The sequence below is a fragment of the Aethalodelphis obliquidens genome, unplaced genomic scaffold, assembly GCF_003676395.1.
Source record: "Aethalodelphis obliquidens isolate GAN/ISIS:26980383/991018 unplaced genomic scaffold, ASM367639v1 scaffold34, whole genome shotgun sequence".
Classification (NCBI taxonomy): domain Eukaryota; kingdom Metazoa; phylum Chordata; class Mammalia; order Artiodactyla; family Delphinidae; genus Aethalodelphis; species Aethalodelphis obliquidens.
This window is the reverse complement of record NW_020837978.1, coordinates 13901747-14190104: the sequence shown is the minus strand read 5'-3', so window position 1 is coordinate 14190104 and position 288358 is coordinate 13901747. Positions and strand designations below refer to the sequence as shown.

General features: G+C 40.7%; 5 protein-coding genes and 2 pseudogenes across 20 annotated transcripts in view; 4 read left to right on the top strand and 3 right to left on the bottom strand.

Annotated features, from left to right (window-relative positions):
• RNF144B (ring finger protein 144B) overlaps positions 1 to 13230 on the bottom strand; it is a 104935-nt gene extending 91705 nt beyond the window's left edge. The window contains exons 1-2 of one of the 5 annotated variants that reach the window (XM_027128477.1): positions 12495 to 13230; positions 293 to 496 (exon numbers count right to left, since the gene is read on the bottom strand). In XM_027128477.1, coding sequence (XP_026984278.1) covers positions 293 to 460 — 168 coding nt within the window. In that variant the 5' untranslated portion in view covers positions 461 to 496; positions 12495 to 13230. The remainder of the gene's footprint in view (positions 1 to 292; positions 497 to 12494) is intronic. The other 4 variants (XM_027128480.1, XM_027128481.1, XM_027128482.1 and 1 more) reach the window with 4 other exon arrangements.
• Positions 13231 to 110092: 96862 nt separating this feature from the next.
• On the bottom strand, positions 110093 to 110747 carry LOC113631630 (frataxin, mitochondrial pseudogene; annotated as a pseudogene).
• Positions 110748 to 119138: 8391 nt separating this feature from the next.
• On the top strand, positions 119139 to 149142 carry DEK (DEK proto-oncogene). Of its 3 annotated transcripts, XM_027128476.1 has the most exons (11): positions 119143 to 119547; positions 119906 to 120059; positions 123337 to 123438; positions 123677 to 123786; positions 125140 to 125234; positions 126121 to 126241; positions 130514 to 130702; positions 142223 to 142358; positions 142663 to 142811; positions 146828 to 146896; positions 147579 to 149142. In XM_027128476.1, the coding sequence occupies exons 2-11, from the start codon at positions 119915 to 119917 to the stop codon at positions 147588 to 147590; spliced, it is 1128 nt and encodes a 375-aa protein (XP_026984277.1). In that variant the 5' UTR covers positions 119143 to 119547; positions 119906 to 119914; the 3' UTR covers positions 147591 to 149142. The 3 variants fall into 3 exon arrangements, with proteins under 3 accessions (XP_026984275.1, XP_026984277.1, XP_026984276.1); XM_027128474.1 differs by lacking the exon at positions 147579 to 149142 and having other exon boundaries at positions 119139 to 119547; positions 146828 to 147276; XM_027128475.1 differs by lacking the exons at positions 119143 to 119547; positions 147579 to 149142 and having other exon boundaries at positions 119732 to 120059; positions 146828 to 147276.
• A 361-nt stretch (positions 149143 to 149503) lies between these two features.
• KDM1B (lysine demethylase 1B) lies at positions 149504 to 205110 on the bottom strand. Of its 7 annotated transcripts, none has more exons than XM_027128466.1 (23): positions 204983 to 205109; positions 204622 to 204665; positions 203292 to 203330; positions 201360 to 201459; positions 200384 to 200511; positions 199198 to 199287; positions 198544 to 198655; positions 195521 to 195637; positions 186018 to 186056; positions 182561 to 182765; positions 180614 to 180798; positions 177868 to 178044; positions 177415 to 177489; positions 174110 to 174247; positions 173047 to 173218; positions 170131 to 170258; positions 168990 to 169121; positions 168517 to 168591; positions 159426 to 159542; positions 158566 to 158691; positions 157534 to 157656; positions 155603 to 155755; positions 149504 to 151466 (listed from the first exon to the last, which is right to left on the bottom strand). In XM_027128466.1, exons 4-23 carry the CDS (start codon positions 201444 to 201446, stop codon positions 151383 to 151385), a joined length of 2463 nt encoding a protein of 820 aa, XP_026984267.1. In that variant the 5' UTR covers positions 201447 to 201459; positions 203292 to 203330; positions 204622 to 204665; positions 204983 to 205109; the 3' UTR covers positions 149504 to 151382. The 7 variants fall into 7 exon arrangements, with proteins under 7 accessions (XP_026984267.1, XP_026984273.1, XP_026984271.1 ...); XM_027128472.1 differs by having other exon boundaries at positions 204309 to 204665; positions 204983 to 205061; XM_027128470.1 differs by having other exon boundaries at positions 204318 to 204665; positions 204983 to 205061.
• Positions 205111 to 205314: 204 nt separating this feature from the next.
• Positions 205315 to 229523, top strand: TPMT (thiopurine S-methyltransferase). Of its 4 annotated transcripts, none has more exons than XM_027128463.1 (9): positions 205315 to 205396; positions 210488 to 210671; positions 211683 to 211775; positions 215675 to 215807; positions 219374 to 219426; positions 220092 to 220166; positions 224449 to 224534; positions 228074 to 228118; positions 228549 to 229523. In XM_027128463.1, exons 2-9 carry the CDS (start codon positions 210532 to 210534, stop codon positions 228659 to 228661), a joined length of 738 nt encoding a protein of 245 aa, XP_026984264.1. In that variant the 5' UTR covers positions 205315 to 205396; positions 210488 to 210531; the 3' UTR covers positions 228662 to 229523. The 4 variants fall into 4 exon arrangements, with proteins under 4 accessions (XP_026984264.1, XP_026984266.1, XP_026984265.1 ...); XM_027128462.1 differs by lacking the exon at positions 205315 to 205396 and adding an exon at positions 205441 to 205549; XM_027128465.1 differs by lacking the exons at positions 205315 to 205396; positions 210488 to 210671 and adding an exon at positions 205419 to 205549.
• A 3608-nt stretch (positions 229524 to 233131) lies between these two features.
• NHLRC1 (NHL repeat containing E3 ubiquitin protein ligase 1) lies at positions 233132 to 235797 on the top strand. Its single transcript, XM_027128461.1, has one exon. It carries the CDS (start codon positions 233640 to 233642, stop codon positions 234984 to 234986), a length of 1347 nt encoding a protein of 448 aa, XP_026984262.1. The 5' UTR covers positions 233132 to 233639; the 3' UTR covers positions 234987 to 235797.
• A 28555-nt stretch (positions 235798 to 264352) lies between these two features.
• Positions 264353 to 268871, top strand: LOC113631613 (glyceraldehyde-3-phosphate dehydrogenase-like; annotated as a pseudogene).
• The last annotated feature ends 19487 nt before the right edge of the window (positions 268872 to 288358 follow it).

Sequence of the window (288358 nt, the reverse complement as noted above, 5' to 3'; positions counted from 1 at the left end):
TTAAAATGTCTATTTTGTTCCTTAGCTAGAGCTTTAAGAACAGAAAGATGCTGCTTATTCAACCAATAATTAAACTTCATATACATGTTACACTTCGCCTAAACCCCAGTAAATATCGGGTTTACTATTCAAGATAGTATTTGGAATCATATCCAAATGTGGAATTGCTCTCCCAAGCAGAATCATATTGTAGCAAACTTTGGCTTCTCGGTAAGTCACAGAAGTATATCCTGTATTTTTACAATTCTTCCCTTTGTATTCTCTCATGATGAAAGCATCAGGGTAAACTTACAGCTGTGCAGAAGATGCACCGGCATTCCTGGAGCGTGGTCATCTTGTCCAGAGACTGTTCACACAGGCAGAGTTTGCAAGTGACGAGGGGGGCCAGAGCTAGGTCTCCAGGTGTGGGATTTTCGGCAGCGGTCATGGTGAGACAGTGGAGCCTACCAACTGAGCCCATCAGCCTGTCTTCAGCGTTCTTCAGTCTCCTCTATCCCTACAGAAAGGCCCAAAGCAGAAAATATTATATCCATTGATACAGCTATTGTTTAACCAACACATCTGGGCACCAGCAGGGCAAATCCTCACCCTCAATGATCTAAGTGTACAGTAAATGCACTTCTAAGAACCATGGATTAGAGAGCTTATCACCTTGGCAACCTATTCCTAGAGTCCTGAAATATAAGGTGACCTCACTGTCCTGACTCATATCAAGTCAACTATGGAAATTAAAAGACTGCTATGAACAAACACACCATTTAGGAATCGCATTGCTATGATCAATTCAACAGATTCAAAAAATACTTAAAAAGAGAATGTCACTCAAAAAGTTAAATATAGAATTACCATATGATCCAGAAATTTCACTTCTGGGTGTACACCCAAAAGAATTCAAAGCAGGGACTCAAACAGATACTTGCACACCGATGTGCACAGTAGCGTCATTCACAACAGTCAAAAGGTGGGAACAATCCAAATGTCCATCAACGGATGAATGGATAAACAAAATGTGATATAAACGTACAATGGAATACTATCCAGCCTTAAGAAGGAATGAAATTCTGACACATGCTACAACAGGGATGAACCTTGGAGACATTATGCTAAGTGAAATAAGCCAGACACAAAAGGGCAAATATTGTATGATTCCATTTATATGAGGAACCTAGAACAGTCAAATTCACAAAGACAGAAAGTAGAAAGGTGACTACCAAGAGCTGGAGGAAGGGCAAACGGAGAGTTATCACTTAATGAATACAGAGTTTCTGGCACGATAAAAAAGTTCTAGAAATGGATAGTGCGATGGTTGGACAACATTGTGAATGTACTTAACACCTCTGAATTACAGTTAAAATGGTTGAAATGATAAATTTTGTTATGTATATTTTACTCCAATAAAAAAAATTTCAGGGCTTCCCTGGTGGCTCAGTGATTAAGAATCCACATGCCAATGCAGGGGACGCGGGTTGGAGCCCTGGTCTGGGAAGATCCCACGTGCCACGGAGCAACTAAGCCCGTGCGCCACAACTACTGAGTCTGCGCTCTAGAGCCTGTCAGCCACAACTACTGACCCGTGTGCCACAGCTACTGAGCCCTCACGCCACAGCTAATGAAGACCGCACGTCTAGAGTCTGTGCTGCACAACAAGAGAAGCCACGGCAATGAGAAGCCTGCACACTGCAACGAAGAGTAGCCCCTGCTCGCCGCAACTAGAGAAAGCCTGCACACAGCAACAAAGGCCCAACACAGTCAAAAATAAATTAATTAATTAAAAAAAAATTTCAATAAGGTGTCAGTGTTAATTGTGTTCCTTCACATGCATTATTTCATTTAATGTTTTGCAACCACAATGATTATTTCCTTCATTTTATAGATGAATTGAGGTCCTGAGAAGTTAAGTAATCTGCCAAAGTTCTCAGAGCTTATACACGGCACAGCTAAACTCAAACCTCCATCTTCTGAGGCCAAGTCCAGTGCCTGGTCCATTACCCAAGAACTGCCTCACAAGTGGATACTATGTGGAGGGATGTAGCAGGGAGAGAGAGAGATATAGGAATAGGGAGGGAAAGAGAGAAAGAGAGAGAGGTGAATTCCATGACTACAGCTATCATAAGATCACTGAAGAATAAAATTTGTCTCTACACATAGCATGACTATAGGAAAGGATATTTCTACACCGAAAAATAAAAATTATAACCGAAGCCCTTCCGCTAGATTTTTATTCAGAATATCTTTAAAAGAGGTAAGATAATTGTGAAAATAATTTCCCTACATATACATAGTTTATATCACATCAAGAAATTTCATGTTCTGATTAAATAAAAGCAAAATCCTTAAGTTCTTACTATTTTAACAGAGTATGGCCAATTCTAATAAATTTGGCCATAGAAATAATTGTATCCTCTCCCCCCAGAAGAACCAGACTCTCTTCCTCCCAATTTTTGGGCAAAAGAAATTATTTTACATATTCAGCATCTGTTATACAGCCCCACAGCGACTTAAGTCTCCATATATTAGTACAAAAGTACTAAAATACGGGAGAAAAAACCAGATTAGATTAGAAAGAAAAAAAATCTATGAGATCTAATTGCACTAACTTTCTCAGTGGCACATCAGAAAGAATCAACAGTTTCTAACTCTAGTGCCCTGAAGTGTTTACGGTTTATCACCTACTCCTTAAGTAGCAGTAAAAGACTTGATCAAAAATAAATTAAATAGGAAGCTAACCAATGACTGGCTTCCAATATGATAGATATTTCTTGGGAAAAGACCAATATGGTTCAAGACACAGTATTCTTATTCAATTAACTATTGACGATCTATCATCCAATAGCAAATTAAATTCAAATCAACCTACACATCAAATCCAGGATTTTAAAGATAAAAAAAAAAAAAATCCCTTTAGGGTCAATTAGGGGTAAAAGTGAATGATTTTACTTCTCCCCTGTTCCCAGTTTATACTTAACACAACTATCGCCTGTTTTCTTCTCCAAGACTCCTCCGTTGATAACATACATCATCTTATCGAAAACGTCTTTTCATCTCTATTTTCCCAACACTGCTCATACCACATATTCTGAGTTATTTTCCCCCTCAAAAAAAGAAATCCCAAGTCACACAAGAAGAAGAAATGTAGCCAGTAAAGGCTTCCTGTGTAGGGAAGATGGGAAATGACACAGGCCAGAAACATCCCACACCACAAATGTCAATTACACTAACAGCCCATTTGGAGGAAGCTGTTGAGAATAGATAAATCCTGTTGTCCCAGCCTAGGCAAGAGAGCAAGGTATTCTTCAAGAAAGTCATTTTTTTCTCACAATCTATTTTTCAGAAGGGGACATTTAACAGGCCAATGTACTTGAAAAACAAAGACATAAAGGGATACTTCTTAGAAGGTTATCTCTGGGACTTCCCTGGTGGCACAGTGGTTGAGAGTTTGCTTGCCGATGCAGGGGACATAGGTTCGTGCCCCGGTCCGGGAAGATCCCACATACCGCGGAGTGGCTGGGCCCGTGAGCCATGGCCGCTGAGCCTGTGCTCCGCAACGGAAGAGGTCACAACAGTGAGAGGCCCGCGTACCGCGAAAAAGAAAAAAAAAAAAAAAGGTTATCTCTTTGAAATAGTCTTCTTTTGAAGGCAGGGAGAGAAGTTGTGTGAATCAAGGACATCTGAAACGTAATCTTGTCCCTTGCAATATACATAAGTTTTTACTCAGTTTGTGAGTTACATGCCTATAGGCTATGAAATCAAAGTTGTAAAAATATAAAAATATCACCTCCAAAAGTTTTCTCCTGCCCCCTTTATTTATCATTGTTTTGTGTGCGCGTGATTAAGAGCACTTAACATAAGCTCTACGCTTGGCAAATTTTTAAGTATACAATACAGTATTGTTAACCACAGGCACCATGCTGTTCCACAGGTGTATACTTACTTCTCAACTCATCAAATTCTATACATTAAATATGTACACTTCTTGGTCTGTCAATCATACCTCAATAAAGTGGCTTAAAATTTATACATATAAATTTAAACTATATATATGTATTCTTATAACATAAAAACTTTTTACAAAGCAGAGACCAATTTTGTTTAAAAAAAATTCCAAGCATTCCAATCAAGGCAGAACTTGTGACTGAGACAGAGGAAAGAAGTCACATATTTCATCTCTTTGAGAGCTGAACAATCCAAAATAATTCTTCAAAAAGAAGTGATTTATCTTTCTGTCTACCAGAACCCCAGTTCCCCAAAGTGATGGCTTTTGAATATTTTTAAAGCAGTGGAATTTTATAAAAACAAAATCTTAAGCACCCCGCCTTTGGATAACAGAGATCAGGTAGACTAGCGCCAGTTGAAACAACACGGGGAGACCCCGTCCAGGTACCCTTGACTTTCCCTTCAGCAGCCTCCCAGGCACCGTCATGGAAGCTGAAGGCTTCACCACGCACAGTTCGAAAACCAGCCCTTTGGTTTTCACTCTGGGCAAAATCAGTAATGAATGTTTTAGAAATAAATGACACACAGTAGCACTTCATAGAAAAAGAGTAACAAACAAGAAATCTGTTCACCATTGATTCATTAGAAATTGAGCCCTTCAAGCAATAGTCTGGGGAATCCCGAAGTCCTCTAAACGAATCTCCCCCGCACTTGAGATGTTTGTGAATGGCTCCAAGGTGTCCTAGTGTTTCTTCATTTATGTCTTAAGATTCACTGGTCTCGGGCTTCCCTGGTGGCGCAGTGGTTAAGAATCCGCCTGCCAATGTAGGGGACATGGCTTCAAGCCCTGGTCCAGGAAGATCCCACATGCCACGGGGCAACTAAGCCCACGAGCTACAACTACTGATCCCACACTCTAGAACCTACAAGCCACAACTACTGAAGCCCGCGCACCTAGAGCCCATGCTCTGCAACAAGAGAAGGCACCGCAATGAGAAGCCCGCGCACCGCAACGAAGAGTAGCCCCCGCTCGCCGCAACTAGAGAAAGCTCGCGTGCAGCAACGGAGACCCAACACAGCCATAAATAAATAAATAAATAATAAATAAATTCTTAAAAAAAAAAAAATTCATTCCTCTCTACAACATGAAACCACCACTGGCAGAACTATCCCCCCACCCAAACTACTAAACTAAATGCCAGGAAGCATAGAGGGGTGGCCAGAAGATGACCAACCACACACTCGCAGTTCCTCCTGACCTGCTCACGGAACCAACATCCTCGTAGGTACACTGACAATACACACACTCCCCTCCAGGTTTCCAGAAAAGTCTTCCTTCCAGAGAGCCAGTAACTCACTCTTACTGGCTTGCTCAACTTGTTTTGCCTCACACTTCACATTTTACCTAAAATAAGAAAGTGACTTGAATATTCCATCCTCCTGCTTGATTTAAAATGGTACCAATTATAATTACTTTTACAGTTATTACAAGTGCGACTGAGCCTCTTTTTGGATGTCAAGAACCCAACGAGAAAAGAATTTTGGTAGCGAATGTAAGAGCCATGTTGCAAAGAAGAAAAACGTGACAAGCTAACTTCAAGTTCAAATGTTCTAAAGTTGGTGGCAGGGTTGAGGGTGGAGTGGTGAGGGCAGGCTTCACCCAGATTGTAGAAGTCTCACTTGCTTAACTATAAGTAACCACACAAGAGGACAGATTGGCTGGGGCATGCAAGGAAGGAAAGCCACTCTAAAACATCTGATTTTGCACTAAATTACCGGGAAAGGGGAATCAGCAGTTCTGCCTACTCTGAGTGTCTCTTACCCTACAAAGTATTCATTATATGAGAAGCAACCACCTTCTGATAGGAAAGAACAGGACACTTTTTCCCTCTTGTGTTTTCATTAGAATTGCCAAAGAAAGGAATACTTCAGAAACGGTGCTGGAAAGCTCAGGATGTATAAGGAATTTTCATATTCTGCTGGCGGCCTGAAAAGGCAATCTGCTCCAAAAACGCAGTGGGTGAGAGAGCCAACCTTCAAAGTATTTTTAACTAACGTAGTTTATATCCGTTTCACTACCCAAAATCATAGCTGTTATTCCACTGCACAAAGATAACATGATTGGAGAGGATAATGTTTTACTAGGATACTTGTCTAGTTATTTAGGAATTTTTACACCATCTGTAAAAACTTTAAGATTTAGATAAATTGGTAAAGCACAATTAAAGGGACTAAGAGAAAAAGAAAGTTAATACAATGAAACAGCTGGATGTTACTTATGTAATAGAAATATTAATTTATGTAAAAATCCAGTTGATCTGTGGTGAGGGGTCTTAATTCCAGGCCATGATATGAAAGTCTAAGAGTTAATCAAGAACAAGGGAGAAAACAGAAGAGACACATGAATGTTCTCAAAATGTTTACATGCCCCTGCAAGACACTGAGTCATCCCTGCAAAGTATTCATAAAAGGTATGAATGCTTCACAGTGACAGGGAGCTAACAAAGGGAAGCGTTTTCAGGAAGAGTAGGTAGTGGGGAAGATAGGGCTGAAGTGCTGCCTGTATAATGGAGAGACATTCTCAGGAAGCAGAGCAGAGATACTCTAGCAGAGCAGAAAGAAACAGTAATCCGAAGGTCCCACCTCTGCCTTGTTGGGAAAGCCCTCCCAATATCAACTAAGACTGACATGTTAGGCAACCAGCCCAACACAATCCAAAAATTAATATCTTGTTGACCTTGGCATTTCTACCCAATGCAATGATTTATTTCACTGCTGGTTCACGTTCTTGACCAAAGCTATTAATGACTCAAATGGTACTGACTGAACCTAATAAAGTGCTGACCATCATCAGCCATTAGCCACTTGCTGAAATTCTACCCTAATACAGTTTGGAATGGAAGGTAGACCAGCTGACTGGTAGAGTACCAAGGGCTATGGACATTGGTGGTAAGTGAGGCAAGGGCTTATGCAAACCTCCATACTGGCCAGTGTTGTGGTTCTACTCCCTTACTACATCTTTGACCCATTCTCTGGCCACTCATCTGGCCACTCAGGGACTAGATGAACCAGTGCACAACCAGTAATATCAGATAAACAGTTCTAATACATGCCTTGAGAGGGCGAGAACAAACGGGAACACAGGCAGCCTCACTAGTAATCACAGAAATGGAATTACTCAAGTATATTTTATGTCTATTTAATTGCTTTGTAAAAGAATGAGTAGATGCATGGCATCACACATGAGATACTTCATCATTATTTGAAAACAATAAAACATATTAGAACCTATTTTCTAGTACAGTCGTCCCCAGATATCCATGGGGGATTGGTTTCAGGACCCCTGGCAGATACCGAAATCCTCAGATGCTCAAATTCCTTTTATAAAATGGCCTAATACAGTTGGCCCTCCGCACCCTCGGCTTCTGCATCCACAGGTTTCACCAACCACAATGTAGGACCCACCAATATGAAGAGCTGACTGTAAAAACAAACCCAAGAAATGCTTAATTCTTAGCAATAATGGAGGTAAATATTCACCTACTCAGGCTTTGTGAGGTGGTAGCATTGCTGCAAAACACTGTTTATCACTGTGATAGGAAAGGGAACTTCGGTTTTCTTCCCCACTGTTTCGCAGCTTCATTCAGGGGAAATCAAGAGATGAAAAAATATTCAGTCTAAAATTCTTTTAGTTTTAACATCTTCATCTCAACAGGTTCCAGGATGTCAATAAGATTATAACTCTGTAACCTGGAGACCCGGTTTCTTCTAAAAATGGAACTGATATGCAAATATATTGCTACTAATTTTTTTGTGGGTCAAAAAGACAGACACTCCCTTAGGAGGGGAATCTTAAATATTACCAAAAACTGTTTCCTAGGCAGTCTCTTTGCTATTTGAAATTATGTAATGAATAAAGCCCATTATTTTAATAAGATCTATTTTTTCTAGTTTTATTGAGATATAATTAATACAAAAAATTGTATAAGTTTAATGTATACAAGGTAATGATTTGATATAGATATATTTTGTGAAATGATTACCATAATAAGGTTAGTTAACACTTCCATCACCTCAGTTACCATTTTTTTAAGGTGAGAATAATCAGATCTAATTTTTATATTTTTTCCTACAAAGTACATAGGAGAAATATATGGAAAGACATATGAGATCACGACCAACAAAGTACATGATATTGTGATAAGCTAACTCTAAACCTTACAGAGTACAGGGCATCTGGGATGTCAAGTTTTAACATTTACAAAACGCCTATCCTTCTAAAAAGCGCATTTCTTTTTTCTTGCCTTCTTTCTGTATTCTCATTACCACTGCGAGGTAAGGCCCAGGAGGCGGAAAACCATTCCCAGCTTTCCTAACAATAAAAACTTTCCGAAGAAGGTAGGAGTGAATATGAGAATAACGGCTCAATGATATTTTGGGCATTGTAATTTTACATTCATCATTGTAGGTCCCTCCTCAACACCACCGCTGTGCCCTGCCCGCCTCTTATTTAATCAGTGGGTCCCTTGCCTCCCACAATTATTCATACAGCCCTGCTGAATAATTGCCTTCTCCCTGCCTGGCATAACAACAAAGCTCAGAGGCAGGAAGGAACGCCACTTACAGGCAGGTCAGACAATGATGTAATTAACAGATCAAGGAGAAGTGTTATTTCAGAAAGCCCCACTGAGCAAGAGACAGGCTGAATTCCTGGGTTATGACACTACCAAGAAACTACAGTGCCTAAAGAACGAATATCTAAACCAAAATGTTTTCTCCAAATGAATAAAAGCATGTGTAAATATTACGCTCTCCTGTGAAAGTTAAAAGTTGTATACAGACATTTTATAGACACAAATTTAAAACCAGTGTGGGAAAAGAACTCCTCCATCCCACACCAAGCAAGGTGCAGGGCGTGTATTTTTGTACATCTTTGCCAAATGAGTTTCTCAAGGAATCAAATACAGAAAAATGCAAAACGCAGAAAATAAGGTCAACCCACAAAGAATTGAACTCCATACGTTAGGTGCTATGGATGGAAAGGTGATTAAACATAGTCCCCACTTATAAAGCATAAACTGGTTGAGGAGGCTGTCAACAGACAGGTTCATATAATCATACACAGGACAATTTGTGGGTTTATAGCTTCAGCCACAAGTCCAACAAAAAAGAGAAATGAGATAGTCTTGTTCTATCTTCCCAAGAAAGACAAAGAACCAGTTGACTTAAGGTCTGAGACTCAAACTCATGACTGCAGAGGAATTAGAAACCACTGAGACATAGCTTTCAAAGCATGTTCTTTTTTTTTTTTTGGCGGTACGCGGGCCTCTCACCGTTGTGGCCCCTCCCGCTGCGGAGCACAGGCTCCGGACGCGCAGGCTCAGCGGCCATGGCTCACGGGTCCAGCCGCTCCGCGGCACGCGGGATCCTCCCGGACCGGGGCACGAACCTATGTCCCCTGCATCGGCAGGCAGACTCCCAACCACTGTGCCATCAGGGAAGCCCCCCAAAGCATGTTCTTTAATAGATACCACAAGCCATGTGATCAGAAGTATCCCCAGCTATGAATAAGAGAAGTGTATTTCACTTATATTGTTGTGTTTTCAATTCAAGCAAGGGAGCCAATCACAGATGAGAAGTTTCTCGTTTCATGTTGCGAAAGCCCTGATCACTTTCACTCTCTTTAATGTACAGTTTTCCATTTTTTAATAACTACTAAGGTATAATGCATTGGGTTTAGGAGTATTCATCCACCAAGTAAAGAGCAAATGCCAATGTTAATAAAAATAAAATGTTAGTGCAAGACCTCCCACATATGCCTAAAGGTGAAAAAACAAATTTAAAATTAAAATAATGAAATAAATTAACTAGATGCTCTTATGCCTCTTTAAATTACTTAACACTCAGGTGACATCAGGGAAACATTATCAAAAAAAAAAAAAGCCCAAAAAACAAAAACATAATTAAAAGGACAAACATCAAAGTATTTTTCATTCTCAGGTAAAACAACATGAATTAAAATTACTATTCTAGTCCAAAGTCACTTTCACTTCCAAGCTTATCCAGATTCTTTCAAGGCAGAGGCTACATCTTATACATCTTTATATACTCAGCCTCTAATCACTCAATACCACAGTAGATAACTTCTCTAATGTACACGGAGGAGAAGAAATACTCAGGGCCTGATTCTCATCTGGATTCGTTTCCAGCAAGTCAAAAGCTGAAAATATTGATAATTTGTTATAGCTAAGGCACTTCAATAAATTAAGGCAGGCATCCCTGAAAAAAAGTCTAAGTACTCAAGAGCAGTGGCTGCAGATACCAGCTCCCCAAAGCTCAGCTTGGCCCAATTCCCATCTCCGAAATAATCAGTTGCACAAAGTAGGTTTAGTCCCCAAACTGTCTGGACTTTGTTCCTCCACCAACATCTGGGTTCAACATGATTCCTGACCTCTACCTCAAACTAGAGATTTCAAACACTAAGAACCTCACTCAACAGGAAAGTAATACCATAAGTCAAGGCCAGGGGAAACACAGAAGCCAGGACCAGCAGAAACAGTACAGAGAAATGATTCTGATGTCCTTAAAAATGTTCCTAAACATCTAAAATATTGAAACAACTTTTCAAAAAGGAAAACTTAAATATAAATTTCTCAGATTAAAATATTTGTATCATTCAAGAGAAAGACAGTTTCCAGAAAGCTAAATGGTCTTACCATTTAAATAAAATGAGCTTTTCTCTTTCTGATAGAGCATACTTTCCCCTCTGCTGTAGGGTTTGGCTCCGAAAACCTGGATCATAATCTGGGAGACCCAAAAACTAATTATTATGTTTAAAAAAAGACATGTCTTAAACTGACCTAGTTTGGAAGCCTGGATGCCTTTAAATTGCCAATGAACTGAAACCATTCATGAGAATGGGGCTTTTGAATGCTGAGAATGTTCTTTGGGGCTCAGCACAAAGATATTTGGCATAGGTGACTGTAAATATTTGTAAAACTCTGGGTAAATGGACAGTGTTTGACCACACTCAGAACTCACGTCCAGCACAGTACTGTAGAAGCAAGTTATCTAGGGTGATTGGTTTGGGGGCGGGGCGGGGGTGGCTGTTGGTTGAGGGGTTTTTTTTGTTTGTTTTAAATAAAAAGCCAAGCAATTCAATTCTGCTACTTGACATCTTTTTACATTTTCTATACCTTGAGTCTGTTTACTCATCAAGACGGTTCGAATGTATTTTCTTTCCCACTTTCCTAACTTCATGTGCAGCACAAAGAATAAAATCCCAGTCACAGGTGTGCAGAAGGGAAGACAGGAGTTTTATGAAAATGTGGCCTTGGACTTCCTAATACAATTCTCTCCACGTGGCCTTATGGATCTGATACAGATGTCTTTCTTTTTCTCGCTCTCTCTCCTCTTCAAGATAGCTTCAGAAATACTGAAGGGACTGTTACCCATGAAAAGGACTAGGGTCGAAAAGGGAGGACAGAGTAAGGAGGAGGGACCAGCAGAGGAATTAGATGTGAAAGGGACCGGGGACCAAGAGGCTCATCTCAGTGAAAGCTACAGCAGCCAGATACTTTAATTAGCCAGCAACTCAGTGAAGACTGGTTGGGTTCCTTTTGCCTCTTACCCACACCCTAAAAACTGAGTCATCTCAAAGTTCATTTATTTTGCTTCTGGGACTAGACTCCCGCAATCGGCTGCTTCAGAAACGTTAGATACATTGTTCTTTAATTCATACCTGGCAACGTTCAAATAAACCTCCAGAAATGCCAGTTCAGAAGAACACTGCTAGTCCTATTGTGAGCCCCAGCTAATGTTTTGAAGATACGTGCTGCAGACAGAAATAAGAAAGCGAGACTGTAGTGCAAGCGTGAAGACAGAACATTTTTTCAGAAAGGGGAAATCATTTCTGAGAAATCCAAATGTGAGAAGTATATGCTTCAGGAGCAGACTTACAGCAGAATCCCTGAAACTAGTAAGAAAAACAAAAGGTACCCTGGAAGGGGTAAGCTAAAGATACCTTTAGTCTGCTGATACAGGAATTGGTTTCATTTTAACTTAAACTTGAGAACAGCAATATAAGATCAGAGTTTCACCCTGTTTTATCAGCAGTTACACGACAAAATAAACAGCATAATATATGACCAAGATCCCACAGATAATAAAATATCTTATCCATATCTAGGTATGTCAACGTATTGCTGTGCATTTCCAAATAGCAGAAGGCAAACATCTGAGATTATGCCAAGTTTGGTCTCCGCTGAAGACACAGCGAGGTTTGATCTAATCTGGAATTTTGCAATACATTCTGAAGAGACTGTTTTATTAGAAATTAAACGTTTCTTTTTACCTTTACAAAGGTATCTATTTTTTAAAGTTAACAGGTGTTTCAGGCATTCAGAACGAATTCAGTTCTGTACGTTTTAAGCACTGGAGGCAGAAAATAAAGCTAAAAACCATGGTATCAGAGATAGTCTCTCGTCCTTTTTTCTTTTCTTAGTCCAACCCCACTGCTGTCTTGCAATGCCTGCAGCGTTTAAAAAGCTCGCTAAACCTACCTGGCAGGAGAGCTACGTTCCTCCCAGCCGCCGGGCTTCTCAGCAGACTCCCTCGCGCTCACCGCCAGCCGGGGCTGCTCGCACCCCGGGGAAGAGGAGTTGTTCCATTCTCTCCCTCTGCCGCTGACAGCTTCGCGCTCTGTAGGACTGCACAAGGGCTCGGGCTCCCAGACCTACTGGGCCGGAGGAGGAGTACCTGTAACCGCCTCCTGCCTCGGGGCACAGCTGCGATGCCCGGGAACCTTGCAGAGCGTGGGGCTCCGCACGCCAGCAGCAGCCCCAGGAGCCGCGCGTTTATTTATACAGGAAGCTCAGGCGCGGCACTTCCTACTTCCCATCTGGGTCGCTCTTCAACTGCAGGTGATGGTCTTAACCCTGTCTGAACCCGGCTGCCAGTGCGCCCGAGCAGTCCCGCCCTCCTGCACTCACTCCACTTAGCAGGACCTCTCTCTTGTCCTTCTTGGACGGCTGCTTCAGAAATGCCGAGCAGGGTAGCCAGCAGCAGCCCCTAGTGTCCTTCCTTCTGCCCAGACAGGGGCACTTCACCTACTGGCTCTCAGAACTTGACGCTTCTCTGCACGCGTCCTCCCAGGACGCCTGTCTCCCTCCTTCCCAGCTCTTTAAGTCTCTTGTTCCTACTTATAACAACCCAGACCTGCCTTCCCACCTTGCCGGAAAACTGTTTCTGTAGAAACACTTCCCATGCATGTTTCATCCAAAACACATGTACTCGATTTGTCCTTTTGCATCTAATGATAAAATTAGATCGCAGGCAAATCAAATCAGGACAGTCTCAGTTTACCTCATATAATACAGGCACACTTTTATGAAACAATGATTTTGCTGGAAGTGGTTTGTCAACAAATTACGTGGGGAACTGCTCAGTAACCTAACAGGTTGTACTCCAGCTAAAGAAAATGTAACAAAGTAATTCAGAAGCTGTGGGGTACTAGGATGCGCCTTCCTCACTCCAAAACCTCAGACGCTTAGTCTGTGTGATGTTTATAACACATTACATACCTACTCACTCCCTACATCCGCCAAAGGTCACAATCACAGTCCCAACTCGGTTGAACATTCCCATTTAGAAACGTGGCTCTTCCGATCGGGAATCTTTCTGCTCACTCTGCACCCTCACTCTGCTTTTGCAACCGCAGTCAGGAATGTGCTGCCTACGAGGAAGGGACTCACAGCCCTTTGTGGAAGGAATCTGAGCATATGCCAGTGAAGTATCAGCAGTAGGCACAGTGCCACAGGACACAAGCAAACTGCTTCTCGGCTCTCCACGTTGAAGAAAACCTCGAGGTCAACGCCAAGTGCCGAAGCACACAGTGTATCTCTGTGTATGGTGGTAGGACAGGCAGGAGGACCAGTCCACTAGTGGGAGAGGAAGGGAAGGAGGCCGAGGGAGATAACATGGTAAGAAAACATACCGTGGAGACCCAAAATAATAGAACCGAAGGATAGTTGAGCTTGACAAGTCCTTCTAGCTAGTTTAGTCCAGACACCTAACTTACGTCCAGAGAGATTTAAGTGGTCGCCTTGAACCAGACAGGGGCAGAGCTGGAACGACACCTAAAGCTGTGTTAGATGAGAAAGGTATTTGTTAATGAAAACCACCCCACGGATGTCTGACTTCAAATTTAACAGTAGCTTAGGTTCTGGGATAAACAATCTCAAGATATTTTCTTGGTGTAGTGACCACTGTGGATGGACAGGAATCAGGAAAGATAAACAAAGCACGTTCTAAGAGGTTACTTTATTCATTAGTGTCAATACAAAACTCTGGTGCCTTAAACCAAAGTTCAACAGAGTCCACGTTTTCAATTACCATGCAATGAAGTTATAATCTCTTGTCAACAGGATAAGGGAAGAAGCTATTGCTAATATGAATGAAAACATGGGTTAAGCAATAATCATGCTGCCTGTTGCTGCAAATGGCAGATGGAAAGAAAAATATATTGTATAATTAAATAATATCAGCACTGATTATTTTCAAGTTTATAAAATCTGCATGCAAATTTTTTTTTTTTTTTTTTTGCGGTAAACGGGCCTCTCACTGTTGTGGCCTCTCCCGTTGCGGAGCACAGGCTCCAGATGCACAGGCTCAGCGGCCATGGCTCACGGGCCCAGCCGCTCCGCGGCATGCGGGATCTTCCCGGACCGGGGCACGAACCCGTGTCCTCTACATCGGCAGGTGGACTCTCAACCACTGCGCCACCAGGGAAGCCCTGCATGCAAATTTTCATAGAACTAAATAAACATATAGAACACTATAGTATTACGTGAACAACTCTTTCAGATCTGGAATAAAATACATAAGAAAAAATTTAACCGAGGAGGTGAAAGATCTGTATACTGAAACCATAAGACACCGAAGAAAGAAATTCAGGACAGAAATAAGTAGAAAGACATTCCGTGCTCATGGACTGGAAGAATTAATATTGTAAAGATGTCCACCCTACCCAAAGCAATCTACAAATTCAATGCAATCCTATCAAAATTTCAATGGCATTTTTCACAGAAATAGGACAAACAATCCCAAAATTTGTGTGGAACCACAAAAGACCCCAGATAGCCAAAGCAATCTTGTGAGAACAAAGCTGGAGGAATCACACTTCCTGATTTCAAACTATATTAAAAAGCTATGGTAATCAAAACTCTTTCAGATCTGCCTAACGAATCCACAGTGTGCATCATCCTCTCAAGCATGTATTGATCTCCTCCCAGACAAGCTGCCTGATGTTAGGAAGACAGACATAAGTTGGACACGGCCCCTGTCCTCAAAGAGCTCTCAGTCCAGGGAAGGAGTCAGACAAGCAAATCAATTATCAGGATACTATGGTGTGTATGTATGTGATACAACAGACTGAAACATGGTGTGCTTTGGGAGCACAGAGAAGAATTTAACTAAAGGAAAGGGGCTGGTAAAAAGAATCAAGGAAGGCCTTCCCTGAGAAAGTGACTTAAAGCTGATACTTCAAGGAGCCAAGTGGGGAAGGTGGAAAAAGGTGAACCAGTCAGAGGCAAGAGCCACTGCAAATGCCTAGAGATGTCAGACTTTAGGTGACACTTTTCATAATTCAGACAGAGCAGATGCATTCAGAAGTAAAGAATGAGGGCTTGAACTAACATAGTGGCAACTGGCATGAAAAGGAAATGAACAAATGGAGAGAGAGCTCAGAAACAGAATTAATGGGACTTGATACCTGATTGGATGTAGGGAATGAGGGAGAAAGAAGAGCCCAGGCTGCTGGTACCACTAATTGAGAGTGAGAATAAAGGAGGAGCAGCATAAGGAAAATGATTCCATTAAATCCTGCAGAATCTGAGGTGTCTCTGGGACATATAGAAGACTTGTCTAGTAGGCTGTCAACAGAGAGAGATCTGGAGTAGAGGGTCTTTTAGGAATTACCACCATTTAGGTGGTGACCACGGATGAGATTACCAAGAGCTGAGATCACCCACAAAAGGTTGCAAGCTGTAGAGGGACAAAGGGGCTTTCGACCCATACACACTCTGTCACCCACCAATTATTACGTAACCTTAAACAAGTTATTTAACATACCCAAAACTCAGTTTGCTCATGCATAAAATAGGAATGATGATATTCATCTCATAGGTTGTTGTGAGGCTCAAGGAGAGGTTTGTAAAGTAGCTAGCACAGTGTCTGATGGCACTATATGAGTTGTGGAGGTAGGGCAGTGAATGTCACCTCCTAGAATTGTGTGGTACACAACCTGCTCAGCTGTACAGCATGGCCCTGGCCTGATACACAAAAGAAACTCAATCAGCATTGTTCACCTTAGAAGGAAGGGAAAAGGAGAGAAAAAAAAGAAAAGAAAGGGATCAGAAAAGAGAGCCCAAAGGAACGCCAGTATTTATTTAAAATGTAGGTAGAAGAGGAGCCCTCACATAAGCCTAAGAAGGAACTGCTTCACTCAGACCACAAAAGTAGATGTAACATTTGATATCTCAGACTGAGAAGTAAAATCCAGTCACCTCAATCTACAAAAATATTTTTTTATCTTTCTGAGCAATGATAGACATAATATAATAAATTGTTCACCAGAGATTGCAGTCATATTGACTTTCATCACAATAGAGAATTTCCTAATCTGAATCACAGACCTTCCTAAAGAAAAGGCAAACAAAATCTTGGCATTAATGGTAAGTAATCCAAACCACAGGAATTGTATTAACTTGTAACATACCTAAAGTCATGTAAAAGCAAGACCAAGATGAATCTAACACATACTTATATAGCCAAAATGCAAATATAGAAATATAATTACTAGATTACTAGATATGCATGTGTAAGATACTTATGTAATATATGCCATATTATATAAAATGTAACATGTAACAGATTATATATAACATACATTGTAGTCCTACGTAAGAAGGAAATCAACAATGGAATTTCTTTTTGGAGAATTACTCTCATTAATTAATATAAAGAAATATCAAGATTCATTCTGATGCCACTGAAATTACTCTTCTCGTCTACCTTAGTATATGTTAGTAACACACACCTTAGACTTGACATCTTAATTACATCCTGCGATAAAACATTTAAAAAAATTTTTTTAATGATTGGTTGAGTTTCAAGAAATCAGATGAAAGAACACAAGTACTGGGAAACCAGCTTCTGCAACAGGCGCAATTCTCTCTCCATGGGAAAAGATTTAAGGCAAAGGTCATGGTATTCTGCCAGTGACAATTTGGTCATTTCTCATTTAGAGCTACCATTTCATTCACATTTTTCTGTTGGATCTAATGGGGCTCATCTTAAACATACATTCAACATTTATTGAGGGTATTGAGTATAGAACAAAGACTAAGACACAATACAAAAATAAGACTAAAAACATCACAAAATAATATAAGAGAAACTATGCCAGAGATTCGTTCAGCGTGGCATGACAGTCAAACTACATGGAAAGTCAAAATATGACCCAGAAATGATCACCCAGCTACATCTGACTTGATAATAAGAGTTTTCAAAAAGCTGGAAACATATCATTTTGGTTTATTTCATGCATACAAGAGCATCTCAACATCTCACAGAGCAAGTCAAAACCAGCTGGGACCCAATAAGAAAAACCTGACCAGAATGGTCATCATCAAAAAGTCTACAAACAATAAATGCTGGAGAGGGTGTGGAGAAAAAGGAATCTTTCTACACTGTTGGTGGGAATGTAAATTGGTACAACCACTATGCAGAACAGTATGGAGGTTCCTTAAAAAACTAAAAATAGAACTACCGTATGATCCAGCAATCCCACTCCTGGGCATATATCCAGAGAAAACCATAATTCAAAAAGATACATGCACCCCAGTGTTCACTGCAGCACTATTTACAATAGCCAGGACATGGAAGCAACCTAAATGTCCATCGATAGATGAATGGATAAAGAAGATGTGGTACATATATAGAATGGAATAAAAAAAAAGAATGAAATAATGCCATTTGCAGCAACATGGATGCACCTAGAGATTATCATGCTAAGTAAGTCAGACAGAGAAATACAAATATCATATGATATCATTTATATGGGGTGGAATCTAAAAAAGATGATGCACGTGAAGTTATTTACAAAACAGAAACAGACTCACAGACTTCAAAAACAAACTTATGGTTAACAAAAGGGAAAGGTGGGGGAGAGGGGTTAAATTAGGAGGTTGGGATTAATGTATATACACTACTGTATATAAGATAGATAATCAACAAGGACCTACTGTAATAGCACAGGGAACTCTACTCAATATTCTGTAATAACCTGTATGGGAAAAGAATCTGAAAAAGAATGGATATATGTATAACTGAAACACTTTGCTGTACACCTGCAACTAACACAACATTGTAAATCAACTATACCCCAATATAAAATAAAAATTAAATTTAAAAAAATTTGAAAAGAAAAACCTGACCAGAATAATCTCATACTGCCATTGCCATCATTCCACACAAGAGCCCATCATGACCCGAGGTGAAGGGCTGAACAACAAGACTCCTAACATCCTACATATAACACCACTAGCAAGCTGGGGTTATGGACTGATGAGAAAATGGAATTCAGCACTCTTGTTCGTCACCTAACTCTAGAAAAAAATGACTATGTTAGCCCTGAATTTAAATTCGCCACTAGAAAGTCAGATGAAATCATCTTGAGAATCCTTATGTTTGCAAAGTTTACATTAATCCTTCTATTAAAATTACCATCTCCTCCAAATTCTTGCATATCAGACAATCAATGAAAAAATTCCCCAATGTTCCCATAAATCATCAGCCCAGCCAATGTACCAATTGGTTTGTAAAAACTGAAGGACTCAGTGCTGTGTACCCACATCCTATAGACAAAAGGACTCAGCTGAAATAAAAGTCCAACTATTTCTTGCCTTAAATCATGAGGAACTTCATTCTTGGAATTAAGATTCCAATCTACAAGGATCAAATTACCCATACATGGGAATATTATAAATGTTGAGTTTTCCAGTGGGACTTTATTTTGAAAGGCACCTTAAAAAGTTAAGTCTTCTCTGTGATGTAGTTGGCTGATTCCCTTCTTTTCCTGCCTTCTCCCTTTCCTTCATCTCCTCCCTCTTCCTGAAAAACAGTGAATCATAAAGTCCCCAGTGAAACCAGGAGCGAGAGAGAGCTAACAAATTCTATCATCTGCAACAGATCAAAGAAACCAAAGTTAAGGGCATGGAAGCGAGGGCTCCGTGAATGCTGGTTGAAGAAATGCACATACCTTGAAAGGCAGGCATCCTATTCTGAATCCTACAAGAGAGAAAAAAAAAAAAATCCCCTCCTGGGAAAGTCGATTTCCCTTCCGTATCTACCACCCTCCACCTAAAGTCCTCCATGTAGATATTAACAATTGCAGCAAAAACCAGACTCTGTGCAACAATGCCTGCATCCCGAACAAAATGAAATCTCAGAGAGCCTTCTTACAAATCAGTGTTCCTTTAGTGGATCCTTCTCATTCCCCTTGGCCTCTGGAGAGGAATCATACTCAGATTAAATATACAAAGATCAGTTTAAATAAGCAATAATTGCAGTCATGCTCCACGGTGTTACAAAGCGCCTTTTTCCACAAGTCCCACAATCATTTTAAAATATTCCTGACCCACAAAACTATACTTATCTCATGAAAGTCACTGTTACTAGTTGCACATAGTTAATGATCTCATAAGGCCAGTAATAAAGAAAATAATCTTCTGCCCAGAGTGTCTCTATTCAGATCATGGGTCTTTCCTTCCTCCTCAAACTCAGGTCCCTTTATTCCCCAACCATGGAACTTAACACAGCACTCAAATTACTGATGTGTCTATCTCCCTGAGTAGTCTGTGAGAACACTGTCATAATATTTTTCCCACTTTCTACTCACATCATGTACCAAAGTTAACAGCCTATGGTGTCTTCTAAACGTTTCCTCTGTGCTCATTTCATCACACCGATGTTTGCTAAACACACACACACACACACACAAACCATTTATCTTAGCTCTGTTGTCTATTCATAGTCTTCATTTTGCTTTAGGGTAGTCCATGTTTTCCTGTCTATTTACAAGAGCTCTTTGTAAATTATACACATTAACACTTTGCCTGCAATATAGTTTAAAAATACTTTTTTCCAGACATAGCTGATTTCTATTGATTTATTTTATGTTACTATTTCCAGGAAATGGTTTCGGATGGTATATATTCTGATATACCTTCCTTTTCTCATAGAGCTTCTGGGGTTTCCAGTCTTGATTAAAGAGGTCTCCCAAGGTTTAGATTGTACGTGTGGGCTTCCCCAGATTCTTGTGAGATTTTGGGTTTTTTTAATGTCTTTAATCCATCAGGGAATTATCTTTAAATAGTATATGATAATTACTGTTATATTTTAACCAGATAGAGAATTACCTATAAGCAGAACAATTTATTAGGTAACCAGGATTTTCCCACTGAATTGGGCTGCAACATGTATCAAATATTCAGTTTTCCATATTTTGAATGATCTGTTCCTGAATCTATTCTCTTCCAATAATCGATTTGTTGATTCCGAGGCCAAAGGTATTTTGAAGTAGTTCTTCAAAGACACAAAACATTTCTAAAATCTGATTGACTGTGGACGGCAAAAAAGAGAAAACACATACTGTACACTGAAGGATTTTTTAATATTCAACATCAGCTTCATCACAAAAATGTTGTAGTTCAACTACTTAGTGAATGTAGAAAAATATTTGTAAAATTTGCCAATGATTTCTATTGCAGTTTGCTTGAAAGAAATATTGAGTTATATGTGCAGTTATTTGTGCAAATTTCTCTCCGTGGATTCCTTATTTTAGTAATTCCACTGTATGTATTCTGACATTGTGTGCCACCAAAATCCTTATTTGTATTTTAAAAAATAAGTCATTTTCAGTGGCTGCCTGGGGCTGAAGGTGAAAGTGTGGATTGGCTGCAAAGGGAGCACCCTTTGCAATTTTGGGGTGATAGAAGTGTTCTAAAGCTGTACGGTAGTGATGGTTGTACAACTGTATAAATTTGCTAAAAGTCTTCCAATTGCAAACGTAAAACGGGTGAAATTTTGGTATATAAAGTCTACCTCAATAAAGCTGTTTTAAAAGTAATTTTATTTTTGATGATAGTTTTAAAACAAATTTACAATAGAATTCACAATAATATTAAATATTTAAATTTCAGTAGAATAACTATTCTAAAGCTTTACTTTGATTCCATGAATTATATGAAAATAATTAAACCATTCAGGTAAAAAGTTTAACTGAATTTCTATTTGAAGAATCTGATAATATTTATATAAATCTAGCATAATCTGTGAAAATTCCTCTTTTGCTAATGGGGCCAACAGATTAACAGCTATTACTTCACTTTTCTACATGCATAAGAAAACTTAACATTGAAAATGGCTGGAATAGTTTTAGAAGAGTCATTTGATCTAAATGAAAAGCCATACTTCACAGAATGAAATATAATGACACCTTCTGTGACTGCATGTGTTAAATCATGGTCTCTGGGCAAAGTATTCTTTTTTTTTTTTAACATCTTTATTAGAGTATAATTGCTTTACAATGGTTGGGCAAAGCATTCTTAAATAATTAAAAATTTTTGAAGTAGATATGGATGCATCGTTCTTAAGAAACAGAAATTCAGTACTTAATTTTTCATTAAACTTTGTACTTCTTTAGTTCATTTTCTGCCAAAGGGGATTATCCCAAAATAAATGTTAAAGTTTTAAACAATAAAATAAATAGCTATCGATTTGTACCCTACAAAAATGACAAAACTGCTGTACCAGGAGGAGTCAGACTTTCTACACATCCCACTGACCTCACCAGTGGTCAGTGTGGCAGCTGCCTGCTTTTCACAGGTCACAGTGGGGAGCGTGGCATAACTGGTCTACCAAGTAGCTGACAGGGTTAGCAACATCAAGAACTTCTCCCACCACCATGAAGACTGGAATGAGTTAGTCGTTCTCAGCCACCACTGTTGGAATGCATTTCATTTTCTCAGCAAGTGCTTTGCATGCTGTTCTTCAAAGGGAGGTGTAAGTTAACTTGCACTTGGAGAGAACCGGGGGTAAAAACAGGGTTATACTACCATCTTTCACATTTAAGCGTGTGTTAAAGTAAAAGCACTCTTTTCAACAGATACATCTCACATGCTATTAGAGGAGACCATATAGTAAAACCTGATGTTATAAGGTGGAGGCTTACTATCTCATCTTATTTTAGTTCATTTTAAGATAATAATACTTCCTTAAAAATAAAGTCCAGAACCAATGCCAAATGGGACACAACAACTGGCACAAACTGGGACTTCTATAGTAATTGATCTGTTTGAATTTTCTACATGAGTCAACATTGGTCATTTATGTTTTACTTATAAAATTGTCCATTTCTTCAATATTTCAAACTTGTTTCTACAGAGTTTTGCACATAGTCTTCATGTATAATTCTTATAATTTTTCCAACTCTCCTGCTTCTGTAGTCGTGTCTGTTTCCTCGTTCCTAATGTTGTATGCTTTTGCTTTTTCCAGTTTTTTGTCTTTAGCCGTTTTATCTATTTTTTCTCCATTCCATTAATTCCAACTTTTAAAACTTTATCGGTTCCTTTATAAGTTTTCCTTTATAAGTTCTCCTTTGAGTAAAGTTTAGGGTATATGCTATGCCCTAAAGATTTGGGTATTTCCAATTTTTTATTGCTTTCTTTTTCATTCTTTTATCAAAGGTTTATCTGGGAGAGTTTCTTAGTTTCCAAGTGGTTTGGGTGGGGGTCATATTTTTACTATTAATTTCTAATTTAATTGGATTATGTTGAGGGAATGTGATCCAAAAAAATACTCTACTTTTTATATTTGTTATAGTTTTGCTTTGTTTTTGCCAAGTAGGTTAGTAATTCTAATTCTAGTCATTGGTGTTTGGAAAACTGCACATTGCCAAAGAAATACTCCCTGAAAGGTGATGTGACCAGGTAACCTGCCCTGCTCACCTAAAGGCTAACTCCCAGAAGTAACAACGGCTCATGTTGCAACAAGAATTCTCACTTGCAAATCTGGAACCATTACATCTCTAAGTAGAAAACAAGGCAATTAATTATTTTTAACAGCCAGATGATTGTTTCACCTGGGAATTTAATCAAAACAAACCAAAGACATGCAATACTCCTGAATGGTGCCCAGCAAGCACCTGGTTCAAGTTTTCATTTTCCAACCTGGCATCTCAATTCTTCCACAGCATTAGCAGACATTGAATAAGCATCAGGCAAACCTGCTGTCCATCTACAAATCCAAGAGAAACACATTTGTCTTGCATGTCAAGAGTGCCTCAGCATGATTCACTGAAACCTGGAGGTGAAAGGGGCTAGTACTATTTTAAATGCAAGTAACTGCTAAAATATTTAGTCCCACCAAAGCTTTGAAGACTCTGTACTCAAATCAGATCAGCCTTAGTGATCTAAGATGCAGACAATGAGCACATTTAAGAGAGGAAATCTTGTTTAAAAACACCAAGGAAATTCCAAACTCTTACAAAAGAATTAGCAGATATTTCAGCATAGATACGCTTGGAGGCAAGGAGTTGTTTTTTTAAAGTTTTTCCTGAAAGTTCATAAAGGTAAAGTGGAAACTCCCTCAGGCCTGGTGTGTTTGAGGAATAAATAGATTATATTCTTGAGCATCTACTGTGTGCCAGGCAAGGTACTTGATACTAAGCATTTTGCATACATTATCTCTTTTAATCTGCACAAAAGTCATGATTACAGAAAATAACCTACATTTATGTGCGTGCATTTTTAAATGGTTAGTAATGGATATATAGGAAAGGCTCATTAAAACATAAATTCGGCTATAAATTTCTCTCATGATATAGTCCATTTAGAATTAAATTAAGACTCCAATATTTTTACCTCTAAGTTGAGAAGAACCCCTTAAAACTTCTAAGATTTCAGTTTGTAATTTCAGCAAACTTTTGTTTCAAACACAGACCGATATGCCCATCCATTTCCTTTGAAATAACTGTTACAAAAAAATTAATTAAATAATAAGTCATCTAATCAAATGACCTCAGGAGATCTAATCCCATCTGGTATTATCCAATTGACCCAGCACATTACAGAGGTAACTCTGGCTAATACCCTAAATAATTTTAATTGGCACAAACTTCAAAGTAACATATAACCTGCCTACCCTTTTAGATTCATCTTCTGCCCTTATCATTTTGCATCTAAATTCTAGCCATACTAAGCTATTTTCAGGCACTCTGAATTTCCCACTCACAAGTTCCTCTGGTCCTTCATTAGCCGAGGCCATTCTTCCCCACCTTTCTCACCGAATGAAGAGCTCCTCATTTCGCAAAATGTCACTCACGGTGTATCTTTTCTGGGGCCACCTCCCTCTACCTAACTCCTCCCCCATCTGGTTAGACGGCCTCCTCTGGTCTTCCTCCGTTAGTACAATGCTCTCACACTATTAGAGCACCCATTCCTTTCTTCAGTAAACATTCATTAAGCTCCTATTATCGACCAGGTTCTTTACTAAGTACTGGGACTATAAAAATAAATAAAACATCAGACTTCAAGTGGTGTAGGAAAAGTCAGAGCAGTGCCACAGGATCCAGGAAGGCAGTTTTGTGAGCCCCACCCTGTAGGACAGGAAGAGTTGAATGGGTAGAAGTGTGAGACACTGGGAAAAAGAAATTGCATGAGTAATGGTATAGAGATGGATAACAGATAAGCTTTGTTGATGGCAGAAAAAAATTGCTAGCCAAGACATTTGATTAAAAAAGAAAAACTAAAATGACTCACTAATAAAACTTTGTTCAAGCTATTATAAAAGCAAAAGATAATCAGAGAAAGTCAATCCTAACTTTATTCCTAATTGTTGTTCTTAAACCCAAAGAGGCTTATCATTGATATGTTAAGACTTTCAACTTTTATCTAAAGACAAAAAGGTTATTATTTTTTTTTTTTTAGATTCCATATATGTGTGTTAGTATACAGTATTTGTTTTTCTCTTTCTGACTTACTTCACTCTGTATGACAGACTCTAGGTCAATCCACCTCACTACAAATAACTGATTTTCGTTTCTTTTTATGGCTGAGTAATATTCCATTGTATATATGTGCCAAATCTTCTTTATCCATTCATCTGTTGATGGACACTTAGGTTGCTTCCATGTCCTGGCTATTGTAAATAGACCTGCAATGAACATTGTGGTACATGACTCTTTTTGAATTATGGTTTTCTCAGGGTATATGCCCAGTACTAGGATTGCTGGGTCGTATGATAGGTCTATTTTTAGTTTTTTAAGGAACCTCTATACTATTCTCCATAGTGGCTCTATCAATTTACATTCCCACCAACAGTGAAAGAGTGTTCCCTTTTCCCCACACCCTCACCACCATTTATTGTTTGTAGACATTCTGATGATGGCCATTCCGACCGGTATGAGATGATATTGCATTGTAGTTTTGATTTGCATTTCGCTAATGATTAATGATGTTGAGCATCCTTCCATGTGTTTGTTGGCAATCTGTATATCTTCTTTGGAGAAATGTCTACTTAGGTCTTCTGCCCATTATTGGATTGGGTTGTTTGTTTTTTGATATTGAGCTGCCTGAGCTGCTTGTAAATTTTGGAGATTAATCCTTTGTCAGTTGCTTCATTTGCAAATATCTTCTCCCATTCTGAGGCTTGTCTTATTTATGGTTTCCTTTGCTGTGCAAAAGCTTTTAAGTTTCATTAGGTGCCATTTGTTTATTTTTGTTTTTATTTCCATTTCTCTAGGAGGTGGGTCAAAAAGGATCTTGCTGTGATTTATGTCATACAGTGTTCTGCCTATGTTTTCCTCTAAGAGTTTGATAGTGTCTGGCCTTACATTTAGGTCTTTAATCCATTTTGAGTTTATTTCTGTGTATGGTGTTAGGGAGTGTTCTAATTTCAGTCTTTTACGTGTAGCTGTCCAGTTTACCCAGCACCACTTATTGAAGAGGCTGTCTTTTCTCCACTGTATATTCCTGCCTCCTTTATCAAAGGTAAGGTGACCATATGTGTGTGGGTTTATCTCTTCGCTTTCGATCCTGTCCCATTGATCTATATTTCTGTTTTTGTGCCACTACCAGACTGTCTTGATTAATATAGCTTTGTAGTATAGTCTGAAGTCAGGGAGCCTGATTCCTCAAGCTCCGTTTTTCTTTCTCAAGATTGCTTTGGCTAATCGGGGTCTTTTGTGTTCCCCTACACATTGTGAAATTTTTTGCTCTACTTCTGTGAAAAATAGCAGTGGTAGTTTCATAGGGATTGCATTGAATCTGTAGATTGCTTTGGGTAGTAGAGTCATTTTCACAGTGTTGATTTCTCCAATCCAAGAACGTGGTATATACCTCCATCTATTTGTATCATCTTTAATTTCTTTCATCACTGTCTTATAATTTTCTGCATACAGGTCTTTTGTCTCCTTAGGTTGGTTTATTCCTAGATATTTTATTCTTTTTGTTGCAATGGTAAATGGGAGTGTTTTCTTAATTTCACTTTCAGATTTTTCATCATTAATGTAGAGGAATGCAAGAGATTTCTGTGTATTAATTTTGTATCCTGCTACTTTACCAAATTCATTGATTAGCTCTAGTAGTTTGCTGGTAGCATCTTTAGGATTCTCTATGTGTAGTATCATATCATCTGCAAACAGTGACAGCTTTACTTCTTCTTTTCTGATTTGGATTCCTTTTATTTCTTTTTCTTCCCTGATTGCTGTGACTAAAACTTCCAAAATTATGTTGAATAACAGTGGTGAGAGTGGGCAACCTTGTCTTGTTCCTGATATTAGTGGAAATGGTTTCAGTTTTTCACCACTGAGGATGATGTTGGCTGTCGGTTTGTCATATATGGCCTTTATTATGTTGAGGTACGCTCCCTCTATACCTACTTTCTGGAGGGTTTTTATAATAAATGGGTGTTGAATTTTTTCAAAAGCTTTCTCTGCATTTATTAAGATGATCATATGGTTTTTCTCCTTCAATTTGTTAATATGGTGTATCACATTGATTGATTTGCGTATATTGAAGAATCCTTGCATTCCTGGGATAAACCCCACTTGATCATGGTGTATGATCCTTTCACTGTGCTGCTGGATTCTGTTTGCTAGTATTTTGTTGAGGATTTTTGCATCTAGGTTCATCAGTGATATTGACCTGTAGTTTTCTTTCCTTGTGACATCTTTGTTTGGTTTTGGTATCAGGGTGATGGTGGCCTCCTAGAATGAGTTTCGGAGTGTTTCTCCCTCTGCTATTTTGGGAAGAGTTTGAGAAGGATAGGTGTTAGCTCTTCTCTAAATGTTTGATAAATTTCACCTGTGAAGCCATCTGGTCCTGGGCTTTTGTTTCTTGGAAGATTTTTAATCACAGTTTCAATTTCAATGCTTTTGATTGGTCTGTTCATATTCTGTATTTCTTCCTGGTTCAGTCTCGGAAGGTTGTGCATTTCTGAGAATTTGTCCATTTCTTCCTGGATGTCCATTTTATAGACATATAGTTGCTTGTAGTAATCTCTCCTGATCCTTGGTATTTCTTCAGTATCAGTTGTTACCTCTCCTTCTACATTTCTAATTCTATTGATTTGAGTCTTCTCCTTTTTTTCTTAATGAGTGTGGCTAATGGTTTATCAATTTTGTTTATCTTCTCAAAGAACCAACTTTTAGTTTTATTGATCTTTGCTATCAATGCCTTCATTTCTCTTTCATTTATTTCTGATCTAATCTTTAGGATTTCTTTCCTTCTGCTAACTTTGGGGGTTTTTTGTTCTTCTTTCTCTAATTGCTTTAGGTATAAGGTTAGGTTGTTTATTTCAGATATTTCTTGTTTCTTAAGGTAGGATTGTATTTGTTACAAACTTCCCTCTCAGAAGTGCTTTTGCTGCGTCCCATAGGTTTTGGGTCGTCGTGCTTTCATTGTCATTTGTTTCTAGGTATATTTTGATTTCCTGTTTGATTTCTTCAGTGATCTCTTGGTTAGTAAGTAGTGTATTGTTTAGCCTCCACGTGTTTGTATTTTTTACAGATTTTTTTCCCTGTAATTGATATCTAGTCTCATAGCGTTGTGCTCGGAAAAGATACTTGATACGTTTTCAATTTTCTTAAATTTACCAAGGCTTGATTTGTGACCCAAGATATGATCTATCCTGGAGAATGTTCCATGAGCACTTGAGAAGAATTTGTATTCTGCTGTTTTGGATGGAATGTCCTATAAATATCAATTAAGTCCATCTTGTTTAATGTATCATTTAAAGCTTGTGTTTCCTTATTTATTTTCATTTTGGATGATCTGTCCATTGGTGAAAGTGGGGTGTTAAAGTCCCCTACTATGAATGTGTTACTGTCGATTTCCCCTTTTATGGCTGTATTTGCCTTAAGTATTGAAGTGCTCCTACGTTGGGTATAAATATTTACAATTGTTATATCTTCTTCTTGGATTGATCGCTTGATCATTATGTAGTGTCCTTCTTTGTCTCCTGTAATAGTCTTTATTTTAAAGTCTATTTTGTCTTATATGAGAATTGCTACTCCAGCTTTCTTTTGATTTCCATTTGCATGGAATATCTTTTCCCATCCCCTCACTTTCAGTCTGTATGTGTCCCTCGGTCTGAAGTGGGTCTCTTGTAGACAGCATATATACGGGTTTTGTTTTTGTATCCATTCAGCCAGTCTCTGTCTTTTGGTGGGAGCATTTAATCCATTTACATTTAAGGTAATTATTGATATGTATGTTCCTATTCCCATTTTCTTAATTGTTTGGGGTTTATTATTGTAGGTCTTTTCCTTCTCTTGTGTTTCCTGCCTAGAGAAGTTCCTTTAGCATTTGTCGTAAAGCTGGTTTGGTGGTGCTGAATTCTCTTACCTTTTGCTTGTCTATAAAGTTTTTAATTTCTCCGTCAAATCTGAAAGAGATTCTTGCTGGGTAGAATAATCTTGTTTGTAGGTTTTTCTCCTTCATCACTTTAAATATGTCCTGCCACTCCCTTCTGGATTGCAGAGTTTCTGTTGAAAGGTCAGCTGTTAACCTTATGGGGATTCCCTTGTGTGTTATTTGTTGTTTTTCCCTTGCTGCTTTTAATATGTTTTCTTTGTATTTAATTTTTGATAGTTTGATTAATATGTGTCTTGGCGTGTTTCTCCTTAGATTTATTCTGTATGGGACTCTCTGTGCTTCCTGGACTTGATTAACTATTTCCTTTCCCATATTAGGGAAGTTTTCAACTATAATCTCTTCAAATATTTTCTCAGTCCCTTTCTTTTTCTCTTCTTCTTCTGGAACCCCTATAATTCGAATGTTGGTGTGCTTAATGTTGTCCCAGAGGTCTCTGAGACTGTCCCCAATTCTTTTCATTCTTTTTTCTTTATTCTGCTCTGCAGTAGTTATTTCCACTATTTTATCTTCCAGGTCACTTATCCGTTCTTCTGACTCAGTTATTCTGCTATTGATCCCTTCTAGAGAATTTTTAATTTCATTTGTTGTGTTGTTCATCACTGTTTGTTTGCTCTTTAGTTCTTCTAGGCCCTTGTTAAATGTTTCTTGTATTTTCTCCATTCTATTTCCAAGATTTTGGATCATCTTTCCTGTCATTATTCTGAATTCTTTTTCAGGTAGACTGCCTATTTCCTCTTCATTTGTTAGGTCTGGTGGGTTTTTGCCTTGCTCCTTCATCTGCTGTGTGTTTCTCTGTCTTCTCGTTTTGCTTAACTTACTGCGTTTGGGGCCTCCTTTTCGCAGACTGCAGGTTCATAGTTCCCGTGGTTTTTGGTGTCTGTCCCAGTGGCTAAGGTTGGTTCAGTGGGTTGTGTTGGCTTCCTGGTGGAGGGGACTTGTGCCTGTATTCTGGTGGATGAGCTTGGATCTTGTCTTTCTGGTGGGCAGGTTCACATCTGGTGGTGTGTTCTGGGGTGTCTGTGGCCTTATTATGATTTTAGGCAGCTTCTCTGCTAATGGATGGGGTTGTGTTTCTGTCTTGCTAGCTGTTTGGCCTAGGGTGTCCAGCTCTGTATCTTGCTGGTCGTTGAGCAGAGCTGGGTCTTGGCATTGAGATGGAGATCTCGGGGAGGTTTTCACCCTTTGATATTACGTGGAGCTGGGAGGACTCTTGTGGACCAGTGGCCTGAACTTGGCTCTCCCACCTCAGAGGCACAACCCTGATGCCTGGCTGGTGCACCAAGCGCCTGTCATCCACATGGCTCAGAATAAAAGGGAGGAAAAAAAGAAAGAAGAAGATAAAATAAAGTAAAAGTTATTAAAATAAAAAATAATTATTAAAAAAAATTTTAAGTAATAAAAGAAAGAAAGAAGAGAGCAACCAACCAAAAAACAAATACACCAATGATAATGTGCTAAAAACTATATTAAAAAAAAAAAACAAAACGGACAGACAGAACCCTAGGCCAAATGGTAAAAGCAAAGCTATACAGACAAAATCACACACAGAAGCATACACATACACACTCACAAAAAGAGAAAGAGGGAAAAAAATATATTTATCATTGCTCCCAAAGTCCACCTCGTCAATTTGGGATGATTCGTTCTCTATTCATGTATTCCACAGATGCAGGTACATCAAGTTGATTGTGGAGCTTTAATCCGCTGCTTCTGGGGCTGCTGGGAGAGATTTCCCTTTCTCTTCTCTGTTCGCACAGCTCCCCGGTTTCAGCTTTGGATTTGGCCCTGCCTCTGCGTGTAGGTCGCCTGAGGGCGTCTGTTCTTCGCTCAGACAGGACGGGGTTAAAGGAGCAGCTGCTTCGGGGGCTCTGGCTCACTCAGGCCGGGGTGAGGGAGGCATACGGATGCGGGGCGAGCCTGCGGCGGCAGAGGCCAGCGTGACGTTGCACCAACCTGAGGCGCTCCGTGCGTTCTCCCGGGGAAGTTGTCCCTGGATCCCGGGACCCTGGCAGTGGCGGGCTGCACAGGCTCCCCGGAAGGGAGGTGTGGACAGTGACCTGTGCTCGCACACAGGCTTCTTGGTGGCGGCAGCAGCGGCCTTAGCATCTCATTTCTGTCTCTGGGGTCCGCGCTGTTAGCCGCGGCTCACGCCCGTCTCTGGAGCTCCTTTAAGTGGCGCTCTTAATCCCCTCTCCTCGCGCACCAGGAAACAAAGAGGGAAGAAAAAGTCTCTTGCCTCTTCGGCAGCTCCAGACTTTTTCCCGGACTCCCTCCCGGCTGGCTGTGGCGCACTAGCCCCCTTCAGGCTGTGTTCATGCCGCCAACCCCAGGCCTCTCCCTGCGCTCCGACCGAATCCCGAGTCTCAGCTCCCACCCCGCCCACCCCGGCGGATGAGCAGACAAGCCTCTCGGGCTGGTGAGTGCCAGTTGGCACCGATCCTCTGTGCGGGAATCTCTCCGCTTTGCCCTCCACACCCTGGTGTCTGCGCTCTCCTCCGCGGCTCCAAAGCTTCCCCCCTCCACCACCTGCAGTCTCCGCCCGCGAAGGGGCTTCCTAGTGTGTGGAGACCTTTCTTCCTTCACATCTCCCTCCCACTGGTGCAGGTCCCGTCCCTATTCTTTGTCTCTGTTTTTTCTTTTTTCTTTTGCCCTACCCAGGTACGTGGGGGTTTTCTTGCCTTTTGGGAGGTCTGAGGTCTTCTGCCAGCGTTCAGTAGGTGTTCTGTAGGAGCTGTTCCACATGTAGATGTATTTCTGATGTATCTGTGGGGAGGAAGGTGATCTCCACGTCGTAGTCTTCCGCCATCTTGAAGCTCCTCCCAAGGCTGGTTTTTTTATTGGAGTATAGTTGATTTACAATGTTGTGTTAGTTTCTGCTGTACAGCAAAGTGAGTCAGCTATGTGTATACATATATCCCCTCTTTTTTTAGATTTCCTTCCCATTTAGGTCACTACAGAGCACTGAGTTCCCTGTGCTATACAGTAGGTTGTCATTAGTTACCTATTTTTTTTAATTAAGTAATTAATTTTATTTTTGGCTGCGTTAGGTCTTCGTTGCTGTGCACGGGCTTTCTCCAGTTGCAGTGAGCGGGGGCTACTCTTTGTTGCAATGCACGGGCTTCTCACTGCAGTGGCTTCTCTTGTTGTGGAGCACAGGTTCTAGGCGCACGGGCTTCACTAGTTGTGGTATGCAGGCTCAGTAGTTGTGGCTCACGGGCTTAGGTGCTCCACGGCATGAGGGATCTTCCCATAACAGCAATCGAACCCATGTCCCCTGCATTGGCAGGTGGATTCTTAACCACTGTGCCACCAGGGAAGTCCCTAGTTATCTATTTTATACATAGTAGTGTATATATGTCATAAAAAAGGTACTTTATGACTGCTGTGATAGGCATTAGTGAATAAAGATAAATCGTTCAGTCATGTGAGATATTAACATAGCAAACTGAGAAACGGGCTAAACAGGAGAGCGTCACTCACCTTTCCATGTAAGGATGAGAACCAATCAAGACAAATGGTAGAAACTTGGCTGCAAGGCTCCTAGACCATTCTGTTGGGCTTGGGGTCGGGGCGGGGGGGGTGTTGTCAAGGACCTACCTTGGACAACATAGATGTTGCAGTACTTACCTACAGCTACCAAAATTAGAAATGAGGACGCAGAAACCAGATAACATCATCCCCAAAAGAATGTGGTAAGCTTGGGTGGCTGCCTACCCCGTTCATGCTGATTGTTTCAGTTGAACAGTACAGATTGCTCCAGATGTTCCTTTGCCATCACGTCAGCTTATGTCTCTTATCAGAAAGCATGGTAACAATCAATGCCCCAAATAAACAGAGGCACTGATCCGCATCATGCCCTGAATTATGCTATGTTTATTTTATACTGCATTCCAGAAAATCAAATGGTCAACTATACGCCAATAAAAACTTTTTTCAAAATCATTATGTTGCACACCTGAAACCAATATAATGCTAGATGTCAATTATACTACAGTATGTATAAATCAATCAATAAATAAAAAGAAAATCAAATGGAAGATGAAATGACAAAGGAATGAACATTATTACCTCTTTTCTGCAAGGACGGAATAAAAGGCGTTGAGCACAATACCCTAGGTTTAAAACAAATAAACCTTTAAGCAAATTAATCCTTGTTACAATATAATATAAACTATTTTGTTATAGTTTATATTATATTGAGGAAGGATAGTTCTAATCTCTCAAAACTAATCAAAACCTCGGTTACTATAGCAATGTGACCTCATCTGAGTGCTTTCACAAACATCCTCTTACTGAATACATGCAGCGCCTCTCAGTTGAAGTTGTATCCTTGCCCTTTTACAGATGAGAAAACTGAGCACTGAAAAATGAACTGACCCTCCTGGGGTCAAAGAGGCAGTTACTGGCACAACGTGGACTAGAACCTAATAACCAAGTCGCCTGATCTTCTGCTAGAGGATCACTTGCTTCCCAAAATAAACTTATAAGTGAAATCAAGCTCCCCTTGTTCTCATATCAGGATCTTTTTTGGAAGGAGGACAAAATTAGAAGGTTGATGTAAAATGTTTATTCCTATTTTTAGACCTCTACTTTGGGCAAAAAGCCAGGTGTTTTACCAAAACAAATTAGACAATACTCCTATCTTAGCAAAAGCCCAATCTCGACCAAGAAGAAAAAAGAAAATGTACATTGAGAGTTCTGCAACTCAGGGCATTACATCTCAGCAGTAGCCTTCTGCAAGAAGGATGGGGCAAGTTTCCTGGAAGAGTGAACAGAGTATGACTCAAAGACTATTTTAGTACAAGATCCTGTTTCACCCTTGTCCATCTGTTTTGCCGAGAATGTAAAGTTGTCTGGGTCCAAGTCAAAAAAGGGGATGAAATCAATCTGCTAAAGCCACATACGCAGGAGCCCCACGCAGGCACACAGTGATTACCTAACACGGCCGTGCAATTAGAGGCCAGGGCACACCTTCCGTTATCTGGCTGGACTTCTATGCAGTCATGTTGCCTCAGCCCAGGGAGGGGAGTTCAGGAATTCAGCTAAACCAATGGGGAATATTGTAAAATTCATTATTAATTTACTACAGGCTGATCGAAGGCAAAGAACGACTCAACTGCATACAAGAAAAAATATTTACACGCAGACATTGACTAACTAATGACAATACCTATTTATCAAATGTTGCAGCCAGTTATTCTCCCCCTTCTACTCTTCCCCCCACAAGACTTCCCTATCTTTCCTATGAGAGTCACTAAGGACATCAAACTCACTACTCTCCACCCTACCCTTCCTTTTGTGCCATCTAGTACCCCTGCATCCTTCAGCACTTGGAGCCCACATCTATCGTCCATCTGCACACCTCCACGGTTTCTCCCTACCTTCTTTAGAGGGAGAAAAAAAATGGGAAGTCCAGAGGTTATCAAACTGTAGAGAAATACAGGGGAATTAGTATTAAGGAAGCTAGTGAATTCAGGGCTTCTGACATAGAAGAGTCGTGACGCTCATTTTAAGGGCAAGGAAACCATTTCAGCTGTGTTGTAGACCAAATGATCATTTACAGTTTGGCTAGAAACCTAAACTATCAAGTGTAATATTGTTTCCATAGTGAAATGAGTTCCAAGTTTTAAACCACTGACCCACAAATAAACTTTTGGAACACTTAATATTCGTAAGTTTGGGCCACCTACAAAAAATGTAACAATAAATATTTCCCCTTGAGTTTCTCTTTACAGCTGCAGAAGAATATATAAAGTATACACACGTATAACTGGGTGCTAATATTTGACCTCCTTCCTTAGAAGCTGCTTCAAATGAGAAAGTAGTTGGTGACCACCACTGGTTCCTAAGAGCCCCAGGTGAATTTGTTCTTCTCACTGAGCTCAATGAGAGAAACTGGACTCACTTCTTGATAAGCAGTGACCACTGGGGAAAGGACTCTCAACATTATCATAAAGAGACAATAAAGCAAGATGGAGGAGATATGGGGACGTATGTAAATGTACAGCTGATTCACTTTGTTATAAAGCAGAAGCTAACACGCCATTGTAAAGCAATTATACTCCAATAAAGATGTTAAGAAGAAGAAAGACAGTAATGAAAACAGGTTGGGGGAGGGTTTTAATCGCTTTATATTGGCAAAGAATCAGTAGAATTGTTACCATTGCAGCTTAAATCAAAAGCTGAGTTCCAAGGAGGCAAGTGGTTTCTTCTGAGCAGAAACTGTAAACATACTCCCTATGTCTAAGTGTGTGTCTGTGTGTGTGTCCGTGTGTGTCTGTGTAGAACCAACTGAGCTATGAAGAATAAGATTGAGGGGACAACAATGATGTACCTCAAGACGGGATGATCACTGACATAACAACATACTAGCCAAGCCTATCCTAGTCCTGTTTTCTCTTCAAAGAGCTATAATCATGGGTCAAACCTGGAGGGGAACTCTTAGACATCTCCGTGTAACAATTAGAGTAGCCAGAATCAGTAGTCAAACTAGATGAGTGAGAAAAGACAAGAGTCAGACACTCCTACCAGTAAAGGATGGTGCCTCCAAATCCCATGGCAGCCATGTTTGGACGATGTAATTCCGTCTCCTTCAGCTAAAGCTGATTGGACCCAGAATGGATGTCTGTCTGAAGTAGAGCCAATCAGATTTTCTCTATTAGGATTTGGAATTTGGATTTAGGGACAAATAATCTCTGCGTTTGGCTGAAGCTGTACAGTAGCCATATTCTGCCGTCTCACATATAAGAGAGAACCTGCGTTAAGCACCCCACACACCCAGGTTAATATCCTTACTATGCAATGCAACAGATCCTCACTTGTCCGGGAGGGGTGCTTGGATATTCCCCGGGTGGTCTGTACATACTCTTCTACAGCACTTACCCTACTATATTTTAAGCATTTACTTGCATGTCTGTCATACTAAACTGTGAATGAGCACAGAGAGCGTGTCTTTCATTTCTAGGATTATGATTCATATAGTAAATATTCAATAAATGATAAACTTACACTATTTTGTAAATATAAATTACGATTTGTGCTCATTTTTCACTCAAGAAATAAAAAACTCAAGATAGTGTGCAGGCAATAAAAGAATTTTGATCCACTTCAGAACATCCCCCAAAATTCAATCTACAACAACCTTATCAGGGCTGAAGGAAGTCTCTGCTTTGTCAATTCTGAAGAATTACATTTTTTGGCAATGGAGCTCTATACATTGCACAACTTCTGGTCTTCTTCGATTCTCTTCTACTCAAAGACATTTCTAAAATATACACCCCCATACACAGAAACACGTGAGCTCACACATGTACATCCCACAAGTGTCCGATTTTCATGGAATTGTCATGTACCACAATCAGCCAAAATATATTCACTTGTTGCTTCTTACAGATGTTGAAGGTAGTGGTAGAGATGAGAAGAATTATACTGACATTTCAAGGCACATATACTGCCCTCAATTACATTTTGAATGTGTAGTTAACCAAAACCAAACAAACTTGAAACAAGGTAAAGATCGATACAGAGGGCAAACCCTAGTCTTATCTCCGTATTATTACTGCCTTAACTGACTCATAAATAATCTAGATACAGCCTTCTTACTCAAACATAGCCTTTTATTCATTCATTCATTCATTCAGTGAGTTTTAAATAAATCCTTATTATGTGCTAGGCACAGTGCTAGACCCTAGGGATACAAAGGTAAACAAGAAAGCCAGAGTGTCTGACCTCACAAAGAAGGGCTAATCATTTTTTAGTTATTTTTCAGTGCTAATAATAAAGTGCGAGGAGCGTTATGCTAGGAGATGCACAGGTGCTATGGAAGCACTCAGCTGGAGCCCAAACTTAGCTTAATCTAGAACAATGGTTTCCAAGTATGGTCCCTGTAGCAGCAGCAGCAGTGTCACCTGGTGATTTTAACAAAAGCCCTCCAGGGGATTCTGATCCAGTGCCGTCACCTCCCTATGGAGGTGACATTTAAGCTGAGACCTGGAAGAACAGGAGCCAGGAAGTAAATAGGAAAAGAGGAATTTCAAGGTAGAGAAAACTGCATGTTTAAAGAGCAGGCGGCAGAAAAGCATGGTGCATTTGAGGGATTTACGGAATTCAATAGGGCTGGATTACAGAGAGGTTGAAGAAGAGTACTTTGAATTTAGGATGAAGAGGTAGACCAGATGTTGGGGAAGCAATTTGCAAGCTTAAGAGCTAAACTAGAAGACCATGGGAAGACTTTTTAAGCAACTTGACATTAGCACATCTTTATTTTTTAAATATCACCCTGGCTGCAGAGTAGAAATAGACTGAACGGAAGCAAAATTTAATGCAGGTGCTTCTAGGTAAGAATATGTTTCAGTAGTCCAGGTGAGAAATGATGCTGGTGGTAACAGGGGGTTGGAGAAAAGTTAAATACTGATTCAGGAGCAGCCTGCCTATTTACAATTATTGAAGCCATGAATGTGAACGATATAACCACTGAGTAACTCAAGTTGGAGGTAAAGAAAGCTTAGAAACTAACCCCTTAGGAATACTAATGAAGAGAGGAGAAAGAAAGAATAGAGAAAGCAATAGCAAAGGATAAAAAAAATGGCCAGCCTCTTTCCATGTCCAAGTCATGCAGCTCATGGTGCAGGACTCTGGATGGGGAGATAGAGGAGTGAGCCTCTTCGGCAGCATCCCACACAGTGGAGGGAACCAGATGCTCACTCACCTGCTCTCATTTTTCCCCTTACAAGAGAAATTGTGGAGGGCTTCCCTGGAAGTCCAGTGGTTAGGACTTGGTGCTCCCACTGCCAGGGCCTGGGATCTATCCCTGCTCAGGGGAACTAAGATCCCACAAGCCGCACGGCACAGCCCCCACCCAAAAAAAAAGAGAGAGAGAAAAAAAAAATTGTGGGCTGAGAAGTTCTCTCCTGGCCCTAAGTTGTGCCACCTTGCGGGAGGGTTTGCGCGGGTAAAGTCAAGTTTTTCCTCTTACCCTCTCCACTGTGTCCAAATGCATGTTTTTGCTTCAACAGTGTGCTAGAAGCTCTCCTCTAGGAACCTGGACTTCCACAAAGGCTCTACCATCCTTGTGTGATTGTCTAAGACGGTGTCTTCCAGTGTTTTCCATGGCTCCCAGACCATGGCTGAGGAGGACTGGACCTGGTTCTTGGACCACTGCAGGGTCTACAGCTGCAACCAAGGTCTGTATGTCTGTTACCTGACACACAGATGGCCAAGACTCATCCTGAGTCCCACTGTTCCCACAAAGGCACTTCTGTCCATTAGTATATTTCTAACATACTGATTATTTCTAATGTAATAATATATCTGTGTCCATTAATACTCATTATTTCTAAAATGCTAAGATGCTTAGATAGAAACTGCTTTTAAAAGGATGAAACACACGACGTTCACTTTCTTCATCATTCGCGAATTGACTATATATTCCTCGGTTATGTACTTCTCACTCTTCAATTCCCACTGAAAATTTTATAGCAAATAACTCAGAAGAAACTGAAGAAAGGGGAGTTTTGACATCATATCTGAAATTTCTCTTACCCACATATGACAAAAACTGATCCAGCTACTGACAAACACAAAGTCATAAATATTAGACACCGATCAATAAAACACAATCTTTATAGTATGCGTTCTAAAATAAAATTAGGGGTTAGCAGTCTAACTCTTTGGGGAAAAAAAAGGACCAGAACTAAAAGAATACCATACAGAAGGGGGAAAGCATTGTTAAATAGGTATGATTGATAGCCTCAGAAATTACACTGGGTTTTTATACCCCATCAATCCTCCTCAGATACCCAACATTACTATGTTAATGGAAAATAAAAACGTAAAGCTCTCCGTGTTCTCCCTCAGCGTAGCTCAGTTACAGCTTAGCTTTAAAGACATATTTACCTCCCAGTACCCTGTTGCCAAACTCTTTGTAATTCTCAGAAGTATGGTTGAATTTGGTAGAGGGAAAAGAAGCATGGAAGGCTAGAGTTTTACTGTTTCCTCAGAAATGAAGCCATCTTGTGCAGCCTTCATGAATATTGTCATTATTTTGATGCTTTCTGAGTTCTTAGAATACGTTGATATCTGCATTATCATTCAAATCCCCAAAATTGTTTTCAATAGCTAAATCACAAACTATTTCAAATTAGTTCTCATTTAGGATATCCCTAGTACTGTTCCCTTCCCAAATACAGCTACAGAAATAGAATAAGTACCCCAGTGATATCAGAAAACACAATTCTTAAACAGAATAGTTATTTGGAGGAGACAGCGCATAAGATTAGACTGTAGTTCTCAACTCACGTCACACACTCGAATCACCTAAGCGTGCTTTTTATGAACACTTGCCTGGTTCCTTTGCCAAACCAATGAAATCAGAATCTGGGGTGGGGCCCAGGCACAGTATTTTTAAATAGATTTCCCCAGATGAGCTCAATGTGTACCCAAGGTTCATTAAGTAAGAATTAGGTTTGGCTGTATATAACAGAAAAAAAAAAAAAAAAGAAGTATCTTAAGATAGAAGTTCTCTTTTTCTCTTTCATATTAAAAACTATTTTTTGAAAGTCTGCACATAATAGTGCATGTATTGCAGCTCTTTGAGTCATCTAGGGCCTGAGTTTATTCTGACTTCCTGTTCTACAGTCCTGTGTTGGGTTTCTGATTTTAACATCCCTTCGTGGTCCAAGATGGCTGCTGGAACTCCAGCCATCATATTCAGGGCTATAAGAAGGAGAAAGGAAAAGAATGTGTGCCCCTCCTTTTCAATAGCCTTTCTGGAATTTCGCAAACACTTACATATGATTGGCTGAACCATAATTATGTGGACACACCTGGCTGCAGTGGAGGCTGGGAAGTCCACTCTTTAACTGAGATAAAGTTCTATGCCTAAAGGAGAAGCTGAAAATGGAATTCGGGAAGGCAACTATTATAGTAGTCTCTGCCACAGATAAAGAAATCAGCAACATAACTCAGGCTCTCTCAATTCCATCTTGCTCTTTTTTGCTTGAATCAACCTCATTGTTGGGACTTCCCTGGTAGCGCAGTGGTTAAGAATTCACCTGCCAATGCAGGGGACATGGGTTCAAACCCTGGTCCAGGAAGATCCCACATGCCGTGGAGCAACTAAGCCCATGCGCCACAACTACTGAGCCTGCACTCTAGAGCCCGTGCACCACAACTACTGGGCCTGGGCTCTAGAGCCCATGTGCCACAACTACTGAGCCCACATGCCACAACTACTGAAGCCCGCGCACCTAGAGCCTGTGCTCCACAACAAGAGAAGCCACTGCAATGAGAAGCCCACGCACCACAACGAAGAGTAGTCCCCGCTCGCCACAACTAGAGAAAGCCCATACGCAGAAGCAAAGACCCAACGCAGCCAAAAATAAATAAATAAATAAATTTATTAAAATAAAAACCCTCGTTGTATGGTGTGCTGAATTGTTACTGGCCTTAGAAACATTAAGTTCTAAAGCTTGACACCATTATCTTCTGCTACAGTTGAACAAGCCAAAGACACCAAACCACATGCAGTAGCAGGATCAGTTGTCTATAATGTCACAGTGGACTCAGCTTCAAAGACTAGACTTAGAATTTAGGGATATGCATTCAATACACAATATTCATACCTCTTCTGGGCAAAGTGTGCACAAAGCCAGGTCTTTTTCAGCATAACCCTAAGCTAAGAATAGAGACAGAGATTCTTCGACATCACATTGAGTAGCATGCATACTAAGAGGCAGTCACCACTGCAATATAAGTCACCCAACTTTCTTGCATATATTTGACCCTGAGGCCATTCTTATAGACTCTGTGCACGATCAAACAGCTAAACCGATAATGGTCAGGGCCATCTTGCACAGAAAGTTCATTACTACCAACTTCCTATTTTAGTGTCCCACCACCCCCCTTATGCAGCTTGCCATGCAAATCCTCTCTCTCCTTTCATACCCATTTAGGTACCCACAGTTTAGGGTTCTAATCATAGCATTCCCTCTGCAAAGCAGCCAATTCCAATTCCCTTGCCCCCAGCTGTTGATGTCTCAGACCATCTCAGAGGAGGTATACACTATTGCCTCATGGCAACAATGGTAGTGTTAATAAAATAAACTAAAAACATAACCAATGAGTGTCCCTTCTAGTTAATGCCTGGTGAAAATGTGTATCCAAGACTCCCTCAGGAAGTGTTATGAGCTGAAGTGTGTCCTCCCAAAATTCATATGTTGAAGTCCTAACCCCTGGTACCTCAGAATGTGATTTGAAGATAGAGTCTTTAAAGAGGTAATTAAGTTAAAATGAGGTCATTAGGGTAGGTCCTACTCCAATGATACCGGTGCCCTTATAAGAAGAGGTGATTAAGACACAGACAGAGGGAAAACCAGGTAACAGCACAGGGAGAACATGGCCATTGACAAGCCAAGGAGAGAGGCCTCAAAAGAAATCAACCTTGCCAACACCTTGATGCTGGACTCCTAGCCTCCAGGACTGTGAGATAATAAATTTTTATTGTTTAAGCCACCCAGACTGTGGTACTTTGTCACGGCAGCTCTAGCAAACTAATACAAGGAGTAACAAAGTATTTCAAACGGCACCAACTTTAGGACTGGTGGTAAGTCCCACTGAAATCATTCCAGGTAAGCAGTTATTTCCTTTGCCTGCAGGTAGGCCTAGACCCAGTCAACGGTAACAGTCCTGCGTTTATAATGGACATTAAAAAATCTATAATTTGAGCAACAAAGTACTATTGGATTATAAATACAAAGCATAAAATAGGCATTCATGAGTCCATACTGATATAAATAAATAATGGAGAACTGACCAATCTCTCATACAGAACTCCAAATAATTGATGTATATACTCTACCCTCAAGGAAGTGGCACACAACTCCCCGATTCTTAAGTGTGAATGACACAGAGACTTCCTTCTGAAGTGTACTGTAGGGAAAGAGGGAGAAAGAATAACTTTAAAGTGGATAAACCTGCCAACACCACCTCAGTCAGGTGATCAAGGCCAACATCAACAGCGACAAGTCATGTTGATAGTAGGTACCTTTGATATGATAAGAATGACACTTTATTCCTGTGGTCGTTCCTCCTGAAAACCCATAATCCCAGTCTAATCACTAAGAAAAGCATCAGACAAATCCTAAACCCCAATTGAGGGAGAGGCTAAAAATACCTCACAGTACTCCTCAAAACTGTCAAGGTCACCAAAAACAAGGAAAGTCTGAGAAATTTAGCCAAGAGGAGCCTAAGAAGAGATGATGATTAAATGTAATATGGTAACTTCGATGAGATCCTGGGACAGAAAAAGGGCATCTGGTAGACCTTAAGGAAGTCTGGATAAAGTATGATTGTTGGTTAATTTAAAACATGATAATAATAATCTATAGACAAACGTGCCCTATAGAATTTCAACAAGTAAGGCTCCCTTCTTTACCACTTCAAAAACCCTCAGAAACTGCTGAAGTCATAGGTGGCTGCAGAGCAGCTGCAGGAAGTATGTTTCCGCAGCTGAAAAGGAGGCAAGTTCACTGTAGCGTACGTGCCAGAAAGGAAATGAGCCCCATACAGTTATCGAAGGCGACACGTAGCAGGCGTCAGTGCTGAAATTAAAAGGCAGCACACAACACAAAGGGAGGACACCTGAAGAGGGCCAACTGGTCACCCATTCATTCAGTGACATTGCCTTGGTGAATTCATCTCTGCCAGGGTCAGCCCTCAGCCTGACAGGCTTGGCAACTACTTGCTGGTATCTTGAAGTTAATCAATCCCATGGATGCTGACTCATACTAACTAAACATCCGTGGGTATGATACAGAAAAAGAGAATGCCACACTGTCAGGCAAACCCAACACACTGGGCTTGGTGGGGTGGGGCATGAGAGTCTGCAGTTCCTTTTTTTTTTTTTTTTTTTTTTTTTGTGGTACGCGGGCCTGTCACTGTCGTAGCCTCTCCCGTCGCGGAGCACAGGCTCCGGACGCGCAGGCTCAGCGGCCACGGCTCACGGGCCCAGCCTCTCCGCGGCATGTGGGATCCTCCCGGACCGGGGCACGAATCCGCGTTCCCTGCATCGGCAGGCAGACTCTCAACCACTGTGCCACAAGGGAAGCCCGAGAGTCTGCATTTCTAACAAGCTCCCAGGTGATGCCAGTGCTGCTGGGCCATGAACCACACTTTGAATAGCAAGGGTCTGAACAAGCTACATGCGAAACCCAAGTGTCAAGTTTATCGATGAGCTGAGTTATCAGTTAGATCGCGAGAGAGGTCAACCACTTAACTGTTAATGCCATCAGGCTTTGGACGCCTGACGCATCCATCTCCAGAACAGAGAGAAACCCACTACTATCACTCAGTGGTTGCATTATCCTTGGCAGTTCACTCTTTCCTCTGGACGGGGCTCACATAGGTACAGCCAATATGCAGTTCCAGAGATTCTTACCTACGCTTCCACACTTAATCTCCTCCCACCTCCAGTGGGAGGAACAGATTACATGTGCAAATAAGACACCTTCAATTAGTTTATGAGCTGGTTTTGCAGACTGAGGAGTCATTCCCTCCAAGGGGACCTGATCAATCTCTGTACTGACCTAGCACATATACATTTCCTAGATTAGCTCTCTGAAGAAACTGTTGTTTCCCTCAGTCTTAATGGAAAAGGCGAAACACTGCACTTACACTGTTGCCACAGTAGGAAGGATTCTCGTTTCTAAACTATTTATGGAGCCCCGGTTGAGTACCACACATGTTAAGCCCTGGGGATGCAGTGCTGAGCAAAAGTACACAGGACTCCAGCCCACATGCAAGGTTGCCATCTGAGAGAAGTGACAGGGTTTCTGTCTTTAGAACAGCTACATAAAACTTCTAATCTTTCAAACTTCCACTTCCTCCTTTTTGTCAGCTCCAGCTTTTTCAGACCTTTGGTTTGATAGCCTTGGGAATACAGGCACCCACGCTGAACTACAACCTGCTCAGCCCAGGTGACCGTTCTACAGCACTTTTCCCTGTTTTTTCATCATCTGACCTGTTATGTTCATGAGACCGTGCAAAAACCCAAAAATAACTCCCATCAAGTTCTGTCAGGTCAAGTCAAAGCATATTAAAAATGAGACAACTCGGGCTTCCCTGGTGGCACAGTGGTTGAGTCCGCCTGCCGATGCAGGGGACACGGGTTCGTGCCCCGGTCCAGGAAGATCCCACGTGCCGGGGAGCGGCTGGGCCCGTGAGCCATGGCCGCTGAGCCTGCGCGTCCGGAGCCTGTGCTCCGCAACGGGAGAGGCCACAGCAGTGAGAGGCCCGCGTACCGCAAAGAAAAAAAAAAAAAGAGACAACTCTCTAGAAACCCTATACTAACCAACGGAGAGTAAGTATTGAATTTACAAACAGTACATGAAGAAGCATATTTCTAACAGATTGGTTTAGCAAAAAAGGAAATAGTGATCCCATTTCATTCATTCAGCTGTTTCCACTCATGCCTACTACAGGAAAATGCCATGTGGTGCGTCATTCTCAAAGTCTAGCATGCAGAAGAATCATCGGGAAAGGCTGTTTCCAGGGTCTCACTCTCCCTACCCCACCCTCAGCCCAGCTCATTCCCTACTACCAGAGAGTCAGATTCAGCAGGCTGGAGCTTTTAAATCTCTATTTTTAACACACACCCCAATTGATTCTGGGAAATACTGACTTAAGTCTGATTTTCACTCTCTATTATAGTGGTTTTCAACTCTGGCTCACATTAGATTTCTGTGATAAGCTTAAAAAAAAGTCCTCATTGCCTGTACACTGTCCACCAAGACCCCAAAACAATCAAATCAGAATGTCCATTGCATGAGACTCAGGCATCAGTGTTCTTTCAAGCCTCCCAGGTGATTGAGTGTTTGGTGTTTCCAGGTGGTACTATTTGTCTGGGTTGTTACACATCAGATTCCAAGACGCTCCCTGAAGATTCTGATCCACTAGGTGTGTCTGGGGTACAGCTCTAGATTCTACATGTCACACAAGTGCCCCAGGTGATTCTTACAAAGGGGTTTGAGAAATGTGCCTATCTTGCTCAGCTGAGTCAGAAACTCCCATCCCCAGCAAGACTGCTCCAACGGACATTTTGACCTCCGTTTCGGAACCCCTATTCCATGCACTCAACTCCAATCTAACCTGGGTTTTCCTATGTAGGGAAAGGGAACTCACTTTATGCTACATGGTGATGAAAGCTACTGCTTTACGTGGCAGTGACTGCTGCAACCTCCCTTCTACTACTAATATAACAAATTATTTCTCCCACTCACTTAGCACTATGTACATGGTCTTATCAGCACCTAATATATTAACTAATTTAATTTTCACAGCACCATTAGGAAGAGGAACTCTTCTTAATGCTAACTCTAGAGATAAGGAAACTGAGGCAGAGAGGTTAAACAAACTGCCTGTTAGCCAAAGTCACAGGTAGAGGATAAATTTGAACCCAAACGTGGGGGACCAACATCCACATTGTAACAGGGCTCACCAAACAAGAGCTGAAGAGCCTGCCTATGCATCGCTTGCTGCCGGAAAAAGAACACAGAAAGGATTCCGGAATCCCTACCCCGTGTTCTAAGTACTGGGCTAGAAGCTTTATTATTTCATCTAATCCAAGAGTCAGATATAACGCCTATTGTCATGGACACACTCTCCTGCCTTACTCAGCGATGGGAAGAGTTAACAGTTGTAGCATTAGGCAAAAAAAACAAAGAAAGTAGCCAAAGAGACCTTCCAAGTAGACTTGGCAGGCAAGATACTGGAGAATTAGCCAGTTGTGGGTTTAGCGAGTTGAGGCAAGAGGAGGCTGAGTAGGGAGGCACTGGGACTGGCTCTGGAAGGATTCTTCAATGAGGTAGAGCTGTGGAGATCTCTGATTCCAAGATAGGATAGGGCTTCCTGAGGTCTCGGGAAGAGACGGACCTTCACTCAGATGTACTGCTTCTCACAGTGAATCTTAACAAGTCAGGACAAATGGTGGAGGTCCACCTACTTTGGCGGCTGACATGACACAAGCTGCCTTGAAAGATAAAGTGATGTTTCCAATTCCTGCAGGGCAACACAAGAGCAATACCTTTTGCCCTGCTTCCGGTTTCTTCCTGAGCAGTGATACAGGAGGAAGAAAGGGGCTGCAAACCCAATGCCCTGAACTCCAAGGCATTTCAAAAGCCTTTGGCAAGAGGCCAAGAGAGACTGTGTCTTTATGGGAAACAGTGATGAGTGGCCACCTTTCTCCTACCTCTGTTTAGGGACACCACACCCTGCCAATCCCAAGTAACACAGCTGTCTAAGAAGAGCCACAGGCGGCTTCCCTGGTGGTCCAGTGGTTGGAACTTCGCCTTCAAATGCAGGGGGTGCAGGTTCAATCCCTGGTGGGGGAGATAAGATCCCACATGCCTCCTGCCCAAAAAACCAAAACATAAAACAGAAGCAATATTGTAACAAATTCAATAAAGACTTTAAAAATGGTCCACATCAAAAAAAAAAATCTAAAAAAAAAAAAGGAAGAGCCACAAGGAATTCCACAGGGCCTCCAGGGTTACGGAGGGCAATGCTATTTGCTAGGTCACAGAGCACATGTGGAAGCCCCAGCAGAACTGGAACTCTCCACTGAACCCCTGACCAGAAAGGGTCTAAAAGAAAGCAAGGATTAGATACACGGATGAGTTCCAGAGCAGTTGGAAAGGGGAGGTCTAGGCTGGCTGGCTAAAGAAAAAAAAACTTGATTTCAGGATAATCATTCAAGAGTAATAGCTCTGATCCTAGAATATGAACTGTTTGGTCTTTTCATGTGGGCTGTGGACCACTCTGGGCCCAAAGGCATTAACTGGAACTGAAAGGTAGGCAAAGTTCCACAGTTCAACCTCGCTCTTAACTGAAGCAGTGATGTAAATGTTAAATTTCCATGAGAGTTGTGTCCCCATCCAAGACGAAGAGCAGGTGAGTTAGGTATGTGAAACCAGCAGAATCACAGGAGTGAGGAGAAGAGAAAAGGAAGCAAAGTGTAACAAGCCTAAAAGAAGGGCTAGCGATCAAAAGGAAACATATGCAATCATTTTTCACTGAAGGCAATAAATAATAATAAGTAAATATTTAAAATCATTCTATACTTCACTCCTTTTTTATTGAGCTCCTACCATGATTTATTAGCAAATTTGCAAAACAAGCATTACCCCAAAAAGGGGGAAGGGGGAGAAGAGGGAGGAGGGAGAAAGAAAAAAGAAAAAAAGGTTGGTTGAAGAGTTTATTGTTTTTCAAACCTTCCACTATGTGTTTTATTCCTCCTGGGCATGGAGGGCTAAGTAGATCATATAAATCAGGCAAACCAGAATTCATGGTTCAAGCCTTTTTTACTTCCTCCATCCAAGAAAAAATAGCTGACAGTGTTTAGAATTGAACATTGTTTCAAGGCAGACAGCACTTCCATGTCCCATGTTTAATACATTCTGTTTCAAATCCATACTTACTGTTTTCCCTTTGTACATTATAAAGTCATCATTTCCCTTACGTGCTACACTGGTAGTGCCTTCCCCGTTGGCAAACAATGCAATACCTGCTTGCAACTCACTGAACCTTCAAAGCAAGCAACCTCACCGAATATTTAGTACGTTCTAGGCATAACAAATAAAAAACAAGCCTACTGCTTCTAAGAATTATTTGATGTACATCCATGAACAGCAAACTGGATGAATTCTCCAAAAAAAAAAAAAATGTTTTTTGGGAAACACCTACTGGCTTAAGGAAATCATCTTTGCCCAAACTGGACAAATCCCTATGAGAGCAAATGACCTTGTATTTTACATATCCCCTTGTCTATGTCGCCCACTTAGCTGTAACCATCAGAAGGCAGGGACTTTGTCTAGTTTTTTCACCCACTGTACCTAATACACTGCATGGAACATAACACATGCTGAATAAACATTGGTTGGAAGATTGGAAGTTGCTCAAAGTAAAAAACCAAAACATTATGCATTTGTGAAATAGCCTTGGCTAAAACCACAAAAAAATTAAAGAAATGGATTTGATTAGGCTCTCAGGCAAACACCTACATGTCTTTCTACATCGATGTTTGTCTGGCATTTAACACTTTATGTGGTTGAAAGGAAGACCCATAAGACAGCCATCTCATTGACCCTCACCTGGGAAACCCTGGAGCGTGGTATTAGAATTCTGATTGAGCATCACTGTGCCTTCACCTACTAGCCCAGTTTCCTAGGAAATTTCTTGACCTAAGACTCATTTTCCACATCTGTATAATGGGATACTTTTAAAGCTTCCTATAAGAATATCTGATGATAACTAACATTTATTGAGTATTTACTCTTTGCTAGAAACTGTGCTAAATTCTTTATATGTATATAATATTTCCTATATTTATATGTTATGTAAACATATAATCTCATTTAATTCTCACAACAACCCTATGACTACTCTCTCCATTCTACAGATGAGGGAATGGAGGCATCTGGACTTTTAGCTGTGGGCCCATGTCAAAACAGGTAGTGAGTACCAACACCAAGACCAAAATGCATGTAGTCTGGCTCCAAAGCTGGTACCCACAACCTCTGCTGTGGTTGTATCTATGGGCTTAGATCGTCTCTAGGCACAGAAAAAAGTGGTAATAATCCTGCCTCCCAGGAGAAGAGCTGGGTGTCTGGGATACAGAAGGGATAGTTTTAACTTATATACCCTTACAAATCCTTGGAATTTTATGCTTTAGGAATGTATTCCCTATTCAGAAAAATATTATACTCTAAAGAAGGCTGAAATTGCTATATGAGTTGACAAACTCAGCAATGATGCTTCCCTTTATGTAAAGAGTTGGGGGGCAGGTATCATTTTCACTATTTAACACTAAAAGCATCATAAAATCTTATACTCATGCAAAGGCCCATCCAGGTGCCTGCTTACTACAGGCTGAAGTTCCTAACATAACACTGTATTAGCTCTTTTGCTCCAATTGTAAGGGTTTCGCTGACTGTGAAGAAGCGTGTCCACCTCAAGGCTTTTGCATTTGCTGTTTCCCCCACCAGGAGCCTTCCTCTCCCATTTATGCACAGGCCCCACCCTCACCTACCTCCTTCAGGTCCACGCTTAAATGTCATCTTCTCAATCACACTTTTTTTTTAACATCTTTATTGGAGCATAATTGCTTTACAATGGTGTGTTAGTTTCAGCTTTATAACAAAGTAAATCAGCTATACATATACATAACCCCATATCTCTTCCCTCTTGCATCTCCCTCCCTCCCACCCTATCCTACCCCTCTTGGTGTTCACAAAGCATCGAACTTATCTCCCTGTGCTATGTGGCTGTTTCCCACTAGCTCTCTGTTTTACATTTGGTAGTATATATAAGTCCATGCCACTCTCTCACTTCATCCCAGCTTACCCTTCCCCGTCCCTGTGTCCTCAAGTCCATTCTCTAGTACGTCTGCATTTTTATTCCCATCCTGCCCTTAAGTTCTTCATAACCATTTGGTTTTTTTTAGATTCCATATATAAGTGTTAGCATACAGTATTTGTTTTTCTCTTTCTGACTTACTTCACTCTGTATGACAGTCTCTAGGTCCATTCATCTCACTACAAATAATTCAATTTCGTTTCTTTTTATGGCTGAGTAATGTTCCATTGTATATATGTGTCACATATTTTTTATCCATTCATCTGTCAATGGACACTTAGGTTGCTTCCATATCCTGGCTGTTGTAAATAGAGCTGCAATAAACATTTTGGTACATGACTCTTTTTGAATTATGGTTTTCTCAGGGTATATGCCCAGTAGTGGGATTGCTGGGTCGTATGATAGCTCTATTTTTAGTTTTTTAAGGAACCTCCATACTGTTCTCCATAATGGTTTTATCAATTTACATTCCCACCAACAGTGCAAGAGGGTTCCCTCTTCTCCACACCCTCACCAGCATTTATTGTTTGTAGATTTTTTTTTTTTTTTGCGGTACACGGGCCTCTCACCGTTGTGGCCTCTCCCGTTGCAGAGCACAGGCTCCAGACGCGCAGGCTCAGCAGCCATGGCTCACGGGCCCAGCCGCTCCGCGGCATGTGGGATCTTCCCGGACAGGGCACGAACCCACGTCCCCTGCATCGGCAGGCGGACTCTCAACCACCGCGACACCAGGGAAGCCCTGTTTGTAGATTTTTTGACGGTGGCCATTCTGACCGGTGTGAGGTGATACCTCATTGTAGTTTTGATTTGCATTTCTCCAATGATTAATGATGTTGAGCATTCTTTCATGCATTTGTTGGCAATCTGTATATCTTCTCTGGAGAAATGTCTATTTAGATCTTCTGCCCATTGTTGGATTGGGTTGTTTGTCTTTCTGATATTGAGCTGCCCGAGCTGCTTGTAAATTTTGGAGATTAATCCCTTGTCAGTTGCTTCATTTGTAAATATCTTCTCCTATTCTGAGGGTTGTCTTTTTGTCTTGTTTATGATTTCCTTTGCTGTGCAAAAGCTTTTAAGTTTCATTAGGTCCCATTTGTTTTTTTAATTAATTAATTAATTTATTTATTTACTTGTGGTTGTGTTGGGTCTTCGTTCCTGTGCGTGGGCTTTCTCTAGTTGCAGCGAGCGGGGGCCACTCTTCATCACAGTGCGTGGGCCTCTCACTGTCGCGGCCTCTCTTGTTGCAGAGCACAAGCTCCAGACGCACAGGCTCAGTAGTTGTGGCACATGGGCCTAGTTGCTCCGCGGGATGTGGGATCTTTCCAGACCAGGGCTCGAACCAGTGTCCCCTGCATTGCCAGGCAGATTCTCAACCACTGCGCCACCAGGGAGGCCCCCATTTGTTGATTTTTGCTTTTATTTCCATTTCTCTAGGAGGTGGGTCAAAAAGGATCTTGCTGTGATATATGTCATAGAGTGTTCTGCTTATGTTTTCCTCTAAGAGTTTTATAGTGCCTGGCCTTACATTTAGGTCTTTAATCCATTTTGAGTTTATTTTTGTGTATGGTGTTAGGGAGTGTTCTAATTTCATTCTTTTACATGTAGCTGTCCAGTTTTCCCAGCACCACTTATTGAAGAGGCTGTCTTTGCTCCATTATATATTCTTGCCCCCTTTATCAAAAATAAGATGACCATATGTGTGTGGGTTTATCTCTGGGCTTCCTATCCTGTTCCATTAATCTATATTTCTGTTTTTGTGCCAGTACCAGACTGTCTTGATTACTGTAGCTTTGTAGTATAGTCTGAAGTCAGGGAGCCTGATTCCTCCAGCTCCGTTTTTCTCTCTCAAGATTGATTTGGCTAATCAGGGTCTTTTATTTCCACACAAATTGTGAAATTTTTTGTTCTAGTTCTCTGAAAAATGCCACTGGTAGTTTGACAGGGATTGCACTGAATCTGTAGATTGCTTTAGGTAGTATAGTCATTTTCACAATGTTGATTCTTCCATTCCAAGAATGTGGTATATCTCTCCAACTGTTTGTATCAACTTTAATTTCTTTCATCAGTGTCTCATAGTTTTCTGCATACAGGTCCTTTGTCTCCTTAGGTACGTTTATTCCTAGGTATTTTATTCTTTTTGTTGCAGTAGTAAATGGGAGTGTCTCCTTAATTTCTCTTTCAGATTTCTCATCATTAGTGTACAGGAATGCAAGAGATTTCTGTGCATTGATTTTGTATCCTGCTACTTTACCAAATTCATTGATTAGCTCTAGTAGTTTTCTGGGAGCGTCTTTAGGATTCTCTATGTATCGTATAGTATCATGTCATCTGCAAACAGTGACAGTTTTACTTCTTCTTTTCCGATTTGGATTCCTTTTATTTCTTTTTCTTCTCTGATTGCGGTGGCTAAAACTTCCAAAACAATGTTGAATAATAGTGGTGAGAGTGGGCAACCTTGTCTTTTTCCTGATATTAGTGGAAATGGTTTCAGTTTTTCACCATTGAGAATGATATTGGCTGTGGGTTTGTCATATATAGCCTTTATTATGTTGAGGTAAGTTCCCTCTATGCCTACTTTCTGGAGGGTTTTTATCATAAGTGGCTGTTGGATTTTGTCAGAAGCTTTTTCTGCATCTATTGAGATGATCATATGGTTTTTCTCCTTCAATTTGTTAATATGGTGTATCACATTGACTGATTTGCGTATACTGAAGAATCCTTGCATTCCTGGGATAAACCCCACTTGATCATGTTGTATGATCCTTTTAATGTGCTGTTGGATGCTGTTTGCTAGTATTTTGTTGAGGATTTTTGCATCTATGTTCATCAGTGATATTGGCCTGTAATTTTCTTTCCTTGTGACATCTTTGTCTGTTTTGGTATCAGGGTGATGGTAAGGGGATGGAAAAAGATATTCCATGCAAATGGAAATCAAAAGAAAGCTGGAGTAGCAATTCTCATATCAGACAAAATAGACTTTAAAATAAAGACTATTACAAGAGACAAAGAAGGACACTACATAATGATCAAGGGATCAATCCAAGAAGAATGTATAGCAATTGTAAATATTTATGCACCCAACATAGGAGCACCTCAATACATAAGGCAAATGCTAACAGCCATAAAAGGGGAACTCGATAGTAACACAGTCATAGTAGGGGACTTTAATACCCACTTTCACCAATGGACAGATCATCCAAAATGAAAATCAATAAGGAAACACAAGTTTTAAATGATACATTAAACAAGATGGACTTAATTGATATTTACAGGACATTCCATCCAAAAACCACAGAATACACATTCTTCTCAAGTGCTCATGGAACATTCTACAGGATAGATCATATCTCGGGTTACAAATCAAGCCTTGGTAAATTTAAGAAAATTGAAATCTATGAAGTATCTTTTCTGACCACAATGCTATGAGACTAGATATCAATTACAGGAAAAAAATCTGTAAAAACTACAAACACATGGAGGTTAAACAATACACTACTTACTAACCAAGAGATCACTGAAGAAATCAAAGAGGAAATCAAAAAACACCTAGAAACAAATAACAATGAAAACACAACGACCCAAAACCTATGGGATGCAGCAAAAGCACTTCTGAGAGGCAAGTTTATAGCAATACAATCCTACCTCAAGAAACAAGAAACATCTGAAATAAACAACCTAACCTTATACCTAAAGCAATTAGAGAAAGAAGAACAAATAAACCCCAAAGTTAGCAGAAGGAAAGAAATCATAAGGATCAGATCAGAAATAAATGAAAAACAAATGAAGGAAACGATAGCAAAGATCAATAAAACTAAAAGCTGGTTCTTTGAGAAGATAAACAAAATTGATAAACCACTAGCCAGACTCAACAAGAAAATAACGGAGAAGACCCAAATCAATAGAATTAGAAATGAAAAAGGAGAAGTAAAAACTGACACTGCAGAAATACAAAGGATCATGAGAGATTACTACAAGCAACTATGTGTCAATAAAATGGACAACCTGGAAGAAATGGACAAATTCTTAGAAAAGCACAACCTTCCGAGACTGAACCAGGAAGAAATAGAAAATATGAACAGACCAATCACAAAAATTGAGACTGTGATTAAAAACCTTCCAACAAACAAAAGCCCAGGACCAGATGGCTTCACAGGCAAATTCTATCAAACCTTTAGAGAAGAACTAACACCTATCCTTCTCAAACTCTTCCAAAATATAGCAGAGAGAGGAACACTCCCAAAATCATTCTACGAGGTCTCAATCACACTCTTTTAAAAACTGCAATCCCTTTATTTTTCTCCATATCACATACCTCCATTCAATGACACCTATGTTTTTACTTATTTGTTGTATTATCTTTCTCCCTACCCCAGGCCCTTAGAATGTCAGCTCCACGAGGGCTGGAATTTTTACTTCTTCAAGTCACTGCTGCTTCCTCAGCCCCTAGAAGAGTGGAACCTCATTTAATTGTTGAATGAAATGAATTGAGTGTGGCCTATGGAATCCTCCTAAGGTGAACATTTTGAAACTTTTAAATTGAAAAATGTATCTACTTTACAGGACCAGCTTTAGGAAAGAATGAGGAGCGACCAACATAGTGTATTTTAAGAAAGAAAGAAAATCCATTAATCCGAAGTGTCACAGTAAGTAAAGTCTACCTTTACAAATTCATTCTCTGGGGTTCTTCTGAGAACGTTTCGAACGTGTGTTACAGCAGTCTTGCCGATTTGAATTGAGCTGGTGAAGTGAAAAAAGCATGGAGGTTGAAATCAGACTATAGATTTCCATGTCAATGTGGCCAGCCAGATATTTAACCTCCCTAAGTTTCCTAATCTATAAAAGGTTGATAATTATAACAGTTGCTTAACTTTATAAACTTGTTATGTGACTTACACTGGTTTAAGTGAGGATCAAATGAGTTTATGAGTGAAGCACTTGGTAAAACGTAACACATATTCTAACTAAATGTAAAGTCTAAGAAGGAGTAACGTAACAGATGTTTCTTTCAAAGTTATCACCAATATAGTAAAAGTTAAGTGAAATTTAAAGAATAGAAGAGAAAATCAAATTTAATAGAAAGTATGGACTTAAAATGTCACTTAAATTAATGCCAGTTTCCTTGAGCTTTTCATTTTTAAGCTTTATGAAGCGAATTTGTAACAAAATCTACAGAAAATAATGTGGTATGACTGCCAGTGGGCACATATTAAGAATTTCCAGAGGAGGGAAAAAGTTTTTAACATCACATGTTCTAAAAGAGCAAAGCCCAACAATCCTGACAAGCCGCCCAGAAAATTCAGTGGAAACAAGCATTTATTTAACGTCAAAGCAGCAGCAATGACTTGCTGGTTGATAAGGAAAAAAAAAAAAAAAAAAGTGCAAAGTCAAAATTCTCTTGCTGCCTTTTTTTCTCATTTATGTAAGTTTAAATGACTTCTTTCCTTGGACTATTAGAAGTATACAATCTTCTAGAGGGCAGTCAAGCTTCATTTAAAGGGTAGGGAATGACAGACAGATGTTCAACAGTCATTCAATCTTTATAATTTGCATTACAAATCAGAGCCCGTGAGAACAGAAGAGGTCGGAGCACCCAGTCGAACTCCCTCATTTTATAGAGAAAGACACGGACACGTCGGCAAATTAAATGGCTTTCCCAGCTCTCATATTCGTTCATTAAAAATAGACACCAGAGTGTTTCATGTAATATGGAAATTATATTTTTAAGGAAAAAATAATTTTCCTCCCTAGCCCAAAGGAATTAAATACACTGGATTAATGAGTTAAATAAACAGCCCAGACGGCCTCCTCAGGATCTTGTATCAGAGGCGTCTAAAGCGCCTTCATATTTCTGCAGGGGTTTTCATAGAAGGGAGAGTAACAGCCTTTTTCTCCCTTTCAAGTTGAAAATCCTGAGGCTCATCATTTTAGCACAGATACAAGTTATAATTATGTGCCTCTCTTCCAAAGACCCTGTATGTGTAAATATATATGAAAAAATATTTTCTTACCTTTATTGTGACTATACGTAAAACAACCCTCATCTTTAAGTGGCAAACTTTGACCTTCTTTTGGAGAGAAGCTCCTGCCTCCACCTGAATTCACCATCCTTTTAACTTTCAGATTATTCAGTGATCAGCATCACATATGCTAGAAGAGACGCCAATAAATTCAAAGGGAGATGATTTAAGAATATAATAAAACAACCTACACGAAGCAAATAATAAAACTAACACCCAGACTCATAATTCCCAAGTGTTTGGATACCATTTACTATTAAGAGAGTTTTCCTAATAATGCTAAGGAAAACCAGAGCTTTCTATCAGCTACCCAGGCAGACGCTCACATATAGCATGAGGCTTCAGAGAAGCCTAAGATGGCCCTAAATATTACAATTACACCTGCTAATTAACAGCTTGCTATGTGCTAAGCATTCTACCATCTGTTAGCCCACCTAATTCAAACAGCAACCCTGCCAATTGGAAATATCACCCTCATTTTTGAGATGAGAATCAGAGAGGTCAGTCATTTGCCCGAGATCACCAGGCTAAGAGGAGCCAAGATTTACACCCTGATCTTTCTAACGCTGAAGGCAGAATTCCTTCTCCAGAGACACCGTGTGACTTTTCCCCTTCTAGCCTGAAACTGGGACCATTGTTCGTTCTCCTTAAACATCTTCAGGAAATGGTTGCTTTATCTGAGACAATGATGTACTCTGTAGCTAATATATTCACTCAGATGAGCATCTCTCATTAACAATTACTGTCATCTAATAGAAAGCAGACTCTGTGGGAAGAAGTCAAAGAATAGGGAGGGTTCACCTGTGCCCAACAAAGCAGGGAAAATGAAAGGATTGGGGGGCCGGCTGGGCTCTGACAGTATGACAGTGATATCCAGATAGCAAGACACCCCCACCCCATCATATGTATTTTTCATATTTTGAACTAATAGAATAAGTTACAAAGAAGTTCTACCCAAACCATTCTATTAAAAGAGCTCTTCTAAAAACACATTTGGGAAAACTCACAAGTGAATATACAGAAGCCTGTGGATAGGAAGAGACTCAAAGAACTTAATGATACTATCCCTTAGGAAGAGTTAAGGAATATTCAGGAAGTCCTGGTTGATTAACATTGAATCTGTAGAGCTCATTCATTGAGCCAATATAATCAAGCACACATTACATGCCTGTTCCCAGATATGCTTTCCATCTACCACGTCCCCAGGCTATATCAGGGAAACCAGAAATGTCATCTTTGGTCAGAATGGTCCATGGACTCTCTTTGGCACAGAGCTCTTTGCTGTTCTGGTTCTAGGTGGGTAAGAAGTTGGCCTGTGATTTCAGAGTTGTAGAAATAGAGTTTTTAGGACCAGGGAGGACCTGAGAGGATGGAACAAAGTTGCTTCAGGGCTAAAAGAAGCTATGCCTCCCTTCAGTAGGGCAAGGAGAAGGGTGGGTGGGAAAAGCATCTAATCTTCTCTGCTCAGAACACAGAATATTCCTTCACGGGTGCTTCCTAACTTCTCTTTTAAGAGTAAAAAGGCAAGTGGGGTGTAAGCCTGCTGAAAAGAAAACGGATGACTTGCATGTTCCAAATAATATGTTTTCCAAAGATTCCGATTACATACAGGTTTTTCAGGGCTATATCATGATAGAAAAGCAGGATATGCTATTTTTGACTAAGAATGGAGTACAAGGAAAGTTATCAGAGATGGTGAAAAACTATGTGGAAAATTATCCCAGAAGCAACATCACACCTATCAAATTCGACCTGGGGTAAATCTAATACCACCCTTCTCTATACAACAAAATTATCTTATTAGTTAGAATTATAAAAGGAAACAGTGGCCAGAAGAGGGGAATAGGCAGGGACACTTTTATTTTATTGAACTCAATATGTATATGTAATCATGCCAATAAAAAATAAAGAATAAAGAGGAAAAGAAATTGCCATTCAAAAAAGGGGGAAAAGATGAATCAAATATTTAATGATTAAATTAATTAAATTAAATATTTAATGACTTTAATATATTTTTTTAGAATAAAGAGGGAAAAACTTATCTACATATTAGTCTATCTTTATATATGATTAATGAACATGAATTTACTTTATATATAATGAATATTATTACAATAACTGAATAAGCAAATTTCAATAAAAATGAAATGTCTGAAAAAGGTACAATTTTGGTAAACTACTAAATCATATTGATGTGATATTGTATCTTTTTGTTCCTTCTTTAGTTTTAAAACAAGAATTTTTTAAAATAAATTTTAATTTTAAAGCTGCTATTCAAATTCAATAAAATATGTCATGTGTAAATTAAAATTCACACTTACAAATAAAAATTGTACCCCTTGTGATTTGCACTGTTTCAAATTTTAAATACAAATAGAATCTCCAAATGGTCACAAAGAGTGACATAATTGAAGTAGATTTCTTCCTCTGTGCCATCATTGTGGTTATCACTGTTGACTTCAAATCTATGATTTAAGCACAGATGTGTGTGGCACCAGAGGGACCAGAGACTTGAACTACACCTGAGGTGAGCTCAAACAGTTCTGAACTTTTAGGAACTTACTGTCAAAGTGAATGTGTATGTATGGCTCACACAGGGAGAAGCCAGATGCCACAATGAACAGCCCTGTTGGAGAGGCCCAACCGGTGAGGAACTGAGACCTCCGACCAACAGCCAGTGAGGAACTGAAGACCAAGCTGGAAGCAGATCTTACTCCCAAGTAAGCATTCAAATGATGCAGCCACAGCAAAAGTCTTCATTGCAACCTCATGACAGGTGCTGAGCCAGAACCATGAACCTAAGACACTCCTGGATACTGACCTTCAGAAACCATTCAAGATAATCTTATTATTTTTTAAGTATGTAGTTCAGTGTTCAAGTAGGTCTTCTCAAAATTAACTTCCACATAGAAACAATGTGTATTAAAGAGTAAGTAACACAAATGTCCTAAGTTTGTAGCTTACGAATGTGCTATTAAAACAACAATAAACATAGAAATTGTTTAGAACTTAGGCCAATGAAAGAGTTTTTTCAGGGAAGAGTATTTTATCACTGACATTTATTTAGGATTGTTCTCACACGGTGATATTAAAAAGGAGACCAACTATTAGTTTCATTACTGTTTTACAATTATACACAGAAAACACAACCCTCATTGTGTCCCCTCATGGCAGGCCACTCCTACTTTCCCATACTTGCTGGGTCATGGTCAGGAAAAGAAAAAGGCATTTTAAGTCAATTCCTGAATAAGATAAGAAACGTAGACTCACTGAATAGAGAGTGAAGAATCATAGCAGGTAGAAGAACATCTATTTAAATTGTATTGATGCCTCTCAAGAATACCAAAGTACCACATCACAAAGGAATCTACACTTAAACTACAATCTAAATAACAGATGTGGCAATTAAATAAAAAATGTTATACATCAAAATGGCTCAAACATAGGTATTTTTCAAATTTAAAGAAATTTAAAGTCAGTGTTTTTTTTGTTTGTTTGTTTGTTTTGCGGTACGCGGGCCTCTCACTGTCGTGGCCTCTGCCGTTGCGGAGCACAGGCTCCCGACGCGCAGGCTCAGCGCCCATGGCTCACGGGCCCAGCCGCTCCGCGGCACGTGGGATCCTCCCAGACCGGAACACGAACCCGTGTCCCCTGAATCGGTAGGCGGACTCTCAACCACTGTGCCACCAGGGAAGCCCCTGTCAGTGTTATTTTTGACTGCCACCATAAGTGGAATAACTTATTCCCATTTTCTTGACAAGGATACTGAAGGACAAGAGTAAACCTGGGCCTCCACAGAGGCTACAAGTAAAGAGACACTCCTATGTGCAGGTTAAAAACAAGTATTAAACCCATTCCAGCAGTCTCACCAGGAAAACCATGACCTCTGAGCACAATTCCTCAGCTTGTACCTGAGCCCTTATTCCCAGTTGTCACATGGGCAATCTTTTCTTAATTCCAATAGACTGAACTACATGGCTGTTCCTATCCCAAAGAAGAGCCGATCCCCTTGTAAAGCCTCTAGAAACCTGACATCCGCTTCACATCAAGTTTTCTGTCTGCAGTGACAATTGCAGTCCTAAGTGGCATGAAATTTGGTGTGCAGTCTTGGTGCTACACCAAGACCAGGGACCTGGAACCCAAAACAAGGCTGTAAAAATGAGACACTTAGCAGACGTAGCCAGCAGTCTTGTGAGCCCCAAAGACTTTGAATGGCCCTATTTTCTATACAGGCATTTGATTTAATTAAATTCAATCCATTTCAACCCAAGTAATAGTTACCTCTGCGCCAGGTCCTGTGCTACACAGTGTTTCGGGAGGGGGGGTGGGATTAAATATAAATAAAAGAATCCCTGTTTCAAAATGCTCACAGTCCAAAAGGGGAGAGTACAGAAACCCTGAGATAAGGTAACAATAAATAGTGGCCTGCTACAAAGGAAACAGAGGAAAGAGGGATCGCCGCGCTCTGGAGGATTGGAAGGTGATAGAGCTGAACTTAAAGGACAGCAGCAGTTTACAGGCAGGAGACAGGGAAATTCCCTCCGGTATATCAGTACCAGTGAATGTCATGTCAAATTATTTTATCCATGAGTACCTTTAACACTGAAAACAATATCTATCCTTCTTATTTCAACTAGACAGCCGCAAAAACATTTGTAACGTCTGTTTTTCTCTGTACACACATGACAATATTTATGAACAAATGACCCATTTACAGAACTTACTTTGTGCTAGGTGTCACAATAGATATGTTAGCCCTACAATATCCTCTAAACGTTATATATTCTCGTCTTTACAGATGAAAATCCTTTAGACAGAGCAAGGTCACCTGGCTAGTCAATGGCTAAGGCAAATTTTGAACCAGGTTTACCTAAGGCCAATGGTTCTGGTCTTAATCACCATTCCAAATTTCCTCTTTATAACTTCTCTACATATTTAAACCAATCCCTTGTTTCTCTATTTAGTAAAGATCTCCAAGTTGACATAGTTATATTCTCCTCCTGCTAGGCTATGAACTAGAGCTAACAGTTTCCTTCTCACGGTTGCTTAAGCCAGAGCCCCTCCTTTCAGAATTGAACAAATCACAAAACAAATGTAGAAGTTACACGGGGAAGTGGGAAGATGTTTGCTTTGCAGGACGTTGAGCTACCGTGGAGTTTTTGTGGCTAGGGGAGTCCCTGCTTCCAAAGCCCCAATTCTTGAAGTAGCAAAAGGAAGAGAAACTCTACAGCTGAAATGACTCAAGAAGGAACTTGAGAAAGTCCATATAAAACCAAAGACCACTGAAATGCTAAGGTCAAAGATGGAGAATTCAGCTTTGCCAGCTCTTCCTCTGAGTTGAACCAGACTCACCCCTGGTTTCCCAGCCCTCATTCTCGCTATTATTTACAGTACATGGTGGTCCACTTAATTTCTCCCCATCAACAGAAACAGTCCCTAAACAACTGCTGGGATCTTTGAATGTGGCGCAATTTTCTTGCTTTTTAAGGAAATTATATCAAATTGTGGTTGGAGGAAAAAAACTGGCCAAACATTCTTTTAAAAGTTCAGAACAGGGGCTTCCCGGGTGGTGCAATGGTTGGAGTCCACCTGACAATGCAAGGGACACGGGTTCAAGCCCTGGCCTGGGAGGATCCCACATGCCGCGGAGCGGCTGAGCCCACGTGCCACAACTACTGAGCACGCGTGCCACAACTACTGAGGCCCACGCTCTTAGAGCCCGTGCTCCACAACGGGAGAAGCCGCTGCAGTGAGAGGCCCGCGCACCGCAATGAAGAGTAGCCCCCACTCGACACAACCAGAGAGAGCCAGCACACAGCAACAAAGACCCAATGCAGCCAAAAATAAAAAAATAAATAAAAATTAAAAATATAAAAAATGAAAGTTCAGAACAGTCTAAACTATGGGTTTGGACACACAAGGAGAAGAAAGTTTTGTTTTAATCTGATTTTAAACTGAATTAGTTGAGCCTGCTACAAAAATGAACTATGTAATTCGAGCAGTCTACTCAGTTAATATATGTCTACAATAAAGGAATACAGTCAGAGTGAAGGACAGAGACCCAAAAGCTTTTTTTCTGCTTTCCCCACTAAAGTCATTATCTTCTTTTGTAACAGGAAAAGGAAACACAAATACTACATTGTACATTTGATATGCAAAAAATACCTGATATTAAATAATTTTGAAATTCTATTTCTTACAAAATATACGTTTTATCACTTCTTGTAAAATAAATGTATCCTTTTTATGTGGGAGGGGGACTTGTTCTTTAAAGGGGTACTAAATGTACCCCTTTAACATAGGTCTCACACACATAAATAAACTGATCACACTCACAATATATGTAACTGGAGGGAATTAATGCTGCCATAATATTTTTAATGTCTCAATTTTTAAAATTAATTTTTAAGCAATGACATACTGTTTATTAAACATCTTTAAAAACCATACTTAATGGAATTACTATTCCCACTTAATTTTTAGGACTGAAAAGAATCTCAAAGTTTACTGAAAAGCAGGGAGGAGACAGAAAAATCAAAGTTACACAAGACAGGAGAGTCTTTTTATTATGTCATACCAGCAGAAATGAGGCGTAATTGAGCAAGTTTTAGAAACAAGAAAGCCATGATGCTGATGAGTTTGAACTTAAACTTAGAAAGTCTCTCCAATGCTCAACCTAACATCAAAATAACAGGAGTATCACAGTTTCAAAATACAAAGAGAACATATATTCTTCAAGTGTTTTTTTTTAAATGTTTTTCATTGAAACATAAAAAGCAAAGTCAAACACAAAAAGTACAGTGAGTATAACTTTAGGAAACAAATAACTAACTTGTTTAACAAGGAACCAGTTTTCTGAGTTGGTGAAAGAAAGCCAGATCAAGTGATGCAGATTTAATCACTTCAAGGAAGGTGATTAAACTGAAAAGATTCCATTGGTACCTTAAATATTAAAATGCGACATGATGAACACAGCTCCTTTAAAGTCTTGACAGTAAATATTAATTTACTCCTCATACAAATTACGTGTAAGACCAGGGTTTTATAACACCAGCAGCAAAGCTGCCGTTCCAATAATAAGCAGGCAATATTGTTCCCATGGGCTTAAAAGGAAAAGAAAGAGTATAAGAAGGGATTACGTGCAATTTTCAAGTGCATGTAAAATGTGGTCAGGAACTGGAAGTTTGGACATGGAAAAATTGAAAGGAGTGCAGGTCATTCACTTACCAGTAAGTGATATAAAAATAATCAACTCATTCAATGAAAACAGAATGTAGAATTAGGTCAGCAACACAGACCCAGAAACCTCCTTCCTGTCTCCCCACCCCATGCGTACTGCAGCCAAGGCTGGCTGCCTTTCCACAAACCCATCCAATGTGAAAAAGCCAAGAGAGAACAGCAGTGAGGTGGAAGGAGGTCCCTCCTGCTTCGAGAGTGGCAGCGAGTATGGAAACCTACGGGGAAGGCTCTTCAGAGTCACGGCCAGGGGAGCTCAGAGCTGGAAGTGAACGTGAGGACAGATGAACAGAACAGAAACTGTCTCCACAAAGAGCTTCTCTTTTGCACTGCTTGACCCAGAGTCAGCCCTGGAAACTTCTTCCATGTCTATCACCAGAGAATCTGCAAAGGAGGGAGGAGGGAGGCTGCAAAGTCCAGCTCTCCCCACACCCTTGCAAGACCCCAGGTGGGCTAGCCACCTGAGATGCTTTAAGTGACAGCTGCTGGGTGGGCAAGGGTAGTGTCCCGTCTGGTGCCGGTGAAGACACGCCAGGGCAGGGCTGGCTCCTCCGGCCCCCTCCTCACAATCCCAGCTTCCCCTTCTCTCCTTCCATCTCCCCACAGGCCTGGGGCTTTGGTGGTGTCTGACTAAGGCTGCCGTACCTGTGCTCCAGAACGACAGCCTTACCCTACCCTCTACTCCCACTCCATCATTCTTACCTGCTTACTTCTGCTGAGGGTGCTGGAGAACGATCTGGGGACACAAATTCACATTCAAGAGTGAGTAAGTAACAGGTCTTTTCCCTACCTCAATGCCACTGCCTCCCCGACTCTCTCACTGTGAACTCAAGCCAATCTCCTAGTTCCTGTATTTTAAAGAGAAGGAATTGGGGGATAGGTTGGGGTGAGGGGTGATGAATCACACCACTCACTGGCCGTGGGACGTGACAAGGAACAGCCAAGCGACAACTTGGAATTTCTTCAACGGCAGGAGGACGGCACCCCTGTTCTGCTTTCTCCCCTGGCCACCAGAAGAGGACAAGCCCAGACCCCCTCATGCCAGCTCCTCTCCCGTCTCCCAATTTTAACAAAGAAATAAAACTCTGACACAGGCTACGTGGATGAGCCTTCAGCACATTATGCTAAATGAAAGAAGCCAGACACAAAGGCACAAATATCATATGATTCCACTGATACGAGGAACCTGAAATAGGCAAATTCACAGAGACTGAAAGTAGAATAGAGGTGACCAGGGGCTGGCAGCGGGGAGAGGGCAATGGGGAGTTTCTATTTGGGAAAATGAAAAAGTTTTAGAAATAGGTAGCGGTGATGGTTACACACCGTGGTGAATGTACTTAACGCCACTGAATTGTACATGTAGAAACAGTCGACTTTATGTTTTGCGTATTTAACCACACTTTTAAAATTATAAAACAGAAAAAATTTTACAAAGGGAGACCACCTCACACATACCTCCCCTACTCCCACCTCACCCACTGCTCACTGAAACCAGTTTTAGTCCTGAAGTTCAGTGTCTGTCCATCTGCTCTGGTTCCATGAGGGGTGGACACATTTGTCAACCCAATGAGGCCTGGCTCCTGGCCAGCCCGTGGAGGGTCACAGAGGGACTCGACTTTCTCCTGAGTCAGGTCAGAGCTGCCAAGGGAGTCCAAGCAGTGTCTCCTCCTCGAATTTTGCCTGTTCTTTCCAGAAGTGGACCCCATTCTTGTTCCCATGCTCCCTTTACTCCATCCCTGAGCCAAACTCCCAAGGGTTGAATTAGTGGGAAGCCTTGAACCTGAATCCACTATTTTCAGGCAAGCCTTGATGTGACCCAGGCAAATCCTTTCCCAACCCTGATGGACTCCACTAGACCCTTGGGAGCTGGGGTGAGATTCACTGAATAAAATATGGGGAAAAAAATATGAAGTGGTATTTTCCCTCTTTCCTTCTTTACCATGTATTTCATATCTTCGTGTCTTCATTCATTAGACTTTAATCACTAATTATTATGCCACGCAACTGCGTTTAACTTCATTGTTTAGAGCACATGTCTGAAGACAAACTTCCAGGCACTAGTGTGTGACCCTGGGCAGCCCCCACAACTCCCAGTGCACCTCAGCTTCCTCATCCATAAAGTGGGGATGACAGTCACGCCCATCTCATAGGGTTGTGATAAAATTTGAATGTGCTACACACAAAAGATTTAGGAAAAATACCTAAGCACATATTAGCATTCAGAGTAAGTTGCTGTTCTCGTTTTATCTGAATCAGTTTATCACCCTCAATTTTCCTTGCTCATTGCCAACAAGGGACATTTTTTATCCCCAGTGTTTGACATTTTTGTCCTACAAACGTAGAGGAATGGGGCGCAAGAAGATGACTTTACATTTTATAATTTTCTCTACAGTTTTTTCATCACTTATACTATAATGGTCAAAATACCAGCCAGCCATCTGGCACGTGCTAATCCAACCAAAGTTCTCCACCTCACTAGAATTCTCAAGAAAGATTTTTTTTTTTAAACTGTAGGATGCAAAACTGTAAGCAGAGGTGAATAGAGCTGAGGGAGGTGGAGAGTTCTATGGTCATATTTGAATCTCTGATCCAGTAATTCCTCCCCTACCCCCTCGGACTTCCCAATTATGTGAGCCCACAAATTTCTTTCACATCTGCTAGTCTGAGTGGAGTTTCAGTCACTTGCAACTAAGAGAGTCTTGACTGATAAGCTCAAAAACGATCTTGTTAAAAATGACAGTAGAAATATTGTCATCGATTTGATTTGTCTCTTCCCCCAGTATTATTTTTAAGAAAATTTTAAGGACCAGTAATAAAATGAGTTTTTACATAAATACCTGAGGAAATGGTTGTACTCCTTAAGCAAATGAAGGTTCTCTAAGGAATAGAAAAAATGGGTTTAGAAAGCACCATCTTGAACTCAAGCCAGCATGTCCATCAAAGACTTTATGATGTGTTGAAAGAACCGAGAGCTCCATCTCTTGAAAGCACTTCTGCCATCCTCCAACTCACATCCTCCCCTGGACCACACTGCACAAGGGACTGGGGTTCATGGTCCCTCCATTCACACCTTGGAAAGCCTGCTGTCCACCTGGAACCCATGTCTTTCCTTGAAAGACACAGGGCATTAGCATATTAGTGAGGTCATCTCCTCATAGCGTGAACCCCTGGAGCGCCCGTGGCTCTTCTCTTAGCATTTGTGATTTTATCAGGGTTTATTTCTACGTTTGTTTCACCAACTGATCCTTAAAATGCTTGAAGGAAGACACTTCCACATTCATTTCACCAACCACACACCTGGCAACAAACTAAGTACTCAGTACAGGGTTAATGAATGGGTGGGCAGCATCTTCCCGACACTGACCTCTGTAGCCTTCTGGGGTGGTCTACTTGCCCACCTGCCCCAGCTCCCAGGTGTGAGACCCATCCCAACTCCTGCCTTCCCTCCTCTCTGGTTCAGCCTCGGTGTCCTTCCCTCCCCTACTCTGCCTCTGCTCCCAAAGCTCAGTTCAGATATTATGAGTCATGAAACAATTGCCAAGAGATGGAAGTTTCCTTCGGGATCTCCTTCATTTTGATTTCACCACCACAGATGGTGAAACTACGAAGTGTGAAGAAACTTGCAAGATCTAAAACAAGTTGTCATGCAGGAGTTACTAATTGTGAGTGACTGTCTACATGAAGCATGAGCGCACAGAGACACCTGCAGACACAAGGCATGCAAACACAAGCACACAGATGCACACACAGACACAGACACACAGAGAGACATGCAGAAGACTACTGAAAATGCCACCAATTGAGAAATGTGTTAAAAGTCACTTTTTTATCTCTATGTAAGACAGGAGTTTTACAACTCCACCAACCAAATTATTTTTCTTCCAATAGAGATGAATGTCACTAACATTTCATTTTTCCATGTAAAGGGTACACCATTCAGCATGTTTATTTTAGAAGTAGAACTCAGTCAGGAATGTCTGAGAATTCTTGGGAAGTTAAAAAAACAATGTAGCAACAATATTCAGATCCCTAAACAGTCTGGCTTCAATTATCTGAGGGCAGAGGGGGCTTACATCTACCTGGCAAAGGGTCATCTCCGGTGTTTTCATAGCATCAGAAATAGACTAATTAGACTTAAATGAAAATCTCAAGTGATTTTTGGCCTCTCACTGTTTATCTAGCCTGAATCCTAGCAGCAAATGCAATGAATATAAGCATTTGACCATCATTTTTACTTCAAGGGAAGTCTGAGGTTGGGGATCAGTGCTTGTATGAGTATTTTCTACCAGGTGACAAAGAGCTATCTGTTTCTAATGTAAAATAAGCCACTATAAAGAACTTGATCGGGGCTTCCCTGGTGGCGCAGTGGTTGAGAGTCCGCCTGCCGATGCAGGGGACACGGGGTTTGTGCCCCAGTCAGGGAGGATCCCACATGCCGCGGAGTGGCTGGGCCCGTGAGCCATGGCCGCTGAGCCTGCGCGTCCGGAGCCTGTGCTCCGCAACAGAAGAAGCCACAACAGTGAGAGGCCCGCGTACCGCAGAAATAACTACCTCCCCACATTCTCCTGAATCAAGTTTTCACAGTGTCACAGACTTTATGATTTGAACTGAAGGTAACTTCTAGACAGGGCACCTATATGCGAATGTAAATTTAAGACTAATCGACGTTAGGTGTAAAAGTCAGGATAAGAGAATTTTAGACTTGAAAAAGACTGAGTCATTTAGGTCGACCCCACCACTTTACTAAGAAACAGCCCCAGAAAGAGCCTAGGATCTTCCAAAATCACAGCGACAGGGACAGAACCAGGGGCTCCAAGACCGGACGAAGAGTCAAACAATGTTTTTCCCCACTGTTTGTACTGCTGCCCTGAAGACTGGAGTCCTTGCCTAATAATCCACCCGTATTTAACACATATCATAAGAATAATGGGTGCCACACGTATGTAAAACAGTATCATCAGGGTTATCTTAAAGAAGGACCCTGTTATAGCTGTTTTAATTGGCTGTACAGCCCTCCCTTGCCCTGCCCCTCCTTCAAGAAAAAACAAAACCCCAACTAATGAGGACAGATTGCAGCCTAATCTTTATCTAACCTTAAGGCACTCCTGAAGATTTAAGGAAAAAAAGACATTCTGAAGTAAAACAAAAATGGGATTATTATTGTAAATCAACTATACTTCAATTAAAGAATAATAAAATAAAATAGGATTATCATAACCTCCAGCATGGGGACACACACACTCCAAAACATTTGTGTTGAATCTGATCATGTTCTTGGGAGAGTGAAATCAACTTATACGGACTTACCTAAATTTTTATAAACCATTCACTACTGAAGTTTGTAACATCCTATGTTTCCTTGCGTAAATAAAGCAAGATCCTTAATTACTGTCTAAAGCGCCCTCTAGTGTTCTAGTGTTCCTAGTGTTAAAGACTTCTTTTAAGATACGGTGCCGTCCTTCCTAGTGATAATGGCTAGGACTTTTTGCCTTAGACAGTCCTGCTTTTGGCCAGTTGTCCTGCCGTCTTGTTTAGCTTAACATTTGCCTGGGTATTTTTCACTTTAATGAATTACTATTAGTAATCGTAATAGAATTATTATGAATAGCCTCATTAAAATAAGCTGGGATTGATTTAGTAGCCCTCCACTTTGCGTTTCCATGCTCCTTCTATTGTCTTGTCCAGTAGTAGTGCATAAGGCACATGAGCAGTGCCAAGAACTGAATGGTGTGCACCCCCAAAAGTCATAGGTTGAAGCCCCAATTCCCAGTGTGAGGTAACTAGGTTTAGATGGAGTCACGAGGGTGGGGCCCTTCAAATGGAAGGAGTGGTCTTATAAGAAAAGGAAGGAATCTCTGTGTGTGTGTCTCTCTCACTGCAAACACGGAGGACCTAACGAGAAGATGACCATCTACAAACAAAGAAGCAGGCCCTCACCGGACACTGAATCTGCTGGCACCCTGATGGACTTGCCAGCCTCCACAACTGAGAAATAAATTTCTGTTCTTTAAGCCACCCAGTTTACTGTACTTTGTTATAGCAGCTCAAGCTAAGACAAGCAGTGAACAGAGCTGTCGCTCTAATGACAGGGGTTAAATCCCCAAGGTGACCAGCAATGACCTAATTTCCCCAGCCCTTTCCAAACACTTGGAACTAACACCTCCCTTTCAGGATAGCAGGGCAACTGCTCACAGAAGAAAATGTACTCAAACGGGAGCTGCCAGGGAGAGCTAAACCCTCCAGCCTCTGGTGGTGGTGAGAGAACTCTCTGATAACTGCTGTGCTGTACCCTTTGGATTTACCAGCTAGGTGTGCCAGACCCATGGTAGGGCCCACAAAACTGCCAAGGCACAGCTAGTAGGGTCAATGGGAAAGGTGGGAAATTATGGGGAGGGGGAAGGCGAAATAGTTGCAGGGAAAAGAGGTCAAGTGTGCTGCCTTCAAGCATGTAGAGACCAATATGGACACTTGGAATTGGTCATTTCTTGTATGATGTATATATACAACTATTCATTATGTTACTGTTTGGCTTTGCCTTTTTATTTCATAATAGGCCCTTCAACAGCAATGAGCTCAAAAAATGGAAGTTTATGTTTAGCAAAATACTAAAAGTGCTGAATTTTCAATTCTCAAGTATGTGAACGATGAGTGTAAAACTGCACAAAATGTCATCATTTGCCACCTCCTACAGCCATGAGGAACCATAAGGAAAGTGATATCAATAACCGAGTGAAAACTCAAAAACACCAACTGGCTGAAGAAGCATTATATTATCATAGAAGTCAAAAATCAGTAGCTGTTTTCAGAACCCTGTACTTATAGTTTGGTTTATCACATGCAGCTGTAGAAGGTGCTTACATAACATTTAGATCCAGTGAATGCTCTTCGAAATTGACTTTGTCAATTTTTTATTTCAAGTTTTTCTCTTCATGCACAAAAAGTAAAGCAAAAGCTACAATGTGTTGGTAGTGAAAGCAGAAGAATTTCATAAACAATTCAATTTTGCTAATTTTATCTCAGTGTTATCAAGGCTTCACTTAGATCAACTAATTCCAATAAGGGTTTAATTTTTTTAATCCACTTCATGGAATCAAAGCTTTTGGAAATTTAGTCTGTTTAAGATGAAACATCTAAAGTTACTGGGAAACTTCCTGCAGATCTAGTTTAAAAGTTCAACATTAAAAGTATTTGGTTTTGAATCAAAACATATTATATTTTGATAATATAATGTTGGTGGACCATGGCGTCCATGGTAAAAACAACATTTTACTAAATTTTAAATTAGTTATCTTAATTAAGATACGGAACAGAAAAATAATTGGAATTGGCTAGAGTATATATATAAGTAATAATTTCAGCCAAAGAAGTTGCATTATTTTACTGATTGAAATGGAAGCTCTAACTTGTCAAATTTTACAAATTTTGAATATGTCAAGTAATTAAATTACAAAACTGGGGATGAAGCTGATGTGGAATTAAACACACATACACACACACATCAGCATGGCAGTACCAGACTTTTCTCTTTGCTGCCCATCATCAGTTGAAACTACTTAATAAATTAATCTGTGTCCTGCCTAAGATACTGAACATTTTTGTAAACGAGTCCTCTAGATTTGGGGTGCATTCTGTTCAATATCAGTTAGAAATTTTAATTAAGGATTCAAGGAGCACCAGAAACCTTCAGATTTTTAAGCTTTTGGAGAATTACAATTATTGAAAAACAAAGTTGCAAAAAGGAAACAAATGGGACCTAATTAAAAGTTTTTGCACAGCAAAGGAAATCATCAACTAAATGAACAGACAGCCTACTGAATGGGAGAAGATATTTGCAAATGATATGACCTTTAAGGAGTTAATATCCAATCTATAAAAACAGCTCATACAACTCAATACCAAAAAAACAAGCGACCCTATTTAAAAATGGGCAGAAGATCTAAATAGACCTTTTTCCAAAGAAGACATCCAAATGGCCAACAGGCACATGAAAAGATGCTCAACATCACTAATCATCAGATAAATCCAAATCAAAACCACAATGACATACCACCTCACACCTGTCAGAATGGCCATTATCAAAAAGACCACAAATAACACACACTAGCAAGGATGTGGAGAAAAGGGAACCCTGGTACACTGCTGGTGGGAATGTAAATTGGTGCAGCCACTATGGAGAACAGCATGGAGGTTCCTCAAAAAACTAAAAATAGAACTACCATATGATCCAGCAATCCCACTTCTGAGCATATATTCGAAGAAAACAAAAAAAAATAATTCAAAAAGGTACATGCACCCCAATGTTTATAGAAGCATTATTTACAGTAGCCAATATATGCAAACAACCTAAGTGTCCATCAACAGATGAATGGATAAAGAAGATGTGGTATATATACACAATGGAATATTACTCGGCCATAAAAAGAACAATGAAATTTTGCCATTTGCAACAATGTAAATGGACCTGGAGGGTATCATACTTAGTGAAGTAAGTGAGACATAGAAAAGCAACTACTGTATGATATAATTTACATATGGAATCTATAAAAAATGATACAAATGAACTTATTTACAAAGCAGAAATAGACTCACAGACATAAAAAACAAACTTCCAGAAAATAAACTTACAGTTATCAAGGGGGAAAGGGGGAGGACAGAGGGATAAATCAGGAGTTTGGGATTAACAGATACACACTACAATGTATAAAATAGAAAAACAATAAGGATCTACTGTATAGCACGGTAGATCACTGTATAGCACTGTATATTCAGCATACTGTAATGACCTATAATTTTTTCATTATACTGAAAAAGAATAGCTATATACAGAGAGAGACATATATATACATATATAACTGAATCACTTTGCTATATACCTGAAACCAACACAGCATCGTAAATCAACCATATTTCAATTTAAAAAACAAACAAAAGAATATGTCCATATTAGAAAAAAAAGTCTTCTTCAAAAAATGCCAGTGATGTGGTATTAGAGTCAGCTATGACTAAAAAACTGATTAAGTATGTGAATACATATCAAAAATCATCACTCCACTTACTTTTATTGTTCGAATAAAACATTATAAAGTTTTTTAAGTTTTGCTTTAATGTACATGGCTATTTATTTTTAATTTTTGGAAAGAATTTCATTTTCAAATGTTTTTAAATAGAACTGTGGGCCTATCCACATAATAAAACTAATTTTGCAGTCAATATATAATTATTAAAATGTATTTATATATATTATATAATATGTCTCATCTTAGTATCCTTTTTCATTTTTGAAAGTGTACTGGTTTGGACAATAAACCACCCTTATAGCAACTACCATTTTCCAAGAGCTTACTATTTATCAGGCACTGTGCCTGAATCACTTTGTCAATCTAATCTTTACAAACACCCTGAAGGGTTGGAATTATCCTTATTTTACTGGGGACAGTAAGTGGCAGAGTCAGGATCTGCACCCAGGCTCTCCCCCCCGCCACCCCTTGGCCGGCACTCCCCAGTCACCACATTCTGCTGCCTCTCTCCCTACGTTGCAGATACACTTCTGACCTAACACAGACTGAATCTTACAGTTAGTGATCTTGAATCTGGTTCCATCATGACCTCTGACTCCACTACCCATGTGGCCAAGGCTGTGCACTTTCATGATAGCTGGCACATTCAGAAGGCCAAACTATAGCTGCAAAGCCAAGCAATTAACTGCCCCAAGTTATACTTACCCCTACCTTTCAAGGAGCAGGTAACTTTTGCATGTTTAATCTCCAATTCTGCAAAATCTTTTATTTTTCATTCAGTGGTATCCTAGACACTTAAGGGGCAGACCATAAGGTAGAGCTCTTATGTTAATGTGACTTAAGTGGTATTTGACCTCAAACCTTACCTTCACAAAAAAATTATAAATTATTTATAAGTCCCTGGCTATCCTATGATATAGAAGATGCTATGAAAAGCAACAATAAAAGTATAATAAGTTTAGTCACTAAATGTAGCACTCGGTATGTATTCTGTTCTGTCTTAAAGTGTCACTATTGAGACTGGGAACTCCTCTTAAAATATGATGGTGCTTAACCTAGGTACTTAGTTTTCTGATGCTTTTACTGTATTTTCATTGTTTCAATCATATTTTAGATGTTCAAAAGCTTTCCCTTTAAAAAGGAAAATAACAACAAAGACATTATTTAGTTATGTCTTTAATGTTAAACAATGAACAGTATGTGCTACCAGATAATGAAAATATATAAAGTACCTGTTAAGTGCATTAAGCCAGGAGTGTTTTATCTACCTGGGATAATATAGATGAAAATGTTGCCTGAAGGTAAGTGGTTTGCTTTAGATTAGGTACCCCCCGAAGCGGGGATTTGATTTGATCTGATTTGAGACAAAGATTTGATTGCAAATAGTTTACTAAGGAGGTATAGGAATTACTGGTAGGGGAGCAGCAAGAAAGGAAGGAGAGCTAACAAAGGCTAAGCCAGACCCTGGGACTTAACTCCACCAGGAAACTCTGAGACAAATAGGTCTTAGAATCATCCCACCCAAGGGGTGAAGGAGCTGGAGTAAGGACACCCTAAGTCCCACCAGCCACAGATGAAGAGCTTCTGGGGGCTGGTGTTAATTCACATTTGTTAGTCTGAAACCAATGAAACGATAAAGGAAGTGAGCCGGCCACCCACAGTACCTGCCACCCGCTTCCAAGGGCGAGACACATTCTTACATCAAGTAACTATGCAAATGCTAACTGCCTGCCCCCTCCCCTCACCAACACAAATAGTCAAAACCTAGCAGTGATAGTTTTTTAAAGTAATTATACCCAAGAAAAATAGTTCTAACTTTAAACATCCTTTCCCAAACAAAAACTTCCTAGAATATCACATAATTTAATGTTATACAGAAAAGGACAGAAATAAAGATTCAATTTAAACTTCTATTAGGTTTTGGCTTGCAAAATATTTTGAGAAAATCCATGAAATTGGCCCTACTAAAATATAACGGGGATTTCTCAGTCCAATCAGATCCCAAAACAATGTCAATGAGTCGTTTATGGATTGAGCTGGAGGTGAATATAAAGAACTAGAAACAATTCAACTGTGTGTTTCAATATTTCAAAGAAGGGAAGGACTTGCCCATGGTCCCCTAACTGATCCAAATGTTCTCATTTTTTAAGAGAAAAATCAAAGTTTCTCATTTGTTTTTCTTTCTTGGTTGGTTGGTTGGCTAATAATTTACAGACTATGCAAAAGTGCTATTCTCCAACATATATATTGCAACAGTGCTAGGTAGACATGGATGTTAGGGGAACAGCAGTACTGCATAGCGCATATAGTGCTGGTTTTGCCATATATACATGGCAGGAGAGAGTGGAATTTGTTTGCTCTGTTTGTTTTGGAAACGTACTGATGTTCCTTGAGTCTCCAAAGCACTCCCCATCTGTGGCTGACCTAAGTTCAGGCAGATGAGCATTCTGAGAGCTGCTCAAAGGAATGCAGCTTTCCCAGATATCAGATGGCAAGCCTACAATCTGTTGAAGAATTTCTCACCTAGTTTTCACCTCTGCTTATCGCTCACCAATTTTACATCTATACCCACCCCCTCCAAAAAAAACGACAAGCATTTCTATGGTCATATCCTGGGTGGATCTTAAAAAGTATTGGAAATAGCACATGCAGCTGTTAGCTTCTCCAGATACACAATCCAAGGCATTTAAATGCCCAGTCTGCAATGCTGGAAGCTAAAGACAAGAATAGGGACTTCCCTGGTGGCGCAGTGGTTAAGAATCCTCCTACCAATGTAGGAGACATGGGTTCAAGCCCTGGCCAGGGAAGATCCCACATACTGCGGAGCAACTAAGCCCGTGTGCCAAAACTACTGAGCCTGCGCTCTAGAGCCCGCGAGCCACAACTACTGAGCCCACGTGCTGCAACAACTGAAGCCCACGCGCCTAGAGTCCATGCTCCGCAACAAGAGAAGCCACCGCAATGAGAAGCCCGCGCACCGCAACGAAGAGTAGCCCCCGCTAGCCACAACTAGAGAAAGTCCGTGCACAGCAATGAAGACCCAACGCAGCCAAAAAATAAATAAATTTATTTTTTAAAAAAAGACAAGAATAACAGTTACCTTTTTTTAACCAAAGATAAATGCCACCGGATTACGCCTGAAAACTGCAGGATCAGCCTAACTTCTAGGCAGAAAAGAATAGTACCAATGTCAACGGGAGAAAAGGCTCCTGGGAAGGATGCACAGACCCAACTAATTGAAGGGCTTTTAAAGAGGAAAGCAACTTGGTTTTAAATTTTGAAAAGAAAAATATTGATCTCAACTGCTTTCCAAAATTAAGAAGTAGATTTTTTTGGACTTGCCTGGTGGCACAGTGGTTAAGAATCCACCTGCCATGCAGGGGACATGGGTTCGATCCCTGGTCCGGGAAGATCCCACATGCTGCGGAGCAACAAAGCCCATGCGGCACAACTACTGAAGCCCACGCGCCTAGAGCCCGTGCTCTGCAACAAGAGAAGCCTGCTCACCACGAGGAAGACATAAATAAATAAATTTACTTCTTTTTTAAAAAGTTATTTATTTTTGGCTGCATTGGGTCTTCGTTGCTGTGCATGGGCTTTTCTCTAGTCGCGTTGGTCAGGGGCTACTCTTCATTGCAGAACGTGCGCTTCTCATTGTGGTGGTTTCTCTTGTTGCGGAGCATGGGCTCTAAGCGCGCAGGCTTCTGTAGCTGTGGCACGCGGGCTCAGTAGCTATGGCTCGCGGGCTCTATAGTGCAGGCTCAGTAGTTGTGGCACACGGGCTTAGCTGCTCTGTGGCATGTGGGATCTTCCCGGACTAGGGCTCGAACCCGTGTCCCCTGCATTGGCAGGCGGATTCTTAACCACTGTATCACCAGGGAAGTCCCTAGAAGTAGATTTTAAGTATATACAACAAAAAGTTAGTTCTGATTTTCTCTGGGTGATGGAATTTCAGTGACTTTTATTTTCTTCCTTACATACTTAAGCATTATTGAATTTTTTTTGACATGGATATAAACTACTTTTATAATCAAAAAATTTATAAAAGCTATAAAGAATTTCAAACTATGAGGGAAAGACAAAATAAATAAAGCTATAGGAAGAGAAGAAAGAAAAAGCAAGAAAAGAATGTGAGCTTCTCATTCATTCATTCAATCATTTGACAAAAGAATTCTTTAGTCAGACACTGTTCAAGAGCATAATGACTACAGATTATAGCTGTGTTTGTTGAAAAAACAAATATAGGGCTTAGAAAGGGGCAGAGATTACTATGCGTAGTAAGGTCAGAGAAAGCCTGTCTGAATACTCCAGCTAAGCTCCCAAAGAATCAAAGCTAACCTTCCGAAGAATGGTGGGGAAGAGCACACGATAATGTCCTGGTGCAGGAAAACCTTGGTGACTTCAAACTAGCCAGCATGGCTGGAATTCAGAAAGAAAGAGGCAGAGTGGAAGGGAGGTCGATTCCTTCAGGCACCTGAAAGCCCACTTAAGGAATTCATACTTTAATCTCAATACAATGAAAGCCATTAAAGGGTTTTAAGCAGGGAAGAAAAGTAATGAGTTGATCATTCTCACTGACCAGTGGATTGGAGAGGGGAAACAGGTTCAGATTCTACAGCGCTGGCGGTGCTGTAATAGGAATATCTTGCCTCTTTCACCCCTGCACTTGCCGCTACCAAAATCTCTGCAGCCTTAGATCCAACCCACCTGGCAACATTGCCCCCAAATGTCTAATCATCCTAATCACTCAGCTCTCAGACACACCGCAATCTTCACCCCAAACCTGAGAACCCTTCCAAACTCATGCCCCCACTTCCTAGGGCTCCTGCCACACAGACCCCATCTACCCCTCGCTATGCAGCTTCTGCAGACCTCTGGGAGGAGTGAGGCCAATTCCCCCATAATTGCCATCTCTTTTACTCCTCTAATTCACCTCTTGGTTCGATCTCATGCCACCTTCTGTGTTCCCGGTACTAGGTGTCAGTGTTTTATTTCATGGAACTGTAAAATGCCTGGGGTTGAAAAGGACTTTATAGATATTCTGGTTCAACCTCCAGGTTTTCATGATGAGGAAACAGACCTGGCATGGTTAGAAGACTTTTCCAAGTCCCAAAGGTTAGTACTTCTGACTTCCTACTTAGAGTTCCTTGCATGGTTTTAAAGCAATTTTTTAAAAAAAGAAGGCTTGCATAGTACTTCATGTTTTACAAAACACTTCTACCCACACCACCTTGCAGAATCACTGCAGCCCCCAAGTACGAGATATAAATTGAAGCTGAGAACGATGGAGCTGAGAGCAGGACTAAGCCAGACTTGGACCCAGGTCTTCTGGTTCTAAGTACATCTTGAACTATGAAGACATCCCTCTTGTAAGATTGTGGGACTGGAGGGACATTGTTCCAGCTAATGATTAAGAACTCTCCAGACAATAGGGGCTTCTTAGACAATGGGTGAATTTCCAGGATGTCCGGCCCCCTTCCGAGAAGGAGGGAGATAAACAAAATAGGTGTCTGTCAAAGACCAATCAGGCAGCTGGGGAGAAGGAGGGAGATAAACAAAATGTAAAAAAGGTGTCTGTCAAAGACCAATCAGGCAGCTGGGGACAAGTTCCCTCTCTGGTTCGAGCCTAAGCCGGGACCAATCAGCAGGAGAACACAACCAAATCTATAATTTACATACGGGGCAGTGGGAACCTATAAAACTGACATATTCGCGCCCAAAAGGGTTCCTTCTTCGACCTCCTGCGTGAGGACCAAGGAACCCCGGTGCACCGGCCTTCAATAAACCCCTTGCGTTTTGCATCGACTTCCGACTCTTGTTGTTTCCTGGGCGAGTCGAAACTCCTAGGAGACCGCGCAGGTCTAACAAGATGAAGCTAGTCCAAGGGCATTAAAGTTAGAGGTTTCCTATTTCTGCTCATTATTTTTGATTAATAATACCTTTGTGCTTTAGTTGTATATACCTTCTGAAAATCAGATTTCTTTTACTGTGGTTAGGGAGGGACTATGCCCAATACTGGGATTTTATTGGAATGAGGGTGAGGGCTTCTGAGCAGGAGAGAAAACTTAATGGACAAAGAAAATTAAGAAGAAAGATGCAAACTTTACCAAGTTTATGATTTGGCCTAAAGGTGCATGTGGATGCAGACCCAATCGACACGGCAAATAACCATTGTCAGAAGACCCTCTCTAAAACTGGTCGTCTTAGGTAAAAGTTAACATAGCACAATTCCAACATAGTGAAAGAACGTGAATGGTTTCATAGAGATCATTATGAAAAGATTTGAACTATATACAAACTGGATTATTTGTATTATATTTTTTCGGCATATTTGAGCCTTAGAGTTTCAAATCCAATGTCAAACTCTAAGTGACAAAAAAGAAGTCCGTTTTGGTTGCTTTGCAGGATGTGGAAGAGATTACTGCTTTGGAGTAAATATATTTAGGAATGCATTGCATCCTCATGCTTCAATTAGTTCTATTCTTGTTCTGAAAGTGGAAGGGGGTCGGGGCCCTGCATAACTGACACTTAGCAACAGCAGCTGATGCAAACTAGGCATCCAACACTCGCCCAGGAGAAACAGCTCACTCTTGCCCTCAGAGCCCAACAGAGATCGGTTAACAGAACATTTATGCAAGAATTATTGCTTGCCTACTCTTTAATTTGCTTTTACTTTGATAAGCTCAAAATTCTTTTTCCCAAATATCAAACCTACTATTGTCAACGTCCCCTTAGGGTACGTAGGTACAGTTATTTGAGTGTGTTGTAAAACCTCTCGAGTGTGATGAAAAAAATCTGCACTTACCTCAAACGCTAAGTACCCTACGAATATAGCTCATCCCCTCTGTGAATACTTGCTGAGCTAAGAGAAATCTTATGGGTCTATTAACTGAAAGCCCAGAGTAACGTATTTATTAGGGTTTGCTTAATATCATCCATTGGACTTGGAGAAATGGCTATGCTAACAAGTCAGGCCAACGGCACTGCTTGTTTTTAGAAGGCTAAGATATAATATCTAAAATAGCAAGTGTTCCACTGAAAATAATCATACAAAATGCACCTCTCTCTCATACCATCAAATCTGAACACATTCAGGACATCCTCTGTGTTACTGCATTCCATCCAGTTTACAGTCCTTACCAATTAAGCCACCCAAGTTGTGACATGTGGATTCTGGCTTAGCTCAGTTGACTGCTGGCGCATAAAGGAGTTAGTAAATACCTCACTCCACATACCTCTCATACCTATCAAGAGACCCCATGATTGTGGTTCACAAATATACAGAAAGCCTACAGTGCGTTACCTTGGCCTTGGGGGCTTATGCATTCCTCAGAATTAAGTGAAATCTGGAGGCACTGAATCACTTTTTCTAACACTGTACTCCATTGTAAGTAGCCAATGTTTAAGACCAGGTAAGATGACAAGTTGAAGACGATAAGATTGTACCGTTAAGATCACTCTTTTCAAGCTCTTTAAAGCACTGAATGGTGCTTTTGTACACGGGACTTTAAGCTCAATAAAAATTCTTGTGACTGAGTAATGTTTGTATCCATGTTGAGTTATTTTTTTTTCTTTGGGTAAATGCACCAAAACTGTCTTTATATTTAAGATTCAGAAGAAAGCAGAAAATGAAAATAATGTTTTAGGAATACAAAATAAGTAACAGTTGTCCAAATGTCATACTCTGCTTTCCTAAAAACTGAGTTTTATTACATAAAGAGCATTTTATTTGCCATTAAATCAGTGCAATTCAGTAGGCTTATATTTTCAGGCAATTTCTGATTCTTAGAAGTGTATTTTACAAACAACAAGAATGACGATCATTATGAGTAACTTTCTCCATCATTAATAGCTCCCTAAGGTAAAAGAATATCATGTTCCAATACCAACTATATGAAACTGTAATACCAAAAAGAAGTACAAGATGAACAATCTATTACATTGTCCACGTAAAAGCAAACAACTGAACTGGCTTTCATAGATCACTTCGTTCCTTTACCAATCCATGAGGATAGCAATGACATTAATATAACTTAGATTTGCCCCTCCTGGCCAGGGTCTATGGCTTGATGGTTCTGTAGCCAGCTTAGTTTTGGCTCTGAGAAAAGTCAGTCAACAGCCAGAGCAAGAAACCTGTGACACCGCTTCCACCATTAAGGCACATGGCCATTGATCCTAAAGCCTTTGTCACTTGATCCTTCCATCCACGTTGACTGCAAACAAAACGTTCTGAAGATTTGATAGCTGAACTTTAAGCGCAGCCACTGGTGCACTTCCATCAAAAAGGGAGCCTGCCACTACTTTCCCAGGGTCTTAGAACTCAGCAGAAGTAAATTTAGATAAAGTTGACAAATCTCTTGAAAAAGTTAAAGATCTTGGCATCCACATCTCTTTTTAAAAAATGGAGAGATAGGGCTTCCCTGGTGGCGCAGTGGTTGAGAGTCCGCCTGCCGATGCAGGGGACACAGGTTCGTGCCCCAGTCTGGGAAGATCCCACATGCCGCGGAGCGGCTGGACCCGTGAGCCATGGCCGCTGAGCCTGCGCGTCCGGAGCCTGTGCTCCTCAACGGGAGAGGCCACAGCAGTGAGAGGCCCGCGTAATGCAAAAAAAAAAAAAAAAAAAAAAAAAAAAAAAAAAAAAAAAAAAAAAATGGAGAGATAAAAAAAGGAAGTTAAACAAAATAGACAAACAGTTCCACTGCATCCTTGGGAAACTTTTTCTGAATGCCAAAGAAGAACGCTCTTAAATATATGGGAAATACACTTACATATTAGAAAAACCTGGAAAATATATACTTTTAAAAACATAGATAGCACTTACAAAAGACCTCTGAAAATACAGTATATCATGTTTTGGGACAAAGTTTGGGATGATTTAAGCATTGTTTATAATTGAATTGTTAGAACAAGATATTCTTAGACCTGGTTTTTATATTTTAAAATTGTGCTTAAGATCCCTAACCCAAAATAGCTAGCGACATGTTACTCTGATTTCCTGGAATTACAGATCAACAGCGCTAGAAAAATATTCAAGATGATTTGTTTCCACACCTATTGATAGATGTGCATCCTGAAACCCAGACCGGATGAAAGTCATGCAGCAGCAATGTGCAAACGAGGACCCAGATTCCTTGACTCTTACTTTAATTTAGTGAGTCTTAGTTGTGACTTAGAATAATAATAGTTCAAAAAATTTTGAGATTGGTTGCAGCAGTCACTCCAAGCATAGTTTGCTACCATAGGTGATAAAAAATAACCAAAAGGGAGAATCAAGATAATGATACAGAAACATTACCCGCCCCCACAAAAAAAAAAAATACCCTTAAAAAGCAAAAAAAGAAAAAAAAATCATATCATTCTTTTTGTCCTAAATTGTCAAATGTGTTGCCTAAATTCTTCATTTCCCTTTAATGCTATAGCCTAAACTAGAAGCATTTTCTTCCTTGAAAGAAAACACCCCTTAGCAAGTTTATAACCTGAGAATAAAGTAAGCCCTAAATCTTAGTGACTTAAAACAAAAAGGGTTTAAATGATACATTAAACAAGATGGACTTAATTGATATTTATAGGACATTCCATCCAAAAACAACAGAATACACTTTCTTCTCAAGTGCTCATGGAACATTCTCCAGGAGAGATCATATCTTGGGTCACAAATCAAGCCTTGGTAAATTTAAGAAAATTGAAATTGTATCAAGTATCTTTTCTGACCACAATGCTGTGAGACTAGATATCAATTACAGGAAAGAACCTGTAAAAAATACAAACACATGGAGGCTAAACAATACACTACTAAATAACCAAGAGATCACTGAAGAAATCAAAGAGGAAATCAAAAAAATACCTAGAAACAAATGACAATGAAAACACGATGACCCAAAACCTATGGGATGCAGCAAAAGCAGTTCTAAGGGGGAAGTTTATAGCAATACAATCCTACCTTAAGAAACAAGAAACATCTGCGATAAACAACCTAACCTTACACTTAAAGCAATTAGAGAAAGAAGAACAAAAAAATCCCAAAGTTAGCAGAAGGAAAGAAATCATAAAGATCAGATCAGAAATAAATGAAAAAGAAATGAAGGAAACGATAGCAAAGATGAATAAAACTAAAAGCTGGTTCTTTGAGAAGATAAACAAAATTGATAAACCATTAGCCAGACTCATCAAGAAAAAAAGGGAGAAGACTCAAATCAATAGAACTAGAAATGAAAAAGGAGAAGTAACAACTGATACTGCAGAAATACAAAGGATCATGAGAGATTACTACAAGCAACTCTATACCAATAAAATGGACAACCTGGAAGAAATGGACAAATTCTTAGAAATGCACAAGTTTCCGAGGCTGAACCAGGAAGAAAGAGAAAATATGAACAGACCAATCACAAGCACTGAAATTGAAACTGTGATTAAAAATCTTCCAACAAACAAAAGCCCAGGACTAGATGGCTTCACAGAGGAATTCTATCAAACATTTAGAGAAGAGCTAACACCTATCCTTCTCAAACTCTTCCTAAATACAGCAGAGGGAGGAACACTCCCATACTCATTCTACGAGGCCACCATCACCCTGATACCAAAACCAGACAAAGATGTCACAAAAAAAGAAAATTACAGACCAATATCACTGATGAACACAGATACAAAAATCCTCAACAAAATACTAGCAGACAGAATCCAACAGCACATTAAAAGGATCATACACCATGACCAAGTGGGGTTTATCCCAAGAATGCAAGGATTCTTCAATGTACGCAAATCAGTCAATATGATACACCATATTAAAAAATTGAAGGAGAAAAACCATATGATCATCTCAATAGATGCAGAGAAAGCTTTCGACAAAATTCAACACCCATTTATGATAAAAATCCTCCAGAAAGTAGGCATAGAAGGAACTTTCCTCAACATAATAAAGGCCATATATGACACACCCACAGCCAACATAGTCCTCAATGCTGAAAAACTGAAAGCATTTCCACTAAGATCAGGAACAAGACAAGGTTGCCCACTCTCACCACTCTTATTCAACATAGTTTTGGAAGTTTTAGCCACAGCAATCAGAGAAGAAAAGGAAATAAAAGGAATCCAAATTGGAAAAGAAGAAGTAAAGCTGTCACTGTTTGCAGATGACATACTATACATACTATACATACTATACATAGAGAATCCTAAAGATGCTCCCAGAAAACTACTAGAGCTAATCAATGAATTTGGTAAAGTAGCAGGATACAAAATTAATGCACAGAAATCTCTTGCATTCCTCTACACTAATGATGAAAAATCTGAAAGTGCAATTAAAACTCCCATTTACTACTGCAACAAAAAGAATAAAATATCTAGGAATAAACCTACCTAAGGAGACAAAAGACCTGTATGCATAAAACTATAAGACACTGATGAAAGAAATTAAAGATGACACAAATAGATGGAGAGATATACCATGTTCTTGGATTGGAAGAATCAACATTGTGAAAATGACTCTACTACCCAAAGCAATCTACAGATTCAATGCCATCCCTATCAAACTACCACTGCCATTTTTCACAGAACTAGAACAAAAAAATTTCACAATTTATATGGAAACACAAAAGACCACGATTAGCCATAGCAATCTTGAGAAAGAAAAACGGAGCTGGAGGAATCAGGCTCCCTGACTTCAGACTATACTACAAAGCTACAGTAATCAAGACAGTCTGGTACTGGCACAAAAACAGAAATATAGATCAATGGAACAGGATAGGAAGCCCAGATATAAACCCACGCACATATGGTCACCTTACCTTTGATAAAGGAGGCAAGAATATACAATGGAGAAAATATAGCCTCTTCAATAAGTGGTGCTGGGAAAACTGGACAGCTACATGTAAAAGAATGAAATTAGAACACTCCCTAACACCATACACAAAAATAAACTCAAAATGGATTAAAGACCTAAATGTAAGGCCAGACACTATCAAACTCTTAGAGGAAAACATAGGCAGAACACTCTATGACATAAATCACAGCAAGATCCTTTTTGACCCACCTCCTAGAGAAATGGAAATAAAAACAAAAATAAACAAATGGGACCTAATGAAACTTAAAAGCTTTTGCACAGCAAAGGAAACCATAAACAAGATGAAAAGACAGGCCTCAGAATGGGAGAAGATATTTGCAAACGAAGCAACTGACAAAGGATTAATCTCCAAAATTTACAAGCAGCTCAGGCAGCTCAATATCAAAAAAACAAACAACCCAATCCAAAAATGGGCAGAAGACCTAAACAGACATTTCTCCAAAAAAGATATACAGATTGCCAGCAAACACATGAAAGAATGCTCAACATCACTAATCATTAGAGAAATGCAAATCAAAACTACAATGCGATATCATCTCACATTGGTCAGAATGGCCATCATCAAAAAATCTACAAACGGGCTTTCCTGGTGGTGCAGTGGTTGAGAGTCTGCCTGCCAATGTGGGGGACACGGGTTCGGGCCCTGGTCTGGGAGGATCCCACATGCCGCTGAGCGACTGGGCCCATGAGCCACAACTACTGAGCCTGCGCGTCTGGAGCCTGTGCTCCACAACAAGAGAGGCCACGACAGTGAGAGGCCCGCGCACCGCAATGAAGAGTGGCCCCCGCTTGCCACAACTGGAGAAAGCCCTCGCACAGAAAAGAAAACCCAACACAGCCAAAAATAAAAATAAATAAATTAAAAGAAGGCTCAACATTTAAAAAAAAAAAAAAATCTACAAACAATAAATGCTGGAGAGGGTGTGGAGAAAAGGGAACCCTCTTGCACTGTTGGTGGGAATGTAAATTGATACAGCCACTATGGAGAACAGTATGGAGGTTCCTGAAAAAACTAAAAATAGACCTACCATACGACACAGCAATCCCACTACTGGGCATATACCCTGAGAAAACCATAATTCAAAAAGAGTCATGTACCACAATGTTCACTGCAGCTCTATTTACAATAGCCAGGACATGGAAGTAACCTAAGTGTCCATACACACATAAATGGATAAGGAAGATGTGGCACACATATACAATGGAATATTACTCAGCCATAAAAAGAAACGCAATTGAGTTATTTGTAGTGAGGTGGGTGGACCTAGAGTCTGTCATACAGAGTGAAGTAACTCAGAAAGCGAAAAACAAATACCATATGCTAACATATATATGGAATCTGAAAAAAAAAAGGTTATGAAGAACCTAGGGGCAAGATGGGAATAAAGACACAGACCTACTAGAGAACGGACTTGACACGGGGAGGGGGACGGTTAAGCTGGGACAAAGTGAGAGAGTGGTAGTGTATATATGGACATATATACTGTACCAAATGTAAAACAGGTAGTGGGAAGCAATCGCATAGCACAGGGAGATCAGCTTGGTGCTTTGTGACCAGCTAGAAGGGTGGGATAAGGAGGGAGACGCAAGAGGGAAGAGATATGGGGATATATGTATATGTATAACTGATTCACTTTGTTATAAAGCAGAAACTAATACACCATTGTAAAGCAATTATAATCCAATAAAAATGTTAAAAAAAAAAGAAAAAACAAAAAGGGTTTTCTCACTCAAGCTAAATGTCCGTTCTGGCTCAGCAGGGGGCGCTGCACATCATTCTCATTCAGGCCAATGGAGCAGCTAGATTCTCAGAGGGTCTCATACCGTGGATTAAACACTCCCCCTCAGAAGTGACACACAATCCTGCTAGCAAATCATTGGTCAAACTGGTCACATGATCCCATCCAACCACATGGGGGTCAGAAAATGCAATATTGAAGGCAGAAAAACAGAAATATTTAGAGAACAGCGTTACTACCACACGCTATATTTCTGAAACATGAATAACCGGATATTGACATTCTCTGATTGAATACACAATTTTATTACGTACCTAGTTTTTTTTTTCCATCATACGTAGAAAGTAGCTAAGAAGAATGTCACCAAGAATCAAGAACCTTCAGCAGCAGCCTTTGTTCAACCACCAGATAACTAATGACCCCGGCAAGCTACATCAGTTTCCTCATTTGTAAAATAACAATTGACAAAGGATGATTTCTAAGGTTCCATCTAGCTTTATAAAGCCTACAATCCTAACTTACTGAGTTTATAAAAATAAACAACAGGACTTTTCGCTGGTTGCATTGGCCATGCTAAAATCAAGGTATGTTCTCTTAAAAATGTAATATTCAAATATAGAAGCCTTAATTTCATACAAAAATGGTGAATACTTGGCTGTTGGGTTTGGGGATTTTTAGCTTTGTTTTGCTTTTTCCAAGTCATCACAGAAGTAGAAAATCTCACTCTGTTCAAGGAATTATGGCATGTAGCTTGCATAGCACTTGCTCCGAAGAATGGTATACTATATCTAGGAGTAGTTTCCCTAACCAAAGCAAAAGTTTTCTGTTCATTCTGCACCTGACTACACTTTACTATGCTTACATGCACAATCTTTTTGATATCTATTTCTCTCTGCTTATATTTGTCCCTTTTCTTATAGTGATGAAAGAATTCTAAGTTCTGCAAGGCAATATGTAGCATTATACTTTTTCCCTACAGGGATCAGTTCATGACATTTTACCTGAATTAAGTCATTCTCTTTAACCAGTTGAGCAGATATGGACACTCATATTTACTCCTGATCATTAAGAATAATCTTAACAGGAAAAATATTTATTTTACATGATATCGAAAGAACAGTAGAAGATCCTCTTTGAGAAAGGAAAATGTGAAATTAGCCATGGGACTCCCTTTAAAAACTGAATCTGTTTTTGCAAACTATTATATATAGGATGGATAAACAACAAGGTCCTACTGCATAGCACAGAGAATTATATTCAATATCCTGTGACAAAACATAATGGAAAAGAATATGATAAAGAATATATATGTATAACTGTCACTTTGCTATACAGCAGAAATTAAACACAACACTGTAAATCAACTATACTTCAATAAAATGCTTTAAAAAAAATGAAAAAAGGTGAATCTGTTTTAATAAAAGGTAGATTATAAAGCAAGTCACTTGAACCCAAAATACTTTATTTGGATCCTATGTTACTAAACATCTTGATCGGTGTTGTTACAGAAGCTGAATTTGGGGTCTAATGAATGAAAAGAGAGCCCCAGTTAGCTTTTGATCAACTAAGGTGGATGGTCTCAACTAAGCTTAAAATTAACTGTGCACTATTCTCTTCCACAAATAACAGATTCCTCCATGGGATTTTTCCCAACTATCCAATGTAAGGAAAAGACCCTCTTGCTTTCCAGTTGTCTCCAGGAGCCTGCTTTACCCATATAAAAAAAGGAAATTTTTATATTTGCATAAACCTCAGGATTTGTGAAATCATGTTTCAAAGTCGTTAAAGATGACCAGAGTGGGAGGTGAAGCCAAGTCATGAACTATGCATGCTGTTAATCAGTTCAGATATATACGCATGTAAAATCAACTCAGTGGGTGAAAAAGTTATTTTCCTGCCTAGAACTAAGTCTTGGTCCCATTGACACTGTACAAACCTCAGTGTGGCTTCCAGCATTGGACCCAGCAGCTCTGTCTGCTCTTCTCTCTGCTGCAGCTGTTTGCAACTAACTTGAATTATTATCATTAAAGAGCTTCTCCCAATTTCTGAACCCAAAACACAGTACAGAGCATTGTTCATTCATCTACATTATAGAAAAACAGAGATTTGTTTTGAAAATAAAGGTCTACCTAAAGCCCCCAGTCATTAAGTCAGAAACTAAATTGCAAGTTGATGGTAGTGAAATATGAGGTCAGAACTGAAGAAACAGACTCATTAAGGCTTACATTTTCTAACTGCCTATGTTAACCAAGGCAATCTTAAATCAGAAGTATTTTTCTTCCTTCCAAGGAAACTCTTTCATCTACACAATTAAGGGGTTAGACAAGAGAAATGATTCTTCACCAGAAAAGTACATCAGATTACCTGGGAAACTTTTCCAAACACACACACACCCATCCACACCTCAGACATACTTATTCAGAAGGTGGCATGTACATGTTGAAAATGTTCCACAAAAGGATTCTGATCTCTATCTTCAGTGTGTAAATTCTAAATCTCTGAAGTCCTTTCCAGCTCTAAGCACTACGTTCATCATAGCCAATCAGAAAAGAGCTCTACAGAGTTGAATCAATAAGGTTCTGCAAGCAATAATGATTTGTTAATTACATGGTGAGATTGTAGTGAAAGAAGAGAGGCACCTGGTTTCCATCTTACAGTTCAGTTGTTGAAAAGGCTTTACTATTAGATTTGCATTTCACAGACAGCCTAGTATAGAGGAAAGGAATGGGCTTTGGTCCAAGTTCAAATTCTTGCTTCTTCATTAGTAGCTGGGTAACTAAAGCTGCACTAGTTACTGAACTTAAATCTTTTTGTGCCTCAGTTTTGCCATGTATCTAGTGGGAATAAGAATTCCTCTCTCACTTGTGCACAGTGCCTCACGCAGAGCTTAACATATAACAGGTGCTGGGTAAATGTTACTTCCAAACCCGTCATACTCTCTTCTGCTTCTGTCTCCTCATTTCTCTAAAGATAAGCCTTTTCTCACTATAAAACTAGTAAGACATTTTGGTTTAAAGAGAAAACTGTAGTCTTAATTATTCATGCCAGTGATAGAAAGATATATGACAGACAGACAAAACATTATAACTAATCATCCCAAACTTGTTTATATTTATTACTATTTCCTAAACCACACACCTCACCTTAGTCATTTCTATTTTCAGGTCAAATCCTCCAATTTTCTAAGTAGAATGCCTTGGGCAAGTCACTTTATCTTTGGGTCTTTGCTCTGTAAAGTATGAATGTTAATATCTTCACCATCTACTTCACAGGGTTGTGTGAGACCCAAATGAGATAATGTATGACAAAGTTATTTAATGTGCATTTAATATTACACAAATATAAAAGAAGGCTATTAGATGGCAACTCTTAACAGCCTTTCACCAGGTTTCTCAGACACAACAAATCTGACTTGCTTACACTCTCATTTTCTTTCTTCATTCCCATATTATAAGGGAGACGGTAAAAACAAAACCAACCAGCTACACGTGAAGAAGGTAAACATACCTGAGGAATAAATTGATTTGCAACCATAATATCATATACGAGTCCCAACTACAGTAATGCCTATCCCATTTGTTTTCATTATATGTAGTTCACTTTAGTAAGTCACATAATGAAGCTTTTGTATTTCCCACAACCTTCCTAATACATTCTCAGAACAGTTCCGGTGGAATCATAGTTAAATAGGCATAGATAGACTTTATATTTTTATTTTTCCAATAATATGAAAAAACAACAAAAATAAATAACAAAGGTACAATTTTCTAAAATGAGCAAATTTTTTTTTTTTGGCTGCGCCACACGGCATGCGGGATCTTAGTTCCCCGACCAGGGATCGAACCCGTGCCCCCTGCAGTGGAAGTGCAGAGTCCTAACCCCTGGACTACCGGGGAAGTCTCTAAAACGAAACAATTTTAATATAGGGTGCTAGCTAAGCATACCAGAATAACTAAAGATAACAGAGAATACTGTAGCCCAGAAATCCCTAGCATGCTATAAGATTTGCCCATTTAGGCTTGGTTGACTTGGGGATGCCCCCTTAGATTCTTATCTCACCTGACATATGGTGCCAGACGTCTATTTTTTAATTGAAAGAAATGATAAATTTTGCAAAATCCTTCAAAACTGTGGGTACATGAAACCAGGGTAGACAGTTATTACGCTGCCAACAGAGGGTGCGATCACAGAGTTTCCACTGACACCTCTTCAAGGCCTCTTTGGGAACGTAACATTTCTGTTGTGTCTGAGTTGACTTTTACCATATCCTAGCAATGAAGATCATGCAGCTCACTCAATGTTTGTTGCCTAAATCTGGGCTCCCCAGTCTAGCCACAGACCTAGGTTCCACAATTTCCTTCTTTCAGCTAATAATTTCAAATCCTGATTCTGTCATGCATCAAGTTAAAAAAAAATACATAATATTAAACAACAAAGAAAAAAAATCATACATAGTAATTTTGTTTACTACTGTTTCTATTTTTACTCATGTTTCAAAAAGCTCTACTTTATGCATTTTGAGTAAAACAGTAATTAGTTCAACCAAATTAACACTATAATGATTAGATTATTTCCTTATGGTTATTCAACAAGCCAGGAATAATACGTAGGCATAAAGTATAAAACCTAGAACTAAATTTAACAATAAGTACACAGTACCTATTTTTTTTTTTTTTTTTTTTTTGCCATACGAGGGCCTCTCACTGTTGTGGCCTCTCCCATCACCGAGCAGAGGCTCCAGACGCGCAGGCTCAGTGGCCATGGCTCACAGGCCCAGCCGCTCTGCGGCATGCGGGATCCTCCCGGACCGGGGCACGAACCCGTGTCCCCTGCATCGGCAGGCAGACTCTCAACCACTGCACCACCAGGGAAGCCCCACAGTACCTATTTTTAATTGCACAGTTTCAGTAGGACATTAAAGAGAAGTTTCAAATGAAGGGTGGGATATATACCAGATTCATAGTGGGAGGACTCAATATTATAAATACTCTCCAACTTAATTTATAGATTCAATATAATTCCAATAAAAAGTAAAATGGAATTGGGAGGGTAGATCACAAAATGATGTTAAGGACTTCTAGTCAATAAGGCATGCTGAGCTGATTTGGGAAGTGCACTCCATCCCCACCCCTTGCCTTCCCATCCCATACCTTTCTTTGCTAACATATATAAGCTCTGGATACATATAACAAATTACTTTAAATGCATAGCTGGGCAGAAAGCAAGAAAGGGAAGTCTCCCGGAAACAAAAAAGAAACTCAAAACTCATAATAGTGATTAGGAATCGAAGACCTAGTAGGAATATGAGAATAGGATATTTACCTTCAAGTGTAGAGTTTACCTACCACGTGAGGCTGGAATTAAGCACCTTACATAAAATCAGGAGGGTGGAAGAACTAGAAAAACTCCATCTGCTCAGAAGGAAAGCAGTACAAAACAAGATTTCAAGAGGAATCACACAGAGATCTAGAACTGAAAATATCTTTAATGAAAAAAAAGTAGACCATTTTAACATAGCCACACTTAAGGGGAAAGGATTTACAGAGGTGTACACCAGGGGGCGGAATCTTGGGAGACATCTTAGAGTTTTTGCCTACTACAGGGACAAAGCAATATTTGAAGATATGTCCCAGGTCACACCACATTTAGCACCTTTGCTCTTAACCACTGTGCTAAGGGAATTGCACATCAAATACTAGAACAGCACGGAATTGGGCTCAGGATCCTAAGGGTATGGCAGGATCTTCTCTAGAGCCACTGAAGACTGACTCACCCTCAGGCCAAGTCATCACCTTTCTTCCATCTTTGCAGGTCAATCTAATATCCTACTTCTGGATCCAAAATTCCACTTCTATGGAATAAATGACACTTGTTGTCAATGTAAATACTCTGTGTGTGGCTCACATGTATTTTTCAAGTTGTCTTTTCAACTTCTAGGAACACATTAATAAAAACATTATTTAGATTGTCTCCTTGTCACTCCTTTACCATAAAAGACTTTGATTGAATAACATTACAAATGCTGCAAAGATCATATGAAAGCTAATAGTTTAAAGCCCTTTTAAAATTCCCCAAAGCTGAAAAGAGACATCCATTAGCATGCTTGTTTATTCTAGAGTTTATTGGCTTATGGGTATCAGCTTCATTGTTTCACAGGAATGCATACTTTTTTTTAATTGATCAACAGCAGAATACAAACGGTGAACAATTAATCTTAGCTGTTTATTACTTCTATGATTCTCTGGAAACAGAAGGGGGAAAATGTCTTATGTGCTTATAACACAAAAGCACTATCTCAGATCATTTCCCCAGCTGTGGAACAGGTTGCAAACTTCATCTTAAAATTACCAAATGTATATCTTAATTGATTAAAATTCTTCTAGCATCATTTTAAGAAACAAAAATAGTTTTTGTGACATTTCTGTGAATAAATTTGATTCCTATAGTAACCATCTCTGCCCTTCCCTTCTATCCTCTTGCCAATTATGCATCATTGAAAAACTATACCAGGTTTTGTATGCATGACCCTTATAATGAACAAGCAGGACCCATGGGATATAATCAGAAAATGACTGTTTCTTCCATTGCGTCTGTAAGTTTATTATGTGGGGCTGGTTTTTCCCTTGTCCTTGTATGAAATTCAGGACAGTTGTCATGTCTTTTGCAATCATTCAAATAATGAAGACTTTTCAAGTCACTCTAAGTCCAAAAAATCAATCACAGTTCTGTAATTAATGTGTCTAATTTAATATAGCACTCAAACTCTTCCAATTTCATGCAAAGTTAAATGGCTCCCTCCTGCAGCTAGGTATGGCCTAGTGAACACTTTCCCACATGTTCTGGGAAAGGTGAACAAAGATTCTTCTCTCTCCAGCCAGATTGCTAATTTAGGTTGCCCCCACTTTCTGATCCAAAAGTGGGGATGAGGTAGAAGGAAAAAGAGGCAGCAGGAACATTCTTCCTTGACTAATACAGACTAGTTAGATTAGATCTAATGCTGGTGATCTGTGAGCGTGGTGAGTGTTTAAAGGTTACTTTTTTAAAATTGAAATATAGTTGATTTACAATATTGTTTTAGTTTCAGGTGTAGAGCAAAGTGATTCAGATATATATATATTTTTTGATTCTTTTCCATTGTAGGCTATTACATGATATTGAATATAGTTCCCTGTGCTATACGATAAATCTTTGTTGCTTATCTATTTTACATACAGTAGTATGTATCTGTTAATCCCATACTGCTAATTTATCCCTTCCCCCGCCACTTCTCCTCTGGTAACCATAAGTTTATTTTCTATGTCTGTGAGTCCGTTTCTGTTTTGTAAATAAGCTCATTTGTACTATTTTTTAGTTTCCACATATCAGTGATATCATATATTTGTCTTTCTCTGTCTGACTTACTTCACTTAGAATGATAATCCCTAAATCCATCCATGTTGCTGCAAATGGCATTATTTCATTCTTTTTTATGGCTAATATTCCATTGTGTGTGTGTGTGTACATGCATATATAGTGTGTATGTGTGTATACATACATATGTATATGTATATGTGTATATATATATATGTATATATATATATACACACACACACACACACACATATATATACGTACCACAACTTCTTCATCCATTCATTTACTGATGGATACTTTAAAAGCTTACTTTTTCTTTTGAGCCGGGGCGGGATGGTGATGAAGATAATTGAAAGTAGAGAGGTGGGAAACCTCAACTCCAGCCCCATCACTGGGTATCTCTAACCTCCGTATCCTTTTTTGCTGATGGTTACTTAGGGCTCCCTCCTCAGTTTACCCTGCTGGGGTCCAGGTGGTCCTCTCAGACATGACCTGAGGTGATCCCCAGCTAGCTCACTCTCCATCGTGGTGATCTATCCTTGTTCTTTCGGGAACAACCCATGCACTCTGTGCTCTACCAAACTATGGAACAGTGCCGCTACATCTCTTTCACTCCATCATCAGAGGAGCTAGCCAGCCAGTCTCTTGTCCTGTAGATTTCTCAGGCCTGAATCTCTACACCTCCCCATCTTCAGGGATACACATTAAACACTCCAAATAATCTGCATAAAACCCCTTTCTCTAGACGTGAGTTGAGGGGCAGGTACCTCACACCCCTTTGTTGGTGGCGAGGATCTGGGACTCGAATTCACCACCAACTCTCTGAAAATCATCTTCTAATCATTCTTTTTTTGGCCTCTCCAACCTGTTTTATCACCTGGGAGTGGCCAATAAGCTAACCACGAACAGTTTAAACTGGTTCTCCTGTGCTTCCAAGTCTGCATTGTGGTCTTACTTTGGAATGTGGCCTCTACTGTCTTAAGCCACAGCTAAAACTGAAAACTAAAAAGTTCCGTTTTAACATCCTGTTCCATGAGTACTCATATTTCTATCAAGTGGTTCATTTCTATTTTTCTTCCAAAAGGAAATATATGTATTCTGTTGGCTCACAAGCTCCTACAAGCAGGGTTTGAACTCTCAAGAGTTAAATAATTGTATAAACTGAGGTTTAACCATGAAGGATGAAATGACAATGGCTGAGGCGGGGTGATGGGGTGAGGTGGGGACCTAGGCAGAAGCACAGAGTAGCAAGAGTCAAACACGCAATCAGAGCTCCCAACCTATATAGCCTCCTGCGCGCTGGACTGAACCCACGATCTTCTATTCTCCTGGTCCTGCTCCTCTATGACACCACGTAGCAGAGTCACCTGGGAGTTATCTTGGATCCCTCCCTTTCTCTCATCTGCAAGATCCAATCAGTCACCAAGTTTTATTACTGCTACATATAAAGCATCCCTCCTACTCAGCCACTCCACCCATTCCCTCTGCCACTGTTTCATTTCAGTAAGAGTTAATGAGGACCTATGTTTTTTTAAGAGAGGAGAGTGGAGTATGCTTATATGTTAATGAAAAAGAGTCAATCAAGAAGAGATCAAAAATATTTGAGAAAAAAGACAATTGGTGAGGCCAGATCCGTAAAGGAGAAGGAGAGAAAGAACCCTGAACCCAGAGGGAAAAGGAAATCTTGGACAGGAAAAGAAAAACTTCACTATCTGAGATACTGACTTTCTCATAATGCTAAATTTATTCAACTTTTCAATGTTAATATTTTCTTTTCTGAAATAAGATTAGACGGTGGTATTTTTAATGTCCTTACTTGAAAAACATTTAAACTTGGCAAACATTCAGTCCCTAAAATTTGGGGTGGGGGGGAGATTTTTCTATTCCCTCAAATCCAATTCCCCAATCTTGAGTATCTACGTGGCTACTGACCTCTCTCTCTCTTTCCCTATCTTGTCCCTTTCTCCTAAGGGAGAAACATTTTTCTATTCGCTGTCTACACTTTCCTGTCTTCCTGATGCTCATTCATCATTCTACTGCAGCCTTCCTTCTATCTGCATCTCGCCACTGAAACTGCCCCTGGCTGAGGTCACACTGACCCAATTGCCAAACCCAATGGTAACTTCTTTGTCCTCATGATGCTAATGAGAGTTCTTTTCATCTTAAATCTCTAAATTCCCTTTGATTCTCTGATTTCACTCTCTGCTCCGGCTACTCCTTCTCAGGCTCCTCTTGTCGACTTGTTTCCTATGTTCTCAGAGTTTCACTGTTGAGGGTTCTTTTTGCTGCACACTCTAGGTTCATCTCATCCATGCCTTCTACCACCACCTGACAACTCCTCTATAATTACCTTGTGTTACCTGTACCACTCTAGGACGTGACTATCACCTTTTCCAGATGAGGGAAATGAGGCTAAGAAAACTAATTTGCCAAAGTTCCATTATTAGTATAATTTTAAGGAATGTGTTTAAACCACAATCTTCCGAATCCAAAGGCCATAGTCCTCTGACTCTAAGACAACTGTTTTGAGGATAAAAGAAGATAATGTATAAAAGTGAAAACAGACAAAGGTTTCTATTTTAATCAAGTTGGGGCATTGTAGAATCAGGAAAATTTTGTAAAGAGCCAAAGCTCCCTTCTATAATGCCATCTGCCTCTTGCCGTCTCCCTTCTCTCTGAGGCGGTAAAGTAAATCACAGTACATTCCAACCTTCTCCTTCTCCTTTCTCTGACTGTGGAGTCAGCCAGGGATTCACACCATAGGTACAGGACCTATCTTACCCCTGATTCTGGACTAATTAGGCATTATTTCTCCAAGGTAGAGCAATCAGTGAAAAAGGACTAGGTATATGAAAAGACTATTGCAAAAGAAGACTCTTCTAAGTAATTACCAAAAATGGTGTCTACTGAAAGAAAGTGGAAACAGTAGAAAGTGGCAACAGTAGAAACTTTCATAGATTTTGTAAAAAGAAAATGGACATCATAGCTATGAAACCAAAGCAGGTAGTCATAAAGCGGAAAGAATCTGAGATTAGGTAAGACAACTTGGATACCAAAAATATCATGACCCAATAAAAAGCTGCAATGGAGGAGGTAACAGATTGGAAATGATTGAAAATCTAATCAAAGTAGATTGATTAGATTAAGCTTGAGAAATTCTGCCCATATTCAGAGAAAAGGCAAAAGATTAAATGTAGTAAATAAAAAATGAGATACGGGAGATGAATACATAAATGTGTATGTAATTACAAAAAGAAATAATCAGGAAAAAATTGAATTCCGAGATGAAAAGAAATTTTAAGTCTTCAAATCAAAAACTACTCAAAGAGTACCAAGAAAAATTAATGTAAGAGATTATCACCATGATATGATATGGTAAAAATTTTCATAGTATCAGAGAAAAAAAAAACAATGCTTTTATAATGGAAAAGAATCTGAAAACGAATATATATAACTGAATCACTTTGCTGTACACTTGAAACTAACACAACATTGAAAATTAACTATACTTCAATTTTTTTTTAAATGATGCTTTAAGCGTCAAGACAGAAAAACAGATTATCTACAAAAGAACAGCTATCAGGCAGACCTCAGACTTCTGCAATCCTAACCTCTAGAATTCAATAGAGCAACATCTAGAGAGCACTGAGGTAGACTGTGACCCAAGAATTTCATATAAAGCAAGAAAAACAGAAAAGTATTCCCATCTATACAAGGATTCCTGAAAACAATTTCTTAAAAACTTCTGAGCTATTTATGACCTCCTAAAAAATTACTTGAATATATACTTAAATTTGTCTTGCTATGAACTTAAGGATGGAGGAACTGTAATTCTATTAAGCTGGCATAAGCAGTAGAACAGCTTAAACAGAGTTAAGTCGAAATAAACTCGGTCAATGTGGGCACAAACCTTAAAGAAAATGTCCAAAGTCCTTAAATAGAAAATAAATGATTTCAGCATTTATTAACGGTAATAAATTTGATTTTAATAACCCTAGCTGATATCAACAAAAAAACTAGGAAATGGCAGAGCTGGAGAAAGAAAGGTAGTAAATGTGTTAAATTTCTCATCTTACAAAAGAAAGTTTATTAATACCATTTCTCCCTGGCACTGATTAGGGAAGACAAGGTCATATATATATATAGAAAAAACATATATATATAAAACATATATATATATAAAAAACATATATATATATATATAAAACAAACAAAAACCTTAAAGGCAGCTATAGTTGGATTTTTTAAATATGATCTATACCTTTTAATCTATCAGAAGAAAAGTTAGCAAATAAAATACAGTCCAGACAGCTAGAGAAAACTGTTGAATAGCAGGGGCAATTCTTATGACCTACTGTTAAATTTTTTAATAAAAAGAATGCATAGAAAAAAATCTAAAGTCTGTAACAACATTCATACACATATATGTTCACATGGATACTTTTATCAATAAAACTGGAAAAATGATGCCAAAATGTTAGATGTGCTTATCTCCGGATGGTAGGATTAGAGGTGGTTCTGACAGTCATCCTTATAGTCTTCGGTATTTTCCAAAACCAAGATGTAAAATTAGTCAACAGTCTGACATGCTCCTTAGCGTTTTTTAGTGTTATTTTTTTTTTATTTTTATTTTTTTCGATGCGCGGGCCTCTCACCGTTGTGGCCTCTCCCGTTGCGGAGCACAGGCTCCGGACGCGCAGGCTCAGCGGCCATGGCTCACGGGCCCAGCTGCTCCGCGGCATGTGGGATCTTCCCGGACCGGGGCACGAACCCGCGTCCCCTGCATCGGCAGGCGAACTCTCAACCAGGGAAGCCCCTTAACGTTTTTTATAAGCCTACTTATAAACTTAAATATATTTATATATAAATTTACATATAATACTCCAAACACTCTTACCTCTTTCTGCTCACATGGTTTCCAAAAAAACATTTCAATAGTGATAAGGCACTAAAGTATGCTAAAGGAGAGTATTATTTTAAAAAGGAAAAAAGTCTGGACTAATTAAATACTATAGGAAAGAGGTATGAAGTTACAAGAACTTGCTTGAAGATTTAAAGCGAAATTTCCTGAGGCACTTCTGCACTTTCCAAGAGGCGGCAGAGCTGAGGACCAGGGCAAACGCTGCCTGAGTTGCTGGCAGAAACAGTCCCAGTTTGGAGACCCAGAAGCTAGGCTATATGAACATTATGGCCAAGACAGTTGCTGTTTGTACTAGACCTAGCAGCAGAACCTTTTAAACTGTTTACAAAAAAGATTTTCTATGAACCAACTAATGCAGAGAATAACATCTGCCTTTGAGGATATGGAAGAAACTGCGAAGGAAGGACGCCTTCCACAGGTGCAAAGACTCTCTCCTGGGGTAGAAGCTCCAAGGTTAAACTTTAAGGAGACAACTCTTCACTTCTTTACGTAAGGTTTAATGTTGATCAGATAGAATAACAAAAGCCAAAAGAAGTTGATTAAAACATAAATTTATGAAACTAATGGTAAAACTTTTACTGCTAAATAGTTCTATTTGTGTCAGATTCAGTAGAAATATTCCTTATAGGACAATGACTTTCAACCCTCTCAAACTAAAGCTCATTTTTATAACAAATATTCTGTAAGTTACTCCTTTGCTGTCTTGAAATGAAATTCATAGAAAATATAGTCTAATTACATACATATTTTCAAAACCAAATATAACATCCTAACTGTAATATACAGGAGACATAAAAGAAAGTAAATTTGGGCTTCCTTGATGGTGCAGTGGTTGAGAGTCCGCCTGCCGATGCCGGGGACAGGGGTTCGTGCCCCAGTCTGGGAAGATACCACATGCTGCGGAGCAGCTGGGCCCGTGAGCCATGGCCGCTGAGCCTGCGCGTCTAGAGCCTGTGCTCTGCAACAGGAGAGGCCACAACAGTGAGAGGCCCGCGTACCGCAAAAAAAAAAAAAAAAAAGGAAAAGAAAGTAAATTTAATTAATACACATTTTAATTTATAAGTGCTCTGGGCAGGATGACACTAGAAAACAGAATTTCTAAAAAGCCTTGAAGGAAGTGGTACCATGTAATACAGAATCACTTGTAGGGAGTAATGGAAGGTGTAGCAATTAGTCATATTATAGATGTGAATCACCAAAATGTCATGAAATTATAAAGAAAATATATTTTCAAAGGCGTCTTGGGCTTCCCTGGTGGCTCAGTAGTTAAGAATCCGCCTGCCAATGCAGGGCACACGGGTTCTATCCCTGGTCCGGGAAGATCCCACATTCCGTGGAGCAACTAAGCCCATGCACCACAACTACTGAGCCTGCGCTCTAGAGCCCGTGAGCCACAACTACTGAGCCTGGGCACCTAGAGCCCGTGCTCCGCAACAAGAGAAGCCACGGCAATGAGAAGCCCGTGCACCGCAACGAAGAGTAGCCCCAGCTCGCCGCAACTACAGAAAGCCCACGCACAGCAACGAAGACCCAATACAGCCAAAAATAAAAATAAATAAATATTTTTTTTAAAAAAAGGCATCTTGATTGTTGAGGATTAATTCTACTTTGGAACACGTATTTTAAACGTAGTAATTGTCTTTAGTCTTTAAATCTATGCAAGAATGTTGAGCTCCACACATTGAACACAGCTACACTGAAATATAGAAACATGTGAAGACTTTATAAGGTCTTTGCAGAATAAGGAAATTTGCCAGATATCCCAAAATTAGCATACTATCATCTACAGATTCAATCAACAGCTTGACTCTAGGGAAGCAGTGTGGGGTGTTGAAAGGGGTATGTGTGTGCGGTCAAGATGCTTAACTTCTCTGAATCACAGATCTATATAAAGGGGACCATAATGTCTATCTGTTAGGACTATGAAGATACTTTTTAATGTATGTAAAGTACCTAAATAAATAAATGGTGGTGATCTTGCCACTAGCAAGAGTACTCCCCTAGATTCTATGTGGTCTCTTAAGATTGGATCCAATCCTTTCAGTGCCTATATATCAGGATAAATTCTTTTGTAAATCCTCAACCCTAGGAACTTGGGAAGATAGATCTTTAAGACAGAAGATCTTGAAAGGCAGAAACATCAAGAGATGGAACTTCCCAAAACCAAGTCTCATTTAAGTAGGATTTTGAGGGCTAGAAACCCCAGTGATTGTCTCCATTATTTCAGATTAAAATCTCTGGGGAGGGGTCTGAAGGCCAACCATTTCTGAATGATTTGCTGATTCATTAAGTCATGCTCTTCACACATCCCACCACCTTGCTCTTCTCTCTTTGCCCTCATCTTTCTTAGGGTACTCCTTTTCTTCTGTCAGTCGGTTGAAATAGTCCCCATGCAAGATAATGAAAAACACAGGATGCTAGTTTATAGTCGTTCACCACCTTTGTAAATGACTTACATTGCCCTTAAGATCACACTTTGAATTTCATTGGAAATCAGAGATTTGCAACTTACTTTACTGCCATTCCTACATCACTGAACTCGTATAGAAATTCATTTCAAATGAGCGAAGTCCTCATTACTACAAGAACTGGAAAGAATATAAAATTTAATGTCTATGAAAAGAATATGAAATGTAATGTCTCTTCTCAAAGTTTGGATTATGGCTACGATTGCATCAACATTCATCTGTAGAAAGAAATTATTAGAATCTAGATGACTTCTAAAGTGCCTTCCAACTTTAATACTGTATGACTCGATTATTTCTATACAGGTTGAATCATTGGGAAATTAACACAGCACCATTAAATAAGGCAATTTGTGATCTAGGCTGCCCTAAGCCTACTACTCTCTTTGTGGCTAAAGGTATTTCTTAGAATACTGAGCTAAAAATGTAACTGAATTCTGCAACCAATGCAAACGTCCTAATTGATGGGAGTGGAAAAAATTCAATCCAGAGTGCCAGCAATTGCTCTGTGAGCTAGTGCGGCAGGGGGAGTGTGGGGTCAGTGAAGCATCAAGTTACAGACCAAATTAAAGGTCTGGAGAAGAGTGGCAGGGTCTAATCATCCACTGAGGCTGCCAGAATTGGATCTACCGCCCTTAACTCGCTCACAAAGAACTGCTCGGTGGATGCTAAGCACACAGACTAAGGGCTTCAAACATCTTTCATTAAAAAAGGCCTTCAGTTCCAAATAGCTCTTGGTGGAATTATTTCCTTGAAGTTTTCAGTTCTGTCATATTAAAATTTCCATGAAAAAGTAATCAAAACCTAATGCTTACAGTGTCCTGTCACAGAGAAAAATATTGCAGGTTTTCATTTCTATTAAAAACATATGTTACATATATGTACATAATTATGTAAGTCCCAGACCCAGTGTACACATATATACACAGAAACCTTAGGAAAATAATAGTTTTCCCTAAGCCAACAAAATGTATAACACAACGTTGTACTCTGTTCATAACTCCCCTCATTAAGCCAATGCTTTGAAGATGTCAGCAAATAGTGAATATTTCTGCATACTTTGTGTCATAAGCTGCAAACACTAGATGTATTAGAATGAATTAAGGTCACTTTTAAAATTCAAACACAGTAGTTTCTGGACTTGGTTGGCTGAATCGTGTGTATCTGCACTATTTTTCCTAGAGGAAAGTTAATTTTAGAAAGGTGAAAAAGGTTGCCAGGAAAACAATCCCATTGGCTCAATACCTAGACAGTGACTCTAAAGGTTCAAAATGCTTTACAGACAGTCACCTACTTGTCCTTAATATCCTTGAAAGCAAGTATCAAATATTATCCCTATTTCGTAACAAGCATCTCATTTCATAAAATGTTGTATGATTTACTATCATACCTACTTCATGGTATTTAAAAAAAATTAGTCCTTCACCTCAAATTTCCAAAAGACAGATAAACAAAAATCTTTATTTTCCCTGGTAGTTACACTCAGAGTTTGTTAGTTACTTAGAATGGTTCAGGTATAGATATACATGAAAAGCAGCAGATGTACATCTATGACAAAGTTCAAGATGGAGAAACAGTACTAGTGCAAACTCAAATACAATATAATTTACACTCTTAACCAATTCAGGGTAGAAGAGCTTGGTTCAAATAGGAATGTAAACAGGAACTAAATCAATTTATATGATAATTCCTCTTTGGGTTCCTAGAGATATAGTCCATTAGTGTCTTTAGCCTTAAAATAACCAACATGTAAAAATGCCAGTGGTCATTGACAGAAAGTCAGCCAATGCAAGCTCAGTGAAGGAAGCTTTTCTGATTCCCAGGAGAATAGGCCCCCGTCCTTTCTAATTGCCAGGGTACTTGTGAAGGAATTCTTACATCTTAAAAGCTTATGTTTAAAAACTAACTCTTTAACAAGGGCGGTTAGAAGTGGGGTATTTCTTTCCATCCTATATCTGAGTTTCAAAAGAACGTTAACCCTCCCGTCCCAAAATTGCCATCTTAAAACCAATGACACTGCACCAAATTCACCAACTTGAAGAGAAGCAGCTTTCACTCCGTTTTAATTCCCTATTCACACTACTATTTTCAGGGGATGTTTGCCAACAGTTGGGTGCCCCCTCTCCTCATAAGGACCTTACAGATATTTTCAAGTAATTATGAGGGGAGAGTGCATCGCAATCACCTGGAGTGCTTTTTAAATACACAGAAGCCTGCGCGCACACGCACACACATCCCAATTTCTTAATCATGATCTCAGCGCCCGCGCAGGAGCTATTGCTTTAAGCTGTGATCAAGTTCTCGCACCGCAGTCACCCAGAAAACCTTGTAAACTCATCACAGTATTTAATTTTCAGGAAAACAAAACCCAAAAACCAAAACCAAAGAACCTCCATCACTGTTTGGTGCAGATACAAAAGATAAGACACCTACCTTGACCACGGGTTAATATCCTCCCAAAGTTAGTATAGTAACAAAAGGGGAAATAGGTATGTTTTGGAAGGAGAGGAGTTGTGATTTCTCAGCTTGGAAATTATTGCAGACTCGAGGGGGAAAACGGTGCGCCGGTGTTTGCGCCACACACCTGGACACGCTGGACGACCTCCTGCCTCCTCCTTCGCCCTCTCGTCCGGGGCCGGGGGTGCGGGGTTTCGGAGCTGCCCGGGGGAAGGGGGAAAAGTGAGGGGTGAGGGCAGAGAGGAGGCGGGGGGTCCGCGAGGGCCGGAGTCCCTGAGGGCCGCCCGCCTGGGGCTCGGCCGGGCGCCGAGGGGACCGGGGAGGGGGCGAGGGAGGGAGCAGGAGGTGACAGCCTGGGGAGGCCGAGCCGGCAGCAGGCACCGCGGGCCTGCAGCGCCGGTGCGAGGGCAGCAACCCGCGCCCCTCCTTACCATGCGCGCGAGGTCGGAGCCCGGGGCAGGGAGACCGCGAGGGGCAGGGCTCCGGCGAGCGCGTGCGCCCGCTGGCGTCAGCTGTCAGCTTCTCCCGGCAGCGGCTTCAGGTATCGGAGGCATTCGGGTCTCCGGGCTACCAGCCCCTGCGCGCGTCTGGGGCCCCTCCCCCGGCCCTCGCCCCCGCGGCTGCCTCCTCATCCCCTCCCGCCGCCCTTCGCGCGCTCCCCTTCTCCCCCTGCTGTTTATTCCGGAGAGCGGTGGCCCCTCTCCCGAGCCTTCCCTCCCCCAGCGCGCGCACGCACACACCCCCAGAAACGCGCTCCCTTTAGGAAGCTGGCAGCGAACGGGATCCTGGAAATTCTGGGGCTGGGCAATTTCAGAAAAACCCTTTTAAAATCTTTGATCTGCCCACCGAGGTTCAAGGCAGACACCACTTCCATTCATCCCCTGCCTCCGTCCTCATTTGTTTTAATCACAGCATCACTCGACAGTTGATATTCATGTAGATTGTGCTCTGAGAGTCTGCTGCCAGTCATTCTTATTTTCCCAAAATTGCTCCTTCCATTTTATTGTTTTAAAAATGTAGACGTCCCCACTAGTTACCCTTAGGTGGCAAGGACTTTCGATTGGCCCCGGGAAGGATATGTTCAGCTGTAGAAGACAGGACAAGTTTCTTTTGCTAGCATTGTCGATACCTGCCACCTGTCAGGGCCCCACGTCAGGGCAAGGGCAGTTAATTTCACCTGGCTTGGAGTACTGAGCATGCCTCCGTTCCCGGTTAGGAGAGATGCAGTTTTGAAGCCAAAGTTCTGGGGAGGAGCAGGTGGATGTATTCAAAGAGAGTTCTAACGGCAAACGAGCTAGCAAAAGGGAGAGCATACTGAATAATATAAAAGATGAGAGCGATGGGAAGCGATATGTGAAAACATCACTGTATCACTAACAGGCAGGAACTGGGAGTGACATATCCCTACTGGGAATGTGGAAGGTGAGTTGTTAAATGGCGCTCCGTTTGTTCATTCATTTACTTATCAATATACGTTTATAGAGTAGATTAGAGTGTAACATTATTCATAGTCATGTTATAATTTAAGGGTACTAGGAATTGAGAAGCAACCAGTTTATAACAGAGCGCTGGGAAATGCAAATACGTTAAAATACGTTTTAACTCCATGTTAGTCCACTATCTTTCCTAAACTTATCAGATAACTTTTTAATCTAAGGGCTGGAAAAAAAAATTGGTGCTTACTAGAATTGTCAGGGTTCTCTATTGGGCAGGAGGCCAGTGCTGGAAGACAAACTCATTAAACAAGTTATTGCAAATGAAAGGACCCCCTTAGGTGACAGAGGAAGAGTGGGGGTGGGGGAGGTTAGCACAAAGGCTCTGGCCTTCTTAGTCATTCAGCCAATATTTATTGAATGCTTACTAGTTCGAGACACTGCTCAGGGCTAGGGATAGAAGAGATAGCAAGAAAGATAACATCCCTAACCTCGGCAAGCTGAAGAGGGGATAGGCAAGTAAACAGGCTTTTGAAAGTAGATGCTCTGATAGAGGATGGCACTCACAGAGGGTAGTATACAGGAAGCCATAGGAGGAGAAAGAGTTGGGGGAGGGGTAAGCATGCAGGGAAAACCGGAAGGTAAGAAAAGCCTGGTAATTCAGAGAATTTAAAGAAGCTCATTGATTGTGGCTGGAAGATTGTTTCCAAAGAGTGGGAGTGGGAGTGTTTGGGAGGAAGAATGGAGAGGCAGGCTAGAGAGGTAAGCAGAGGCCAGATCATGTAGAGTCTTCTAGGCCCTGTTTTAAAATTGCATCTTAGGGAATTCCCCGGCGGTCCAGTGGTTAGAACTCCGTGCTCCCACTGCAGGGGGCCCGGGTTTAATCTCTGGTTGGGAAACTAAGATCCTGCAAGCAGCATGGCAGGGCCAAAACACAAAACAAAACAAATCAAAATAATGGCTTCATCTTATTAAAAAAATAATACAAAAATAAAAATAAAATTGCGCTTTATTCCACAGACAGTGGGGAGACATTGAAATGTTAAGGCAAGGTAATAACGAGATCAGATTTTTGCTTGAGAAAGACTACTGCCTACAGACAGGAAAAAAATGAGGATGGGGGGTAGGGATGAGAGGGAATGGAGAAAAGAGCTTTAGAAGGGAGACATGGTCAATGAGTATCAGCATGTAGATCCTCATGCCTTTGTGAAATCCGCCCCACCACAAGTCCTTGGAGAGAGGAACTCTTCCTGAAGGGACGTGGGGAGGGAGGAGAGTCAGCGTGAGAAACAATTGAGAAACAATAGAGGTAAATAGAAATTAGAGATAGAGAGAGAATGGTATGTTTTGGGGGTTGGGTTTTGTTGAGTTTTTTTACAAGATATTTTGTTTATACATAACTCTAGCTCATACAGTTCAAGGATAAAAAGAATGTTGATTTGTTACTGAGTAGTGGAGTAAATTAAAGGAAAATTGGACACACAGGAATCACTGATATATACATATTCCAAATTTCCTGCTTTGGGACAGCAAACAGTATGCTCCTACCCCAATAAAGATGGAGCTCGCCTCTCCTTCTGAGAGAGTTGTTTTATTCCTATTATCTTTCACTCCTGCCATCTAATCGTCTTATGACCTGCCTCGATTTCAATCCATCTGTCGGAAATCAAAGTTCATGCTACTTGTACTAGGTCATGCTCTCTAGATTAGTTTAGGTCTTAGACACCTGTGGCTGCCCCGGGAGCTGAATTACCTTATGGCGTAAGCATGGTGGGCTGTAATCAGAAGATCTAAAGGAAAGCTTAAGTGCTAGCGCTAAGGTGTTTGGAGGTACCAGGGCTCCCTGCTAGACCTTCTCTCTACTCTGAGAGCACAGGGGCAGACGTAATATCCAGGGGGAAAGCTGGCTGACCAGAGCCAGAGGAGGAAAGCCAAACATTTTACCCCTAGCTTTGCTTGTTATTATTTTGAGATCATTTGCTACATTCTCTCTCTCTCTCTCTTCTCTTATTTCTACTATCCTCAATTTTCCTTCATATTTTTCCTTTCCTATTTCTCCTCTCCTCTTTTAATCTTTTAAAATTTTTGTTTTAAATTAATTAATTTATTTATTTTGGTCTTTGTTGCAGTGTGCAGGCTTCTCATTGTGGTGGCTTCTCTTGTTGCAGAGCACAGGCTCTAGGCATGCAGGCTTGCAAGTTGTGGTGCACGGGCTCAGTAGTTGTGGCTCGCGGGCCCTAGAGCGCAGGCTCAGTAATTGTGGTGCACAGGCTTAGTTGCTCCATGGCATGTGGGATCTTCCCAGACCAGGGCTCGAACCCGTATCCCCTGCATAGGCAGGCGGATTTTTAACCACTGCACCACCAGGGAAGTCCCTCCTCTTTTCTTTTTAACTCTCTCTACACTTCTCTTTTTCCTTCTTTCCTTTCTCCCTTTCCTCCTTTCTTCATTAATTGATTCACAGATATTTTTGTATCCAGTATCTATTTTGTATCTATATAGTACAATCTACTCTGTTAGTGGCATAAGTGCTGGATCTACAGAGAAAACCAAGGCAAGGGGCTAACCCTTGAATTCATAGCCAGTCGATGTATGAATGAGGACTCTATGGTTGCAGGTAATAGAAATGCAGTCAAGATAACTTGGGGGTCGGGGGGAGAGGAAGTGTTTAAGAGGTAACAGGGCTGTCACCTGGGAGCCAAACATATGGATACAGACAGCAATCTGAAATGGGAATTGAATACAGTCCTGACTCGCTCTCCTTCCCTTCTCTTGATTCTCTTTTATCTTCATTCTCTCTCTCAATTCCTAATTCCCAGGGAGGGGACTAACTGGCCTTACTTGGTCAGATGCCCAGTCAAGGAGGACAAGGTGTCAGGATCATGATGTAAAAACATGCCTACAAAAAGACATAAAGAACCTGAGTTTAAGTCCTGACACCAGCTGCCCAGGCTGTCAGTGGTCGTGGCAGCCCTTCTCAGTGGAGACAGCGCTTAGAGGGGTGCTTCACACAGAACACAGAGCCAGGGTCTGAGGCAGGACCCAGCGGACACGTCTGAGGGTTGACCTTGACCACCTGCGCACACCTCAGATCTCCCAGAGGAGCAATTTCTAAAGTTCCGTGTGGCCATGTCGCAGGAAGCCTCTGCAGTGCTGTGCCTTTAACCCCTCTGCAGCACCTTCACATCTCCCCCTGAACTTTGACAGATACCGAAAGCCCCACAGGTGGGAGAAGTTACCTTTGTGCTGCCCACAAGCATGTAGACAGACCCCAGACTGGTTGGAACCAGGTTGATGATGCTGACTCCCAACTGCCTCACCACCAACCAATCAGAAGAATGTCCACAAGCTGATCCTGCCTGCCTCCTTGAACCATTACCATAAAACTCTTCACTACCCCTTCCAGGTCGGGACACAGTTTGGAGGGCATTAGCCTGTTGTGGCCCCCTTTGCCTGGCAAAGCAATAAAGCTATTCTTTTCTACTTCACCAATAAATAAATAAATAAGAGGGAATATCCTGGCAGTCCAGTGGTTAGGACTCGGTGCTTTCACTGCCATGGCCCGGGTTCAATCCCTGGTCGGGAAACTAAGATCCTGCAAGCCACGCAGCGTGGCCAAAAATAAATAAATCAGTTAATTAATAAAAATAAAAAGAAGAGAGATTTGTTAGAGAATGGGTTTAGCTGTGATATGTTGAATTTCAGATATTAATAGGATATTAAGCGAGGAAATCTGATAGGCAATTATAAGAGTATGATGCTCAAAGGGAAAGTAAGTTGTTAAATATATTGATTTGGATTTTATTCATCTAGAGGTCATTGATACCAGGGGTGTGGACGAGATCACCCAAGAAAATCATGTCTAAGGAAAGAAGCAAGGGCCTATGGGGATCCCTGGAGAACACCAACATTTAAAAGGATAACAGATGCAAGATAGCCAGCAAAGGAGGAGACCCTAGAGAAAGCAATGTCATGCAAGTCAAGAGAAAAAGGTTTTGAAAGAAGGGGATGCTAAACAGTACCTAATGCTGCATAGAAATAAAGTAAAAGTATAGCAGTATTCAAAAGAAGTCTCAATTGCCTATTTGGAGATCATTACTGGTCTTTATGAGAGCAGTTTTAGTGGAGTGCTAGGAAAAGAAAGTACTGTACATTGCATGAGATTAAGGTTTCTTAATCTGAGCACTATTGATGTTTTGAACCAAATAATTCTTTGTCGTGTAGGCTGTCTTGTGCATTAAAGGATGTTTAAGCAGCGTCACAAGCCTCTACCCACTAGATGCCAGTAGCACCTCTCCCTACTTGGGACGACCAAAAATGTCTCCAGACATTGCCAAATGTCCCCTGGGGGCATAATGCCCCCTCCCCCACTTGAGACTCACTGCATTAGATTGAGATGTGGATGGGAGAGAGACAAAACAAATGTATTTTTCCAAAAAATATTATTAGGAGGCAGCATCATCTCTTTTTTTAAATTTATTTATTTTATATGTTGGGTCTTCGTTGCTGTGAGCGGGCTTTCTCTAGTTGCATCGAGCTGGGGTTGCTCTTCGTTGCGGTGCGCGGGCTTCTCATTGCAGGGGTTTCTCTTGTTGCAGACCACGGGTTCTAGGCTCTCGGGCTTCAGTAGTTGTGGCTCACGGGCTCAGTAGCGGTGGCTCATGGGCTCTAGAGCGCAGGCTCAGTAGTTGTGGCGCAGGGGCTTAGTTGCTCTGCGACATGTGGGATCCTCCCGGACCAGGGCTTGAACCCGTGTCGCCTGCACTGGCAGGCGGATTCTTAACCACTGTGCCAGCAGGGAAGCCCAGCACCATCTTTGAAAAACCTTTTTCTTTTTTTTTTTTTTTTTTTTTTTTGTGTTTTTTTTTTTTGGCTTATAAACAGAAATTTATTTCTCATAGCTCTGGAGGCTGGGAAGTCCAAGATCAAGGCCCCAGCAGACTAGGCATCTGGTGAAGGCCTGCTTCCTGGTTCATAGACAGCTGTCTTCTTGCTGTGTCCTCACATGGTGAAAGGGATGAGGGAGCTCTCTGGGGTCTCTCTTATAAGGGCACTAATCTCATTTATGAGGGCTGTGATTGGGGGTTAGGATCAACACCTTAGCATTCAGCCTACAGCCCAGGCTTAGCACGGTAATGGCACAATAAAAGATGATTACTTGAACATGAATTCAACTGAAATTCAAGTAGAACAAAACCCAAAACCATCTACTTACTCTATAGCTTAAAAAAAACTGTTCACTGTCATCTCCTCTACTAGAGGGAATTAAGCTGGCCTGTTAAGTTGCCTGAGGGGACCACTAAATGTCTAAATTGGGAATCGACCATATTCTATCCAGTTTAACCCTTTCTGTTAACACGGGGAAACAGAGGTCCAGGGAGTTCGAGAAACTGGCCCAGAGACAGACAACTACTTTTGTGCTGGGTCAAGTGTAAGACCAGGGTTCCTTTCATTAACACCAACATCTTTTCATTTATGTGGCCTTTCACAGTTTACCAAGCACCTCTCAGCTCCATGACCTCATTTATTATACTATATCCATGAGCTTACAGAGATGGCTTTTGGGGGATTTTTTGCATCCTCAGACCAGTGTTGCAATAGCTTATTCTATACTGACTCTTAAATTTAAAATATATATATGTATATATATATGTAAATGTATATGTAAAAATATATATGTGTACATATACATGCACATATGGAAGACACGGCACCACATCTCCCTGTGTCACCCCATGCGGGCCACACCGGGGCAGTCACAAAGCACCAACAGAAAATGGTCTTCGGTTTCAGAATTCCCGAGTTGCCACTGATGCTTCAATACTAAAGGGCTTAGAAGTGTTTACACTTTCAAGAGGAGTAGGAATGTTTTAGGCTTCCCTTTAATGAGTCTCATTTTGAGATAGAATGGCAAGGTTGGTCACTCTTCATGCAGTTTTTGTAGTAAGTCTTTCAGGGAATGAATGGTGAAGCCAATTCATTTATCCTCCTGGAATTTGTCTTTCTTCTTTTTCTTTGTTGTGAGGTTATATATTAAAGGTATGGGCATACAGACATTACGAAAGATAAGGGCTATCACGGGAGGGAGGAAATCAGACAATAAATCCAAAGAAACCTACGGAAATTAAAAACCTGAACTCAGGGGCAGGGCAAGAGGCGACATGGTCTTTTCACAGAGCCGTTACACATAATGCAACTGTCATCAAAAGCAGGAATGGAGAAGACTAGACATTCAGCTGCAGAAGGAAGCTGGGGTCTTGGCTTTAGAGCTTTCACTGTCTTTAGCATTCGGCTGGGCAGCAAGTGCCTTTTCCAGAGTAGGCCAGAGAACATAAGTCCAGTTTGGTTTTTAAGGCTTGAGTCAGCTCTGTGGCCAGCAGCTCGTGGAGGGACACACCGTCGTGGGAGTACACCCAGTTTCTCCCAGTCCAGTCGTAACGCTTGCGGACACTGGATGGTGAAGACAACCAGATTTGCTTGTTTGGGGTCTGCTTGTTGATGACGTACGTTCCTAGATCTCCACCCAGTTTAATTCTTAAAACACCACTCCCAAAGGAGACATCATAGTCTTCAAATGTGTAAGGTTTGTCTGCAAGGTCTTCAAAAAAACTCTGCTAAGGAGTCCAGCGTCTCCTCGGCCAGTCTTTCATAGGCGGTATTGTCCTGAGGGCCAGCGTCACCCAAAGTTCCCGTTGTCCTCAAATTCATCCAACAGACACACTGCTTTTTGACATTCAGGTTCCGGTTGAGGCAGCAGAGACTCAGACTGGGCTGGCTGGGTGTGCCGGCCGCAGCGGTCCCGGTGCGCAGGCCCCAGCAGCCGTAGAGCTGGGGGTCCTTCGTTGGCCGCGGGGCCCCGGCGCGGGCCTAGGCAGAGCCCGGAGGCGCCGAGCGGGGCAAGAGGCTGGCGGCCGCTCGGCGCCCAAGCGTCCACATCGAAAAACCTTTTTCTTTTCCTAACTTGCAAACATCTGTTCATTCTAAATTTAATTTTTTAAACCCAAGCTGCCTATGGGGAAGATACCCACCCAAACTTTCTCTAGTTCCTTTAAATGAAGAATAAGTTTAAAAAAGAAATATTTTATTTATAAAAGTCTATAGACTCAAAATAGGAATTATCTTTCTTTCTTTATATTTATTTATTTTTGGCCATTTGGCCTGTGGGATCTTAGTTCCCCAACCAGGGATTGAACCCAGGCTCTCAGCAGTGAGAGAACAGAGTCCTAACCACTGGACCACCAGTGAATCCCCCCATAGGAATATTTTAGAGTTTCACGTCAATTTTTTAAGATAATGCTCTGTTTTGACAATCTTGTGACAATGTTGAGGATTTCTAGCCAACTTGTAGTGGAAAACACTTTTCTGCCTCTGATGTTATGATTCTACCAACAGTGATGGCATTTAATATAATCTAAACAATGTTAGTCCATAAGTAGAAAAGCCCCTTTCAACAGAGATGATTTTATTTTACAGAAAACAAGGGAAGTAATACCAAAGCTCTGTCGTCTCTATTTTTTTGGCCTCATTCCATGAAACAGTTGCTAAGGATATATTAATAAAATGTGTTACAAATGATATTTGCTAAATTTAGAGCAAAATTAGATTCTAGGGTGAAAATTTGGTAACCACTTATCCTTTGTTCTCCAACTGTTATTGTCTTACCACCATATCCCTCACCTTCTCCTGCTGCTTACTTTGAATAGTCTTCTCTGGCCATCGTCCAAGCTAGAATATCCCATTTATCAACCAACTGGATATCGTTGCATTCACATATTTTCAAACCTAATCTCAAATTACTAACCTGCATATGATACTTTGGCTAACTCTACCAGAATAGAGTATGATATCTTGTTTTTAGAAGAACCAAATGTGTCACTATATTTATATTTATGACCGGGTTTAAAAGAGAATCTGGTCATCAGCTTATTCGAGCCACGTTAATTTACGGAGCTGGTATTGCTGGAAGGTCTTTAAATGGCATCCAGACAAAAGACCCATGCCACTGTCTTAGAACCAAAAGGGGATGCATTTCAATTAAACACATATTTTAGAAGTATTTGTGTTAGGCACTGTGCCAAGGACTGGGAGAGAATAATAAGCATGGATGTGGTCCCTGCCCATGAAGCTTGTCGTCTGGGAAAGATAGATATGTGTGTAAGAAAGATAAGATGTCTGTGTGCAGTGGATGTAAAAACTTCTTAAGGCAGAAATGGAACCAATTTAAGAATCAGGGTTTTAACATTTCCAAAATTAAACCAACAAATATTTTTAAGCATGGTCCCCGTTGATCCCAACTGTACCTTATTTGGTTGTAATTATCATCCCCTCTGTGCAGAGAGAGCAAAGCTCACCAACTGTTCCATATGTGCCCCCATGTTGCCTAGATTCTTTGCAGTGAGGTGGGGTAGCATGACCCATCTGGTCACTAGCCAATGAGCAGAACCCTAGAGGAGCTGGTATGAGTTCGTGTCTTGCTCTATTCCCCTAACACTGTGAACACTCAGGACTCATATCGTGATGGTGGATCACAAGACCAAAAGGAGCCTAGGGCAATGAGTAAATCACAGGAAAGAAAGCCCTGCAGAGTTGCCTGAACTGACCAAGAGTTTTATAGAGTGAGAAATAAACTTCTGTTAAACAAAATTGTTTAACTGCGGTTAAATAAACTTTTGCCAAAAGAACCTGTCTCATCCTAATGTACCGTCCCAACGCAATAAACAAAAAATGCTCTGAATCTTCATAATAAGAGTTTATTTTGGTTTGCATGCATTTGGCAAATCCCTATTGATCACTTACTATGCGTCAGGCCCTGCTTTAGGTGCCAAGAATACTGTGATGAACAAGACAAAGTCCCTGCAGCCACAAGGAGTTTACATTTTAGTGGGGAAGACAGACAATAAGCAACTAAAAATTTCAGGTAGTGATAAATGCAACAAAAGAAACAAAGACCTTACTTCTTTTGTTGTTGTTGTTATAAATTTATTTATTTATTTTTATTTTTTATTTTTGTCTGCATTGGGTCTTTGCTGCTGTGCGCAGGCTTTCTCTAGTTGTGGCAGGTGGGGGCTGCTCTTCGTTGTGGTGCACAGGCTTCTCATTGCAGTGGCTTCTCTTGCTGCAGAGCACAGGCTCTATGCACACAGGCTTCAGTAGTTGTGGCACGAGGGCTCAGTAGTTGTGGCTCACGGACTGTAGAGCACAGGCTCAGTAGTTGTGGCACATGGGCTTAGTTGCTCCCCGGCATGTGGGATCTTCCCGGACCAGGGCTCAAAACCGTGTCCCCTGCCTTGGCAGGCGAATTCTTAACCACTTGCCACCAGGGAAGTCCAAGACCTTACTTCTTAATCTTGCCCTATTTTCACCATGTCTCATCCCTCTCACATTGTTACTTTCCTCCCTACTCAACTCCTATTCTATGCTCCATCATTATGTTCATTGTCGCACCCATATCTTCAACTCACCCTTCTCTCCTCTTTTCATACTTGTCTGAAAAAAGGCCAACCTGGTTAAATCCAATTATTTGCCACCTTTATACCTAATCCTAGTAGCTGAATATGGCTGCAGAACAACAATAATCCTGACTGTTCTCACTTTGACTTCATGGCCACTAACCTCAATTGGTCCTCCTTGCCGCTGCCTGGCAACCCTACTACATTCTCTTGTCCACTCATCTCCCATTCTCCTGTATGACTAGCACACATTCCTCTCTCCTGAAACCTCCAACTGTCCTCTCCCACACTGACAGTCAATGATTTTGCTCCTGATTTCACTGAGAAGTTCAAAGGAATAAGAACTTCTGAAGTTCCCACAAATCTGCCAACCCCACCCACTGTCTAAAGCCGTATCCTCTGTCTTCCCTTCTGCTACTACGTAGAAATTGTCCTAAGGACAGCTCCTCCACTTGTGTACTAGGTTCCGTTGCCTCTCATCTCCCATGTAGACATGAAGATGTGTCACCTAGATCCCCCTTCAAGGAAGGACCTGTTGCTCAGCTGCAGAGCCCGCAGTCAGCAGACAGCCTCCATGGTCAGCTTGTTCAGCGGCTGCCCCATCTGTGGTCAACTTCATCCCAGGTCATGCCCTTCCTGGAGCAGCTTGCATGCAGTGACTGGGCAAGGCGGGGGTATAAAAGCTCAGCCACGCAGGACACTCTGAAGAGCTGTACTCACTCCAGAACTCCCCATGGAGTTGGCTGAAGCTTGGCCAGTTCTGCTTTACAGTTTGACCTCTGCCCACTCTTGCTTTCTCCCCCTTCCTTTCACAGGTACTGATTCCTAATCAATATCTGACACCCCAGATTCTGTTTCAGCATCTGCTTACAGAGCCCAACTTGACATACCAACTTTAGGTCAGCTCCAGCTATTGTCCCCTCCTTCTCTTTCATCACCAATTTCCCCCTCCCTACTGATTCATTTCCATCATCACATAAACATACAGTAATATCTCCCTACTTAAGAACCAAACTCCCAGGTCTTCCCTGGTGGCGCAGTGGTTAAGAATCTGCCTGCCAATGCAGGGGACATGGGTTTGAGCCCTGGTCCAGGAAGATCCCACATGCTGTGGAGCAACTAAACCCGTGCGCCACAACTACTGAGCCTGCGCTCTAGAGCCCACGAGCCACAACTACTAGCCCACGTGCCACAACTACTGAAGTCCGCACGCCTAGGACGCATGCTCCGCAACAAGAGAAGCCACAGCAATGAGAAGCCCGTGCACCGCAACGAAGAGTAGCCCCCTTTCGCTGCAACTAGAGAAAGCCCGCGCGCAGCAACCAAGACCCAACGCATCCAAAAATAAATGAATAAAATAACTTGATAAAAAAAAAAAAAGAACCAAACTCTCTTTGAGTTACTGCTCCATTTTTCTGCTCCCCCGAAATAGTAAAATTTCTGGAAAGTGTCTGATTCCATTCCTTACCTACCTGTCTCTCTCTAACCCCACTCCTGGCACCTTCATACTCACCACTGCAGAGAAACAACTCTTGTCAGTGCCGCTGATAACTCATCATTCTTATACCCAGCGGTCAATTCTGAGTGCTTATCTCACCTGACCTTTTAGTAGCTTTGACCCAGCTGATCGCTCTCTCAGCTTAGATACTTCTTAATCACTTAGCTTCTGAAGCTCGACATTTTCGCTTGATTTCCCTCCCACTTCACTGGGTTCAGTTGCTCCTTGTCGTCTCCTTGGCTGGTTCCACTTCCTCTCCTGAACCTCTAAACACTGGTGAGCTCCAGGGTACAATCTTGACCCTCTCCTCACCTCTGCTGATGTTCACTCTGTTAGTGCGCTCCTCCAGGCTCAGAGCTTTAAATACCATCTACTACGTGTTGACAGCTCCTACATCTATATCTTGGGCTAGAGTTTCACCTGAATGGCAGACTTTCGTATCCAACTGCCTAGCCTGAATCTCCATTTGGATGTTAGCAGGAATCTCAGATCTAACAGGCCTAAAAAATAACTGACTTCCCTCTCCACTACTCCTTGCCCCTCCCCTAATAAAAGCCCGCACCCTCCCCCAACCCCTGAGGTCTTCCTCATCTCAGCAAATACATACTCTGTTCTGGTTATTGAACTAAAAACCCAAGGTCATCATAACCCAAATTCAGTACTCTAGAGAATTCTTTAGAATATATCTAGTCTTTCTCCACTGCTCTCATTTACTTAAGATCTCTTTTCAAATGCCATCTTATTAACAAGATCTTCCTTAATTATCAAATATGTAAAATAAAATCCCATCCATCCTACTGGTCCTTCCTATCTCCTTTAACCTGCTTTACTTTCATAGCTATTTGTCATACAATAAATTCACTTGTTTGTTCACTGTCTCAACTAGAATGTAAACTTGAAGATGGCAGGGACTTAGTCCTAGTGACAGGCAGAGAGTAGGTGCTCAATAAATATATTTTTTAAATTAATTAATTTTATTTTATTTATTTATTTTTGGCTGTGTTGGGTCTTTGTTGCTGCGCGTGGGCTTTCTCTAGTCGCGGAGAGCAGGGGCTACTCTTCGTTGCGGTGAGCAGGCTTCTCATTCTGGTGGCTCGTCTTATTGCAGAGCACAGGCTCTAGGCGCGTGGGCTTCAGTAGTTGTGGCACGTGGGCTCAGCAGTTGTGGCTCGTGGGCTCCAGAGCGCAGGCTCAGCAGTCATGGCGCACAGGCTTAGCTGCTCCACGGCATGTGGTATCTTCCCGGACCAGGGCTCGAACCTGTGTCCCCTGCACTGGCAGGCAGATTCTTAACCACTGCGCCACCAGGGAAGCCCCTCAATAAATATTTTTGAATGAATAAGTGAATGACTGAAAAAGAATGGAAAGGGAATAGTGATGCTATTGGGATAGAAGAAGCACTTGAGCATAGAGCTAAATGATGTGAAGGTACAAATCACTTGAAGATTCTGAGGGAAAAGCAGTCCTGGCAGAAAAAAAGTGGAGAGCCCAAAGGTAGGGGTGAGCTTGGCTTTATGGGGGAACATCAAAGGTATGTGTGGCTGAAACAGCCAAGAGTGTCAGAGAGATGAAATCAAGATTGTCAGCAACTGGATGATGTAGGACCTTATAAACCATGTGGACAAAAAAAAAATTGTTGCCTGCCATTTCAGTAAACAAAGAATGTTGCCTGTCATTCCAGTAAACAGCAAATGTTACCACCATCAAGCCATCAGCCACTGCACCCTGAGGGGAATTCAGGACAGAGAAAAACAGGATACTGGCCCTAGATAGTTAAGATGCATTTCTAAGGACTTCCCTGGTGGCGCAGTGGTTAAGAATCTGCCTGCCAATGCAGGGGACACGGGTTCGAGCCCTGGTGCAGGAAGATCCCACGTGCTGCGGAGCAACTAAGCCTGTGTACCACAACTAATGAGCCTGCGCTCTAGAGCCCGTGTGCCACAACTACTGAGCCTGCGTGCCACAACTACTGAAGCCCATGTGCCTAGAGCCGGTGCTCTGCAACAAGAGTAGCCATCGCAATGAGAAACCTGCGCACCGCATCGAAGAGTAGCCCCTGCTCACCGCAACTAGAGAAAGCCCGCGGGCAGCCACAAAGACCCAATGCAGCCAAAAATAAAAAATAAAAATAAATAAATTTATAACAACAAAAAAGAAGTAAGGTCTTTGATTCTTTTGTTGCATTTATCACTATCTGAAAATTTTAGTTGCTTATTGTCTGTCTTCCCCACTAAAATGTAAACTCCTTGTGGCTGCAGGGACTTTGTCTTGTTCATCACAGTATTCTTGGCACCTAAAGCAGGGCCTGACGCATAGTAAGTGATCAATAGGGATTTGCCAAATGCATGCAAACCAAAATAAACTCTTATTATGAAGATTCAGAGCATTTTTTGTTTATTGTGATGTGATGGTATATTAGGATGAGACAGGTTCTTTTGGCAAAAGTTTATTTAACCGCAGTTAAACAATTTTGTTTAACAGAAGTTTATTTCTCACTCACTGCAACTAGAGAAAGCCTGCATGCAGCAACAAAGACCCAATGCAGCCAAAAATAAAATAAATAATTTATTTATTTTTAAAAAAGAGATGCATTTCTAAGGAATGATTTCCAATGAGCCCAATCTCTTGCATCTTCCCATTCATAGAAAAGCAGTAAAATCATTAACTTGAGATATCTTTTTTTTGTGATTAGCAGTAATCTTTTGATGTTTGACTACATGTTTTTGTTTGGGTTTTGTTGTTGTTGTTTTGTGGGTTTCGTTCAGCAAAAACTCCTATATATCCTGGCTCTTCCCTTACTTATTCAGAGCAGTTCCTCAGAGCGATCTGAGAGGCTGTCTCCCAGGCCATAGTCCTCAGTAAGTTCCCTGAATAAAACATAACTCGAGGCTTCCCTGGTGGCACAGTGGTTGAGAATCTGCCTGCCAATGCAAGGGACACAGGTTTGAGCCCTGGTCTGGGAAGATCCCACATGCCGTGGAGCAACTAAGCTCGTGCACCATAACTACTGAGCTTGCGCTCCAGAGCCCGCGAGCCACAACTACTGAGTCCGCGCGCCACAACTACTGAAGCCCACGTGCCTAGAACTCGTGCTCTGCAACGAGAGAAGCCAGTGCAATGAGAAGCCGGTGCACCACGACGAAGAGTAGCCCCTGCTCGCCACAACTAGAGAAAAGCTCGGGCACAGCAATGAAGACCCAATGCAGCCAAAAATAAATTTATTAAAAAAAAAAAAAAAAGTAACTCGCAACTTTTAGGTTGTGCATTTTTCTTTGGTGGACAACCATAAGTATTTTGAATTTTATTCCAAGTATGATGGGGAATCATTGGAGAGTCTTAAGCAAGCGAGTACCCAATCTGATAATTAAAACAAAAATACAAACAAATCACCTTGGCTGCTACGTGATTAGTAGGAGGTGGGGCTAGCAATGTGGAAGCCACTTGACCAGTGAGGGACTATGTCCAAATCCAAGCAACAGAGTGGACAGGAGCTGAGTGACATCAGTAGAGTGAAAAACGGTTTTAAATTTGAGAGTATAAGTGACAGGATTTGCTTATGTTTTCAGTACGGGCACAAAAGGAAAAAAGAAGATTCAAAGAAAATGTCTAACTTTTGCCTTACAAACCGGAGTCCATTCAGGGAAATTTAACTGATCATATTTCTGTTAAATTCATCCAGTAAAAGGATCCTGTGGGCAGACAGTGGTTGAGGACTTCGGGGTGGGGGGGCGGGAATGAAGGGAATCAAATACAGTAAGGGGGAGCATTTGGGCGGGGGGAAGCACTGTGTTGTGTTTTGTTTTTTTTTAAACGAAGCCAAAAGATGAGTTTATTGCTAGGGTTTCGACCTGCAAGCCCGAAAACTCAAGGGTATGGGAGCAATGTGTTCACTTTTTTAAACGTTGAGTTTTAAAGGATTCTGCGGAGCTGGCCTAGAACTCTGGGAGAAGAGCCTGGACTGGGTGATACCGTATTTCCTCTATTATAACTAACACACATGATTTCCCCCTACATTTACAGGTCTGGAAATCTTTTTCTCTCCGGTGACTGTGAATTTTCAACGTGGTAGGGGCTTTTCCCTTGCGGTGCACCTTAGAAGCGACGGGGTCCTCCGAAATACAGCAGATTCGGAAGTCATCACCAGCGTGATCTCTGGGACCCAAATGAGATCGCTCACTTAGTTATTCCCCTCAACCTCTGGGAAATACTGTAGCAGCGACTTCACGGGATGTAAACTTCTTCACCACCCTCCGCCCGCCCCCTCGCGGACCCGCGGCCGCTCCTATTTTCCGGGAACGAGCCACGGAGACAATACACATGCAGGCCCTCTAGCGTTCTTCCGCTCGGCGCCGCCTCGCCGGTCCCGAGCCCGCTCCCGCCCGCCGCCCGGGAAGCGGCCTGTCCGCTTTTCAGGCAGAACGCCGACCAGACGCCGGACGCCGCCGGGGGCCGCCTGGGAGCGCGCGGCCCCTGCGCCCGCGGCCAGGGCCACCCTCGCGCCCCCGCCCCAGCCTAGCCCGCCGGGGCTTCCCACAGAGGCGCCGGCCCGCCCCGCCTCCCCCACTCCGCGCGCGCCAACTCCCAGCTCACGGCCCTGATTGGCCGCCGCATTCCCGCTTTCCTTCCCGAACCGCCATTTTGAAAATCTTGTTGATTGTGGGCATTCGAGAGAGCGGCGCAAGCGTCACGCCAGCGAGCAGTCCGCGCGCGTCCTCCTCGGTGCCCGTCGCCACCGCCCGGAGCGTCTTCGTGCCCTCGCGCGCCAGGCCCGCGGCGGCCGGGACCCGTGGTGAGGGCCGCGTTGGCGAAGGACAGGCCGAGAGGGCGCGCGGGGCCCGCCCGCACCGCCGCGGCCATTTGGACGGCGGCCTGGGGCGGGGGAGGGGACGCGGGGCGGCCGGCGGCGCGGGCCGGGCGGTGGGAGGGGCGGCTAGGCGCCCGCGCTTTCCCGCCTCAGGACGGCCGGACTGCCTGCGGGGCAAGAGGGAAGCCGCCCCCGGGGAGTGAGAGCAGCAGACCCGGCTACGCTGGGAGGCAACTTTGCGGTCAGGTTTCCCGCGGCTCCCGGGGGCGGCCGGCTGGAGCCGCCGCGTCCTTCCAGCCGGGGGCGAGGGGACCGAGACGTGTGGCTTCCTCCCCGCTCGCAGGTCCACAGCATGTCCTCCTCCGGCCCTGCTGCGGAGGGAGAGGGAGCCCCCGCCCAGCCCGCGTCCGAGAAAGAGCCCGAAATGCCCGGCCCGAGAGAAGAAAGTGAAGAGGAGGACGAGGACGACGAGGAGGAGGAGGAAGAGGAAGAGAAAGGTGGGGAGGAAGTCTCGTTGCTAGTGATCGATTTTCCCGAAAACGGTTTTCTGGCTGTTTTTGCGCTTAGAGATGCTAAATCGGAGTGATTTTCAGTAGGAATGTTTGCGGAATTAGGGTTTTTCGTGTTGAGCAGTAGCAGAGAAAATAACTTTGGGAATTCCAATTTAAAAAAAATTACTCGTTCCGTTGTTACTACTTTGCAGTGCAGTTTACTTCTCGCCAGCAACAGAGAAGTTCATAACATTTTATCATTTGACAGGAAGTTTGTAAGTTTCAGATCTGTTTTTTTAAAACTGCTAGCCTTGGGAGTTCCTAAGGTATTGTTTTGTTTTTGCTAATTTAAGTACACGTCCTTTGCCTTTTGAAGTTATTGTAGGGTCCTAACTGAAATCATATATTAAGACTTGAAAAAGTTATTAATACGAGTCTTGGAAATATTTTAATAGTTTTAATTTATTTGCCGAACTTCAGCAGACGTTCTTTTCAAAGGCTTAGGGGAGTTACTTTCACGGGGAAACACCGGTGAAAGCTGTTGCTCCCTTAGAAAGTAGTTAAATACGAAAGCAGTGAACTGTGAAAGTTAAATGAGAGCTCAGAGCTGTCTCAGTTTTGGTGTTGAGAGAGAGCGGTAGTAGCCTATTTGGACGCACGAAACCGAGGAGCCTTAGAGAATTGAGTGGTATGCTGCGTCAGTTTATCCAGGATGCATGGGGCAGTGCCCCTTAGGTGTGCCCGCTTCCTAAAATGTTTCTAACCACTTAAAGCTCCGTGTCACAGATCTTACTTATCCTTCTCTCGTGGTGTTAGCCCAATCTAGGTTTGTTTAATATTTGACTACAGCTCAACCAAACTTGGGAAGAGGTTTGAGGATTTCGTCCCAAACCCAGGTTTCACTGTCAATTTTTTTTTTTTTTTAAGTCTAAACCAGTCCACCGTCAGCACTTTTTATAAATACAATCTGGGTTGAGATTACACGGTGTGCCTTTTGTTTGTCTAAAGTGGTATGTGCTCTAAGGGGAAGCATGTCTACGTTTAAGTACAAAAACGCTTAGGAAAAATATGAATTATTTTTAAATTATTCATGATATAATAACTGGAAATTGGCCGCAGTATCTCACTACTAGTCCAAGACTTTCTCAGCGCTTTTTCCTCGAATTTTTGGTTTTGGATACCACCGAGATGATGAATTTCTTCACATCAGGAAGAAATTACAGAAGTCATGTAAAAATTCTATAAATGACCGGTACAGTAATGCTAGGGAGATGGATGGCAGTTTAAATTGTGATTTTTTTTTTAACATGAAAATTAAAAAAAAAATAGCCCCAGGCAGTTCTATAGTTGTCCTAATTTATTATTGTTCTCCTTTTCCTCATGTGAGGTGTTTGTGGAGCAGTCGAAATTGTGGATGTTTTTATCCTACTTGGCCCTGAAAATTTAACTCTACTACTGAGGCATCATAGAAACAAGACACTGAAATTTGTGCCAAGTAAGGGGGTGAATTGACTTAGCTTGGCAGTGGTTTGGGGAGTGAGGGGAAGGGGGGTGGTAGGAGATGCCTTGTAAAAGATGACCCCTAGGTTTCTGTCTTTGGCAGCTGGGTGGATAATACTGCCATTTTCTGAAAGGTAGAATTCATGAAGGTGAGTGAGTTTGGAGATGATTATGACTTCTGTTTCGGATGCCTTGAGTTTGGTGCCTGTAGGACATGAAGTGGAGCTGTTCAGTTGACAGCCTGAAGCTCAGGAGAAGGCTCTGGACTGGAGGTAGACCAGGAATGTCATTAGCTTATAGATGGTAATCAGCAGCAAGCAAAGGGCTTACATCACTCAGGGAAAGGAAGCGAAGTGGTCACCAGCGTTGCTTTAGGGTGCTTTCTTTCCTTGCCGCACACCATTGCCAGCATACACCTGCTGGAATCCCTTTCTTTTTACTAATTCTTTATGGGCAGATCCTTACGTCTCCAAATCTTACCTGTCCTTCAAAGCCAGATCCAGTGTTTTGGTCCTTTTTCCATAATCGAAAAAGAATTACTCTTTTATCAACTCAGAAAACTTTCAATTATATCTTTCTTAAAGTGTGTTATCATCTACTTTGGAGTATATTTGTGTCTCACGGACCCCAGTAGACATGATCTCTTTCAAGAAATATTCAGTTTCTTAATCTATTGATGCCTCCTTAGTATCTAGTGCAACTTGGCACAAAATAGGCATGCAGGTGAATGAGTGGAAGCACTTCCAGCAATCTATAGTGTCCTCTTATTTATCTGACTTTATCTCAGTCAGAAAGTAAGTGGGTTTTAGAAAATCCAGCCTAGGGACTACCCTGGTGGCTCAGTGGTTAAGAATCTGCCTGCCAGTGCAGGGGACACAGGTTCGAGCCCTGGTCCAGGAAGATCCCACATGCCTCAGAGCAGCTAAGCTTGTGTGCTACAACTACTGAGCCTGTGAGCCACAACTACTGAAGCCCGTGGGCCTAGAGCCCGTGCTCCGCAACAAGAGAAGCCACCGCAATGAGAAGCCTGCGCACTGCAACTAGAGAGAGCCTGTGCGCAGCAGTGAAGACCTAACACAGCCAAAAATAAAAAAAAGAAAATCCAGCATAATGTTTAAATTGTAAAATATATATATTATCTAGCTTAGGAAAAAAAAAGCGGTACGGACTAAACATTGCAAAACTTTTTTACAGGGTTTTATGACCATTATTATGAACATCATTTATTGAACTACAAAGTAATGCCCTCCCAATTGATTGCCTTAAATGTAAACTTGTAGAATTTTACCCTAGCCATAGTAACTCCAGGCTGCTCTGCCTTACTGTTGCTTTTCTTCTGTCAGCTTACTAAATTATTGCTTTGCCCTGAATATCTCTTGAAGTTCTTAAAATCTCAATCTAAACTTGCTGTTTTCTGATGTATGGTAAATGGAATCCCAATTAATAGAATTATGTCTAGTCAAATCGTAGGTTTAATGAGTACCTTGGTGATTTTTCACAAATAAAGTGACTGGACTTCCATAGCAATAATTGTAGCTGGATAGAAGTTTGTTTGCTTTCTGATTTTTTTTTAAAAAACTGGTTCCCCTGTGGGGTTGCCAGGTAAGTAAAATGTTACTTTTAAAAAACTTCAGCGACGCTATTAACTTATCACATATTTTCATCTCTGTTGTATCATTTACTTCTCAAAATCATGCTCAGGAGAAGAGTTTATGTTTATGTAATAAAGTTAATACCTTCTTTAAGCTTTTTGTTATTTAAGAAGTATTAAATTGATTTCTAGAAAAGAGTCTCATCGTGGAAGGCAAGAGGGAAAAGAAAAAAGTAGAGAGGTTGACAATGCAAGTCTCTTCCTTGCAAAGAGAGCCATTTACAATTGCACAAGGTGAGTTTATGTTCCTTTCATTTTATAGTGAAAACGCCTAAATGTACAAAATGATGGATAGCAGTGCTTATGAGTTTTTAGTGTTTACTAAGTAGCAATATATAACTGGTGTAATTCTATTTAATTTGCCCTATTAGAACAAGTTATATGTAAATTATGCTGTAAAAAACAATTCTCATTAAATTAAATGTTCTAACACATAATGGGTATTTAACTTTAACATGGTATTTTTTCCTAGGAAAGGGGCAGAAACTTTGTGAAATTGAAAGGATACATTTTTTTCTGAGTAAGAAGAAAACGGATGAACTTAGAAATCTACATAAACTGCTTTACAACAGACCAGGCACAGTAAGACCTTTTTTATACCTTTTACCTAGTAGTATACTTATGTGTTAAAATACTTCACAATGGAAGCATAATTTTAGTTCTGGAAAGGACTTAAGCAATCAACTAGATCAATCTCCATACCATACAAGTGAGCCAGCTGACACACAGTTGAATGACTTATCACAGGACATGTAGCTGGATATTAGCCATTAGTATTTTAACATCCAGGGCTCTTCATACTATAGTTGTTTTTAAGGCAAACTAAAATTTCACATTGTGAAATCAAAATTATGATGATTTTAGTGATTTTTAACTGTATTAGAAGAAATCTGTTTTTTGGATTTTTAAAAAATTAATTTATATTTATTCATTTATTTGGCTGTGCTGGGTCTTAGTTGTGGCACGCAGGATCTAGTTCCCTGACCAGGGATCAAACCCAGGCACCCTGTATTGGGAGCACGAAGTCTAACCGCTGGACCACGAGGGACCTCCCTTTTTTGGATGTTTCTAACCATTCAAAAATAAATGATTACAGCATATTGTATCTCATTTTGAGGAAATATCTGTTAAATTAGGTGGTAATTTTTTGCCAGTGTTAGAATAAATCAGTGTTTCATTTACTGAATTACTATACTGTACACACAACTTCAGTATTTCATATAAGTGAGGAGACTTTGAGCTGTGAGTGGACAAAGTAAAGTTTGACATTGTTTGACTGTCTGAAGCATGGTAAAATTTATTTTCATGTGTGTTACCTCAGTCGACCCTGACAACAATCTAATCTACACAAGTCCCATTACTGGTAAATGGTATTAACTTTTGGAGGTGCTCTGTTCTTTTTAAAGAATCAATCCCTGACTTTCTGTTGGAAAATAAGAAATATTACTAGCAACTTGTATTATTTAAGGAAAGGACGTCATTTATTTTTTAATGTTATTTATTTATTTTGGCCACACCGCACGGCTTGTGGGATATTAGTTCCCTGACCGGGGACTGAACCCGGGCCCTTGGCAGTGAGAGCACGGAGCCCTAACCACTGGATCGCCAGGGAGTAGGCTGTCCTTTTAGTAACTTTCCACATTCCCTGGTGCTGTCAGGTAACATTTAGTTGTGGTTTTATAATTACTAGTAAAAATTCCCAGATGAAATTCATTTCAATTCAAATTGTTATTTTCAAAGAATTGAGTTTGAACGCTTTATAATGTTAATATTTTAGTAGCAAATACAGTTTTCCAATGTGAAGAAAAAATGTTGAATACACCAATATTGTAGTGTGGAGACAGGTGTGAAAATAAGGTGTTGGCTTTGAAATTTTTCTTGTGTACATTACTGGGTAATAAATAGTAGCATTAATAATAGGAGAAACATTTTCAGGTGTCCTCATTAAAGAAGAATGTGGGTCAGTTCAGTGGATTTCCATTTGAAAAAGGAAGTATCCAATATAAAAAGAAGGAAGAAATGTTGAAAAAGTAAGTTATTTTTATAAATATCATAGTTAATGTGCTTCACACTTAATTTTAAACATTTAAATATAACTGCCCTTACATTTTCAGTAGACTGACGATTCTTTGCTTTAAATTCCAAGAGCATGTCATCATAAAGTATTAACTATTTCTGATAAATAGCGGCTGTCAAGATTATTGAAAACTCAAAAGACATTTTTGTTTCTTAGAAGAATGATACAGGTAAATCATTCACACAGTCCAAAATTCAGGAGGTCCAAAGGAAATGTAGTGAAAACTCTTCCATTCCTGTTCCCTGCCAGCCACTCTGTTCTCCCACTTATAGGTACCACTTAAACTATTTTGAAGTTAATCAACTTGATAGAAATCATTTCCATTCTAATGCAAACAAGATGATATATTCTTTAAAAAAATTTTTTTAATGTGATGATATATTCTTATAAGAGTTTTTGTTTGTTAAGTCACTTGTAGTGTAAAAACTCTAAGTATTAAAGGTCATTACCTACACCTTCTTTGAGACATTGTCAGTAGGAATACTCAGGGGAAAATGTGTTGTTTAATCAGTCACCAGCCAGAATAATTAACAAGTCTGTGAATTTTATAGTATTGAAAACTTTAGGTTATATTTCAGTGAACTAAGTGAATTTACTTTCATACCACCTTTAAGACTTAATTGGTAAATGATGTTTTCCATTTATTAATAATTACATCTGGTTGTATTTTGTGCAGTAGTCAAGATTATCGGGAGTACTTCTAAGATTCAGAGAAACATTGGCTGTTTTCTTAATATTTGTGGCTGAGCCAGTTTGGTTAGCTATTATCTTTATATTGTGGAGAATGTTTATAAACTTTCCTACATAATCACATTGGTTTCTTCCATTTTCTGTTTCAGATTTAGAAATGCCATGTTAAAGAGCATCTGCGAGGTTCTTGATTTGGAGCGATCAGGTGTAAATAGTGAACTGGTGAAAAGGATCTTGAATTTCTTAATGCATCCAAAGCCTTCTGGCAAAGTGAGGATCACTTTTTACTATTTCAGTAACAAATCAGTTATTTGTAGTGTCTCCATTCTCTTTTTTTCTGGAACATTTTAATTAGCATTGCTGTCAACATTCAGTAATATCTTTTACATTCAAAGAATATGCCTTCCGTTGACATATCTGCAACAATTTCATGACAGAAATAACAGAGAAGGCATACGGATGTGTTCTCCCTTATCAGATGTAAAGGATGTAAGATTAAGAAAAATAATTGTTAACTAAATGTCAAATGGGACAGAAATACAAAGGAAGTATCCAGAGTTATGTATATAGAAGGCACTTGAAGGACAGAAACAGGTTGAGCTGAGGGTGAGGTGTTGGGCTGGTGAGGGAGAGTGTGCGACCTATAATCAGATCAGGAAAGGCAAGATGGTGTATTAAAGCTGGATATTTACTAGATACTGGAATAAGGTTATGAGAAAGTGACAGAAAAAAGCTGGCTCTTTGAAGTTTCTTGGACTGTATTTCCAGAATCATCAAGAGAGCCCAGGAGCTGGACAGGGAAGTAAAAGTCTTACAGTTTTCCCTACTCTTCTAAAATCTGGATTAGGTTTGCCCTGATTGTTCAACAGTAACAAAGGACATCACTGAGTTAAAATGTTTATTGAAGTGTTAATTATATGACCTTGCATTTTCAGTTTGTTCTCAATCTTTTAGCAAATATTTTCATATTTTTTCATTTTGATAGGAAAGAAATTGGGAAGAGATCTAGAGGGCCTAGGAGTTCAGGGGAACACCATCAGTGAGGGGAGAAGGGCATTAAGATTAGAAATCAGAAAATAGCTCTGGGACTTTATTTTTGTCTGCTCTTGGTCCTGTTGACCATTAGCTGGATAGTGATACTTAAGGATATTTTTGTCATACAGCCACAAACTGAAGGCATATGGTAATGGGGGAGGAGGGGTTCTAGTTGATTTATTTAAAAGATGAGTTTGAACACTATTTCCCCAGAAGCAGTTACTAAGTTGCCTGAGATATGAGGGATATGTTTATATTCAACATTTCCTCAGTGATTTTCAAGTGTGTTAGTCTCAAGACCCCATTACCCTTTTAAAATCAATGAGAGCCTCAAGAGCTTTTGTTTATGTGGGTTATTTTGATATTTACTGTATTCTGAATTAAAACTGAAAAGTTCTAAAATAACAGGCTCACTACATGTTAATAAAAGTAATATCTGTATGAAAAATAACTATACTTTACAAAATTTTAATGAGAAGAACGGCCTTCTGTTTTTGCAAATCTGTTTATGTCTGTCTTAAGAGAAGACAGCTCTCTTCTCATTTGCTTCTGCATTTCCTTCTGTTGCAATGTATTGATTTGCTTGAAGTACATGAAGAAAATCCAGCCACACACAGCTGTGTATCTAGAAAAAGGAAGGATATTTTAAAAACCCTTTCAGTTAATTATGGATAGTCTCCTTTGATATAACACCAAAACTCCACAGTGGGGAGGTTCTTAAAGGTTAGTTGTAATGTATCTAAAACCATGTTAATAAACTTGGACCTTTTACCTATGCATATTTTGTAATATGCACTCTCCATTTGGAAAATGTTGGTTCCCTGAATTATGCATATCTTCCAAATGCTGGCGCATTTCATTGAACACTGTCAAAAAGTCACATTCATTAATATAACCTTTGTCTCATCAGAAAAAAATATCTTTAGGTATTGGGAGGCTGTCAGTTCCATGATAGTGGATGTGAACTTTCCAAAATTTTAATTTTCACTTGAAATTTTGAAATTTATCATTGGCAATACATACTGTCAGGTTTCTTTTGAGGTGACAGGCTCACATTTATTTCTGAGACTATGTCTGTCAAATACCTAAGTCTGAATAGGCATAGTTTTTTAATTATTCTTTTAAAAATGATATTCCATGAAAAAAGGTAGCTTAGTTCACTGCTCAGTTGTGCAAGTGCTTTTCTTTGAGGAGATCAGTGAACTTCCTTATGTAGCCAAAGTACTCTGTGTGTACCTCCGATTTTGTTATACAGATGTTATAAAGACATGTACTCAAAGGTTGAGAGTTAACACAGTATTTACTGTTTCATCAAGAACTGGTGTGTGGTTGTGAGGAATATAATGACTACAAACACAGTTTGCTGCCTCTATCTCGATAAGGTACCAGTAGGTTTACCCACCTTTGCTTTTTGCACAATTACTACAAATGTCAACGCAGTGAAAAGAGTGAATAAATAATGCCTTGGTATTATTATGAAAATAGTTCTGACCTTTTGGACTTCTGGAAAGGTCTCAGGAAACCGCAGGTTCCATGAACCAGACTTTGAGCACCACTGTTTTATCCTTTTTTATGGAATCTTACTCTTACATCCATTTTTCATATCTGATTCTGTGATGATTACTCCTTAGTCTGATGGTATCAATCTCAAGCTATTTTCTGTGCTACCATATGCTTCCATCATTTGAGGAAAACACTATAAAGTCATTAATACTAATTTTTTCTGCTCTAGGATAGTCTTAAAATTATTGATTTAACATTGTTTTACTATCTTTTTGTACTTCTAGTTTGACTGTTAATCAGATTTTGTTTCCAAAAAGGGATGATGCTCTTGACATTGGATTCTGATTAATAGATTCAGCTATTTTTAGAACCAGTATAGGAAAGCTCTAAGGCATTTATATATTATTACTTTTTAAAAATGAAAGTCTCTTCGTTTATTTTTAGAAGTTGCATTTTCTTGATGGGTTTCTTGAATGATGCAACATTCTTTCACTTTCTTGTATAAATTTATCCAGCACCCATTCCAGTCCTCATCTTAACTGATTTCACATACAGATTATATTCTTATAACCTGCATCTGGTTTCTGAGCTGACATAGGGATATCACATTTTTCAAATATATTCATGTCTTGGATTTCATTTAGTGAGTAGTGAGAGTTTGGACGGTGAGTTACCTTTTCTCCAAACAAGCATATCAAAGAATTTATCCAGATGGATTTGGTTCCTGGTAATAGGTGGTAATGGCAGTAGTTCACATAACAAGGTTATCTGTATACATTCTAGGAGGTTTCTTGTGGAGAACCTCTCTGAGAAATATCTTTGGTCCACTGACTTATTTTGTGGAGGTACCTAGATTGGCTGTTTCCCAGTCTGTCTTTAGAGAAGGGTAGGTCGTTTGGGCAAGCTAGAGGCTGTCCTGTGGGTTGTAGATAGCCTGAAAATGCCACATTACACAAAGCAGCCACCTTTTCTTAATTTTTGTACAGGTAACATTGACCCCTAAGACTGAAATTTCCTGGAAGAGAAGGGACCTGTGGTTCTGCTAGTTTCATGAGACATGCTTAGAGTTACCAGTAACATTTACACAATCGCGTATCTTAAGGTTACGTTACAGAATTTTCCTTATTGTAGAAAATAACATAGGCAAAAATAAAGACAAAAGATGCCCATGATTTTAGAAGTAAATAATTTTAATTCCTTAGTCTTTTCAGATCCTTTATGCAAGGTTATTTTATAGTTTTCAATTTCAGAAGTTAGTAAATACTCCCCTAAGAAAGCATTTAAAAATTAAATTTTTTAGTTAATTAAATTATTTTCCTCATGTGATCTCTGCTTTTTAAATATACATGGTTTAATTGAATATCAGTAATGGCAGGGGCACTTATTCTGTGGTTCTTAATTCATTTCATAATTAACATACTCAACACTTATTGCATATTTAAAATCATCAGTGAGAATATAATCCTGGCATTATTGAAAGTAGAACCCATAGGTAATATGAATATAAACTATATGTTTCATCAATTCAAGATGTGTAAAGTGAGGTTTTATTTCCTTCATGGATGATTCCTCCTGGTCGATTAGTGGGTCCCCTAAAGCAAGAAGGCAGTGACAGTTTTAATGCTTGTAGGAGTGAAATAAATAGCAAGTCTAACGGAAAATATCATCTTGATGAAGTATAAACAAATATCTGAACTTAACACAGTGTGCACTTGGGCTTCTAGTCCCATATCAGAATGTAGAACACATACTTCTTTCAAATATGTGAAGAGTCTCTTGCCTAGAACCTAAGGTTCTAAAAAAATGAAAGGGTGTTGGTAGTGCAGACAAAAAGGTTGATTTGACACGTGAAGTTAAAGATGAATTCTCTGTAAAGCTGCTAAGCTTGGAAATAAAATTTCTTGAGACAGGAACAAGAAGAATTGAGTTGAGAAGTAGTTATCAAAAAGACGTGATTGACTTGGAAATATAATAGCTCATTGATGTTATCCTTATTTTATGCAGCCATTGCCAAAATCTAAAAAAACTTCTAGCAAAGGCAACAAGAAGGAACGGAACAGTTCTGGAATGTCCAGGAAAGCTAAGCGAACCAAATGTCCTGAAATTCTGTCAGATGAATCTAGCAGTGATGAAGAGGAAAAGAAAAACAAAGAAGAGTCTTCAGATGATGAAGATAAAGAAAGTGAAGAGGAGGTAAAATGTTGGGGTTTTTTCCTCATTTCTTTCCATGGAGAGAGTTAAATACTCCTGCTATATAATAGATTAAGACAGAAAGCATAGATTTGAAGGAACTATATGTGTACCATGTTGGTTGTTTTTAATTCCAAAGACACAGAAAGGATTAAGTGTAAACCCTTTCTTTCCCTTAAGGAGCTTTTAGTTTTATTGCCATGCCAGAGTGTAAGAGTTGGAAAAGAATGAAGTTGCTGTGCACTGTGTTTGAGCTGGACCTTGAAGACTAGAGTAGGTAAATGAAGGGGGAGGAGTACATATCCTGACAGGAACACAAAGGAGACTTTTAAAGAAATTTTTCATAGTATATTAATACTTTATGATTGACTTGTACCATTTTATTCTGCTTTATGCAAAAAGCAAGGGGTTTAAGGACCACCGTTTTATCTCAGTTTGGGATTATTTAATGAGACTAGTGGCATTTGAAGTTTATTTGATTGGTGGGCAAATTTTGTGTCACTTAGGAATGCCTGTCAGTTTCTTTTACTTGGCAGTATTTATAAAATGTTGAGAATGTTTAGTTTCCGAAGAAAAACTTTGGGAAGCGGAGAGCTGCTGAACCATGTAAGGGGTTAACTTTACCTCTCCTTAATATCTTCAATCAAGTAGATGAGGGAGAGGGTACAAGGAGGTGATTTCCTGTTATTGTTAACAGTGTTTTGCTGGCTCTGTTTTGACTTGTTTTGGTGCTCTCTTTAATGATCAGAACTTGCTGTGTAAATTGGGTAATCCCCCTTGTCTTATGTAGGGGCTTGATTAATGTGGCTTGACATTTTGGACCAAGATGATTCTTTGGTGTTGGAGGGGGCTGTCTTGTGCATTGCAGAGTATTTGTCCACTAGATGCCGGTAGCACATTCCTGCCCCCAGCCTCCAGCTGTGAAAACCAAAACTGTCTCTAGACATTGCCAAATGTCCCCTGAGGGCAAAATCACCTTCAGTTGATAACTGCTGGATTAGAGAGAATAAAGATGTGGTGAACTGTGATTTTATAGGTGTGCATTTTGTGTATACTTGTCTTTAGGTATTTAAAATCCATGCTTGTTTTAAGGTCAAATTTTATAAAGACTTCTATAAAGCTAAGTATAGAATGCTTCATAATTTTAAAAAGGATACTACAGATCCAGCAGGTGTTTCATAACTAGTATCTTAATATATTTTTGGTATGAAGGAAGATGAGTAATCTGAGCACTAGCGTTTTTATGGAATAGATTTTAAGGACATGTAGGAGGAAAACGTGTTATTTATATGTGAATATAAATAGTGGCAATTTTGCAGTAATAGATTTCCTCATTCAGCAAATTTTGGGTTATCTACTATTGTGTATTCACTACGCACGCTTCCCAAGACCTTTTTAAAGGCAGACTTAAAGCATGAAAAGTTGTCGTAGAATATAAACATCTAATTTTTTTTGTAGAAGCAAGATGATTAGCATGGCCTTTGGAAACTGGGTTCAAATCCCAGCTGTACTCTGATTGTCACTGTTTGACTTTGGGCAAGTTACTTGTAAATTCTGTACCTCAGTTTCCCACCTTTAAAATGGGGATAATGATAGTACCAGCCTCCAAGGGTTGTATTAAGTGCCTTTATTTAAAGCACTTAAGAGTAGTACTTGGCACAAGTACTATATAAGTATTAGCTGCTGCTATTACTATTAGTATTAAGATGACATTTTACCATATGCAAGATTTATAAATCCAGTCTTCTTGTCATTACTAAGGTGCAGGTTAAAAAGTGAGGATATTTTACACTCGTTTTCTCATTTGCTTTCCAGATTATTGTCCCTTTGTTCTGAATAGAGTTAGTTGACATCTGTGAATGTAGATGACTCCTGATTTATAACCATATTGGTTCCTGGATAATGATCACAAATGGAACTGTTCCACTACAGATCAAAGCCTTTCTTTCTTCATTGCCTTAAATGAGGATCATTTGCTAGAAACCCAGGTCAAATGATGAAAATCCATGGAGAAAAAAAAACACAAAAATGCCGTTCAGACATTAAGTATGTAAAGCCACACAATCTAAAAGCTATATCATAATGCTCTGTTTTCTGCTTTGGTTTTTCTACTTGGACTGGTATTGACAGACTTCATAAAATATAATGTCAGTAAAATCTAGACTGAGAAATCTTTTCTTTTCCTGATAAATCACCCTCTAGCAAACATAGGTATTCTTCATTGCTTTAAAGACTCCTTCAAATTTAGGGCCATCCTCCTCAAAAACTTTATTTCTGATTCCATTGCTGTGAAAGGCTCTGATTGCCTTTGAAAGGTAAGTGTTGGCAGGAAGGGTAGTATTTCTATAGTAACTTTGTTTTCCCTTATTCTGTTGTTTTGAGGAGTCTGTTAAATGGCATCCTTGTTAGGGACTTCATAAACTGAGGTATTTTTGGTCAATACTATGAAAAGACCTCTTTTCTAAGAGGCTATACAGAGGAATTGCAGGTTGATTGGAAAAGTTGAGGATTGCTTATAGATGTAATTTTTTTTTTTTTTTTTTGTGGTACGCGGGCCTCTCACTGTTGTGGCCTCTCCTGTTGCGGAGCACAGGCTCCGGATGCGCAGGCACAGCAGCCATGGCTCATGGGCCCAGCTGCTCTGCGGCATGTGGGATCTTCCCGGACCGGGGCACGAACCCGCGTCCCCTGCATCGGCAGGTGGACTCTCAACCACTGCGCCACCAGGGAAGCCCTATAGATGTAATGTTTTTTGCAGATTTTTTTTCATGGAAAATTACTGGGTTAATATTATTTATTTTTATTTCCTGAAATGAATTTTTCCTTCATAGATAAGAGTTCTCCCTGTTAAGATCAGCTGCTTGTTATTTTAGATTCTTGGAGTAAATAACTGAACTTGTTTCTTGTTTCCTCTGTAAATTGAGAGCTTTGGACCAAATAATCTGTATCATATTGCTGAAGTCAGAAGTTTTAAGCAGAAATCCAGTTCAAGTTATAGTTGTTCATTAGCCAGTTATATGAGGCTGAATATTATTCACCTGCTACTTTCCATATTTAGCTGTGTGAAAGAGTAGGATACTTAATTTATAAGTAAATATTATTTTAAAATGTATGTTTGTAATCACTGAAAACTGCAGTTGAAACAGAATTGACAGGGTTTTTGTTTTTCTTTTTAAGTCTTTTATATGAAATATGTCACATTTAGCATGTTAGCCAGCAATTGCTAAGACATTTTGTTTGAGGTTCTCTGTACCTATACCTCTGTTTCTATGATATGCAGCGAGCGGTTCCCAGTGATTTTTAATTCTCTTTTTCTTTAGAATTAATTCACATAAGGAGGTGCTCTTTCTGAGTGTGACCTGGGTAATAATTCCTTTATAAAAGAGCTGGTCTAAACTTCTTTATCACCTTGGCTCTTGGACATTTGCTTACTTAGGGCAGTAGAAGGAGAGCAATTTGGAACCAGGAAGAAACTGATAGATGAGATTTCTTTAGAATGAGAGAATAGAGGTTTAATTATTTTCTGTAAACTTATTATGAAAATCAACTGATTTACACATTGGAGTAGATCTTTAGGGGAGGATTCCTGAAATGAACCAGTGAGATTAAACCATACTCAGGCATGCCATTCACAACAGGTATTACCTTAGGTACAGAGAAATTATTGAGAGTACAGAAAAAAGAACGGAGAAGCAGTGCTCTCCACATTAGAGAAAACAATTCTAATTATATTTTAGACCCTTAAAAGCTAGCTTAATGCTTCTTCAGTTTTTGTTTCCTAGTGTTTTTATAAATACTCTTTATCTCTAGGAAAGTATAAAACAAACTATAGATATTTACTTTGTGAGTATTGAATTTATCTGAATGTTCCCAGATACATCAGGAATATCTTCAGCTCTGAATACTTAAAAGCCCTACTGATAATGTCCAAAACAGGAGTTCCCTTTTTCTTTCAGGACAAGAAGTCCGCAGAGAGGCAATTCTGGGCTAGTAGAGTGGCTCAGGAAAGGTACTAAGAATTTGGGGACTGTCTCTTCCTGAGCCACCATCTTTACATGTGGCATTAAACCTCATGATCTCAGGATGATTGTTTTACCTTTAGGCATTGTATCCCTGTTCCACATAAAAAAAGAGTAAAGGGATTTCTTCTAGTGATGTTTTGGCTTTTTCCCCCACTGGCAGGGATACCTTTTACCAGAGATCTCCAGGTACATCTCATTGGCCAGAACTTTTTACCCAGCCACCTCTAGTTGTAAGGGAGGCTAGTAAGACCCAAGTGTTAGCTTTCCTGCATCTATAAGAGGAAGGCAGATAAAAAGTGTGATGTTGAGTGAGCCGTCCTACAATGTTTACCAAGTGAGAGAAATTTTCAGTTATAGTTTTGATAAACATTTGGGCCATTTGAGAAATTATTTGGTAGTGGTGGGAGGGTGAACGTGAAAGCTTTGTTAGTCCTTAAATATGTTCTAAAAAATAAGAATTCCCCCATCTCAATCTGATCAGAGGAATTACAGAATTATATAAACTATTGAAACCTTTTGTTGGAAGGCAAAATTGAATAATTACCATAATAAAATCTGTTTAGGGTTAAACTTGCTTTCATAATCTTTTGTGGAATATAGCAAGGTTTGCACATTCTTTACTCTTGGCACTCTTGAGTTTTCTCAGCCAAGTTGTTAAAAAAATAGTGTATTTTAAGCTAATACTTATTTTGTTCATCTGTTCACCCAGTACAACCTTTCTGCTGTGAGGACAGGATTCTGGCTCTGTGACAGGCGTCTTTTTTGGAGACCCTCCTTCAATAGCCCTGCTGCCTATAAAAGATAGGTAAGCCTTCTCCCAAGAATTTTTTTTTGCCTTCCTTCAAAAAGTGCTCGTGTCATTCCTCTGATTCTATACCTTCACGGTTATCAGACACATGGAAAATCTCCTTCAAATTTTTAAAAATTTATATTACTACAGTACACTGTAAAAAGTTTAGATGACAGTACATTGTACTACCTGAAATTAATGGCAGCTCTCAGTTTTATCTGTTTCCCTTTAGCATGTAAAAAATACCTACAGTACTGGATGGTCCTGATTGAACCACTCACAGCATATTCAAAAATGGCAAGCCAGAATCTTAGAAATAAATCCTATGAGAATTTGGAAACTAGCTTTTTCTTTTTCACCTAATTTTTTCCCATACATTTTGCTAAAAGACTCACAGTCTTGCCTCCTATTTGATTAAATAACAAAGGTGTTAAGTATCATAAGTACTTCCAAGGTTTTTGCTTTATAATGCCACGTATTGTGTTTAATTACTGAAATATTCAGAATATTTTTAAAAAGACTTAAAATAGGGGGCCAGTACTTGGTTTTTAATGTAATCACTTTTCGATTGCTCAGTTCAATAAATTGAGAGTGTGCTAAGTGCTGTTGGGGTTACAGAAAATATTTTCCTACCCAAATACCATTTGATTGACGCTTAATATAGGATTTCAAAAGAAAGAGAACCTCTCTGTTGATGAGTGAAAGCTCTGGGGAGAGATGGAAGAAACACCAATTGAAATTGACCTTGGGGATAGAAAGGAAAGTTGGACACGTGAACAAAGATGGGGAGTAGGAAAGTACTGTGACAGACGCGCTTGTTTGTGGTTAGGTAGTTTGTCCAGAAGTAAAGCAGTTAGAGATGAAGCTAGAGCAACGTACCTTGAAGCCAGACTATAGAGAACCCACGTGGTTGGGCATGGCTGTGTAATACAACCTTTGGGGGTAGATTGATCATTCTCCTTCCTTCAGAATGGTTGTCTTATTCTACCTGAGCATTTTGCTAAGTGGGGAAAAGAGACATGGCCTCTGTCTTCCAGGAACTGACAGTCTATCTGGGGAGAAGTACCACTCATTCCATAAGCATTTATTGGTATGTAACAAGGAGGATACTATTGAGATCTGCTGTGTGCCATGTACTTTCACATCTTGCTTCTTATTTAGTCTTGACTCCATGAGAGAAGGTGATATATCCTCATTTTTGTACTTTGAGGATATAATAACCAACTTTCCAGAGCTTTAGGTCGTACTTTTGTCTTCAGCTCTATGTCCAAATCTGATTTTAAGCAGTAGCTTTAGGAAAGTTAATATGGGCATATATCCACTTCTGCTGGAAAAAATTTAAAACTAAAAGCTATTGACATAAAGGATCCTATTGATCTCTTTATCTGGCTCTGCCTTTCCCCTATATGTCTCCAGTAGTTCATGATCTAGACTAGGAGTTGGCAGACTATGGCCTGTATGCCAGATCCGTTTTTTTGGTACAGCCGAGAAGCTAAGAATGGTTTTTCCATTTTTTAAATATTTGTAAAAAAAAAAGGTGAATGTACAACAATGACCATATGAACCAGCAAAAGCTAAAATATTTACTGTCTGGCACTTCATAGAAAAGGCTTGGTGACAGATCTAGACCATATATTTCTCTCTCATTTTATTGTGGTGCTTTTAAAAAATACATGGGTCCCCAGGCCGCACACTTGATTTTTTTTCTCTCTCTCTTAAATGTACAACCTATTTAGGTAAGTTGTGCCAGAAGACTGATACTAAAAATCAAGAAGTTTGGCTAACTGCTATTGATAGAAAAAATGTTTGTCTTAGCAGGCAGAGTGATTCTAATGAAATAGAACCTCAGGGTTGGAATAGATCGTTAAAGTTATCTAGTCTTCAAGGATCTTTTCCCATCCCAGTTTTCCAAATAGTTACATAGCAACTGCTGTGTGCCAGTTCTAAGCTCTGCAGTGGAGATCAAGAGACAAATAAGAGTCTCTGTGTTAAGCCGTTCAATCTAGTTGGTAGGAGGGGAGCAGTCAAAGATTAGGAGGGAGAAAGTACAGTAAGGTATAACTTAAGAGCTAAGAAAGTGGTTTGCTCAAGATGGAGTATTTAACTCTTTCTAGAGGCAGGTAGGGAGCAAAGATCCAGACAGGGAAACATCATAGGAAGTAGCAATTTGATCTGAGCCTTAAAGGATAAACAGGAGAGGTTGGCATAACAAAAGAAAGATTTGGAGAAAACTATGCAAAATTGGATTACACCAAAGGCCCATCTTGGCTTCAAAAAAAAAAAAAATTTTTTTTAAAGAAATGATCTTGAGCCCATACAAAGTTAGGAGGTGAGGGCCAGAGACAGCCCTGATACTGAGTTTGGTTGTCCTTTGTTGCCCTTCTATATTTTCTGCCAACATTTTTTATTCATTGTTATTATCAGTAACATTTGTATGTAACAGAAAAAGTTAAATTTAACAGTATGATGAATAGATTATGATATCATTGACTTACTGCATTGGTTTAGTTCAGTAGTTTCACCTCTGGCTTAAAGAAATACATAGGTACATTAGTCATTTCTATAAGCAACTAATGCAGCAGGAGGCATACTGAATTTAATCAAGGTCTTGCTTCTTACTAGCTGTAAGACATTGGCTCACTTAACTACACAGATAAATTTTCCTTATTTATAATGAGATCAACTGTCTTTGGATTTTTTGTGTGTGTGCTTTGTTTTGTTTTTTAGGTCATAGATCGTGTATGTGAAAATAGTGCTATACAAATGCCTTTTTTCTTTTTCCTTTTAATTACATTTTTAACCATGTCCTGGGTTCAGAGTACAGGTAAACCAGATCCTGCAAACGATATACAGAGGTGAACATGACAAGAAATATTTACATGGCTACTTTATGGCGAACACTCTTGTGGTTGTTAGGGACAGATAGAGCTAAATTAGATAGGTGTCTCTTCTTGTGGAGATTGTCAGATAACGCCCTTAAGAAACTTGTAGTGTAGTGGGAGAAGAGACATGCAACCACCTACAGTTTAAAAAACATAAATACGTTAAATATTTCTTTGGTGCCTTTTATGTATTCACTCATTTGATCCTCACAAAATTTTACAAACATGGTCATAGTTTGTCAAATCTGCAATGCCTGTAAGGCATCATTTTAATGTAGATTGCAAAATGTACCCCAGTATCTGAGATAAGGTGTGGGAGGGGGGAGTGTTAAATTTAGCAAAGTCTGGTATTATTACCTCCAGTTTTACAGATGCGGAATCAGATACAGAAGGGTAAGTGACTTGCCTGAGAATGCAAAATTAGTCCCTGGTGGAGTCAGGATTTGAACCAAGGAAGTTTGGCTCTAAAAACTTGTGTTCTAATTCACTGCTTCACAGTGCCTTCCAGAAAGAAGGGGCAAATGAATTGTAGGTCAAGTACTGTGGGATTACAGATTAATCAAGTTGGTGGTATTATAAAAGATTTGGAGGAGGTGATTGCTAAGTTGGGTTGAGACTCATGAGTGAGGTTTTCCTAAGTACAGGAGGGGGAATGAAAGTAATGAAGACTTGAAAGGTCATGTAAAATTTAAGTAGGCATGTTTTTTAACTTTACTTCTCAGTTCTCCCAGGGCCCCTTTTCATTACCTCGGAAATACCAGATTGCCATGTTTGCCTTAATTGCCAAAAATTGTACGTTGGGTTCCAATATCAAGGTCTGTCTTTTGAGATGCCCTGTTTCCCAAAGTTACCTTTTTTTCCTATACATAATATCTCATCTTCAGGGCAGCTCAAATGATTCTTAGCAGCTGCAGGGCTAAAGCACATGATGTGAGTTATTTATCTGATTGCCTCCCTGCTCAAGATGAAACCCATAAGTATGAGTTTCTACAGTTTATTTTACTACCCAGTTTTCACTGTTTCCCCATGCCAACACTTACCAGTATGAAAAAGATACTTTACTGAATTCCTACCTTAAGTTTGTCACAGAGTAATTTGTAACTGGTTACTAAAGATAAGCGAATTCCAGTGTAAATAACATAATTTGTTATTACAGAGATTCGGTTATTTGTGGGTCCAGTTCTACCAGAATGTAATGAAATAAGCATGATGTATCGTGGTTAGTTAACACAGGTGTCACTGAGGCAGTCTTACTGCTATTCTATGTATCTATTCTATGTGTTTGCCTTTTAAAGAAAACTTCAGGTTATTGGAGGAAATTACATTTGTATGATGAAAGAATTCCTTTACAAAAGGAAGCACTCATAATAGTAGTAATAGCTAATATTTATTGTTTCCTCTGTGCCCAGCACCATTAAAAGTACTTTTGTGTATTAATGTACTTACTCCCCCTAAGACTGAGTACTATGATTTCCCTCATTTTATAAACAAGGGAACTAGGGCCCAGAGATGTACTAGGTCTAGAATTTGAAACTAGGCAGCTTGCCTCCAGAGCCTACACTCTTATCTATTAGTTTGTATCTTCTATAGTACTTCTGACAGTATGTTTGCAGCCTTTTTGTTAATAGATGATAATAGGCTAGTTGTCCTTTTAAAAAACTGTAGAACACTCTCCCTTTTAGAAGATTTAAATATAGAAAGAAGCTTAGCTTTAATTTTTTTTGTTTGTCCAATTGTAACATTTTTTAAAAATTTTATTTATTTATTTATTTATTTGGCTGTGTTGGGTCTTTGTTTCTGTGCGAGGGCTTTCTCTAGTTGCGGCGAGCGGGGACCACTCTTCATCGCGGTGCACGGGCCTCTCACTGTCACGGCCTCTCTTGTTGTGGAGCACAGGCTCCAGATGCGCAGGCTCAGCGGACATGGCTCACGGGCCCAGTTGCTCCGCGGCATGTGGGACCTTCCCAGACCAGGGCTCGAACCCGTGTCCCCTGCATTGGCAGGCAGACTCTCAACCACTGCGCCACCAGGGAAGCCCCAATAGTAACATTTTATGGAGATGGCTTGATTATGCTTTATTTATCACTGCACAGTTTTATGCTTTATCCAATTATTACTACTCCCAAATGCAGGTTTAAAAATGGCACCATAGTGTGTGTTCTTTCTAAAATTTTACCTTATACCCTGGCCTTTAAAGGCTCTGAAAGTATTTTAATCATCTGATTCTAACTCTCTGATTTGAATGGGGATCAAGTGGTAATGCTTATAACATTGTTGCTCTCCCTTCCTCATCCCCCCCCATGCTTTCTGTAATAACTTAAGTTTATTATAAAATATTTGAATGACCCGCAGGTCCAGATTTTATTAACCTTTGACTGATGAGTGATATATAATAGTCATTATTCTGTGTATTAAGTGCATCAACAGAACTTATGAAGTTTTAGTATTTCCTTTCAGAGCCTCGTGTGGTTCTTAGGAATTAAGTGGATGCTTAGTAAACTTAAAACTTAGTTCAGGTTAGTCATAGAAAATTGATGAACCATTGATGCCTTTCCGGCAACCCCCGTGTCTGGAACACCTGAGAATTAGGAAAAAAGTATAAATGGCCTCTAAATAGCAAAAATCCATAGGTGAAGCTTATAGACTTTATTTTTAGAAGCATGTTGGCCCTTTGACGCTGCTTAAATCCATTTTTTTAGTCGCAGTTAAACTAGATAGGTTAGCTAGTTTCCGGCCAACAGTGTATTATTGAGGTAGTGTAGGGTGATACTATACTTAAGTAAATATGTACAGTGGATGGCAGTGTAGCAAAAGGAAAGACAAGCACTAAAATCCAATGAACTTCACTTAGAAATAGCTTGAGCCCACTTAAGTTTAGAACAGGTTGGTCTATGTACTTTAATTTTTCTTTACGTTCAACATAATGTCTCTGTCCTTAAAAAAAAAAAAGGTTGAATTTTGATGATAATCTGAAATTCAGAGTATAAAACATTTGGAGAAACATTCTGTCAAAAGTGATTTGCGGTGTTTTTGGTGTGTAAAGATGAGATTTTAAGTTATCTTGAGGTACTTGCCTTATATACAGGTACTTTTACTTTAAGGAATATTAATGAATTAACGTTTCCTAATTTCATAGACTCTGCTTAAGACAAAGTTACAGTGAACGATAATTTTGTCATTTTAATCTAACCGTATGTGTATACTTTGCTTTTATTTTATTATCTGTGAGTTAGTGTTTAAGAAAACAAGTTCTGGAGTCAGATCTATTTGAATCTCACTTCTTTATTTTATTATGTGACTGGACAAAACCTCTCTGAGCCTTCGTTTCCTCATACATTTATAAATAGTTTTTGAGCAGCTCCTTTGCACCATGCACTGTTATAGGAGTTAGGGATATGTTAGTGAAAACAAAAAGGTCAAAAAAATCCATGTCCTCATGGAACTTACCTTTTAGTTGGGAGAGACTGACAATAAATAACAGAATATTAATAGTACCTATATTTTAGAGTTTTTTTCAAGATTAAGGTCTGATGGGGTAGACCTTAGTTAAGGGAGGGGTAGACAGTTTTCTATCTATAGTGTGTAATAAATGTGAGCACCTAGTAATTTTAATGTTTGATTCTTGACCTCACCTGACTAGTCTCGTGTTGGGATAAAATTAAGTTCATTGAGTGTATTAGTCATCTCAAAAATTAATAATTAGTAATAATTTTTCATTGGTGATATTGAACACATTAATTTTCTCTAATATTGTTGAGGGGTGTGGAGGAGTAGAGGGATCGCAGGTAATCTCTCATCAGTGTATGTACTTTGTTTTTCTTTCCAACAGCCACCAAAAAAGACATCCAAAAGAGAAAAACCCAAACAGAAAGCCACTTCTAAAAGTAAAAAGTCTGTAAAAAGTGCTAATGTTAAGAAGGCAGATAGCAGTACCACCAAGAAGAATCAAAATAGTTCCAAAAAAGGTATGTTAGAAATGACACATTTTCAGCAGCCTAAAGATATACATTATATGCTATAATACAGGTTTTTTTGTTTTGTTTTTTTATAATACATTTTTTAAGCATGTGTGGAAAATAGGTAAACTCTGAGGAACATTTGAGGGGGGAAAATAGTATACCAGTGTTTTAGTTTTTAATTTTTTAATCTAATACCTTTTCAAGGATCTGATGAATACTTACGGAATTCTTCCCAATGTGTCTTGAATATTAATTTACTTTGCTTTATAAGAAAAATTTATTTTCATGTCATAAAATGTCTTACTTTTAGAAAGTGAATCTGAGGATAGTTCAGATGATGAACCTTTAATTAAAAAATTGAAGAAGCCTCCTACAGATGAAGAGTTAAAGGAAACAGTAAAGAAATTATTGGCCAGTGCTAACTTGGAGGAAGTCACAATGAAACAGATTTGCAAAGAGGTAATTGGACAAATGCTGAGATCATTTTGCTTCTGTTTGAAAAATTCTTTCACCCATCCCTCACTTGGAAGCTAGATTCTTATGTGCATTCATTCATTGAACAAATATTTATTGAACTACCACATGCCAGGTATTCTTACAGGTGCTGGGATACCACTTTCAGTAAAATAGTCAAAACCTGCCCTATTGGAGTCATTTCGTAAATAACATTTGAATGTATACAGTGAGTAAAGTTAAGGTAATACATTTCAAACTCCGTAGATGTTCTTTTCCTGATCTAGCAACTATTTTTATTGATGCACCCCTAGATTATGTTAGTTTAAATAAGCAGGATCTTGTGGACCACCTTATTTTCAATATTACTATGATAAATGAGATGTTATAGATTAGGTTCTTAGCTCAAACTTCTCTTAAGTTCTTCTGATGCTTCTCAGGAAATGAAATGATCTAGTCTTGAATATGATTCTGTAGCGATTCCATACTGTAGACCAAAATTGGAAGGTTTTAAAATCTAGTTTCTTATGGTAAAATGAAATTAAAATTTGAAATGTACCAAAGGTGGAATATTCTTTACCTTTTTAAGACATACTGTTTTTCTTATTCAGCATTCGCTGAGCCTCTGCTACATATCAGGCACTGGGATAGATGTTAGAGGGGGAGCAGGAGAAGCCATTATTTGGCTTCGGGGTCTTGTGTAATCTAGTGGGTAGAAAGAGGCAGCTGTTTTAGTCACTTAGTACAGTGTGTGAGAGCTGTGTTAGAAGAGTACAGAGGGTGCCACACCACCACAGAACAGAGGGTACCTGCTTGGGAATGGGGGTTGGGGGAGTCTGAAAAGGCATCTTGGAAGAGGTCTTAGAGCTTCAGCTTTCATACAATTGAGGAACATCAACACATTCACATAAAACATGACACGTAATGACTGCGAGGAATAATCATTAGTTTAATTTGCAAGGAATAGTCATTAGTTTAATTTGGCTGAAGACTAGAGTTGGAAGGAATTCTTCACAGAAGTTAGGAGAGAATACTAAAGAATTCTGCAGATTTTATATGTGTTGTTACAGAGTTTGATTTTTCTCCTTGAAGCTAATGAGGAATTGGGAGGCAGCGTAGGTTATTGAAAGGTATTTGGCAGGAGCAGTCTAGGATGACTCTTAAAAAAAAAAAAAAAAAGATTTTTATTTTTTAAGGGTCATCCTAGACACATCAAGAAGAACGGACTGGTGAAGAATGAGACAAGAGTCAAGAGAAACCTTTACATCATAATCAGAGTTACAGGGCTGCCGTAATCCAAGTCTGAAATCGAGAGCCTGATCACAGGTTGCTCCGTGTGGGTGTAAGGGCTTGGGTGCATTAATCATAATAGGGAGTAGAACAAAAGGCTACCTCTTGAGGAAAAGATGAGTTTTGTTCTAGACATTTGAAGATGGAGTATTTGAAACATCCAAGTGGGAGAAATGGTGAACATTGTAATTCTCCAAGGTAGGAGAGAAACCTAGACTAGGATATTGCTGGGAGTTAAAACCAGAAGATAAGGTGGCCTAGAGAAGAAGGTAAAGGATGAGAAAGGCAAAGGACAGACCTGGAGACCATTATCATCAGAGTTGGGAAGTAATTCCTACAAAATGTAAGAAATTGTAGAGTCAGTAGTAGAAGGAAGGCCAGAGAGAATAGTGCTATAAAAGCCAAGCGAGGAGAGTTTCAAGAAGGGGCAGGGAGGGGTAGTTCCCTGCCTAAGAAAAGGTAATAAACTTACATGGGACATTGGACAATGGCTGTGGAAAGTCAGGTCACAGAAAAGAAACATAAATGACCTGTAAACGTGAAAACATTAACCTTCCCTACTAATGAGGAAGGTAGAAATCAAAAGGAAGTACTTTTGCTTATTAGCTTTAACAAAATCTTTATAAAGATTAACAGTTTTCAAGGTTGGCAATGGAATAGGGAAACGTACTCTCATCCTTTAAGTTGTAATAACTTTGGCAAATAATTAGGTAGTATATTAAAATTTAAATGGCAAATACCCTTTAACCCAGCAATTCCGTTTCTAGGTCTGTATCCTAAAGACATAGTCACACCTGCACAAAATGATTTCAGTAATGTTAAGCGTGTCTGTAATACTGAAAAGTCAGAAACAACCTAAATGGCCATCAGTAGGAAAATGTTTAAACTGTACATCCATATTTTTGGAATATGAACTGTGTAGCAGTTCAAAAGAACATGGAAAACCTTCCAGGTATTGTCAGATTTTTAAAACAGAGGTATTTCCCTATTTGTGTAAATACAGAAAAACTATATTGCCATTGATATATTTATATGTTTGTATATAAACTCATTTTTAAAGGTCTGGAAGAATACACAGCAAATTGATAACTGGTTTCCTTTAGGGGAGAGGAACAAGGGCAGACTGGAAGGAAGATTGAAGGGAGACTAGTTCTGTTCATTTGAATGAGTTTTGTGAATACATTTGTGTAATTTTAAGGGGATTGTTAATAACATGGAGAGGTCAGGTGAGAAGAACGTAAGGGTTTTTTTTGGACTCAGCAATTAAGAGACAGTTGTTCACATAATAGCAGTTTTGAAGGGTGGTAAATGCCAGGGTTGTCCCTGGGACTGGGAATTAATAGTGAGGAAAGTGAAAGCTTCTGATTTAGTAGTTAAATTGGGGGAAGATACAAGTTGATAAAATAGTTTTTAAGGTCAGAGGGGAGTGGAAGCATGCGTTAGGCTAAGGGACAATTCTGGGAAAGAAGATGAAGGTACAGGAGCATTTAGTGTTGGGTCCCTGCAGAGGTAGAGGAAACAGGACTGTTGATGAATCCAGACACAAATGAACTGGAGGAGAACAGGCACGTCAGGAAGTTGAAGGAATTCATAGTAATGGCTTCTTGGCTGAGAGCAGGAGTGTGGGACACTTGAATAAGGGGATGAAATTGCCACTGATGAGAATGTAAAGGGGGACCTGATTAGAAATCCTTGGGATTTCTAGGGAGGCTTTGACATTGAGTACCAAGTGGGACCATTTTTTTTTTAACTTTATTCAAGTATAGTTGATAAAATGGAACCATTCTTTTCAAATTTGTTACATTTTCGCATTTGTTACATTTTCAGAATTTAACCATATAAAAGTTGGTAGTTAAACCAATTAAGGGTTGGAGTTTTACAGAGAAAGAACAAAGGGCAAACAATTAGAGTAATGTAAATGATTGACTATATTTGCAGAGGTTGGCAAACTACAGCCTGTTGGCCTTTGTAACACAGACATACACCCATCCCTTTAAGTGTTGTCTATGGTAGCTTTTATGCTACAATGACATAATTGAGTAGTTGTGACGGAAACTGTCACTGGATAGCTGAAATCATTTACTGTCTAGCCCTCTACAGAAAACACTTGCTGACCTTGAATTAGACAATAGGAGTGAAGCCAGCTTGGTGTATATGGCAGTTCAGGACCAGAAGTCATTGTGAAGCCAAGCAGCAGGTATCAAGTTGGAAAATTTAGAGAGTAAAAATTTAGGAGTGGAGGACTCAGTGATGCAACTGGATCTCAGTGATGCAGCTTTGGGGAGGGGATTGAGCAATGCTCTGGGGGCTGAAATTCATTAGAGTTGAAGTTCAGCAATCATAAGTAGTGTTAAGATGATGTAACAGAAAAAATAAGAGGATACCTAAAATATCTGATAGATAACCTACCAATATAAAGAATTTAATCCATTTAACCTAAGGTCTATCTAGAAGTTTTCCTCATCCATGTTTATTGTTAGTTCAACTGAAACTCCCACTTTTATAAAACACTGAGAATGTTTTCATGCTAGTTTACTGCTCTATATACAGTATTATTGAAACTACTCATTTGTTGTAGAATGCTACATGGTGAACCACTGGTGGTTAGAACGTACTATTCAAACGTACATGCAGCTCTTGTCCATGGCACACATTTCTTCATTATCCAAAGATAGAGAATATTATTGGATTTTTAAATCTACTTTTAACATTGTTTTTCCTTTTCACTATAGGTATATGAAAATTATCCTGCTTATGACTTAACTGAAAGAAAAGAGTTCATAAAAACAACTGTTAAAGAGGTAACTATATCCAACTTTTCGAACTTGGATCATTTTGGACTTATAAGACAAAAGAAATTACATGTATCAAATACTGCGTATTTTTCAAAATATTTATGTCACTAAATATCACGTGATGCTCAGATTTCCTCAAAATGGGAAAGATAGTTATTTTCATTCCCATTTTAGAGCTTAAAAATAAAGTTTGAACATTAGTGACAAAACCTGGCCTCAGATGAAGATGTGGGTTCAGTGTACATGGGTAGCTGGGCATCTCAGAGTTCATACAACCACTTGAGCACATGTTCCTTTCTGTCCACCAGTTAAAGGCAGGAGAAGATCAACAGTAGCTGTAGTCTTATATTGATCCCAGCTGATTTCCCAAGGTCACAGTAGTAAAATAGAAGTTAAAAAATAAAATGAGGGCTTTCCTGGTGGCTCAGTGGTTGAGAGTTCACCTGCCGATGCAGGGGATACGGGTTCGTGCCCCAGCCCCGGTCCGGGAGGATCCCATGTGCCGCGGAGCGGCTGGACCCATGAGCCATGGCTGCTGGGCCTGCACGTCCGGGGCCTGTGCTCCGCAGCGGGAGAGGCCACAGCGGTGAGAGGCCCGCGTACCACAAAAAAAAAATAAAATGAGGTTTTATGTGTTCCAACTGTTGTATGTTGGGTATGAGGAAATAACGTTTCTCTTTCATTACAGCTCATTTCTTAAGAGGACAGAAACAGATGACCTGTACCCATGGATTTAAAGATCTGATTTATACCATTATACCAGCAAAGAGAATGTATTTCCTTTTCTAAATCTTTGCAAGCATTGTGTTGGTAGAACTTCCTTCTGACCTTTTTATCTTGAGTGTTAGGTGAATTTGCGTTTGCCATTTTAAATTGCATTTCTATGCAGTTTTTAGTTTAAATTTTTGCATGGCAGTAATTGTCCCTTGCTTTTATAGTTGTATTTTGTACATTTTGGATTTCTTTATATAAGACTATAGATTCTTGAACTGTTGTAGTTTTTAGTGTGCGCGCAATATTAGCTTAAGACATACTTTTAATCGTAGAACAGAAACGATCATAACTGGCATTTATACATGCAGAGACTATTGCAGTATTTAGCATATGAAATATTTTGAATACACATCTGTCAGTGTGAAAGCTCAGTGTGTGTTCATCATATTAAAAATACACAAGCTTCAGCCGTCCAGATGACTGAATCAGAACTTTTCTCCTGCATGTGTATATATGTCAAATTGTCAGCATGACAAGAGTGACAGATGTTATTTTTGTATTTTTAAAAACGAATTTGTTGTATATAAAGTTTTTTTATTTCTTTTGTGCAGATCAATTTTTAAACTCATATAAGTACGTATCTTTACAGTTATTATAAACTATGAAACGTCAGTGTTCAGCCAGATGGTATGACGGAGCAGTGAAAGTCAGAATTCAGTGAAGAAAATACTGAAGGAACATATAGTTCTCTGCTTTGCCTTGGAAGTGTCATCAATTTATAGTTTTAGTGTTAACCCTGCAACAGTGTCTGTAGATACATTTTATAGTGAGGATAGACCAAAATCAACACATCAAAACTTCAAAAATTTGGGAGAGTTGGATTAAGTAGAAGCACATTTTGCTTATAATAAATGAACTGATTTTTATTAACTGCTTTTGCCCATATAAAATGCTGATATTTACAGGAAACCTGGCCACGTTTATAATTATGGTGAAAGTACCAGTTGTAATTCCAGATTAAGATAATGTGTAGACAGTAGTGGGTATCTGACAAAGTATTTCTCAAGTGATAACAGACTTATTTTTAACATTAAAGAAACAATGTATTTGTGGAATCAGGGGTGTTAGGCTTTAAATTTTGGCCAATTAGGATTCTAGGTGATCAAGGTATGGACCACTCCTGAATGAGACTAATTTTGTCTTTTAACTTAACTGTCTTAATCGGTTTATTAAATTATCTCTTAATTTTAAAATAAAACATGCTGCTTATACAAGAATTAGGCCTTTGATAAACCATTGAGTGTTTAAAATATCTTTGCATCATAGAACAGAAATATATAAAATTGATATGTTGACTGTTAACAGGTGTTTTCACAGGTTTGACTTGTTTCTTGATAAAGTTATTAAGACATTAGAGAAAGGTATACTTAATACAAATTAATGGAATAAACAACTAAATGAGACTTAATAATTGGCATTTGGTTTTAAATATTTAATTTGTTCCTATAAACCTTGTCAATAAAAATAATAAATCACCACCTCTGTCTCTTTGCATTTGATGTTTTAACATGTATTTCAATAGAGATTTTTAAATGGATTTAGCCCCATAGCCTATATAATTTGGAGTGCTCGTCAGTGGTAACTGACTGACTTTACTTTGAATTAAATACATTACAAAGAAATCCCTAGGGAAAACTTGAAGTGCTCTCATGAAACTAAGTTGATCAAAGTTAACAATTATGCGTGACCATTTACTTGAAAGGGATATGCAGTAATGCCTATGACCTAAAAAGTCTAAAGACGGTTTAGAGGTTGAGGGGATTGATTTGGTGTATGTGAAAGTTGGTGGTGAAGATGTATCTGCTTAAGAGTGTGCATTCACCACTACAGTGCACAGTGTATTTGAAAAACAAGTTTTATTAAGCAGTTTTACACAATCAGCGGTTCACAGTCTGCAGTTCAAACATTGTGTATATTCACTGCTACTCAATTACAAAATCTTCAGACAGCAGTGAAAAACATACTCAAATAACTCAAGAAAAAAAAGGTACCGTGGTTCTTTAAAGAACAAAATGTTAGTTGATGTCACTTGAGACAGGAAATGAGGGGTTTTTAAAAAAATTTACCATACTTTATTTAGGTAGGTTTTCCCCTTGTTTGCTTATAGCACTGTACAAGTTTAAGTGCCCAGAAACTAAAGTAGTAATGTACTGTGAACCATTTCACCTTAAAATATTTGGCATTTATCACTCGACACATGCTATTCTTTTAACATTTTAATACATAAAACACTTGAAAACAGAATACTTCCCAATCAGTACCAATGAGTCTCATCAGATAACCTAAATATCAACATTTTCCTGTGTTAACCTTGAAACCAATATACTGCTATTTGCTTTCTTTCAGTTGTAGAATACTTTGCTGGGGAGGGAGGTGTGTCTCAGCTCTGTCTAAAGTTCACCGTATGTTCTTTCTATAAAATACGATTTCTACTTATAAGCTGACTTTAAATTTTAGAAATACCTAATATTTTGAAAAGTGGTTTTAAAGTCATTTTGAGTCCTTTTTTAAGCTGACCAATATATTGAAAGAATTAATTATTCAAAGACTTTTTAAAACAAAAGCACATAAATTACCCATATTTCTAACCTGTAAACTGAAGTTTCCTGGCAAGATGGGCATCCTGAAGACCCTGAAATCAATGTTTATTTTTTCTTGTCATGAGTGAAAGAAGGAAAAAGTAAATATTTACCATGTACTCAGGCTTTTAAGATATGGCTTATAAAATGTGTAATATTTACCAGGATATTACACATTTTTCTGCAGTTTTCCAGTGGACCTGCCTATGGAATACTGAAAACGTAATTCTATAAAAAATATTCCTAGAGATGTGATCAGTTATTTTAAAAAGAGGCAGTGGGGAGAGGCTTAATTATTCTGACAAGATCCTTCTGCGAGTGGTTGCCAAAATTGAAGCTATTTAAAGTGTGCCATCCACCCAAACATGACTAAGAAAAATAGCCATATTCTATGTCTAAAGTATGAAGACCACACTAGCTCTTCCCAGTTCTCAGTGATACAATAACATGTACTGTTGAAGGAACTGAAAATTTTGCTGTTTTGCCAATGAGTGCACAAATCTAAAATTTTTTTTATAAAAGATACCTGAATTTAAATTTCTTTTGAACACCCAATGGGAAGAAATATGTACAATATAAAATAGAAGTTTCATTTACCTTTGACTGAAGAGTTTGTGCTGTATTCAAAACGGAAAGATTTCTATCTAAATTTTAAGTAAAAGCTCAATATTGGAGCTACATAAAACTCTTAAGGCTCATTGGCAAAGATACTGATAAATTGTCATAGAGGAAAAGTACATGGCTTTTTTTTTTTTAATCCTGCTTGATTGACTTGGTTTCTCAATGTGTGAAAATTGGTCAGCCAAAAAAATGTCAGATTTAAAGGGAATCTCCAACCATGGAAGGATCATATCCAAGGTCTTAATTTAAGGTTATATTCTGCCTTATTCTGAGATCCGGAAGATTTAGTGCTAGTCAGACCTATGGAAAATGCCATTAAATATAAGTGCTTACAGAAGGATTCTTGGGGCTAGTGCTTTCAGAGTGGTAAAATGGGTTTACATTACCATGCCACCTTAGAACATTTCAGTTTTGCTACCCAGAGAGGATTTTTTGTTTGACTTTATCAAAGTGAGGTTTAACATGTTTTTCAGACTCTCCCATTTGGGAGAAGAAAGCTGGGTCCAGATAAATTCTGTTTAAAATGCCGCAATCTTACTTGCTTCTCGAACACCACTCAAATATGCCCCTGTAACAGTTTGTGGAAAATGCCTGTTTGTTGCCTGTAAAAAAAAAAATAATTGTATAATTTGAGATCATGTATAAAGAATTTAGATGAAAATCAAAAGGTAAATACAAACTTACACTTTCTCTGATCCTCCTAAAATAAAGACTGTTGTCGCTCCTGTGTGCTCACATGAACACTCTACTCACCCATCCATAGCACCATGTTTCACCAAATTTATTCTACGATATAGTCAGTGCTCCCGTGAAATACTGTGTGACATTCATTAAGATATTGTCTATGTGTGCCAGGTGCTGCAGTTAAGGATAATAAGACACAGTCCCCTCCCATCAGACAATCTTAGTTGTTAAAATCAGTGATAAGTAAAACAAGCACAAAAAGTGAATCACAGTTCATCCACGGCTGGAGTTTTGCTAGATGGGTATAACAGAAAGAGTTGGGTTACTCCAAGGTTAGATCAGTTCAACAGGAAGGGAAAAGACAAAAGGTGAGGACTGTCAACAGGAGAACCTCACTTTCAAGGAGGTTACAGTGGGAACAGAATAAGCAAACCAGGAGGACAGGAAACTTGAATTCATGACCGTTAGATATTAAAGACAAGGTCTGGGATGTGGTTATGGGGAAGAGTAGCTGAAATGGGAGTCGAGTAGGTCACAGAAAAGGGAGGATAAGAAACAGATGAAGTTCCACGTGAACTAATTTAGGTTCCATGTCACCTAAACTGATGAATGGAAAACATCCAGGTGCCAAAGACTTTAATAAATGGGGGAATGACCAGGAGGTCAGTAGGAATACAGCTACGGGGGGAGGGGGGGAGAGTCACAGTGACAGAAACTTCAAAGAAATGGCTTTTATAAGAAGATGAGGTAACAACTGTATCAAAGCAGCAAAGGAAAGTCAAAAACTTCCAAACCCTGTTCATGACCCTTCAGCACATTAGTCTAATAGGGCCATCTCTTGGAAGCAGTTCACAGCTGTTGCCTGGAATGTAACCATTATGCTCTGTTCCTACAAAGTTGGCTCTTCACAGGCCAAGGAGGAATCAAAGACAGCTGTTTTTAAAATTACATTCTTCTGTAAAAATTCAAAAACCCTGAAGCGAAAAAATTAAAAACACTATTTTAGATGAACCAGGAAGACCTGCATAATCCCAAACTATAATATACAAAGTACGAAGGCAGATCAAAGACTGCTGAGAATTCATTTATTCTGCTAAACTGGGTGGATGTGTGTGTGTGGGGGTGGGAGATAGCAAAGGGAAACCAATTCACCCTGAAAAATCCTTCATAAATCTCAGCCATTGGTGCCATCATGGAGGCAGAGGCTTGGCAAGGGTGAAAAACTGAGGACTGGTTTAAAAGACTATGAAGAGCGGGACTTCCCTGGTGGTTAAGAATCCTGCCAATGCAGGCAACACAGGTGCCATCCCTGGTCCGGGAAGATCCCACGTGCTGCTGAGCAACTAAGAAACACAACTACTGAGCCTACAACTACTGAGCCTGTGCTCTCAAGCCTGTACTCCACAACAAGAGAAGCCACGGCAATGAGAAGCCCACGCACTGCAATGAAGAGTAGCCCCCCGCTAGATGCAACTAGAGAAAGCCCATGCGCAACAATGAAGATGCAACATGGCCAAAACGAATAAAAAATAAAAAAGAATTTGAAGAGCAATTTGGTCCCTCATCAGGTTCCCCACTCCCCCTACTGCAACCCCCAGGAGTTCTGAGGTACAGGGCAGGGGTGAGGTGCCAAACAAAATGCAATTAAATATAACTAAGAGTGAGGCTTCGAGTTCCCAGAATGCCAGGAGGTGAGCCTCTATCATGCAAATGAGAAACTAAGAGAAAAGAGCTATAGATAGATCCTGATGTTTGGGCCCCCAACCTCCAGCTGACAAGCTTGCTGGAACCTTCAGTTGGCTTTTTAAAAAGTGCCTCACTCAAATCTGAACAGTCAAGGACTGGACATTCGGACATATGGGAGGCAAAGGCTAAAGTAAACAAAATAGGAACTCAGGAGCCATGTAAGGAACAAGTTACGAAGCAAGAAGAAAATGCTACCAAAAAGGAATAATCTTAGAAAAAGAAAGTGCTCATAAAGTAAAGGAGCCAAAGTTTAAAAAATCGACTCAAGGGTTAGAATATAAAAAACAGCAAAGAGTAACAGCAAAGAAGATTAGAATCAATTCAACAGTTCCAATATATGAAATAGAAGATCTAGAAATAAGAGAAAAATTGTAGGAATGAAATGAGCAGAGTAAAAAAAATCTAGAGGATGAAGGACATGAGCTCCAAGATTATAAGGAATGCAAAAAAATGGCACAGAAAGGATTAGGAATTAGAACCGCAAAACATTTCTCAACAGAAGTAAATCAAGAAAGAAGAAAGGCTGACCTCACACCCATTAGGACAGCCATCATAAAAAAATAGAAAATAGTAAGTGTTGCCGAGGATGTGGAGAAACTGGAACCCTTGTGTGCTGTTGGTGGGAAGGTAAAGTGGTGCAGCTGCTGTGGAAAAGAGTGTGGTGGTTCCTCAAAAAACTAAAAAACAGAACTAATATATGATGCAGCAATTCCACTTCTGGGTATACACCCAAAATAACTGAAAGCAGGTTCTCGAAGAAATATTTGTACACCCAGGTTCACAGCAGCATTATTCACAATAGCCAAAAAAGACAGAAGCAACTCAGGTGTCCATGACAGATGAACAAACTAAATGTGATAGGTGCATATAATGGAATATTATTCAGTCTTAAAAAAGAAGGATATTCTGACACATGCCACAACATGGATGAAACTTGAGGGCATTATGCTAAGCGAAATTAGCCAGTCACAAAAGGACAAATACTCTACTATGATTCCACTTACATGATGAGGGACCTAGAACAAATTCAGAGAGACAGACAGTAAGTTGAATGGTGTTTGCTGGGAGCTGGGGGAGGGGGAGTTGCACACAGTTTTGGTTCTGCAGTATAAAAATGTCCTGGAGATGGATGGTAGCAATGGTTGTACAACAGTGTGGATGTATTTAACGCCACTTAACTGGACACTTGAAGATAGTTAAGGGGGTAAATTTTGTTATGTGTTGTTTGCCACAATTTTAAAAATAAATATTAAAAAAAAGAAAAAAGAGAGGGATCTAGGAAATAAGAACCCCAAGCCTGGAAAGTGGTAAGGAGGAGTGCTGGGAGGACAGCTCTGCAGGGGTCCCCGGGATCAATCAGTGCAGCCTGGAGCAGAGGGAAGATGCCAGGAAAGGGGGCTTTGAGAAACAGAACCTACAGGCCGGCCAGAGGGATTCAACTGTGAATTAGAGATGACTCAAGAAGGGGGAGGCTTTGGAATTTCCTGGCGGTCCAGTGGTTAAGACTCTGTGCTTCCACTGCAGGGGACACAGGTTCCATCCCTGGTCTGGGAACTAAGAGTCGTGCATACAACGTGGCCAAAAAAAAAAAAAAAAAGGAGTGGGAAGGCTTAAGGAGTGGTATAAAAAGAATTAAGCTAGTGAAAAAAGAGGCCATTATGACCGAAGAGAAAACAGCTGTGTAAGAAAGGAATCAGTGAACGCCTTCCTTCCTGGCTCAGCAGTAAGCAGCCACACCATATAAGCACTGACACCAATTTAGTGAAAAGTGTGAAAAAACCAGGGTGGGCTAAACCTTTAACCTGATAGGAAGTCGGGAGATATGTCTAACTTCTTAAATCAGAAGACAACAGTATAAAAATCTTAAAGCAGGGCTTCCCTGGTGGCGCAGAGGTTGAGAGTCCGCCTGACGATGCAGGGGACACGGGTTCGTGCCCCGGTCCGGGAGGATCCCACATGCCGCAGAGCGGCTGGGGCCCTGAGCCATGGCCGCTGTGCCTGCGCGTCCGGAGCCTGTGCTCCGCAACGGGAGAGGCCACAACAGTGAGAGGCCCGCGTACCGCAAAAAAAAAAAACCCAAAAAACAAAAAATCTTAAAGCATTAAGTAAATTCCAGAAGAAACAGGAGAAAGAGTTAAAAATGGCTGCTCGGGGAGTTTGAGGAGGGTGCTGTCAGGGTACCTGGGGCTTGCTGCCGTAAGACTTTTGACGGCATTTGATGTTGCTTTTAAACTCTGGACATAGATCACTTTAATTAAAAGCAAGTGATCAAAATGAAAGCAATCGGGGTCGGAGTCCCCGTACACACCTCGCCAGCAAAAAAGATGGTTCCTTGTATTTCCTCAGCAAGGATGTCGTAGGCCTCACCACTGCCCCCTGTCTTCACGAAGCTGTATGCCATCTGGATCCAGGGGTCTGTGCTCCACCGGGTGACGAAATACTTCGTGGGATCTGGGACTTCCTGTGTCAAGTAGAAGGAATTGGAAAACGGGATCAAGAAGGGACTTAGACTTGATGCAACCCAATGTATAAAATTACAGTTCTTCCTCCATCTAGAAAGTAAGTTAATCCCTGTAGCATTCTGAGACAGCAGTTCTCAGCATGACCCTCCAGCCCCCTTGCTGCTCTGCCCAGGCGCCGTCTCTGTGCATTTTCCTCTTTCGCTGCCCCATCTCTCCGACCTTCCCCAGCACACACACATCTCCTCGCTGTAACACTTTATCCTTCTGCCAGAAATGCTTTCTCCCACCTACCAGGGGCCATCACCAACGGCTAAGAGTCCAGGCATTCCCCTTCCCATCGCCTGAAATGCGCTGGACCAGGGGAGGAAAGGGATGGGCAGGGTCTTAGGACCTCTAACTGGAATTCTCAACAGGCTTCTCCACAAAGCAGCTACACAGGTTAGGTTTCACTCTACGTTTCAAATAATTTTCTAGGCTGACCTCTGCCAAGAGCCACCATGAAATAGATTTCTACGGAGCCTGTGTTAAGTTCCAAATAACTGATTTGAAAACAAATTTTTGAACAAAAGCCCCAAGCTAATAAGAACTACTGTGAGATAGAATCACATCATGTAAAATACGCAATACCCCGAGGGCCCCCCTCTCTTGAATGTATGTAACATTTGAGGCATTTTCATTTCTTTGTACTTCTCCTTTATTTGAAAAAGTTACATGTCACGCCATTTATACTCTCCAGAGATTGTGAGATTTAGTAAACTGGCAACTAGAAAGTACCTTCAGCTTCTTGGAGAAAAGGGAGAGAAGAGACTCGCTGCGGGGTACAGAAAATTCTGGACAATGTCCCTTTGATTGGAAAACTGTCGTCAAAGCTTGCTAGGGTTTGGGTCAATACAGAATCTGTGGAAAATGCTGAGCCTTTTACCTCCTTAGGAAAGAATGGGGGTGTGCATGATGTGAGACAAAAGGGAGGAAGGCAATCATGTAAAAGGAGGAATGGGGTACTATTATGGGCTGCACTGTGTCCCCCCAAAATTCAGATGATGAAACCCTAACCCCCAGTACCTCAGAACGTGACTGTACTTGAGATGCGGCCTTTGACGAGGTAATTGAGTCAAAATGGGATCATTAGGGTGGACCTTAATCCAGTGTGACAGGTGTCCTTCTAAGAAGAGAGGATTAGAACACAGACAAGAGACAGAGCCGCGCCCATGTGAGGACACAGGGAAGGCAGCCATCTGGGAGCCAAGGAGCGAGGCCTCAGGAGAAACCAACCCCTTGATCTGGCGACACCTTGATCTTGGACTTCTAGCCTCCAGAATTGTGAGAAAATAAATTCCTGTTGCTTGAACTACCCAGTTTGTGGCATTTTGTTATGGCGGCCTGAGCAAACTAATCCAGGTACTTAAGTGGCAAGTTGGATACTGAAAGAAGTAAGAAGAATGTGGTCCGCTGCCTCAAGCCCCTTCATGTCTGGTATTGACGGATTAGCTTTGGGTTCAAACCACTCCAAAGAGTGAAGTTAGCAGCAAGAGTGTCTTTCTCTCTCTTTTTTTTTAACATCTTTATTGGAGTATAATTGCTTTACAATGTTGCATTAGTTTCTGCTGTATAACAAAGTGAATCAGCTGTACGCCTACGTATATCCCCATATCCCTTCCCTCTTGCGTCTCCCTCCCTCCACCTCCCCATCCCACCCCTCTAGGTGGTCACAAAGCACCGAGCTGATCTCCCTGTGCTATGCGGTTAGTCTTTCTCTTTTCAAAGAGGGGTGTCTGACCTGCTCCTTGAAGAGCTCGCGCAGGGTGGCCATGCACTGCTGCAGCACCTGCTTGTCCTCCAGGCTCTTGACGGCCGCCACCGCCTCCCCCGCGATCACTGACATCAACACGCTGTGCTGCTTCTGGACACGTGACAGGAAAAGCACTTTACACTTTGGACTTCGGGCACCAAAGTCTCTAGACGCACAGTTCCAAACAGAGAAGGACCTCATTCTCACATCAAATGTCATCATTTCCTACTGTCCTGTAGCCTCCTTTCCATCACCCAGGCCACACATACTCATTATTCATTTACGCATTTTATTGTTCCCTGCTGGAAAAACTCCGGAAGTCATGTAAATATCAAATTCCGGGTTCTCTTGGCTTTTCCCTTCTAAGAACTTGTTTTAGAATAAGTAGAAAGACATTGAGAAAGGAAGTCTGCCGGTCAAATAGTGGGAAAAAACCTTCTCAAACAGTAAGGACATTTTGCCCTTGGCTCCCACGTGGAACCTTTGAAGATAAAGTGTCTTGGAACAAAGAGGCAGGAGGAAAAACAACTGTGATTCTTTGGCAGGACATCACCACAACTGTCACTTGCAAAGCCCCAGGTATGTCCTCTCCTCGTCTTCCTTGCCCCACCAATCACATCTACCGACTCCCAGACCTGCCCTCACCTGCGCCAGGCATATCCCACCCCTAACCAGGGCTCCCTGGCGACTCTTGGGGAGTACATTTCAAGTACCACTCGTTACTGTGCTGACACCAATTCTCCCTAAAAGGAATCCTTCCATCAGCCTGAAATAACACATTTCCACGGCAACAAATTCATTTCCCAGGAGGCAATATTAGTACTTTAAGAAAACATGGCAGATATTGGGGCTCTTTTCCTACAGGAAAATGTCCCATCCAAGTGTCCCCCCAGAATATAAACAGACATCTGGAGCGTCCACAATGTCCATTAGCTCCTGGGCTGGACACACGAGTAGTTACCAAACCAAATTCTAAACTGTAATCAGGGAATTCACACCACATCCCACCAATGATTTTACCTGGGGATCCATGTCATAGAACACGGCAAAAAGCCCTCGCTTGCTGGCACTAGGAGGAACGTGACCAAAAAAGTCAGCCCCTTGAACTTTACTGTCCCAAAATCTATAGGGAAATTGCAAGGCAATCTGGAAAGCGAGCAAGAGAAAGGTGGTTAACAGCTTCTTGAAATCAAAAGTACAGCAATCTCTAAGAAGCCACCTATAGCTCTTACATCCTTCAATTAAAAAAAAAAAAGATGTTCAAAAAACTCAAACATTTCTAAATATTCCCTTTCCATTCTCCTAACCTCCTTTGTTCTCTTTGTGACCATCTGGCTTTTTATGCCATTCAGTCCTGTACTCCCACAGATAATGGTGGGAACCACTGACAACCTCTAGGCTAATCTGAAGATGCAGAGAGCATCTCTGAGACCTGGTCTCGAACCTTACGTCCATGAGATAAATTCTTACTAATCATAGGTCTGCTGGTATCTACTGTAGCGCTGAGAGATTCTGCTAAAGGAGCTTATCAAGGCAAAGGAAGTATAAAACACTCTCGTCACTGGGGCTAATTAGTGCAGGGTAGACATGGAAAGCAGAAAAAAAAGAAAGAATTGCTTATTTATATACCCAGTTCAAATTCTGAATAACAAGAGTCATTCTCCTAAAATCAAAACTTGCAGACCTTAGCCAGCTCTCCTCTTTTTGTTTTGTTAATATCCTTTTATATTCTTCATGAACAATTTACTCAAAGGAAAAGGAAATCTTCGAATTTGATTTGGATTCAAAAATTACCTGCTGCTTCCCAATATCAGAAGTTAAGGAACCCCTGTCATCTGATACTCATCTCTCTAGTTCTGAGGCTTAAGTAATTCAGTTACCTTTTCAATGATGCCTGCACCTAAGCTGTTGATAGCCTTCATCTTCTTGTCTGACAACGGTGGATTAAACTGAAGGGAACCTTTCTGCAGTAAGGCCAGGGGCACAGTGACTAACACCTGTGGGAAATAATGAACAGTTAACATACAAACAGCAACTGAATCTAATACTCAGTGGGTTCATTTCCAGGAAAATCTGCCCCCCTGCCTTTTATTGCCAGTCATGAGATTATCAACATCCTATGTTGTTACACTGGTAAGAAGAATAACGGCCATGTACAGTTGTGCAGGCTGTTCACTGCACAGGAGTGGACTGGCTGAGCAGAAGCAACATTCATATGGAGGAATCTGCATTAAGGTTTTGATGCATTAATAACCCTGGGTAAGAAGAGTCAGCAGATCTCAATCCTGAAAAGCAATGCTGTAAGAGGAAATAGCCCTAAATACAGAGTCAGGAGAACCAGATTTTGTGTATCATTCCTGACACTTTCTAATGCGTGGCCAAGGTAATACCTGCCCTACTAACCTTAAAGGATTGGGGATATGCTTAAAACTAAAACTCTTACAATATACATCAGTATGCTTCATAAATGGTAAAGCATATCACAAACATTAGGGATTATTATAATCATGTAAAGCCACATACCTTTTTTTTTTTTAAAGGAGGAAACAATTTATTGCAGGTTTTCAACTAGTTTACAGAATCATTTAGAGCCTCCAAGAACAACTCACAAAACCAGACCATCAAAGAGAGCTGCTGTCTCTCCATACAATCAAGAAATTTCTGGTGAACCATCTGCTGAACAATCATCGACAGGAAGACGCTAGAACTCACCAAAAAAGATACCCCACATCCAAAGACAGAGGAGAAGCTGCAGTGAGACGGTGGGAGGGGTGCAATCACAGTAAAATCAAATCCCATAACTGCTGGGTGGGTGACTCACAAACTGGAGAGCACTTACACCACAGAAGTCCACCCACTGGAGTGAAGGTTCTGAGCCCCACGTCAGGCTTCCCAACCTGGGGGTCCAGCAATGGGAGGAGGAATTTCTAGAGAATCAGACTCTAGCGGGATTTGACTGCAGGACTCCGACAGGACTGGGGGAAACAGAGACTCTACTCTTGGAGGGCACTCAAAGTAGTGTGCGCATCGGGACCCAGGGAAAGGAGCAGTGACCCCATAGGAGACTGAACCAGACCTACCTGCTAGTGTTGGAGGGTCTCCTGCAGAGGCGGGGGGGTGGCTGTGGCTCACCGTGAGGACAAGGACACTGGCAGTGGAAGTTCTGAAAGTAGTCCTTGGCATTTGAGTCCTCCCAGAGTCCACCATTAGCCCCACCAAAGAGCCGGGTAGGCTCCAGTGCTGGGTTGCCTCAAGCCAAACAACCAACAGGGAGGGAACCCAGCCCCACCCACCAGCAGACAAGAGGATTAAAGTTTTACTGAGCTCTGCTCACCAGAGCAACACCCAGCTCTACCCACCACCAGTCCCTCCCGTCAGGAAGCTTGCACAAGCCTCTTAGATAGCCTCATCCACCATAGGGCGGACAGCAGAAGCAAGAACTACAATCCTGCAGCCTGTGGAACGAAAACCACATTCACAGAAAGATAGAAAGATGAAAAGGCAGAGGGCTATGTACCAGATGAAGCAACAAGATAAAACCCCAGAAAAACAACTAAGTGAAGTGGAGATAGGCACCCTTCCAGAAAAAGAATTCAGAATAATGACAGTGAAGATGATCCAGGACCTCGGAAAAAGAATGGAGGCAAAGATCGAGAAGATGCAAGAAATGTTTAACAAAGACCTAGAAGAATTAAAGAACAAACAAACAGAGATGAACAATACAATAACTGAAATGAAAACTACACTAGAAGGAATCAATAGCAGAATAACTGAGGCAGAAGAACGGATGAGTCACCTGGAAGACAGAATGGTGGAATAAACAGCCGTGGAACAGAATAAAGGAAAAGAATGAAAAGAATTGAGGACAGTCTCAGAGACCTCTGGGACAACATTAAATGCACCAACATTTGAATTATAGGGGTCCCAGATGAAGAAGGGAAAAAGAAGGGGACTGAGAAAATATTTGAAGAGATTCTAGTTGAAAATTTCCCTAACATGGGAAAGGAAATAGCCACCCAAGTCCAGGAAGCACAGAGAGTCCCAGGCAGGATAAACCCAAGGAGAAACACGCCGAGACACATAGTAATCAAAGTGACAAAAATTAAAGACACAGAAAAATTACTGAAAGCAACAAGGGAAAAATGACAACATACAAGGGAACTCCCATAAGGTTAACAGCTGATTTCTCAGCAGAAACTACAAGCCAGAAGGGAGTGGCATGATATATTTAAAGTGATGAAAAGGAAGAACCTACAACCAAGATTACTCCACCTGGCAAGGATCTCATTCAGGTTTGATGGAGAAATCAAAAGCTTTACAGACAAGCAAAAGCTAAGAGAATTCAGCACCACCAAACCAGCCCTACAACAAATGCTAAAGGAACTTCTCTAAGTGGGAAACACAAGAGAAGGAAAGGACCTACAAAAACAAACCCAAAACAATTAAGAAAATGGTAATAGGAACATACATATCGATAATTACCTTAAATGTGAGTGGATTAAATGCTCCAACCAAAAGACACGAGTTTGCTGAATGGATACAAAAACAAGAACCATAAATATGCTGTCTACAAGAGACCCACTTCAGACCTAGGGACACATACAGACTGAAAGTGAGAGGATGGAAAAAGAATTCCATGCAAATGGAAATCAAAAGAAAGCTGGAGTAGCAATTCTCATATCAGACAAAATAGACTTTAAAATAAAGGCTATTACAAGAGACAAAGAAGGACACTACATAATGATCAAGGGAACTATCCAAGAAGAAGATATAACACCTGTAAATATTTATGCACCCACCATAGGAGCACCTCAATACATAAGGCAACTGCTAACAGCTATAAAAGAGGAAATCGAAAGTAACACAATAATAGTGGGGGACTTTAACACCTCACTTACACCAATGGACAGATCATCAGGACAGAAAATTAATAAGGAAACACAAGTTTTATTTTATTTATTTATTTATTTTTGTGGTACGTGGGCCTCTCACTGGTGTGGCCTCTCCCACAGGCTCCGGACGTGCAGGCTCAGCGGCCATGGCTCACGGACCCAGCCGCTCCACGGCATGTGGGATCTTCCCGGACCGGGGCACGAACCCATGTCCCCTGCATTGGCAGGCAGACTCTCAACCACCGCGCCACCAGGGAAGCCAAGGAAACACAAGTTTCAAATGACACAATAGACCAGATAGATTTAATTGATATTTATAGGACATTCCACCCCAAAACAGCAGATTACACTTTCTTCTCAAGTGCACATGGAACATTCTCCAGGAGAGATCATATCCTGGGTCACAAATCAAGCCTCGGTAAATTTAAGAAAATTGAAATCATATCAAGCAACTTTTCCAACCACAATGCCATGAGATTAGAAGTCAATTACAGGGAGAAAAATGTAAAAAACACAACACATGGAGGTTAAACAATATGTTACTAAATAACCAAGAGATCACTGAAGAAATCAAAGAGGAAATCAAAAAATACCTAGAGACAAATGACAACGAAAACACGATGATCCAAAACCTATGGGATGCAGCAAAAGCACTTCTAAGAGGGAAGTTTATAGCAATACAATCCTACCTCAAGAAACAAGAAACATCTCAAATAAACAACCTAACCTTACACCTAAAGGAACTAAAGAAGAACAAACAAAACCCAAAGTTAGTAGAAGGAAAGAAATCATAAAGATCAGATAGAGATAAATGAAATAGAAACGAAGAAAACAATAGCAAAGATCAATAAAACTAAAAGCTAGTTCTTTGAGAAGATAAGCAAAATTGATAAACCTTTAGCCAGACTCATCAAGAAAAAGAGAGGACTCAAATCAATAAAATTAGAAATGAAAAAGGAGACATTACAACAGACACCACAGAAATACAAAGCATCATAAGAGACTACTACAAGCAACTCTATGCCAATAAAATGGGTAACCCGGAAGAAATGGACAAATTCTTAAGAAGGTATAACCTTCCAAGACTGCACCAGAAAGAAACAGAAAATATGAACAGACCAATCACAAGCACTGAAACTGAAACTGTGATTAAAAACCTTCAAACAAACGAAAGTCCGGGGCCAGATGGCTTCAAAGGTGAATTCTATCAAACATTTTGAGAAGAGCTAACACCCATCCTTCTCAAACTCTTTCCAAAAGATTGCAGAGGAAGGAACACTTCCCAACTCATTCTATGAGGCCACCATCACCCTGATACCAAAACCAGACAAAGATACTACCAAAAAAGAAAATTACAGACCAATATCACGGATGAATATAGACTGAAAAATCCTCAACAAAATACTAGCAAACAGAATCCAACAACACATTAAAAGGATCATACACTATGATCAAGTGGGATTTATCCCAAGGATGCAAGGATTCTTCATTATACGCGAATCAATGAACGTGATATACGATATTAACAAACTGAAGAATAAAAACCATATGATCATCTCCATAGATGCAGAAAAAGCTTCTGACAAAATTCAACACCCATTTATGATAAAAACTCTCCAGAAAGTGGGCATAGAGGGAACCTACCTCAACATAATACAGGCCATATATGACAAACCCACAGCAAACATCATTCTCAATGGTGAAAAACTGAAAGCATTTCCTCTAAGATCAGGAACAAGACAAGGATGTCCACTCTCATCACTATTATTCAACATAGTTTTGGAAGTCCTAGCCATGGCAATCAGAGAAGAAAAAGAAGTAAAAGGAATACAAATTGGACAAGAAGAAGTAAAACTGTCACTGTCTGCAGATGACATAATCCTATACATAGAGAATCCTAAAGATGCTCCCAGAAAACTACTAGAGCTAATCAATGAATTTGGTAGAGTAGCAGGATACAAAATTAATGCACAGAAATCTCTTGCATTCCTATACACTAATGATGAAAAATCTGAAAGAGAAATTAAGGAAATACTCCCATTTACCATTGCAACAACAAGAATAAAATACCTAGGAATAAACCTACATAAGGTGGTAAAAGACCTATACTCAGAAAACTATACCACTGATGAAAGAAATCAAAGATGACACAAACAGATGGAGAGATATACCATGTTCTTGGATTGGAAGAATCAATATTGTGAAAGTGACTATACTACCCAAAGCGATCTACAGCTTCAACGCAATCCCTATCAAATTACCAGTGGCATTTATTACAGAGCTAGAACAAAAAATCTTAAAATTTGTAGGAGACACAAAAGACTCCGAATAGCCAAAGCAGTCTTGAGGGAAAAAAACACAGCTGGAGGAATCAGACTCCTTGACTTCACACTATACTATAAAGCTACAGTAATCAAGACAATATGGTACTGGCACAAAAACAGAAATATAGAATGGAATGGAACAGGATAGAAAGCCCAGAGATAAACCCACACACCTATGGTCAACTAATCTATGACAAAGGAGGCAAGGATATACAGTGGAGAAAAGACAGTCTCTTCAATAAGTGGTGCTGGGAAAACTGGACACCTACATGTAAAAGAATGAAATTAGAACACTCCCTGACACCATACACAAAAATAAACTCAAAATGGATTAAAGACCTAAATGTAAGACTGGACACTATAAAACTCTCAGAGGAAAACATAGGAAGAACACTCTTTGACATAAATCACAGCAAGATCTTTTTTGATCCACCTCCTGGAGTAATGGAAATAAAACCAAAAATAAACATATGGGACCTAATGAAACTTAAAAGCTTTTGCACAGCAAAGGAAACTATAAACAAGAAGAAAAGACAACCCTCAAAATGGGAGAAAATATTTGCAAATGAATTAACGGACAAAGGATTAATCTCCAAAATATATAAACAGCTCATACAGCTCAATGTTAAAAAAACAGACAGCCCAATCAGAAAATGGGCAGAAGACCTAAATAGACATTTCTCCAAAGAAGACATACAGATGGCCAAGAAGCACATGAAAAGCTGCTCATCATCATTAATTATTAGAGAAATGCAAATCAAAACTACAGTGAGGTATCACCTCATACCAGTTAGTATGGGCATCATCAGAAAATCTACAAACAACAAATGCTGGAGAGGGTGTGGAGCAAAGGGAACCTTCTTGCACCGTTGGTGGGAATGTAAATTGATACAGCCACTATGGAGAACAGTATGGAGGTTCCTTAAAAAACTAAAAGTAGAATTACCATATGACCCAGCAATCCCACTACTGGGCATATACCCTGAGAAAACCATAATTCAAAAAGAGTCATGTACCACAATGTTCATTGCAGCACTATTTACAATAGCCAGGTCATGGAAGCAACCTAAATGCCCATCGACAGATGAATGGATAAAGAAGATGTGGCACATATATACAATGGAATATTACTCAGCCATAAAAAGGAATGAAATTGGATCATTTGTAGAGACGTGGATGGACCCAGAGATTGTCCTACAGAGTGAAGTAATTCAGAAAGAGAAAAACAAATATTGTATATTAACGCATATATAGAGAATCTAGAAAAATGGTACAGATGAACCGGTTTGCAGGGCAGAAATAGAGACAAAGATGTAGAGAGCAAATGTATGGACACCAAGGGGGGAAAGCGGCGGGGGGGGGGTGGTGGTGGTGGTGGGATGAATTGGGAGATTGGGATTGACATGTATACACTGATGTGTATAAAACAGATAATAAGAAAAAAAAAAAGAAAAAGAAATTTCTGGCTCTAGAACCATGTTACCACTGTCACAGTCAGGAGCCATTACTACGGCTACCAGCTCCAGAAACATGCCACTTATCGAACAAGCTGCACCAGCAAAAAGGATACCTCATGCCCTGGCTCTTGACTTCCAGGTAGTAAATGAGTGGATCCTGGGACCTCTAATGTTCCGGCTGTGGAAGAACCCAACATCTAGACCATTTTGCTTGGCAGCAAAGGCAGCAGAAGTGAAGCAAAAGCCATACCACACCTCCCAAGTCTCATGCGAGTACATCTGACTGGCTGGACCCAATTCATATTTAGACCCTCGGCTGCAAGGGAGACTGGGAAATGTGTGTGTGTGTACGTGTGTACTTTCCATCATCTGCAGTACAGGATAACACAGTTGGATGGGAAAGGAGCTGAACACCAAGGACCATATCGACTGCTACCCTCATCAAAGATGTAGTCTATTGAAACCCCAACTCCAGGATCAGTGGAAGTTCAGAGCTCTTCCTGTGATTTTGTCACTATTTTCTGCCACGTGAAAATTTTATAAAATATAAAACATGTTCTCTCTCCTCAATGTGGTTATAGATAATAGCCACCATGCAACAAAAAGAAAAAAAGAAAAAAAGGAACAATTACACTCTTGGGTATATAAGACTATAAGTAAATAAGATCTAGATGTTTTCTTAATGACAAGAAAAAAAAAAAAAGCTTTCAGAAACACACAAACTCAGGTAAACAAATAGGCAAAAGATATAAACATACCCCGGTAAGGAACTAACGCTAGGTCTCAGTGGAAGCAGCCTAGACTGAATTACAGTTTGTTAAGTGTTTATTGCTGTATGCTGTTGGGTTGGAGATCTTTCACTTATAAGCTGGGGAAGCTTTCAATTGAAACTCTGTGATTTGTGCTGACTACTAAAAATAAACACATTTGCTTTTCGCATTTCAGAGCAGGCTTTGAATCACAGCCTGAAACTATGTTCTAATTATTCTAAAGAGCCAGAATACAAAGAAAGAAAGCAAATATGCCTGGTCAGGGTCAGGCAGAGGGTGACCCAGCAGGGTAAGCACACCTAGCATGTTGTCCTGGATGCAAAGAAGCAAGGTCACAAAATACCAGACGTTGAGCCATCAGCCGACTTCCAATTTTATAAGGTGATATTAAAAAGATTTTTTTACCACCAGGAAGAATGTTAGATATTAGCCTGATTCGCACCTGGGGACTCACAGATAAGAACACTGTTGCCCAGTGGTTCTTAACTCTGGTCGCATGTTGGAATCACTTGGGAAGCTTTAAAAATACGACCAGATCAATTCAGCAAGAATCTCTGCAGGGTGGGGCTTGGCAAGCTTTCTTTTTAAGCACCTCCCAGGTGATTCTAAGGTGCAGCCAGGATTGAGAACTACTGCTACTCCAAAGCCTATATGACCAATACTCACTATCCAGCTAGTAAATGGCAGGAATAATGTGAGGAAACATCCCCCTGGGCTCATACACTCTACCCCATCTTTCCCATTTGACAGGCAGTCCTTCATTTCTGTATGAATATCAAGGACTGTGAAATGTTTTTTTAGCTAGCTGAAAAGCATAAAACACAGCTAGTTTAGGAACTTATGATGGTTCATCAATTACACTTTTTGGTAATCACTTCAGACATAACTAAATTGAAATAAATCTATGGGGTTTATTAATCCCCCTCCACCCCCAACACTACAGAAATCTCAGTGTGATTTCATAGATCACATTACAGCACCTTTCACTGTCCGCCTACTAAAGCTGTTTACAAAAAATTCAAATGATATAAAAGTACTTCTGCCACTTTCAAGATAAAAATGCAGAGTGTTCTTGAGCTGATTTAAAAAAAGTTTCCATGGTACAAACACAAAAAACACCACCAACTTGGAAACCACTGAATTACACAAAGTAAAACAGGTTTTTAAAATGCAGGACTTCTCAGAGCCTTTAATGTGCTCTTATTTAACCCTAAACTTAGACTGTAGTATATAATACTTTACAAACTAATTTGGCCAAGTTTTCTTCTCTTGTCAACTCTCAGAACTAATGTACCGTAGAACCCACTCTGAGAAACACTATTCAGAATTCCATCTGCCATGAATCTATATAGTGTTTGAATAATTAAATCTGATTTGCATATCCATACACAACAAGTAGAGATACAGAGCTCTCCAGAAATCGAACAAGGCTCTGGGCAGATTGCCAAAGGCAAACTGCTTGGTGGAAAACACTGGTCTCCCTTACTCCCAGGTCCCTGGCAGCACCTAGTGGAATCACAGCACTTACCTTTTGTGCTGTACACTCTGTCCCATCTGTAGTGGTAACTTGCACTTCATCTCCAGAATAATCAATACTCTTTACCTGCTCAAGAAAAGCAGTTATGAAAAACATAATAAGGGACGGAACCATATGATCCAGGATCCTTTCCAATTCTCTTATTATGGGAGTTTACATTTCCAAGGCCATGGCGAATCACTTCCTGGCATTCAGAGAACTAAACAACAGGTATTGCTACTTCAGGGAACTCTCACTCAGCCCCTTGATTATTAATGAAAATGCATCTCAGCCACTATTGTTTCCAAACAGCAGCAGCTACCTCATCGACAAGGATAATGTGACTGATCATAGTATCAAAAGTATTTGCAGACACTGGCTGAACATCAGAGCAGGCACCTGTCTCCTGTGTAATCCACGTGCCCCAAACTTCACATTCTCCAAACACCACCAAACCAGAGCCTCCCACCACTGTGGACACTCACTGGAGATCTGAGCCGAATGTCCAGTCCCTCTGCCAGTTTTTCCAAGATGACGGAGTATCCGGGAGTGAGGAGGGTGTGGTCACCGGCAAACTGGGCAAAGAATTCATTGTGGTCCCAGGAGCGAGCAGACACCTGGGAAACATCAGGATAGGTTGGGAAACAAGAGGTGGTGTAAACCCTGGAGCCTGCACCTGAGGGACAAAAACAGGAGCCCCAAGGTGGGAAAGACCACCTCAGGCCAGAGGGCAGAGGGCAAAACAGAAAGGTGGGGGGGGGTGGGGCATGAATAGATAAACCCAGGTGGATACCGCTGCCAGGGAAAGGAGATCTCTCAATAAAGCACAGGAAAGCTTATTTTGGAACAAAAGGTAGACGTGATTTGGGCATGGGTACCACTCCCTGATAAAAATGAAAGGTGTATTATACATCAACAACCCTGGATAAGGAGAATTCCATGAGAGGAGAATTGCATTCAATCAACTCCATATATAAATATGCCACCTAGATGTCTTCAACATGGAAATTCCACAGACACTGAAATGCAGCATGATTTTGGAAAAGTGTGATTCCAATTGCAAAGAATCACCAAATGGAAACATGAATTGTTGTCCCTGCCCGCCCCACCAAAGAGGATTATTAACTGAGGGGTCATCCACAGAACCGCTGTTCAATGTACAGCATATCCAAGTATCGAGATCACAGTTGGTGACATGAATTAGGCAAGTTTAAATTTATTTTAGCAAGATGAACAGATCCTAATTGCAAAGATGCTCTATTCTGGTTTCTTAGGAGCAGTGTTTTCAGCCCACAGTTGCACAGAAATGGCTCGAGGGCCCCCAAGGAGGGCAAGGGGAAGGCAAGGACACTGGCTCTTGCCGCCTCCCTGACTCAGCCCAGCAGCCCTCCTGTGTTCAGGTTTACGGACTGGGTGTCTTCACAGGTATGAATTGAAGACAGGTTTCTCTTGCTTTAAAATTTTTTTTTCCCAAAACCACTGTGGGTTTCATATACTCTAAAGTCCTGGTGTTTGATCTTTTAAGCAGCAGACTCATTGTTCCCCGTTTATCCAGACCATCCCAGGCTAAATATCTCAATATATAAAACATACACATACACAGAAACAAGCGTCTTCAAAGCCCACCTGATGGAGGCTGCTGCCACAGGCATATTCCAGGTTACTGAGATGGAACTGAAGGACCTCCTCCTCCAGCTCACTGAACTGGATTCCAGACTCATTAATAAAAGCTTTGTAGATCTCCTCTATCTTTTCTGCAATGGGAATGGAGCAAAGCAGAAAAAAAACTTTAACATTATTCTCGAATTCCTTATCTTTTGCGTTCCACCTCCTTCAACCTGCAAGGCCCCAAACTTTTGAAGACCTTTCCCAGGTAAACTCAGGGGGAAAGAGCATCTGTCTTGATAAGGTTGGTTTCTCTCAGAAAGTAAAAGCTTATCGTAATGGGGAACAAAACTATGCAGGTTCTATGTCTTCAACCATGTTTCATTTCTGCTTAGTGGAGAAACTATTTCTTCTTTTGCTCAAGATAAAGGAAAAGTAACCCTTGCACATATAAAGACAGAGAGAGGATTCCCACTCCCTTTCTGGTCCTATTGCCATCACCTTAAAGTCAAGTTCTTATAACAGCGCACCTCAACTAAGAGACCTATCATAGACTGACTACTGGCTATCTTCTCTCCCAAACATTCCAAATAGTCCATCATGGACTTTCATCATGCCCACCCTCTGGCTCAACACCTTTAATTACTGGTTCTCCATTGCCTATGTAATAAATTCCAAAAACCACAGCCAGACAGTGTTAGCACATTTTTAGCCTTTCCAAAGACAGCAAACACCACCTGTCCACTCACAGGCTCTGCTGCACTGCTGCTCAATCTTTTCCTGGTAAATGCCAACGCTGCAAAGTCTGCTACTACCATGCCCCTCCCTGGAATGCCCTCCCCACCCCAGTCCCATCCGTCCTTTACAGACCAGCGTCACCTGGTCACTACCAGCCTCAGGAATCGCTCCTTGGTTATCAACCCCCAGCACTTATCTATCCCATTCACCTGGAACTTTCAACTACATATACACCGCCCCGTGACATCGTTCCAATGATTGGCTTAGATTCCTTTTTTGGGGGGGGCGGGTGGGGGAAGGCTTGCGCCTGACAAAGTATAAGAATCTTAGCACAGGTTACTTCTTTATAACCTTCCCAGTGGTGACAACCACCCAACAGATACATTGCAGTCTCAAAGCTTCTATAAAGTATTGTGCACATGCTTGACTAGAAACAGAACGGAGCATCAGTTAACTTTTCTTTTTTTGACAACTCAAGGTTCTCATTAAAATGTTCCATTCTTATGTTAGACTGTAGTATGGGGATGTCTGTGGCACCTCTGTGCTAGGCTTTTGCCCCTAGACCACTGGGCTTTTTTCCACTTTTAATACCTTTTTGTAGCAATCCCATTCCTGCCTCCTGCTATGTAGTTTCTATTTTCCTTTAGGTTTCGTAGAGGTGTGGGAAGAACCAAGACTGCTAGAACAGTATAAACAGACTGAGAGAGGCCTTAGTGTGATCTCTACGTAAGTAACATTTAAAAGCTTTTAGTATATTTGCTTTGTGAAATTCACTCTAGCTTCTTAGTATTTATATTTTTGTCTTTTCAGCTAAATGCTAATAAGGTGAGAGCTCAGACAGCTGAGATAGGGCTAGGCAGGCTCTAATTGTAACCTCATGGAGAGATGTGCACACTATTATTAAAGCTTTTCCAAAAATATACTAATGAGATGAAACAACTACTTACACAGTAAGTGTTGCTGATCCTCCCTTGATAACTTGTTTTAAGTAAAGCCAAGACAAAGCAATATTATGAACTTTTGTATTTGGTGGCCCTGAAAGAATCGTAAAGAAAAACGCCGCCCAGCGACTATCACACATGTGCAAAAACACTAATCAGATTCTGACAACATAATGCAAGTCCGCCTAGTCGCTGTCTTCATTTCCAGAAAATTCAACAACTCACCACTTGGTCTGGACACCACATTTGGTTAAATGTTCCCTGTCAACCCCAGTTAAGTTTCTAAAAATGTTCTGTTACAGTTTGTCAGTCAACACTTACTAAGGGCGATTAGAATGTGGGTTGGTCTCAGAGGCGAAGAATTGAGGTGGGGGGGGGGGGGGGGGGGGGTGGGGGGGGTTGGCGGCGTGGGGCAGGCGGGGAGAGAGGATAAAAAGAGGAGACAGACAGTCCCTGCTCTTGAGAAATGTACCCCAAACAGAGACAGAGTGTATTCCAGGATGGAGACTTGAGACCCCTTGCACAGAAACACATAGCTGAAGCAAATTAATACCCTGCCAATTGGATTCAAATGCTCGTACTATAAGAAACTCCGACATGCTTCCAAGAATTACAAGTGAATACATTCAGGTCATGAAATTGTAGGTTAAATAAATATCAATTTAAGAAGCAATATAGTAAGATCTCAGCGGGCGCCCGCAGGGAAATGAGCTGTTACAGTCAGGTTTTCTAAAGGGTGAATATTGTCCATTTAGTACCAAAGCCTAAAAACTTTGAATTAAAGTTCTTAAATCATAATACAGAGTCTTGCATTCTTAAACAAAATATACTGGAAAAAAATCTTAACCTACTGTCCAAAAAAGAAAAGGAATCCTTTCACACAGGAACTCTTATCTAGAAGAGTCATTATGTGGTGGCTTGTTATTCACACAGAGCTTACCACATGCTTCCTTAAAAGTAAGCTCTTCCGGAAAACTGAAAATTAAACATTTAAATAATTTTTTTAAACACTGGCTATTGTGTAAAGAATTATGTGTGCGTATGTGCATGCGCGCGCACACACACACACACACACGCATCTAAAGGTCCCTGAGGCAGTTCTGCTCCCCTCTGTGGAATGGTCAGTTCAAAAGGAACGCTCCTAAGGGCTATTCTTGTTGCATCCATCCAGGCTTGTGGATGAATGACGCTACCGCTGATCAAGCTTAGGTTAGAATGAGACTCAGATGGAACAATCAGAACACCATTCTCCCCATACCTCCTAAAGGGACATCTTGGAGCTGAGTCTTATCCTTCCTCCACTCAGAGACCACATCCAAGAGAGCATTAAAATGAAAATCCATGCGCTTGTCAATAGTGGGGTCAGTTATTCTTCCACCTTCCTGAATTAAGTCACATCTTTCTCCAAATTTATGCATGCTGATGCCAAGCTTCAAAATAATAAGAATAAGAAGGTGAAAAGTTTTCCCTGGAAAAAACAGGTACAGGTTCTAAGCTGAAATCAGACAGAGCTCTCATGGAGAAAAGGGTCTAGGACCTCTCAAAAACAAATGCTGATTGGGGAATGGCAGCAAAGTAAGGCAGTGAAAAACCAGCATGGAATCTGCGAGTGTGAGCGTGCCAGCAACAGCTCCTATGCCACGCCCTCCACAGCTTTCCAGCCAGTATTTATCAATGTTTCAGACGCTATAGCTGTGCACCGCCTCTCTCTGCTCTGACATCCTATTTCCTCTGTGGAATCTCATGTGAAAGAGCACACAAACACACGAACGCTCACAGAAGTTGAAATTGAATTGACTGTCAATAAATAGCTCAGAAAAATCCTTGGGCCTACCACAGGTCTTCAAAGACACTAGGTAGGTTTGCCTGATGAAAGATTTGATTCTCAGATAAACAATGAATACTTTATTTTTTTAAGATAAGTGTGTCCCAAATATTGCATGCAAAATATCCCGTGTAATATGTGGGACATACTTATACTAAAAAAATTATTGTTATTTATCTGAAAGTCAAATTTAAGTGGGCATTCTGTAATTTTGTTTGCTTAACCTGGCAACCCTAATCAAGTGGCCTGCGAATAATGCACAATACAATTAAAGACCTTGGGGCGGGGGCGGGGAATATTTTAAGTCCTCTAGTTTCACCTTCGCAGAAAGGAAGAACTATACTTGTTGTTATTTACTTTTCAGAGGGCGTGAGGGGGCAAGAAATCATTTTGGGGTTGTTACATATTATTTAGAAGCATATTAATACTGCACACAAGCAAACTGAGACCATTTTTTCTTTTCTTTATCTACAATACAAATCTTAAAGAAACCCACTTGTTCACACATTAGTGCTACTGGGTTGTTAATACAGCCGTTGACAATCTGGGCTCCTCGTCCCACTGTGACGCCTGTGAAAGACTTATCATCCCACACTCGGCCTCCAATTCTGTCTTTGGCCTCCAGGACAGTCACCTAAAAAGACAATCAGGGAAGCTGAATAGGATGCAGTATAAATGTACAGTGACATTGTTAAATGAGTTTCATATCCGGTTAATGTATTATTATATTATTAGAGAAACAACTTTAAAAAGAGGGCAGTGTACATATGATCCAGGAATCCCACTCCTGGGCATACATCCAGACAAAACTATAATTCAAAAAGATACATGCGCCTCTATATTCATAGCAGCACTATTCACAATAGCCAAGATATGAAAACAACTTAAATGTCCAACGACGAATGGATAAAGAAGATGTGGTACATATATACAATGGAATACTACTTAGCCATAAAAAAGAATGAAATAATGCCATTTGCAGCAACATGGATGGACCTAGAGATGATCATACTAACTGAAGTAAGTCAGAAAGAAAGACAACTACCATATGATATCACTTATATGTGGAATCTAAAATATGACACAAATGAACTTATTTACAAAACAGAAACAGACTCACAGACACAGAGAACAGACTTGTGGTTGCCAAGGGGGAGGGATGAATTGGGAGTTTGGGATTAGCAGATGCAAACTATTATATATAGAATGGATAAACAACAAGGTCCTACTGTAGAGCACAGGGAACTATATTCAATATCCTGTGATAAACCATAATGGAAAAGAATATGGAAAAGAATGTATACATACCTATATGTATAACTGAATCACTTTGCTGTACAGCAGAAATTAACACACTGTAAATCAACACTACTTCAATAAAATAAATTTAAAAAAAAAAGAGGGCAGTGTGAATAGGAGCCCAAGTAGATGTTAAAAACAAACAACGCAGGCTCTAGCAAGGAGTAAGTGAGTGGTCTGCTGGAGAAGCCCCTCAAACTGTTTCCTCTCAAATCCCAAAATGATAAGACTGGATGAACTAGCATGTGAAATGCATATTGAAAACTTTTATTAATTAGTATTCCATAAATTAAAAGGCACTCTTAAAAACTAACTTAGGGGCTTCCCTGGTGGCACAGTGGTTGGGGGTCCGCCTGCCGATGCAGGGGACGCAGGTTCGTGCCCCGGTCCGGGAGGATCCCACATGCCGCGGAGCGGCTAGGCCCGTGAGCCATGGCTGCTGGGCCTGTGCATCCAGAGCCTGTGCTCCACAACGGGAGAGGCCACAGCAGTGAGAGGCCCGTGTACCGCAAAAAAAAAAACTAAGTTAAAGAGGTGGTTTTGTCCTATGAAATATCTGTGTCTGTAGCAAAATTCCTTTAGCATTATAAACAGGCCTTAACTTCCCTATGACTATTATTAAAAAAAAAAAATCATATGTCATTATATCTAAGTATGGCCTCACAGGCTTGGCCAAAGCAGGTTGGTCCCACCACACCCAGACCATTTTATCTCCTCCAAATTTCTGATGCTGGTGGTGGTGGGAGCTGCTCTCAGGTGGACAGCCCTGTGGCTCAAAGAGCTTCACTGCCCTTGGTTGTAGTAACTGAAAATGTGAATCCTCTTCAGGGCAAAACCAGTCCTTTCATTTCTGGATCCCTAAAAGCACTTCTTCAAATTGCTCCAGGAGGTTCCCCGAGCTAACCATCTCTTAGGTTAGGAGGAGTCTACTTCCTAACCACGAGGGAGTGGGGTGACCTCCCCAGGGTCTCCTTAGAGAAAGGGGAGAATAACAGAGGTCCCCTAAATATGCTTCTTCCTTGGACCTATATTTCTCATTTTCTCCAACTAGAAAGGCTACAGCTTGTGATTCTCCCCTCCCCACCTTCTTTCTCTGACTTCAGATGAACTCAGAACCATCCGTTTCTAGTTTATTTTAGTCTATAAGAGGAAGGCTGAACATTAAAGACAGCACCCCTCCTAGACTTTGGCTAGGACTAACCTTCCTTGTAACATAATCTGTGGGTTTCCCAAGTGAAAAATGAACAAGAAACCTTGGCCCTAATATCTAATGCTGAAATACATAAATGACCAATTAAAACACCTCATAGCTTAATACCACTTAGACAATATTTTGAAATGCAAACAGACTTCTTATACATTCAACTCAGATTCTTCTGTTTTGTCAGCAATATATATAAGAATCCAAGACGTAGGTCTTGCATTCCACCAAAAGGAAAACCTCTTAGGCAGAGCCACTGAAAACTTTCTCATCGCCGAAACTCCTCCAGCAGAGAAAAACGTTGTGAAAAAGAAGTTGTTTCTTTCAGCCAGAGAGAATACAGCGAAAGACTAATTCAATTCTACCAAACTGATTTTCACATTTGGTTTAATGGAAGACCAAAGTCCTTGCAAAACAAGTTTTTAAAAAAGGAGAAATGAGTCAGACATAGCAAGTCCCAGAAATTTGGAAGATTTGAATGAATCTAATGGAAATTAGATACTGAATTGCACAATTTTTGTTTTTTTGTAATCGTCTCTATTTTGGCTAATTTTGAACAATTAGAATAAGGCAACATACTAGATAAAAAGAAATAATATCCTTCTCCTTGGGGAAGAAGGATACCTCAAAAATATACAGTACTTTAAAAGTCACATAATTCTGTCTTAACCCTGGATTAACTAATTCAATCCTGCTTCCAAAAGCAAAGATTGTTTGTTTTCAAAGTGTGATTTTCATAAGAAAATGTAACTGGATAGTTCATTAACTTTTATGCAGGAAATGGTGCATTTCCAAGCTGCTATTTGTTGTCTCAAACTATTGCAGAAACAAGGGCTTTTTCTTCACTGCTGTGTCAATAATGACATGTCAAGAATTTCTGCTTTTTAAATTTTACTTTTTATTTTATTTTTTGGCCACACCACATAGCATGCAGGATCTTAGTTCCCTGACCAGGGATCGAACCCGTGCCCCCTGCAGCAGGGGCGCAGAGTCTTAACCACTGGACCACCAGGGAAGTCCCAAGAATTTCTGCTTTAATATCATCTTAGAGTCTCTTGAGTCTTGCCCATCATAGTCTAAAATCCTCTCCAAAGCTGCTGGAGTTTCTATTTCCTCTACCTTTCTTCAATTAAACCAATTGCAAATTTTGTATCTTTTCTAGGATCTATTGTAAAGTTATAAAGATATAATGTATTTAGCATTCTTTGCTAAAATCAGGAACTAGTTTCCAAGTCTTAGAACATTCGGACCAAAGGAGCAGTTAACCATCTGTTTCCGCCTCCATGTCCCCCAAATCTTACCTTAATTCCAAAGTTATGCAGTTGCCTAGCAGCTGCTAATCCTGCTGGACCAGCTCCAATAATGATGACTGATTTCTTTAACAAAAAAAAAAAAAAAAGAGAAAGAAAAGAAGAAGAAACAAAAATCCAATTAGAGCAATGGAAACAATGTAATAGAAGGTACTAGCTGCTGAGCAACGTTCGTTCATCTGTATTTCCTTGATGTCCTGTCTGTACAAGTTATTTCCCTGAAGAATACATTAGTACTTGTCCTGAGTCAGCCCTTCCTCCTTTCTACCGCCTAGAGGAATAGTGATTGATATTCTCTTCCCTTGGAGAAATGCATATTCTACAAAAGTCTTGCCTTCTAACTTTTATAGTGCTTACGGGAGTTTTACTTGTATTATGAACATTAATGTACTAGCATTTATCATGACCGATGGTGGTGGTATTGCTAGAGCTATAGTCACCTACGTTGTGGTAATCTTTAGGAAGAAGATGCTGGTCGGTGCCGACGGTGAGAACTCCTGTGTTGATGAGACCTTTCCTCGTCATAAAATAAAGTATCCTCTCCACTTCCTGAACACATCGGATGCGCACGAGACCCCGGACGATGATGTGAGGAATACATTTCTGAGGAGTAAGAGCTTCCTGTGTTTGGAAATAAAACCAAACTGTTAAAACCAACCAACCAACCAAAAACAACTCTTGGTTCCTCAGAAAGTGAAACGTAGCATTACCGTATGACCCGGCAATTCCACTCCTATGTATTTACTGCAAAGAACTAAAAACATAGGTTCAAAAAAAATTCACAGCAGCACTATTCAAATTGCCAGGACAACCAAGTGTCCATCAGTGGATGAAAGGATAAAGGAAAGGTGGTCTATCCATACATGGAATATCATTTGGTCATAAAAAGAAATGAAGTGCTGATGCATGCTACAACAGGAATGAACCTTGAAAACATTATGCTGAGCAAAGAAGCTAGTTACAGAAGGCCACGTATTGTATGATTCTGTTTATATGAAATACCCAGAACAGGCAAATCTTATAGAGACAGAAAGTAGTTGTCAGAAGCTGGGGGAAGGGAGGAATGGTGAGTCTCTGCTTAATGGGTGTGGAGTTTCCTCTTGGGGTAATGAAAAAGTTCTAGAACTACATAGAAGTGATGGTTACACAATACTGTATACATATTTAATGCCACTGAATTATCCATTTTACAATGGTTAAAAGGGTAAAAATGGTAAATTTTATGTTGTGTGTTTTACTACAATTAAAAAAAAAAACAACCTCTCCAGGTAATTGGAATCCATCATTCATCACTAAGATATAGTAAGACCAAAGGAAGGTCTGCCTGGCGAAGGAAAAAAAGGAGAAAGGGACAAAAGAAGCACATAGCAATCTGCATTTTATCACCTAAGTTTCCCCTCGCAGAGAATGACTGACCCGAATGACTGACCCAGGAGTGTGGAGGCAGACCATACCACAAATATATTCCTGATTCAATAAGTCACACAACAAAGGCCATTACAGAAACCCAGGATGCTGCTTGCACTGGCAGCAGAAAAAGCTGGACACTCATCACTGATAAGACATGGGGGGAATGGACTTAGGAACTTGTTAAAAAAAAAAAAAAAAAGACACTGCCTTTCTCTTTTCACCCCAGCAGCTTTGGCAAGGCCTTGGTCTGTTTCAAAGATTCAAGAGTAATGTGGCCTCTGCCCAGTGTCACGAAGTTAGAACAGGCTTGGGCCATGCTGGCGGTGGCGGAGTGGGGAGAGGGCCCACCCTGGCCTTTCCTCTACTTGTCCCCAAGCCCCAGCTCCAACAGAACCTGAACACAGGAAGATGACTATATACTCAAAATGTGAAAGAAATAACATGTACAACATTGGCTTGGATTGCTGCAGAAGATTAAAACACGTGTTGGTATTCATGACGTTAAAAAAAAAATCACGATGAAAGATCCCGCGCTCCGCAAAGAAAGATCCCGCATGCCACAACTAAGACCTGACGCAGCCATAAAAATAAAATAAATAAAGATTTAAAAAATCATTTCAAAGTCTGACCCCTTTAAAGCAACCATATTTGAGTTTTCCCACTAGAGTATTAAATAGATACAATACTTGCTATCTTATTACAAATTAAAATAGATCCACACTGATAAGTGGAGGATTTGTTTTTTTAATAAGATTCTTCTCCTGTATAAGTCAAATTTCAAAGTCAACTAAAAAGAAATGGGAAGAAAAATGAACCCAAGGCTGTTTCTGAAAAGTGCATCTTCACAACTTATTTACAGGAAATTCTGACCAGTTTTGTTTAGTTCAGCAAATGTTTATTGAATACCTCCCTCAAGCCTGCTGGAGAGGAAATGAATAATTCTACCTTGTCCAATCCACTCACCTGGGTGTAATTCATATAAACTGCATTTATAGCCAAAACTTAATCAAGTCATCTCAGACTGGAGTCTAATCCAGTGAAATACCGGGTTGGAACCGGAATATCTTTCTTTAACCAAGATTTCTTTGGCAGTCTTGTAAAATGTTCTGCATTCAGCAGTCACTCAGATAATTGCAGAAGAAATTAATAAATTGGAAAAAGACTAGCATCAGGAAAGCCTCTGCTTTAAAAAGAAAACAAAACTCGTGGTCCCGCCCTGCCCACCCTCTAATTTATCTTCATCCCTTTCAAGGTGGGCACTGTGTGAGGGCCCTAACATTTATTCAGTCCCAGCAAAAAGCGAATCGCTGGTCTCAGATGCTTGAGGATAATCAGGTGAGTCAGAATCCCTGCCCTCGAGGGGTTTATAATCCAATCTTTAGTATTTTATTCTTTTTTCTCCTGGTATTGTCACTGGAACTCGTTGAACCAAATTTTGCACCATATAACTAGAGAGTGAAGAATTCTGATGACACATGGTCTAAAGTGGTGGTTCTCAGGAAGGGGAGACTTTGCCCCCATTTGGCAATATCTGGAGACATTTTTGGTTGTCACAACTGGGGGAAGGGGGTGCTATGGCATGTGGGGAGTAGAGGTCAGGGATGCTGCTTAAACATCCTACGATGCAGAGGACAGCCCCGACACAGAGAATATCCACCCAAATGTCAGGAGTCCTGAGGTGGAGACACCCGGATCCAAAGGTTCTGTCCACAGTCAAAGCAACTTCTCTCCTTAACAGAAATCTGTGTCCATGTGCTGCTGGCTAACACCCTTCACTCACCTTGCAGTTAGTGTACCACAGGGCGAGGATGAGGTTCCTCAGAGCCAGGTACATGGTGGGGTCTCGGGAATATTCTGGGAACTCATAGAGCTCGTCCAGCTCCATCACGTCTGGCCTCACGCACAAGGCTTTGCCGCACTCGTTGGGCTGGTAGAAAGGCTGGAAGTACCGGTTCATGCCTGGAACTGAGAGAAGACACAGAATGGGCAAACCTCACAAGCTGTAAATTCTAAATCTGGCTAAATTGAAGAGCAAAAAGAAACCAGAAAGGAAAGTCTAGACAAGCTCCCCAGTCTGTCCTACATAAATATTTCCACTTCCTCTGTCCAGTTAGACAAAATAGGCGTGAATTAAACAATTTTTTTTTTCCCATTCGTTCTTCAAAAATTCAATTTCTGTGGCATGGAAATTTTTTTTTTTTTTTAATTTTTTGGCCACGCCACACAGCATGTGGGATCTAGTTCCCCGACCAGGGATCAAACCTGTGTCCCCTGCATTGGAAGGACAGAGTCTTAACCACTGGACCACAGACCAGGGAAGTCTGGAATTTTTTTTTTTAATTTTTTACTGTGGTTAAAAAAAACACGTGCCATAAAATTTACCATCTTAATCATGTTTGAGTGTTACCATTCAGTAGTGTTCAGTATACTCACATTGTTTTCCAACAGATCTCCAGAACATCTTCATCTTGCAAGACCAAAATTCCAAGCCCAACTGAATGCCAAGTCCCCATGGAAATATATCTTAAAAGCAACTTTCACTGGAATTTTTCTGATTATAAAATTAATAGGTTCATAGAAGTAAATAACAATCACTAACTACTGATAATCCTTGAGCGGTGTTAACATTTAGGAGTATAGTCTAACCTTGGTTCTGTTTCTATGAATAGAGAATATAAATATAACTGATATTTTTTCTTACAAAGTCAGAAAAAAATGCAATAAAAAGGCTGTTTTTCCTACCTGCTTTTCAAGAACAGTGTCCCATGTCATTAAATATGACTTCAGTGGACATTTAATATTATCCTATTTATTATTTAACCACTGCCCTATTGCTGGGCACTTAAATTTCATCCAATTACTTCACTATTATAAACAATGCCACACAAATCTTTGGACTTACTTTTGATAATCTTTGATAATTTATTTAGGATAGATTCCTACATCCAAAGAACATCTATTTTAAGGTTTTTGATTCATGCTGCCAAATTGTCCTTCATAAATGTATACACTAGTGGTATCTGAGTTGCCTGTTTTATTCCTCCTTCATTAATACTGGGATTTATCACTTCAGCTTTGATTTTGACCACACCTGCATTTTTAGAGGGCCCAGTGTTATTAGTTAAACACCTTAAGATAGGGCTACAATGTCAAAACCTACTTGCACCATCAAAGATGAAGTTTGTTAGTGTGCAGGAGATGACCTACAATTCTTGCTTGTACACCAAGAATTCTGATGGAGAATTTTAAAGATCCCTTTAAAGTAAATGGTTATCAGTCTGCCTGACTTGACCTGAAGTTTTTCCAAGAGTGGGTTGTTTGGCTGAGATTAGCAATGGCATAATTAGAAGCAGAAAGACTCGGGGAGAAAAAAGAAGGGTGGCTCATAGGGTCAAAACCTTCTTCTGGCATGTCAGAGTGAGTAGGTATTATCATCAAATTATGCAGCTATCCAACTTTCAAAGAAATGCTCGTTGAACTCCGTAGGCATGATTCCTGGACCAGTGTTACAGGCTTTCCCACTGACTGAGGGCAAAATTAACTGTCCAATATATACAAATGATACGAGTGATCCACAGTGAAACCAGATCCGTGAAATAATGAGGTGCTTTGTAGCAAGCTGCACACATTAAAAAAAAAAAATCTTTTCCGTTCTGCTCACCCACATATTTCCAGGGCAAGGGCGGAGGGAGGAGGGAAAGCGGGGAGGGCCAGGACCAGCTCTCACCCAGCACACAGGGGACTGCCTTGGAGTGCTCCAGCTTCCCAGGACTGGCATCGCTGGCCGTGCGGTGCGTGCTGGTGCAGGACGGGCTCATGCCAACGCAGTCGGGGTAGTAGGCAGAGAGCAGGGGTGCTGCCACGCTATCTTTCAGCAAAGGAGGTAGGATGAGCATGGAGTACCACCAATGGTTGGAAACTTCCGACACTCTCTGCAAGGGGGCAGAGCAAAACGAAGAGGGACAATGGCAACCAAGAAATGTACATGCAGATGGTTCTCGTCGTGTCATCCATTCTCATTCATCCTTAACCCTTCTACTCTGCCTTCTCCCACTCCATAGTCCTAGACCAGAGTTCTGCACAGGAAGATCAGAAACAAAAAATGCCTGATGAGACCTGGAGAGAATGTTTCCTAGGCCGAGTTTTTTCAGATCTTCAGCAACGGCTTCCCCCTTTCCCTCCCTCAAAAAACCCCACCAACACCAGGTAAGTCTTAAAGCTACCCCCACTGACTCTACCGCAAGCCCAGGTTTGTTTGAGTCTGACATGAGAAACTTATTTCTGTTCCGTAATCATTTATCACCCATCCCTTCCCCCTTTTAGCTGAGGATCTAAAGATAACTGAAATTACAAAATTCAGCAGAAAAAACTATTCTCTGGAGTAGCAGTCCAAACAGTACTGCTTTTGGCCAGAGGCTACTAAAAAAACTTCAGAGGGAAAAGTACATAACAATCATCAAAATAAAATGCTCCATGTAGAACTGAATTGAAAAAGCTATTTTCAGTCTTAAGATATGTGATCATATTCCAGAGATGATTTAACATACGGAGCCATTCGATCAAAGCAGCCCCGTGATGACTAACTATTGTGATAAAAATAAAATTTACCTGGCTTCTAAAGCGAAACTGCCACATACCCCATGTTAGGCAGCCTTTGCTACACGTGATCTTGAATGTATGCTCCAGGAACTCTAGGAACCTGGTAGAGGAGAACTCTGGGCTCAGGGACCCTCTGATGCTAGTTATCCAGGCTCCACGCAAATGCCACTTGCCATCAAGCAGGGGTTTGTGATCTCAAGATGCATTTTATTTGCCCTTCAAAGTCCAAATCTGGGGCAAGCATTTTTCAGCTTACTACAAACCCTAACACCCCCCATAAGTTACTCCCAGCTGCTACACACATTTATTTTACTTGCCCGGCCCGTGAAGGCTTTTCAGTTTGCAATCTTTGTCCTCAAGGCTTGTTTTAGGTTTGGCTACCCTTGAGCAGCCTGTGCTGGACCAAAAAGAAGGAAAGCTTCAGTTCCTTCTCCAACACAGCAGGGCTGCCTCTAGGGACCCCCTTCCTGGCTCCGACAGAGTAAAACTGGGTGTTCAGATCCTGACACTCGAAATGGACCAAAGAGGGCAGAATGTAGATGCCTTAAAAAAACAAGAACCCCCCAAAATTAAATAAAGTAAACCAACCAAAAAAAAGGGAGGAAAAAACAAAAACAAACCACATACCCAAGTGCTTCCCATTCTAATCCACTTCCTGGGCCTTGCAGCTGTGTTGGGAAATTAAGTCAGGACCCAAGAGAGACCCTGCCATTGCTACCTGCCCCAGGCTTTCTTCTCCTTGGAAGCCCACCTGAGGGCGCGCCAACCAGCCTCTGGCTTAGCGTAGGAGAAACTCAACGACTGGTAAACAAACACGTGGTCTTGCTATTCCGAGTGTGTTAGCACACTCACCATTCTGGGACACCTGACTATAATTTTGTCAATATGCCATCAAATGTTCCACTCTCGCTTTTAATACACATACCACTGAAGAAACTGTGCTGGATACAGTCAGTCTATTAGCATATTTAATGAAATGCCCACTACACTCAGTTAAAAAGTTGTCTCCCCAAATTCACGTCTACCCAGAACCTCAGAATGTGACCTTATTTGGAAACAAGGTCTTTGCAGATGTAATTTGTCACACTGTAGTACAGTGAACCCTAAATTCACTCTAATGTGTCCTTATAAGAAGAGAAGAGACACAGGGACCGGGAGACACACAAGAGGAAAAAGGTCATGTGAAGATGGAACAGAGATTGGAGTGATGTGGCTATAAGCCAAGGAATGCCAGGGATTGCTGGCAGTGCCAGAGCTGGAAAAGGCAAGGAAGAATCCTCCCCTAGAGACTTCAGTGGGAACACGGCCCTGCTAACACCCTAATTTCAGACTTACAGCCTCTGGAACTATGAGACAATAACCTTCTGTTGCTTTAAGCCCCCCAGGTGGTGGCAAGTTGTCCCAGCGGCCCTAGGAAACTAATACAGGCACTCAAAATTTAGAAACTGCTTTAAAGGTTACCCCAGAATCCATATGAATAGAAAAAGGGTAGCAGGTATAGGTGACATGGCTATAAACCTGCTCCGGACTCTTTCTTAACCAAAGAGAAAAATAAATAACGGGCAGATGAATATCCAGGGACTCTTCCAAGCTTTTTAAAGTTCTTATATCCCAAGAATATGGCCTCTGTCCTAAAGTTCAGACTCCTTGCGCGCAAAATGGGGAAATATTCTTAAGGTATTTGTAAGTGTTATTTAAAGTTATTTTGTCCTTTCTTTCTGTAATGTCATCCTGTGTACCCCAAATCCAGAAATTATTTAGGCCACTGCTTTACTATGGAAATGTTTGACGGTACCACTGTTTTTATTTTTTTAATGGGTCTGTGTGCGCACGCACGCACACACGCGGGCATCTCACACAGCCCTTTATGTAACAGAATAGATATGCTAGGCGTCAATTCTCCCTTTGCCTAAACATCAGTCACAGTCCCTGGGTTTCAGACATCGAGAAAAACTACAAACTATCTTGGATCGCTGTAATGCAGAATAACTCAGAAACTCAGAATTTTAAAAAATCATTTTCTGAAACAGCTATTGGATCTAGCTATGTGGCAAAATTGGCCAGCTCAGGTGGCAAAGTTTCCTAAGACAGATGAAATGTGATGAGGCTCTGCCAGCTGCTTCCCCTTCCACATCTGGGCAGGGATGGGACAAAGCAGTTATGCTGAGGTCAGAATACACAAAAACACTCTCACAGCTGAGTCTGGGCCAAGACCATCAAATTATGGGCCTCTTGTTCTCTTCCTGGAACGATTCAAGTGGAGAGAAGGTCATAAAGTCGCCCTTGAAAAACAAGTATAACAAGTCTAGTCCCTGTAGGAAGGCAAGGTGTCCGTTTCTTCCTTTTTGTTTCCTTTTAACATATAGCAATAACATTTTAGTTTTTTTTTTTTTAAGTTGGGAGAGGATCACCCACAATACCACTATTGCTAGCATTTTCATCATGTTATCCTGTTAGATAAAAACCCCTTGGATCAGCAACCAAAAAAAAGAAAGATACTCATAAAACTGTTACTGTCATTTACTTATAGCACTTATCACTGAAGGCGTGACGCACTCTAGGCTAGAACATGCAGAAATACTCACGAGATCCTCTGGAAGGGAACAATGATCTGAGGTCTCAGGCTGCAAAAACAATACAAAAAACAAGCATTAATTAGGTTTAATTATAAAATATAGTCTTAAGTGTCAATTACCTTCAAGAAGATACCCCTTTTCACTGATTAGACTGGTTTAAAAAAAAAAAAGTGTGATAAAACACCGCATGAATGAGGGTACGGGGAAGACAGCCTCTCTTGTAAAGATGTCCTGGCTGGAAATCTAAAAGAATGTAACCACTCTGGAGAACAGTTTGACAAAATACGAAACTTTTAAATGCATGATAATTTGGCATTATCTTGTATCTATGCCCAGCAATTCCAGCCTTGCTATACAGACATACCTCAGAGACACTGTGGGTTCAGCTCCAGACCAACCATTGCAATAAAGCAAATATTGCAATAAAAGTGACTCAAACGAATTTTTTGGTTTCTCAGTGCATATAAAAGTTATGTTTACACTATGCTGTAGTTTACTAAGTGTGCAATAGCAAAAAAAAATTACCATACATACTTTAATTGGAAAATACTTTATTGCTAAAAATGCTAACCGTCAACGCAGGGTTGCCACAAACCTTCAATTTGTAAAAAAAAATGCATATCTGCGAAGCGCAAAAAAGCAAAGCACAATAAAACAGGGCACACCTGTGTTTTCTAGCGAGACCCTCATCCATGTGCACCAAGAGAAAGATTAGAAAATGTTCAAAGGAGCACTGTTTTTAAGAAACAGAAGATACACACAACCCAGAAGTCCATCGAGAGTAGAATGGAGAAATAAACTGTATTATAGTCAAGAGAATAAACTACAGCTACATGTTACAACATGGACGCCCCTCACAAACATAATGGTGAGCGAAAGAAGCCAGACCCCAGAGCATACATACTGTCTGACTCCATGTACATGAAGTTCAAAAGCAAGCAAAACAGCCATAGTGTTGTGAAGTCAGAGGGGTAAGTACAGATCCACAGCCGTACCACCCTGGATGTGCCTAGTCTCTCTGGTCTCAGAAGCTAAGCAGGGGTGGGCCTGGTTAGTACTTGCATGGGGGAGAAGAGTTAGTAGGTAGTTACTCTGGGGAGGCAAGGGATGGACTCTGTGAGTGAAAAGGGGTGCAAGGGGGCTTCTGAGGGGTTGGTAAGTGTTCAGTGTCTTTACTGGGAGCTGGCTAAATGGGGACTCTGAAAATTCACTGAGCTATGCATTTTGACTTGTGCATTTTCTGTTTGTATGTGATATTTCAATGAAAAAAAGTTACCTAAATAAACTGAAGACTGGCATACCATATGGCCTGGGAAATCTGGCCCTTGGAATATATTCCAGAGAAACTCTTGCATGTGTGCATGCACTAGGAGAGACGTGCAAGAATGCTCACAGAGCGCTGTGTGTAGCAGCCGCAAACCAGAAACAACCCTCACACCTATGAACAGGAGAATAGACATGTTGGGGTAGATTCACACAACGCAAAACTACACAGCAGGGAAAATGAATGAACCAGACCTGCAGGCATCAACATGGATGCAGCGGAAAAACCTCAACGTTCAGTAAGAGAACAAAGCTCAGAGGAATACACACCATAGAATACAATTTACAACCAACATAAAAATATGCAAAACTTTACATGTTATTTAGAGTGTCATACGTATTTATCAACTCTGTAACAAAAAGCAGAGGAAAAATGAATACAAAATGCGAAATACTGTTTGCTCTTGTAGGAGAGGCAGAGGAAGAAAACTACTGGGGGGAACCCAGGGAGTTGCAGAAGCACTGGTAACGCTCTGTTTCTAAAACCAGGTTGGGGGGCACACAATGAGTGTTCACCTTCATCCTTTATTCCTCACACACAAGTTATAAATACTCTACTGGGTCTAAGAATTATTTCATATTAAAAACAACTGGATAGGGACTTCCCTGGTGGTCCAGTGGTAAAGAATCCACCTTTCAATGCAGGGGACACGGCGGGTTCGATCCCTAGTCGGGGAGCCAAGATCCCACATGCTGTGGGGCAGCTGAGCCTGTGCGGGGCAACTACTGAGCCCGCACACCACAACTACAAAGCCCACGCGCTCTGGAGCCCGCACACCACAACTAGAGAGAAGCCCGAGAAGCCCGTACGCCACAAAGAAGAGCCTGCGTGCTGCAATGAAAGATCCCGTGCGCCACAACTAAGACCCAATGCCAAAAATAAATAAATAATATTTTAAAAAACAAACAAACAAAAAACTGGATATACTTTGACACAGCAATTTTATTTCTAGGAACTGATACTACAAATACACTGAAAAATAGCACAGATACAAAGCTATTCATTACAGCACTCTCACGGTAAATGTTTAAAAGTCACCTAAATGCCCTTCAGTCACACCAAATTCATCATGATATATCCATTCAGTGGACTATTTACTACACAGTCTTTAAAGAGAAAGAGGTCTTTACATACTGAAGCGTACGTCAAGATCTTTAAGAAGCATCTTTAAGAAATATTAAATGACAAAAAGCTCCAAAACAGTGTGTGTTGTTTGCTACGATTCTTTTTAATGCTGTTCCACAAATAAACCTTTCCAGACTTTGTCCTTGACAGAAGATCAAACTGAAAACCAAAAGGACTCTGGGTCAATAAACACCCTTTAAATAAATATTTCAAAAGTTCAGGCTCTGGGTGGTAATCAATCGCAATGGAGCAGGAGAGTCTCAAAGGAGGATTTCTTGGGCGGGGGTGGGGGAGGAGATTTAAAAGATGTGATACCATCCTTAGAGGCTGGGATCTAAGAAGATCATAAAGTCTTCAACATGAAGATGGATGGAAGAAGAGAAAGGCATTTAAGTTTTTCAAAAACAAGGACTCTGACACCTCAGAGCTCTCCTGGAAAAAAGTACTTGATGTTAAAATACATCCAAGCAGGTGATGAATCAAAATAATGGGATAGAAGGAACTGTAGTAACAGAAATTGTGGGCAGCAGTAATTGCATATAAGTGCAAGAGTAAACAATGAATGGGATATGGTCATAGGAAAAAAGTGATATTCCAACAGAGCAAACTAAACTAACACAAAACAGCAAAACCCTAACAAAAATGGGAGAGAGAAAAAGGGGAGGTGGGCTGAAGTATGGTGTCATTTACTTTTCCCTCTGTCTTAGCAGGGTGTCAATTGATACAACCTAAAATTGAAACATGCAATTTTGTTAAAAAGCTAGAGCGATTCCAACTTATCCTCATCATGTATTTTCTTAACCTTTTAGGGAGTTTTTAGAAACTACTATTTCTTGAGATGAAGAAATAACTGTCCTATGTCCAGAAATTTCGTATTTCACTTTGGCTTCTTTTACTTACTTTAAATTATGTTGTACTGAACTGAATCATTTTACATAAAACAAGCATATACAGCACTCCTCCTTAATATGAAGTTATCTATCTGCCAGGCTTTCTCCTTGTGTACGTGCATGAATTCTCTTGAATGAATCTCATTTAATAATGGTTATTTCATGACGATGACTGCATGAATTTTTTTAATCTTTTTTTCTATATTGCTTGAATTTTTCAATGATAAACAAATATCATTTGTCTGAAAACAAACTCATTCTAAAGAAAACAGACTTTTCAAAAACTACACAGGGGCTTCCCTGGTGGCGCAGTGGTTGAGAGTCCGCCTGCCGATGCAGGGGATGTGGGTTCGTGCCCCGGTCCGGGCCGGGAGGATCCCACATACCGCGGAGTGGCTGGGCCCGTGAGCCATGGCCGCTGAGCCTGCGCGTCCGGAGCCTGTTCTCCGCAATGGGAGAGGCCACAACAGGGAGAGGCCCGTGTACCACGAAAAAAAAAAAAAAAAGTAAATTGAAGAAATTGTAAATGACACACCTGAAGAAAAATCAAGTAATCAAAAAAAGCAACATGGATAATCTGAACAATTAGTAGAGATGAAGTCAAAGTTAGATTCAATTATCTGCAAGTGAAAAAGAGGAGAGATTATGGATAACTCTAAACAGTGGTTAAACCAAAGCACAGTACAAAATGATTTGAATGTGAACTTTTAATATAAAAATCACACCTAATATTTAGTAAGGTAACATTAGTATGCAAATATTCCTATATATATATATATATATATATATATATATATTTGGAACTGTTCAGAAACTTCACAGAAATAGGTTGAGTGAAAATGACCCAAAGGCTAGCATCTATTAAAACAGTCTGCTATTTTTGACTGCTCCTTGGCTGAACTCTTCTTCAAACGTTACAATAACATGCCACTGAGTCTACTTTTCCCTTGAGAAGTAATCTGGAGCACAGGTGCTGGTTAAGTTCAGTGCAACCATATTGTTCCCGCCAGCTGGACATGCTCCCCTTCACCACACAAGCTCACGGTCCCTTCATCACTCAAACCCCAGTTTCCTTTGGTGTACCCACTCAGTCTGGAAAATCAATTACCCATTCCCTCGGGGTAAGCCCCCTCCCATTTTTTTCTCTTCTATCCCTCAGAGAGGTCTTCTACTCTGGAGGCTGAGCTCAAGAATCAATTTAGGGCTAAACTGAAAGGTTTTAGAACAAGATTTGTTAATTCCGGGACCCTGACCCCTGACCCTGAAAGATCAATGCTTTCCACTCTTCACTCCCAAATCACCAATATCAACAATAAAAGGATTCCACCATAAATACCAGTGGCATTAAAAGAATTAAGAGAACACTGCAAACAGCTTTAAGCTAACAAACTTGACAATGTAGATGAAACAGACAAATTTCTTGAAAAACACCATGTTCTAAAATGGATAGAATAAACCACCTAAGTAGCTATGTATCTGTTATAGAAACTGAATTTGTAATTTCAAAACTTCTCACAAAGAAATTGGTCCAAATGGCTTCACTAGTGAATTGTACCAAACACGAAATAAGAAATAATATTAACCATCCACAAACTTTTCAGTAATAGAGAAGGAAGATATACTTCTCATTTCATTTTATGAAGCCAGTGTAACTCTGACAGAAGAACCTGACAAGAACATTACAAGAAAAGAAAATGACAGAGACTAAACCTCATGAACACAGATACAAAATCCTTAACAAAATATTAGGAAACTGAATCCAACACAATGAAAGGATAATACATTGAGAACAAGTGGAATTTTTTTCCCCCAGGAATGCAAGGTTGCTTCAACATTCAAGAATCAGTGTAATTCACCACATTAACAGATTAAAGGAGAAAAACTGTATGATCATCATAAAAGATACAGAAAAAGTATTTGAAAAAATCTAACATCCTTTCATAATAAAAAGTTCTCAGCAAACTAGGAATACAAAGGAACTTCCTCAATCTGATAAAGGGCATTTGTGAAAAGCCACAGCCAACATTACACATGATGATAAAACACTGAACACATCACTCCTAAGGTCAGGAACAAGGCAAGGAAGTCTGCTCTTCCACTTCTATTCAGCTCTGTACTGGTGGTCCTGACCAATGCAATAAGGTAAGGGAAAAAAATGAGCAAAAGGATAGTTTTTTAAAAAAGCAAAACAGTCTTTATTCACAGTTGATATTGTAGAATTCCTCCCAACAAAAAAATCTACAAAAATATAAATGGAATTTAAAATGAAGTCAACAAAGTCTCTGGGTATAAAGTCAATATGCAAAATTAAACTGTATTTCTATATAACTGCAACAAACAACTTGAAAAGTTAAAAATAAATTCTACTTACAATCACAGAAAAAATAAGTATCTAGAAATAAATTTAACAGAATACATTCTCGGTGAAAACTAGAAAACACTGTTGGGAGAAATTAAAGACCCTGAAAAGATGGAGAGACAGACCACACCCATAGGTCAGAACAGGGGTCGGGAAACCTTTTATTTATTTATTTTTTTGAATTTTATTTTATTTTTTTTATACAGCAGGTTCTTATTAGTTACCTATTTTATACATATTAGTGTATATATGTCAACCCCAATCTCCCAACTCATCCTACCACCACCACTGTCCCCTTGCTCCCCACTTTGTGCCCATACATTTGGGGAAACTTTTTCTTTAAAAGGCCAGATGGGGGCTTCCCTGGTGGCACAGTGGTTGAGAATCCGCCTGCCGATGCAGGGGACACGGGTTCGTGCCCCGGTCCAGGAAGATCCCACATGCCGCGGAGCGGCTGCGCCCGTGAGCTATGGCCGCTGAGCCTGCGCGTCCGGAGCCTGTTGCCCCGCAACGGGAGAGGACACAACAGTGAGAGGCCCGAGTAACGCAAAAAATAAATAAATAAATAAAAGGCCAGATGGCAGATATTTTAGTTTCTGCGGATCACATGGTCTCTGTTGCAACTACTCTGCCATTGTAGTATGAAAGCAGTCATACACAATACATGATGAATGAGTATGGCTGTGTTCCAATAAAACTTTATTTACAAAAACAGGTGGAGGGGGCCGGATTTAACCCATGGGCCATAGTTTGCTGACCCCTGGATTAGAAGACAAAAAAATGTAAAGATGTCAATTCTCCTTCAAATAATTTATAGCTTCAATCCATTCCAATCAAAATTCTAAAAGTTTTTGTAAATACTGACAAGTTGATAACAAAATTTTTATAGAAATGTAAGGACCTAAAATAGCCTAAACAATCTTGGAAAAAAAAAAGTTGGAGGAATTTATACTACCTGAGTTACTATAAAGATACAATAATCAAGACAGCAGGGTACTGGGTTAAGGATAAACAAAGAGATCAATGGAATAGTGTCCAGAAATTGGCTACAGGTATGGCCAGCTGACTTTTTTATAATGTTGCCAAAATAATTCAATGGGAAAAAAATTGTCTTTTGGACAACTAGATACTTATATGAAAAAAATTTGAATCTTGACCCATATCTTACATCAAAACCAAAAATTAACTTGAGATAGACTAGTGTCCTAAATATAAAGGCTAAAATAATAAACCTCCTCAAAGAAAACATAGGAGGCTGTCCGTGCAAGTTGAGAGTTGCAATGATTTTGCAGAAAAAATACAAAAAGTTCTAAGCATAAAAAAAAAATGGATACATTAGGCTGCAAAATTTAAAAACTGCTCATCAAAGGGTCTATTAAGAAAATGAAAAGGCAAGGCAAAGACAGGGAAAAATATTCAAGATAACATATCTCATTTCCAGATTACATAAAGAACTCCTACAAGACAAGAGAAACCCAATTTTTAGGAGACTTGGACAAATATTTCTCCAAAGAGGAACTATGAATGGCCAATAAGCACATGAAAAGATGTTCCACATCACTAGTCATCAGGGAATTGCATTTTAAAACCACAATGATAAAACAATACATACCCATTAGAATGGCTGACATTAAAAAAAAAAAAAAAAAGTACCACCTCCAAATGTTGTAGTCTTGGTACAACAACTGTGTAAAACCATTTGGTAGTTCCTTACACATAAATTTACCATATGACTCAGCAATTTCCTATGTATTTACCCTTCAGAAATGAAAACATAAGTCCACAAAAACACTTGCACAGAATGTTCATACAGATTTATTCATAACAGCAAAAAATTTTAAACAACACAAATGCCTTTCAACAGGAGAATAAACAAATTGTGATACATCCATACAATGGAACACTGCTCAGCAATAAAAAGGAAAAAACTACTGATCCATGCAAGAACATGGATGAATCTCAAAAGCTGTTTTACTCGGTGAAAGAAACCAAACGCTAAAAAGTGTATACTGACTGATTCCATTTTACAAAGTTCAAGAGCAGGCAAAACTCTGTTTAGGGTATGGCAGTCTAAATAGTGTTTGCCTCTGGAGGGAGGGAAGGAAATGACTGGAATTTTTTAGGGTGGTGGAAACATCGTGTATCTTGACTGGGGTACTGGCTACATAGTGTGGACATTATCCAAAACTCAATGAAATTCAATTAAGATCTGTGCATGTAATTACAATATGTAATTATACCGCAATTTTAAAAACAAGACATAATTTTACATTTATTAAAAATATCACCACTCAGTGTATGTAAGGTTTTGATAAAATGATCACTCTGAGCTATAGTTCTTTAAACCCTTAAAAAGTTTTAGATATTTGTATCAAGTGCCTTAAAAAAATGTGCCTACCCTGGCGGTCCAGTGGTTAGGGCTCCGTGCCTCCAATGCAGGGGGCACGGGTTCGATTCCTGGTGGGGGAACTAAGATCCCACCTGCCACATGGCGCGGCCAAAAAAAAGTGCCTACCATAAATACATAATCAAAGCACAAAAAAAGTTCTAGCAGGATAAATGAGTCGTTACGAATGGTTATCTATTAGGGTGGGAAGGAAGAGATGGTTAAGGGGCACTTTCATTTTTTATTTGTAAATTATATGTGTGTGTATATATTTACATATATATACATATATTCAATTTACTTTTTTTAAACCCGAGATTATATTCATGTAATAACTGTGTAAAATTTAAAACAATAAAACACAGAACTCCTAAATGTTCATACCCTTTTTCTCACCATTTCACTTTGCAAAATCTTCCAAATATATTTACAATAATTATGAGTCACTTTAATAATATTTGTATCTTAAATCCCAGGCTTTTAAAAACTTGATCATAAACTTTATAGAGCTTTGCATCATTTCTTTAAAAAGAAAATATTTTGCTCATGATAACCGCATATCTTTGTGAATATACAGCAAACCACTGAATTACATACTTTAAAAGGGTGAATTTTATGCTATGTGAATTAAATCAAAATTTTCAAAAAAGAAAGCCTCTTGCTTCTGAGATTACAATGATTCCTAATATTCTTTAATGTACTGATGGAACTAGAGACATTTTGTAGATGAGTGCTTTAACACATTTAAGCAATTAACACATTTTTAAACGCAAGTAATTATCAAATCCCAAAACAGGCACACTATACCAACTATGGAAGACTGCTAACAATCCACACATATATATCTTTTTCGCCTTACTAACAAGATCCTAATTTTGATTCTGTTATAAAATATTTTCTTCCAGTTATAAAATATTTTATAAAATATAAAACACGCAACAGTTATAAAATATTTTCTTCCTTGGTCCCTACTGCTGTTCAGAGTAGCTGCATGATACTATTCTGGCCAATGAGCTATAAATAGAAATCTACTGCTGGAACTTCCAGGAAAGCTCCTGGTTTCCCAATAAAAGAGGGAGAGACTTGGCTTGGAATACCCCAGCCTTTCCCATCTTTTCTGCTTTGAAGTTGGAATGATGGCTGACAGTGCAGTAATGATCTTGTGACAGAACTGGAAACTAAAAGGAGACTTCCTTGGATACCTACACCAACTCTGGACTGCCTGTTTCTAAACTGCTTATAGTGAGAGAAAAATAAAAGCCTTATTAATTGGTTAAGCCATTGTAGTTGAGATTCTGTTATACGTAGGACAATATAATCCTGATACAATGATCAACAGAGTTATTGAAAAATATACACCATTATTATTTACTGACAACTAAACTAACACATCAATTAATTCAGAAGGAAAACCAACAGAGATCATACCTTAACAGCAGTATTTGGTTTCATACCACATCGGTACGTCCTTGCTATCTGTGGAGTCAGCTGGATTTCCTTGGTAAGTTGCCTCCATTTCCTACACTCAGGTTTTGTACATTGAACCTAGATGGAAAGTAAGAAGTCAAGATCAATGGGTTGGCACCTCGCGAGCTATAGCATTTCTATCTTCCACCTCTCACTTTGCCATCTTCTTCACATGATTTGGTCAACAACCATTCAGCACTTCCAAGTAAATACCTTTTCTTCCCCTTGTGCCATCGCCACCCATAAAATCCACTTTTACCCCATCAGTCTAATTTCTGATTCAATACTAGCTCAGGCCCCCAGAAGTGCAAAGGGGATCTTAGTACTGTTGTCAGAATGGCTTTCTAGCTCTAACCTAAGGAAACAGAGTTAAATTTAGTTGCAGGTAGTCAAAAAGTCTCACACTAAAAGCAATGTGGTATCCTGGATTGCATCCTGCAACAGTAAAAAGACACTAATGAAAACACTGAAGAAATCCAAATAAGTCTGTAACATACTTATTAGTACTGTACCAATGTTAAGTTCTTAGTTCAAAATATAATCCTGGTGTGTTAGATGATAACAGTAGGAGAAACTGGGTGAAGGATATACAGGAACTCTGTACTATCCTTGCAAATTTTCTATAAATTTAAAATTTTTCCAAAATAAAAAAGCATGCAGATATCCATCTGCAGAAGAATGAAGTTGGGCCCCTACTTAATACACATACAAAACTTAAAATGGATCAAACACCTTAATGTAAAGAGCTAAAATGATCAACTTCTTAGAAGAAAATATGAGTCAGTCTTCATGACCTCAGATTTGGCGTGGATTCTTAGATAGGACACCAGAAGCACAAGCATCAAAAGAAAAAATGGATAAACTGAACTTCATCAAAATTTAAAACTTCTGTGCACTAAAGGACACTATCAAGAAGTGAAAAGACAACCTAAAGAATAGGAGAAAATATTTGCAAATCACTTATCTGATCAGGGCCCAGTATCTAGAATAGATAAAGAACACTCACCATTCGACCACAAAAAGACAAACAACCCAATTTAAAAATGGGCAAAAGACTTGAATAGACATTTCTCCAAAGAAGATATACAAATGCCAGCAAGCACAGAAAAGATGCATTAGTCATTAGGGAAATGCAAATTAAAACCAGGAGATACCACTTCATGCCCACTAACACAGCTATAATTTTTATTATTTATTTATTTATTTATTTTTGCAGTATGCGGGCCTCTCACTGTTGTGGCCTCTCCCGTCACGGAGCACAGGCTCCGGACACGCAGGCTCAGCGGCCATGGCTCATGGGCCCAGCCGCTCCGCGGCATGTGGGATCTTCCCGGACCGGGGCACGAACCCGTGTCCCCTGCATCGGCAGGCGGACTCTCAACCACTGCGCCACCAGGGAAGCCTCAAGACAGCTATAATTTAAAAAAATGGTAAACATGAGTTGGTGAGGATGTGGAGAAATCTGAACTCTCATACATTGCTGGTGGGAATGAGAGAGGGTGCAGCAGTTAGCTATGGAAAAGGGTTATCAGTTCCTCGAAAAGTTAAACATAGATTTACTATGATCCAGCAATTTCATTCCTAGGAATGTACCCAGAAGAACTGAAAACAGATGTTCAAAAATATTTGTATACAAATATTCACAGCAGCACTGTTTGCAGTAACTAAAAGGTAGAGATGACCCAAATGTCCATCAACAGATGAAGGGATAAGTAAAATGTGGCAAATCCATAGAGTGGAATATTATTCCCCCATGAAAAGGAATGAGGTCCTAATACATGCTACCACAAGGATGATTCTCAAGTGCACTACGTTAAGTGAATGAAGTCAAATATGAAAGGTCACACACTGCATGATTCCTTAATATAAAATATCTAAAATGGTAAATCCATAAAGACAGAAAGCAGATTAGTGGTTGCCAGGGGCTGGAGGCAGGGAGGAATGGGAGGTGACTGCTGAATGGGCACAGGTGTCCTTTGTGGATGTTGAAAATGTTTTGGAATTAGACAGAGGTGGTGGTTGCACAACATTGTGAATGTACTAAATGCCATTGAGGTGTACACTTTAAAATGGTTAATTTTATGTGAATTTTTTGTGAATTGAAAGTTATGTGGGGACTTCCCTGGTGGCTCAGTGGTTAAGAATCTGCCTGCCAAAGCGGAGGACACGGGTTCGAGCCCTGGTCCAGGAAGAGCCCACATGCCACGGAGCAACTAAGCCTGTGTGCCACAACTACTGAGCCCAAGTGCCACAACTACTGAGCCTGTGCTCTAGAGCCCGTGCTCCACAACAAGAGAAGCCACCACAGCGAGAAGCACGTGCACTGCAATGAAGAGTAGCCCCCCCCGCCGCAACTAGAGAAAGCCCACTTGCAGCAATGAAGACCCAATGCAGCCAAAAATAAATAAATAAATAAAATAAAATTTAAAGTTATGTGAATTTCACTTCAATTAAAAATTTTTTAAGTATGCAGAGAGAAGCTCAAATTACCTGTAATGTTAAATAAATTAGCAAATCATTTATTAAATGATGTTATATTTATATTATATATGCAATTGCTAAAATATGTTTTCAAAGAACAGCTAGATAGAAAAATGATATAAAGTTAAATTAATAAAAAAACTCAGTTAGCAAAAACTTACATGCAAAGTATGATTTTAAACCTAATTAGGATTTGTATATAAAGCATAAAATTGTGTTTAAACATACACAGAAAAACATGAATAGAAAAAAAGATGAGAGAGATATGGACCAAACACTGACTATCACCAGTTGGTAATGAGTCTTTAGTTTCTTCTTTACACCATAGGTTGAATTATGTGATTTCTGTACAAAAATCAAAAATGTGATTTGCTTTCACAGTTACAGAAAGAATAAATGTAATAAAAGAAAACTTTCCTAAAAATTGGTATTTTCATCCATTCCTCTTGCATTTAGCTCTACAAATCCTTTACAGAACAGTAAAGCGTTGTTATCTTCTTTACCCAGTAGGGAAGCTGCTGGTCTGCCATGAAAGCCTTGGGGCTAGGTTCAGTTTTTCCATTGCTAGTCCATATTTTTTTCCATGTAGTATATTTGTCATATCCATCCTTATGGCTGAAAAAGAATAAAAATAAATATATCAAGCTATAAGTTATTCAGGTTTTCAAAACAGGTGGCAGAAATCTTACATAAAGGACTTAACCAGCCATATTTTAAGGAGGGGGGTAGTTATCATGGCACCCATAAAACAGGTGGCATTCCTATCAGTTTTAGTACTTAAAACTATCAAGAAGGGATGGTTACCTGTCTGTCCAGCACCCTCTAGTTGTCAGCATCCTCCCCCTAATCTTTGCATTCTGCCCCCATGCATTGGCACAGAAGAAGCAGCTCCTAGATTTTTCAGAATTTGCAAACTAAGGAGAATAACTGTCTCACAGCAGATGCTTTTTGAGCGCTGAGTGTGCACACACATAAGTGTACACACATGCAAACTACAGCATCAAAGTCCTGGCCCACCGGTAGTCAGCACAGGTGTGGCTGAAACAGTGGAATAATTCAGTAAGCCTGGGGGCTCAGTCATAACCATCTGACCCCCTCCACCACCCAAGCCACCATCCCTTCCACCACGGAAACCTCAAACAATTATCAGAACAAACCTTCTATAGTAATGGTCAAAGCATTCATTACAGAAATGCTCCCCACAGGAGAGGTGATACCACCGGGATGTGTAGCCATTTTTGGCACATCTGAAAACAGCAAAAACGGGTAGCTTTGGTAATGAATAAACATTTCTTCTTGTTTTGTTTTTTTTTAACATTTATCAAATCGTTTAAAAAAAAAAATTAATCAAGCACCTCCTAGGAGCCCTTTTGCCTTACCTCCAACAGACAGAATTACAACAACCAGAATTATAACAGGGGAATCCTAACAACCAGATTACAACAAGGGAAATGGAAAGGCCAACTGATACATAACAGTGCATGGTGAGGACACAGGGACTTAGATCAGTGGTACCCATCAGAAGGGCCTGGGACTTAGCAGTGTTATCAAGACTCCACGGAGTGATGATAGGGTTTTAGACATGAAAGAAGGGATGCCAGTGGCCTTGCTGCATGTGAGTGAAGGAGCAAAGTGCGGTCTTTAGTAATAACATCTGGCCTGATACTAAACAGTGAACGAATCTGGCCAGCTGGAATGGGACCATCCAGCATGCAATCTAGTAAATACAACCTACCACACAGCTAATCATGTAGTCAAAGAAGGAAATATAATGCCACTATGAACAGTAACACCACCACCTCTTTGTGATTAAAAAAACAAAACAAAAAACCAAAAACAACAACAAAAAAAAAACCCAGGATATGTTTTCTAGGTTTTACTGAATGTTAACTGAAGATTTTTCTCTGGAAGTAAAAGGTTATGCTTGGGTCATCCTAATAAAAATGGCAAGAGTACAGTTAGCTACACAGCTTTAATGAGACCTGTATATATCTGTTGGAGGAGAAGGTATGTTATATGAGGGAGAAAAGCAGCACAGGGAAATAAGCATATACTTGTCTCTCCAGGGAGGTCAAGGTTCTCTCTCCTCTGCCCCCACCTCTTACCCCCATCCCATCCTCAAACTGTCCCCCCTGCCATCCCCTACCACCAGAGGTACAGCCATTGTGGATGGGACTGGAGGACACGGATTGGCAGAGTTGGGCGTGCTGTATACAAAATGGGCAGACAATGTCTCTGTTGTTGGATAACAAGTATCTCTATGTATCTTCAGGAAGACTATCTTTGAGGATGAAGGCTCTCACCCGCAGGAAGGTGAGGCCAAGACCTGCCATCTAAACAGACCTTTCAGAAGCGCTGGCAAAGCACACGGGACACGCGGCTGTACAGCCGGCTTTTTCGCATTTCCTGTACTTCTTCTCTGACCCACCATCTTCATCCTCATCTGCCGTCTCTGTGGCCTTTTTCTTCACCTGAGAAAGAACCAGCTGAGGTTAAGAGTACACCGGCAGGGCCAAAGGTAAAGGCGGTGGGAGGTTTACTACTGAAATCACTTCCACGTTAGAAGTTCTAAACGTGAAGATCAACAGCATCCTGGCAGTGGGGGAGGGGTTGATGATACAGCCATTTCCCTGAGACTGCACTGTGCAAATAACTCGCTAATTTGCTAGAAATTTAGAACTAGCACTTTAGCAACAGCTCTCTGAGTAGAGAACTAAAATGCGTATGAGCTTCTCTCAGGAAAAAGCTGTTTCAACTATACTTCAATAAAAAAGTTAAAAAATTTTTAAAAAGCTGTGCCATCAGAAATAAAAGCCACTCTCAAATCAAGATTTTTTTCTTTACTTAGTTATATCCTCTCAGTATTATAGATTTTAAAAACTAGACAAATTCTAGAAAAAGAATTCCATCATTCAATATTTTTCTTTAAAAAAAAAAAAGGTCCTACAAGAGAGATGGCAGCAAGTAACCTGCTAACAGCACCCAACCAACTACAAGCTGAGGTCCAAATTCCTATGAATGACACCAAGCGAAGCATGATCTGGCCCCAGCTCATATCCTGGAGGCAACCCTACAGCTGTGATTCTCTGAACACCCCATGCTGATTCACACTCTGCGCCTTTTATCTCCGCAGTTCCCTCTGCCAGACACTTTTTTCCTACATTCTATCACTTTATCACACTGATTGTCCCAAGGTGAATTTCTTCACTAGACTGCAAGCCCCTTGAGGGCTGGAATTATATCAACTCTAATTCTTCAGTCCCAATCACAGTAGCCTGTTGTTCAAAACAGGTGCATTGAATGAATAAATGAGTGATACCTGCCTACCGGAGCTCCTCAAAGGAAGGCTATCTGGAGAATGATCAAAAGGTGCTTTTTTCTTTGTCCTCCCCCGTGGGGTTGCCATTGTATCAGAAAATCTGAAAAAAAAAAAAACCAAACAAACATTACATATTAGCATCTGCTAATACTTTCAACACTCTGGAGTCAAGTTATTATGTAATTTAGTTGGTAAGAGTGTATGTTCCGCAGTCAGATGGCCTGAGTGTGAAGCTATTGCTTTCAAGTTACTTAAGCTCGCTAAGACTACACCTCAGTGTCCTCATATATAAAATGGGCACAGCCAGAGTGTACCCTAGCATTGGTGTGAAGATTAAGTAAAATAACTAATTTAAAGCACCAGGCCTGGTATAAGTACTCAGTAAATGTTATCCATTAGTAGTATGTATATTTACATATAAAAATGTAACTACACGAATGACCAATAAACAACTGACACTGCTGTTTATAAAATTCAATGAGTAAAAATATCTCATTTTTGTTTGTAATATTCCTCTCTATCTCACTGCATCTTCTTAGTTCCTGAATTTTGCTCTCTTATTATACTTTAAAAAGAACACTCATTCATTCCTTCTCAATAAAACCCAACAAATAAATCTCAGGCACACTGTCTAGTCACTACTGAATATAGGAATCTGGGTTAGATAGTCACTAATATCTTCCACTGGACAAATTTTATGAGTTCTCCAACTAGTCTAATAACAGCACAGTTAAAGAAACATTAAGAACCAAAAGTCTACAAGAAAAATAATGCATAAAACCATGAATGATTAAGTTATCATATTAGTATTTTTCAATTAAATTCGATAAGGAATGAAAAATGCTTAGCATAAGTACTCAGCAGTGTATGGATCCTACAATTATCACACATCTCCTTCCCTGCTCTATATTTACTACACACACATACACTTACACAAAACGATAGCATGAGAAATAAACAGGACATACCTATGGATAAGAAAATGGAAAGTGGAAAAGTGTTTTTATCTTAAGATACAAATCCCACATATATGATCTTAATCCTGGGGAAAAGCTTTAAAGGGCCTGTAGTCCTATTGTTTCACTATAAAGTGTAATCCTATTGTTTGCACTAACATTCATAAGCACATTTTTCATGGATTATTAACATCACGTGTGAAGACTTTCAGTCTGCCATCTATAACAACTTTGAGAAATCTTGACACCGATGTTATGGATGGTTTTTCTTTGACTCAGTCTTCACTTTCTCAAAACCATTATGTTAGCTGTGAACAAATATACCTTACGCATATTTTGAAATGCATTACAGTTCTTTAACCATTAAAAAAAAATTGCCATTAGTGCCACAGCACTCATTATACAGTTGGATAAAGAACTAATGATTTTAAAAGTACTACTGTCTACCTATACTTATACCCAGAGGAGGCTTTCTGGATCACATTTTCAAAATTTTGTCCAATCTAACCAATCTTTTTATGTAAAACATATATCCCACATTATTAATAAAATGGACCATGAATAAAGCATGTGTAAACACGTATACAGTATATCTTAAGTATTGCAGCAAAAATATTTGAGTCTAATGTGGGGTTTAGGGACATAAATAAAATCAGGTTCATGCAACATTTGAAAGTGTTACCTGGGCAAGAAAGCACTCTCAAAAGAAAGCTCTCCCAAAAGAAAGCATAGATTCTGGAAATTTCATCAAACATTTTAACCCAACTGTATACTGAAAAACATGTATTTGATTGCAATGAACAAATATGTAATTCAAGAAATGGTTAACAGGAAATGAAAACATTAGCTATAAAAGCCATAAAGAAATCTGTGTTGTCTGGGAAAAATATGATTGAAGATTTTTAGGGCAGTAATTTTGTCTCAGTTAATTATACAATTAACAGTTATGTACCTTCATCCTTTTTTTGACACTTACTGTAATCTCTGTATTTTCACTGTTGCTGGGTTCTTGGGGCTTAAAATAGAGGAAAAATATTTAAGTTGGAAGGACTACAGTTAATTGTGCTTTTAAATATAGTCTTAGAAATATGATCAAAAGTGTCATTAAAACAAATTAGTTTACTGGAAGTGCTTTCCCACCTGGTTCTTCAAATTAATAAACTCACCTAACGTTAAGTATGATCAATTTGTTTCAGGTTCAATATGACTTTATAGGCATATTTCTTCCTAATTTTAAATTCATAGCTTTGGTTTTCTTTCAATGTGACAAAAGAAAGAAAAAAATGGTTGGGAGGGCATAAATATATAGATGAACATATCAATGTCTAGATTTCTACTTTAATAATTCCCAGGATTTTTTCAGAAGTAGCTTACTCAAAAAGCTTTTTTAAAAGACACAGAATTCATAAAAATATGAATCTAAAGAACTCCAGGTTGGAATAAAAATTTATAGTGGTGTTAGCATAATTTCTCAAAACTGGACAAAATACTAGAAACTTCTTCAGAGACAAAAAGAGCGAAAGTTTCCCTTTGGGCCACCTGAAATTCTACCCACAATAATCAAATTTTCCGAAATATGGATCCAGTTCAATTGCCCGAATGCTTTGTTGACTACTTTCTCTGCGTGGAAGATAATTATTAATGGTCATTTTCTCCTGTACCTCCTGCCGAAACCGTCCCTCCCACTCGCTTTCCTTTTACTAAAATAGGTTAAAAAAAAAAAAAAAAACCAACCAAAGTGTAAAAGCCTCGAGTTGTGTGTGCACAGGTGGAGTGACGGATCTCCCCAAAGGGAGTGGTCTATGGACGCCCGTACGCTCTCCCGAGGGAGGGCTGGGCCTCCAGCTGGCTAGGTTCCAGATCACGCAACCCCAACTCATTACAGCTGGGCCTGCCCATTCCTTCCTCTTTCACCTGCCGGCTGCTAGGCTGTTGACTAACAGCTACCGTAATCGGGCCGCCCCCTAGGGGTCCCAGGTCCCGGCGGAGTTACCCCAGCAACCTGGCAATGCAGATCGCGTCTCAACGCGTGGTCGCGGCGCCGCAGTCGAACTAATAACACCTGCGAGGCCGTGCCGGCTCCTCGGCGCCACGCTCTTGGCTGGGAAGAACAGCCAGGGAGTTCCTACTCCCGGACTGTAGGTCCCCCGCCTACTCCCCGCAGCAGGTACTCCCCAGGTGACAGGGCACTGACAGCCCCCAGGAGGGAGCCCCAGCGTTCCCTGTGCCAGATGCAGCAGCCACGCTTTCTGAAAAGCTTTCTCGTCTCTTCTCCGAAGTCGAAGCAACAGCCTCTCCGGGCTCACCTTTGCTCTGGAGGCGTGCAAGGAGTCGCGGCGAGAAGGCACCGCTGTACAGAAAGGAAATATTGCGGGGAGGAGGGGTTAGGAGAAACCCGCAGCACCGCGATGAACCGGGGAACCCGGTCGCTGCAACACCCCAGTCCGGGAATTCCCCCTTTCTCAGGCTGGGATCCCCACCTCTCACCCCCTACCAATCCGGGGAAGGAGGTATAGCTCCGAGGGCACCGGTCCGCCTCCCACCCGGGCAAGGAGAGCTGCACAGGGGCAGGAGAGCGTGCACCCCGGCCAAGCTGCTTTGTGCAGAGCTGTCACCCGAAATCCACCGCCGCCCACACGCCCGCCCCCGGAGCCGCGTGCCCCCCACCTCAGAGCGCAGGCGAGACCTCGCGCGCCGCCCAGAGCTGCGGGCGCCTCTCCGAAGCCGCGCGCCGAGCGCACGAGACTGCAGGATCCGCGCAGCGAGCCGCAGCCCCCGCTCGGCCGCCGCCGCCGCTGCTTCCGCCCCTGTCACGACGTGACCCGGGGTGGGAGGAGCCGGCGGGAAGAGGGAGGAGTAGGGTCCCCGCCTTCGCCTTCGCCGCGCTACTCGCCCCGCCCTGGCCATTTCCGCCGCTGAGCAAGCCGGGGAGCGTGGGGAGGGGGGCGGGGTCTGTGCGCCACGGGAGGGGCGGGTCCGGGGGCGGGTCCAATAGCAGGGCTGAGCCTGGGGCTTAGGGACTCAGCCGGTGAGGCCCGCGGCAGCGCCAGAACCAGCAGCAGGCGACGGACAGCACACAAGGTAGGCTCCGCCGGGTGCAGAGAGGGTGCGATGACCAACGGGACGTTTGCTAGGTGTGAGTGTGTGATCGGATTCCGGAACGGGGCGTCCCAGCCATCCGCGCCCTGAAATGGGCTCAGGGAGCCGAGTGGGAACGGGGAATAACGAGATCAGGTAGTGAATGATCTTTCTGAGTCCATGGTTAAAGTGACCCCAAAGCATTGTCGGGTATTGTTGATTTTAAGAAAAGAGAAGTACTTGCCGGGACAGTGAGGGGAACTGGGGTGCTGTAAATATTGTCTTGCTCCATGGTAATTGCATAGGTTGTATGCATGTATAAAAATTCACTGAGCCATACTCTTAAAATTTGTGCACTTTAGGGAAGTTATTCTTCAATTTACCAAAATTTTAAAATAAATCTAAAGCAGAAACATGCTTTTTGAAAAGGTGAGGAGGAAACCAGTCTTGGGAGTCCACCCAAGGAGAACTTGGGCGACCAAACTAGCACATCTGCTATTTCTGTGTATGGGTAAGAATGATTGTGAAATTTGCCTTTTCTGATTCTTACAATTTTGCACTTGTATCTTGCTTGTAGAAAGAAACTTTTTATTTCCCCAGAAAAGGATGTGGACAAGTTAAGTACAGGTTGAGAAGCTATGAGAACACCTAAGAAGTGATTAAGTTATATTCATGATGTTAAGTTATATTTCAAGTTTGTGTGAGAGGGGTAGAGTTGAACAATTCCAGGCTGCCCTGGCTTAGTGATAAAATTATGCTTCCCTTTTGTTTTAAGTAGAGAACTGTTTATGAAGGCTCAAGTTCAGGTTCCAAAGTTTCTGGCTGAATGTGGAAATGGGAAAACTGCAACTTTCTTTTGCTTTTCTGTACCCAATACATCAGCTACTTCCCTCTGACCTCTCAGAAAACCCTGAGCATCACCTCTGACATCATCAGGGCCTTGCAAAAGCCATTTGTTAACAAAAGTTTGCTGGGAAGTGAATTTGTGTTCCCAATTCCAAGAGAGGTGCCTTCTCCTTAAATCCTAAGCACACTGAAGCCAAGTTTTGCCATAAAGGGAACTTTTCCTTGAATAACTGCTTTTCCATGAATAATGATTCATGGATGAATCATTAAATTAACTCCACCAAGAATAGCCTGCTAGTGTAATCCAAACTAAATTAGTTTCACTAATGACTCAAAGGATATGTTACAGCTATTGTGTTGTATCGTCCTCACATGACAAATTTCATGTTGAAAGGACAGACATTTTCCTCATACCTTCAGGTAGATTTGCAGTTATGTTCACATGTCCTTTTTCCTCAGTTCCCTTTGTAAAAGGGGGAAAAAAAAAGGAACAAAGAATGTTGCTCATCAACCAGTTATACTAAGGGTTAAAACACAACCCCCTGCAGAGGGTGATGTACCCCAGGCGATTTAGGACTTCAGGAGGGAAAATAAGGGTGAGGCATTCTGGGTTTTGTATAAATGGCCCCTAGATAGCATGCCTCAGGGAGAATTTCAATGGCCCCAGATTCTTGCATCTTCTTGTACATAGAAATCACTAAAATCATTCACTTGAGGTATCTGTTCTTTGTGATTAAAAGTAATCTTTTGGGCTTCCCTGGTGGCGTAGTGGTTGAGAGTCCGCCTGCCGATGCAGGGGACACGGGTTCGTGCCCCGGTCCGGGAAGATCCCACATGCCACGGAGCGGCTAGGTCCGTGAGCCATGGCCGCTGAGCCTGCGCGTCCGGAGCCTGTTGCTCCGCAATAGGAGAGGCCACAACAGTGAGAGGCCCGCGTACTGCAAAAAAACCCACAAAAAAACAACAACAAAACAAAAAGTAATCTTTTACCAAAATGTATGCTAGACTACATGTTTTTCCTAGTCAAAAAAAAAAAATCTTATACATGTGGAACATATATATTTGGAGCAGTTCCTCAGAGGTATCTGAAAGGCTCTCTCCCAGGCTATCATCCTCAGTAAGGTCCCCGAATAAAATTGAAACTCACAACTCTTATGTTGTGTGTTTTTCTTTAGGTCAACGCCTTTGTGTGCATTTTCCCATACCAAAAAAAAAAGCTATAAGAAAATTATTTGAAAATGCAAACTTGTAGGGTAGAGACGGGATATTGAATCTGTGCATCTACTTTTGCTTCTTCCTGAAACTCCACCAAAACAACAGTAGGATTTTTAAAGCCATAAAGGGAAGACAGAAGAAAAGATAAAAGCAATAAAAATTTGAAACTAGAAAGCAGATGGACGAGTGATAAAGGATTTTGCAGACTGAAGAAAGCTAAATTCTAAACCAGCAATGGGGAAAGCCAATGAGCAATCCTATTTGCATTATGGAATCCCCCAATGCTCAGGATTTAGTGGCACCAGGTACCTCAGGGAGATGGAAGGGTATGGTTGAAATTAGGATTGCTTGAAATTCTGGTTCCTAAAAGGCTAAGTCCGCAGATCCCTTTCCCAATTCCCTGCAACCAAGTATCTCTTCTTCACCACACCAGCAGACTTTGGGGGGTTTATTCCCTGGAGAGGGTACAGTCTTTGGACTGGGAAGATACAGTTCACAGTTGGGGGTGGGAGTACCATACTGAAAATATGGGGATTAATTGAACACAGGCAAACTGAATGCTGGGGCCCTTTCCCACTTTTATCCTTTTCTCGTGTGAGTATAGAACCATAGTCCCAAGGACTCAAACTTTCAACGGGAATTGGGAAGTCCATCTATGGAAAGTCTGATGAGTCCAAAGAGAATAAAGATAATGACATCTAAGTTTCCAAATAATATTTATTCATATTATCCTACAGAGAAGCTTACAGACAATAAGCCCCATCCACAAACTTAAACTTATAATCAGCTTTTTGGTATTTACTCTTAAATGTGAGTAGATAATAAGAATTGCTAGGAATTTGAGGACAGTCACTAGTTTGAAAGATAGAAAACAAAACCAACAGAAAAAAATGACTCAGTAACAGACCATGCAGGTAAATAAGAGAAAATATTATATACATTCTATACATGAAGTAACAACAAAATAAAATGAAAAGAGAACATCAGAAACAAAAAGGAGCTCTTGAGGATTAAAGACTTGAGAGCAGAAAAGAAAAACTAAATAGCAAGGTAGAAAGATAAAAATAAGGTGGGCTGTCAGAAAATAGGACAAAACGATGAAGAGTTGGAAAATAGAAAAAAATATGAGAAATTTAGAGCATTGGGTCAAGAGCTTCTACAACCATAAAAAGGGGTCCGAGAAAGAGAAATAGAAAAAAAGGACCAAAATCATCATCTGAATAATTCAAGAATTTTTCCATAATTGAAGGATATGAGCTTCCAGATTAAAAGAAGTCAGCCAGATGGATGAAAGCAGACCCAGGGTAAGGCATAGAATTACGAAATTGCAAAAACTAAGGGGCAAAGAAAAGCTTTGAGAGAGAGAAAAATATTGGCCACATGGAAAATATCAAGATCCAAATGTCTTTGAATTTAAGCAGTAACGCTACAAGCTAGATGACAAGGGAATGATTTCTTCAGAATTGTGAGAGAAAATGTTTTCTAACTAAGAATTCTTACCCAGCAAAACTATACATCGAGGATGGGGAATAAATAGTGTGGAGACATTTTCTACATGCAAAATTGCCAAAAGCCTTTTCTCCCATGCACTCTTTCTCAGAAAGCTGCCAAAGGTTGTATTTTACCAATATAAGGGTGGTAACCAAAGAAAAGGAAAATAGCCAATAGAGGAAACAGGAGATTCATCAAAAGATAAGAAGGAAGGCTCCAGGATGGTGGTAGATAAAGATCGCAGAAGGCTAACTGTGTGCCAGGAGAAGACAGCATCCAGGTCAGAAGGCTATTCTCTGAGATGACATTGATAGGATATCTGATAAGCGAAGAGTTTGAGAGTGTATTGACAGGAGATTGGGAGAACTTAGAGTTGAATTAGTAATAAATATATTGAAATTTTATAAATGAAAAAGCCAGATAGTTATTAACTACAGAATAAAAAGTTGTACAGGAAAGGAAAAGTAATCATAGAATTCTATATGGCTTACCTGTGAATAGTATTTACCTAGTCCTAATAATGTGAACTTGAAATGTTTAATCACGAATATGCTATATCTATATGGAAAGGATAGGAAAAATGAGAAGGTGGTGTGTGTGTGTTGAGAAGTTGAAAGAGGACTAAATGCTTATTTTTCTAGATGCTTCCTAGAAATAAAAAATTAAGAAGATACAAAATAAGCATGCTATTTGAGTTATATTTTGAGTTATATTTCAAGATTCAGCTAAAAGAGTTAAAGATGTTTGTCTCATTGGAAATGGGGACTGCTGCTTTCATAGCTCTGTTGAACTCTGAATTGTGTGCATTATAACATTGATTAAAAAAATAAGAAGTAAACATTAAAGGAAATTTTAAAAATTGAAGAGTGAGATGCTAGGAAAGATTCTAAGCTTACAAAAGTTATAATGCCTGTTTTTTTTTTTTTGCCCTGTCTCTTTTTTTTAAACTTAAATTCTTTTACTCTAAGATGTAATTCAATTTATTTAAAGATCTTTCCTAATGTGTATTATGAGATATGCCTCTACCATCAGATTCACTGAAAAGTAATTTTTTGTATAGCTTTTCCGTGAATATTGAAATATTTTTAAATAAGCCATACTGCTGGGACTTCCCTGGTGGCACAGTGGTTAAGAATCCGCCTGCCAATGCAGGGGACACGGGTTCAAGCCCTGATCTGGAAGATCCCACATGCCGCGGAGCAACTAAGCCCATGTGCCACAACTACTGAGCCTGCGCTCTAGGACCCGCGAGCCACAACTACTGAAGCCCGCGCGCCTAGAGCCCGTGCTCCGCAACAAGAGAAGCCACTGCAGTGAGAAGCCCGTGCACCGCAACGAAGAGTAGCCCCTGCTCGCTGCAACTAGAGAAAGCCCGCGCACAGCAACGAAGAATAAACACAGCCATAAATAAATAAATAAATAAATAAATAAATAAATAAATAAAATAAAAGCCGGACTGCTGAGAATAATAGGTTTTTTCTTCATTCATCAATAGAATTGAAATGCACTTAAGTGACAACCTTGCAAACATTTTCCACTTAGGCATTGGAGACATTTGTTTCTGAGTCAAAGCTATCTACAAAACCATGGCTAATACAAGAGCAGTACCTGATGCTGAAGAGTACCCCAACACTGAGGTACAGAAAAACCGAGTGCTAACTCTGGAAGAATGGCAAGAGAAGTGGGTGAATCACAAAATTGCATTTCACCAAGAACGAGGACATCAGTAAGAAATGTTTACGTTTCTTTATATCAAATGTTGGTCTATAACAGAAATGCTCTATCAGAAACTGACTTTGGAAATAGAAATAATAATATAGATATCCATTATTTGATTTTAAGATGCACATTTTTAGATGTTCACATTGGAGCATCTCTGAAATCAGGATGCATCTGTGGCATGTCATAGGTGAATTGGTAGTGGAGTATAAGTAATGGTGTGACTTACAGTTGATGACATCTTAGATTTATGAAATATGTCTTTTTTTTAATCCCCTATAACATTTATTTGTTGGGCATACATGTTTATACATACGCAGATGCTCAGGTTATATTAATGCTGGCATCTCTTTATGCTGAAAAGTGGTGGTGTTCTGACTTTGCTTTCCAATAGCATGTGTTCAAATGTTAAAGTATTATCTATATGGTAGAAGAAGAGAAGTTGAGAGAAATTAATCAGTGAGCTGAATGCTAAGCAATGTAATAGTAGTAGTAGTAGTGGGCTTTGAAGCAGCAGCAATAAAGATGGGTCAGTGCTGAGTAAAGTGGTCGTGACAGATGTTCCTTCTTCCAGGCAGCCACCCTGACTGCCCAGGGGACATCATTATTATTATTACATTTGCACACTAAGTAATAGTTGGGGTATCATCCTAGAACCATTGTATGAGTTATCTCTGTCATGTAGCTGGCCTTAGAAGACACACACACACACGTATACATTTTCAAAACATATCAAACAAGGAAAAATTAATTTTTTATGTTTAATTACTAATCAGGAAAGCCCCAGGTTTGAGTCACATTAACTGCTTGCCAGTTACCTGACTGAGCAAGTTGCTTAACCTTCCTGTTTCTTCATGTATAAACTGGAGATTTTAATGAATAATGTTACCTACTTCATAAAGTTGTTGGGAAATATTAAGTGAGGTAATACATGAAATGTACTTAGCATTGTAAAATTGTAGTCCTTTCCTCTGTGTCTTGGGCTAATTAAAACAAACAATTTTTTTTTTCTCCCCAGGCTATTAAAGAAGCATTTGGATACTTTTCTTAAAGGCGCGAAAGAACTGAGGGTATTTTTTCCTCTTTGTGGAAAAGCAGTTGAGATGAAATGGTATGAACAGATAAGCATGAACGTACTTTCTTGTCTTGATGATAAACACTTTGCGTGGATAATAGGATATAAGTTTAAAAAATTCCATTCTCAGGAAATGCACAGGGATTCTATATTTTTAGTAGACTAATACTGATGGGTTCATAGAGGTAATACTCTCAAACAGGAAGACAGTGCAGAAACAGAGGGGAGAACTAGTCTTTCTGTATTGAGTTTCTAAGCAAAAGAATTAGTCTACAACCAAAGTGGTGGGGGAGGCAAAGGATGGGACCAGCCTTCCCTCTTAAATTTCCTTCATCTTTGTGGTGGTTTAGTTTTTGTAGGTGGTTTTGGAATGTAACTAAGTTAATTTTAGGTATTTTAAATAGAGGTGGACAGAAAAGCTCAAAATGAATTACAGCTTTTTGGCAAAACCGTGTATAGTCCACAGTTCAGCTCAATTCTCCCGCCCCTCTACGAGCACATAGGAGGTTTTGTTTTCATGAATCATTGCTAATAAAATCAGTGATAAAGAAAGTATTTCTTGTGAGTAATTCTCTCTTGTGAGAATTCATTTTAATTCACAAGCCACTGTCACTATGGGTTACCCTAAAGTCACAAACCTGGCAATCGTTTCCTATACAGAATTTGTTGTAATGATAATGTACGGAGGCTATCGTACATGCCAAGACATAAGCTTGTATAAGCTTGAACGTTGAGAACTTTGATCGTCAAGCAGGAAAGAAAAATAAAATATATGAAAATGATTAGTAAATGAAAAATATAGTAACTTAAAAATGCTCTCTGCCCTACATAAATACAGGTGGGCAAACTACAGAACATGTGTGCATTGGGAGTGGATTTCTGAGCGGGGATGGTGGCATTTTTGCAGCCAGCCCCCTGCTCCCTCAACTTGTAGCTGAGAGCATTTGTGAGTGGCTGCTGTGGCTTAAGATTCTTGGGTGGCCACGAAATTGAGAACATTATATCCTAACCAACTCACTGAAGCAGAAGAAAGAATTACTTTGCAAACTACCTGCAAGAAAAACATTAACTCTATGAGCAGATTGTCTTTTTGCTGTGTCATAAGTGATAACAATCTAGTTCTAGCAGAGGCTTTGATACAAGGTTAGAAAATGGTATTATGAAACAGCCAATTAAATGTGATTGTTGAAGATTTAGGGTCTAAAGTCCTTTGTAATAAAAATGCCAGAACTAAGCTACTGTAATTGTATAAAAGTTATTATATTAGAGGATTTTTCACTTAGGTAACAAATTTGTATATTAAGGTCTATACAGATATCAGATGTGAATAGATAAACTATGAGCTGAAGCCCAAAAGCATTAACATAAAATGCTGAAGACATTTCCTTAGGTTTTGGGTTTCTTTTAGGACAATATATTCCAGTAGAATCCAGCCTATGCCAGTCTATAGTAGGCTATGGTTCATTTTTCCATATATTGAGTAGAAGTAAAAATCCATGCAGCTGGTTTGGGTAACTTTTTTGTTTATATTTTATAACTTCAAAAAATGTATGGAGAATAAAAAAAAATATTCCATGTATGTTAACTTACAAATTTCCCAGGAAATGTGAAAGACAAGTTATTAATATGTATGTTTTAGAACTATAAACAGTTCATGTTCTGACCACATTTTTGAAAGTGTGTCCTCTTGTGTAGGGAATAGGTACCATCAGTTCTGCTATTATTCAGTTGTTTTGAAAATGCTAATTGCATTCTAACTCCACTAATACATTAAGGAACAATTTGAGCATGGTTTGAATTTCACATCTGCTTATATGTAATTTTGTCTGCAAGAAACATGAGGTGAAACACCCAGCTCTACTAAACCGTGTACAAATAGACAAAATGCACCCATGCACAAACCTCAACTATCTCCCCAATACCTCAGTTCACCTCGGTGTGCTGTGAGCCACTTGCTCCCATCCACAGCCAGTGTTGGAACTTTCCACGGCTGCCAATAATCCCCCTTCCGTTACTTTACAATAACTTGAAAGCTGCAGCCCTTCCAACGCCTACAAGTCTACAAGTAAACTTCAGGTCTCTCTCAAGGTAGAGTGCCATGTTGTAGTATTTATATATTTTGTAACCATTTAACATGTAAAACTGTGCCACCATGTCTATTAGGTTCTTGTCTTTTTTCTTTTTAATGTGGCACTAAGTTTTTTCTTCTTAAGTACTGTTTAATCCATTTTATTTCTAAAGACTGTTTAATTACATATTACTGAGAAAATCCTGATTCACAGAGATGAGTTATGGCAAATGTGCAGCAGCTTTTTCTTAAAAAAAAAAAAAAACCTTTTTAAAAATTAAGGTATAATTGACATACAACATTATGTTAGTTTTAGGTGTACGGTATGATTTGATATTTGTATATACATATATTGTGAAATGATCACCCTAATAAATCTAGTTAATCAATACATAGTTACAGAACTACATAGTGTTGTGTGTGATAAGAACTTTTAAAATCTACTCTCTTAGCAACTTTCAAATATGCAATACAATGCTACTAACTATAGTTACCGTGTTGTACATTACATCCCCATGACCTATTTATTTTATAACTGAAAATTTGTACCTTTTGACTTCCTTCACCCATTTCACCCATTGCTCACCCCCAGCCTCTGGCAACTGCCAATCTGGTCTCTGTATCTATGAGCCTGTTTCTGGTTTTTGTTTTCTTTTGATTCCACATATAAGTGAGATTAGAAGCTGTTTGTCTGTGTCTGACTCATTTCACTTAGCATAATGCCCTCAGAGTCCATCCATGTTGTCATAAATGGCAAGATTTCAATTGTTTATGGCTGAATATACTCCATTAGGACAAAGCTGTTTAATGTGTACTCCAACCCCCATTTTCCCCATAAGCCTCATGATTTTTACTGCATGATTTTGCATGGTGTGTGATTTTTAAAAATGCATATGTTGGGCTTCCCTGATGGAGCAGTGGTTGAGAGTCCACCTGCCGATGCAGGAGACATGGGTTCGTGCCCCGGTCTGGGAAGATCCCACATGCCGCAGAGCGGCTGGGCCCGTGAGCCATGGCTGCTGAGCCCGCGCGTCTGGAGCCTGTGCTCCGCAATGGGAGACGCCACAGCAGTGAGAGGCCCGCGTACCGCAAAAAAAAAAAAAAGCATATGTTGCATAACTGACTTATGTGTTTATTTAATGTAACATAAAATCAATACTGTACCTGGGTATTTGTGCCACTAGTGCTGTTTTCTTTGAAGTCTAAGATCCCAAGACTGAATTCTGTAATTATAAACCTTACCAGAAAAATACTGGTAAGCTTTTGCATATGGTAATCAAATAAATTTTTGGATAGGGTTTAGTGTAAGTGGAAATTATAAGATTATTATAGAAATGGATGATAATGTTCTAGAGCCGACTGCTCCAGTACGGTATCTACCAGCCCCATGTGGCTGTTTAAACTAAGTCACACGAGCCACGTCTCAGGGCTCAATAGCCTATGTGGTTAGTGGCTGCTGGATTGGACAACACAGGTATAGATTTTTCCATCATCACTGAAAGTTTTAATGGACAGAGCTGATTTAGAGAACTTGAAAAGCATATCTAATTCATAGGATGCTTTTAAATCAGAAACTCTTCCAGTCAAATCCATTTGTAGTAAATCAACATGTTAAGGTATAATTTTCCAAACTGTTAAATTTTTCCTAAGGTCATATAAATCATTTTTTCAGAATTCCACATAGCATAAGGTTTGAGAACATATAGATCCACTTTCTGTGTATCTACATGTTCTGTGAAACGTTGTGAGTCTGAATTCAAATAAATCCCTTAAAATTAAGGAAAATGTATGCTTATTGGTACATATCCTTTTACTTAGTACTGTATTTGAAATAAAAATTTAAGTGTAATTATATGATTTTATGCAGGTTTGCAGACCGAGGACACAGTGTAGTTGGTGTGGAAATCAGTGAACTTGGGATACGGGAATTTTTTACGGAGCAGAATCTTTCTTACTCAGAAGAACAAATTATGGAAATTCCTGGAGCCAAAGTATTCAAGGTGTGTTTTGATTTTGGTAAATAGTTATTTCCATAGCCCCAGAAGAAGGTTTTTCTCAGCATGAGTAAGTGAGGATACTATACAAGTGTCAGATGACCCCACTTTATCACCAGATTCACCTGGATATTATACAGTGTAAGGAGCATAAAAAGATAGACAGTAGCTAGGTGTGAACAAATATATAGAAAAGCCAAGGTCAAAGCTTATTTGTCGTGATTTTGGTTTGGGTTTGTTTGATTTTTAATTTATAAACAGGTGTTTCTGAGAACCTGTCTTGTGCCACACCCTGCATAAGACACTGAAGAGATGAAAACACAGTCCCTGCCCTAAAGAATCGCTTAGCTTAGGAGAGAAGAGAAACAGAGGAGGCCGTTTGTCATACATGGAGTGAAGTGTAATGACACGGGGTATTAAGGGAACAGAGAGGAATGTTTCCTAACCCAGCCTGGGGGAGCTTCCTGAAGTGTGGTGACAGATAGGGCTAGGACGGGCAGAGAGTCAGGTCATCCAGTCCAGATGTCCTGTAAAGCTGGTACCTGAACGTGACACAGCCAGCTTTTCTTTTGTGACCGACCACCCTTGTGGCCTCAAGGGAAGGGCAGTAGCCTCCTGGCAAAGAGACCAGATAGGAGGTTGTGAGCAGTGGTCCAGGAAAGAGATCCTGAAGGGCTGCACCAGGAGAGCGACGGGGCACTTAGAGGAACAGATAGATTAAAATGATGTTTAGGGTGTCAAACTGGGAGGATTTAGTGATTAATTGAGTGGGAATCCAGGGGGTGGTGAGTTCACATTTCCAGCTCAGATGACTGGTTGGATAGCAGAGAATAAAGGAGAAGCAAGTTGAAGAGCAGAGAAAATGAGTTTTGTTCTGGAGGTGAGTTTAAAAGACCTGTGGCGTGATGAAGGGATAACTGGCAAACGTCTCTGAAGCATGCGCCAAGCATTTGGGCTGGAAATGATAGATTTGGGGGTTGTCCTCCTCCTGTGACCAGAATGATCCAGTGGAACTGCTTCGCTAGCTTGGGGTAATAATGTGGAAATAAACAGAGACCACCCAAATGAGAACAAGCAGAGGCTGTCAATTCAGAGGGAGTCGCCAATTGAATTTGTCAGAGGCTCAAAGCCTGGCAGGGGGGTAGGAGAGCTTTCTAGAGAAAAATGCGAAGGCTTCTGGCGCTGTTGGCTAACTAGAAGCGGCATCCCTTGTGATTGGTTTGGGAAGCGTATTTGATTTTGAGCTAGAAGAGAGGCGTAGGGGTGGAGGGGAGGCGTAAAAATCAGGGAGGCTGGCAGTCATTGACCACGTCCTGCAAGGCTGTGGTTAGGCTTCCCTGGCTAGTTGGTGCAGAGGTTATGGGTCCGAGCTCTTACCAGATGTGGTCTGGCCACCATCCGTCTGTACATTCGGTCTCTCGCAAAGCACTCTCTTTTCTAAATATTGAAATTAATTGCTCAGGTCACTAGGAAACTTGAGAGGACTTTATTTTACAGCTTCCTCCCACTCCATTCTGAGATCATCTAAGAATTGCTGGTTGCTCAGTCTGGAGAGGCTAGTCCTCTTCCAGACTCCTTGGAGGAAGTGGTTCTCAGCCCTGGTGGCACATTTGAAATTATCTGTGGATCTTTTAAAATTCCTAGTGCCAAGGCCTTGCCTCCAGCTAATTCAGTCAGAACCTCTAGAGATGGGGCCTGGCATCAGGTCTATTTAAAGCTCCTGGGGGATTCCAGTCTGCAGCCAAGGTTAAGATTCACGGGCTGTTTCCCTGCCTCCAGACCCCTTCCTCTCAGGGCTGACCCCCACTGTGCTTCCAGACTGGTCTTCAAAGACCCGCCCACCTCTGTTGCACCTTATTTCAGAATAAAATCCAACATTTTCACGTCCTGAAGTACATCTCCTACCCTGCTCCTCCCCCCACCTCCCAGACTTCTCACCTCCCACACCCGTGATGTCAGCAGATGCATCCAGCCAGTTCTTCGGCCACCTTTTTTTTTTTTTTTTAAAAACATCTTTATTGGGGTATAATTGCTTTACAATGGTATGTTAGTTTCAGCTTCACAACGAAATGAATCAGTTATATATATACATATGTTCCCATATCTCTTCCCGCTTGCGTCTCCCTCCCTCCCACCCTCCCTATCCCACCCCTCCAGGCAGTCACAAAGCACCGAGCTGATCTCCCTGTGCTATGCGGCCACCTTTTGTTCCGCCTTTCCTGGTGCTCGGGCAGTGAGTTCCCTGCTCTGTCTGCTCTGTTCCCACAGTCCTGGGCACACAACCAGAACAGTACAGCCCATTCTGTACCATGATGGTTCTTTGTTCCCGCACCTCTCTGCTCCACCAGGCTGTCCTCACTGGGGTCAGAGACTGTCAAATTCACTGCAGTATCTAGAACTTGGGCTAGTCCTGTCTACAAGGTGCTCAGGAAATAAATGCTCATCAGTCAGTGAATGAAAGAGAGGACACTGGGGAGTCAATACAACTGCACTTTTCAGGAGTAACTTTTTTTTTTTTTTTTTTGCGGTACGCGGGCCTCTCACTGTTGTGGCCTCTCCCGTTGCGGAGCACAGGCTCCGGATGCGCAGGCTCAGCGGCCATGGCTCACGGGCCCAGCCGCTCCGCAGCATGTGGGATCTTCCCAGACCGGGGCACGAACCCGTGTCCCCTGCATCGGCAGGCAGACTCTCAACCACTGCGCCACCAGGGAAGCCCTTCATGAGTAACTTTTAAAATGTCTGTCCTTTCTCTCTCAGTCTGCCTGGTAATTGATTGATGTGTATACTTGTCATTAGGGGGTCAAAATATTAGGATTTTGCTAAAGTAAACATTGCTAAAATATAACAAGCCCCAAAATGAGTAACAGTTAACTGATCTTCAGGATTAACCAATCTGATTTTCCTTTTTGAGTTGATCCAAAAGAACCCTATATAGGTTTTTAATTTTAAAAAGTCCCATTAAAAATTATTTTCAATAAAATTGTATTTTATTTTCAGTTAAAAAAATATTTGCATAGGTTGCAAGGTGCAGGAAGTGAGGGGGGAAAGATGGAGAGGAATTCACCAAAATGATTAAAATCACTGTGTTCAGAGGGTGGCATGCAGGTTTTTTCTTTATTCTATAAATTCTCTGCAGCATGGTCCATATTTATTTCAAAATTAAAAAAATAAAAATTTATATTTTTTATAGATTAGTGTTTTTTAAAAATATGTTATTTATTTATTTGGCTGCATTGGGTCTTAGTTGCGGCATGCAGGATCTTTAGTTGCAGCACATGAACTCTTAGTTGCGGCATGTGGGATCTAGTTCCCTGACCAGGGATTGAACCCGGGCCCCCTGCTCTGGGAGCACGGAGTCTTAGCCACTGGACCACCAGGGAAGTCCCCCTAAAATAAAAATTTAAAGTAAGATGTCTAAAAAAATTGTTTGCCGTGAAATTATGTTCTTTATGTTTAATTACACATTCTTTCTCTACCACCCATGTGCTGCTTTGCCCCTCTTTTTTTTCCCTTGACCATTCAAGTACCTCCTAATTAAGTAGAATTTTTTTTTCTTGACTTTTTCATTGCAGAGTTCTTCAGGGAACATCTCATTGTACTGTTGCAGTCTTTTTGATCTTCCCAGGTAGGACTGATGTCTACCTCTGCACTTTTAAAAACTCGAGTGTTTGCTAGGCAATGCTGGGGTGGGCTGAGGGTCTTTTTATCACTCCCATTCCCTTGCAGTAGCACCCATGAAGCACTGATTTGAGTCTCTGTTCTGCAGTTATTTTTAACTGCAGCCTGTATGTCTGCACACTTGATATCTTTGCCCTTGGGTAGCTGCTAGGCTCTGGAAAAATTATTAGGACCCTAGGAAGGTAGGGAAAAGGAGGGGAGAGCAAGAAAGTGTCTTCCACTTCACACCTGTGTCTGTAACAGAAATGCATTTCAGGGTGTGGACGGAGGTGAGAGCTCATCTCCTAAAAGTCCCTGATACCTGTTCCAGGGGCTGGGAGGAGAGTTGTCTCAAACTATCCCTTGTTCCTCCTTTGTGCCCCCAAGTCCAAGCTGCTGCCACCAGCTCCTAGATCTAGGAAGAGATGGACAGCTACACACACACACACACACACACACACACACACACACACACACACACAAGCATATCCCTAGAGACTCTGAGGAAAAGCAGATGTGAGATCCCAGTTCCTTAACAGCTGGTGAGGTTCTGACATGTGCCATGGGGAACACTGTGTTGTTAAAGATTTTATTTTTCTTACATAAATTTTTTTATCTTTTTCTTTCTGGTAGAGCAAATATTGGCAAATTTGACAGAATTTGGGATAGAGGAGCATTAGTCGCTATTAATCCAGGTGATCGCAAACGGTTAGTGATTTGGCTCCTTTAATTATGTTGTTTTTTCCCCCTTTTTTAGCCTCCTTAATTTGCTATATTGTACTTTTTCTGGTTTCCAGAAGATTACTAGACTTCTGCTAGTTTGAAATAGCTTATTGTATTTGGAATTAGAAGACCTATATCCAATAGCATCTTGGTCTAAAAAGTATAGGATTTGGCCACGGGAACATGGGTGCAAGGCTTGTGGCTCTGTCACTTCTAAGCTGTATTGCCCTGGTCAAAGAATTCAACTTCTCTACACTTTAGTTTACTCCTCTGCAAAACTGTTAATTTTCCTACTAATACCACCCTCACCACCTCCACTGAGAGTACCAGGTAATACTTGTTCACTCCTTGCCATGTGCCAGGCTTTCTTAAAATACCTTATGTGAAACAACACAATTTATCCACCAAGCAACCCTGTGAGGTATTACGCTATCATTATTCCCATTTTACAGGTGAGGAAACTAAGGTCAAAGAGGTTAAGTTACTTGTCCAAAGTGAGGCAGCAAGTACGTGACAGAATTGAGATTAAAACCCAAGGACTTTGGCTTTAAAGTCACGCCCATGACTAGGCCCCCTCACACGGTTGTTGTGGGAATGGAAAGAAATAACACGTGTAACAAGTGCCGTGTTGACCCTAAATGACTGCTTAAATATTAGCTGCTATTGTATTAGAGCTTTTGGTCTAGATATTTTGGGTGACCATTCTTTTGTACCTGGTCTTATTAGAAAATAAAATTAAAATATGCGAAAGTATACTGAGTAAAATGTGACCCCTCCTGTGTACTTTCCAACCCAAATATCATTCACAGCCTTACTTGGGTGTAACACATAAATACTGAATTACTTCGTGGTATGGAGGCAGACTCAACATATCAGCAAAATGAAATTTCTCTTTTTAAAAATGAATTGTTTGGGACTTCCCTGGCAGTCCAGTGGTTAAGACTCCGAGCTTCCATGGCAGGGGGCGCAGGGGGTTCAATACCTGGTTGGGGAACTAGGATCCCGCATGCTGCACGCGGGCCAAAAAAAAAAGAATTGTTTGGTGAGTAAGGCTTGTTGCCAAACCTAATCTTATTTTAATTAGACATTGCCACATCCTCTTTTTTTTTTTTTAAAGATTTAATTTTATTTATTTTTGGCTGCACTGGGTCTTCGTTGCTGCACAAGGGCTTTCTCTAGTTGTGGCGAGCGGGGGCTACTCTTTGTGGTGGTGCGTGGGCTTTTCCTTGCGGTGGCTTCTCTTGTTATGGTGCACGGGCTCTAGAGCTCAGGCTCAGTAGTTGTGGTGCACGGGCTTAGTTGCTCCATGGCATGTGGGATCTTCCCGGACCAGGGCTCGAACCCATGTCCCCTGCATTGACAGGCGGATTCTTAACCACTGCATCACCAGGGAAGTTCCACATCCTCTTAATATATATTTTCCTCTGGTTATAAGTCACACCCCTTTTTCCCTTTTCTTTCTGACACCTTCCTCCTTTCTCTCTTCTCTGGGACCCTCACCTTCCTCACATGCCTAGAAGTCATCATTCCCGGAGGGACCATCCTCAGCACGGCTGTGCTGTCCTCTCTCCTGTACTTGCTCCTTCAAAGATTGCTTCAGTTCTCCTATTACTTTCGTTCTGGTATTCAGCAAATACACATTAAGTTCCTACTATGTCTAAATACACATGATGTTGGAGAAATAACTGAACAAGTCGCGCATGGTATTGGCCCTTGTTGTTTCTGTATTTCCAGCTCTGTTCTTTCTCCTAAACACCCACATCCCATATCCAGTGTCTGCTCGGCATTTCCCTGTGACATCAGTGTCCGTCATCGACTCAAAAGTACCACCTGTGACTTCTGCGTCTCCATAAAACACCACATTTATACACTAAACTCAGTTCTGCTGAGTCTCTGAGATCGTAGGTGTTCCCCGCTTCCTAAGGTTGTCTACCCTCTTCCTCGAGGTTAGTCTCTCTGCAGGCTTTGGTTGCGTCACTCAGATCCCCAAGGCAGTGGGGAGCAAACCCGGAATCACAAAGCTCACTCTATAGACCGTGCACCTTGTGTTCAGTTATTTCTCCACCATCTGGCTTAATTTTTATAGATAATGATATCATCTGGCATAATAATAAATATAAATATATGTATATAAAATTTTAGCACATAGTAGGAGCTTAATAAATATTTGTTGAGTAAATGAGTGAAAACAAACCTGACTCAAAGCAAGGAAAATATACTGTTTCCCACCAGCCACCATTGCCTCCTCTCTCCTAGAAATAAAGGCCATCTAAGTGGCCTCTGAACTGTTTAGTTCATGGTAAGAAAGAGTCATGAGGCCCCTCCAGAGCTCTTGGAGAATCTAGTTCTAGTTTGGTCACAGACTCTGTCTTCCTGGTCCCCCTCTTCTCTTTCCTCCCCTTCCAGGCGTGTGTGTATGTGTGTGTGTGTGTGTGTGTGTGTCTTGTCACAGCCCCAAGAATGCCTTGGCCTTTGTTTCCGGAATAACTGCTTATTTTGAGCCATTAGGAAGATAAATGACTTTATCTTAGCATTTACAGTACTTACTACTTTTTCCCAGTCCTGCTGAGATTACACATGGGCGAGAACGGATGTGGTTTCTGCTGTGACTCTCAGGTTTCTTGCCTACCGTCAATCATACCTCTCATTTTTCTGAATTTTTGAGGCGGTTGACAGAGAAAGTCCGCATTCCAAGAGGAAGGATGCCTGTGAGTCCTCTGAAACCCTGCCAAACCTGTCTGACCGATCACTTCATGGGGACAGCAAGTCCCTCCTTTCTTAAGAAGAAGAATCTAAAGTTAAAAAGTAAAGGTTTCTGCTCAGAAGTTTGCTTAGGTCTGATTCTTTCACTTGCAAGGAAGAGTGACCAGCTCAAGCCAGCTCAAGTTTTAAGGGAGTGTATGTTGAGGATGCTAACGGAATAAGCTACTGACCCGAGCATTTACCACGTACCAGGCAGTGTTCTAAGCACTTTATGTGTGTGCACTCATTGAATTCTCACAACCACCTGTGAGTTGGTTACTAGTTTTATCCCCATTTTACAGATGGGAAAACTGAGGCACAGAGGGGTTAAGACTTTGTCAAGCTTACATAGCCTGTAAGTGGAGGGGCTGGACTTTGAGCTCGGGTACCTTGCAGAGTCCGCACTCCTAACCCCCATGCAGGACAGCCTCCCTGATTTCTCCCAGGGCTCTGGACAGGGATGGCAGCACAGCCGGGCCCCGTAGAAAGAGCCAAGGCTCCTCACTCAGAGCTGTGCAGCTCGTCCACCTCTGTCTGTCTGTCTGTTTCTCATGGCCTCTTACCTCCCTGTGCATGCTTCCTCTGCCCTCCTGCCTCAGCACTCAGCTTCCTCTGCTCTAGCCTCCACCCAGCACAGAAACTCCAGCGTTTGGTCCAATGACCACAGCAAACTAGCAGCTCCTCTTTGGATCTCTTAACTCAGTTTCCCAGTGGAGTCATCTGATTGGTCCAACTTGTCATTCTGTACCAGACCCAGGTCTGGCTCCTGGTCTGTCTGCTGATGGGCCCTGTTAGGGCAGGTCCCCACTCTGAACCCATCAGACACGGCTGGGAGGTGGCATCACTTGCTCCTCAGGACACCTACTCCAAAGGATAGTTGCCGTAGCACTCAGGGTTTATGCCACCCGTGCAGAACTGTAATGTCATAGTACCTTGAATTTTGGCTTGTTTATTAGTCTTATCTCTCTCCAACTAAAGAGAGGAAAGGGACTGTGTTTTGTACCTCTTACCCGTGCCCCCGCTGATGACCCCGTCATCCAGGATATTTGTTAAGCTGCAGCATCCCAGGCCCCACAGCAAACCTACTGACTCAGTCTTGGGATGAATGAAGCTCGAGCATCTCTTCTTCCAGCAGGTGCCCAGGTAATCTTGATACCAGCCTGGTCTAGGAACCACTGCCCCAAAGCTGGCAGTGCTTCGGGAAATATACGTTCAAAGCTGATGGGCCTCCGGGGACCACATCATGTTGGAAGGAGCCTCTGTTCTGCTTAATTTGACATCTTCTGGTCTGATGGGCTCCAGAGCCAGGCCTCCTTTGGATTCCCATCCTTTGCTATTTCCCAGCTTAGGCAGGTAACGTCATTTGCTGAGCCCATTTATAGCTTTTTAGAATGAGAATCTACTTCATGTGATTTTTTAGGAGAGTTAAACTCAGTAATAGAGATGAAAGGAAAAGCTGGCTTCCCTCCCTGCCTCTCGTTCTTTGTAAAGAAATGTAACACATGCCTTTCAATGTTCTTTTCAGCTATGCAGATATAATGTTGTCCCTAACAAGAACTGGGTTTCAGTACCTCTTGTCTGTTTTTTCTTACGATCCAACTAAACATGCAGGTAAAGTTTCTTGTTCTTTTTTCCAGTTGCCTTGTTTCGTGATTTAATTCTATGATTTGGATAGCATTATTTTCTCCTGTGAGGCATACTGCTGATACACACGCAGTCTGTGTCATCCATGGTGGTGGGGATGGGATGTATTGGGCTGACGCCTACAAATACATCCTCATAGGAGGATGGGGTGAGATGTGGACGTGGCGAGGTAGGGGTGTGCAGGAAAATCTCTAAACTATTGCTGTTTTTAATTTCTGGAACTTTATAATTTATTGCATTTAAAATATAACTGTATTTGTTTTGAACGTGTAGGAGGGATGTTTTCTTCTGGATTCATTTAAATGTGTTTGAACATTAAAGCCTGACCTTTTTTCTTTTAACATCTTTATTGGAGTATAATTGCTTTACAATGGCGTGTTAGTTTCTGCTTTATAACAAAGTGAATCAGCTATACATATACATATATCCCCATATCTCCTCCCTCTTGCGTCTCCCTCCCACCCTCCCTATCCCACCCCTCCAGGCGGTCACAAAGCACCGAGCTGATCTCCCTGTGCTATGCGGCTGCTTCCCACTAGCTGTCTACTTTACATTTGGTAGTGTATATGTGTCCATGCCACTCTCTCACCTTGTCCCAGTTTACCCTTCCCCCTCGCTGTGTCCTCAAGTCCATTCTCTATGTCTGCGTCTTTATTCCTGTCCTGCCCCTAGGTTCTTCAGAACCATTTTTTTTTTAGATTCCATATATATGTGTTAGCACACGGTATTTGTTTTTCTCTTTCTGACTTACTTCACTCTGTATGACAGTCTCTAGGTCCATCCATCTCACTACAAATAACTCAATTTCGTTCCTTTTTATGGCTGAATAATATTCCATTGTATATATGTGCCACATCTTCTTTATCCATTCATCTGTCGATGGACGCTTAGGTTGCTTCCATGTCCTGGCTATTGTAAATAGAGCTGCAATGAACATTGTGGTACATGACTCTTCTTGAATTATGGTTTTCTCAGGGTATATGCCCAGTAGTAGGATTGTTGGGTCGTATGGTAGTTTTTATTTTTAGTTTTAGTTTTAGTTTTAGTTTTATCAGGAACCTCCATACTGTTCTCCATAGTGGCTGTATCAATTTACATTCCCACCAACAGTGCAGGAGGGTTCCCTCTTCTCCACACCCTCTCCAGCATTTATTGTTTGTAGATTTTTTGATGATGGCCATTCATTCTGACTGGTGTGAGATGATATCTCATTGTGTTTTTTTTTTTTTTTTTGCTGTACGTGGGCCTCACTATTGTGGCCTCTCCTGTTGTGGAGCACAGGCTCTGGATGCGCAGGCTCAGCGGCCATGGCTCACGGGCCCAGCCAATCCGCGGCATGTGGGATCTTCCCAGACTGGGGCACGAACCCGTGTCCACTACATCGGCAGGCAGACTCTCAACCACTGCGCCACCAGGGAAGCCCCTCATTGTGGTTTTGATTTGCATTTCTCTAATGATTAATGATGTGGAGCATTATTTCATGTGTTTGTTGGCAATCTGTATATCTTCTTTGGAGAAATGCCTATTTAGGTCTTCTGCCCATTTTTGGATTGGGTTGTTTGTTTTTTTGATATTGAGCTGCCTGAGCTGCTTGTAAATTTTGGAGATTAATCCCTTGTCAGTTGCTTCATTTGCAAATATTTTCTCCCATTCTGAGGGTTGTCTTTTCATCTTGTTTATGGTTTCCTTTCCTGTGCAAAAGCTTTTAAGTTTCATTAGGTCCCATTTGTTGATTTTTGTTTTTATTTCCATTTCTCTAGGAGGTGGGTCAAAAAGAATCTTGCTGTGATTTATGTCATAGAGTGTTCTGCCTATGTTTTCCTCTAAGAGTTTTATAGTGTTTGGCCTTATATTTAGGTCTTTAATCCATTTTGAGTTTATTTTTGTGTATGGTGTTAGGGAGTGTTCTAATTTCATTCTTTTACATGTAGCTGTCCAGTTTTCCCCGCACCACTTATTGAAGAGGCTGTCTTTTCTCCATTGTATATTCTTGCCTCCTTTATCAAAATTAATGTGACCATATGTGCCTGGGTTTATCTCTGGGCTTTCTATCCTGTTCCATTGATCTATATTTCTGTTTTTGTGCCAGTACCATATTGTCTTGATTACTGTAGCTTTGTAGTATAGTCTGAAGTCAGGGAGCCTGATTCCTCCAGCTCCGTTTTTCTTCTTCAAGATTGTTTTGGCTATTTGGGGTCTTTTGTGTTTCCATACAAATTGTGAAATTGTTTGTTCTAGTTCTGTGAAAAATGCCAGCGGTAGTTTGATAGGGATTGCATTGAATATGTAGATTGCTTTGCGTAGTAGAGTCATTTTCACAATGTTGATTCTTCCGATCAAAGAACATGGTATATCTCTCCATCTATTTGTATCATCTTTAATTTCTTTCATCAGTGTCTTATAGTTTTCTGCATACAGGTCTTTTGTCTCCTTACGTAGGTTTATTCCTAGGTATTTTATTCTTTTTGTTGCAAAGCCTGATCTTTAAGTCGTGGCTTTTCAGGAAGAAGTGAAAACGAAGTACATACACTTTTTTTTTTTTTTTTTTTTTTTTGCGGTAGTTGGTGGTGTTTCTTCTTTTTTTTTTCCTTTTCCGGAGCACAGGCTCCGGACGCGCAGGCTCAGCGGCCATGGCTCACGGGCCCAGCCGCTCCGTGGCATGTGGGATCTTCCCGGTCCGGGGCACGAACCCGTGTCCCCCGCATCGGCAGGTGGACTCTCAACCACTGCGCCACCAGGGAAGCCCCTACATACACTTTTAATTTGTAAAAATACCCTATTTGATTTTTAATTGAGCCTTTTTTAAAAAGTGCTTTGTTTTATAAATATCTGTGTTAGTATTATTTTTTTCTGTTTGAATAAGTCAGATCTTAAAAACTCATTAAAAGATGAGACCTAGTGTCCATAATTAAGTCTGGGACAATCAGATGGAAATAGAAAATAAGGGAAACAGATGTCAGCTCTGTGAATGTGATGTAAGTTCCCTTCCTGAACAGTAGGCCTAAGGAAGGACCTGTAGGAAGAAGATAGAACAGGCCTTGTCTGGGGTGGAGGCTAAGAATTCCCTTCTAGGAAGGGGCAGAAGCTATTTCTTCTAAAGTAAATGGCCCACAGAAAAGTGGGCAGAGTTTGTAGGTTGAGGGTAAGTGCAGGAGTGGTAGAAAATCTCTACCCTGGAAGCAGGAAGCCCCAAGGAAATTTGTTCATGAACTCCACTCTGATTTTCCTGTTCCCAAGTTCCAGCTGACTCAGCCATCTCATGTAAGCTGGAGATGGGCATCTAACATTACCAGTCCCCTCAGTAAGCCAGTCTTTGGTATCAGATGTGCAAAAGAAGCAGCAGAAGAACCTGTCACATCCTCACCTATTTGGATAATTGAGTTATGTATGGAATGTGTATACCACCGTCATTGGAAATAAGCTGAGAAGTGGGCCCTGAGAATTTATTTCTCTTTACAATTAGATCTATTAGAATTTATTCTTCACCATGTTTCTCTTTTACTTAGGTCCACCATTTTACGTTCCAGATGCTGAAATTAAAACATTGTTTGGTAAGTTACAGACATGTGCTGTAACTTTTGAAACAAAGTCAACAGTTAACTGTTTTGAGCTATTAGCAAACTATTAATATCTAGAAGTATATAAAATTTAAAAGTCAGAAGCCAGTTAATTGGAGACTATTATATCCAAAAAAGGAACCCATCTCTGTAATAGGACTTTTTAGCTAAATGGTATGCTTATGTTAAAGACATCTGAATTCTTCTAGAGAGATGGTATGTTTATTTTAGATCTTAGGAGTTATAAGTGATAATAACAATTCAGAGTGCAGAAAATTTACCCTTAATATTTATTTCCCCATGTTCATTAAAAAGAAAGAAAAGATCTTCAGTACACACTCTTTTAAAAACCATCTGATATGTTTTTAGAACTGGTTGCATTCTTCATAAAGTTTTAACTTGTCACACTTTCTTTTTGTTTCAGGTTCAGTGTGCAATATTCATTGTCTGGAGAAGGTTGATGCTTTTGAAGAAGGACATAAAAGTTGGGGAATTGACTACATTATTGAAAAGTTATATCTATTTATAGAAAAGTAAATGAGACGTAAATAGAAGCAAGTAATATCAACATGTTTTTGAGCAATTGAAAATTGTGCTAAGGCATGAAAATATAATAGGTGACTTTTGGAAAAAAATTCTTCACAAATCACATCACAGATCTTTGCTCAAAAATGCTTATAACTTTTTAGGAAAAAAAACATGTACTTTGGAAAAGAGACTGATTGGGGGGCGAAAGATTATACCTGTGTGTCTTACTTACAGATTGCAAGAATTTTTTACAATCAGCATGTATTACTTGTATAATTAAAGAATAAAAGAAAAATATAATGCATATAACTTAAATATAATAGACAGAAACACTGGCATTCTTTATGAAATTTAGAACCATTGAGTAAATATAACACTTTAATGGGGTCCAAGGTAAAAGATAATGGTCTAAGACATTATATAAACATTAATTTTTACTGTAAACCCTCATATTGTACTCAATCCTAGCACTCCTTTTCACATTTTTTCTCCTTATATAATTTTATATATGACAGAATGAAGAAATAAACTTTTAAATTAATGAAATTAACCAATCTATATGGAAAAAATATTTTTCCCAAACTGTAAAAAGAAATTATTTTTAAAAGTTGTTTTCTGTGTTTGGCAGTTTTTTGTTTCTCGTAATTTAATGTTGTTTAAATGATAGTCTTATGAAGTGCAGTACTTAGGGCTGGATTCATGTCTGTTCATTATGAAAGTTTAGATTCAAAACTTTTCAATTTTTCATTAAAAATCACATTTTGATAAATCAGACATTCCTTTCTTACTGCACTACCTAATATTTAAATGATTTAGATTGTTTAGCTCATGTTAATGGGATGGTGTGTATTATAAAAATTATTTCATTGTGTGTTTATGAAAATTTCAGAAACTTTGAAATCTCCAGCTTCTCACTTTCAACCATACATCTCCAGCTCATTTTTCTGTGTGTGCTCAAAACCTTCGAGCCTGCACCACTTTCCCCTCCCCACCAAATCCCTCACCCCTGAAGCCAAGCACGTGGGGCATGAGTTGTGAAATTAGATAGGTGGTCAGAGTGGGTGCTGGAAGACCAGGTGCCCTTGGGGCAGAGCAAAGCTGGAGACCAGAACCCAGGTTGGGTCCAAGGAACCACACAGGTGATGGAGATCTGCCTGTTAAGGAGGTGCCCGGAGGCTGCCTGAAACTCAAAGCCCACCAACCCAGGAGGGATTCAGGTTCGTAATGGTAGCAAGCTTTTGCTCCTGTGCGCTCACAAGCCCATGCTAAAGCGCCTACAGTCTGCTCCTTCTCTGTTCAAAGGTTGCACCTCTCCTCCCGGACTGAGATGCTTCTATGTGGCTTGCTCTCTTCCTTTCTCTCGTCATTGTCAGGTACAACCTGAGATGTAACTGTGTTACATCTTTCTCTCATTATTGTCAGGTACAATCTGAGATGTAACTGTGTCATTGGACTCGTTCTGGGATTCCTTCTCAACTGCATGTATGTGGCATGTCTTCCCACACTTGCAAAACCAGCAGTCCATGCGCGTAAGCACTAACTCCCTCCCCCAGACTCCTCAGCCTGTCGCCCTCCGCCCCCTCCTCTCTGCTGTAACCACCCTGAGCTGGGTCTCCATTTCCCCCCCTCTGCCGCGTGGTCCTTTGCACAGGAGTCAGCCACTGACCACAAGATGTATTCTTCAAATCCTTTGCCTCCACAGGCCTCAGGGCTTGTTCTAGGTGGAAGGAGGAAGAGATGGTCATGCTATTCCAGGACCCTCTAAGTAAGAAGTATTGGAGGGAAGCACAGAGGAAATCCATGGAGACTTCGCCATGGAGGAGGGATGATTCTTCATAGGAAACTCAGAATGTTAGAGTTAAGACTCAGGGCATCGCTTCTTTTTTTTTTTTTTAATTTATTTTTGGCTGCGACGGGTCTTAGTTATGGCACGCGGGATCTTCGTTGTGGTGCGTGGGCTTCTCTCTGGTTGTGGCGTGTGGGTTTTCTCTTCTCTAGTTGTGGCGCGCAGGCTTCAGGGCGCGTGGGCTCTCCAGCTGAGGCACACGAGCTCAGTAGTTGTGGCACGTGGGCTTAGTTGCCCTGCGGCATGTGGGATCTTAGTTACCTGACCAGGGATCGAACCCACGTCCCCTGCATTGGAAGGCAGATTCTTTACCACTGGGCCACCAGTGAAGTCCCCAGGACATTTCTTTTATTAATCAGTGTATATATGCGACGAGGATTGCACTATATAAGGTATTTGAGAAACCTTTCAACATTGACTCTAGAGATAAACAAGTGCTATTTTCCTAGCAATACTTCGTATAAATACTAGAGAATCATCAAAGGAAAGGTATAACATTGGAGTTTGCTGCCTGTAAGTAGTATCCTTTTAAGTATTCATTAGTTCGTCCATTTAAAAAACATGTATTGACTCCTGCTGTGTACCAGGCATGCGCTAGGCACTGCGGATATGGTTCCTGCTCTCCTAGAACTTAGTTTCTGTCTTCAGAAAAAGAAAGAAAGGAGGAAGATAAAGAGCAATTTTAAGATTGGATAAAAAGAAACTGGACTCTACACTTGGTAAAGTACAAAAAGGACAAGTGAAAAGGGAAGGGAGGGTGTGGGTTGGGTTGACAGGAACGCTGGAACAGAATTTGTGTTTAACTCCATGGAGAGGCAGCAAACAGTGAAGAAAATGGTTGCTAACGATGCCCAGCTAGAATGTGGGGATCCTCAGTGTGAAAGACGCAAACCTACCTGTGTTTAGTTCAGAAGCTTTGTGTCACTGAGAAAGCTTTAACTCTGATCAAACGCAACAAAATTACATTTCCATACTTTAAATTTACCAATTAGAGTCTTGACAGCAAATCGTCAGGGTGAATTGTCAGTGTATGTGCCACAATGCTTTCCAGAACCGCTTTGCTAACTACCAAGGGGCAGAGCGATGACTGTGAACATTCTTAGATAAGTCGTATTTATTGCAGATTTGTCTGGTTTAAAACCCTCGCTAAACACCGCCAGCCTCTTGGTGCAGTACTACTGGTTGCCGCACGGGGACAGCACAGGATCAAGAAGAAGAAGGCAGGCTACTCACTAGGCAGAGCTCCTCTCTACTGAGAATCACACTCAATGGCAAGACGTCGCTGAGGGTGGGGTAGAAGCTCCGTCACAGTCAGCAAGGAGTTGGGGGTCTTTGGATTCGTTTTAAAACAATGTTGGAGCAGAGGCAAGTTAGAAGCACCTTCAAGCATCAATGAAATCCGTATGAAAAGCATCTTGAGAAGGTAATTAATCACAGACTTGGTCTAGATCTCTGTTCCCCGCAGTAACCGCCAGCTGCATCTGGTTACTGAATGGAATTAGGATGTGCTGTGGGTTTGAAATACATACTGGACTTTACTTAGTACTAAAAAAAAAAAAAAAAAAAAAGAGTAAAATATCTCACTAATAATTTTTACAGTGATTACATGTCATAAGGGTATCATTTGGGATATTTTGGATGAAATAAAATATGCAATTAAATTCATTTTATTAGTTTCTTTTTAAAATGTGGCTACTAGAAAATTTAATATTCTATACATGGCTCTCATTATATATCTTTTAGTACTAATTCTAAAAATATTCCATTTTTAGATGGGATTTAGATTTCCTGAATGTTTTTCTTGACTTAAGGATGACTTCAGAAAGTAATTTCTATTTGGAATGAAAATGTATTGTAGTCTGAAATTATAATATTAAGTTGGTTACTGTGTCCCAATACACAGATAATATTTGAATCTTGTAACACTGCATAAGAAAATGTTCTTTCTTGTCTTACATTAAAGCTTCCTCCAGGGGATTTAATGCGATAAAAATCCCTTGTTTTCTCAGAAGTCTAGCAAATAAGAGGGTGAATGATCACGGTAATTATCTCTAAATGAGGAGAAGTGATCTGATAAGTGGTTTTGCCAAAGACAATGTTCTCGTGATCCATTGAGGGGAGACTCCTGAAAATGATTGCTTGTAGTACCACAGCGATTCCTGAGAGAGATTGTGCTATCTCCTGTTTGAGGATCTTTGAACATATTGTAGATTCTCTGTGCTTTCCATATTGATTGAGGTGGAAAGAATTTAACCTGCTGTCATGTGTGGGACTGTCATATCACAGTGATTCTCAAACTTGGCTGCACATGATAAGCCCCTAGGAAGCTTTAAAAAAATCCCAGCTGCCCAGCCCACACCCTGGACAAATTAATCTTTGGAGGATGAAACCCAGGTATTTACCACGTGCAACCAAGTTTGAAAAGACTGGTATAGTTAAGAGTGTGGGCTCTGCAGTCAAATCCTGGCCACTTCCTAGCCACGTGACCCTGGGTAAGAAACTTAACCTCTACAAACACTATGGTAGAAAATGGGTGATGAAAGTAACACACCTAGTAGGATTGTCATGTGGTTTAAATAAGATAACCTATGGAAACCACTTAAAAGAGGGCAGCCATGGAGTAAGTTTATTATGAACTAATAGCTTTCTTCTTTCATATTAATTTCTCTGGGAGACATTCCCAGCCATAGTCCCCGCCTTGACACAAATTCATCTAGTGGATTGCATGTATTTTCCTATAACATTTCTTCATTCATACATAAATTCATTTTACAAGTAGTCATGAAGCATCTACTGTACTCCGAGAGTGATAGAAGACCCAAAGGAAGTACGTGCACCTGCCTCACCCCCTTGGATTTTAATTTCCCTTGTACGTCTGTGTTTTCCCAGTCAGATCATAAGCATCGTGAGCTCTGAGACCAGGTTTCATGCCTGGCCAGCCCCAGGCCCCAGCACCCAGCGCTGCCGACGGGAAACTGCAGGGCACTCTGCTGGGTACCAGGGAGCAACCCGCTTGTCCTCAATATGTATGTTTCCTCAAGTGTAAATTGGAGATAGTCCATCCATGACTGTTGTGAAGATTACAGGTCTGACCACGCGCTGTGGATACAGCTTGTCAGTGTCCACTGTCAGACCCTCAGGATGCAGTGCCCACCAGGGGGCAGCAGGTCTCGGCCGAGCGGCCGGCCGCCGTCGACGTCAGGACCAGCGCCCCGCCCCGTGACCGTGACCCCGGGCGGCGCGGGGGCAGCGTACAGCTCCGCAGGCTGCCGGGGCGGCGGGAGTCCTACAGGCCGCGCGATGGGTGCCGAGGCTTCCGGGAGCGGGCCAGCGCTGCGGGAGCTGGTGCGCGAGGCCGAGACCAGCCTGCTCGAGTGCAAGGTGTGCTTTGAGCGGTTCGGCCACCGCCAGCAGCGGCGCCCACGCAACCTGCCCTGCGGCCACGTGGTCTGCCTGGCCTGCGTGGCCGCCCTGGCGCACCCGCGGACGCTGGCCCTCGAGTGCCCCTTCTGCCGGCGAGCCTGCAGGGGCTGCGACACCAGCGACTGCCTGCCGGTGCTGCACCTCCTGGAGCTCCTGGGCTCCGCGCTGCGCCCGGCCCCAGCGGCCCCGCGCGCCGCCCCCTCCGCCCCCGGGGTCCTCACCTGCCACCACGCCTTCGGAGGCTGGGGGACCCTGGTCAACCCCACTGGGCTGGCGCTGTGTCCTAAGACGGGGCGGGTCGTGGTGGTGCACGACGGCAGGAGGCGTGTCAAGATCTTTGACGCGGGGGGAGGATGTGCGCATCAGTTTGGAGAGAAGGGGGACGCTGCTCAGGACATTAGGTATCCACTTGACGTCACCGTCACAAACGACTGCCATGTGGTTGTCACCGACGCCGGCGACCGCTCCATCAAAGTGTTTGACTTTTTTGGCCAGATTAAGCTTGTCATCGGAGGCCAGTTCTCCTTGCCTTGGGGTGTGGAGACCACCCCTCAGAATGGGGTCATGGTAACTGATGCGGAGGCGGGGTCCCTGCACCTCCTGGAAATCGACTTTCCAGAAGGGGTCCTCCGGAGAACTGAACGGTTGCAAACTCACCTGTGCCATCCCCGGGGGTTGGCGGTGTCCTGGCTCACCGGGGCCATTGCGGTCCTAGAGCACCCCCTGGCTGTGGGGACCGGGACCTGCAGCACCACGGTGAAGGTGTTCAGCGCAAGTATGCAGCTCATCGGCCAGGTGGATGCCTTTGGGCTGAGCCTCTTTTTCCCCTCCAAAATAACCGCCTCCGCTGTGACCTTTGATCACCAGGGGAACGTGATTGTTGCCGATACTTCTAATCTGGCTGTCCTATGCTTAGGAAAACCTGAGGAGTTTCCAGTACTGAAGCCCATCATCACCCACGGTCTTTCCCATCCTGTGGCACTGACCTTTACCAAGGAAAATTCTCTTCTTGTGCTGGACAGTGCAGCCCATTCTATAAAAGTCTATAAGGTTGACTGGGGGTGATGGTGGGAGTCTTGGGGCCTGGCATCAGACGCCCTAGAGCTGCCACTGCTGAATTGTTGAACCCTGGATAAATTACTTAATCTCATCTGTTCAACAGAGATAATTATAAGTGCCTGGTAGACTTACAAAGGTTGGGATAATTATTAAAGGATAATAATTAAATCTACGATTTATGGATTATGTACTCCCTGTGCTAAGAAATTTGCTAATATTAGCTCCTTTAATCCTTACAATTACCCAATTTCTATTATGAATCCCATTTTAGAGATGAGAAAACTGAGACCCAGAGAGCTTAAGTGATTTACCCAAGGTCACATTTACTTACTATGACAGTCACAAATGGAACTCAATTCTGACTCCAAAACCCCTTGCTCTTAAATAAGATAACAGATGTGGAAAAATATATGTGGGTGTATATTGTTGCTATGTGTACTCTATTTACAGGTAGCTATTTAGTTAGATGCACAGAGAAAGGAGACTTTATAGAGTTCAAGAGAAAAAGGATTTTGTGGTGGACATCAGTTTAGTTCAACTTGCAGTTCCTTTGGTGGCTCATTAGATGGAGTTACTGTGGATCCTGAGTTACTTGAATAAGAAAAACTATTGAAATTGCTTATTCAAAAGGTCAACGCGTATCTTAGTACCTGTATCTCCTCCGCTGTAGGTACTCAGGAAATACTACTTGGTTTGTTGAGAAAGGCTTGTGTTGACGTAAGTTCTAAACTCCTGCGGAACGCTCTACCCCTATACTCTGTGTTAGAGGGCTGGATGTTATTTCTGTTCATGTTAATAAAGAGATAAGTCACCACAATCAGTTCATGGCAGAAATGATTTTGCCTACCTTTTTATGATCAGTGGTAACCTGAAGCACTTTGGTGATGGGGTTTTTCTCTGTCCAGTTTAAATCTGTCCCATGTGTTGCAAACACTGTGTACTCAATAAACAATTCCCTTGATCCTGAGTCAGCATTTAGCCACTGGTAAACAGTTAAATACTTCTTGAATTGAAATATAGCCTTGACCAAGGTAATTCCTGCTTCAACGTTGCAATTGATTAAGTGAATAGGTGGAAATTTCGGGTGAAGTGGCCAGTTCTTTGTAAGTTGTGTGTGTTTAGCTAGTGTAAACATTTCAGAGTTGAGGGCTGTTGGAATAGTACCAAATAACTGACACCTCAGAAGCAGCAGAAAAAATTTTTTCTCAGGGAGAAAATATTGGTTCTGAAAGGTGAGAGTTTGTTTTAGGTAATAGCTGATGCTTTATCAGCAATAGGCTTCTATTTTACAAAGCATTTTAATAGATAGAATGTACATTCTAGGAATAGCCCCCAAATTATGAATAAGATTATAGTTTGTCCTGAAAGAGTGAGCTTGGCTCCCGTGCCAGTCCACAGAAGCCCATTTTGCTTCAATGCGCCCATCATGCAGTGCTAATAAGATTTCAGGTACCCTGGACTGATCACCATTTGTAAACGCATTCCAGATAGGGATTCTGGGAACAGCCCCAAGCCCTCACGCTCACCCAACCCTTAGAAATCGCCTTTGGGTCTGTGACATCACAGGTATTCTGGGTTGCGTAACAAGAAAAGTTGTCTCAGGCGGAGATACGGGTTCAGACTTGGTCATTTGTGAGTAGGGCAACCGTGGATTGACCTTAAAAACATTTTCCTCGGGAACAATGACATTTTATTATTATTTTTTATTTATTTATTTTAAATCTTTTATTTTTTATAAATTCATTTTATTTATTTGTTTGGGTGCGTTGGGTCTTCGTTTCTGTGCAAGGGCTTTCTCTGGTTGCGGCGAGCAGGAACCACTCTTCATCGCAGTGCGCGGGCCTCTCACTGTCGCGGCCTCTCCTGTTGCGGAGCACAGACTCCAGATGCGCAGGCTCAGTAGTTGTGGCTCATGGGCCCAGTTGCTCTGCAGCATGTGGGATCTTCCCAGACCAGGGCTCAAACCCGTGTCCCCTGCATTGGCAGGCAGACTCTCAACCACTGCACCACCAGGGAAGCCCCAACAATGACATTTTAATGGCCTCCGGGTCAGTTGAGCCAATCAAGGCACCTTCTCCTATTTGGAATTATCAGTGGCATCGTATTTGCCTATAGAGCTGTGCGTATGTCCTTTTCAGGCCACGTGTGGTCTATGCAGCACGTGTGGAAATATCACTTGTTACCATGTGGATTACCCAACCGGAAGAATGGGGCATGAGTTCCTAAAATGATGTGGGAGCGAATCAGAGAGGTGATAACAAGTGACCTTGTTAACGGCTGCCTCTACTTGGCACATGAACAGGCTCGGGAGTGGGTGCACATGCTGAAGGAACAGGTTCAGTAACCCGCAAGGCAGATGCTAACTTCACCTTCTGGGCTGTGTTCTTTAAAGCAAGCTGGTTAAAGGGCTCAAACCATGCCCCACTGAACTCCAGGTTGTTAGAGGAATTGGAGAGTCTGAGGTAGGCAGGAGGAAGTAATCACAGCAGAAAGTAAACGGTTCCAAGGTGATGGAGGAGAGTTGGAATGACTCTCCAGAGACCAGAGACCAGGGGTAAATGGAGAAGGAGAAGGAACAGACTTTTCCTGAATGTCCCCCTCAGTCATGTGCCCTTAGGCCAGCACTGCCCACCCCGCGCCACCTGGTGAATCCAGAAAAGCAAGCAACGGCACACTCAGCGGCGCTCACATCACCTTCCATCTGTTCTAGTTCTGCTCGATACCTGATCCTTGGATTGTCTCCTGTTTTTGACTTTGTTCTGCCCTCTGGACTTGCCACCTGGACTTGATTTTCTCAGTCTTTTTCCTTGGCATTTTCTAAGGACTTTGGTTCAGCGTCATAAATCTTCCCTTAGCAAGACACACTCCGGATCCCAGAACGCAAAGCATCACCATTTTGCTTGTGCCTCGTCTAGACCTTTCCTGCTAAGTGGAGTGCAGACCTCATTGAAAGTGAATTATGTGCCTTTTGAGGAAGAAGCAGTATTCCATATACCTCAGAAAAGCGAGGAAGAACCCCTGATGATAGCAATTGAATCATCCTACACCTGCCACAGAAAGAAGAAATGTAGACTGGTGGCTAGTGCTCTACTAGTAGTGACCACTGTGGTGGCGTGCCATGGTTAATAAGGACGTGAACTGTTTTCTTGAAGACTATGTAGAAAATATGATAAGGAGGCTGCCACAACTCACCACAGCTACCGTGCTGAACGATGATGGTGTCTGCTGTGCCCACGACCCCTTCTAAGGAAAACCTCCCCTCCCACAGGCCCCGCTGATGAGCCAGCCCTCGGCCACCATATTTCCTACTACCCGACCCCCTCCAGCAATAGCTGATTGGATTAGGGGTGCGCACCCAACTGAAGAATAGCCTGTTCATTAATGTCCCATCAAATATATTAATTAGACCAGGAAAGCGGCCTACAAATTGGCCTGGGATGAACAGGTTTTTCCAAAAAGGGGCAAGGAGTTCCAATTAGAGTCTTTTTATTGAGGCGGGGGTTGCCTGTTTCTTTTTTAATTGAAGTACAGTTGATTTACACTGTTGTGTTTCAAGTGTACAACAAAGTGATTCAGATATACATACATCCTTTTTTAGATTCTTTTCCCTTATAGGTTATTACAAAATATTGAGTATAGTTCCCTGTGCTATATAATCTATTTCCAGTTTCAAACCACTGATGGATAAATCTGGATGGACTGAAATTGGTGATATAGGAGGCCAATTCCATTACATTTTGGAGTTAATTTCCACAAAATTATACAGGCCCGTCTGGTGGACACTAAAATACAAATCTTTTTTTTTGTTTTTTAGATAAATTTATTTATTTGTTTGTTTTTGGCTGCGTTGGGTCTTCGTTGCTGTGCACGGGCTTTCTCTAGTTGTAGTGAGCGGGGGCTACTCTTCGTTGAGGTACGCGGGCTTCTCACTGCAGTGGCTTCTATCATTGCGGAGCACGGGCTCTAGAACGCAGGCTCAGTAATTGTAGCGCACGGGCTTAGTTGCTCTGCAGCATGTGGGATCTTCCCGGACCAGGGCTCAAACCTGTGTGCCGTGCATTGGCAGGCGGATTCTTAACCACTGCGCCACCAGGGAAGCCCTAAAATACAAATCTTAAAATTAGTAATTTTTTTTTCTCTGACAAATCAGTAAGAAATACTTTATATAAATTTGCTGGAAGCACTATTTGTACATGTCAGACACGTGAGGATAGCCAAATGCATTCTGATCGTGGATGAAATTTATCAGTTCGTGGAGTTTGTTTTTCTTTTTTGGTGATGTCTTTAGGTTTTAGCATTAAGGTTGTGCTGGCCTCGTAAAATGAGTTGGGAAATGTTCCCTCCTCCTTTATTTCCTGAAAGAATTTGTGTGATATTGATGTCATTTCTTCTTAAATGTTTGATAGAGTTCACCAGTGAAATCTAGTGGCCTAGGAGATTTCTTGTGTGTGTGTGTGTGTGTGTGTGTCCAGAGTTTACAGTTGTTTTCTGTAGAAAGACGAGTTGGAGTTTACTCAGCCATACTGGAACAGGAAGTTTATCAATTAAAAAATAACTTTTAAATTTCTTTGATTTTTTTTGGCAAGCATTTATTCACTGAATATTTCCTGTGTGCTCATTTTGTGTTGAGCAAGGTGTGAAGCAGTGAGGACATGAAGGTTTCTAGGCACGGATGGTCTGCAGTGGAGATGGCCAAGCTAACCAGAAGAACACGGCACAGAAGTGTAAGTGCTCTGGAAAGCACGTGCTCAAGGCGCTAGGAAAAGTCAGCGCCCCAGATGGCCAGAACAGAGCCAGCATATTGGAAGAGATGATGTCACCCTAGAATTCCAGACTGATTAATGTCATAAATACTAGTCACTTCATCCAAAACAAACTAAACAGTTGTATTTAAGCCTGTGTTGTTTCTTCATGGTCCCGACATCACGGGCTACTTTTCTGTAGATGTAGCCAGTCGGGATTCTGGGACCATATAAAGAAGACAAAATGACAGCTGTGTTTCTGAGCATCTGGGGGTACTTTCTGATATTTTTACATTAGCTAAACACCACAGTGGTAAATTTAGTAATATCTGCCCGGGTCAAAAGTGCCCCATTTGAACAAAGCCTATCTATTATTAAATAAAATCCATCCCGCAGTGAAACATTTTATAATCCTCTCCCACGTTTAGTCCTTTCCCATCATCCTGGCAGCCACAGATTTTATGGGAGGAGGAGTCAAAGGGACATAACAAATACTTCACTAATTCAGAGATTCTTGTCGTTGGAGGCATCCTCCTGTCTCCTGTGCTCTTGACATCTCTCGATGCTCAGCACCTGCTTGTTGTTAAATCAGGACCTTGCCAGACATCTTGGCATGAGGGTGTTACTCAAGTCCTCCCGTCCTCCAGCTTCAGCAACTCAGGGGGCATCGCTTCCATGCACTAACCACAGGATCAGATAGAGGCAAAATATTGAAAATAAAGACATTGCAAGTTTTCACCTGGAGCTCTTTTTTTTTTTTTTTTGCTGTACGCGGGCCTCTCATTGCTGTGGCCTCTCCCGTCGCGGAGCACAAGCTCTGGACGCATAGGCTCAGCGGCCATGGCTCACGGGCCCAGCCGCTCTGTGGCATGTGGGATCTTCCCGGACCCGCACGAACCCGTGTCCCCTGCATCGGCAGGCGGACTCTCAACCACTGCGCCACCAGGGAAGCCCCACCTGGAGCTATTTTTAATGACTCGGAAACCGTCTGTTAAAAGAGATCAGAAACAGTGACTCATTTCAGAGAACAGTGTTGGAGAAATAGGGAGCCTTAGAATAGTTTCGGCTCCAGGCACCCAGCACTTGGTCAGGATATTCAGAAAAGCTTCTCCAATTCTGATGGAAACCACCCTAAATAATGTATTGATTTGATGGGGTATTTCACAACTGAGTTCAGAGATATTTTTTTTCTGCCAGGGCATGTGTTAAGTTGTCTATAAGGTCCTATTTTTGTTGTGAAACTTGCCAAATAATTTATGAATAGTATTTAGCACCATCTCTTCATGTAATCACCGTCAGTGAAAGGCTTCCTGTCAGATTGTGACCTTCACTTGGGTTCCACGCTCTCTCTTCCAGCCAGGTTAACTCATTACCGTCTCCCTCGGGGGAGAACGGGCTCCCACCTGCAGCTGTTCTGCTGGTACACTCTGAAGCTGGCTCCTACCCCATCAGGAGCAGTATTAGAAGCTTCTAGTTAGAGGTTTTCCTGCTGGTGCTTGGGGTCTGCCATCCGGGGTATAGGCCTCGCTACTGGCTCCCATCTAGGCTAAATCAGCGGCCTTGACTTAGCTCTTACCCTCAGCTCTGTCATCCCAACCTGGATACTACATCTTGGTTCCAGCTTTGCCCTCGCTCTGCTGTTTTAGGCTTCCTTCCCTCCGTCTCTAGCTGTGACCTACTGTGACACTTTCTTACCTAATGCTGTTAGCGACCATGGAGTGTATGAGGTTGAAGTTTTTTTGGACGATTGCAGGGAAAGAGGCAGAGGATAAGAAAATAGCAAGTGGAAATGGTACCAAGGATGACTGGCTTCTCACTGGCTGCAGTGGCTCTACTTTGGGTACCATCCTTCAGTTCTTACGTAGCCTTATCTCATTCTCACTATAGCCTAGGAAATAGTTGTTGTTGGCGTTTTTACAGATGAGGAAACTGAGGCACAGAGCGGTTAAGTAATTTGCTGAAGGTCATACAGACAGAGAGTAGATAAACTAATCTCTTTGAGCCTTAGTTTCTTTCTGTAGAACGCAAATTTAATAGTACCAACTTTCTAGAGTGGTGAGACCTACATAAGTTTATACATGTGCAGCAGAACACAGGGCAAGCATTCAAATAATTCTTAGCATTATTTTGAAGCATTATTTTGAAGCATTATTTTGCTTGAACCATTTGGGGGCAAGGCAATACCTCTGTTTCTAAGCATAGAAGTTAATGATTATGAAGCTCAGACCTGCAGGAAGCCATCTGTGCTCCGACATAGGGAGAGCCTGCCTGACAATGAAGCCCATAGAAAAGAAAGCAGAGCTGAGAGACTGAGGAAGATGACATCCATGTAGCATTGTTGAGTCCCCAATTTTTCTGTTCCCAAAGCTGGACGTAACCCTGGATGTCATGGTTATCTGAGCTGACAAACTCCCTGTTCTCCTGAAATAAGTTTGAGCTGGGTGTCTGTGACTTTCATCTAAAGGAGCCTCAAGAGAGTCCAAGGTAGAGGCTTCTAGAAAACATCACATATTACGAGGACTTTTCTTTACACCTTATGTCAAGTCAGCACAAAGCTGGTTTTCAGTCTATGCTCAGAGATCCACAATAGAAGAAAATGATTTGGCTCCCTTGAGTTTTGAGTGGGTTGTCAAACTACTAATAAATTGTTTGACTTTTTTTTTTTTGTTTGTTTGACTTTTTTGAGAAGTGGGAGGAGAGTCGCCTGATACCAATTGAAAGAATTTTTTTGAATTATCAGAGCTCCTTTGATACATAAGATTTTAAAGTTTGGTAGGACCATAGAAATGTTGATGTCTAAGTCCCTTACTTTCCAAATGAGTAAATTGAAGCCCGGAGAGGTTAAGTAACTTGGACAAGTGATTAATCTTCTTAGGAGAAAAACCAGAATTCTAAACCTTGCTGCTGTTTGAATTCTCTCTGATTTTGGATTTTCAGCAACACAAGCTGCACACAGCATTTTTTTCTACAGAGATATGCAGAATTGGAGAGAGTCAGCAGCTGATGTCAGCTCTCCTGACTCCTAACCTAGTTTGGTTTTCCCATTGTATCTTGCTTCTTCCTATAAGTAAACACTTTTCTCGTAACCACCATTTTTCCTTATCATACTATAACGTATATAAGCATGTGACAAATATGTAGAGTAGAATTCTAGCCCTACAGGATGTTACTAGAATGGGGGTAATATGGAAAAAGAGGTTCTGTATTTAAATGAATTTATGAGTTAAATGGGTTTCTTTATTGCAGTAGATCTCAAAGCCATTAATAAGCTATTTTGTGCTATAAATTGCAAAATATAGGGAATGGTTAGAAACAGGATACAGTGTTTTCCAAACTGATCTGACCCCAGGTCTGCTGTTATGGGTAATGCTGTATTAGAAGCCTGAATTTTCACATTTCTTTTCCAAGGCTGAATATCTGCCTTTTCCCATAATTCCATTCTGCCCTTTTCTTTGGTGTTCTTCTTTCTGGGTCTCCAGTTTTTAATTCTTACCTTCTATTCTAATCCTCCCTCCCAGCCTTCTGTCCCCCCCAAGTTTCTACATTTGGTTGCTTTTCTGGTTTTAATTCTCCTTCTCAGTCTCTTTGTGTGTGGCCTTTATCTGGGGGGGGTAAAAAGCTATAATGAGACAATGTCTCTGGCGGGTTTAAGGAAGAATGACCAACTTGGGCTCACTCAGATCAGCCTTGACTTAATTGTATCTCAGTATTCCCACACCCTCAGGTGGGCTTGTGGGAAAGATACCTTCAAGGGCTTGCCCAGAAGTGCCACGAGAGCCACTGTCCCCCTTGTTGAATTCTCCTTGTCTTTCCAGGCACAAGGCCAGCAGCGGAACGTCTCTGCAAATTATCCAACCATTCAGACGCTCTCTCCAGACATCAGGTAAAACACCCAGTTACACCTCTGCATTTAGCTTCTTCTCTCCTGGTTAGGCACCACTCTGTCCAGGATGGCATTTACACTTTGAGATGGGAAGAATCAGCCTCCCTGATTAAGACCTGAAGCAATTATCACCGAGTACGTTGCTGTCTTTTATCTTTCCCAAGTGTTCTTCTGTGTTTTCTACATTTGCCTTGTTGTGTCCACAAAATTCTAGCAGTAATTTTGAACATGTTTTACACATGGGTATGATTTCTCTTCATTTACAGTTTTTACACTTAAAATCCCCTAATTTGCAACGTTCTTCACAGACCTCACAGCAGAGTTTCAAGTAGTACCGTGCTTCTTCTGTAGGATAAACAGTGTCAGAACCAACATTCACGCCGATCCAATTAAATGAATACCTCGTGATGGTTCTCCTTCTCACACTTTTTTCCCCAGCATTTTCCACATTCATTCTGAAACTGCGATGCATTCTATGCAAATCTCTCTTTTGAGGAGTTTCAGGTCTGTGGCCTCACTGTGGAGACCACAAAGCCAAACAGTCCATTTCCAAGGCCAGGTGTGAATTATTGACAGGTGGCGCTTTGGACAAACTTTATACTCATCAATGTTCATTTCAAATTTTGATACAGTCTATAAGAGTAAATCAGAAAATATATTCTGAAATGTTGATGGTAAGTATACTTCTAGTGTTTTCTACTTTAATGGCTTTCCTAGAGACATACACACCTCTTTTACTCTTTTATCTTGAATCAGACCTTCCTATGGCTGGTTCTTGTCACACAGTGCTGTCAGCTAGCAACTGATCACGTGTCATCTTTAAGCATTGTGGTGTGTGTCGGGATTTGTTTGTAAGGAACATTAAACTCTGATTGGCACATTGGTAGAGAACTGTGACCAGCCAGCAGAATATCCCGTGTCCCCCTCTCCCAGCCTTGCCTCTGGGACTCACCAAATGGTGATACCCACTGCCTACTCATAAGGCACTCTCACAGGTGCAACTGAAGGAAACTATAGCAGAAATGACGCCTGATCTGATAACACCTAGATCCAGGAAAGAAGAAGCTAAAGAAGGTTACTTCTGCTATGTACCTGAGACTCAGGTAACCTGATAAGTACTACGTGGCTGGCCATTAGTTTAAATAAATTACTTGTTTGGTCTCAGGTATCACATCAAGGTGTTAAATTTAATCTCTAAAAACTTATGTGGTCTGGACTCAGAATGTTCGGTAAACACAACTTCTTTCCCTTCTCGTGTTGCATCTAAACTCTATAACTGACCCAGATTTAAGGACTTGGCTGGGACAAGGAAAATTCCACAGGAAAATGTGAGGCAGAGTCTGGATTAAGTTCAGGATGTTTCCAGTTCTGGTCTGGCCCTTGATAGTATAGCTTGTCCAACTTTCCTGGTTTTCTGCCTCTCTTGGGATCTGAATGAAACCTGAAAACCTTGGACAGTAGAGCATCGGACTTTGACCATGAGAGTCCGGGGTTGGAGTCTGTTCAAGACAATGTCTCTGTTCCTTTCTTCTATCATAATAGATAAGGATAGCCTTATGCCTTCCTGAAATTCCCAGCACATAGTAATATAATATTAGGATACCTTCAGCTGCAGGTAACAGAAAACCCAACTCAAAATAGCATAAATAAGGATGTTTATTATCTTGCATCAGAATTCCAGAAGTAGGCTGGCTCTAAGGTGGGTCAAGTCAGCAGCTCAACAACATCATCAGCTACCCATGTTCATTATATCTTCCTGCTCTGACACCTTCAGGCTCGTGGCTCTCACAGTTGCAAGAGGACTGCCCTCATTCTAAGAGTCATACTCAATGGAAGAAGAGGAACCATTCCACCCCACCTCCCATCCTGTGCCATGCTTCATTTTAGGGGAAAATACTCTTTTCTAGAAGCCATCACGTCACATTGACTAGACCAAGACATACAACCAATCCTAAGCCAATCACTGGCAAGAGAAGGGAGACTACCACTCGTGATAGATTTAGAACCATCGTTTGTACTCTTGGCAGCATTTCTGAATATTTGAGTCTAAGTAGGAAACTTCTAAAAATACCAGTGCCCAGGACCACCTTCAGACATTCTGATTTAATTGGTCAGGGGAGGGGAACCAGGCATGGGTACTTTTAAAGTTACCCCCAGTAACTCTAGTGTGCAGCCGGGATTGAGAACCACTGACTTAGATTAGTCAGGACTTATCCCTGAGCCACATCAGGAAGAAATGAAATCAGAGGTCAGCCAGGGGACAAGAGGAAATGGCTGTTGGATAGGCAGATGACAAAAAAATGTTTGTTGAATTTCTCCAGAGAAGATGCACAAATGGCTAGCAAGCAGATGAAAAGAAGCTCAGTATCACTAATCATTAGGAAAATGCGAATCAAGATCACAATGAGATACCACGTCACACCATCAGGATGGCTGTTATCAAAACATCAGAAAATAACAAGTGTTGTTGGAATGGGGAGAACTTGGAACCCTTGTGCACTGCTGGATAGAAGGTAAAATGGTGCAGCCACTGTGAGAAACAGTATGGTAGTTCCTCAAAAAATTAAACAGAATTACCATATCATCCAGCAATTCCACTTCTAGGTAGAGACCCTAAAGAACTGAAAGCAGGATCTGAAGAGATATTTGTCCATCCATGTTCACAGCAGCATTATTCACAATAGCCAAAATGTGGAAGCAGCTTAAGTGTCCACTGATAGACGAATGGATCAACAAAATGTGGTCTAAACATACAATGAAATATGATTCAGCCTTAACAAGGAAAGAGATTCTGATACATGCTACAACATGGACAAACCTTGAGAACATTATGCTGCGTGAAATAAGCTAGTCACAAAAGGACAAATACTGTATGACTCAGTCAAATCCACAGAGATGGAAAACAGAATGGGAGTTGCCAGGGGCTGGGGGAAGGGGGTAACAGGGTGTTGTTGTTTAATGTGCACAGAGTTTCAGTTTCACAAGATGAAAAGAGTTCTGGAGATGAATTGCACAACCATGAATATACTTAACGCTTCTGAACTGTGCCTTTAAAGATGATGGTAAATTTGATATTGTGTATTTTGCCACAGCTGAAAAAAAAATGTTTGCTGAATAGATGCAGAGCTGAGAAAACCATTTGTCTTCTGTGCCAGTGACTTGGTGGTGGAGGACAAAGTGAAGAAGCTGCACAGGGCAGGGGAACTTGGAAAGCAACATATTGCATTTCTTCAAAGAGCAATGAACTTCCAATTCCAGTGATGTTTAAAAAGAGGGGGGTGGAAAATAAGAATTGAGAAATGCCAGGAGGAGCCTGCACCTAGATAGTTATCAGCCTTCAGGGGAGCCCCTGCCAGGTGTCCTTTGGCAAAATGCCCTACTGAGGACCTGGGAAGATGAGGCAGCCCGTGGCCCCGTGGACCGCAGGCCTCAGTGAGGATTTTGCAAGAGGCAGGTTGAGCAGATGTCTACTCACCCTCACTTTTCCATTCTAATGAAGCCTCTGGGCAACCCTGAACTACTGGTGATAGCAAAGTCTCTTCAGTTTGGCTTCGGGCTGTGTATGAGGACTGATGTTTAAAGTTTGTTGTTTTGGCTGCGTTGGGTCTTCGTTGCTGCACGCGGGCTTTCTCTAGTTGCGGTGAGCGGGGGCTACTCTTTGTTGCAGTGCGTGGGCTTCTCACTGCGGTGGCTTCTCTTGTTGCGGAGCACGGGCCCTAGGCGCACGGGCTTCAGTAGTTGTGGCTCGCGGACTCTAGAGCACAGGCTCAGTAGTTGTGGCACATGGGCTTAGTTGCTTCGCGGCATGTGGGATCTTCCTGGACCAGGGCTTGAACCCGTGTCCCCTGCGTTGGCAGGTGGATTCTTAACCACTGCACCACCAGGGAAGTTCCTGATGTTTAAATTTGAATGGGTCTGATGGAGAGGGAATTTATAGCCCTCAAGGGAAAATAATAAAGCCATACTTCTAAGCTCTGACTTGGTATAAGCTGGAAGCTCTCCAGACCCATCAGTCTCCCCTCTTGCATCTCTAGTCCAACATAAGCCATCTGCTCTGTTTCTCCCTGCTCCCCACTCCCCAAGGAGTACGGACGGCAATCTGTAGGCCAGTGAAAACTGCCAGTTTTCCCTACCCTCTGCCCCCATCTCCACACCGCCTCGGCTCACTGTGTTTTTCTCAACACTTACCTGGACGGAGCACCTCATTAAATATTTTGGCTCAACGGGGTTTTTCTTCCGGCTGTTGACGATGAAAGGAAAGTAGTCTTGTGCTAAAGCAAAGAAACACTTGGAAATTTTCAAATTGCGTTTCCAGAAGTGTGGACAGCAATCCACCTGACTCAGAATTACCTGAAATAGGTGTTTAAAATGACACTTCCTGGGCTGTAACCCAGACCAACTGTTCCATGGTCTCTGGAGGTGGTACCCAGAAGCTGCCTTTTAACAAGGATCTCGGGTGCTTCTTAAGCCACTGAGGATTGAAACGCAGTCTTCAAAGGGAGGTGGCCAGAGAGCGGCTGCTGGTGAGTGACCTTGGGCCAAACAAGGACAGCAGCGAAGGAGGAAGCATTGACTGATTATCTCCTTGTAAGTCTTTTGTATATAATTGTCATTTAACGTTATCAATGGGAGCTTGTACAAGGCTGACTTGCCTAAAAAATCCGAGAAACTGGAACTTGAATCCGGTTGGTTTTGTTTGTTTGTGTTTTTGGCCGCGCCACACGGCTTGCAGGATCTTAGCTCCCCGACCAAGGATTGAAACCGGGCCCTCGGCAGTGAAAGCACCGAGTCCTAACCACTGGACCGCCAGGGAATTCCTTGAATCCAGTTTTAACTGAAAGCCCCTGGGCTATGTCAGCTCCCAGAATGTGTCCACTTTCTCATCTGTCAGGAAAGCCTGGAGGATGATGAACTCGAGTCGCTGCCTCCTGTTTACCTTCAGACCCTGTATTCATTTAAGTCCACTCTACCAAGATACCATTATATCTGTAACGAAAGCCCTTCACCCAATAGGAGGCTCAGGGACCTTCCAGGCATCTACTTCATTCCTCATTAAAAACAGAAGCAAACAACTCCTCCTCATGGGGCAGGTGTGACATCTGACAAAAGGAAGCAACACACCCTCAAATAAGGAAGAACTAGCCAAGTCTAAGGATGTGGTCTGATAGCAAACGTTCCCCTTCAGATCGCACTTAGGCTTTGACCAGCTGCTACCTTCATCCACCGGGAAGAGTTCACTTTCTGATCCCTTTGTGCATTCAATGCCTCTTCCTTTACATCCTCCGCCTTGGAGAGGCTCTGCTGGTCACAGCTCTTGGTAAGGAGATCCCACAGTTCCTCGGGAGGTGATCTTGGGCAGGAGATCAGGCAATAAAGCCAGTCAGATAGTCATTCCATGCAGGTTTAGTAAGAAGCTGCAACTACATGCAAATTACAGATGAATAAGGTATCACACCTGCTCCTAAGGAGCTTACACTCCAGTGGGGGAAGAAAGATACAGGCACGGTGAGTTTGGGGAGCATTGTGGAGCAATGCTTAATTATAGTGGCCCAACCCAGGCCCGGGCAGTGGCAGAAGGCAGGGGAGGCTTCCTGGAGAAAATTACAGCTACAGAGAGGATTAGAGGGTTGAGGGGGAGTGACCACCGTGAGCAAAGATGAGGGAAGAAATAACAGAATATTGAGACTAAGGATATATCTGCATCTACCACAGAGACCCCCAACAACCGTTTCCACATGGCTACATCAGCTTGTTGTTTCTCAGCAGATTTTCCCAAAGACATTACTTCCCCAAAGGTCATTTGGCTGTTGCTTTTTGTAATTTTCCTGACCAGCCTTATTAACTCTGAAATTAGCAGAAGTTCATCTGGTCCACCTTTCCCTCCGTGCAGAAATCTCTGTTTTTTCCATTTCAAGTTTAGAGCATTCAGATTCTACTTTCCACCTGCATTCAATAACTCCTTGATATTCAGACATTCTGTTGGGAGGATATTTTTAGTTGGAAAGGCCCAAACTATCTTATTTGATCATCATGGGAGAGAAAGGAGTAAGGCTATCTATCGATGTTATATCTGGAAAGTAGAAAGATTTCTTGAAGAGGTGTAATGACTCTCTGAGGGAGAGGATTCCCTGTCGGTTCAAAACATGGCCCACTTGAGGTGTGAAATGCTTTGGTTTGGCCAACCAGCAAATGAGAAGAGTTCCATCTTTTGGCCAAAGTCTGAATTTTAAGCGACATATTTTGTCATTGAGAGCAGGCCCAGTGCCACAGAAACGCTCTCCCACGTTTCTTTTAATCACTTCCTCATGAGAACAGATTTTTTTATGGATTGAGAGTCTATATTAATACAAATATGATGAGAAACAGAGGACTCTGAGCCAGCTGACTATTCCCACACGAAATGCCTCTACTCATTTAGGAACTGACTGAAAGGTCTGAGGGAAGTGGAAATTTTTCTGCAGGGAAATAAAAGTCTGTGGAATTGCAATAATGAACACAGGCCTGGTGGAGCATTAATGATAACCCATTACAAATATAATAAGCTTTCTTTTGACCTTTAAGGAATAATCACAACCTAAGCTAAGTGATCACCAGTGAAAATCATGCAGCACAAAGTCAAGTATAACCCCTGACAAAAGAGGGAAATTCAGTTGTTCTCTAAGTTGTCGATCATGCCTTTGTAATAGAATGATGACTCATAATCCCAGAGGCCAGGAATAATACAGTAGATATTCAGGACACGGATCCTAAATGGAAGGCTAGTCCACTGCCTTAGGTTGGGTTCAAGACTGACTACATAACTCGCAGGGCCCAGTGTGAAATAAAAATATAGGGCTCCTTGTTCAAAATTATTAATAATTTCAAGATGGCAATAGTAGAGCATTAAACCAGATACAGGCCCTTCACAGGTTGCACACCCATGAAGCTGGCCCTACTTGAGTTCTTCCTTTGCAGACCCTGAGACTATAGTTTATTTGGGAGGTAATTCCAGGAAGCATCAGTAGGAAGAGTGGGGAAGTACCATAATACTAAAAACGTACCATGTCCCTGGAGAAAAAGAAGGAAAAATTAAAAGGTTTTAATATGCCTGTTATTCATGGGATAAGTATTGATTTTAAGCAGAAAAGGAACCTAATAGTTTTATTGTAACTTGGAGAGAAGTGAAGTTTAAAAATTAAAAAGACTCAATGACTTAACAACATGATCCAAAAATGTCCAGGGTATTTAATTCAATCAGTATTTTTTGAGCTATATGACTTACCGGACACTGTGTTAAGAGCCAAAGGATATACAAATTTGAAAAAAGTTCTTTTTCTATCATGAAGTAAATTATTATGTAACGGGAAATCCTGAGAGGTAGATATTTTCATATGTCCCATTTTGCAGGTGACAAAACTGAGGCTCAGAGAGGTCCAGTTACTGGTTCAAGGTCACATAGTTTGTGACAGAGCGAGGATTTCAGCCTAAGATAATTCTGGAGTCATTTGCTTACGCAAGAATCTCTTCTTATACATGTAAATAACTTGAAAGACAAGGTACAGTTTGATAAGTACTAGGTCAAAGTGTTAGCAAAAGTATTGGGGAGGAAAAGACTGATCCTGACCTGTAAATGTTTTCTGAAAAAAGTGAGATTTACCCCCAATCTCTGTGACCTGGAGCAAGTTACTGAACCTCTTTGAGCCTCAGGATTTGATAAATGGATAAAGAGGAGATGGACATTCCAGGAATAGGGACCAGGCTGAGCAAAGAACAGAGATGGCAAAGACAAGTGCCAGCACAGGGCATGTAAAATAGCAAGAGATGGTTTTGATAGGCATTTGGGGGCCATATCTCGGAAGAGCTTGATAATCAGTCTGTATATCTAGTACCTTATTCCATAAGAAATAGGAAGCCATTGAACACATTTGGTGAGGAGTTGACATGCTATGATTGCAGTCTTCTGAAGTTTATGATAACTTCATTGTCTCTAGATTCTGTGGATAAGTGCCAGAGTTAAAATATTTGCCTCTACATGGCTCATCTTGTCTGTAATGATGCTGCTCTATTCTGGGCCGAAGGAGTGGTGTGAAATGATGGAGGAGAAGGCATTCTGGGCCATCTAATGGACAGTAGATTGCTAAATTCAACATTTAATGAGAGTCTGGAGTGGAGAGTCTAGGAGAAAATAAGAGATGAGTTTGGAATGGTAGGTTATGGAACAATGTCCAGCTCAGAGATGTAGACTTTTCCAGAGGCAGTGGACACCCCCTGAAAAGTTCCAATAAGGCAATGACAACCTAAGTTGTAAGTAGAGAAATCAGATGCAGTCGTCTTAAATTAGTTCTGTTTGTGCCTGCCCACAAGCCACCTCCTTATTCACCCATTTTGTCATTCAAAAAGCAAAGATTGTCCCCATGGCTTTCGAGTGCCCTTTGTAATATAGATGCTGATATACTTTTCATATCCACTTATTAGATTCTAACTTACCTTCACTTATTCCTTCTCCAAAGCTCTTCATTTCTTTATCTGGATTCGAGTTTCTGACCTATAGCATTTTCCTTCTCTCTGAAGAACATCTTTTAACATTTCTTCCAAGAAGGTCTACTGGCACACATTTCCTCAATTTTTGTTTGTCTGAGAAAATCTTTATTTCTCCTTCACATTTGAAGATAATTTCATAGGGTACAGAATTCTAGGTTGGTGTTTTTTTTCTCTTAACTCTTGAAATATTTCACTTCACCCTATTCTTGCTTGCACAGCTTCTGAGGAGAAGTCAGATGTAATTTTTATCTTTGCTTCTCCTTAGATAAGCTGTTTTTTTCCTCCCTCTGGCTTCTTTCAGGATTTTTTCTTTATCTTTGATTTTCTGTAGTTTGAAAATGGTATATCTCAATGTAATTTGGGGGGTATTTATCCTGCTTGATGTTCTCTGAGCTTCCTGGATCTATGGTTAGGTGTCTGGCATTAATTCAGGGGAAATTCTTATCATTATTCTTTTTTTTTTTTTTTTTGGCCGTGCGGCATGTGGGATCTTAGTTCCCTGACCAGGGATCGAACCCACACCCCCTGCAGTGGAAGCGTGGATTCTTAACCACTGGACCGTGGGGGAAGTCCCCTATCATTATTCTTTCAAATATTTCTTCTGTCCCTTTCTCTCCTTCTTCTCCTTCCAGTATTTCCATTTTACACATACATATGTTACACATTTTGTAGCTGTCTCAGTTCTTGGAGATTCTGTTCTGTTTTTCCTTCTTCAGTCTTTTTTTTCTGTTTGCTTTTCGGTATTGGACGTTTTTTTTGAGATACCCTCAAGCTCAGAGATTTTTTTCCTCAGCCACATCCCGTTTACTAACAAGGCTATCAAAGGTATGCTTCATTTCGGTCACAATGGTTTTGTTTGTTTTGGTTTGTTTTTTTATCTATAGCATTTCTTCTTGGTTCTTTCTTAGAATTTCCATCTCTCTGTTTACATTACCCACCTGTTCTTGCACGATGTTTATTTCTTCCATTAGGTCCATTAGCATATTAATCATACTTAGTTAAAATTCCTGGTCTGATAATTCCAATATCTCCGCCATATCTCAGCCTGGTCTGATGCTTGCTCTGTCTCTTCAGTGTTTTTTGCCTTTTAGTCTGCCTTATAATTTTTTGTTGAATGCTGGATATGATGTACTGAGTTTAAAAAAAAAAAAAAAAAAACTCCTGAAAATAGGCCTTCAGTGATGTGGTGATAAGGGGTGAGGGAAAGGGAAGCATTTTTTTTTTATAGTCCTATGATTAGGACTTGGTCTGTTTTTGTTTTTTTGGCCATACCACACAGCATGTGGGATCTTAATTCCCTGACCAGGGATCGAACCCACACCCCCTGCAGTGGAAGCATGGAGTCTTAACCACTGAACTGCCAGGGAAGTCCCAGGGTTTGGTCATTTAGTGAGCCTATGCCTCTGGACTGTGAACTTCACAATGCTTCTCAGTTACCCCCTACTCTGCAGGTGGGCAGGATGGCTAGAGTGGGCTGGAGTTGGGTGTGTCTCTTCTCCCACGTGGAAGGCTAGAGGCAGCTGGTTAAGTATTTCCCTCCACCAATCAGTTAGGCTTTGATAAAACCCCAGGAGATTAGCTCTGGTTAAATAGTTTCTCCTGAGAGCAGAGCTTGTTAAGAACAGAATGCTCAGGTGTGTTTCCAAATGGTTCCGTTTTCCTCCTCCTGCTGGAAGCATGATGGGATTTTTCTCTGAAATTCACCGTGAGGACGTGGTAGAGATCCTGGAGGTAAAACTCGCAAGTATGGGTGGCCCCCCAATGACTGGGTCCCACTGGAGTTTGTTTTTTGTTTTTTGTTTTTTTTTTTGCGGTACGCGGGCCTCCCACCGCCGCGGCCTCCCCCGCTGCGGAGCACAGGCTCCGGACGCGCAGGCTCAGCCGCTCCGCGGCACGTGGGATCCTCCCGGACGGGGGCACGAACCCGTGTCCCCTGCATCGGCAGGCGGACTCTCAACCACTGCGCCACCAGGGAGGCCCCCACTGGAGTTTTTATCTCTTAGTCTTGTCCACATGGAACCTCCAGCAATTTGTCAATTACAGCTCAAGTTCCCTACTGCCAGCCCTGGTTCCCGCGAAGGTTTCTGCTCCAGTAAGTTGTGATTCTTTGTATTTGCCTGTCAATCTGTCTAATTCTGGGGGCAGCAGTTTGTCCTGTGACCTTACTTCTCTTACAGATTTAAAAAGAGTTGATTTTCAAGTTTGTTCAGCTTTTTACTTGTTGTTAGGATAGAGGGGTGACTTCCTGCTTCTTATATGCTGGACCAGAAACCAGAAGTCTTATTAGAGTCTATATTCGTTTTTATTTCTTAATAACAGGTTACCACAAATGTAGCTATTTAAAATAATACCGGTTTATTATATCACAGTTCTGTAAGTATGAAAACCAGGCACAACATGGCCAAGTTCTCAGCTCAGGCTCTGGCAAGGCTGAAATTATGTCAGCTGGGCTTGATTTGAAGATTTGACTGAGAAAGAATCTGCTTTGAAGCTCATTCAAGTTGTTGACATAATTCAGTTCCTTGCAGTTGTAGGACTGAGGTCTCTGTCTGCTTGGTGGTTGTTGACCTCAGGTCCCTCTCAATTCCTAGAAGCCATTTCCCTGTGTCCCTCTCCATCTTCAAAACCAGCAGCAGAGAACCTTCCTGGCATTGAATCCCTCTCATGCTTCCAGTCTGTTCTTCAGGGTGAGCATAGTCCCTTTTAAGGCTCACATGATTCAGTCAGGCTCACCCAGGTAATCTCCCTTTCTTAGTCAGCTGTGCCATATAACATGACCTAATCAAAGGAGTGATTATCATATCATAGTCACAAGTCTTGGGGATTATACAGGGTGTGTGTACCAGGGGAAGGAATCTTAGAGGCCACCATAGAATTCTATCTACTATGGATTTTAAGTCCCTTGAGGGCAGGGATTGTATAGAAAATGCTTCAGAACCTAGCACAGTGCCTTGACCATAGTAAGAACTCAACAAGTGTTGTTGAGCTAAAGAAGTACATCACTGACCATTCCATTTAAAATAGCCCCTCACAGCCCCATGGGGCCAGGTGCTGAGGGGAGCCTCTCTGCCCCCCACCCATCACTTGCTTTCCCCCTCCCTCGTTGGGGGACCCACGTTGGGCACTGGCCCATTCACAAATACCTCGAGGGGGAGGGGGAGGGATGGGATTATAGCTGTTTTGTTTAACGGGAACTGGAAGAGGGATCATGTCCTGCTACGTGCCCTTCCCAGGAAGGGGGGACTGCGATTGCACTCCTGTACTGGCCACCGCCACTGTCAATCATCACACTGAGTTCACTTCCCTCGAGAGTTTGGATAAATTCAGGTCAGAGCTGCGGGTACGCAGCCCTCAAGTGTCATAGTAAAGCAGTTCACCGATCTCTCCATTCAGAAACATCCAGTCATAATGTACAGTGATGCGAAACTGTTATTTCATGATCTTTTCATTAAATAAAATAGCCCTCACTTCTGCCACTCAATGCCCTTTAACCTACATTTTCTTCTTAGCACTTGCCACTACTTGACTTTGTATATGTATTTGTTTATTTATATCTTATTTGTCCATTTTCTGCCCTCCTATCACTTGAGTGAAAGCCCCATTGAGGCACGGACATCTTTTATCTTATTCATTCACTACCGCATCCTCAGTGCTTAAAAGGAACAGTGCCTGGCACCTTGTAGCACCCATTAATAAATGTTTGGTAAATGAATGAATGGCTGAACAATCTCAAGGCGTCCATAAGTTAAAGAAGGTGCTACTTTGGGGCCATAGAGCTATATGAAGAAATGTTCCAAATTTCAGCTCAGGAATAACTTGCATGTGTTTGGAATACACCAAAACATAAACATTCGTGGAATGCATATTATGCATATATATAATATATATTATAACATAGCAGCAGGGTGCTAAGTATTTTATCCTGTGCAATCAATAGAGCAGTCAGAGACAAAAATACTCAAGACCTAAATCAGATCATGTCCCTCCTCTGCTCAAAAGCCTCCAATGTCTCTCATCCCACTCTGGGAAAAAGTGAGAATCATCCTAATGGCCTATAAGACCCCACGTGATCTTCCCCTTCCGGATTGCCCTCTGCCTCATCTCCTCCCAGTTTCCCTCTGGAGTCTCCCCTCCAGCCTTCATGGCTCTTGGAGGTTTCTCATACCAGGCTCACTCCCAGATCAGGGCATTTGCTCCTTCTACTGGGCCTGCTCATTCCCCCAGGTGCTGGCATGATTTGTTCCCTCACCTCTTTCAGTCTTCACTCACATTCCACGTTCAAAGTGGAGCTTTCCGTGGTCACTCTATTTATTTATTTATTCATAACATCTTTATTGGAGTATAATTGCTTTACAATGGTGTGTTAGTTTCTGCTTTATAACAAAGTGAATCAGCTATACATATACATATATCGCCATATCTCCTCCCTCTTGCGTCTCCCTCCCACCCTTCCTATCCCACCCCTCTAGGTGGTCACAACCATTTGTTTATTTTTGTTTTTATTTCCATTTCTCTAGAAGGTGGGTCAAAAAGGATCTTACTGTGATTTATGTCATAGAGTGTTCTGCCTATGTTTTCCTCTAAGAGTTCTATAGTGTCTGGCCTTACATTTAGGTCTTTAATCCATTTTGAGTTTATTCTTGTGTATGGTGTTAGGGAGTGTTCTAATTTCTTTCTTTTACATGTAGCTGTCCAGTTTTCCCAGCACCACTTATTGAAGAGGCTATCTTTTCTCCATTGTATGTTCTTGCCTTCTTTATCAAAAATAAGGTGACCATATGTGCGTGGGTTTATCTCTGGGCTTTCTATACTGTTCCATTGATCTATATTTCTGTTTTTGTGCCAGTACCAGACTGTCTTGATTACTGTAGCTTTGTAGTGTAGTCTGAAGTCAGGGAGCCTGATTCTTCCAGTTCCATTTTTCTTTCTCAAGATTGCTTTGGTTATTCAGGGTCTTTTGTGTTTCCATACAAATTGTGAAATTTTTTGTTCTAGTTCTGTGAAAAATGCCATTGGTAGTTTGATAGGGATTGCATTGAATCTGTAGATTGCTTTGGGTAGTAGAGTCATTTTCACAATGTTGATTCTTCCAATCCAAGAACATGATATTTCTCTCCATCTATTTGTATCATCTTTAATTTCTTTCATCAGTGTTTTATAGTTTTCTGCATACAGGTCTTTTATCTCCTTAGGTAGGTTTATTCCTATGTATTTTATTTTTTCTTGCAGTGGTAAATGGGAGTGTTTCCTTAATTTCTCTTTCAGATCTTTCATCATTAGTGTATAGGAATGCAAGAGATTTCTGTGCATTAATTTTGTATCCTGCTACTTTACCAAATTCGTTGTTTAGCTCTAGTAGTTCTCTGGTAGCATCTTTAGGATTCTCTATGTATAGTATCACGTCATCTGCAAACAGTGACAGTTTTACTTCTTCTTTTCCAATTTGGATTCCTTTTATTTCTTTTTCTTCTTTTGCTGTGGCTAAAACTTCCAAAACTATGTTGAATAATAGTGGTGAGAGTGGGCAACCTTGTCTTCTTCCTGGTCTTAGAGGAAATGCTTTCAGTTTTTTGCCATTGAGAACTTTGTTGGCTGTGGGTTTGTCATATATGGCCTTTATTATGTTGAGGTAAGTTCCCTCTATGCCTACTTTCTGGAGGGTTTTTATCATAAATGGGTGTTGAATTTTGTCAAAAGCTTTTTCTGCATCTACTGAGATGATCATATGGTTTTTCTCCCTCAGTTTGTTAATATGGTGTATCACATTGATTGATTTGCGTATTTTGAAGAATCCTTGCATTCCTGGGATAAACCCCACTTGATCATGGTGTATGATCCTTTTAATGTGCTGTTGGATTCTGTTTGCTAGTATTTTGTTGAGGATTTTTCCATCTATGTTCGTCAGTGATATTGGCCTGTAGTTTTCTTTCTTTGTGACATCTTCGTCTGGCTTTGGTATCAGGGTGATGGTGGCCTCGTAGAATGGGTTTGGGAGTGTTCCTCCCTCTGCTATATTTTGGAAGAGTTTGAGAAGGATAGGTGTTAGCTCTTCTTGAAATATTTGATAGAATTCACCTGTGAAGCCATCTGGTCCTGGGCTTTTGTTTGTTGGAAAATTTTAAATCACATTCTCAATTTCAGTGCTTGTGATTGGTCTGTTTATATTTTCTATTTCTTCCTGATTCAGCCTTGGAAGGTTGTGCTTTTCTAAGAATTTGTCCATTTCTTCCAGGTTGTCCATTTTATTGGCATATAGTTTCTTGTAGTAATCTCTCATGATCCTTTATATTTCTGCAGTGTCTGTTGTTACTTCCCCTTTTTCATTTCTAATTCTATTGATTTGAGTCTTCTCCCTTTTTTTTCTTGTTGAGTCTGGCTAATGGTTTATCAATTTTGGTTATCTTCCCAAAGAACCAGCTTTTAGTTTTATTGATCTTTGCTATCATTTCCTCCATGTATTTTTCATTTATTCCTGATCTGACCTTTATGATTTCTTTCCTTCTGCTAACTTTGGGTTTATTTTGTTCTTCTTTCTCTAATTGCTTTAGGTGTATGGTTAGGTTGTTTGAGCTTTTTCTTGTTTCTTGAGGTAGGATTGTATTGCTATAAACTTCCCTCTTAGAACTGCTTTGGCTGCATCCCATAGGTTTTGGGTCATCGTGTTTTCCTTGTCATTTGTTTCTAGATATTCTTTGATTATTTCTTTGATTTCTTCAGTGATCTCTTGGTTATTTAGTAGTGTATTGTTTAGCTTCCATGTGTTTGTATTTTTTACAGTTTTTTTTTTCCTGTAATTGATATCTAGTCTCATAGCACTGTGGTCGGAAAAGATACTTGATACAGTTTCAGTTTTCTTAAATTTACCAAGGCTTGATTTGTGACCCAAGATATGATCTATCCTGGAGAATGTTCCATGAGCATTAGAAGAATGTGTATTATGTTGTTTTTGGATGGAATGTCCTATAAATATCAATTAAGTCCATCTTGTTTAATGTATCATTTAAAGCTTGTGTTTCCTTATTTATTTTCATTTTGGATGATCTGTCCATTGGTGAAAGTGGGGTGTTAAAGTCCCCTACTATGATTGTGTTACTGTCGATTTCCCCTTTTATGGCTGTTAGCATTTGCCTTATGCATTGAGGTGCTCCTATGCTGGGTGCATAAATATTTACAATTGTTATATCTTCTTCTTGGGTTGATCCCTTGATCATCATGTCCTTCTTTGTCTCTTGTAATAGTCTTTATTTTAAAGTCTATTTTGTCTGATATGAGAATTGCTACTCCAGCTTTCTTTTGATTTCCATTTGCATGGAATATCTTTTTCCATCCCCTCACTTTCAGTCTGTATGTGTCCCTCAGTCTGAAGTGGGTCTCTTGTAGACAGCATATATACGGGTCTTGTTTTTGTATCCACTCAGCCAGTCTATGTCATTTGGTTGGAGCATTATTCCATTTATATTTAAGGTAGTTATCGATATGTATGTTCCTATTATCATTTTCTTAATTGTTTTGGATTTATTGGCCACTCTATTTAAAATCATAGCCATTGATTATCCCTCCTCACCTAGAACTCTCTGTCCCTCCTCTGTTTTAGTTTCCTCCTTAGTACCATGTACCACTTATATTTAATTTATTTGTTTCATTTATTGTGTGTCTTCTCCCACCAGAATGAGAGGGAAACAGGGATCTTCTGTCCATTTTGTTCACTGCTCTATCCTCAGCACCTAGAACAGAGCCTGGCAAATAACTTAATAAATATTTGTTGTATCCTTGAGAGCTGACAAGGATACAGCAACAACTCAAATAAATTCTGATTCAATATTTACCCAGTTAATTTCAGACAATTCAAACTTCCAGGTTCTCAGTCCCTCATCCCAATGAAAAGTACAACCCCATCTCCCACCCTTTGAACAATTTATAAACCTCAGGATAAGAGGTTTTGATGTCTTCTTAGAAACCTGGTCTTCTTATTCTTTTGAATGGCAAAGTGCTTAGCAACTCCTAGTAACATCTGAGCCTTGCATTGCCTTTGTATTTGGCAGGAAGAAGTAGGTTAATGTAACTGAGCTTTTTATCTGAGCCAGTGAAAGCACTTTGAGTCATTATTAACAATGGATTGGACCTCCCTAGGAGAACTGTTGAGCAAACACACAAAATATGGTGTCTTGGGAATTCAAAGGGAAGATCAACAAAGGCTCCAGGGGAAAGGGGAGTGTAGGAAACTGTGTAGTTACTATGATGCCTGCGCCATCATCCTGAGGGTTTAGGTTTGGACTGTGGAGCTGTATTTAAATCCAGTATTGGCAGCTGGTGATTGGCTCTCATCCTCTGCTCAGCTGCTGTTTTCATTTCATTCACTTTACAGTCATGCAACCTCACATTTCACACAGTTGCAGCTTTTGAACCTCACTCCCAGCATGACTTTATTCTAATGAGCTAGCCACACACAGCAGTTTCTAATGGATTCTAAACAGTGGCTGGACAATGTCTGTAATTTGGGGTTTTCAATGCAGTGAAAGAACCCATAACAGTCCTCGGTCCTTCTGAGTCTCTCTTTGCAGTAGATTTGTCCAATAGAAACTCAGCACATAATCACCAGCCTCAGATACCTGGAAGACACACCCATTGGTGTTTTCTCAAGAAGGAACCCACTCAGAGCTGCTCTGGTTAGCCTGGTTATTGATATCTTCCTCTGACATAAGGATGAGCCAGGATTTTCTTATTTGGTAACTAGTCGATGCTGTAAGAGATGAGGTCATTTGGACAGGCCAGGATGTATGTTGTTGTTTTGGGGTTTTTTTGGCTTCCACAGAGGATTATTTGGAAGATTTACTGTGCATGAAACAATTTGAAATTCTTATGTAACAAACTCTTTGAAATCTGAAATTCCTCCTTGTAACAAACTATTGCTAAACATGAAGTAAATCTTCATCACCACTACTCTGCACCATTTTCTGAGCAACTTCTACAAGTACAGAGAGTATATGACAGTAATATACTACTATGGGGAAAATCCCCTTGCCTAACAACCACCTTGGGTTCCCTAATTGAAATGGACTATTTGTACTGGTAACACAAACTGCTGTGCTGTTTAAAAATCAACATTGGAAAACATTAAAGTGGGAACCTGTGGATTCTGATTCAGAAAAGTTTGTGCAACATCCAGCAGTCTTCCTCCTGTGAAGCTGTAGAGAGACCTTTCTTTTCAGCTATTCAAAAGTCCATTGTGCAACTAGTAACCAGAACTTACTATTTAGTAAGAAGAGTAACCCAGGGATGCTTCTCATCATAGCCAAAATGGTGGCTACTTGCATGGCGTGAAAATAGAGATACACCAACATGTCTGAATGCTGCCAACTATCCGCCCATTATTAGAGCCATTTCTTTGCTTTAAGACATTAGGTCTGCCTCTTCCTTATATGGGAGCAGAGACACTGGAGTCATATTAAAGGTAAAATTCTGTCTTTTCATTACTTTTGCCTAGTGCCATCCCTGTTAGCACTATTGAGGAGCAGTGTTTCTGTTTTCGATTTTGTTTTTGTTTGCAGTACGCAGGCCTCTCACTGTTGTGGCCTCTCCCGCTGTGGAGCACAGGCTCCAGACGCGCAGGCTCAGCGGCCATGGCTCACGGGCCCAGCTGCTCCGCGGCATGTGGGATCCTCCCGGACCTGGGCAAGAACCCGTGTCCCCTGCATCGGCAGGCAGACTCTCAACCACTGCGCCACCAGGGAAGCCCCCCCCATTTTTTTTTTTAAGATTTTTAGAAATTTCATGTAATATCTGAAGCATTTATATTAACATATTTCCATACAAATAACCCAAAGAAAGTTTAGTATTAGTTGTTGTTTTTTTTTTGTTTGTTTGTTTATACTGCAGGTTCTTATCAGTCATCAATTTTATACACATCAGTGTATACATGTCAATCCCAATCGCCCAATTCAGCACACCACCATCCCCACCCCACCACGGTTTTCCCCCCTTGGTGTCCATACATTTATTCTCTACATCTGTGTCTCAACTTCTGCCCTGCAAACCAGTTCATCTGTACCATTTTTCTAGGTTCCACATACATGCGTTAATATACGATATTTGTTTTTCTCTTTCTGACTTATGTCACTCTGTATGACAGTCTCTAGATCCATCCACGTCTCTACAAATGACCCAATTTCGTTCCTTCTTATGGCTGAGTAATATTCCATTTATATATGTACCACAACTTCTTGATCCATTCTTCTGTCGATGGGCACTTAGGTTGCTTCCATGACCTGGCTATTGTAAATAGTGCTGCAATGAACATTGGGGTGCATGTGTCTTTTTGAATTATGATTTTCTCTGGGTGTATGCCCAGTAGTTGGATTGCTGGATCATATGGGTAATTCTATTTTTAGTTTTTTCAGGAACCTCCATACTGTTCTCCATAGTGGCTGTATCAATTTACATTCCCACCAACAGTGCAAGAGGGTTCCCTTTTCTCCACACCCTCTCCAGCATTTGTTGTTTGTAGATTTTCTGATGATGCCCATTCTGACTGGTGTGAGGTGATACCTCATTGTAGTTTTGATTTGCATTTCTCTAATAATTAGTGATGTTGAGCAGCTTTTCATTTTGAGTCCTAAGCTGGATGGTTTTTTGTCCTGGGTAAAAGAGAGAGAAAAAGGGAACAGAGAGGCAGATGATGCATTGTTTATAGTTGCATTTTATATAAATATAAGCACCTACTTATATGTCTAAAACATAAAAAACTATAGAGACAGAGAACAGATCACAGGTTGCCTGGGATAAGGAGGTGAGAGCAAGGATTGACTGCAGATACACAGAAGGGAACTTTTTGGGGTGATGCATGTATTCTAAAACTAGATTGTGATGAGCCTTGCATAACAGTATAAATTTACTGTTTATAAATTCATCAGACTGTCCACTCAAAAAGGCTGAATTTTTAAACTTCTATTTACAACAGCATCAGAAAGAGTAAAATGCTTAGGAATGAAGTTAACCAAGAAGATGTAAGACTTGTGCTCTGAAAACTGCAAAATATTGCTCAAAGAAGTGAAAGAACCCCTAAATAAATGGAAAGACATGCTGTGTTCATGGGTTGGAGGACTTACATTGTTAAGATGTCAATACTTCCCAAATTGACAGAGTCCGTGCAATCCTGATCAAAATGCCAGTGGCTTTTTTTTTTTTTTTTGCAGACATTGAAAAGCCAATCCTCAAATTCATATGGAAGTGCAAAGGATCTCAAATAGCCAAAACAATATTGAAAAAGAACGAAGTTAGGGTACTCACACTTCTTGATTTCAAAACTCACTACAAGGCTACAATTTCCAAAGCAATGAAGTACTAGCATAAGGATAGACACATAGACCAGTGGCATAAAATTGAGAGTCCAAAAATAAATATATGCATCTATGGCCAAGTGGTTTTCAACGAGAATGTGAAGGCCATTCAGTGGGAGAAAAATAGGCTCCAACAAATGGATATCCATGTGTGAAAGAGTAGAGCTGGACTCCTATCTCACACCATATAAAAAAAATTAACTCAGAATGGATGAATGGCCTAAATGGAAGATCTAAAACTATAAAACTCTTCAAACAAAACATAGGAGTAAATCTCCATTACCTCAGATTTAGCAATGGATTCTTTTATTTTTTTTATTGGAGTATAGTTGCTTTACAATGTTATGTTAGTTTCTGCTGTACAGCAAAGTGAATCAGCCACACATATACATATATCCCCTCCTCCTTGGATTTCCTTCCCATTTAGGTCACCACAGAGCATCAAGTAGAATTCCCTGTGCTATTCAGTTGGTTCTCAGGCAGCAGGTTCTTAGATATCACATCAAATGCACAAACAACAAAAGAAAAAATAGATAAATCGGACTTCATCAAAATTAAAGACATTTATGCATAAAAGGACCTTATCAAGAAATTTAAAAGAAAACATACAGAACTGAAGAAAATTTTTACAAGTCATGTATCTGGTAGATGTCTAGTATCCAGAATATAGAATGAACTCTTACTACCCAACAATAAAACAGCCAATTAAAAAATGGGCAAAGGATTTGAATAGATATTTCTCCAAAGAAGCTATATAAGTGGCTAATAAGCACAAGAAAATATGTTCAGCATCACCAGCCATTAAGGAAATGCAAATCAAAACCACAATGAGATACTATCTCACACTCACTAGGATGGCAATGACAACAACAGCAACAGAAAATAACAAGCATGGGTGAGGATGTGGAGACATTGGGACCCTTGTACATTGCTGGTAAGAATGTAAAATGGTACAGCTTCTGTGGAAAACAGTTTGATGGTTTCTCAAAAGCTAAACACAGAATTGCCATAAGACCCAGCAATTTCACTTCTAGGCATATACCATAAAGAATCGAAAGGAGGGAGTCAAACAGACACTTCTATGCCAGTGTTCATTGCAGCATTATTCACAATAGTCAAAAGATGTAAAGAACCCAAATGTCCATCAACAGATGAATGGATAAGCAAAATATGGTATATACATACAATGGAATATTATTCAGCCATAAAAAGAAATGAAGTCCTGATACATGATCCAACATGTATCATAAATGGATGAACCTTGAAAACATTATGCTCAGTGAAATAAGCCAGAAGCTTATATTATAGGATTCCACTTATATGAAATACTTAGACTAGGCAAATTCATAGAGGCAGAAAGTAGAATGGTGGCTGCCTGGGAAATGAGAAGTTATTGTTTAATGATTACAGAGTTTCTGCTTGGAGTGATGAAAAGTTTTTGGAATAGATGGTGGTGATGATTGGACAACACTGTCAATATAATTAATGCTACTGCATGCTTTAAAATGGTTAAAATGGCAAATTTTATGTTATATTTTACCACAATAAAAAAAAGAAAAGAAAATAAATAAATGGAAAATAAATTTAAAAATAAATAGAAAATAAATAAAAAAATAAATAGGTCACCCTGGTAAAGTTAATTTTTAAATTCTGATTTCAAAAAATAAAAATAACGCATTCTGTGTACAAAGACCACATCTGTTTCTTATCACCCTTGAGCAAACCGAGTCCTGTTTCATATGGAATTTGACATCCATGAGCACTCATTAAATGTTGACTAACCCTTAAAAATGGGATGATAGAAAAACCAGTTATGAGAGGGATAGCTATAATCTATAAAATCATATTAAGATTTATCAGGTAGTATTCATGGAGAGCAATCTTCCAAGCAGTAAAATATGTTTGCTGAGTGAGGGAAGAGATTTCTCTCTATTGAAACAGTTGCTGGTCTGGTACACTGCCAAATGTCCAGAAATGATGTAACGTGGAAGATGTTGGAATTTTCCACAGACATGAATGACAAAAATTATAAATAAAGGGCACCAATTAAAGCATCTTCCCTACTTGTTAAAGCAAAATATGCCCTAAAACACTGCCAAGGATTTTCAGGTGTCAGTCAACAAATGACACAATCACCAGGACTCTGCTGGAATTTATTTTTCACTCACATTCTTGCCAACCCAAGCTTTTTAAACTTTGCATCTGCCATATTGGCTGGAGAGGACTGTTCCCATGCTGGTGATGGAATTTAGTGTGAGTCTTAAAGGGATCGGTCTATGGCTTTCCTCCCATCAGCCACACTTGAAGTACTCCTGACCCAAGGGGTCATCTGCTCTAGTGTGAGGGGCCACCGATAGGAAAAGTCTTATTTCTTTCTTGTCACATACTGCTTTCCATGTTACAATATCCCTCCTATTTTTTAAAAAATTGGAGTATAGTTGATTTACAATGTTGTTTTACTTTCTGCTATACAGCAAAGTGACTCAGTTATACACGTATATACATTCTTTTTTATATTCTTTTCTATTATGGTTCATCCCAGGACATTGAATGTAGTTCCCTGTGCTATATAGTAGGACCTTGTTGTTTATCCCTTCTGTATGTAATAGTTTGCATCTGCTAACCCCGAACTCCCAGTCCATCCCTTCCCAACCCCCCTCCCCCTTGGCAACCACAAGTCTGTTCTCAATGTCTGTGAGTCTGTTTCTGTTTCACAGATAGGTTCATTTGGGTCACATTTTAGATTCCACATATAAGTGATATCATATGGTATTTGTCTTTCTCTTTTTGACTTACTTCACTTAGTATGATAATCTCCACATCCATCCATGTTGCTGCAAATGGTATTATTTCATTCTTTTTTATGGCTGAGTATTCCATTGTATATAAACACCACATCTTCTTTATCCATTCATCTGTTGATGGACATTTAGGTTGTTTCCATGTCTTGACTATTGTGAAGAGTGCTGCTGTGAACATAGGGGTGTCTGTATCTTTTCGAGTTAGAGTTTTGTCTGGATATAAGCCCAGGAGTGGGGTTGCTGGATCATATGGCAACTCTACTGTTAGTTTTTTGAGGAACCTCCATACTGTTCTCCATAGTGGCTGCACCAGTTTACATTCCCACCAACAGTGTAAGAGGGTTCCCTTTTCTCCACACCCTCGCCAGCATTTATTATTTGTAGACTTTTAAATGATGGCCATTCTGACTGGTATGAGGTGGTACTTCATTGTAGTTTTGATTTGCATTTCTCTAATAGTGATGTTGAGCATCTTTTCATGTGCCTATTGGCCATCTGTATATCTTCTTTGGAGAAGTGTCTATTTAGGTCTTCTGCCCATTTTCCGATTGGGTTGGCAGCAAATGCTGCCTTAGAGAAGTCCTGCATCCGCTGGCTCTGTCACCCCCACATGCTCAGTCATTGGCTGAAGGAGCCCAGGGGACCTTGCACAGCTGTGGGCTGTCAGCCACCCACACTCCCCACCATGTGTTCTCCCAAAGGGAGACCTGACCAGTGCATCTCCATGGCTGCCACACTGGCTGTCAGACACAGGTCTGTCGCTGGCCTTTCCCTCCCAGAAGATGCCCACCTCTTTCTTGCCTTCCCTTAGCACCTCTGTAAGAGCTCATGAGAAACAGAAAACCAGAGTTGACCAGAAGTTACAGGCTAAACCAGGGGAGAAATGCCAACCTACTAAAACAAGGAGTTACTGTAAATAGACATTCCTTCTGGTGGGGTGGAAATGTTCTACAATTGGATTGTGGCGATGGTTGTACAACTCTGTAAATTTACTAAAAATCATTGAATTGCACACTTAAAGCAAGTGAATATTATGGTACATAACTTATACTTCAATAAAACTGTTTAAAAATGCAAAATAAATTAATAAAGGCCTATGAGTTAGTCCTGAATAAAACATTGTTAGGAATGTACAGAGGAAACACTGAAAGGAACAATAACACACTTTGTTGATGGCTGTTTTGGGTGATGGAAAATATATATTTAAAAATTTTCTTCTTTACCCTTTCTGTTGTTTTCTAAATTTTCTACACCGAGCAAATATTGGAAAGGTATATTATCATTTAAATATTTTCACCTATCATATATCTGGGCAGAAAATAAAACCTAAACATGTTTTTATTCAAATAACTGGTGATCAGAATAATCTGGAGATTTTGTTAACTGAAGGACTTTCAAAATGAAGTTAAACTGACTCGGTCGCATGTATGCATAGCAGACTTACAATTCTGGTTATGACAGAGTAGCTTGGATCCTAATAACCGTGCCAACAAGAAAAAATATAAAAGCTGGATAAAATGCAAACCAGTAATAACAACCACCAAAATGGATAAATAAGCAAACAAACAACAGGGTTTTTAAGGTATCAGAAGCCAACCAAAGCAGGCAGGCATTCAGGGGCCAAGATCCTGCATAGGTGATACCAACATTCAACACTGTGTTTTCCACTGAAAACATAGGCTGATTCGTAAACTGTGTGTACGCAGGACAATAGGCAAAACCGCCAAGCAGAAAGTAGCTATTGCGAGGCTATAAGGGTAAACAAAGGATTGGCAGGCTTACAGCCCTGGGGAGACAAAAACTGCAGTTCAAGACCTGCCAGAGAGGAGGAGCCATGGTCAACACTCCAGTTTTCAGTTGAGAATCTTAAGGACTATGCCCCAGGGTAGGGTTTCTTAACCTTGGCACTATTGACTTGTTGGGCTCTCTTTGTGGGGACTGAGGGCTGGGGGAAGGGGAGCTGTCTTGAGCATTTTAGGATGTGTACTGCATACTGTCCTCTTCCTGCTAGCTGTCAGTAGCACCCGTCCCCAACTTGTGACAATCAAAAATGTCTCCAGATATTGCCAAATGTCCCCCAGGGCCCCAGATCATCTCTAGTTGAGAACTACTGCCCTAGGGTTAAGGAAAACCAGAACTCGTGAACACCATCTGTGCCATCACTGCCACCCAGAAGACCATGTACGTCCCCTCTGGGCAGCTGTGGTGTGATGGCTGTGGGGCTGCCCTGCTCCTACTGGCACTGCCAAGGCTGTGGGCAAGGTCATCCAGGGGCTGAATGGGAAGTTCACAGGCTGGTCTTCCGTGTCTCCACCCCCAACATGTTGGTCACAGATCAAACCTGCCGTCTAGGGAAAGCAGCCCAAAATGACATCAAGAAGTTGGTGAAGCAAATATCAGAGGTCCCCCTAAAGAGCACCCTGGGTTACACTGAGGACCAGGTTGGCCCCTGCAACTTTAACAGTGACACCCACTCTCCCAACTTCAGTGCCGGGGTTGGCATTGCCCTCAATGACTGCTTTGTCAAGCTCATTTCCTGGTATGACAATGAATTTGGCTACAGCAACAGAGTGGTAGGACTTATAGTCCATGGGGCCTCTGAGGAGTAAGAGCCCCCTGGACCACCAGCCCCAGTGAGATCATGAGAGCAAGAGAGAGGCCCTCAGCTGTTGGGGGTTCCTTGCCCCACCTGGATTCCCCAACACACTGAGAATCTCCCGTCCTAAACACAGTTTCCATCCCAGACACCTGAAGACACGGAGGGGCTGAGGAGCCCTACCTTGTCATGTGTCATCCATGCAGTACACTGTACCCAGCCCCCCTCCCCCAAATTAGAGATGGATAGATGCACAGTTAATTGTTAAACCAGTATGCTAAAATGTTAACAGTAGAATCTAGGGGACAGGTATATAGAGATTAACTGTAAAGTCTTTCAATTTGCCTATACTGTTGAAAAGTTTTCACAATCAAATGTTGGGAGGGGGCTTACTAAAACACTGAGACTCATAATGGAATACAGGTAGCAAGTTAGCAGGAATCATGTTACCACAGTGTTAAAGCAACCTGCAAAGTAATGTGAGAATTAACTACACACACGGACTAAGTCGTCTGTTTATATATTGCCGTCATCTAAAGACTTAATTGAGTGCTTATCCAACATGACCTTTGCTTTAATTTCCGACAGGAAATGATGAGATTGTGCCAACCAAAAAACAGCAATCAACTGCTACTGAGTACAGGTTACATTCTGGGCAGTGAAGACAAAAAAGAGCTTGTACTGCAATTTTTTTCCCCCAAGCCCAGGATAGTGGTCACAGGAAAAAGATTTGGATTATAATTAGAAAGTATTCAATAATCTTAGATTGCAAGTGCTTTCTGTGGTCACTCAATCATTTAATTAATTGGACAACTATTTATTGGAAGTCCACGATGGGTTGGCACTGTTCAAGGTGCTGAGGATTTTTTTTAAAGCAGTGAATAAAAGAGTAAAATAACACTAGCCCTTATGGAGCTTAGATTCCAGTGAAGAGACAAAGACCAAACAAATAAATAAAATATATATTACCTGGTGGTAAGCACGATGGAGAAAAATAAAGATGGGACGGGTTAGTGGGTGCTGGGGTAGAGATGGACTGGGGTGCAATTCCAAGGATGGTTAAGAAAGGGCATTTCCAGAAAGGGAGCTTTTGATCAAAGGCCTGAAGGAGGTCAGGTAGTGAGCCAGATGGGAATCTGAGAGAGGAAAATTCCAGGCAGAGGTGTCAGCCCATTGTAAAGGCCCTAAAGGGAGGACATGCCCAGTGGGTCAGGGAACAGTCAGGAAGCCAGGAGGCTGGGGTGGAGTGACTGAGAGGAAAGTGAAAGGAGATGAGGACAGAGAAGTGGGAATGCAGGCTGGGGAGACAATGCCAGTCCTTTGAAGACCTCTGGAAGATTCTCAGCAGAAGAGTGACGTGATCTGCCTGACATTATACATTTGTTGACTACCGGTGCTGTTCTAAAAGGTTTGGACCTTACAGGCATGGGAAACCATCAGACTGTATAAGCATAGAGCTTGGTCATTAGTATAAGGTTAATCTGGGCAGTGAGGTTTCATTTAGGTTTTCCTTTTCTTTTTCTTAAAATAATGTTTTATTTTTAACTGTTAAAAACACGTAACATAAATTTTACCGTCTTCATCATTTTTAAGTGTGCAACTCAGCAGTGTTAGGCCTATTCACACTGTTGTTCAACAGATCTCCACAACTTTTTCATTCTGCAAAACTAAAACTTTGTACCCAATAAACAACAACTCCCCATCACTCCTTCCTTCCAGTCCTTGTCAACCACCATTCTACTCTCTGTCTCTATGAATTTGACTGCTCTAGGTACAGTCAAATTCAAGTGGAATCATACAGTATTTGTCTTTTTTCTTCTTATTATTCTTAATAAGCCAGTGAAACTGGCTTATTTCACTTAGCATAATGTCATCAAGGTTCATCAATGTTATAACATGTGACAGGATTTCCTTCCTTTTTAAGGCTGAATAATATTCCATTGTATGTATCTAGCATATATTTTGTTTATCCATTCATCCATCGATGGACACTGGGTTGCTTCTACGTCTTGGCTATTGTGAATAATGCTGCTGTGAACATAGGTGTGCAAACATCTCTTTGAGTTCCTGTTTTCAGTTCTTTGGATATATGCCCAGAAGTGGGATTGCTGGATCATGTGGTATTCCATTTTAAAATATTTGAGGAATCATTATACTATTTCCATAGGACTGGCATCATTTTACATTCCCACCAACAATGCACAATGGTTCCAGATTCTCCACATCCTCTCCAACACTTGTTATTTTCTGCTTTTTTGATAGTAGCCATCCTAATGGGTCTGAGATTTTCTTCTTTGTGGTTTTTTTTATTTTAAATATTTATTTATTTGGCTGCATCGGGTCTTAGTTGCAGCATATGGGAACCTTAGTTGCAGCACATGGGAACCTTAGTTGCAGCACACGGGATCCATAGTTGCAGCACACGGGATCCTTGTTGCGGCATGTGGGATCCTTCGTTGCGGTGTGCGGACTCTTCATTGCAGCTCATGGACTTCTTTTTCGTTGTGGTGCATGGGCTCAGTAGTTGCCCCATGGACTGTGGGATCTTACTTCCCTGACCAGGGATCAAACCTGCATCCCCTGCATTGGAAGATGGATTCTTAACCACTGGACTACCAGGGAAGTCCCTCGTCTTTGTTTCTAATTGAAGTAATATTTTCCGATTCTCTTCACCACTTCTCATTTTATCTCTTACACCAAGCAAACTTCCACTAACCTCTCTATTTCTACTTTTCTGGAACCAGTCGTAACACACAGGAGTCAAGCTGGAAAAATGAGGAGTGGCTGCAGTCCTTCCTTTCCCCCACTTCACTGCATTCCCTTTTGCTTGCTGGTTCATGTCAGGGGAATTAAGCATAAACTTTGCTTCTTTGTTAGCTTCTGTGAACAAAATGCCATTTTTAGCACTGTATTTTAGCCAGATTTAACCACAAAACACTTCAGAAATCTGGGAGAGAAGCCTTTTGATTTATGGTTCCCTTAAAGCAAAAGTGGAGTCTACTGCCATCTGGGCACGATGATAGTCACCTGACCGGAATATGTTTTGGCCTCCGTCATGATCCATACTTAAACTGCATCCCAGTTTTATTGTTTGACTGTTAAGATTTGTGTCTCCAGTTGATTAGATAAGGAATTCTAAGCAAGGGTGGAGGAGGAAGATGATAACATTACAGACTTTTCTCTTTCAGTTCCTGCTCTCTGAAGCTTGCCTTCACGCTCTGAATTTCCCTCAAGGAGAGCCACTTAGTAACCATGTCCTTGGCTGGTGTTGACTCTTGTTTGAAAGTTTTCTGCTTTGAATAAAAAGTCTTTGGTTCTTTTCCTTCTGCCCTTAAAATAAAAATGCTGTAGTTAAGTGCCCTGGGTCAAATTCTGCCCTTAGTTACTATTTCTATGGCATTTGTATTGTACACATAAGCAAACCCTGAAGTTGATTCCATTACAAAGTTTTAATAACAACTTACGTCTGTGGATCATTTTATATTGTAGAAAATGATTGCATGTACATTTGTTCATCTGATACACACACACACACAACTATGCAGTAGGTAAGGCAGAAATATTTAGTCCTATTTGACAGGCAAAGTAACTGAGATTCAGAGAGGTTAAGTGGCTGATTCAAGGCTACACAGGCATGGATGGGGCTCAAACCCAGACCTCCCAATTCTTAAAACTGTGCTAAGGAGGGTTTTGGTTTGCTCTGGTTTCTGATGATTATGGAATTACAAATACATATACAAAGATAGATTATTATATTATTCCCTTACAGTGCTTCCAAAAGATGTGAAAAGCGAGGAAGAAAACATAATTGAGTGAAAGTAACCAAATTTGTGAAATGCAGGACCCAGGTAAGAATCTTGCCGGAATTGTTTGGAAGGAATATGATAGATTGCACACCACTAAGGAGCAATGACTGAGGCTTATTTATTTTTGCATTTTGGATAATCCCCAACACAGCATCTTGCACCCACTGAGTACTGAATGTATAAAGGAATGAATGAGTACAATTACCTAAAGTCCTGGAGGAAGCTTGCCAAGGAATTGAGGTGGCTGGGAGAACTTATTGGAAGTTTAATGCAAAAAAAGTTTAATAAAGAGTTTAATGAAAATTTCATTAAGTTCTTCAGGAAAAAAAGGCCCAACTAGCTAACTGGAGCTTCTGCTTCTGTGCAGCCAGAGAACAGGAAGAGGGGAAGAAATAGATAAAAAGCTGGCCTTGATTTGCTGTGACTTTCATTCCATCCACCTGAGAATTGTATGGTTGATAATAGATGCAAAATAGAGCGAACAACTTGTGCTGAGAATTTCCTTTTTTTTGAGAATTTCCAGTTTTTTAAAACCTGTCGTCATTTTGCTGTATATAGTGACGTTAGTGACCCACCAATTGATCTGAATGTCTGGGGTCCATTGGGGCAGCGCCTGGCCCAGAGCAGGTGCTCAGTAAATGTTATTGGCAGAATGAATGAAGGTCAGGTGTTAACCAGACAAAAGCAGCCTGGCAAGCAGGGAGGCCCTGGAGAAGGACCGTCCTAAGCACTCTCTACCCTAATTGCCGCTAAAGAGTGGGACTTCCAGGTTGGAGGAACAGCACCCCTTTGTCACTCTCTCCTTCAGACTTAGGAAGGGGAAAACCCCACACATTACAAGAAGCTCTTTTGGCGAGAGCTGCTTAGGAGGTTGTATGCTGGTCACATCACCGGTGACGTCCACTGGTGCTTCTAAGGTCAACTTTTCCAAATATCTATAGAGGGTTATGATGATTTATTTCACAATTTGATAAGGTAAACTGGAAAATTCTAAATGGATTCATAATTTAAACGTTTAAAGGAAAGCTGTAAAAATTATTAGGTGCAATAAAGAATAGACATACATACTTCAGTAAATTGAAGAATTCTTTTGTATGTTTTGCACCTAAACTTACTGGTTTCCTAATTGTTTTTTTCATATTTCCAATTTTGTTTAAAGTCAGGTTACCTATATTTTGTAAATGTCGATTAGGTTCAGTTGATTGACGGAGCTGTTCAGTTCAGCTATGTCCTTACTGATTTTCTGCCTGCTGGGTCTACTAACTACTGATGGGAGGGTGTTGATGCCTCCAGCTATAATAGTGGACTTGTCTATGTCTCTCAGCAGTTTTTGCCTCATGTATTTTGATTCTCTGTTGTCAGGCACATATACAGTAAGGACTGTTATGCCTTCTTAAAGAAGTGACCCCCCCTTATCATTATGTAATACCTCTCTTTCTCCATGATAATTTCCCTTATTCTGTAGTCTGAAATTCATATGCTACCCCAGCTTTCTTTTGGTGAGTGTTGGCATGGGTCTGTCTTTCTCCAACCCTTTACTTTTCACCTGTCTCTGTGTTTATACTTAAAGTGGGTTTCTTGGATCTTATTTTTTAATTCACTCTGACAGTCTGTGTCTTTTAATTGGTGTTATTTAGACTATTCATGTATAAAGTGATTATTGATATAGTTGGATTAATATCTACCATGTTTGTCACTGTTTTCTGTTTGTTGCACTTGTTCTTTTTAAAAATCTTATCCTATTTTTCTGCCTTCTGTAGTTTTTTTGTTTGTTTGTTTTGTTTTGTTTTTTTTTTTGCGGTACGCGGGCCTCTCACTGCTGTGGCCTCTCCCGTTGCGGAGCACAGGCTCCAGACGCGCAGGCTCAGCGACCACGGCTCACGGGCCCAGCTGCTCCGCGGCCTGTGGGATCCTCCCAGACCTGGGCACGAACCCGTGTCCCCTGCATCGGCAGGCGGACTCTCAACCACTGCGCCACCAGGGAAGCCCTCCCCTATATTTAGAAAGACGTCTACTGATCTATTTTCCCCTTCCTTCTGGTAGAGTGTTGAGAACATTAAAGCAGAAAGTTACCAAGGATGGGAGACAAGTGATGGAATCCAAGCTGCATCATTCTTAGTTCCTAACCCTTTATGCTATAAACTGTGTACTTGTCAGATACACTCCTCCTTCCTCTTGACTGGGTTATGATAGAAGAAAATACTACCAGGAAAAGAGATTTGAACAAGCTCTTCTACTCTGCCAAGGGTTTCATTTAAGCATGCACAAACAAGTCTCATAAATCAAAGGGCTTCAAAGTCTAGAGGAGGGAGGTGTAGTTGCCTTGTTGAAAGAAAGCCATTCATAGAATATATGTGAGTGGAGACAAGGGAGGGAGAGTCACTTGGCTAGATCTCAAGATCTGACCAAACCCACTTCAGATGGCGAAGTTCCACTGTTTTCAGACAGAAAAAGTAAACTCAGCAATTACCCTGTTGGCCAAGTCAGCCTTGAGCCCAGGACATGGAGCTTGAAGGGGGAAAAACGGGAGAAGAATCTGGAGGGTTTTATCTCTGGAATTCTCACACTTTTCTGTTATCCAGACTGCCTTTTTCTACTTCTTGTGACACAACCCTCTCTTCTGTCTCCCTGAAATATTCAGTACCCAATTTTTGAAAGTCTAACTCTCAGCTAGTGGTCAGCCACAGGAATCTTGACCTTCTTGCTTGCATCGTAGAACATGCAAAGGTATGACCTTCCCAAGGAGTATGCAGATTTTGACAAGGGGTACCTTAGCATGAAGAAACTTCTAAGATAGCAACCCAGGATATAGAGAGTCTATTTTTCAGGCAAAGGATCCTACCTGTACCTCTCATACCATACCCCCTAAATGGTTGTGTGTCCTCTCTTTTCATAAAAATTATTTACCCTGAATCCCTTTTATTAGTGGGCAGAGGAAACGTTTAATAACCTCTTTAGAAAAAAACGTCATTTTAGGAACACAAGAAAAGTGCCAAAGGAGTGCATCTCTATAGGAGAAAACACTGGAATACAGCCCATTAGTATCATACTTCTCCTTGAAAGGACAGCCAAATGCCATTATTCAGAGCATAAAATTTTCATTTTGAAACTGATGGAGAAGTTTTTCAGAGAAAAGAGAAACTTGTGAAAAAACTATTTAAAATCCAATGTAGAGTAACTTCCTAGTTTTCACCTTTTTCCCTTATTTCATTTTTCAAAGCACTACTCTTCTATATTTTGGGGAAAATATTAGAATCCAGATTACTTTTCTCTATCATGACTTTATTCTTGTCCACCTCCAATATGACTCTGAAGTGGAACTTCTGAATGTCAATCCTGGACAAAAGCTCATATTGTAAATGAAAAACGAAATCTTTAACAAGGGAAAAAATTCCAGGAATTTTTCGTCATTGAGTGGGGAAGAACACCACATATCTACAAGCCAAAACCTGTAATAATGCATTTAATCCTAGGCAATTCTTTTCTAGAAAGATAGATAGAAAACAGAGGGTAATTCAAAGAGGTGTAATGTCTAACACTATTTCAGTGATCGAGTTAAAGGAAAATATTAAAAGACATTTTGGACACCATAGACTTATTTTTAGTTATTTAGTTGCTTTTTAGTTAGTTAGTTGTTATAATGGCATTGTGGTTAAATTTTTAAATGTCCATAAATTCTGAGATGTATCCTAAAGTATATAGGGGTGAAAGGACATGATATTTGGAATTTGCTTTAACACACTTCAGAAGAAAGACAGAGAGCGCAAAGGAAAGGAAGAAAAAGAATAGATAAATCAAACGTGAAAAAATTGTGATTTTGAATCTGCATGATGGGTATATGGGGTGTTCTCATTTCCTGAGGCTGCCTCAAAAAATTAAACTTGGGCGCTTAAAACAACAGAAACTTATTCTGTTACAATTCTGGAGGCTGGAAGTCTGAAATCAAGGTGTCAGCAGGACCACGTTCCTTCTGGAGCCTCTAGGGGAGAATCCTTCCTCGCCTCTTCCAGCTTCTGGTGGCTCCAGGCATTCCTTGGCTTATGGCTGCATCACTCCAATCTCTGTTTCCATGGTCACATGGCCTCTTTCCTGTGTCTGTGTCTTCTCTTCTGTTTCTTATGAGAATACTTGTCATTTGATATAGGGCCTCCTGGATAATCCAGGATGGTCTCTTCTCAAGATCCTTAATTACATCTGCAAAGACCCTTTTTCCAAATAAGGTTGCACTCCTAGATTCCCAGGGTTAGAACATAGACATACCTTTGGGGAAGCGGGGGCACCCCAAATGGAGTCAGGCAGTCATATTTTCCACCGGTCTCTCCTGAACATGGCTGGTAGGACCAGGAAGGGGTGCCTGACCCAAAGAGGTATGGGCTGTTCCTGGGCTGGCCATGACTTTTAGCCTGAACATGGCCAGGCAGCTGCTCTCTGCCAGCAATTTGAACTAAAAAGCAGCAAGAAAAGGAGTTGGCAGCTGGAAGGACAGAAGCCAAAAAAATGCAGAGACAGATACCCAAGGTAGCTTTGTGGCCATGAGGCCATCCAAAGATAAGAAGGACCGAGTGTCCCCTGAGGGACTACAGGAGGCTCAGGTCCCTGGACCAGCCCCCATTCCTGGCTCCTTTTCAGGTTTAGGGACAGTGCCTATGAATTGCTATAATAGCTCCCATTTTTCTCAAGGTAATTTTACTTTCTTGCATCCAAACTATCTAACCCAGAATACTATAATCTTCCCTCAGCCTCATAGTATGCTGGATTGTGCTTTCTTTTTCCAGCCTAAATTCCTGGCCGATTTCAGTAACATACAGTCTATGTTCACTGGAGAGCATTTGAGACACATTGACTTATACCAGAAACAGGAGGTGTGCATGGCAGCCCACCCTTCTGGGAAATTACTGAGCTTCTCACACTCTACAGAACACCTAACCTCAAATCCTAACGCCTGGAGATCAAGACTGGCAGTGGCAAGCTGTCCAGGGCACCGGTCTGGTAGGTGTGGAGAAGAAGGAACACCTCCACTACCTGCAGCCCCACTTCCTCATATCTTTTGCCATCTTTTCCTTGTTTCCAGCCAGAACTTGCTGTCACTCCCTAGCCCACCTTTTAGATCTTCTCTGATACTCTCCTCCATGCTAAACGTGCAAGTGACACGTTTCACGTTCTCTCCTCTTCAATGTTGTATCAACATTGAGGTTACTGATAATTCCTTAATTCTTGGTTTTCAAACTGGAGGGAGAGGGAGAACAAACAACGGAAAAGTAAGAGAAATAGTCTCTGTTATGAGGCTGCAGAGGCAGGGGTTGATTGCTATTTGAAAGGCATATTAAATTTGTTTTTTGTTAAAGTGACGTGTCACTTTTTTTAATATAAATTTTAATTTTATTTATTTATTTTTGGCTGCATTGGGTCTTCGTTGCCGTGTGCAGGCTTTCTCTAGTTGCAACAAGCGGGGGCTACTCTTCGTTGCGGTGCATGGGCTTCTCTTGTTGCAGAGCACGGGCTCTAGGCGTGCGGGCTTCAGTAGTTGTAGCACACAGGCTCAGTAGTTGTGGCTCACGGGCTCTAGAGCACGGGCTCAGTAGTTGTGGCTCAGGGGCTTAGTTGCTCTGCGGCATGTGGGATCTTCCCGAACCAGGGCTCAAAGCCGTGTCCCCTGCATTGGCAGGTGGATTCTTAACCACTGCACCACCAGGGAAGCCCGGCATATTAAATATTATAACAAACATTTATACTGGAAAAAATTTTAAGTAATTCAAAGTCCCAGTGGTGAAGTTCAATTAATCTTGGCTGGTGGCAAAGCACTGAGTACGATAAACCTCAGGAGTCTATGTGAGAATCTCAGCTAGTACAGGATGGAGACGGTGAGAAATGGAAGTGGAGTTTTATCTAAGAGAGCAGAGGCTTGAAACGATCGAGAAACCCTACCTTAACCTAAGTGGTATAACTTAGATGTCACAATGTCAAGTTTCAGTACAGTCCCAGGTCTTTCTGGCCTCTCCAAACGCCCTCACATGGTGGACGCTTACTTCAGTTGCTTCTGTGTGATGCTTTCTCTGCACTTTCTTCTCATCTTATCAATTCTCCGAATCCTGACCCTTATTTTCCCGTATGGATGCCTTTCTCTTTGGCTGATATTGGGGAGCAAAATTAGGGTATCTGCACGATCTTTCTTCTATGTTAATGACATTGATTAGTCTAAGAATGAAATATTTGTCCAAAATTGCTTGCGAAGGTTAATAACAGAAGCTGGTTGTGACACACCCAAAGAGGCAGTAAAAACCCAGCATCTAGAGAGAACAGATACCTTCAGCTGTCAAAGGAACAAGAACTGCGTCTCTCACCCACTGAACGATGGAGTTGTTCTCTATGTTCTAACATTTAATGACTGGAAATGTCAGAACTCAACAAATGATGATTCTCTTGTTTTCTTTTTTCACATATGAATGCTAAAATCTAATTTATTTTCTTCCACGGTGAAAAGTTCCTCAACTTAGTCAAAATCAGTCTCCAAATGTGTGCACATACATCTTTTTGCCGTAAAAGCCAAAGATGTACCTCAATTTATTTTTTAAAAAATTGGTTTTATCTTCTGAAAATATCTTCTTTTTTTCAAATTAAAAAAAAAATTTTTATTGAGGTACAGTTGATTTAAAATGTTGTGTTAGTTTCTGGTGTACAGCGAAGCGATTCAGTCATACATACGTATATATCTATTTTTTTTCAAATTCTTTTCCCTTATAGGGTATTACAAAATATTGAGTAAAGTTCCCTGGGCTATACAGTAGGTCCTCGTTGGTTCTCTATTTGATACATAGTAATGTGTAAATATTAATCCCAAACTCCTAATTTATCCCTCCCCTCCCAAATGTTATCTTCTTAAATGCAAATTCCCGATGTTAATGAGAATCTTCAGGTATAGTAAAGAGACTTACTGGCTGTTTGGTTGGGGAAATTTTAATTTAATAACTTTTGATCCTCAATTTCTTTATGAAATGTTTAGAGTATGACTTAGTCACAGGGCTTTGGTGAGACATAAGTGAATTTTCCTCAGTGGTAAATAGCACTGCTGTCCTTTCAATTGTTCGAGCAAGAAACTTATGAATCATTCCCAATGCCTCCTGCTCTCTCACTCTCCACATTCAATCCAAAAACAAATCTAGTAGGTTCAACCTTCAAAATATATCTCAAGCTTTTCCACTTGTCTCCCTTGCTATAGCTATTATCGTTTTAGACATCTTAGTTTCTTACTGACTATTGCTCTAATCTCCTGACTGGTTTCTCCACTTTTACTCTTACATCCCCATTCTCCTTACCACATAGATGCATGGTTTTTAAAAGCACAAGTTATGCCACTCTCCTGCTTAAACCTTTCTGATGATGGCTTTTCACTGTATTTTATTTATTTATTTTTAATTAATTTTTATTGGAGGTTAGCTGCTTTACAATGTTGTGTTAGTTTCTGCTGTACAGCAAAATGAGTCAGCTATACATATATTTATATTCCCTCTTTTTTGGATTTCCTTCCCATTTAGGTCACCACAGTGCACCAAGCACAGTTCCCTGGGCTATACAGTATGTTCTCATTAGTTATCATTAGTTATCTATGTTATACATAGTATCAGTAGTGTATATATGTCAATCCCAGTCTCCCAGTTCCTCCCACCCCTCCCCTCTCCCCCTTGGTATCCATACATTTGTTTTCTACGTCTGTGTCTCTATTTCTGCTTTGCAAATGAGATCATCTCTACCATTTTTCTAGATTCCACATATATGCATTAATATATGATATTTGTTTTTCTCTTTCTGACTTACTTCACTCTGTATGACACTCTCTAGGTCCATCCACGTCTCTACAAACAACCAATTTCGTTCCTTTTTATGGCTGAGTAATATTCCATTGTATATAGATGCCACATCTTCTCTATCCATTCATCTGTCGAGGGACACTAAGGTTGCCTCCATGACTTGGCTATTGTAAATAGTGCTGCTATGAACACTGGGGTGCACGTGGCTTTTTGAATTATGGTTTTCTCACGGTATATGCTCAGTAGTGGGATTGCTGGGTCATATGGTAGTTATATTTTTAGTTTTTTAAGGAATCTCCACACTGTTCTCTATAGTGGCTGTATCAATGTACATTCCCATCATTGTATTTTAAAAATGACATCTTTCTTAAGATTTGATTCACATACCATAAAATTCACCCTTTTAAAAGTATACAAATTAGGGCTTCCCTGGTGGCGCAGTGGTTGAGAGTCCGCCTGCTGATGCAGGGGATACGGGTTCGTGCCCCGGTCGGGGAAGATCCCACATGCCATGGAATGGCTGGGCCCGTGAGCCATGGCCACTGAGCCTGTGCGTCCAGAGCCTGTGCTCCGCAACGGGAGAGGCCACAACGGTGAGAGGCCCGCCTACCGCAAAAAAACAAAACAAAACTGTGGCAGCCAAACAAAATATTTCTTTAGGCTTCTTCTTTGGCCAACAGTCTGAGCCTAAGCAAAGCCAGTAGCAGAGGGAAAGGAGAAGAGTCAGAACCGCGCTGCTGAGCTGGAGTCGGCTAGTACTAGCTCAAGAGGACTGGCTGGGCACATCGCTTCCCAGCTCTGTTCTGTTACTTGGAATCAGTCATGATGGTGAGAGTATTTACACCACGGAAATAGGCAAATGCTGCAAATCAGGACTTTTTCCCAACCCCCTTTGGAATGGGAGAGAATGGGTGGAGGGGAATCAAAGCTGACTCCCAGGGGTGTCAATTACTCTCACTCCTGTTAACATCTCTAACTCTTAGAAACATAAATGATAAGAATGGATCAGCTGTAATTCCTTTACTTTTATTAGGCTATTGGTCGCCAACACTGAAAACAGTTACTTAAATGTTAAAAAAAAACCTAGAAATGTACTCCTTTTGAAGAAAGAGTAATATTTTCACTTAAGTTTTAGAAACTGCTTCCTTCTTCCTTTAAAAATATTGTTATAAGCACAGTGTTCTTTATTTTGTTTGACTTGTGAGTGTATAGACCATTCTGATTCTAACTCTGGTCCTGTAGACAAGCTATATCTGGACTTTCTTTTAGTTAAAAAAAAAGTTTGGGAGAAGGTGTAAGGAATGTTGAGGGAATTGAGAATAAATAGAATTGGAGAGAACCTCTAGGCTTCAAATGACCCCCAGAATTCAGGACCCCAAATTCCTAAATCCTCTCCAGTTGAGCAGCTGTCCTCCCATGTGAGTTTTTCAAGGGACATATATGCACAGGCTCAGGAACACTTTATGAAAACGACTTTGGGTCCTGAGCATCAGTATTGTGTTCTAGTGAGCTAAACTGGACCTTGTTTGTTGCATTGTCTTACCTTGCTTCTCTGGCTAAGGCTCTTCCCTAGGCCAGAATGAACAAATATCTCTCACATGCATAGCCACTCCCACTTCCATGGCTGTAGTGGCTACTGTGGTATGCTACCCAGATCTCCCTTTCAGGACCCATGCATGCATTCTCCCAAGTGCTAGGAGTGTTGGCCGCTGATGGCTTACAACTGCATCCTTCTCCAAGAATGGCCTTACCCAAGGCTACAGCCCTCCAGGGTCACTGTTAGGGAGGGTTGGAGAAAGGGAGTAGTGTTCAAGCCTGTCACTTTGGCTGATTTGGGACAACCTAGGTCCAGAGATCCCCCCATGAAATTGGCTAAGACCTTTGTTGCCACTGCAACGTCTCATATTGCTTCCCTTATTTCCTTACAAGTGTTGTTCTCAAAGATGCTTCTTGCAAGCAACTCTCTGAATCTCAGAGTTAGTTTTTGTGGAATCCACCTAGAACAGTGGCCATTTCGGAATATGTTACTAATCAATCATGTTGCTTGCTTTTTCTTGCTGAGCAGGGATAAATCTTAAGGGTCCTCAAAATAGGCCTCTACGTAACTACAAAAAAATGACTGGATGATAAACAAGTTGAAACCCGTTTATCATCCCTGCCCCAAGCCCTCATTTTAATATCAGTTCTCTAAATCTTAGTGTTCTAGTGGCAAGAAGAGACAAGGAGAGACAAGTCTAAGAAAAGTGCATCAATGAAAGAAGAGAGCCACTTGAATCTAAAGCCTTGAGCAAAACCTATCTAAGTTGTTTTCCCCCAATTATCCATTGGGTCCCCCAGGTGGGAGACAGCCTCGAGCCAGTCAGCTATCTAGGGGAAACCAATCCAAATGGGTCAATCCTAGAAAAGGACCTGCCACTTACTTTGAACAGCTCTACTGTCTGTCCCACCAAATTTCCATTCCCTCACACCAGAGCCATAAAATAACCTTGGCCTTGACCATTCATACCAGAATCCAAGAACTCTCCCTTGAGGTCAACATGGACTAAAAATCTGGTGACCTGTGATCTATTCCCAACACTTCCAAGAAAAGCTGCCTCTATTAGAATAAGACACTGGGTGCTAGCTTGCTCAATTTTAAAATATCTTGGTTAGACAGTAAGAATGTAAATACTTGCTTCATTATAGGACCTTAGTCAAATCCTTTGGTATCTCTGAACATTGTTTCTGAATCTATCAAATGGACTGTATTTGTCAGAATTTTTTCGTTGTGATGTCAGAAACACAACAGAAAATAACTTATACAGCCACCCCAGGCTCACATCTTTCTAGCTTAACAACTCCAGAGTGAAACAAGCTTCTGTCTCCAGGAGAGACTCTGAGTAGTGAAGCTGGGGTCACAAACCATCCCGGAGACAGTCACTGTGGCTGGATGGAGTCCATATACCCTTAGAGTCAGGGAGGAGGGGACACCACTGCTGGTACTACACAGAGTAGAGTAAGGTGGTTTTCTTCAAGGAAAGATACTGGTAAATAAGAACATGTTTACTATACTACAAAAGCCCAGCATAATAATGAAGATGATGATGAGGGTGATAATAAGGCCCACACTAAGGCACTTAATCATGAATTTTCTGAAAACTGGGGATAAAGGGAGGATTTAGTTAATTCTGGATAATTATCTTCAAATATGCTCCTTGCTGAGGATTGAGATGATTATGGTATGTTTTCTGCAAATGCTCTCTTCTCTTCTTGAAAGCCATTATTATTTCCCTTCCTTTTGCCCTTTGCATTCTGCTCACCATAAAATAATAAGCCAAATCTCTTTTTATTTGCCAGCAGAAAATTGTCAAGTATACGGGGGACTCATTCACAGAGCAGAATTCTCAAAGGAAAGGTCTGGAGTCCTGCTGCACGTTAGGGTTGACTAAAGCAGCTAACAGACCTCAGCCACGTGATGCTTTTAAATTCATAACTCAATTGGAATAGTTCTTCTTCTTTTTTTTTTTAAAGGCGTCTCTCATTTGAAAGGCTATTTTTCAAACCCTCTAATGAAAAAGCTGGGGAATATTGCTATCAATTCTTCCTTTCCTCCCCAAGCAAATAGCATTCCTCTGCCTTGAACAGATGGGGCTCTGTGTGATAAATAACCCAGTGTTTCAGTCCAGCAGCGGATGGCACTGACGTCTTGTCCTCAGTGTTTATAAGCTGGGCTGTCCCTCTGCTTTCATTTCCTCTGACTAGACTGGAGCAGTGTTTAAGAACTCATAAATGGCGGGGGTTAGTTCCAGCCATCCTCGCATGCCAGCCATTCTTTAGGATAATGATGAGAAGGGTGAGTGCCTTCTAGGAAGGATTCTGGAGAGGGTGGGAGGCGCGGAGGAGGAAAGAGAGCAGAGCCTCTCATGCCTGCACTGTCTTAGTGCTCACTATATTAATACCTCAGGCACTGACTGCTGCAGTTAATTGCTATTCCCAGAGGGTTCAGCTGAGTTTCCATTTACAGAGGCAGCTCTAACAAAGAGGGCACACACATATGTACACCACACACACACACACACTGTACACACTATACACACACACATGCCACTATTCCTACTCCTCCAACTCTCTCCTGATTGGCTTCCTTGGAAGCCCTCAGACTCCCCATCATTACTATAAAGAATGTCAATCATTACTGAGTGAGAAAATCACCCATCTCTTCAGGAACATCAGACAGAGTGTTTGCTGTTCTAATGATTTCACCTGCACTGGATGGAGCTTAGAATATGATTCATGTGACATCAAAGTCCCCTTTGTCACGCTCTTGCAGATAAGGGCAGCCTGCAGCAGCTACCTTCCAAAGGAGAAGGGATAGACTCTGTAACAGTAAACGATGGAAAGAGAAAATAAATTCTGGAGCAAAGGGATAAGTTTACATTTCCAAACCTGCAATTTGTTCCTATGTTGTTGAATATTCTGCAGAAGTCTTGTGGGTTCGTTCAAAACCAATGATGTTTACATATTTCTGCGTATAAATATCTTTGGGTGTAATTTTCCTTTCTGCCTCTGTTTGACACTCATTTAAAAAAAAACTCCATGTAATTAGGACCAGTTGCCAAATGCTTAATGTACATGATCTCTAAACAGTCAACCTCAACATATCTTTCTTGATAGGCTCTGAGTGCTGGGTGCAGGGGATTCTTGCCCTCATGGAGCTTCCGGTCTGGTCATTTAACAGCCTCATGAGTGTGGAATCCAAGTTGCTTGGGGTCAGAAATGGGAGGAGTGGCTCTTTAAGAAAGAGAATATAGGGGGAATTCCCTGGCGGTCCAGTGGTTAGGACTTGGCTTGTTCACTGCCAAGGGTGCGGGTTCGATCCCTGGTCAGGGAACTAAGATTCCGCTAGCCGCACTGTGCAGTCAAAAAAAAAAAGAAAGAAAGAAAATATAAATTTACTATGCCAAATATTTATTTAGAATGAATATAGAAATTACAAAAAATTGTAAAAGAGGCCTATCTGAGTGAAAAACCCATCTCAAATGTTTCATAGTAAATCCTCTGATGGGGAGGTAGGTAGTGTCTTATCTCAGTTTTACAGATACAAAAAACTGATGTTGCATGAGACAATGTCTGATTTGGGGTCCGTAAGATTAAGCATTCCACTGCTCCTCAATCCAAGGGAGTATAATCAAGGCCCGGAGGGTATGCAGGTGGAAACAGCTTTTCCGCAGCCAAGGCGCGGCTCAGATCCTGCTGGCAGGAAAAACAAGATACTGCCCAGACATCTCTGCTTCCATCCAAACCAGGGGACAATAAGACCCCTTGAAACATTTATTACGATCTTAGGTCTTGTTTTCCTTGGGATTCAGGTCCTTGCAGTTTGGACATTTCTGACTTTCTCTGCGGTTGGGCCTGGTTTAAAATTCCATATCTGATGTTCTGTGACTTGCCTGTAGAATAAAGAGGACGAACCAGGTTATCTTTTCCCAAACCTTTCCTCAGAGCATTAGACCCACAGGATGTGTACAAGCATTGTGACAAAGAGGCGCGTGGACACATTAGCTTGGAAATGCTGGATGAATGAAAGTGAAAACTGATTTCTTTAGTACTGGTCTCTTCAGGGGCTTTGTTTTGCTAACGTGCACAGTTGCCCTCCAAGAGGGAAATATAGCATGCAGCTTTTCCCAAACTTACTCTATTTAACAATTATTTATTGAGTGCTTACTATGTGCCAGGCAGTGTTCTAGGTGCTGGGGACACAGCAGTGAGTGAATGACATGATACAGGACCTCTTCTCCCCCAGAGGAGCATACAAGACAAGGGTTTCATGACTCCACCTTGGGGAAGACTAGGCTGAATATTCTCTGAGTCCCTTCCATTTCTAACATTCTGTGAACAACGATAAGCAGCCATTTGGTCGCCCTAACTTTGGACAGAGTGTTTCACCTACGGTCTCAGCCCCACCCAGTTCTTGAGCCTTAATTTAGGAGGTGCCTATTTCCTCAAAATAAAGCCCCCATACCCCTTTCGTTTTTGGCCTCCACCCACATTTCCAGTCTCATCTCCTCCTATGTCCTGTGTGTTCCAGCCACACTACTGTTTTTCGTGTTTCCAAACAATCCATGCTTCCTTGTGCCTCTGGGCCTTAGCATATGGTATGAACCTCCTTCACCTTGTTCACTCGGCAAATCTCTGTTCATTTTTTATTGGAATAAAATTCACATGACATAAAATTAACCATTGAAAACTATACAATTTTTTTTTTTTTTTTTTTGCATTATGCGGGCCTCTCACTGTTGTGGCCTCTGCCGTTGAGGAGCACAGGCTCCGGACGCACAGGCTCAGCGGCCATGGCTCACGGGCCCAGCCACTCCGCGGTATGTGGGATCTTCGCGGACCGGGGCACGAACCCGTGTCCCCTGCATCGGCAGGCGGATTCTCAACCGCTGCGCCACCAGGGAAACCCGAAAACTATACAATTTGATGGCATTTAGTACATTCACAATGTTGTGAAACCACTACCTCTATCTAGTTCCAGAACTTTTTCATCACCCCAAAAGGAACCCCATACATAGTAAGCAGCCATTCTACTTTCCCGCCTCCCCTCAGCCCCTAGAACCACTAATCTACTTTCTGTCTCTATTTTGAATATTTCATGTAAATGAAATCATATAATATGTGACATTTTTGACTAGCTTCTATCAATTAGCATAATTTCAGTCCTTCATTCCTTTTATGGCTGAAGAATAGTCCATTGTATGGATAGACCACATTTTGTTCAGCTGTTCATTAGTTTATAAACATTTGGGTTGTTTTCACTTTCCGGCTGTTATGAATAATGCTGCTAGAAACATTCACATACAAGTTTTTGTGTAGACATCAATTCTCTTTGGTGTATACCTAGGAGTGGAATTTCTGGGTCATATGATAATTCTGTTTAACTTTTTTGAGGACCTGACAAACTGTTTTCTACAATGGCTGCACCATTTTACATTCCTACCAGCAGTGTAAGAGGTTTCTAGTTTCTTTCTGTTCTATTTTTTCTTTTTTAAGACTCAGCTCAAACTTCATCTCCATTGTAAAGCTCACCATAGCATCCTTTGTTTTCTTTTTTTTTCTTGTAACAAGATGAGTTTAATAGTTATTTCATATCAAAAAATAGCTAGAGGGCTTCCCTGGTGGCGCAGTGGTTGGGAGTCCGCCTGCCGATGCAGGGGACACGGGTTCGTGCCCCGGTCCGGGAGGATCCCACATGCCGCGGAGCGGCTGGGCCCGTGAGCCATGGCCGCTGAGCCTGCGCGTCCGGAGCCTGTGCTCCGCAATGGGAGACGCCACAGCAGTGAGAGGCCCACATACCACAAAAAAAAAAAAAAAAAAAAAAAAACCAGAAAGAGTATACAACACAAATATAGTGAGATCCATAATAAGTTTCCCTTACTTTTTAAGTTCACCATAGCATCTTTTGTGTCCTTGCACTGGTCACTCTGTATTTCTATATCGGTCTCACACACCAGAGATTTCCTTAAATGTGATACAATTACTTCTTCATATTTATATTCCCAGTACTAAGCCTTCAGTCAAAACTTGTTGAAGAAATGAATGAATGAACTAGCAGATAATGTCTGAAATTAGTTTTTCAATGTTTAACCAGTGTGTTGTGCGGGGCAATGCCTTGGTATCCTCTTGCTTAGGACCTGCTACCTCTCCCTAATCCCTATCTTTGTTATCCAGTCTGTAAACCTGGGTATTTTTGCCCTAGCCTCCTAATTAATTCCCCAGTTTCCTCTTGAGACTGAAGTCTGCCTGCGTTTCAGTCCCCTTGTCTGATTCCTGAAAATGTAATGGATTTATCCAGCCACCACGATCCACTCTGGGGAGTGAGCCCTATCACACAGGCAGACCTGTCAGTT

What these genes read in the sequence shown, in the direction of transcription:
- DEK (XM_027128474.1), top strand. Translation starts at nt 119,915, where the DNA reads ATGTCCTCCTCCGGCCCTGCTGCGGAGGGAGAGGGAGCCCCCGCCCAG. An exon ending in ATCCAAAGCCTTCTGGCAAA is followed by an intron (nt 126,242 to 130,513) that starts GTGAGGATCACT and finishes TATTTTATGCAG; the next exon opens with CCATTGCCAAAATCTAAAAA. An exon ending in TCAAAATAGTTCCAAAAAAG is followed by an intron (nt 142,359 to 142,662) that starts GTATGTTAGAAA and finishes TCTTACTTTTAG; the next exon opens with AAAGTGAATCTGAGGATAGT.
- KDM1B (XM_027128466.1), bottom strand. Translation starts at nt 201,446, where the DNA reads ATGGCAACCCCACGGGGGAGGACAAAGAAAAAAGCACCTTTTGATCAT. An exon ending in ACCAGCAGCTTCCCTACTGG is followed by an intron (nt 195,638 to 198,543) that starts GTAAAGAAGATA and finishes CTTTCCATCTAG; the next exon opens with GTTCAATGTACAAAACCTGA. An exon ending in TTCCTAAAGATTACCACAAC is followed by an intron (nt 177,490 to 177,867) that starts GTAGGTGACTAT and finishes TTTTTGTTAAAG; the next exon opens with AAATCAGTCATCATTATTGG.
- TPMT (XM_027128463.1), top strand. Translation starts at nt 210,532, where the DNA reads ATGGCTAATACAAGAGCAGTACCTGATGCTGAAGAGTACCCCAACACT. An exon ending in AGTCTTTTTGATCTTCCCAG is followed by an intron (nt 219,427 to 220,091) that starts GTAGGACTGATG and finishes TCTTTCTGGTAG; the next exon opens with AGCAAATATTGGCAAATTTG. An exon ending in AATCCAGGTGATCGCAAACG is followed by an intron (nt 220,167 to 224,448) that starts GTTAGTGATTTG and finishes TGTTCTTTTCAG; the next exon opens with CTATGCAGATATAATGTTGT.
- NHLRC1 (XM_027128461.1), top strand. Translation starts at nt 233,640, where the DNA reads ATGCAGTGCCCACCAGGGGGCAGCAGGTCTCGGCCGAGCGGCCGGCCG.